The sequence below is a fragment of the Pygocentrus nattereri genome, chromosome 4, assembly GCF_015220715.1.
Source record: "Pygocentrus nattereri isolate fPygNat1 chromosome 4, fPygNat1.pri, whole genome shotgun sequence".
Classification (NCBI taxonomy): Eukaryota; Metazoa; Chordata; class Actinopteri; order Characiformes; family Serrasalmidae; genus Pygocentrus; species Pygocentrus nattereri.
Genome location: NC_051214.1, coordinates 40,561,146 through 40,835,243, shown reverse-complemented (window position 1 = coordinate 40,835,243; position 274,098 = coordinate 40,561,146). Strand labels below are relative to the sequence as shown.

At 39.1% G+C, this 274,098-nt stretch overlaps 15 protein-coding genes across 23 annotated transcripts; 8 read left to right on the top strand and 7 right to left on the bottom strand.

The window, feature by feature from the left end:
- Positions 1-1,292: 1,292 nt before the first annotated feature.
- moxd1l (monooxygenase, DBH-like 1, like) lies at positions 1,293-13,956 on the bottom strand. Its single transcript, XM_037537781.1, is given in 12 exon segments — positions 1,293-2,307; positions 2,690-2,796; positions 3,286-3,345; positions 3,562-3,679; positions 5,371-5,462; positions 6,073-6,144; positions 6,379-6,467; positions 8,202-8,357; positions 8,467-8,550; positions 9,905-10,053; positions 12,843-12,993; positions 13,618-13,956. Coding segments are annotated over 12 exon segments (1,398 nt in total). The 5' UTR covers positions 13,906-13,956; the 3' UTR covers positions 1,293-2,275.
- Positions 13,957-16,330: 2,374 nt separating this feature from the next.
- On the top strand, positions 16,331-53,758 carry snx9b (sorting nexin 9b). Of its 2 annotated transcripts, XM_017692529.2 has the most exons (19): positions 16,331-16,685; positions 19,035-19,121; positions 20,511-20,585; positions 28,310-28,426; positions 33,000-33,068; positions 35,228-35,387; positions 37,950-38,085; positions 38,211-38,292; positions 39,200-39,325; positions 39,409-39,526; positions 39,844-39,974; positions 40,078-40,184; positions 40,788-40,891; positions 41,503-41,580; positions 41,731-41,807; positions 49,519-49,608; positions 49,841-49,955; positions 51,321-51,412; positions 51,635-53,758. In XM_017692529.2, the coding sequence occupies exons 1-19, from the start codon at positions 16,674-16,676 to the stop codon at positions 51,680-51,682; spliced, it is 1,824 nt and encodes a 607-aa protein (XP_017548018.1). In that variant the 5' UTR covers positions 16,331-16,673; the 3' UTR covers positions 51,683-53,758. The 2 variants fall into 2 exon arrangements, with proteins under 2 accessions (XP_017548018.1, XP_017548020.1); XM_017692531.2 differs by lacking the exon at positions 33,000-33,068.
- Positions 53,759-54,300: 542 nt separating this feature from the next.
- On the bottom strand, positions 54,301-69,862 carry si:ch211-203k16.3 (fibrinogen-like protein 1). Its single transcript, XM_017692472.2, has 7 exons — positions 69,746-69,862; positions 65,734-66,279; positions 58,414-58,648; positions 57,078-57,215; positions 55,702-55,918; positions 54,952-55,147; positions 54,301-54,447 (listed from the first exon to the last, which is right to left on the bottom strand). Exons 2-7 carry the CDS (start codon positions 66,085-66,087, stop codon positions 54,301-54,303), a joined length of 1,287 nt encoding a protein of 428 aa, XP_017547961.1. The 5' UTR covers positions 66,088-66,279; positions 69,746-69,862.
- Positions 69,863-72,413: 2,551 nt separating this feature from the next.
- pomcb (proopiomelanocortin b) lies at positions 72,414-76,617 on the top strand. Its single transcript, XM_017692473.2, has 3 exons — positions 72,414-72,525; positions 74,862-74,984; positions 75,730-76,617. The coding sequence occupies exons 2-3, from the start codon at positions 74,865-74,867 to the stop codon at positions 76,255-76,257; spliced, it is 648 nt and encodes a 215-aa protein (XP_017547962.1). The 5' UTR covers positions 72,414-72,525; positions 74,862-74,864; the 3' UTR covers positions 76,258-76,617.
- Positions 76,618-82,499: 5,882 nt separating this feature from the next.
- On the top strand, positions 82,500-90,816 carry LOC119263271. The gene is made up of 3 exons (XM_037538118.1): positions 82,500-84,827; positions 88,135-89,501; positions 90,623-90,816. Exons 2-3 carry the CDS (start codon positions 88,157-88,159, stop codon positions 90,814-90,816), a joined length of 1,539 nt encoding a protein of 512 aa, XP_037394015.1. The 5' UTR covers positions 82,500-84,827; positions 88,135-88,156.
- LOC119263286 lies at positions 90,160-96,115 on the top strand. The gene is made up of 2 exons (XM_037538169.1): positions 90,160-92,477; positions 95,785-96,115. The coding sequence occupies exons 1-2, from the start codon at positions 90,998-91,000 to the stop codon at positions 95,787-95,789; spliced, it is 1,485 nt and encodes a 494-aa protein (XP_037394066.1). The 5' UTR covers positions 90,160-90,997; the 3' UTR covers positions 95,790-96,115.
- Positions 96,116-98,631: 2,516 nt separating this feature from the next.
- Positions 98,632-144,771, bottom strand: efr3bb (EFR3 homolog Bb (S. cerevisiae)). Of its 5 annotated transcripts, XM_017692533.2 has the most exons (24): positions 144,604-144,771; positions 143,859-143,975; positions 120,299-120,378; positions 118,217-118,344; positions 117,963-118,113; positions 116,528-116,649; positions 114,870-115,019; positions 111,651-111,785; positions 111,308-111,386; positions 110,952-111,087; positions 108,329-108,487; positions 108,109-108,220; positions 107,495-107,546; positions 105,806-105,978; positions 105,566-105,641; positions 105,248-105,409; positions 103,647-103,778; positions 103,472-103,539; positions 101,629-101,756; positions 100,781-100,872; positions 100,649-100,697; positions 100,205-100,311; positions 100,072-100,121; positions 98,632-98,737 (listed from the first exon to the last, which is right to left on the bottom strand). In XM_017692533.2, exons 2-24 carry the CDS (start codon positions 143,863-143,865, stop codon positions 98,632-98,634), a joined length of 2,454 nt encoding a protein of 817 aa, XP_017548022.1. In that variant the 5' UTR covers positions 143,866-143,975; positions 144,604-144,771. The 5 variants fall into 5 exon arrangements, with proteins under 5 accessions (XP_017548022.1, XP_037394064.1, XP_017548021.1 ...); XM_037538167.1 differs by lacking the exons at positions 143,859-143,975; positions 144,604-144,771 and adding an exon at positions 141,853-141,900; XM_017692532.2 differs by lacking the exons at positions 143,859-143,975; positions 144,604-144,771 and adding an exon at positions 141,276-141,837.
- Positions 144,772-153,213: 8,442 nt separating this feature from the next.
- si:dkey-206f10.1 (adenylate cyclase type 8) lies at positions 153,214-183,140 on the top strand. Of its 2 annotated transcripts, XM_017692536.2 has the most exons (19): positions 153,214-153,459; positions 159,932-160,890; positions 161,558-161,707; positions 161,882-162,012; positions 162,492-162,603; positions 162,789-162,916; positions 164,359-164,517; positions 165,108-165,342; positions 166,400-166,585; positions 168,908-169,008; positions 169,125-169,326; positions 171,307-171,405; positions 171,518-171,690; positions 171,812-171,893; positions 172,370-172,528; positions 176,949-177,095; positions 177,304-177,396; positions 179,107-179,224; positions 180,776-183,140. In XM_017692536.2, exons 2-19 carry the CDS (start codon positions 160,000-160,002, stop codon positions 181,198-181,200), a joined length of 3,591 nt encoding a protein of 1,196 aa, XP_017548025.1. In that variant the 5' UTR covers positions 153,214-153,459; positions 159,932-159,999; the 3' UTR covers positions 181,201-183,140. The 2 variants fall into 2 exon arrangements, with proteins under 2 accessions (XP_017548025.1, XP_017548026.1); XM_017692537.2 differs by lacking the exon at positions 153,214-153,459 and having other exon boundaries at positions 160,000-160,890; positions 166,436-166,585.
- A 2,457-nt stretch (positions 183,141-185,597) lies between these two features.
- On the top strand, positions 185,598-203,642 carry parp1 (poly (ADP-ribose) polymerase 1). The gene is made up of 23 exons (XM_017692538.2): positions 185,598-185,806; positions 187,404-187,566; positions 188,114-188,229; positions 188,372-188,586; positions 193,578-193,674; positions 193,785-193,901; positions 194,598-194,774; positions 195,387-195,561; positions 195,987-196,127; positions 196,705-196,947; positions 197,380-197,445; positions 197,766-197,898; positions 198,002-198,197; positions 198,482-198,610; positions 198,937-199,020; positions 199,985-200,107; positions 200,389-200,517; positions 200,636-200,734; positions 200,952-201,104; positions 201,366-201,493; positions 201,582-201,643; positions 201,775-201,889; positions 202,658-203,642. The coding sequence occupies exons 1-23, from the start codon at positions 185,684-185,686 to the stop codon at positions 202,737-202,739; spliced, it is 3,066 nt and encodes a 1,021-aa protein (XP_017548027.1). The 5' UTR covers positions 185,598-185,683; the 3' UTR covers positions 202,740-203,642.
- Positions 189,804-190,739, bottom strand: LOC119263158 (adenosine receptor A2a-like). Its single transcript, XM_037537406.1, has one exon. It carries the CDS (start codon positions 190,716-190,718, stop codon positions 189,804-189,806), a length of 915 nt encoding a protein of 304 aa, XP_037393303.1. The 5' UTR covers positions 190,719-190,739.
- Positions 203,643-205,658: 2,016 nt separating the features above from the next.
- lin9 (lin-9 DREAM MuvB core complex component) lies at positions 205,659-220,519 on the top strand. The gene is made up of 15 exons (XM_017692539.2): positions 205,659-205,727; positions 209,261-209,293; positions 209,567-209,658; positions 211,664-211,768; positions 212,153-212,283; positions 212,390-212,515; positions 212,631-212,788; positions 214,825-214,958; positions 215,136-215,261; positions 215,414-215,515; positions 215,594-215,674; positions 216,535-216,660; positions 216,847-217,029; positions 218,167-218,264; positions 219,294-220,519. The coding sequence occupies exons 1-15, from the start codon at positions 205,697-205,699 to the stop codon at positions 219,397-219,399; spliced, it is 1,632 nt and encodes a 543-aa protein (XP_017548028.1). The 5' UTR covers positions 205,659-205,696; the 3' UTR covers positions 219,400-220,519.
- mixl1 (Mix paired-like homeobox) lies at positions 220,410-222,404 on the bottom strand. Its single transcript, XM_017692540.2, has 4 exons — positions 222,371-222,404; positions 221,939-222,235; positions 221,310-221,530; positions 220,410-221,129 (listed from the first exon to the last, which is right to left on the bottom strand). Exons 1-4 carry the CDS (start codon positions 222,390-222,392, stop codon positions 220,476-220,478), a joined length of 1,194 nt encoding a protein of 397 aa, XP_017548029.1. The 5' UTR covers positions 222,393-222,404; the 3' UTR covers positions 220,410-220,475.
- Positions 222,405-225,553: 3,149 nt separating this feature from the next.
- zpax1 (zona pellucida protein AX 1) lies at positions 225,554-237,995 on the bottom strand. Its single transcript, XM_017692541.2, has 21 exons — positions 237,709-237,995; positions 237,569-237,627; positions 237,091-237,186; positions 236,889-237,013; positions 236,346-236,489; positions 235,828-235,905; positions 235,598-235,762; positions 235,431-235,527; positions 233,540-233,757; positions 233,313-233,466; positions 232,827-233,035; positions 229,784-229,901; positions 229,123-229,322; positions 228,930-229,044; positions 228,294-228,463; positions 228,117-228,208; positions 227,906-228,036; positions 226,920-227,103; positions 226,702-226,843; positions 225,741-225,840; positions 225,554-225,658 (listed from the first exon to the last, which is right to left on the bottom strand). Exons 1-21 carry the CDS (start codon positions 237,732-237,734, stop codon positions 225,570-225,572), a joined length of 2,712 nt encoding a protein of 903 aa, XP_017548030.1. The 5' UTR covers positions 237,735-237,995; the 3' UTR covers positions 225,554-225,569.
- Positions 237,996-239,463: 1,468 nt separating this feature from the next.
- Positions 239,464-242,988, bottom strand: ttc32 (tetratricopeptide repeat domain 32). 2 transcript variants are annotated; one of them, XM_017692543.2, is made up of 3 exons: positions 242,734-242,988; positions 241,619-241,785; positions 239,464-240,331 (listed from the first exon to the last, which is right to left on the bottom strand). In XM_017692543.2, the coding sequence occupies exons 1-3, from the start codon at positions 242,955-242,957 to the stop codon at positions 240,204-240,206; spliced, it is 519 nt and encodes a 172-aa protein (XP_017548032.2). In that variant the 5' UTR covers positions 242,958-242,988; the 3' UTR covers positions 239,464-240,203. The 2 variants fall into 2 exon arrangements, with proteins under 2 accessions (XP_017548032.2, XP_017548031.1); XM_017692542.2 differs by having other exon boundaries at positions 242,625-242,911.
- Positions 242,989-245,112: 2,124 nt separating this feature from the next.
- Positions 245,113-262,235, top strand: matn3a (matrilin 3a). Of its 2 annotated transcripts, XM_017692474.1 has the most exons (5): positions 245,113-245,281; positions 250,881-251,453; positions 253,774-253,902; positions 261,508-261,606; positions 262,180-262,235. In XM_017692474.1, exons 1-5 carry the CDS (start codon positions 245,113-245,115, stop codon positions 262,233-262,235), a joined length of 1,026 nt encoding a protein of 341 aa, XP_017547963.1. The 2 variants fall into 2 exon arrangements, with proteins under 2 accessions (XP_017547963.1, XP_017547964.1); XM_017692475.1 differs by lacking the exon at positions 253,774-253,902 and having other exon boundaries at positions 250,881-251,456.
- The last annotated feature ends 11,863 nt before the right edge of the window (positions 262,236-274,098 follow it).

Here is a 274,098-nt window from a genome sequence, read left to right as displayed (position 1 = left end):
TGTAACACTGTTTCACCGAGGCCTGGGAAACACTGCTCGGTCCCATCTTCAACATAAATTGCATTTAACTATGGACACTTGGACATTAATTAAGAACCTTGGCCTGCACATACACAGACAGTAACGTTTTACATCCATTTTATTTAAAAGCATGTATTTAAACATTTCCTTCTTTGTTCACAATTTGGGATCATCAGATTATAACATTTTGTACTCACTCGATCAATAAAATAATGGAAAAGTTGGATATGTAAATTGATGTAACATGATGTAACCAAGAGCATAGCCCCATTTTTTAAAGTGTGCTTTAGATAATGGTATGTATGAATGTAATGGCTTAAGGCCAGTGATTATTATTTTTTGCAGTGGTGTAACTAATAAATAGAACTGAAATAGCTGATGAAGGATGACATGGCATTTTAGAAGAATACGTTTGTCACAGAAGGCCAAGACTGCCTGAAGAAACAAAGTGTATGTAAAAGGTACAAAGATGTTACAACAGATGTATTAATAACACATAGAACTCAGTCCATGTGACTGACTTCTGTGTCTCACAGTCTAAGCAGCCTCACGAACCTATTGCTCAAAGTCACACCCAAAACCACTCACAATTAGCTCCTAAAAGTCAAGATTTGTGGCACCAATGTCCGTAAATGCCTGCTTTGCTCCATTTGACTGAGTTGAATTGTAGGGTATAAATAAATATGGTGATTTTTGTCTTTGTAGAGCTATCTGTAGATCACCTGTTCTTTAGCTACAGTGTATGGCATCCAAGATTTTTGCCAATCCGATTGAGCAGTTTCTGCTTCCGCCATGTTGAACGGATTATTACTGGATTATTGGGCAGCATGTAAACATGGGTACTGTGCCACAAGTTAGCAAAGCTGTTGTAGCGGTTTGTCAATGGCAGAATCTCATCAGCCCCCTACGTCTTATGTAGTGCACTAAATTCTGGCTTCTACACCAAAATAGTGCACTGTTTGTCCAGTATGGAATTGTGCACATATTTCTGAATCCGAAAAGGTCATTTGCTAGATATGTGATGCACTGTATGGGCGCAGGAGACACTATTTGAATACATGGTGCACTATGTAGGGAGCAGGGAGTAATTTGAGATTCAGCCAGTGCTTTTGCTCAGAATTCAGAAGCCACTGAGCTTTTTTGAATGAAACAGCTCTATTGGAAATTGTCTGCAGTGTAAGTCATGTCAGTCGGACTCGGTTATCTTTGTTGTCATTTATAAAATCGCAGCGTATGCCTGGCTTTAAAGAACTGACTCAAAATAGCACCTATAGCTTTTATGATTTTCTCATTTTATTACTTTACTTACATATCAGAATGTGGGAAGAAAATCAACTCCTTTAAAGTGTTTTATTCATTTTGCTTACCTGAGAACAATAATCTTCTCCTTCCGGCAGCTTTTTACAAAAAAACATCTGGTATAAGAAATAAGTGAAATATCAGTATGATTTATTTAATGATTGGTGTAATTTTCATTGAGAAGAAATACCTAAGTAAACTAAAGCAACATAAACTGTATGTCCAAAGGTTTGTAGACACCTGCTCATCCAGCGTTTCTTCTGAAATCAACAGTATTATTGGGGAGTTTGTTTCCCTTTACTGTAGTAACAACCTCCACTCTTTTGGGTGGGCTTTACACTAAATGTTGGACCACTGCTGTGAGGATTTGACTGTATTCACTAGAGCATTAGTGAGGTCAGGTACTGATGTTAGATGATTAGCTCTGGATCACAAACTCCACTCCAACTCAATCCAAATGTATTGGATGGAGCTGCTCTACACCCCATTGTTGGGGGCTTTATACCCCTTTAGTCATTTACCAGTGGTCATAGTGACCTCAGGCTCATGTGCAGCCATTCCAGAGTGTCTCCCCATATATTGGCTTTTCTATGGAGATTATACAAACTGCATGTGCACAACAGAGCACCTGTGTCAGTAAATGGTGCATCTTATAGCTTAGCTGAACTCTGACCTTTTGGACATACAGTTTGCGTCATACCAAGTATCCAAATCTAGCCATTGAAACCAACCATTCACATCATTGCTGCATTATCTGAGTAAATTAGTACTAGCACTACTGAATAGTCACTCAAATGTCACTTGTCTTCTTGTTTGACCACCTCCATTTCTGTGGTCATGAGGAGAGTTATGACCCAGTGATGCTAAGAGCCAGAGGAGCAGCACTAACCCCACAGCAGGAGTCATCATGTCAGATCTGTTTGTATCGCAGCTCACAGAGGGAGTGGCTCTGAGCTCAGGAATCATCCCCACGAAGAGCGACATGTTCTAGGGGGAAACCAGAAATCTGCACTGATATGGAAAAGTTGGCGATATGGCAAAAATATTACATCATGTTATTTATTCTTGTGAATAAAACTGAATACAATCATTTTTTTATTCTGCTTTTCACACATTGCACTAAATCCAATTAAACAGGACTAATTATGTTCTCTTTGTAATGAAACGTAGTTGGTCTGTGTTCTTTAAGTAATGTCGATTCCACATTCTGTGCATTTCTCTCTTTCAGTTTTTGGGAAATTTTCATGCACAGATTGATAAACATCTGTACTTATATTACAGAAAGAATCAGCTAAAGCTTAGTGTTGGAGTTCAGCTAAGAATGTGGCAGAAATCTTCAGAGATGAACTCTTCTGTAAGCTAAACTTACTTCTATGTTCCCGACTGTTATGTACTGCTGAATCCTCTTGAGCATTTACTGATACTCTGACTGACTTTCCATCCCAGCTCTTTGAGCTCATTAGTGTGTAGCACTCACTGAAAAAGTATAGACATTTGGATTAGGTGCTTAAGAATAAGAGTGTGGACAATGATACTGCATGCTGTTCATGGTGCTATTTAAGCCATACTCCAGCATTATTGAACCTAATCTCAGTCATCTGTATCTATAATCACAGTGGATTATTATGATGATTATTATGATTATTACCATGTGTTACAAATGCAGCAGACAGACATAAGGTTGAAAAATGCTCCACTTCTCTTTTAAAAGCATTACAAAAGCATTACATTACCCCCCCACCCCCACCCCCCGTTCGCAGACTGAAGAGAAAGCATGCAGTTGTATTTATAAATAATATGGTTCTTCCATATTCTAACTTAGAAATATATTGTATATAGAAAAAATAGCCCTTTAAAAACTACCTTTTTAATTTTTTATGGCCTAGGTATATTTTCCATCTGTTTCAGATTAGTGCAGACTTCCAAAGCCATCAAGAAAGTTTTAATAAAGATAAATTTACCAACCCAAGTGAGTCTTGTTCAGTTACCAGTGTTGTATGTGCATTCCACCAGGAGCTTGTCCCCCTGTGAGGGCAGAAATTATATTAATTTGTTTATTCTCATTTGGACTCCAACTTGATTCTGACTGATTGCCACTAGTCATAGTCTTGGGCTGGTCTTGGACTTGACAAAGTGATCTTGACTACAGCCCTATGTTGGCATGTGTGAATAACTATGAATTTGAAACTGTGAGACCAACCATGAAGGCACAATTGAGACACCTACCAATTGGACACCTACCAGCAGAATGGTCTTAGTTTTTTCGGGGGGTTCACAGCTTGCTGAAATTCAAAATCGTAATGTTCATTCATTGCTACGAAATCAATTTGCTTCCCGTCCCTAGAAAGGAGAAGATATCCTGAAAAAACAGAAGCACAAAAGCTAATAAAAGCAGTTTTTCTCTACTTCTTGCTTTTTTTTAGCTTGTTTGACTTCTAAAGTCTCCCAGGCATTATATAGAGCATGGGAATTTTTAGTAAAGGCTTCTGTACAATACCATTCATTAAAGCCAGTCTTGTAGATTAGTCTCAGGTAACTCACCACACCCATCATTTTTGTCTTCCCTCATTTTCCCACAACTCACTTAGTTCACATCTATGTTAGTAGGTAAGGGCTTTATATATAGTGCACATTTAAAACCAAAGTGTTACACACATATGATCAATGATATGAAGAGTGATTCAATGATTCAATAATTAAAAGAAATACATAAACTCAAAACAATAATACACACCTGTTACGTTAATTTGATGTCAGGAAAGAATGTGATTTTATTTTAGGCAGTTTCGTGGTACTGCAACTGCAAAAGCTCAGTCATGAGCTTCAGCCAAGGCTGTGGAACAGCCAGGTGCTAAAAGACCTTAGGGACCTGGACGAGGAATGAAGTTGTGGTAACTGTGGGACATAAAAAGGTGCAGCTCTATTAAGGGCCTTAAAAATAGATAAAAGATCTGTTAAACCTGAGTGATATGTTCTCTTTTCTTATAGTGCCTGTGAGCAATCTTGCAGCTGCATGTTGCAGTACCTGAGGAGTAACAAATGAATTAAAGACAATTGACCTGAGTTGACAGAAACTCCTTTTGAGGACAAAATTTATTTGTCTGTCAAACTTAACATCAGAAGGTTCTTGACCTGAGGTTTCACATATTCTGACAATACACCAAGAGTTTTAGTAAGCTGTCACAAGACTTGGGTGGCCAAAAAGCATAAGCTCAAATTTGTTTTCCTTTAGCTGGAGAAGGTTATTTGCCATCCTGAGTTTAATCTCTCCCAAACACTCATTTAGATGCTTTAGTGAGCACAAGTCAGTAGGCCTCAGTGTAAACTAGCTGTGTATCATCTGCGTAACAGTAAAATGGGATGATATACTTCCTAATAATACTGCCCAAGGCAACAGATATAGTGAGAAGAGTACAAGCCCTAATACTGATCCTTGAGGCACCCTGTACCCGAAGGCAGTAACAGGAGAAAAACAGTTTCTAAGATTAACTGCAAATGTTCTGCAAATGGGACTTTAACCAGTTCAGCACTACACCACCAAGACCCACTATGTGTTCAGGATAATCAATGAGAGAATGGGCCTCATTTACTAGTATAATACTTTTTCTTAAATTTGTTCTTGAGAAAGGTCCTAAGAAAAAGTCTACATCAGATTCATAGTGTGTTCTTAAAACAGAATTGTTTGACCTTTTGGGCATGAGTGTGTATAGATTCTGCTCTCACCTAGGAACAAATTCCAAAATAAGAAAACACTGGTAAAAGTCAGAATCTTAGTGAACACTGCATAAGTGGGTTTTAAGAAGAAATGTCTTGTTAAGAACAATTGGTGAAAAGGGTTATGATCAGCAGTGTCAAACGCAGCCCTCAGATCAAGCAGAAGCAGAATGGCACAATCACCAGAATCAACAGAAAGCAGCAGATAATTTGTCACCTTTAGGAAACCTGACTCTGTCCTGTGGTGAGGTTTAAAACCAGACAAAAAACTTTAAAAATGTTTTTTTAGTCTATAGCCGATAATTGTGATAATTTTTTATTTATCATTTTTTTTACCTGAATTGGCCAACTCGCACCTTCCTTCCTGCCAGATGTGTGTGTAAGATGACTGAGAAAACCTGTAAGTCTTGAGCAGCCTCAGAGATGACCTGAAGAGGACAAAGAAAAAAATAATTAAATTTAAAAGTCATTTTAGATTAGCCTGGAACGTTACATTTTGTCTTCTACCCTAATTTTGATTTTTAACTGTCATTCCACCATTACAGTGGCAAACTGGGTATGAATGTTTATACGTTTATATTTAATTCAAGTGTAGAAAACTGTCTGCTATATTAAACAATATCAAGAGAAGTTGTAAATTAATCAGGTGTATAAAAAGAGATTTCACTAATTAAGTAATTGTGTGGGTAAAGACTGTGAAATTCAATAACATGATGATGAGCCACCCTTGTATTTCAGCATCTGTGAATTTAGTGATTTTTGTCAGTTAATTTATAAATACAACAAAGAACACAGACAGATTAACTCCTTCTGTGGTTTGTTCTAATTTTGAGTTCATTTTCAGGTCTTGTTAAAATGGTAAAATGACCCTAAGGCAAGAGTTTTTACCCAGAGAAGCAAATATTTTCAGAATTTGATGCAAATGTAAGTGAAAGGCTCAACAGTGTGTTCTTGTTAGTGATGACAAGACAGAGGAGTTTGAATATAACCAGAAATTCTGACTGTGATGATAGAAAATGAATCAAACACCTCCTGTACCTGTGGAATGTAGCCGGCGTCACACAGGCCATATGAGAGGAAGTCAGTGGCGTTGTCACAACAGTGCCACAACTGAGGAGTGTAATAAAACAGTAAGTCTGAGTTATCTACATGACCTGCAGACAGCAGAAAGGGTACAGTCTTATTAGTGATTCCCCCATTTACACAAAACTGTCTGAAAGCCTTCAAACTAATGTAAGTGACATTGTGTACATTCTACATCACCACTAATCCTACATTGTGTTCTGCAGTGTGTATTGAGGATATTGTCACATTTAAAAGTTCACAGTACTGGGAGTTTCATACTGGTTGTTGTAGTGCACCTCAAGCCTGTAGAAAGTTTCCCCTCCATCGTCCCCTACAGGAATCCCTGCAACCTTGGGAAGTTCAAAGGCCTGAAAATATGTAAAATAAAGAGCTAGAATTAAGAATGAGGGCATGATTATTTTTATTAAATTATTTTTATTAAACCAAGGTGTACGAGCTCTGAACTGATCTTACGAAAAAAAAAACCTTTACATATACTCTTCACTAAGACACATGGAGTTATTGGTTACTCAGGGACACATATGCATGCATGTCAGGAAATTAACACTATAACAAAAATCACAAATGATAAATTAATTGGTGTCATGTAAGTCTCCATTACTTTTTAGCCACATTACCATCTGTAGCTTCAGGGCAAAACTAAAGTAGTTAAGTTCAGATGGCAAGCATGTCTTACCTGAACAACTACATTTGGGGCTTGATGGAAACTGTACACTTTATTTATTTATTTATTGCTATTTCTTTACCGACTGACACACATAGTAAAATGCCTGAACTTTATTGAAGTGAGTCACATCACAGCTCTTTCTCAGTGAACCGTTGTAAATGACACTTCCAAACCCACACACTGACAAGGACTTTCTATAGAACACTGTGCTCAGTAGAAACGACTGAACACCACTACTGCTCTTTACTGGCACTGATTTCATAGGACACTTTACACTGTTCCTGTGTTCCAGAGTTCCACTCCACCTCTGTTCTATTTATTATTCATTTGTTCTCGAGAGTGCGATCTATAATCTGTATTCTTTCTGTGAAATAATTCTTAGATGTGCAATATTATATAACGCTATAAGCTGTCCATGGAATGTGCAACAACTACTGCTACCTCACCTGTCTATTGTCTATTGACTGTTTTAGAATATATAGTTTTATAGTCCTTTTTCTTTATATTTAAGATTTTTGATACTTTTTTTTCCTTTATATATTTTAGCATTATTTTTAGACATTTTAGCCTTATGTTTAAATTGTTTTGTATGTAGGAAGTGCCGTTGGATTGCTGCTCAATTTTGTTGTACGCTGTGCAATGACAATAAACATATCATATCTTATCTCATATTATCTTATATAATGGAATTCATGCAGGACCAGTGCCATATTGCACAACCAGTGGAGGGTCAGTGATAATTCAAGTGAAACTTTTCTACTTCTCAGCTTCCAAAGTGAAAACATAGAATTTGATGGTACAAGACTGAGGTAAAATCCAGTCTTTCTTAGTCCCTGTTCTTAGGTAGCTAGCCAGCACTACTCAACATTTTCACAGGTTTGTTGCTCTACATGTTTAAATCAATCAAGATCCCCCCCCAAAGACTGTATATATGCAGTGTACGATCCCATTTAGATGTTTTCAGCCAACAATGAAGGTGGTCCTTAATGTGGTCATGTGACCACTGACAGTGTAGAACCAGAACACCTGATTCTGTATGACTGGGACATTAGTGAGAGAGTGTGTGCACGTGCCCATCTGTGTAATGTGTTAATTCCATAGTAATGTCTGTACTGGTAACCATCGCTAGAAAACAAGATAGCTGATAAGGCAGTTTTGCCACTTTTTGCCCATAGATGCACACAATGAACAAGAAACGACTAATCATTAATCACATTCATTTATACGGCAAATAATCATCAAATAAAGCTGTTTGTAAAGCTACACGTAAGCTAACATTTTCAAAATTGTTAAGTTCAACACTTTTGGGCAGGACTTTTCCTGTCGCCCCTCACCACCAGCCTCCCCTTCCACCCCCAAACTTCTGAAACAGTTTAACTCCAATGTTGGTCATTAAAAAATAAGGGTAACTCACCCCTCCTCCCACCCCCCATGCAGCCACAGTCTGGTAGCACTCAGCTTGGGCTTCCTCTGTGTAACATGCTTGCTCTTTGGGTGAAGTTACGATTGGTGGGCAGCGGTACAGCAGCAGATGATGCACCAGGTCTAGGTTATCTATCAGTGGCTCTACCTGGAAACAGTAGGTAGAATTCTAGAGATTTTTGGATCAAACATTTCACTAAACATCCCACAGGAACCACAGCTGTAAACTTGTCCAGCTTAGACTCACAGCTACTTACCCGATATATGTGGTATTTTCGATCGAGTGCAGGATTTCTCATAACCTTGCAGTGGTAGTGAGAGTTTTGGGCCGGTACAGTAAACTGCAAAGAGAGCATAAAGGAGAGTCTTTACTTTTGGTGAGAATTGTGTCAAAGAAATACATTCTAATTACATCCTATCATTCATCATTTCCTATTAGGAAAATGAATAACATCTTTATTGAATAGATTAAATATTCAAAAAATTATATAATGCCAAGACATTATCTTAGATCTAGTCAATGTGCTTTATATCTCATATTATGAGATTGTTGTCAAAATAAGACCATTCAACACATTTATACATATTTTTCCTTGTTAATTAATAGTTACAGAGAAAATGAAATAAGTATATCTAGTGAAATAATTTTATTCCATTGGCAGATTAATTTTGCATTTTTAAAAGAAATAGTTCACTGAGAAAACACTCTACAACAAGAGAGTTATTAAAAGCTAGAGCTGGGGGAATTCCACAGGTTTCTAAAAATGCCCTAAGCAAATTCACCCAGAGTATTTATATGTGAAATTCTCCATTCTAGATAATGTTTAATACCTCTAAAAGCTCCATCACAGAAAGTTATTAATTAAATGATGGACGGAAGTCTCAGACATGAATTATTTTAAGATAGTTTTGGCCTAGAACTCATTCATGGTGGAGAGACACATGAAGGGCATTCTAAGGCTAAATCATCCCAAAAGAAAAGTTATTTCAGGTTTGTCACTATTTTATTTTATATTATTTTTTACATATAAAAACTTAGAAGACATGTGTAGCTTCACTGGTGGTTTTGGATAGTAAATAAAATGGCTATATTTGTGCTATAGGCATTGTGACTCCTGGTTCCTATCACCACCACTATACAGAAATCTGAGTATTTTCTGCAGTTCACATCAATCCACTCTGAATGATTGTGTGTCCATTTTTTTGATCAAACAATGCACATTTTAAAAAACAGTGGCATGAAGGGTTTTTTACTCTCATGGTTTATTTGAGCAGTGCAGCATTTACTTGAGATGGCTTCCATTCAGACAGCTTATTCCCTGGTGAGTTTCTCAATATCAGGCAACAGATCCTAATCCATTAGGAGTTAGAAACCCAGTATGACAAACATTTGTCTGGTAAACATGCCTGTTAAACAGATTTAAAGCCTCTTGAATTGCATCATTTGAATCTAATATTAAAAACAGTTACTTATTGTGGATAAAAAAGTTAAAGAAGTAATTAAATATGCTTAACATGATCCTGTTATGTAGATACAGATCTCATCTTAAATATCAGAAAGAGTGACATATTTAGGCCAAGACTCAATGAGCCTCTGTCAGAAGGTATGTAATGTTGTAACTGATATGATAGTGGAGGTAGAATTGAACTAAATGAAAAGATTTGGTCAGACATTTAAAAATAAATCAGTCTTACGTTTGTCATGGTCAGGTCAAAGTATTTGCTGTCCGGCACACTGACTCTGGGCATGAACTTCAGTAGGTTCACTTCCTTTGTGCCTTGATGGCTCCCGTGGAAGCTGATGTTGTCAGTCTCACCATAGGCGTAGATCAGCTTAACCGGCACTTCCTTGAGAGACTCAGAGAGACTAAGTTTTCTGCTGTTAAGAAAATCAAAAGGAGGCTATGTTGTTATGCTTTTATGAAAGGCTTTGGTATGAAATTTGATGAATTTCACAGAGATGAGCAACAAATGTTGTGTTAAATGCTCTAACCCATAAAAATTTAAGTTAGTGGCTGGTTTTGCCCCTGGCATGATAAAGTTGGCACCCAAAAAACTGTATGCTACTGCTGGTCCACCTTCAGACCACCCAGATTACTGTTGTGCACACAAGATCTAACTAGTTTTTAATCTCATCAAACAGATTTTTATGCACAGAACACCTTATTGAAAATAAACTATGACAAATATTACAAACTACTAAGAGACCAAAATGACTACGCCTGATATAAAATGATTTTGTCAATTATGTTGCCAACACTGTGCTAAATACAGTTATTCATTAAACTACTTTGTAAATAATGAAAGAAAGAAATGAAGCAAAAATAAGTAAATTGGACTGTGAGTGGAAAGTGAAGGATGAAAAGCAACATTTTGTCTAATACCCTACTTAACCACAAGTGGGCTGCCCAGATGGGGCTGAGCAAAATGAGAGCTACTTTGCCATCTAGCTGGGCTTTTGCGTTCTGTATGGAGAAACAATGTTTAACCCCCTGAGTTCTGTGCTTATTATTCGATTACAAAGCCTAATGTTATTTAGTTACATGTTATTTAGCAACTACCGGAGACTTGAGTCAGTGATTCAGACTTAAAATCACCATTAACATTGTGACCCAGACTCAGTGTGGGGGTAAAAAACAAGAAATGATGAGAATTGAACCAGTCTTTTGTGTCAGTTCAATACAGCTCCAAATAATTAAGTTAAGTGATACTTTTTTGATCCCACAACCGGGGAAATTCCACCTCTGCATTTAACCGATCCATGAAGTGAAACACCACATACACATTAGTGAACACACACTCGGGGGCAGTGAGCACACTTGCCCGGAGCAGTGGGCAGCCCTTTCCACCGCGCCCGGGGAGCAGTTGGGGGTTAGGTGTCTTGCTCAAGGACACAGTCATGGACTGTCGGCCCTGGGGATCGAACCGGCAACCTTCCAGTCACAGGGCCAGATCCCTAACCTCCAGCCCACAACTGCCTCAATGAGCCTTTAATTAAAGAAAAACCGTCAGTTTGATGTACAGAACAAAGCACTACATTCAGTAAATGTGGTGTTTAAAGGAAAGAGGCAAAATTTGCAATTTAAAGCAATTAGCTAGAATGATGTTTGGATAGCCATTTGGCTTAAATGTTTGTTGGCTTCATGCATTCCTTTAAAACTTACTAAAACTTCAGTTGTACTAGCCATTGTGCTAGATAGCTAGCAAGCTTGTTATATAAACTATAGACTAACAAACCATGTCACATTGTTTTGCCTCTTTCCTTTAAACATCATGTTTACCACAAGTAGCGCTTCAGTTGTTATGTCTGAAGGCTTTTCTATAATGAAAGGCTCATTACTTGAAGCCATGTCAAATGACAGCTGTTAGTAGGGGTTACTTTTTTTTAGGGGTTACTGCAGACAACAAGATTAAACCAATATGTTTGACTACTATGTAAGTTATGTAAATATAAAAGTGTGGAGCCACATTTGGGGCTTTAGGATTTACAGGGTTTAAGACAACTCAGCATCAACAGGCAAATCAAGTTTCCTTCCATTGACTAAGAACTGCTTGTAGCTCATCTTTTTTGCAGTGTATCAGAGGCTTATGTGCCAATGCTGATGCACCTTTCTATTGGCATTTCTGGGTCAAAACAGCCCAAACAAAACAGTCCTTTATTTTTTTATTCATTCTTTACGTGCCATGTATGTAGCATACTCTCGATTCCAACAGACAACATTTTCCCTGTATTTAGAAAAGAACAGATAAAGCTTTGATGTAAAGAACACCTAGGGGACCCATATCCTGCCTTTTTCTTATGCATTTTTCTCCATGGTCCATTCATAATGTTGGTGTCAATCTATGTACCAACTTTCCTTATCCCTTAAAATTAAACAGTTACTGTTACTTTTGTTACTGTGTAAAATTTATTGACCAATATTTTAATAACCTCTGTCTTGCTTAGCTGCCCTGTACTGTGACTTTGTCTGGACTATCTGGACTTAAACACTCCTTTAAACTTCAGCATGAATGGTGAAACGGCTTATAAGAATATAAAATTAAAATAATTTTGTTGACAGAATAAGATTGTGTCTTATTGAGCCTGTCTTGTGTTTGGCACATGCGTTTTAAACTGTTAGTGTTACAGATTGAAAGCCTGAAATGAAAGATTAATGGATGTAGCAACATTGAGGCATTCTCAGAGTTTTACAAACAGTCTATGAAGCAAAAAGCTGAAAGCTGAAAATGTGACGATATGAGCGAAAGCAGAATGAAGGGCATAACTGAGTAGTGACTGTGCTACAGCATATAAAGTGGATTAACGGTTGTATATGCCCAAGTCAAACTGTGTTTCAAAAAGGCTGGGAAAGTACAAATTCCAGGACAAAAAGCATAAAACACAGTAACGAATGTAGTGTATACAGTATTGGGTTACTGTACACCACAGGCTAACCCTGCAGGGACTTCAGCAGATACAGTAGGCCTCCCACTGTACTGGGACCATTCTGTAGGAGTAGAGAGCATCTGAAAGACAACACCTTTTTCCTACTTTTGTCCTTCACTGCTGGTGTACAGCAGCCATTGTTAGTGGTAGTGAAAGGATAACGATAGAAAGAGAACATACAGTAAAAGTTCTGAAATGCCGGTTTGCTCACAGTGATCAGGCAGTCATTTTCATCACAGGCACTGATGGACCGCCTGAACTTCATCACTGTTTGTCCGTATGCTTCGGTCAGATAGACCAATTCATAATCCTGCTGCTTGTCCAGAAGAGGTACGGAGTTCCTCACTGCATGCCTGTCCTTAAGAAAACACACAGTGCTCAGTCAGAAACACCTTCTCTCAGGTGTTTATACTGTGGAATTACTATTGACATTTAGAATGTAATGGAGCAAACTGTTTCATGCACATCCAATATATAAGGCAACTGTATATACATTGACACCCATAAGCGCACCCAGTTTTGTGCACAGTCACAGGTTAGAGACCATCTTTCACTTCTGAGGACATTAGATAGAAGACAATCCACTTGTATAAGGAAGGAGAAACTCAAAGGAAGATATGTGAAAAACAGGAGTTTTCAAAACTTGAGTTTATTAAATTATTAAAAGATATAGTGAAAACTGGACTCCTGGACTTCAAGACCCCATAGACCATCAAGACTGTCTCAGTTAGATAAATAGCACTTTTATCAAACTTTTATTAAACTTCATCAGAGGAGAAAATTAAAGAGTCCAGAGCTCGACATCACTGAATGTGTTTGAGATTATTTAGATCATGAAAAGCAGAAAATACAACCAACTTCTAAGACTTTGGAGGTGTGGAAAAAGTCCCTACAGATTTCTTTGAAAAAATAATATATATAATATATATAATACATCATATTTACATTATGTTTACATCTATTGTATTTATGAGTCCATTACCGTGAAATATATTATTAGTATTATTATACCATTAGGTCCGACTCCTCCAATAACGATGTCAGCTCCTGTCATTCCTCCACTGTGGCTGAAGCCAAAGCCGACTCAGCCAGCAGTCTTCATACTAAGCTCAAACAGAATGGAGTTCTTCACCAGGTCAAATCCCCACTGGAGCATGGTGCTGTTTCCTGGGTACAGGTAGTCCGAGAAGGGGAGCGTGGGGTCCACAAGAGCCCCTAAAACATGGGACAGAAACAATGCGAGGGGCACAAGGAGAGGGGAAACACCCATAATTCCGCCTTACTCTGTCAGAGCAAACTCCTTCTTTTTAACCAAAGCCAGAGGGGCGAGGAGGCCTAACTGTAAAGTGAGGTTCCTGGAAACGCTCTTTTGTACGCTCTTCCTCTGTCTGTCCCCTGCTGGTTTCATTACTGGAGTCGCCTCCCCTCTCCCTCCACTCTAACCTTGTTAATCAGGTTTCAGTTCACTGGGTCTTCAGCAGGTTGTTAGGAATCACTGCATTAATGAGTAATCTTAGAGGAATGTTTTGCGGCTAAAAGAATGACTGGCTTACTGGAGTGCACAAGGCCTGTTATTGGATTTAAATGCATAACACTTCCCAACAGCAATGAGAAATATCAAATATCAAAATCAGAATCACTTTTTTGGTCAGGCACACTTGGAAAACACTAGGAATTTATCTTAGTAGAAAAGGTGCATTATAGAGCATTATAGCATTAAAATAGTTCATTAAAGAGAAATAGCATGATTTTTACAGTAGTGGTGATGGGAACCAAGGGTGGCCATGTCTACAACACAAATATAGCAATTTTATTTACTATCCACAACCACACAAAAGACATGTCTTTTGAGTTTCATATGTAGTGTTGATGATGGTAAAATAGAAAAAACTGTTTTCTTTGGGACCTATTTTGACTTACAATGCCCTGCTTGTACCATGAATGGATTGAAAAAAGATTTTTTTTAGCCAAAACTGAATCTCAACACTATCAAACAGTGTGTCAGACATCAGGCAGCATATGTATAACATTACATTTAATGTAATAACTTTCTGTGGGGCTGCTTTTAGAGGGGGACAATTGGTTGCTATCACCACCACTGTGAACAGTTCTGACTCTGTGTCTCTAGAACAGATCATTTCACACCAGACCACTCTGAATCACTTTGTCTACATTGCAGCCATTTAATTATGTGGAATTTTGGAAAATCAGTGGAGTTCCCCTGTAAGTACGCAGATGCTAAGATGAGTTCACATATTCAGATATTTGAATAACTTCAAAATGAAGCAGACGGCCTAGATGAGACAATAACTGAGTTTGTCAGTTACTCATTAAAGCAATGAGGTCAAACGTTTACAGGAGGAGCATGGCAGGGCTTATGGAGCTTTTTGGCTCTGTGGAATAAAATAATGTGTGTGTTTAACCTAAAAGAAGGGATCCCAAATAATTCTAAATGATCCAACATTAAAAATGCTGTAATATTGATAAGACATAACTTTAGAAGAGAACCACAATGAAGAGGTGAGCTGTCGTATTTTTCCATTCTGTAAATAAAAGCAAACAGAAGCATCTTCATGAGTAATCAGCAGTTACAGCCTTTGGCTGACAGTCAGTCTAAAGTCCGAGCTTGTTGGTTCGTTTGTTGTTTAGATAAGAAGGTGGGTCCTGGTGTCTAACCAGCTTTCTCTGAAGGCCTTGTCGATACAATTCATGACCACTAGAGGGGTCTCTCAAACAACATTTAAGAGAGATGATTGCTGAAAATAGCAGCATACAGACCCCCAACCCACAACACCGCTAAAACCACACCACTACTATCACCTCAGCCTGGATCTCTGAAAAGCCTAGTACTGACAAAAATCCTGCCTGTTAGGACCTGACATGATTGAATGTATCGGTGTATCCACAACATAAAGCATGAACTGTAACATGTTCTAATAAACTACAACAAAAAAGAGTTATAATAGAGTTCTATCTGAGAGCTATTCCACAAAGGGAGATTTCTCAGGTAGATAACTTCAGCCCAAATCAAGCCTGTCCAATATGAAAAGAGCTGAGGGGCATTCCCATTGGGCAGTCCTCATCTTTGACCTTAGATGTCTGGCTAACTGAGAAACCCTGCCTTGGGGAACGCCCCCCAGGTCATAATGGATGGTGTTATATAGCAACATAAAGCTATTCTTTCATTAAATTTCCCACTAAAATTACTTCATTGTTAGTCTGAGTTTTCATTTTGCCCATTATAAGGAATAAACGAGAGTTTCTTGAATTGTCACTTTTTTTACTTATGGCCCATAGATTTTTAGTTTAATCATTTTAAAAGCTATACTATTATAATTACCACTAAATTATTATTATTATTATTATTATTATTATTATTATTATTATTATTCGTAGTAGTAGTAGTAGTAGTAGTATTAGTATAAAATCTAAATCAATTACATTAACTATTCATGAATTTAACTATCTATACACCATATACTATACATAATTATATATAACCATAACAATACACCACACATGCATTTATTGAAAATGATCAGATGTCTAGAACAACAACAATAATAATCTAAACAATATATAAAGTGCTTATTCTTCTTATCATTATTATTATTATTATTATTATTATTATTATTATTATTATAGACACTATCTGGTCAGAGCAGCAGGTTTTGCAAGGCGCAGCTGTGGTTTCCGGTTTGGATTCAGTAGTTAGCTGGCTGAAGCTGGAGTTGATGAGTCTGAAGGGGGACAGAGATCAGATCGGATCAGGGGTCTCTGTAGCCGTCATATCAGTACATTAGCGGAATAATAAGAGCGGGAAGGTGCTCTGTGGTCTTTCTTCGGTGCTGGGGGGCTGTAGACGGGCTCTGTGTTCACGGCGGAGTCTCAGAAATGTGTTAAAGCAGCAGCTCCTCAGGACGCAGGGCTGTTTTCGCTGACTTGTCTGAGTTGTGAGGGAGAAATGTGTGGATGAAGAATCGCTATCTGCCTCTCAGCGAGCCAGCACTTCTGTAATGACTGATTAACGAGATCGTAATGGCAACAAAGGTGAGACCTGTGCTGACTTTTACTGTGTAAAACTAGTTTTTCGTCGTTGCTCCAGGAAAACTCGCCTCTCTCTCGCTGCCAGTCACTCCACGCAGGCGCCGCCGTTTCTTATCGGGTTTAAAGGTGTAGAAGTTTATATTTGTCGCGTTAAACTTTTTTTAAAATGTGCTTTACTCGGTTATGTGAGGTGCTGTCATTTTAAAAACAAAAACGGGGTTTATTCGTTTTCCTGTAAACATGGAAAAAATGTATCATTAGGAGTCTTGTGACATTTCACTGCCTTTCCAGTACAGGTCACAACTTTGCGCAGTGCATCACGGGAAATGTAGTTTTCGCCTTAACTATTTTGCTAGTAGTCTAGAACGCTTACAAAAGGCAACACGTTCCAAAAACTTTTATCAGCGGATTTCAATGAGATATATAATAGGTTTACAGGTGTACTTCACCATCGTAATAGTTATGTGAGCAATGCCAAACCCTGTTAGCAGTGCCATGGTCTTGGCTGCCTCACAGGCCCTAGTCTCTGTCCTGCTCTTATCCTGTGCTCACTAATGTTTAGGCTCATAAACCCATCCTGTGGTTTCTGTTGCAACCTCTGATGAGTCTGTTTATAGAAGCTAATGTTTCTCTGATTAGTCAGCAGTCCTTGGCTTGCTTTTCTTATCTAATAAGTTCTTGCCAACCTCACTGTGACTGAGTTGATTTCCATTCAGGCCTGGTTTGTTTCTCAGGAGTCTTGCAATTTTGCCACATTAAGACGTGAGAGAGGCAGACGTCACTTCTGCAGAAATCGTTCCCTTAAAGATGTGTGATGTGTTCAAATTGAATAAGTTGTTCACGTACACTTCCTCACACTCACTTACTCACTCACTCACTCACTCACACTATCCCTATGTGTATAAAGAGGGCCTGTAGCCTGAGGAGGCCTCATGAATAGAGGGACCCTTCACACTGCTAATACCCACACTGTTGTGTTTGTATGTTAGTATACTGGGACCTTTGTAGTAAAAGTATCTTTTGCTTCTATCATTGTTCATGTTATCTGTATAGTCAGTCATATGGCAATTACATGCATAAAGGGTAATTAAGGCCCAAATACTACACTGTGCAAAAGCTGGTGTAATTTCCAGTAAAAGTACAAGTTATGTAGGAAAATAAGTGAAAAGAACCCAAAAAATTATTAGTGTGTCAAGAAAATGGGACGCTGTGCAAGACCTGGTAGACCATCAAGCTTTCATTTTTGAGAGAGGAGAAAATCAAGCTCTGTTTTTGCTCAGGTGTTTCTGTCCATCCTTCCACTGTGAGATAACAAGTAAGCATTGTACGTCTGAAGGGATGTGTAGCTGCCAAGAAGCCTTTCCTGAGAAAAGGAAATGGATAAAATAGACTAAAAAAGAACACTTGCAGATCAAACAAGGATGCTGCTGGTTTTCTCAATGGAGTCCAGACTTTAACATCACTGGATGTTTTGGAGATTATTTGGATTGTAAGAAACATTAAATGCAACCAGATTCTGAGACTGAATTTTTGAGGTGTGGAAAAAACATCCCTGCATACTTCTTAGAAAAACAGAAAGTGAGTCTCCTAAAAAAGAATGGAAGCTGTAGTAAAGGATGGACACTCTAAATACTGAAAAAATATATTTAGCTGTTGAGGCTTCAGTGTAATTTTCAATTAAATATGTTTTTTCCTTATTTTCCTATTGCTGAAAAATGATTAACCATTTTGACTGGAAATTAAACAAATGAAGGTTTGTGACTTCTGCACAGTACTGTATATCCTTTCTTACCCAAACTGTTCTATGTTGAACTTTAATGCACTCTATGCTCTGTTATATCTGTGGATGATAATGTATGTCTGTATAGATAAAGCTTTTATCAGTAAGTGACTTCCTATTTCTGACCCAGCCAAGGCAGAGCAAAAATAAAAAGTAATAAAAGCTTAAAACTATTCTTCATTTATGACTTGTGTGAAATCGCACTTGTGCTTCAAGACAAATCAGATCAGTTTAATTTCTTCACAGAGAGACATTCTACTTAGTAGCAGTCTGTGTGTATGTAGACTCGCTCACACATGCAAACAGGTGCATCTTTAAAGGAATACCCCAGCATCTTTCAACCTGGTCTCTATCAGCTGCATGTGTAGCAGACAGTTGATTCCCACAGGCAGAACTTTGAAAAGGACAGAAAACCAAAGGCCAGGTGCTTCAGCTTCTCTGTTCTTACACTGAGTACAGTGTCGATGTTATTGTCTGTGGTTAAAAGGTTAGTTTGAAACAAGAGTGTTATTTTAATCCCTGTCTTTTCTGTTTTTTTTTCTTCTTCTTTTTTTTTCTTTTTCTACTGACAGGCGCAGGTTTTATACGACTTCACAGCAGAGCCGGGGAATAATGAGCTTTCGGTGAGAGAGGGAGAGACAATCACAATCACAAACCAGGTAAACTCACTTCTTACCTTGACAGTGCCTTTAAATTGTGTTTCTTTCATATGTGTCTCAGTGTGTGTGTCAGGGTCAGAAACTGACCCTGTGAAACAGTCCCCAAACATGTCCCACAGATTCAAAATTTGGTCCCATAATTAAGTCACTTTAATATATTGACACGAGTCATCTCGTATATATTTTCTATCCAGTAAAATAAAGATGGATCTGATTAATTCTCTGATGCTGACATTCTTTATGTGTGCTGGCTAAGAATGAAACATGAAATCACCAAATATCAGTTTGCATATGCAAATTTGCATATTTGTTTATAGAAAACAGCCATGCTTGCATGGTGCATGTCAGCGCATTTAGTTTGTGATAACTGCCTTGCTTTATATGTACTTTTGAAAGGCTATAAAAAGGCCACGAAAGCCAGCAAATGCCACTGAAAATCAGTCCAGGTCAAAAATTGCCCACAGTTCAAGAAATATCCTGAAAAAGCAAATTTCCCCTGCTTTTTTGAAATAAAATGGCGTAGCGTTTTAACATTGTTACAGTTTCAAAACCCACTCTGTACAATTAATATGTAGCAACTAACCTGCAACAACTACCCATTTGAATTCATTGTTTTGTGATGTCACAAAAAATCTTTGTGTTGTCAAATGTCCACCTACAGCAGTTTAGCCCCACCCTTTCACTCTGAAGTTATAAGGAGTGTTTCAGCCTGAACTGAGGACAGGGTGGCCAATCAGAACAGAGCTCATTCTTCTTATATTAGTCTTAAAGGCACAGTAACTAAAATGGGCTATATAATTATAAGGGATGACGAGGCTGGAAACTGGTCATGTAAAAATGAATTTTTCCTTTTTTTGATTAAAAAGCCACACAAACATTGTTACAAGTCAGCTGGGGAGGGGGATACAATAAAAATTTAGTATAGGAGCCCTTTAATTTAAAACAGGAAATTGCAGAAACAAAAGTTTTTCAAAGGCATTGAACATGTAAAACATGTGGATTTCCAGCATGTTGCTGTAAAATGTAGCTATGCGTAAACCACATTTAGGGCACTTTAATCTCTGCTACATCTCATCAGTGGCTCTAATGCTATCAGTTAAAATTAAGTGGCGTGCAGAGATGAGAGAAAACCTGGAGCTGTGGATCACTAAGCAGGGTTTTCAGAACAAAGTGCGCTCTTCACTCTCATGCTTACAATTCAAAAGCACCTCTTAACGTTGAATGAAACACTTGACCATTCGAATATTAGCTGTTTATTAGAAATTATCTAAACTTTTTAACCAAAATAAATGATCAGACATTAAGTGTTTGTTTTGTAACAGTTAATCGGTTTATCATTATCATCTATGTTTCCTATAAAACTGAGTGTGTGTGTGCTTCTTTTGTCAGAGCATTGGAGGAGGCTGGATAGAGGCTCAGAACTCCAGAGGAGAAATTGGCCTGGTGCCAGAGGACTATGTTGAGGTAAGGATAACTGATCGGCCGAAGGGCACACTGGGTCATAAAGCTAGACATTATTCGCACACATACACACAGCTGAGGGTGTGCTTGTGTGTATGTGTGTGACGTTTCCTGAAAAGGACGGAAGCTGCCACAAGAGGGTGTTTGCCAAATTCAGCAGGAAGCCTTTTCTTTCCTTGTGGCGCGGATTGGCCCAGCTGACATATTTACAAACCAGCATGACCCATGTGTGCCATTCATTGTTATTCTTGATAGCACAAGGCCACTTTTTCTTTTCTTATGATTCTGAAATCTTGAGTATGGCCTGATACAAACACTGCAATTTAGAATGAGCCATTTCCGATTGAAGTGCTTGAATCAAGGTGAGAATGTAAAAGTACTGCACTCAAACACGATACTAACGCACAGGAAAAACTACTTTTTCACTAATATAAATACAAAACTACAAAATCTGAGCTTTTTAAAATTTAGCTAAGTGCTTTCACTAAAAGGAAATTTAGCATTTCTTGTTTTGGGTGCGTGAGTTTCTAGGTTTTAAAACAAGCACTGACTTGTGGTTTGTGTAGTGTAGTGGGTAACGATGCTGTCCTCAATGCAGCAGACTGTCCTCCACTCTTTATCAAAGCGTCCTTGAGTGAGAGTCTGAATGCAGCTACACCCCGGATGCATCCAGTTGCACAGTATTCAGAATTTCAGAACCATTGTTTTTAATGAAGGTATGCACACTGGCTCTTGCAAACACTGTTCAATTTCTCCATGTCCCACTCAGCATTCTGTTGTTACAACATAAAAATAAGGCTGTATTAAGACCACAGAAATAATCTGTTATGTAACATGTATGTATTGAATTTAAAGAGTGTGTAGTATGAAAGGCAGTGTACTGTTACTAGCCTATCTTTTTTTCGTTTGTGTTACGTGTCTTTTAGCGTGAAAACAGCGAGTTTGTGAAGAGGTAGTTAACTGATGACAAATGTGATGTAAATTGTTTTCATGGCATTTTGCTGCATGAAAAAAGGTGACAGGTCTATTCTCTAAAAACCGTGCCACTTCAGTGCGGCGTCTAGGATGCTCTGCCGCTGTGCCGTCATTCTAGATAAGAGTGTTTGCCAAATGCATGAATGTCTGAATTTAAAGGTTTATCAGAGTAGGCTGCTTGAAATAAAGGGATTGTAATTTTAGTGTGACACTTGGCTAATTACTCGTTCTTATGTCCGGGATAAGTTACATGAGGCTACTGTTGTTATGTGACCTATTTTACTTTTCTTTATGTTGCACTTCAAGTTGTTCTGTCATATTTCAGGCTGGGTTTATTTCATACTAGGTATTAAACCGGTGCAATCTGTAGTTGGCATGTGTGCCTGGGTGCACGAGTGGTTTATAAAGATATGTGTATGTATGTTGAAACACACAAGTTTAATTGTGGTTGAAACGTCATAAATCTTAAAGAATTCATAGTTTCAGTATGTTACTGAATATTTAAACTTTATTACAATACATATGGGTACATCTAAAAAGATTGATTTTTGATTACTATGTACATAGAATACCCATATGTTGCCTGGCCCTTTTGAAGCGGGTAAAATGGTTATTGATGCTTCACAATGAAACTGTGTCAATGTCAAACATTAGCCTACTTTGCTACCATTCAGTACATGCCTTAATTATTTAGTTCAACTGTCTTAAATCTCTTACTTTTATCTTTCACTGAGATCTGAAAGGAAGATAAAGTGGTCATGGAATGGAAAACATCACTTTGATGGTGCAGCGTAATCAGGAAAGAGAATAAAAATACTTTGTGTTTTTGGATACTTGTATAAGTTGTCTTCTGGGTGCCAATCAGTTAGGGGTGGTCATATGACAGCATGTTGTGATATATTACATCACATTGTGTTTTTCATGGCAGTATGTCATGGAAATTATTTCACTTCATAACACTGAACAAGTGCATGAATCAAAAAAGACCCGTTTTAGAGAGTGTATAGGGGAAATGGGTGGTATACTGTTTATTCCGTTGAAGTTGTAATAATAGTTGTTCCTCTATGCCACAAATAAGCACACAAAACTCGACATACAGTATGAACCACATCAACGTTATCCTGTTTAGCTAAGTGGTCGAGTCAGAGATGTTTCAGCCATCTTTTAAATAAAGATAAAAAAGTAGAGGGTCCTCGATCACCTCCTGCCGTCTAGTCCATTGCATGTGAAATAGTAAACTTTGGCTTCCATTTAAGATTCAGGTCGTTTTCAGGGCTGTACAGTGACATTCCGCACGCTGATACAGACACACTTTTTTTTTCAGAACTGGGAAATACTGGAGAAAACTACACAAGAGATTGGCTAACTGTTAACAGGCCAATTGCTACTCACACACGCCACCCATCACAACATGTTTGATTCTGTCTGTCACTCTTACACCAGTCTCTCGGCGCGGTGTCACATTCTTTATCCTCCAAGCCAGGTGGTATTTGAAAATCATGTTACTGAAACCACACCTGTACTGAGGTGGATTGTACAAAGCAGTTGCTGGGCTCCCGGCTTACTATGTTAGCATTAGCGTAGGCCAGCAAGGTTCAGCTCAAAGCACCAAAGAACAAATGCTGTTATTATCTATGTCATGTCAAGTATGCTCTTAGACATGAGTCTTTATCCTATATTCTTATGGATCATTTCGCTGGAACCAAGCCTGTACTGTGGTGGGAGTCTCAGTGTGCTCAGGTTAGCTTAAGCTAACAGGCTACAGCTTAAAGCCCTGCAGAACAGATTTGAGCTCCTGCTGTTATAAGATTTTGTTGTCTATACTTGTGAAAGCAGAGCACCAGTTAGTCAAAACGAACCAGTTCTGGGGTGTTAGCTGAGCTTTATTTTAGCTAGGAGGCTACAGCTCCAGACACCACAGGGCAAGTTTGAGTTCAGCTTTTATTCCCTCTAACATTATTCACTCGACTTTGCTTCCTAACATTACCATGATCATTTAAACTTGTTTTAGCATACTAAGCTAATGCTAACCAGTTACTCTCTTTTGGTTAGTACTGTTTAACATTTAGACATTGGTGTCTAATTGGTGTTAGATTGAAGCTTTGGCATTTGTTGAGTGGTGCATTTAAAAGCCGTGCACTGCTGCTATTTGACTGGCGTCTGTGTGAGCGAACTGAACTTCAGGTTTGAAATAACACAAGATGGTGGCGGTATGTCATCCCACCAAATGTGACCCTGAATACAATTAGCTAATTGTGCCGAGAAAGCCATGCCGAACCCAGTTTTTAAGCATTCCCTGTCAAATGTTGTCCGTTCAGAAATGCCAGTGGAACAGTTGCACTCCATGTGTCCTTTTGGCCCTGCAGTGAAAAAGAGGCCTTTGATTTTTGTCAGTTGACACATAGGAATGGATACCAGAGCGATTGCCATGCTTCCGCCTAAGAAGTCACCTGATTCAGGTCAGATGCATCAGACAAGACCACAGTGGTAAGCTGTAGATCAGCTGGCACTGAAGCGTGGCTATAGTGTCTGTTGGTATGCGGCATGAGAGTACAGGACAAATGACTTAAGGAATCAAGTGAAGCTGGAGTTGACGTCATTTTAAATTCCTGTTCCATCTTAAAAGGTGCAGCAATTAGGCTCAAGTACCTGTACAGTTCCCAGAATGTAACTGCTGCCCAGTTAAGGTTGAATAGGAAAAAAAAGGCTTGTAGAAATGAAGACAAACAACATTTAGCCTTAGTTTTGCCAATGGAGCATCACAAGTTGAAGTGTCAGAAGGTGTTATTGACATTATTATTTTATGATTTACTTTGGTGTTTGAAAAAGATTTTTATTACAAAGTAAAGGGACATTCCAGAATTATAAGCTTCTGTTAACTTGCAAAAATAGCTTTAACTAAGCATCTTCAATATAACTGAAATCACATGTTGGGGTATATTTAGCTACAGCTTTCACCTTTGTGTTCATCAAAGTGTCCTCCTTGGTCTGAAAAGCAAGTTTTGTCAAAAGAATAATATAAAAGTTTTGTTTCCCAAACTATTGTTAAAAGCACAAGCTGAAACTGACATTATCAGGTCATTCTCCTGAAACTTCCTTAAACACATCCATAAATATTTAAGCGTCATAAGTATCATGCAGATGAACACTTCTCATATGATTTGGTTCATTTTACTGTGAACCCTAATCCTCATCCCCAAAGAATGTCAACATATGTTTTTCATTACAGAAATGTATAATTTTTTTTTCTTAATATTATCATTAGAAAAAATAACTATTATTTTTAACTGTTGAATCTGTTAATTTAACCATTCCTTTGTTAACTGTAAGGATGTGAACCAAAGCCAAAAAAGGGTTATAACCATTAATAAACTATTTTCATACAACAGTTCCGGCCATGCAAGCTGATTGGTTGATAGGCGTTCTAACTGTGCTGTTATTTCACCATAACATCACAAGTTTTTCACACTTTCACTCAGCTGAGATGCCATTGGTAAGCAACAACTGTGGCAGGGTCTGTGTTTATTCTTAAACCTATAAACTTAAATTCAGTTTAGTATCAATTAAATCATTCAATTTTATGTTTAATTACTCATCCAGGTGTCATTGTATACCCAAAAATAAGAAAACGTTGTTTATCATTTTAATTTTTTCAAGTAGAGTCACAGCTGACAAAACATGCTTATTTTTATTAAAGGCACTTAGAAAATGTTCCAAATGTTCCTTAAATGTTTGATGGGTAGTGTAGTGATTTGTATGCCTGTCAGGTCAGACTGTAATTTTAAAGGCATTCTGCTTTGTGTCTGCTCCTGTCTGTAGGTGTTGTTTTTTTAAGCTAAATGCTGTAGGGAAGGCTGCGATGTCTTTTTGGTGAGGACGAGCAGATGAAAACTTGGTAAACAGCTCAGTCTCAGTGTAAATACAAAGTGGAGCCATGAAGGCTGTTTGTGCTCGATGCTAGCTGTGGAAGCTTGGCTCCTGCTCACTGTCTCTCACAGCTGCACACACAGCCTTCACCACACATCTCCACCAGCCAAACAATGACTACATGTGTACACTTCTCTACAAGTACATTCTACCTTCAGCTGTTTCACTGGGGCTTCCTTTCACAGATCGCCTCTGTAGACAGTCATTGGTGAGTTGGGGAAAAACATCTTAAAGGGGAATTCCACAGCTTTTTCAGAATTTTATTTATTTTTTTTTCCAAAATTTCAGCGTAATTCAACCAATTCAACTTTTTGCTGGCATGCAAACAAAGTCATTCAGAGTGGTTTGATGTGAAGTGGTTCAGTGGCTTGGATTTCTTTATAGTAGTGATAAGAAACCAGGGGTCTTAATATCTACAAAATAAATATAGATGTTTTATTTGCCATTCAAACCACCAGAAAATCTACACAGGTCTTCTTAGTTTTTGTGTAATGTTGATGGTAGTAAAGTAGTGGCAAATCTGAATAAGCAAGTTTTCTTTGGGGACTGTTTTTTGTATGCCTGCATGTACATCTCCACCATTTTAGGACAAAAGCTTATCTCAAAATCGATGATTATGAAATAGTTCCAGTCCTGAAATCTGATTGGCTGAGCAGCATTCAAGGCTGTTGTAAAATGCTCAATATAAGCATGCCTATGACCAACAACTGAACTCTTTATTCCTGCACAAAAAAAAATCATGGTGCTGTTAGCTGAATAATTTTTTACTCTAGTGCTTTTTGCATGGACCACTGAGTGTACTGATGAAGCAAGAACCTGCTTAAATTTAAACTAAGGGGACAACAATTATTATAACTATGCTGGTCATCTGAGTAACAGGCTAAAAAATAGTTAACATGCAAAAAAAAAGCCTCATGATGAATATTACAGGCTTGAATTAAAATACTCACTATATGATTGACTGTAAAATGGCAGTATGAAAGTCTAAAGAATATCACTTGTAAGACTCCCATGCTTCAAATTTCTGTGTTTTAGTCTGATCTGCCTTAAGAAGCATCAAACACAGGAAAAATATCAAATAGCAGCCAAATAGTGCCCTGTTTGTCCACTGTGGGTGTGGCTGAATGACTATTTCTTAACTACATTATGCACTGTTGGGGTGCTGGAGCCAGTATTTAAATTTCTACATAGTGCACTGTGTAGGGAGCAGGGAGCATTTTGAGATTCACCCCCAGTATAAGAAGCCTGGAGGACTTGTGGTAGCAATTTGGGCAAAATCACGTTTCATCGTTTTACCCCTACCCTTTGTTTTTGAGTGTCACCCCTAACCCTAGACATGAACACACAAAACAGAGGGCTAAGGGATTGGGCCTTGGTCACCAAAAAGTTCTTATAAAGTGAAGGTTTTTGCATTAAACATAGTTATTATAAATTCATTATTAGTTGACAAAGTTTAAAAGTTCATTAAATTATTGCAATGTACAGTAAAGCGAGACCAAACGATCTCCACAGCATTTATCGATTCATGGTTGCCACACCAGGCCTTTGCAGACAAGATTGGACACATCTGCTCTAAAGGAACAACATTTCTTGGTGGAATACTTCTCTTTGTCTATTATTATTATTATTATTATTATTATTAATAATAATAATAATAATGATAATAATAAATTATTTACTGAAAAAAAGTTGTGTAGTATTTACAAATCGTTGTCTGTCTCGTTATAAAAGCAGTAAACCACTCAAAACTGTGCGTCACTGCAGTTTTCTCACGGGGAAGGGGATTTTAGGCACGACACAAGGCAGAGCTCTGTTTTTTTAATTTTTTTTTTAAGTGATAAAATCTCAGTAACGCTTGCCCTCCCGTGACTTATTGCTGAGACAACAGCGTCTCAGGCATCAGGCATAACCATTTTATATACTAGCTTTTGTTGAAAGAGCTTTTAGAGACATTAAACTCTTCAGACATCTGGTTCCCATCACATCTACTATGATCATCAGAGCACTCAGAGTGACTTTGTTTACATCTTACTGATTTAATTTTGCAGAAATAAAAATTTTTATTTAGAGTTTTGTTAAAGGCATACTGTGTAAATTGGGTTCCAGGTGGTATGAATTTGGCACCAATAGTGATTTTAGGTAGCCGAAAATAACTGATAATATTGGTCTATATCATTTTATGTGGTCTCAAAATAACCATACACCAATAATATCACACATGCTTTACTGACCAATATAATAAATAAATAGTAGTAATCACTGGGGTGGGGCTTCTCAGCATTGTTAGTAGTTTTGTTAGATCATCATGTTATAACATGTATAAATTATAACATATATATTGAGCTAGAGCTTGACTGTCTGGCTGCATGTTACATGTTTGTTACTTTGACTGTGATGATATTTACTAACCACATGAGACCATTACTGAGCCTTTAATAAGTCAAATCAGTTTATTATAACGTGATATAAACAACTTATAGACCATGCTGTGTTATTGTTGGGGATTTTGCTGATATGAATTAATCCATGAGCTTCCAGAGTTTTTATCCTAATTTCTGTCTTATGTTTGATCAGCATATGATCAATTACAGGAAGTTTTGATGCAATAATAGAAGACAGTAGGTGGTTTGGCTGTGTTTACATACAGCAGGAGATGCATTGAAATTACTGTCCATGGTGATCAACCATACACTACAGATAGAGCAGACAGAAATTACATATAAAATTACTTACTTAATTAGTTTTTACTTAATACTGCCTGATATAATCACCAAAGGATATGCTGAATATATTGTTTAGGCATTTTAGTGTTTGTCTCTCCACAGCTTAATAAGCCCCAGCCTTCATCAGGAGGAGGAAGTGTGCCCCCCCTTGACCTGTCCTTCTTTGACACTCATGTCCCGACCCCAGCTCCAGCCCCAGCCAGCAACACGCAAAGTCAGGTGAGCAGTCGCATCTCTCCCTTCCCTCTTCCCTTTAAATACAGCCCTCCGTCCTCCAGCTTGGTCTTCACTGCAGACCAATGAAACCAGAACGACCTTCTCTTCAAGACACTGGAATGTGGTCATTTTTTCCTGTCTTTGACCAGCACTCAGGCCATCTCTCGCCCACTGTTCACTCTTCAGCTTTCTGCAGGAAGTGAGTCAGCAGAAGAGGAATGGAGATACCAAATCCAGCCTGCGAAACTCCTTACTCTGAAATATGCAGATACTTAAACTAGCTGTGGTCAAACGGGCATATTAAAAACCAATCAGACAGATTCAGACTTTTAACAAATATTAAGAAAAAAGAAGTCAAAGAAAAACAAATAGAATAACTATATATGCTTCGAAGCAAAGTTGCCTCTTTTTGGCTGAAACAACGCCGGTTTTAGTTTGTCTGGTGCGGTGTGGCGCAGCAACTTAACAAAACTCCTAAACGCTGTGTTTTGTTGTGCAGCCTCCCCCGGACTCCCCCCTGACCTATATTCATAACGGTGTGCTCGACGGTTCAGTTCTGCTTAGATATTTTATTCTTTGAAATGCTGCCAGCTTAAAGGGGAATTCCATCAGTTTTACAAAATTCCTGCATAATTCAGTTGTTGAGAACACGGTCATTCAGAATGGTTTGATTGTTCATTGTAGGGAAACTGACCAACATTGATTTCTTTACATCGATAGTGACAGGAAGCAGGGGTGGCCAGTAGTTGTTACTAGACATTTATTAAAATCACTGGAATTTTTAGGGGATTATGAGTTCTATTCGCGACAGTGCTAGTAGTCGTCAGTCTCTCTTGGTGGGTAGGAAGGCCCTCCTTCTTCCACTATCACTTAGCATGTGCTAGCAAGCATGGGCCTCTGTGGAGAGCTCATACTAGTCTTCATCCTCCAGCTTGGAATTAGCATTTGATTGGGGCAGACCTTGCTAGTAGATAGACTCGGTTCTTACTAAATTGAGGGAAAATTGGAGGGAAAAAAAGAAAGCATATGTAGCAGCATCTGGGGATAATGATTGGATATATAGTCATGTTCAAAAGTCAAATAATATGTTTTGTTGAATTTCTAAATGATTTAACAAATTCACTACAAAGAGCAAACTTTAATATGGCATTTCCTGAAGCTTTTAACGAACAAGTTTAACAAACTAGAAAAAAATAAAACATTTAACATTGTGCCGTAACTCTTTTACAGGTCACATTTTCTGTTTTTTTTTTTCCATATGTTAAATTCAGCAAATAAACAGTAATTGTGTCTTAAAATGTGCAGATGTGTGTTCTCTTTAGAGGATGTGTTCACTTATTTTCCCTTAGAGAATCAACAAAACGTCATTTGGCCAGGCAAACTTTTATCTTCAGTTCTCACAGGGGACGAAACTGGACTGTAATTATAATGCAGCTATGAGCGAGTGGGAGCTGCTTTGCCTTTGTGATGATATTTTGAGAGATTACTTCAGTAGACCCTGTTTAACAGTAAACAAAGAACTTGGTTTGACTTGCTGTGCTTGCTGGAGGAAGCAGTCAGGACATGCAAGACAGACTGTGTGACAAACCACTTGCCAGCATGTCGTCATTTTGAACAGTGCTCCTTTTCTCTGTTGCAGTCTCTTAAGATGCTTCCTAGAGATGTTCCGTGAATTGATGAATTTATCGATTTGGACACATTAAATCAGCAAATCTACTAATGTCTGTAAAAGCATAAGGGTGAATGTCCCATTTAAGATTATTTACATATTAGAACCATATACTAGAACACTGTTAATTTCATGCTATGAATATGATTATCTCACAGCTTTTAGATTCTTCTTTATATATATATATATATATATGCATAAATGTTTTTATAAAAAGTTGTGTTGGGAGGAGGCATCGTAAAGGTAAATTGAGTGTTAGTGCAAGGCTCTTACTGTGAAAGTAGTCATCTTTTTTAAATTGGTCATCTAAAGTACAAATTTTATGGCCTGGTTTAACAGATGGTGCTTCAGATAATATCACTTTATAGTAAGAGTTTCACTGTGATACAAGTACCTTAAAAATTAAACCAGTATCATTTTAAAGCTGTACAGTGCTGGTTGTAATTGTGACTGGGAATATTCTTGCATTTTCATGTTAAGATCTTAAAATGAATTTTAGCACATATTGCTTCAGTTGATTACACTGTGCCACTTAATGCTGTATAATTCTGTAGATATAGAATTCTCAGTAGAATTCTCAGTTTTATAACTTTAAAACTGTATTTGGCTTATGTTTTAAAAACACCACATCTTAAGGCATCTCAAAAGGAACACAAAGCCCTTCAAACACATGCTTTTCTCATTTCATAGATTCATGTTGTAGTTCAGTCCCTTTGCCAATATGTAACTATGATAGGATTACAATTTATTTCAAAGTTCAAACCATAAAGTCATAACAGTAATGGGAGTATAGAGAGCCTGTGATATACACAGATCATGCACTAACAAACACTTACAACATGTGGAATTGCCTGATTGTTTTTTTTAAACACATTCAGTAAAATGATCACTCATTAAGAGCAAACAGTTTAGTATATAAATTCATTTTAAATGTGTGAAATAATGTGATTGTGACCAATATCCTTTAAATAGCTCATATATCATCATCGTTTTATGAATGAACCAATGGAAATGATCCAAAATTATATTTATATTAACTTACATTAAAAGTGATTAGAACCACTTTTGTCCTGTAAAATGACCATATTTGGAGAAACAACTTCTGACAGTGAGGCTGTATGATAACCAATTAAAGCCATTGATCTTCCTTTAGTTGTTTCTTAGTCTTATGTAAATATAGGAAATTGTCTGAATCTAGACTTTTGCTTGCGTGAAAGGACAGTGAGGTGTAATAGCAGAAGTTGTTGACCATATCTTCTCTGAAGTTCTGTCTCTGATACGGAAGTGAAAGCAGCTGCATTTTGTGTGTGTGTGTGTATGTATATATATATATATATATATATGTCTGTGACATTTCCATGGAAGCTGTGATTCGTTTGAAAAGGCTAAGGTTACTGTAGTGAACTGGAGTCACTGATGATGAGAAATTATAGCTGTCATCGTCTCAGCTATCAGATTTATCAGCTTTTAGGTATGCTTAATCTGTCCTAGTTCTAATTTACAATTTTTTTTTTTATATGGATTGGATTGGAAAAAAATTGCTTTTGACTGTCTAAGACTGTCAGATGTTTGCTTCCACAAAAGCATTGCTAGTTAATCTTCTTTAGCACGCATCTAAAAGATTTAAACGCTATGGTTAAATTTAGATAAGATAAGGCTTTATTGTCATTCACATCACATGTGGTACATGAGGTGGAACGAAACATTGTACTCATGGTCCAGTTAACTCCCAAGTAACATAAACAATAAATAGAAGGTGCAAATACAGGGGTGGACAAATAACAGCAGCATGGACCGCAGCAGTATGAGTACCAGGTAGGAGGTGTACATCTAAATGCTGGTAATGTATAAAGTGACATGTGTGAATGATATAGTGGAGGCACTGACTCAGTAAAGCAGCAATAAATAAGTAAGTGGACATGAAGTGCCATTGCAGTGGTTGTCTAATTGGAATTTAAGAGTCTTACAGGTTCAGGGTAGAAATCCACCAGGATATCCACTAATTCCACCAGATTATCACAGTTACTTTACTGGCCACAAGCATAAAATATAAATATTCAGAATATGTAAACAAAATGTACCAGTGTATTTGCAACCATATAGATCAGATGGGATGTGACTGTAGGAGTAGAGGTGCACTGGGTGGATATATTGGATCAGTATTGGCAGCAGTAGTGACCTGATAAAAGTTTTGGGCCAAACAGGACTGGCATGTTTCATACTGGTTTCTAGTCACAAGTTGTAAAACTGTAACAATGCATTATACAGTACCCTACTTTGTCACCCTTCATATAGCCTATTTAAGTTTGATGCATGACTGACGCACAGTTGTATTAATGCATGACTGATGCACAGCTGTGTTACTTTGAGCATATAGACCTCTGAAGACATCATTTTGTAATTTGCCAGTGGCATTCGGATGAACCCTGGGTTGTTTTTCTAGTTTTGACCAGCCACAGACAATTGGCTTTACACAATGTGATTGTCAAATTGGTGCTACAAAGTGATATGAGTTGATGAAGTATATCTCGTTATCTAACTACTAAATGTTCCAAACAAATTTCTGTAATGCTTGGAAAGGTTTTATAACATACTAATAAGAGCAGGTTCATGAAAGTGTATGCACCACATCCAGTTAGAAAAGAGAGCATAACAGACAAAATTCTGGTAGTGGGACCGATCTTGGCCTACATTCGGCCTAAAATATATCCGGTGGTCTTTTCAGCTCTGCAGGCAAAACGTCTACGTGCTTGGTGCAAAATTCTTCCCAGAAAGAAAACATTGGGTCCTTATTTGGAAATGATGCCAATTATAAAATGACACGCGGACCTCATCTCTAAGTGGCTGTTGCAGGGTTAACCCTTTCCTTGCAGGCCCATTGTGATGATGTCAAATTTCTCCTTTAAGGTGGATGTAGTTCAGGTGGAAAGCCCTGACACCCCCCTCACCCCTGTCTCCCCGACTTCCCCTGATGAGGTAACCACAGTGCAGGACGGGTCCCGGGGCCATGCATGAAGGCCCCTTATCCCATTCTGCCATCACTCCGCCCCCAGCACCCCCCCACTTCCCATCCTCTGCACTACACACACTGACACAGGAGCAGATGAGCCTGTGACTCAATTAAGAATGCACACATACATGCTTATCACCTGCAATCAGACTGATCAGCACCATTTTCTATAGTATGATCCCATCACTGTTCACACCAATCTCTGTCATCATGTTTGAAGAAAAACAATGTAAAACAAGATCAGTTATTACCTTTAGTATTTACAGAGGGATTGTTTACAGATCTAAATGAGAGAGCTTGGTCCAATTTTTGTTGCGAATTCCATTTTTTTTCTCCATAATTCAGTTGCTAAGATATCAACTAAATCATTCAGTGTGTTTTGATGTCAAATGTGCCATTCTAAAGAAGCGTCAAAATTTTGCACAGCGGTAGTGATAGGAATCAGGGAATCAGATGGGAATCAGATTAATGTCTCTAAACCGGGCTTTCCAAAGTGTGGCCTGTGGGCTATGGTGATGTATAATGTGGCCAGCAGATCATTATATTAAATACATCTTTACAATATATATATATATATATATATATAATCATATACTTTTTTTCGAAGCTCATTTTTGAATTCTTTATTTGTATATGGTTTTGTCTTTTTGACCCTCAGCCCACCACAAACATTGCACTTTAGCCACCCAAAACAATAAGTTTGGGCACCCAGATAGCTGCAGAAGCTACTTCACAGAAAGTCATTACATTAAGTAGTTATGAACATACTGATGCCTGGGAAATTGGTTTATGCTAGATTTTGGATGGGTTTGGCCTAACGTGTTTTTTAAAATCCGTTTATGGTGGAGTGGTACACACCCAGAAAAAACATATTTTTAGTGCTTTACCACTCCTTTACCATTATCAACCAAGAAAATTGATAATTTAGTGTTGAAAACATTGCAATCCCTGGTTCTTATTGCCACCATTGTAAAGACATCCCATTTGGCAATTTTCTCTACAATGCACCATTTCATGTCAGATCATTTTATGAAAAATTGATATTGTTATTTTATCCTTAAAGCAGTTATTGCCTTCTTGGACTGATATACACAAACACAACTCCCAGCATGGTGAAGGTCCCAGTGCATGGCATGTAGTTTTCTTTTGGTTATTTAACAAGAAACGCAGAGAAAGAAAGCTGTTCTTGTATTTTGCATGCTGTTTGTGTTTATGTTCAACTTGCATTGTGTTGAAATTGGCCCATTCCCTTTGTGCCCTCATGGCTACAGGCTACTGATGCCTGCCTGTATGAGTGTGGCATCATGCGCACATTCAGATACATACATACTAACAAAAGATTTGTTTTGGCAGAAGGTTTTTAAAGTCAGTTATCGATGTGAGTGGGATATCTTTTGAATGCCTCACAGGAAGCTATAGAAAGAAAGATAGAAATCCTCATATTGAATAGAAGACGATGTCGCAAACGTCAATACTGTCCATTTAGAGTCACATCCATGCTTTTCTATAGACCTCTTTTCTGTTTGAACCCTGCCCCCAACTGTACACTTAGTGATGCAGCTAAACCCTACTAAAGTGCACACAAGGACGGATCTTTGAGAATTGAAACTGCAATGTCAGACAATAATCTTTCTATTGTTTGCATTGTGTTAAAATTTCAAGATGTACAGACTATTAAAAACTGTCTAAAATTATTAGGAGAAAAAAAATTTGTGATTGATTTCCATTGCAAGTTAAAGTTGAAAATGTAAGCATAACTGTCACAGTTTGCATTATAGTCCCTGTAATTACTACGTAATAAGTCGTAATATGTAATAAGCTTTAGATTTTAAGGGGTTAATGTTTTTACATGGTCTGAGGCAAGTGTTTAAGCATACGATCTGCACAGTGCTAGTGTTCCTCATAGCTCCTGTTCAAAACTAAAGAAGCAAACTTCAGTCACTAAACATGTCCTGACTGATCAACTAAGGAAAAATTGTGTGCATTTAAATTTTGCCTGAACTGTTGTTTTAGTGATTGATTCACATCCAACCTTGTGAAGTACTGAATATGGAAGAGCAGAACTATAGTCTCCTTGTGACTCCTTCACTGATACTCCTTCACCATTCACCTCTTTTTCTGACAGTGTAATGGTAATGATCCATGGGCAGTGTTTGACAACAACGCCTCTGGAGGCTTCTCCAACAACTGGGCAGCCCAGCCAGAGGGCACAGAGACGGGCAAGAACAGCAGCAATGCCTGGGGTTCCACTTCATATGGTCATCCTCAGGCCTACCAGGGCCCAGGTAAACCCACAGACCTTTCCCTCTGCAGTCATTCAGTGCTATCATCTGTGATTCTACACTAAAAGAGAATTAAAGCAGCAGTTTAGTGAAAAAACCAATGTACAAACTATTGTTTTAATTGGCCCGATTGTGTTGAGGAAAAATGAAAATGAAGAAGAAATATTTCTATACTTTTTCTAGGTTACCAATAAAAAAATTGTTACATTGGCTATATTGTTAAGTGTTAAGTATCAAGTCCAGCATATGTTGCAAATACAAATAATGACAGTTAAATGCAGTTTAATTTTCTAAAACAATTACTGCCTATTTTCACTCATTCTGATGTGTATTACTTTTTTTGCCAGTGTACTTTCTTTTGCTTCTGACTTTTGAGACATTTTCACAGGGACAGGTATGAGAGGTCACGCACCTGCACCGACTGTTTGTCAAATGATTCAGAGTGACTGGTCTTCTGACTTGTAGCCACACACACTCAGTGAGCAGCAACCTGTCCTCAACATGAAAGTTGTCAGATCTTGAACATGTACTGAGTGCAGCATTGCCAGAGAGGATTGCACCAGCATAGTCAACATTATGAGCAATGTTTGCAATAGTCCTTTTAATTAATGGACTCACTCTCTCACTCTCTCACTCTCTCTCTCTCTCTCTCTCTCTCTCTCTCTCTCTCTCTCTCTCTCTCTCTCTCTCTCTCTCTCTCTCTATTAGCACAAACATACCTATGTGTGTGTGTATGTATGTATGCATGTATGTACATATATATACACTGCTCAAAAAAATAAAGGGAACACTTAAAAAAACACAATATAACTCAAAGTAAATCAAACTTCTGTGAAATCAAACTGTCCACTTAGGAAGCAACACTGATTGACAATCAATTTCACATGCTGTTGTGCAAATGGAATAGACAACAGGTGGAAAGGGTTAGAAACCGACTCCATGAGGATGGTAGGAGGGCCTGACGTCTACAGATGGGGGTTGTGCTCACAGCCCAACACCGTGCAGGATGCTTGACTTTTGCCAGAGAACACCAGGATTGGCAAATTCGCCACTGGCGCCCTGTGCTCTTCATAGATGAAAGCAGGTTCACACTGAGCACATGTGACACACGTGACAGAGTCTGGAGACGCCGTGGAGAGCGATCTGCTGCCTGCAACATCCTTCTTATTTTGAACACACCACTGAATTATTCAGAATGTATTAAGAATCTACTGCACCAACTGGTAAATGTATACCATAAACAGTGATTAATCTGGTTAGTCATATTGGACTACTATTATTTTGTACACAACTGTATGTATGTATGTATGTGTGTGTATATGCATGCATGTATGTATGAATGTATTGTGTGTGTGTGTGTGTGTGTGTGTGTGTGTGTGTGTGTGTGTATGTATGCATGTACACACACACACACACACACAATACATACATATATACACACACACACACACACACACACACACACACATATATATACATACCACATATATACATACATACATACATACATACACACATACACACATTTGGAAAAGTATATTGGGTAAGATTAGCTGTTGAATGAAGATGTACTGCTGGCCATTATGTTCTCTGATACAAATTTTAGGCACACCAGATTAGAGTGCTGCTGCTCCAAATCACTGCATTCGCATTAATACAGTACGCTAATATTGGATATTAGCAATTTAATTTCATTACCAGTATAGCTAGTTCATTTAGCTCTAGATGACATTGCTAGGCTAGTTAGTGCCAGCAGCTACAAACCGAAACGGTTGTACAACTAAGTTTTATGTTCTTCCATGTCCAAAATAAATTATAATTTTTACACAGGGCAGCAAAAGACCCTAAACATGTTACTTTAATAACTCAAAAGCAGTAAACATTGCTCAAAATGTCAGATCTGCACTCATATAGCAGGGGCAGTGCATGGCCGAAGACCTGTCTCTTCAAATCAGTTGACCAATAGATTGTGCAGGTGAACCTCCTGTTATAAGACAGGCCTGAGCTGATTGTTGTTGAACATGAAAAACACTTTATGGTTCCATTAAATAATAAGTAATCTTTCTTCTCTTCCCCCAAAGACATTTATCCATATCCGTACTTAATCGATTACACAAGTACAGGTATACGATTCTTCCTGGAGTGTGCATAACAGCTTTAATATGCTGCATGGATTGAACTGTTCTACAAACTCACAAGCATGTGATTTGTAAAATCTTTGAGTAAAATGTGATATGACATTTTGTCCATTTTGAGGTATTTTTAAATGATCTGGCATTTTTTTTATTGGCACTGAGTGAGGAGCCAGTGAATTCTGAGCATGCAAACCCATGCATTTCTTTAGCCTCAGAAGTGACATTAAGCTCCTATGGACCTGAAACGGTGTTTCTGGGCTTTTGTGTCATGATGCATAGGACACTGGTTAGGAAAATAGTTGTTTGTGATTTGACTGCCTTATCTTTTTATTGTTCTTCACTTTATTGTTGTTGAGCTGGGTTTGATTGTTTAAATGTGCATTAATGTGAGTAATTCATGTCTGACAGCCCGTGTGTAATGTGTTCTAAGGTGCTGAAGATGATGAGTGGGATGACGAGTGGGATGAGAGGAAGTCATCGGGCTATACTGAAGGAGAAACAGGGGAGGGAGGGGCTATCACTAGAGGAGGAGCGCATGGGTCCTCCATGAAAATCGCCCTCAACAAGTAATCAGCTGTTTTCACCTGCTATTCTTATTTGTACTAAAGATATAGATTAGTTATGATTTTCCAACAGCTAGAGATGACCAGTATTCAGTCTTTCCTCTGTTAACTTCATCTTCTATGTGCAGATTCCCTGGCTTCTCCAAATCAGGCCCCGAGCTGTTCCTCCTATCCAAACAGAGCGCTAAAGGAAACAAATTATCAGTCTATGTAAGATACTTGTCCAATGTAATTATAGAATTTGGATTTGGTTGCTTTAAAAAAAATTAGCTTGAAGATGATGCCAAATATTTGAAAATCTTCTATTCCTCTCAGTAAGAAACGGGCTCACCAATTTATATGCATTTATGAGTCATAAGGGTGTTCAGACAACAGCGTTTCAAACTCTTCATCTCACTGGTGTCTATTGAGCAGCGTCCATCAGCTTATGTCTGACCACAAAAGGAGACGTTTGACAAATATTGTACATGCAGACTTTTTGACCCTTTTATGTTAACAACATATTTTTAAGAAATAAGTTACCTAGAGAAGGGTACAATTTTGGAGCATGACTTGTATTTGCATACTTGTTGAACGCAGTAAACTAAATAATTCCACAGTTATCTTATTTTAAGCTCAATTTGCACTAAAATTTCAGGTTAAAATCATAAACATTTTCTACTAGGGACCCCTGCTGCAGGTGATTAGTTTCTGAATTTCACTGCTCATAAGTTTTCATGCCTGAATTTGAAAAATGTCAGCTTTTCTGTTGCACACTTATTGGGAAAAAAGTGCTATGAGCCGTCTCAACTCACAAATGAATATTGAGGAGGCCCTTTCTGTAGTAACTCATGAATATAATTAATCTTTCGGTGTTTTTGTTGAGGAATATTATCAGCATTTTCCATTTATGATTTTACGTCTGTTTCAAAATGATTGTCTTCGTTATTTACATTTTTTCATATGCTTTATCTGTCTATGTGTCAATCAAATGCGTTATCCTGCCCCCTAAGAGGACTTTTCTGATTCTTTTTAAGAGTGAGATGCAATACTCCTAAAAAAAAAAAAAAAATTCAATTTGATGATTTGTGTGATTTGTTATTGTTGAGTTCTACATTTGCATTGTTTGGCCTTTCAGATAGGGGAGGTTGGGCCAGTGTGGGAGTACCCGGATTCCCAGCTGGACTGTGTTGTAGCAGACCCCAAAAAGGGCTCCAAAATGTATGGACTCAAGAGCTACATTGAGTATCAGGTCTCACCCAATGTAAGTATTACAACATGGAAGAATAAATACAGGAAAAAAAATGTTTTTAAAAAATCAGCATTAATTAAAATGCCTTTTTTCAGACCACCAACAGACCTGTCAATCATCGATACAAGCACTTTGATTGGCTGTATGAGAGACTTTTGGAGAAATTTGGTTCAGCCATCCCTATTCCTAGCCTGCCAGACAAACAGGTCACAGGTAGGGATACGTCAATCGTAGGGTTAGGGTCCTGGGTCCTTCACGTACACTGTGAGCAAATAGCATGCTTAATGATAAAGTGATATGTTAACAGTTTCCATCAAGATATGCAACTTTAATGACTCTAAAATAACTTTCATTCATTGAGCAAAGCTTTTAAATATCAGAATGCCCCCAGTGATATTGCATCAATCTCATAAACTACTTTAAGTCTCTTATAGTATTGGTTTTTGTTGGTTCTGGAGTTCACTGCAACACAGCGATAGAATGTGGTGTTTAGTGCAACAGTGAGTGTAATGGTGCTGCTTGTTTGTCAGGCCGCTTTGAAGAAGAGTTCATTAAGATGCGAATGGAGAGGCTTCAGGCCTGGATGACAAGAATGTGTCGGCACCCTGTCGTCGCCAACAGTGAGGTCTTTCAGCTCTTCCTCAACTACAAAGACGAGAAGGTATGACAGCAGATCTTGTTTCTGCCATTATGTTTCTGTTAAATTTGTCATTTTCTGCATGTGGTCTGCATTTCATGATTTTTCTTTGTGTTTATAAACACAGGACTGGAAAACAGGGAAGAGAAAAGCAGAGAAGGATGAAACGGTCGGAGTTATGATCTTCTCCACAATAGAACCGGAGGGACTGCCTGACCTGGAACTTCTCGAAGTGTGAGGAAAGATTTGACTGCTCATTCAATCAAACTGATACTGAGTTCAAACATGAAACGTGGTGGTGTCCTACAGGATTGTACACAATCACAATTAATTCATTAAATTCTTTAGGAAGTGATTCACTGTAATTTGTTTAAATTGTTTTGGTATCATTCAAAATAATTTCTAAAAATACATGGAGTGCGGAAACGAGGAACTGTTTACACAGTAGAAAATATAGACAATAAAAGTAATACACCACACCAGAGAATCTTATTTTAGGCAATGAAAGAGTGTAAACTTTATATTTCTAATTTTTTTTTATTTAAATATCCATATAAAACAAGCTTTTCGTAATCCTACTGTAGAACCCCTGCAGGGATACAGTTAGCTGTAATTGAGAAGATCCACCACAGAGCTCTGGATTTAAATAAAGGAAACTATTGCTTTAAAAGTAAATCAGATTTTGCTAGGCAATTTTGTAACAGACCTTTCTTTTTGTTATTTAAAGTGGAGATGTGTTAAATAAAAATATATGTTAAAAAATACCTGTTTCTCCTCGTGTGTGTGTGTGTGTGTGTGTGTGTGTGTGTGTGTGTGTGTGTGTGTGTGTGTGTGTAGAGAACAGAAATGTGAGCAGTTCAGTCGTTTCACCAAAGCGATGGATGATGGTGTGAAGGATTTGCTGACAGTAGGACATGAGCACTGGAAGCGCTGTACAGGCCGTGAGTGACTTCTCCAAGCCTACAAACTAACCACCTCATCTTACTAAGGAAACACCAACCCGATAATGACAACCCATAATTACTACCTTGTACTGGCTAATAACAATAATCAGTGCAGTATAAACAAATGCTTTTTAAACATATACTGCTAATGGTAGCTTCATCATATTCTGTAGGCTTTATTTATCTTAAATGATGCATTTTCAAATGACTAATTAGATTAGTGGTATTTATATTTACTTCCACACCACTGAGATTTTCAGTAACAAAGCTTCTTTTCTTGTTGGCAATACGTTTGCCAGTGCGTTCACAAGTGAGATGAGGTGCCACGTCATTGGCTGTTAATCCAGTATTAGACCTATAGTAATTCAGCTTTCCCCTTTATTGGTGAATAATAACTCTACCACTCCTATCATTCTTTGATCACACTAGCATCAAGTCTTAAAGGAAAGATTTTCCCATGACTATGCCAGCATTTGCATTTGAAGTTTAAAAAATAAGTCCAAAATGAATCGCCTGTGTGCCTTGTACCCCATCGACCGTTTTAACAAACACACAAAAATGATATTTCCATTGTGATTAGTAATGAGCGTTCATATTTTCTTTCATAGCCCTCCCTAAGGAGTACCAGCGGATCGGCAAAGCCCTCCAGAACCTGTCATCAGTATTCACCAGCAGTGGATATGAAGGTACAGGACGCTGTCTGGCCATTTCCATCAAACTATATGGATGTTATGATGGTTTTTGGCTTTGGGTAACCACAATTAGAGGTGCAGCAGTGCTTCTTTTAAAGTGTCTGGTTCCAGTCTGTGAATATGTGGTTGTTGGGTTTCCTGCAGGAGAGGCCACACTTACTGACGCTATGACAGCAGCTGGGAAGACCTACGAGGAAATCGCTCAGATGGTGGCAGAACAGGTACAGTCAGCGCCAAAGCAGACACATTTTGTGCTGTATATGTTTTCCCTGATTGCCAGTGGGTCATCTGAATTATGAGATCAGTTGAAATATTAATATTACTGTATACGCTAACTGTCTGATAGGGGCGGGAATCTCTAGGCACCTCATGATTTGATTGATTACAATTCAGAGGGCTGCCAAGCGGTTATAAAAACGACAATCGATACATCTTTTTTCTCATTGTGTGTCAACTTGGAACTTTTAAATCAAAGAATTTGTAATGATGCATAATGAATTAACTTTCAATATCTTTTATTAATAAATCAAGTGGACGTCATGTGGCAAGTCAGCTGGAAGGCTCTCATTCACTCCTTGTTTGGAGCACATGAGGCACTGGCTGCTGCTTATTTGGGATAAAATGAGGATTACAGCTATCCTCCCTGTTTTCTTCAGTGATTCTACAACTTTGGTTTTGGTATTGTTGTAGAGAGTGGGGCGGATCGCTGTGCCAGTAAAATAATTTCGAGACGGGATGGTGCAGAGCGATGCACCTAAGAATCAATTAGCACAATTAGCATTTGTCTGTTTATCTTAAACACTTTGGCTTTCCCTGTGCAAATTTCAAGTCACAGGTCATCTAGTACAGCAATAAAACAATGTTGAGTGATGTCACTGTCTTTGGTGGCATCTGCCCAGAGCTCTAATCATTTGTCCTACCCATCAGTTGCCTTTACCGCTCATATAGATATGATTAGTAGAGTATATTTACTTAATATTTACAACATTTTGTGTTATTTATTTGTGTGCTAAGTTTTTTTATGAGATTTGGGGCAATATTTCAAAAACACCATTTATTTTTCCTCTAGGCTAAAAGGGGCTTGTATGGATGTTAAGAGAGAAGTATAAAATGATGACACATCCTCAGAGATCTGTACACTGTAATATTGAAAATAATTTGAAATGTAATTATGAATTGTTGGAGACCTGTCAGCTCTATTTTAGGGCCCTGTCCACCCATATAGCAATATTTTGAAAATACATCTTGTCTAAAATGGTTATATAATCACTACCATGCATTCAAAACTCGCTATTTTTTTACGCTGCTATAGGGAACAGAATTAATGATGCTACACAGTAAACAATTTTGAGTGCTACGTCATACGGGTTTAATTATTAGATTCCGTCAGATAAACACTATAAAATTCGACTGCCCACAGAAAAAAGCTTACATCTGTAATCCGGCATGCACACTGTTAATGATAAAACCAATGTGCTCCACTTAGGCAGCCTTTTTTTGCCGCCATTCATTGGGGACTCGCTCATGGACGCCCTCTGGCATTTTCCTGTCTTGCTTTTGGCATAACGGGGGGAACAGAAAGAGGCCAGGCTCCTTAATCTCACGTCCGGTTTCCGGTCACAATATTATTGTTTGTCGCAGTGTTTTTGAATGAATCATACATACCACAGCCATCAATGAACAGTTCTGGGCGGAACCAGAGCCGGTTTATGAGGAACCATGCCTCTTTTGGTTCCCCCGACTACATCAAAAACATGACTGCGAAATGCCATTGGGTAACCATGAGCAAGTGCTCAATGAATGGGGGTCACATTCCCAGAACTTTCCTTTAATTTTAGAAAGTAGAAAAATGCATGTAACTAAAAAAGCAAAGCAAACTTTTCTCTGTGTTTCTGTGTTTTCTACAGCCAAAAGGTTTTGGGCAGCAGGATGCTAACATTACTGCTACTGAGTGCTAATTGGTTGGCGAGCAGAGTTCATGCTCACTGACATCATGAACGTACACAAGGCGTTGTTTTGAACTCCTATAACTTCAAAAGTTCAAAAGCACTCAATAATATAACAGGGGTGTTACAATGTTTTATGCTGTTCATTATTCAGGAAATGAATGTGATCTTTAAAAAAAACAGCATTTCTCCAGAGTGGAGAATTTTGAAAATACCATTTTGTGTTTTTGTACTAACAGGCAAAACTGACCTCGTGCTGCTAGCAAACTTGCATGCCTGTAGCCGTTTCCTTTCCTTTATTTTCATTCATTTTGTCTGAAATATGACTGATTGACGGTTATTTCTGTGTGTTCAGGGAATTAGGGGTAACTTTGGAGTTGATAACATGTTTATAGCTGGATTTGACTGTTCTTTTTCATGAAGCCAGTGTGTGGAAGCGACAGAATGTCATGCGCTCAGTTTTTGTGAATGAGGCATCAGCACGACTGCAAATATTAAATATGCTCTTTCAAGAGACAAAGTCTTAATAATCATTAACCAGATTCAAAATAAATCCTAAGCTCATTATTCAAAAAGTGAAAATCTGTAAAAATTCTCTGCCTGATCAGGACTGTGGACGTTCCACAGATGGCAACGTAAATACACCCACACCAAGTGGTTTTCTTTCACTTTATAGAGGTTTTATTTTCAAGCAAAATCTTTTGGAATGTGAATTATCGATTGTCAGAGGTCTGATGGTCTGCAGGATAAGTTCTGCCTCAGTCTCTGCTTTAGCTTTGTTACTTTTTGAGTGTATGTGTATGACATCAAATTTGGGGTATTATCTCCCCCAAGTGTTTGGAGTCATTTTTGGGCAGACATAGTGTTTTTTTTATTTTTCATGTTTTTAATGACCTGCAGTCTCTTTTGTTGAACTGCCTCACTGCAGACGGCATTTTAATTTTTTTCCTCACTCATCATTCTGAATGTTGCTGGTTTCCTGCTTCTTTTTACAGCTTATACTTCCAAGAAATGCACTGAATCCTGATGCCCTGTCCTTTCATAAATGTCAGGTGACTTTATATGAGGTTGCACAAAACCTTGATAAGCATTATTGCAGTATTGGTCTTAAGACTGATATCACAAAAGCCAGCAGATTGTAAATAAGCATTCAGTAATAATTATAACAATCACAAGTAAATCACAATGTGGATTTATGCCTTGAACGTAAGAATCCACAGACGTTCCACATTTGGGTGCTTGGCTGCCTCAGTAAGTTCATGTGATTTAACAATGATGAATCATTTTGGTGAAAATAATGCAGACCTGACTGTTAATGTGTTTTAATTTATTGCAGTATGCAGCAGTATAATTGTTGTGTGGTATGTTGACCATATAATACAGCCTCGCGTCTTATATATGCATGCTTGCTTTCCTGATTCAGTTCCGCTGCTAAGCAGAAATATCGACGTGTTCTTGGCTGATGTAGAAGCTCAGGGCCAGGCCAGATGCTGCCTGGAAACAAGGGAACAGGCTTGGCTCTGTTTCCCCCTCTCTTTTCAACCATTCCCTTCACATTCATGCTCAGACAAACTGTCATTCAGTTATTACCTCTCTGCCATGCCCGTTAGCCCTGATTGCTGTAACATACACTTAAACAAAATCCCTGTTGGTGTTGGTGTTGGTGTTGTTGTTGTTTGATGTGTACACAGCGTCCACTTGGAGGACTTGTCTGATAAACATCCATGGCTTCAGACGTCTTTATGCGGACCATACAGTTCTGAACCTCCCTTACTTGTAGAGTCTTCTTATTTTCTTTCATTATCTAAAGATGACACATCTCTGAACATTGTTTCAATCTAAAATGCACAAAAGCTGATGTGAGTTCAGACGGATATTAGTCATGGCTTTAATGTGAGTTTCTGTGACTAATTAAATGCTCCTCCTCAACATGGAGTTTCATAGACTGAGGCTTATATAAGACATTCAGGGACGCTTTTGACTACCGAGTCCTTTTTCGATTTGCTTGCTAATTAGATTGAGACCTTGGTTTATTCATAGTATTCGGAAGACACCACAGTCACGCTGCCACCATTTTGGTAGGCAACTTCAAGTTCGTTCAGCAGTGCTGTGGCTGTTTATAATGGAATAAAACTTTTATATCTAATTTTTAAAGCACATTGACTGATATATTTCCACATATTCCTTTGGGTTTTTATTTGTTGCTGTAGCGATAACAAATAAAAGCTGAAATCTGCTACACTTTTGGATGGAATCTATGGGCTAGGGTTGAGCTATGACTTGGTTCTGTTTGACCCATCCATGCTCAGCCTACAAACGCATACTTCCATATCTACTGTTGCGGGGTTGCACACGATGGTTAAAAAAGAGCACTGGTGAAAATTTAGGGGTGCTACACGACACTAGCCACGTTTACATGCAGCCTAATATTCCATTAATAATCAGACTAATAGCTATTCGAATGAATGAGGTGGCTAATCCTGTAAATGATCCATTAAACAGAGGAATAACAATGTAAACACCTGTATCAGATTACAGTCCTAGTCAGAAAGTTTAAGTACATTCTGTGCATTGTTCGTGTCATAGACCATGATCTTATGCCAATATTATATTCTAATGTGGGCATAAAAACGTGGCGCCAACTATAAAATGAGGACACGGCTACAGCAGTCTACGGACAGAATGAATAGGGTTTTCAGAAAATCGCCTCTATCGCACACTGTGTTAAATAAAAATGTTCTTCTCCAATACCACTGTATCCTCAGAATTACGAGTTCGTTAAAGAGTTGAAATATGAATATTGTTACATGTGAGCTAAAGCTACTGCGCACTGAATTCACCTCGGACGGTCTCCCTAAGCAGGTTACCACCCCGTGATAAACTGATTTCGGCTATCAGAATATCCTAACTATTTTTTTAATGCTAGTAATATTTTTCTGAGGATGTTTTTTTCAGGACAATCGCCAGCTTTTTGACTTTTCCGTTCCAACTTAAGAAGTGCATCGGTCACATCCTGAAATGCTGCAACATTTATGGTGGAAGAGGGAAATTCGAACAAGCAACCGGAGAAAAAAGAAGCTGATGTTGAAAGGCATGATATAAGGAGGTTTCTCTATTTCTGCTTATTTTCCGTTTCGATAAGATACCACAGCTTGTCTGAACACCGGCTCAGCCCGCCTTAGTTTTCGTGTAGCTTAGTGACAGCAGGTGCGGTAGCTTTAGCTCGCATGTAGCAATATTAGTATTATAGCTCTTTAACGACCTCATAATTCAGAGGATCCAGTGGTATTCGGGAGAAAAATGTACACAGGACAAAACGTATCAGGTTCTGAACATTTTTATTTAATGCAGTGGGCGATAAAGGCGACTTTTCGAAAACCCTATTCATTCTGGCCATAGTGAACTGGGGCTTAGACCCAGAGTTCCTAATAAGGGCATAACAAAGACTAAAGAATGACACACAACTACAGTGGTCCACAGCTGGTTTTTGAGGAGCCTGGCCACTTCCTATTCCTCCCGTTATATCAAAAACAGGACTGCTTAACAGCAGAGGGCGCTCGCGAGTGAGTCCTCAATGTATGGGAGTGAATGGAGCCCAATGGCTTAAAACGGAAAGTTAAAATAGTTTCTAATCACTGGGCCACAACGTTTCTTTAATTTTAGAAAGTAGAAGGACGTATTTCACTAAAAAACAAAGAAATCTTACCTGTAGATTTCCCCTTTTCTACAGCAAACGGGTTTGGGGCAGCAGGAGGCGGGCTCTACTGCTAGAGCATGATGATTGATTGGCGAGCGGAGCAGATCATTGGCTGTTCCCGCTCACTGACGTCATGGACCTACATGAGGCGCCGTTTTAAGCTCCTATAGCTGATGATCCTATAACTCGAGTTTAAAAGCTCTTAAAAACATAACAGCGGTGTTAAAATGTTTTTATGCGGTTCTGTGTTCGGGAAGTTAATGCATTCTTTACGTTAAAAATATTTAAGCATTTATAAACTATATTTTACTCAAATGATCCATATCAACCCATTCATTTTGGACTCACCCGGGAGCGCCCTCTAGTGTCTAGAGAAAACCGGAAAACAGAGTGGGAGTTCTCCACTCTGCAGGTTCTCTGCAGTGACGGTTTATAAAGTTTAACATGGCGGGAGCAGAAACTGGCCTGCAAAGGAGACTTCATGCTCTTCTTTAATAAGTAAATGTAAAGTATGTTTTCCTGAGTCTGACATAATTTTAAAGTAATAATAAAAAACATAAACCGCTGCTTGTCTCACTCTGCACTAGTGTGAGGTCATGGTAATATCTACACTAAGCGATAATCTATGCATGTTTTTTGGATCAGATTCATTTTAGTATGCGTGTAAACAGAGATTGTTGAGTGGAGTGAGCAGATAAACGCCTCAGCCTTAATCAATAATTGGAATGTATTTAATCAGGATTGGCAAAAATCTTGGTATGTAAACACAGCCAGTGTGGAACTACAGGCCTATTCAGATTGGATTAGCTTGTCAGGGAGATGTCTGAGTTTTTTACGTCTCCTCTGAGATAAAACTCCTGCGTCCAGATTGGCATTGAATTACTGCAGGATGAGGGTGGTGTAGTGTAGTGGGTAACACTTCTGCCCTCTACACTGGAGACTGGGGTTCAATCCCTCTCCTGGTCAGGCACCCTTCACTATACCAATAAGAGTCCTGGGGTAAGGCTCTTAACACTACCTTTGCCTACCTGTGTAAAAAATTATAAAATTGTAAGTCACTCTGGATAAGAGCGTCTGCCAAATGCTATAAATAAAATTAAACAAATGAGGGAGTTTCTACACTTACACTTACTTACATTTCACAGTTGTAATGTGCAATAGCCACGTGTAATCAGGTAGTCAGCTGTTTTTTCACACGATCACATTTTTTTCATGTTGACACATTTTGAAAATGTGACTTGTGCAAAAAACAATTTTTTTTGTAAGGGAAGTGGGTGGTATTTTCTACAGACCTCGATGTTTGCATTACATGTGGTCATGCGATCATTGTAAAAGGCTCCATTATACTGCTAGCTGCCATTATAATTGCCCCTTTAATCGGCGCACTTTTCTGATTGACTGTTTTCTCATTCATCCCTAATGCTGTCCCAATGTAGGCATATATAAGGCATTCAGGGAATCTTTTCCCATTACCCTCTGTTTCTCTTTTTCATCTGCTGATGGCAAAGCCTTTTTTAATTTGTTCGCTGAATTAGATTGAGACTTCAAAAGCTTTTAGATTGAATCTGTGGGTTAATGTTGATCTTTGGCTTGGCTGTATCAATGCTCTACCCACACATGCATTATTTCTATAGCTACTGTTAAGCTAAATTGGATTTAAAAAACAAAAAAAACAAAACACCATTCATCCTAATGGTTTGTTGAGTTTACCCGTTAAGCTATAAGCCATATTCAGGTTGGATTAGTTTATTGAGGGATGCCTGTAATAATAACAGTTCTACACAACATCAGCCTGTGGGATCTTGCCTTTCAAATGGACTTTTGGTGATACTTTCCCAGTATAGAGTGAATGAAGATGAAGTTCTACCACCTGGATCACAGTTGGGAGGCTGTCCCAAAGCATCCATTGTTTTATGTTTTGGGCAATGTTTAATGTGGATATGTGTGGTAGGGGACTAAATACAGCAAGTGGCATCACTGGGTTGTGCACTTAAGTTGATGAGATTTGTCCCAGTGTTCTGTAAAGCTTGTCCAATCTGACATCAGTAGCTACAAAAAAAGCACATTTGGGGGCAGAGCATGAATAGGTCACTTAAGACCATAATAAGCATGCCTTTAGTAAACATGTTGTTTGTATTGCTTTGGCTTATTGAAGTGTACATACCATCCATAATCTCACTCATTGTTTTCTTGTAGTGGTCAGTGTTACTTTGAATCATTCTCTGTTGGTTTTTGTCTGTGAGTGACTTTTTTTTGAACAAATGTATATTTTGTGCTTTCTCTCTTCAGCCTAAGAAGGATCTTCACTTTCTCATGGAGACCAACAATGAGTACAAAGGGCTTCTGGGATGCTTTCCTGACACGATTGGAGTTCACAAGGTACTAATTATAAGAAAACACTATAAAGATGGCTCTCTGTGTCAATCTACTTTACAGGAAATGGCTGTGAACCACTGGCAAAGAAACAAACGGTCATAATAAGAAGTAAACATTGTCCCCACAAACTTCCAGCAGAAACGGTGAAACCAAAGAGGATAGCAACTCCTGGTGGATGGTTAAAGTCGATTGCATCTTAAGTACAGATTGTATATTTATGTTTTGGTCTTCCTAGGCTGCCATAGAGAAGGTGAAAGAGGCTGACAAACTGGTGGCCACCAATAAAATAACCACCACAGAAAAGGTCACCATGGGAAAGCGAGCCAGCACGATGTCATATGCATTGCAGGGTAATGTACCACTCTCTTAATTCAGCTTAAAGGAATAGTTTATCCAAAACTCAGATTTATACAGTTTTCTCTTCTCGTAATATTTTATTTCATACTTTATCAAAAAAAGACATGTTTGGTGTCTGAAGTTTGCTTCTTTGATGAAAAATGCCATAGTACATCACATAAAACTGTAGTAACAGCCATTTTGAAGCTTGAATTTTGTCCATAATGTTGTTCATCTGCATGCATAACACAACACATAAGGACCCACTTATTTAAGTATGTTTAAGATTTGAGCTCTCTTTAGCCTGAATACTATTTTAGAATAAAAAAGTTTAAAAATTCATGAGTCTTGAAATCCTTCTGGTGTAGGTTTCTTCTCTCAATGAGGCACAAAAAAATGTGGTCTTGAGTGCCGATAACTCTCCCTTGTGAGGAATCTGGATTAATTGTAGAAAAATACATTTGTTAATTTCACCATGTAAAAACAGATGCAGTAAGTAGAGAAGGTAAGAAGAAATTTGCAGTAAGAAGAAATTTCACAAAATCAACATAAAAAATCCATTTACTTACTGCTTCTGTTTTTACATGGTGAATTGAACAAATTGTTCCACTTAATTGGGATTAATAGTTTTTAGAAGTAATATTATGTTGATCTCAGTGCTAAAGTACTTCAAAGGGGAATTCCGCTGGTTAAGTCATTAAGATATGTACAAACTATTCAGAATAGTTTAATTTGAAACTTACTGACTCAGATTTCTTTCAATGGACGTGATGGGAACCAGGGGTCACAATGTCTACAACACAAACATAAACGTATTTATTTACTGTCCAAAACAATCAGTCGACCTGTTTGTGTCTTATGTTTATAAGCAATGTTGGTAGTGGATAAATAGCTGCAAATCTTAAAAAATTTTATTATGGACTATTTAGCGGTCACGTAACTCTCCACAATGAAAAAATACTTTTTAGTAAAGATTATATCACTCAACCTTTATAAAACAAGACCTCAGGCATCAGGCAGCATATTCATAATCATTTTTGTAATAACTTCCTATGAATTAGCTTTTAGAGACATTTAACTCTTTGGGCATCTGGCTCCCATCAGTACCACTGTATTATTCTGACTCAAGAGCAGTTTACAGGGCTTTTGCTGCTCAAAAAGCTTACATACAACCCTGTAAGCTGCTTGTACTTGTTAGCTACATTAGCCTCATACCAAACATCAAACATGTTTTGGCTGAATTACATTTCGAGGTAAAGAAAAAATTGTATGAATAGAATGTATGTCACTATTTCTTTAACAACACAGTAGCCAGAGACCTTATGTTTTTGATATCTGAAGCTTGAAACCCAATACCTGTCTTAATTTTGTCCCTGCAGCGGAAATGAACCACTTCCATAGCAACCGCATCTATGACTACAACAGAGTGATGCAGTTGTATCTGGAGCAGCAAGTGAAGTTCTATGAGACGGTAAACTGCTTTTAAAGCTTCTAAAAGTCCATCCATTCATAGACATTTTGCACAAACACATAGACCTGCTTGTAATTCAGGCATATTTTTAGCGTAGATAGTTTTGATTGGTCCTTCAGCACTTGTTTGTGATGAGTAATGCTGAGAAATGAATGACTGAATTGGTTAATGGACGTTTGTTGATGAAAGATCTGTACAGTGAATGCTGTTTTGCACCTATAGATTGCTGAGAAGCTGAGACACGCTCACAGTCAGTTCACGACCATGTAAAGAGAAGAGGACTGCACTGAGCAAGGCACTGCTGCACATACAAGGCCTTCTCTCTTATTTCCTGTCTCTCTCTCTCACTCACTCACTCGCTCTTGCTTTCTTTTCAGTTCCTCTTTCTTTTTAAGATCTTTATTTGTCTATGACCTCAGTGCCATAAAAAGCTTCTGTTGATCTCAGGCCAAAGGCAGTTAGCTAAAGTATCACTTAGCCTCTCTCTCTCTCTCTCTCTCTCTCCCTCTCTCCCTCTCTCTCACGCTCTCTCTCTCCCTCTCTCTCTATTAACACAAACATACCTCCCAACAGTTCTCATTATTTTAATTAAATGGATACTTCAGGTTTTTCAGCCTAATATCCGTAATACAAATAGCATAAATTTGATGGCACAAATAATAACTTTAGCATATTACCCTGAACAGAAAAGCAGTGACTTGAAGCGCAGTTATAATAGAACCTAATGGAAGCAAAGGTGCTTGCCCATTGGGTTCTATTGTATTGTGGTTGTGAACCAACACATTTCCTCTTCTGTTCAGTAAGAGAACTTATTGTCTGTGGTAAATGACCATGCAATATAGATTCAGAAGATTGAGATACGTTTGAAAATGCTGAAGTGTTTCTTTTCCTTCAAAACAACAGCCAGTCTTCCTCCAGAAGCAGTGAAGAGGTTATACGAGGTTAACAACTAGTACTGCGTTCATCATTTGCTGTGCGTTACAGTACTGTGCAAAAGAAACCACCCTTTTAAAAATTTAAATTCCAGTCAAAATGGCAGTTATGCATTATTTACTTTTCAGTGTCACGGAGAAAAAGCAAAAAGCGGATATTAGAGATCGGATATTACAGTATTTGCTGTGTTAACAATTTACCTTTTATTACAGCATCCATTGTTTCGATACCTCTGACGTTCAGTCTCAGAAGTTGGCTGCATTTTCTGCTTCTCATAATCCAAATAATCCCAAACACATTCAGTGATGTTGAGCTCTGGACTCTGGGGTGGTCAGTCAGTTGGTCTGAGAACAGCAGCTTCTTTGATTTTGCTAAATTTTCATCTTTATTGTCTGTTCGATTTTCTCAGTAATGGCCTCTTGACAGAATTACATGTGATTTTTTTCAGATCTTAAGCAAGAGTGGAGCTTGACAGTTTTGGTGGTCTGCCAGGTCTTGCACAGTTGTTAGGAGTCCCATTTTCTTTGTCTTTTAATCGTTGTTTTGAACTCCAGTTTTGGAAACTCCTATTTTCCCACTTATTTCCCTTGGACTTTCCGCCTCCTTATGCAAATGGAATGTATAGAATCTCTTCTGAAAAATGAATAACTTGCTCTGATTGGCCATTTTGACTGGATTAAACATATGAAGGATGGTCTCTGACTTTTGCCCAGTACTGTATGTTGTTGAAATTAGTCACATTCAGAACCACTTCCAGCCAGCTTTATCCATGATATCCTAGTCTGTCAGTGCAAGTATCCAGAGAAAGATGGAGGAGAGAGTCTTACATGCTTACTACTGTGCCATTTTTTGTGTGCACTCTTTTGCAATAGCAGAGGCATGGCCTCTTTCACTGTGCCTTCATGTGTGTGCTGAAGAAATTCAGCACACTTTTTATGCCGTGCACTTTAATAAGGCGTGTTCAGTGCAGAACTATGTTCATTACAGTGCCAAAACAAAGTCTTTATGCACATCTTTCTATATACACGCATACATAGTCACATGCGTACATGCATAAACCCGTTTGACATCTCTGGAGTAGATACAGGAGGGCTGGTCCTTTTTTTTGCGCCATAGATTTCATTCAAATATCAAACAGGTGCTTTATGTTTCCTTCAAAGCCAAATGACGAACAGCTTTACTTCTTTCGCCTGTCGCTAAGCAATTTTCTCTGCTACGTTGCCACCGTGCAATTTACTTTTCTCATGCACTTCTTTGTCTTCTCACACTGAACATATATTCTTTATCCAATGCATGTGCTTCAGTTCTTGATGTATCATTTTATGTATAGCAATGTTTGCACCAGAAATTATTGAAAGGAAAAAAAAACCCATAAAAATAACTGATTTAATAAACCCTGATTTGTACTCTCTCCTTCTGGGATTATTTTGTTCTTTTTCTTTGGGTGGTGTTTTTTTTTTTTTTTTTTTTTTTTTTTGGCGCAAATCTGTTCTCCCGGGCAGCTGTGAGTGCTTTCTGGAGAATGTGAATGAGGGGGGATGAAGCAGCGTGTTGTTTTTATATGGTGAATGTTTAAGCCAGCAGAGGAGGAATTTTCTTATGGTTCATGTGTCTATACTAGTTATTAGCTTTTCTTTTTAAGTAAAGAACAAATGCACAGAAATTCTTATCACTGATTTCCTATATATTTCAAAGACGCTAAACCAAAAATACTAAAAAGAAAAAAGCAAATATAGAATATAGACATGGAACTTAATACAAGTCTGGCAACATTTTACTAGTCAATTGATTTCCCAGTCTTTATTTTCAACCTAAAATAAAAACAGTCTCTTGAGTGTCAATATATCATATTAACCCTGCAGAAGTCCACTTAGCAGAAAGTATTGTCACATCTTCTGTTCCTCCAGTCATCTTCTGGCTCTGAGGCTTCTGAATGGCTGGTTAATGACTCTTGCTCAGGGAGACAAGTGTGGCCGGAATGTTCGAGGGCGGATCATCATGCTCACTTTGCGCAGGGAATAATAGTCTGAATCTTTCCAGGTGAACCACACAATCCCATTGGGCCCGAGAGCGCTTTTCCCTTTCGGAGAGTAGCGTCCACCCTGCAGATCAGAATAACCGCACTTTTAGATTCTTAGTGATGTCTTAATTGTCCACTGTTTTGTTTTCAATAAATAAGCATATTTTCTTTGTGAACATACAATAACAAAGCAGGAATCACCAATCTTATCCACAAAGGGTCAGCTTGGCTGCAGGTTTTATTACAATCATGCGAAAGCACAACAGACTCTACTGGTATAATTAGTTGGTCTCAGTCTTCAAACAAGTGGTTGGTTATAGGAGGTGTGCTCCTCTTTAGTTGGTGTGAAAACATGCAGCTACACTGGCCTTCTGTGGATAAAACTGGTGACCCCTGACTTACATCTTGTAAACATGCCTCAGCCTGCAGTGAGAGAATACAAACGGACAAAAACATAAAAGTGATTTTTTTAAAAAATCATGAATTTTGTAAAAACAATAAAGCTGATGAATGGAGTTATGTGCAACAGAATATCCTGTGTCCCTTAAACAGCTGATGTTTAAAAAAAAAAAAAAAGGACAAGTACCTTGTGGTAGATGCCATTTAAGTTGGCATAGAAGCACTGATTGTACCACCAACCAGCATGAGAGATTTCTGCACAGATGTTGCCCGTGTCTGGGGTGCTGAAGCTCTGCTTGTCATGGTACCAGCTAAAAGAATCCTCCACTGTTCCACTGAAGCCAGAGACATGAAGCCTGTACTGGGTCGCCTCATCCTCAACACTGCCAACATGCATATAGAGTGTTTACATGGTGCTGATGCACACAGATGTTTTTATCACTGGAACAGTTAAAGATCTAGTTTAATGATCAGGAGCACACCATGTTCAAACAAAGTAATATATTATGATGAACATATTTTGTTTTTCAGAAAAAAAAGGATGCTCAAAGCTGGAGGGTGAGACTGTAAAAAACAAATGTCAGTGTGAAATCAAAGCTAAATCCCAGACATTTTTGGCAATCTAGAAAACCTGACCAGATGCATTTATTAGGTCCCAAGAAGAGGGCGTGCCCTGGACAAAGAGTATGTATTGTCACCATGATAATATATTTCTAGATGGCCAGAAACCACATTAGCAAATTTATATTACTTAACAGCTAAATGTGGCAAGTGTGTGATGATTCAGGCATACAGCTTGCACGGTCCTAACTGGTGGGGTATAAGCTTTTCTTTCTTACCTATTAGCTGCATTAACTGCAAAGCTCTAGTGCAAAACTAAAGAAGAAAACGTCAGACACCAAATGTCTTTGCGGACAAAGGAGATGGCTAGAGTCACCTGAAGCTCTGGTAAAGAGCGTATTTGTGTTTGCCGCTCCAGTCCTCCAGGTCTATACGTAGTGCGTAGTCTCCCTGACTCGACAGGTCATGAATGTGCTCATTTCCCAGCCAGTACTCAGTGTGCAGGTCCCCAAAGCCATCTTTGTACTCTTTCCAGCCACGATCAAAGTTCACTGAGCCATCCTGTCGACGCTGGATCACTGTCCAACCACCACCTGGGAGAACCACATCACACTTATATTCAGTACAGGTTACAAATCTGATTAGATACATTTTATTGCCTAGACAGAGGCCTCTTAGACATCAGCTTGTTTAACAGTAATCAATAATTTGACCCCTCTATTTTATGTACGTCAGCATTTCATCGCATTGTTAACTTAAAAAGGATTAATTGTAATGGATTTACTCTCTTAAGCATGGAGTTGCTGCAATACCAATGAGGAGTCAAAGTCGCTCTAGATAAGAGCCTCTGCTAATTAACTCCATGTAAACAAAGACGTTTTCAGAAAAAGGTAAGGAAATTCTACAGGCCTTCTAGCTTTAATGAATATATTATAAGGTACCATACACTGAGCAGGCATAACATTATGTCCTTGTTTCTACGCTCACTGTCCGTTTGATCAGCTCCACTTATTATGCAGGTACACTTTGTAGTTCTACAGTTAGTCCATCTGTTTCTCTGCATACTTTTTTAGCCTCCTTTTACCCTGTTCTGCAGTGGTCAGGACCCCCATGGACCCTCACAGAGCAGGTACTATTTGGGTGGTGGATCAGACACAGCAGTGCTGCTGGAGTTTTTAAAGACCTCAGTGTCACTGCTGGACTGAGAATAGTCCACCAATCAAAAAAAAAGTCCTGTGGGCAGTGTCCTGTGACCACTGATGAAGGACTAGACAATGACCAACACAAACTGTGCAGCAGCAGATAAGCTATCATCTCTGACTTTACATGTACATGGTGGACTGGCAAGGTAGGAGAGTCTAATAGAGTGGACAGTGAGTGGACACAGTGTTTAAAAACTCCAGCAGCACTGCTGTGCTTGATCCACTCAGACCAGTGCAACACATACTAACACACCAGCACCACCACATCAGTGTTACTGCAGTGCTGAGAATGATCCACCACCCAAACAGTACTTGCTCTGTGAGGGTCCATGGGGGTCCTGACCAATGAAGAACAGGGCAAAAGAGGACTATCAAAGTATGCAGAGAAACAGGTGGACTACAGTCTGTAATTGTAGAACTATAAAGTGCACCTATAGAGTAAGTGGAGCTGATAGAATGGACAATGAGTGTAGAAACAAGGAGGTGGTCACAATGTTATGCCTGATCGGTGTAAGTTCACTCAGTCAGTAAACGCTGTAAAAAATATTACCATCAGTGTCCATGTCACAGTAGACCTCCACAGGCATGGCCCCTAATGATGGCACTACAGTGTAGATCCCAGAGTGCCGCACACCGTTGTAGTAGATGGAAGCACAGTCTATGGGACAGTTTCGGACATGCTGCACTTCTGGTGAAGAACAACACACATTTTAATAATATTCATTTTTACTTAAAGTAGTTTAATAAAAAAAAATGTTTTAAATGCAAATGCAGTCAATCAGCCTAAACATCTTTAGTGTCTGAACTTTCTGTAGCACTGTAGCTACAAGGCCGTTGTAGCTAAAAAAAGGAGTGGAAGCTAATACCCCAACAATAGGAGTCATGCAAACAGCATGCCTAAATCCTGACCTCAATTTACTGTGTCCAGTCATCTCTGCAAATCGGCCAGTGTAAACAAGTAGAATGAGGTGTGATTTTGCTTGTATGGGATGAAACTTGCAGGCACATTTTTTCCAAACTGTCAATTTATTATTAAACTTTAGTTAAACTTTATTTTGAATTTCCAGCAAGCTTGGACAAAAGGGGATTTGAGACATAAATGCTGTGTCAAAGCAACACTGGTATTAACTGGCTTTTCTTGTCTGAAGGCAGTGAGGAAACAAAGGTCAAGAGCATGAGAACGTGCAGCTTGTTACTAAGCCAAATGGGATTTGCACCAGTACCCTTTTACAGGCCTAATGTGGTCTCCTGACTGAGTCCTTACTCTAATCCTTACTCTATTTTATCAATAGGAAGAACTGTAATTTCTGTTCTTTTGTAATAGCTGAATTTTGGACAGTTATTTGCATAATTTAAATTGTTGGAACAACTATGAAATATGGATGCACTGATTTTTATAAGCCTTTTATATCCATTGCAATTTTATCCTACTCTTCCTTTCAAAAATGTTCAAGCTCCTTCAAACTGCCAGTTGGATTTCTTTTCACCTTAAGCTTTCTGACAGAAGCCAAAAGGTTTTGCACCTAAATAGATCGGTATTGGGGACAGTCATGATCCCTTCTACCTCAACTAGAACCCCAACTAAGATGAAGAGCCCTATAATATGATTGTTTGCATACGAATGCGGCCAGTATATCATAAGTTTCTTTTTTTATCATCTATGTCTTTTTCTCTTAAATTTCTATCTGATGAAAGATGGAAAAATGTTAAGACGTTTTATCTTGCTTTCTGGATTTACATCACAAAAATGTATGGCATCTTAGCTTATTGTCTTGGCAGGGCCTTATCAATTGCTGCAATTCTCCTGATCCTAACTGGTGTTGTTATTCAGCTGTGAATTGCCCAGTGAGGGAAGATAAAGCTTAAAGAAGCTTGACTCAGCCTACCTGGGTGCAGGGCCTGCTGGGCACTTAGCAGGGGGCTTGTGCGTACAATGTTGATCATGCAACCAGGGTTGCGGCGGACCTTCTCCACCAGCATGGACAGGTTCTGGATCTGAGCCTGAAGGTCATAGACTAGTGAACCTTGAATGTGGAGTAGTGTGGTGGCCTCTGCATAATGCTCCTCTAGCTCATGGAAGCGCTGCTCCAGGGTTGAGTTCAGACGAGATTTCTCTTCACTCTGCAGAAGGAACAGTACACCTACAGTACTGTGTAAAAGTTTTATACAGCCAAGAAAACTATTGATCTGGGTAGTCAATAAAGATTAATATCTTAGAGCAATGCAGTTAGAAGAACTCAGGTTGGGCTCCTGACTTCTTGCTGCACGTCATTGCATGAATTTGTTAAATTCCATCAGCAATCCAGATGTAATTTAATGATGGATTGAACTAGGTATTGAGTGGTAACTGCAAATACTCTGCTTCCTTGAGAACTTTGTAGATGGTTAAGCTGACAATGACACACATATACCACCATTTAAAAGTTTATATTCACTTGTCAATTAATAATGCCCAGGTGCTTGATATTATACACGTGTGGCCATGGAAGTGATTGGAACACCACAATTCAATGATATTTTGTAAGTAAACAAAATACTTATACGGTCCAGAATTGTGCACCCCAGGTCAAATGACATGTTTTGTTGATTTTCCAAGTCTAAATAAGTAAGAATATCCTCTATAGAGAGCACTTTTGCACATTCTTAAAGTAATGAAACAGAATGTCTTTAAAATGCTGGGCAAAAACTTTGCACTAAGGGAATAAGAGCTCAGGAAGCATTCAGGTAGCAGTTCTTTCTTTTAAGCTAAGTCATTTATTAATGTTCATTAACAGGGAAATCAAGCTGATTATTTTCTCTCATTTAGTGTTTATCTTTCCAATAGGAATTATCATTAAAATAAACATCTCCCAAAATAACTGTTAATATTTATAACCCCTTTCCAAAATAGTTGAAACACTGCAAAATGCAAAATGTAAATAAAAACAGAAAGCAATGATGTGCAAATCATTTAAACCCTATGTTTAAGTTAAAAGTAGTACAAAGACAATGTATCAAACTTTAAAACTTTTTTTGTAAATGCATGCCTATTTTGAGTTTACTACCAGCAGCATGTTTCAAAAAAGTTGCAAGAAGGGTTTGTTTACTTCTATGTTTCATCATCTCTTCTTTTAACAACACTCCGTAAACATTTGGAAGAGTGAAAAGCTGGAGTGGAGTGAAAAGCTTTCCCATTCTTGATTGATATAGAACTCCTCAACAGTTTGGGGTGTGCTTTATTGTATTTTTGTTTTCATAATACACCAAATGTTTTCAGTGTGTCTGGATTGCAGCCAGGTCAGTTTAGCACATGGACTCCTTTAATATGGAGCAATGCTGTTGTAATACTTGCAGAATGTGGTTTGACCTTGCCTTGCTAAAAAAATCAAAGCCTTCCCTGAAAAAGATGTCACTTGGATGGCAGCATATGTTGCTCCAAAACAACATTCAGCATTAATGTTGCACAGATTTACAAGTCATCCATGCCATGTTCACTAATGATCCCCGATACCATTACAGATGCTGACCTTTGGACTATGTGCTGATAACAAGCTGGACGGTCCAGGAAATATGGTTTTCAACCTTATCCCTAACATACAGAGATTCCTCTAGATTCTCTTTTAATATTATATACCATAGATGATGAAATCCCTCAGTTATTTGCTATTTTATACTGAGAAACATTATTCTTGAATTGTTGCACTATTTGCCTGCACAGTGTTTCACGGAGTGATGAACTGCTCCCCATCTTTACTTCTGAAAGAATAAGCCTCTCTAGGATGCACAATAACATGATGCCCTGTTGCCAGTTAATTAGTTGTGAGATATTTTGCCAAGTGTTTTTTTTTAATTACACAACTTTATAAGTCCTCTCCATGGATTACCACCTTATCGTGGTGGAGAGGTTTGTGTGCTTGAATGATCCTAGGAGCTATGTTGTCTGGAGCAAAAGCTCCTGGTAGGGTCTCCCATTTACATTTGGCTGACACTCTTATCCAGAGCGACTTACAATTTGATAATTTTTACACAGGAAGGTGAAGGCAGTGTTAGGAGTCTTGCCCAAGGACTCTTATTGGTATAGTGTAGGGTGTTTACCCAGGTGGGGATTGAACCCCAGTCTACAGCGTAGAAGGCAGAGGTGTTAACCACTACACTATCCAATCACATCTCCCATGGCAAACTGGTCCTAGGTGACAGGCCAGACAAAGTGTGATCCATAATCACCCCTATGAAAACAAGAAAGCAGGATTTGTGTACCCTGCCCGGATCAGGGTTACCCGGGCCCCACCCCAGAGCCAGGCCTGGGGGAGGGGCTCGCCAGCGAGCATCTGGTGGCCGGGCATTCACTCATGGTGCCCGGCTGCGCCCAGCCCGAAGGAGCTACATGAGTCCCCCCTCCCATCGACCCACCACCGATGGGAGGGGCAGTAGTAGGGGTTCGGTGCATTGTGGATTGGGCAGTGTTCGAAGGCGTGGGCCTTGGCGTTCTGATCCTCGGTTGCTGAAACTGGCTTTTGGAACTTGGAACATTACCTCACTGGCGGGGAAGGAACCTGAGTTGGTGCGCAAGGTTGAGAGATACCAGCTAGATATAGTCGGGCTTACCTCCACACACAGCTTGGGCTCTGGGTCCAATATCCTTGAGAGGGGCTGGACTTTATTCTTTTCTGGAGTTGCCCATGGTGAGAGGCGACGGGCAGGTGTGGGCTTTCTCATAGCCCCTCGACTCGGCGCCTGTATGTTGGGGTTTTCCCCGGTGGACGAGAGGGTAGCTTCCCTACGCCTTCGGGTTGGGGAACGGGTTCTGACTGTTGTCTGTGCTTATGCACCGAACAGCAGTTCAGAGTACCCAGCCTTCTTAGAGTCCTTGGGAGTGGTGCTTAAAAGTGCTCCTCCTGGAGACTCGATTGTCCTACTGGGGGACTTCACGTGGGCAACGACAGTAAGACCTGGAGGGGTGTGATTGGGAGGAATGGCCTCTCTGATCTGAACCTGAGTGGTGTTCAGTTTTTGGACGTCTGTGCAAACCACAGTTTGTCCATAACAAACACCATGTTTGAACACAAGGATGTCCATAAGTGCACATGGCACCAGGACACCCTAGGCCGCAGTTCAATGATTGACTTTGTAGTCATATCATCGGACTTGCGGCCATGTGTTTTGGACACTCGGGTAAAGAGAGGAGCTGAGCTGTTAACTGATCATCACCTGGTGGTGAGTTGGATCAGGTGGTAGGGGAAAATGCTGGTCAGACCAGGCAAACCCAAACGTATAGTGAGGGTTTGCTGGGAACGTCTGGCAGAAGAACCTGTCACATTAATCTTCAACTTACACCTCCGTCAGAACTTTGACCAGATATCGGGGGAGGTGGGGGACATTGACTCAGAATGGGCCATGTTCCGCTCCTCCATTGTTGAAGCGGCTGACTGTAGCTGTGGTCTCAAGGTAGTTGGTGCCTGTCGGGGCGGTAATCCTCGAACCCGTTGGTGGACACCCCAGGTGAGAGATGCCGTCAAGCTGAAGAAGGAGTCCTACCGGGCATGGTTGGCCTGTAGGACACCAGAGGCAGCTGGCAGGTATCGACAGGCCAAGCGATCTGCAGCTTTGGGCATTGCCAAGGCAAAAACCCGGGTGTGGGAAAAGTTTGGTGAGGCCTTGGAAAGTGACTTTAAGTCGGCTCCGAAAAGATTCTGGTAAACCGTCAGGCGACTCAGAAGGGGAAAGCAGTGTGCCACTAGTACTGTATATAGTGGAGATGGTGTGCTGCTGACTTCGACTGAAGACGTCATTGGGCAGTGGAAGGAATACTTTGAGTACCTTCTCAATCCCACCAACACGTTCTCCAGTGAGGAGGCAGAGTCTGGGGACACGGGAATAGGCTTGTCCATTACTGAGGCCGATGTCGCTAAGGTAGTTAAAAAGCTCCTTGGCGGCAGGGCTCCAGGGGTGGATGAGATCCGTCCCGAGTTCCTCAAGGCTTTGGATGTTGTGGGGCTCTCTCAGCTGACACGCCTTTTCAACATTGCGTGGACATCGGGGGCGGTGCCACTGGATTGGCAGACTGGGGTGGTGGTGCCTCTTTTTAAAAAGGGGGGAGCGGAGGGTGTGTTCCAACTACAGGGGAATCACACTCCTCAGCCTCTCTGGTAAGGTCTATGCAGGGGTACTGGAGAAGAGAGTCCGGCTTACAGTCGAACCTCGGATTCAGGAGGAGCAGTGCGGGTTCCGCCCTGGTCGTGGAACACTGGACCAACTCTTTACCTTCTCCAGGATTCTGGAGGGTTCATGGGAGTTTGCCCAACCAGTCCACATGTGCTTTGTGGATTTGGAGATGGCATTCGACTGTGTTCCCCAGGGTATTCTGTGGGAGGTGCTTCGGGAGTACGGGGTACATGGCTCTTTGCTACGATCCATTCAGCCATGCAGGGTGTCTGGACTCTCCCTTAGAGATAGGGTGAGAAGTTTGGTCATCCGGGAGGGACGCGGAGTAGAGCCGCTGCTTCTCCACGTCGAGAGGAGCCAGTTGAGGTGCATCTTGTTAGGATGCCTCCTGGACGCCTCCCTTGGGAGGTGTCACAAGCAAGTCCACCTGGGAGGAGACCCTGGGGAAGACCCAGGACACACTGGTGTGACTATATCGCCCAGCTGGCCTGGGAGTGCCTCGGAATCCCCCCCAGGGAGCTAGTGGAAGTGGCTGGGGAAAGGGAGGTCTGGGCCTCATTGCTTAGGATGCTGCCCCCGCGACCCGAACCCCGGAGAAGCAGAAGATGATGGATGGATGGATGGATGGATGGATGGAACTTTACTAGTCTTTTGCTGCTCTGCCCCAACTTTTTTGGAACATGTTGCTGGCATCAATTCAAAATGGGCACATATTTATCAAAAACAAAATTTTTCAATATGAATATTTATTATGTTGTCTTTGTACTATTGTCAACATTAGACTTTGTCTTTATTTACATTTTCCCAGCCTTTTTTTTGGAAACATGTTTGTAATAACATTTTCATTATTATTTTTTAACTTAATGAAAAAAAAACACATTTAAGTAAGTTCTCTGTTGAGGATGTGTTATTTTCACTCAGAAAATAAACAAAAGAATTTGCACACAACTAATTTTTGCATACAACAATAGCTGTTATTGTGGTACTTCAGTAACAACCTTTTTTTTAACAATCTAGTAGGTATAAGTATATTCAAATATTTTTGTGCTATGAATTAATATATTTTACTCACTTTTAAAAACACAACAAAAGCATTGAAATTTTATCACCCTGGAAGACCTGCAGTGCAATGGTTTGTAAACCGCTTGCTCTAAAAAAAAATTTTAAAAAAAGAGCGAGGTGATTCAGCCCTATGGGGACGTGAGCTTTATATTTCAGCTCCTGCTCTAGCTCTTAAAGTGCAGCGTGAAGAACTTACATGTACACACAGCCAAGCACGTGGAGAGGGGTCGAGGCCTCAATGCTAATCCTGTTACCACTGAGTGTCAAGGAGACTTTAAGAGAAAACTGCAGTGCTGAGCTAGTTAGAGCAAAGAGGAACCTACACAATCTTTTAAATAAGCAATATATTCCTGCTAGTGTGATCACTTGTTATGGAAATGAATGGTTATTTTAAATCACTTCCCTTAAAGTTGCTGAACATCTTTTTTTGTTTTTTGTTCCTCTTGCAAGTTCCTTCAGAGATTGTGCAGAAGCTCACCTGTCATGAATTAGCAAGCCACAATCTGTGAAGCGAGCCTTGAGATTGGGGGCCTACTTTGGTAGCTCATCTGAACTGTAAGGATTTTAACCTACGGTCATAAGCGTGATTCCACGATTGGGGTGCATTTGAAATGTACAAGTAAGTATATAAAGGTTAAAGACATTTTAAACTCAGGCAAAGTGTCCATCACAACTTATATGCATCTAAAGCACTTAGAAAACAGCGTATTTGTCTGTTCCAGTCCACAATAATGAAACTTTTCCTTGAAATAAATTCATTGAAATACTTTAAATATCTTATTTTTGGCAGTAATGTGTGAATCCATTTAACATCTTATGTTTGAAACACATCTTTTTTCATAAGTCATCCAATTTATACAATGTTGGGAAGAATACTTTGAAAATGTAGTGATGGCTGAATACTAAATTCACTGTCCTAAATGTATTCAGTAGCAAATTATATATTTTAAAAGAATATTCTGAATATATTAAGAATATATGTAGAGTACATGTTGATAAGGCACACAACAAAACTCTTGTAAACTTTTATTTATTTTACATTGTTCTTTGCTGTTACTGGTTGTCAGTTTTATTATTCTGTTAATATGTGTCAAGAAAAATTTGATAATTGACAGTGAATCTCCAACAGCTCAGAGCATTCATTGTTGGTTCCACAACACTGCATGACCTCTGAAACTGCAATGGAAGAGCCTTGAGAACAGTAACACCTGACATGCCAAATCGAGTATAGGATAAATTTCACTATTGTGTGGATGTTGTCTGTTACAGCTGGATTGAGCACTTGTAAAATTACATAATAAACCTTATGCTCACTTAAATCCTTTACAATTTACTGCATTGTTCTGTAATGACTCACAAGTGAAATAAATCATTTAAAAATCGGGTCAGTCTTTTTGAACCACGCTGTATATTCCCACTGTCATCTCATAAAGCTAACAATTTGCCATATCCTAATAACAAAAGCAAATTTGACTATAGAGTTGGTAGCTATGTGATTTTCAGTTAATGACCTATGTAACTTGCCATGCATGCACATGTCCAGTACAACACTGATGCTGAGCTTGTCACTCTTAAACATGTGCCCTACTAAGGCTACATACGAGCTCTGTTAAGAGGTGTTCAATTCTGGTTGTGGAGGGCAGTGTCCAGGACAGCTTTGGCCCAGTTCTGCAGCACTGGTGGCTGGACACCACAGTGTAACTACTTAGTGAACCCCCTCACCTTGTCTGAATATTTTTATTCATATTCTCTTTTTAATCCTCTGTGTATCTTCCATAATTAGCTTTTATGTGTTGCCTTCTTGGCTTTTGAGCTCATTGTAATTTTATTTATATTTTTATTTGATTTTAGTTATTAATTAAATAAGATATTAATTGTAGTTTATGTAGTTTGAAGGGTCATTTATACATTTTGTATATAATTTACTAATGTCTTATTGTATAGCATCTATGGGTGCTAAATAAAACTCCAATATTATTATTGTCATTAACAATCATACTGACTTGTAGCTCAAGGACTTTGACCCGATGACGGTGATTGCGGAGTTCCTCCTGCAGCTCGGATACAGTCTCTCGCAGAGCCAGAATCTGCTGCTTACGCTCCTCATTCTCATGAAGCCAGTAGGACACCTCATCTGTGCAGCGGAACATGTCTGGGCAGCGCTGGTCATCCAGCTGGGGAAGCGTGGCCACAAGCCTGCACATACCATCCTCCATCACTTGGTTACTGTACTCACCGCACTGCGCTGTGCTGACCTGGTGAGTGTGTTCAGAGTGGTCGTCATTGGCTCCAGCCACCTGAAATAACCTCAAGCCCAGTATGACCACCAGGAGGGGCAGGAGAGTCTCACCCTCCATTTGCCCACCTCAGCTGACCCCCGGCCCACCTTTCTGGAAGGATCTGCAGTGATCAGGCCAGCATACTTTCTCTCTAAACTCCAATCTCAGTGAGGATGGAAAGTAATTCATCAAGAGAAAACCTCTTCCACAATATCAGGAACTCTACTGTCCCTGTTCCCAATGGAGCCTGCTCCACATGGTTACATCACTCTAAAACAGAAAAAAGGGAACAAAAAAAAGGGAATTAAGTAAATGTGCATCCAAAAATGCTTTCATACAGGACTCATTAAAACACATGATCATTTATGATAATCACATAAATTATTGCATAGTGTACAACTATTTTACTTTGTACTGCGGTCATCATAATAATCAGGAGCACCAACATTAGAGGTGCACAATATATTAGCAGCAATAGGCACCATAGTGGCCATATGTGTTGGGTCACTACAGTGTAAGCTTGTCAAAGTGCAAACAAATAAAAATAAATAAAATGACCAGTTATTGGCAACATATCGGCCACAGAAAGGTATTAATCACCAGCTACAGATAACAGATACAGATGTCCCTAAACGTGACACTTGAATTAAATGTCACCCACATCCTGAGCCACCTGTAATGCCCTGCTCTGATCAGACTTTAGGTCAGCCAGTCAACATCCACTGCTAAGGTGCTTTAGTGACTCGTGCACTTTCGTTCTTAGAGGTGGCGGATCAAGAGCACAGCAACAGTGAAAGTTCATCTACTCAGGGAGAGTTAAGAATAAACAGATCAGTAGTTACCATGTACAGTTGTGTGCAAACGTTTGGGCAGCCCGGTCAAATGACACGTTTTGTTGATTTTCTAATTGAAAAAAAAAAGTGAACACATCCTCTACAGAGAACACACGTCTACACACTTTAATACACAATTACTGTGTGTTTGCTGAATTGAACGCACTGGGAAAAATAAAACATTAAATGTGGCCTGTGCAAAAGTTATTGAAAATTTTATATTATTATTTTTGTCAGCAAATAAATAAATGCACTAAAATTTACAGGAAACCTGCCGTATTTAAATCTGTTCCTCTAACACGTTGATTTATTTTCACTCAAAAAAAATCAACAAAACAGGTCATCTGAAAATAAATAAACAAAAATACAGTAAATGTAATAATGTTTTATTTTTAAAAAACATTATTAATTCTATTTTGGTTACAAGAACACAGATCTGGTTCCTGAGTTCTCATTGCATTCCAGCAATCACATGGATCTGCTCAATTCAATCAGCAGCATCTGAATGAATTTAATGAAGGATTGACTAGATAAATTAGTTAATGGATGGTAGTTCTGGACTTCCTTGAGGAGAGATATACAAAGACAAGATATGTTTTAACTTCATTGTTTTTTTGTAAATACATGCTCGTACTAAAATTGATGCCTGTACATATTCCAAAACAGTTGTGATGGGGGGGAAATGGGGGGGAAATACAGGCTCATACTAAAATTGATGCCTGTACACATTCCAAAAAGGTTGTGAGAGGGGAAAAGTGTTGTTAAATGTTTAGAAACCATGTTAAAAGAGGTGATGTTCTCATGCTGGGGTATAAAACAAGAATCCAAGAAAGACTTTCACAGTGAGTGAAAATGAGTTGATGTTCACCAATTTGCCAACAAGTTTTTGTAAGGATTTTAGGTATTGTTAAAAGATGCAGGGAATCCAGAAAAATCTCTGAATGCCAAAAACCATAACTCATTACCTTTGAACTTAGAGCTCTCAGATGGCACCGCAGTTAAAAACTGGTATGCTTCTGTGATGGATATCACTGCATGGGCCCTTTGCTAATAAACACTGTTTGTTGCTCCACAAATGCAATGTTAGGACTGTACTGTGCACAGTGGGAGCCACATGCTGCAAATTCTCTGGATTTGAGCTCGTCTGAAATGGACTAATGCACTGTGGAAATGTTTATGTAAATAATGGACGTTGTGTTTTCCGGGCCAAAGAATAAGACGGCAATCCAGAATGCTACCAGCGAAAAAAATACAAAAGCCAGGGTCTGTAATGGCATGGAGGGTCTGAGAGACTAAACTATACATCTGTGAGAGCTTCATTAACACTAGAGATGAATACACATGTTGTCATTTTGGAGCAACATATGCTGCCTTTAAATGTCTTTGTCAGGTACATCCATGTTTATTTTAGCATGACAACAGCTCAGGGAGGATGGGTATAAGACGAGCCTGTCCGTCTCTATTGAAAACATGTGGCAGATGATGCACAAAGATGGTTGCTTAGGTGAAGACGTGTATAACTGAATAACAAAAAATTCCAAACTGTTTTCAAAACTCTATCAATTGGTGTCTTCAGTCCTCACACGTCTATTAAGCAATGATATGATATGAGCGATAAACATGCTCCAGTCCCTTTTTTGTAACATGTTGCATCATGGAATATATTTACAAAAAAAAGAGAGCAATAGAATTCATAAGGTCAGACATCATGGTTGTGTACCATTTTCAAATGGTCTAAAACACATCAAACAGAATTTACTAATCAATACTTTCTGTTTTTTGGCATTTTGAACACTGTCACAAGTTTTTGGAATTGACATGGGTGATATAAGCTTCCATTACTTAGTCACATTAGCTCCATATCTCTAGTGCTAGACTATAGATGCAGACCTGAGACACCAATCATCTCCTGACTTAACCAGCTACACTTAAATTAAGAAGAATATTGTGCAAATGGGATTTTTGGTGAAAAAATATTTGAGGAGTTCCTAACAAAAAGCACCAAAATAAAACTGGCAGCACCTGCTTGGCACAAACACACCTTAGTTGCACCTAATAATCTAATTTGCCTTGAGAGGGAAGCTTATTTATTAGCAAGACTCTTTGTTTAGCCAAGACATGAATTGTCATGCACAAAGCTTAGACCACTACATACAGCATCATATATCCACATCAGAGCGCCATAATGTAGGATCACATCTAACCCAGCCGTCTTTCTGCGCATCCTAAAGCCAAAGCAAAGGGTATGGAGGTGTTGAAGATAACAAGGTTAAAGAGCAGTTCCAATGTCCCTCCACATTCATGTTTCCTGACTAATATTTCCTGCCATACTATTAGCAGTCAATGAAGAATGAATCAGAGTGATGGAGGAGGACCTGAATGCCTTCAGGTGGCACTTTTATTAGAGAGACCTGCACTTAGAGATTTCTTCCTTTTGTTTGGAGGGCATTTCATTTTCCTCATGTAATACAAAATCTGCCCTCGAAGACACAGCAGTGCGACAAACCAATGGAGCACAGTTCACTAAAGTGAATTACTTAAGTGAACCACTTAGTAAATGCATAAACCATATAAGGACATAGCAGTTTGATTTTCCATCTCACAGAGGTAACCAAAGAAACTGAACACAGAAAAATGTGTTGTGTTTGATTATGGCCATGATTCCGCATGAGTTAAAAAAATATATAACACCAACACAATTATTGCCAAAAGTAAGTAAACTGGTAGACAAAATGAATGTATTAATAAACTTAATACAATTTTCTTGTCTACCAGTTTACTTACTTTTGGCAATAATTGTGTTGGTGTTATATGTTCATGTGGAACTTATGTGTACAACTGAATTCAATGCAGCACTGTTTTCTGTCAGTGTTCTTATAAGAGAATAAATGGGTAATGATTACCTGGAACTGTGAGGCATCTTCCCTCGTGATGAGAGCAGAAAAACGTGAAAGGTCTCTAGCATGTTTGTCACCATCCGTCCATCCGTCCTCTCTCTCTCTCTCTCTCTCTCTCTCTCTCTTTCTCTCTCTCTCTAATGTGGAGCAGTGTGACTGACAGTGGACATCTTATCCCTGTAATCCTCAGTAATAGGATTCATCATTAGGGCACAGAGACAAGAGACAATCCATACAATGGATTACATGAACCCAAACTAACTATGCACTGCACACTATGGACCAATTAATCAAAAGCAATTAAACATTCGGCAAATCAATACATTTAATTAGGCATGTCATCCATTTGATGTATTTGGTAAAGAATATTACAAGAGCTATGGAGTATACAATGCGTGTAAGCCACTGGATTCTTGTGAATTATCCTTTTGTCACTTTATTGCAATGAGACCATGTGTTTAAGGGGAATTCCACTGATTTTGCCAAATTTCAGGCTTAAATTGTTAAAATGTAAGCAACATCATTCAGAGTGGTCTGGTGTGAAATGCTTTGTTCTAGAGAAACTGCAACCAAGGAAAGACATGCTTAATGACGGAGTGGTTCTATTCTGTGAGGCCTAACAAGTGAGTTGCTAAGAAGCTACACAATAATAAGACATTTTACAAAGATGAACAGAACCACAGATGATTCTTAAAAGACTGCGAAAACTGTGAAGCATTGAAAATGAAGGGAGAATAAACTCACAGTTGAGCTGAGCTGTTTCTACTTTACAGTAACAACTGTAAGGTGTCAGCCTATGACAGAACCATGTTGAAAGTGACTAAGCTTTTCATTATGACCCAATCTAATGGCAGTTTTTGACTATGGAGATTGCATGGCTAAATACTTAATGTTAGATGCTTGTAATAAGCATATGTAGGACAAAGACCTGTTAAATTTAGGAACAGCCTTCTGTGCTAGCTAACAAACATGTAAAAAATTTTGGAAATGTAATTAACATTTGTGCATGCAATGAGCATAAACTAAGAACTTTTTTTGTCCAGTTTTAAAATACCAACCTAAAATTCTAAAGCCTAAATCATCCATGCAAATGAGGCAAATGAGTAAGACCCTTAGGGTAGACTAACTAAGCTTACCTGTCATGACAGAGCATCTCTGAAATCTCCAAGGATCAACAATAAACCACGTCACCACTCGTGCTATTCCCTTGCTTACTGCAGAAGGCTCTAAATGGACATCACTTGGAAGAGAATGACAACTTTAGGGAACTGGAATAATTGGCAAGTTGTCAAATATTAACATGTAAACATCATTTTATGAAGCTAATTTGCTCTTTTTGCGCAAAGAAAGCTAAAATTTTGTCTATTAAATAGCAAGGAATTCAAATATAGTCAGTTAAAGCAGCTTAAATATGGACATTTTTGTGATAGTCCTTTAGTTGCAAAATAATGACAAATGGTTCAAATGTTAAATAACAGTCATGTGTTCTTCATTATATTTATAATGGAAAAAGAAATCAGCAATTTGCATATTCAAGGAAAATACAGATATATACATCCATCCATCCATCCATTTTCTAAGCCGCTTCTCCGTCAGGGTCGCCGGGGGGGGGGGGGGGGGGGGTAGGTGCTGGAGCCTATCCCAGCAGTCTCCGGGCGAAAGGCAGGATACACCCTGAACAGGTCGCCAGTGCAACAGATATATACACTACCAGTAAAAAGTTTTGGCTTACTATTTGACTCATATAAGAACAAAAATAAAGAAAAAAAAAGAAACAACATATATGGAAACATGCAGAGCACATAAAAAAATCTTTTATTTTTAAATTTCTGCCTTAATGCAGCTTTATGCACTCTTGCTGTTCTCACAAGCAGCTTCATAAGGAGTCACTTTGAATACTTTTCCAACAGGACATTTGCCGAGACGCTGCTGCTGCTGAAAACTAGTTTGTGCTAAAATATATAATTTATCATAACTCTCATTTTTTAAGAACAGAAGCATCGGCCAGTACGTCAAAAAGTCGGTAAGATTAAGAAAATCAGTTAGGTTTGTCTAAGCTTTTAACTGGCAGTGTATATAATAAATATTTAATAATATATTATTATCACAGTTACCGTATATTCTAGATTTTATAATAGAATTGTTCAATATAAATACATATCTATTTTATTTTTTAAAAGAACTTTTGCTCTTTTTGATTAAACATGTTGACACATGCCTTGGCTAATAAAGGAAGGAAAGACTGATGCACTCCCTCAACGTCATTCACAATTTCAGTTCTGATACAGTTACAATAATGGCTGTTTCCTACAGCAGAATGACCAGCTAAATTTCCTGTCAGCTAATTCAACAGGTGCTCAAATAGCTGCAGCACCTACTTGTTAATCCATTCGGCCATTTCTGCTGACGTCTTTGAGCAGTTTGCTGTGAGGTGCGGACGTTTGTGTGGGTGGGGGTTATATCTGTTGCTTTTGCTAAGCGATCCTCCCAAAGCAGCCCCCCCATAGACACACACACACACACACACACACACACACACAGACACACACAGACACTCCTTCCAAGACGCAACACCGTGACATCCGCTTCACTGCCATTGGCCTTGAGGGGCTGTCATGCACCTGAGAGTGTATATAAGAGTGCAGACCTCATTCAGAAAAAACAGAGAAGCAGACAGAGCCAATCAGAGGAAGTGATCAGCATAAACAAGAACAAGAGTGCAGAGCTCATCTCAGAAAAGAACTGGAACCATCAGGTGGACATTTAAAGAGGTTATACTGATAAAGGTAAGAAAATTGCTTATAAATTTAACATTAATTTAGAATTGTTTTGATCCAAACTGCAGCCATTACAATGTACTGCTATAGGTTAAACTATCGGATAAAATATAGAGGAAATTTTACATGCTCATTAACAAATAATGTACATAAAATGCAATAGTAGATGAGAACTATTTATGTATCATGTTTAGAATTTATGCTGTTGATTAAAGAAATCTAATAAGCATTTTTTTTAGAAAATCTTACTGTTATTGTGTCTTGTACATTTTGGTTTAAAACCATGTAAAATATCAACTCTAATTGTAAACAATGTAAATTAGCAGTAAACACCAAGCTGAGCAATACAACCTGATTTCTCTTACCTCTGACCTTCATATAACCTTGCAAATGTCTTTAAAATAGGTAATAAACACTTGTCCTGTTAACGTTTAATATAATTCTACACGTTATTATTATTTATTTTGAACATGGTTGTTTCCTAAATTGTAGTACAAAGTACACATTTCAAATGTTTCCATCTGTTTTTATTGATTCTATAATGAAATGGAAAGAAAGAGAATTGAAGGCTTTTTCAAAATAATTGCACAAACAATAACACATTTTTGAAGACGAGAACTAATAAATACACAATTTGTAAGCTGTTGTACATAACTGAGACATACATTGATAAGAAGGTTCCTTTACCCTTTTGATTAAATGTGTTGCATCTAAAATGGAAAGAAATTGAGGAGATTAACTACCACACATTTTCACAAATAATATAGAAAAATGTAGATGGAAATATTAATACTATTATATTAGGTTTGGTGACTTTTATTTTTAAGATCATTGCTTTTGCAAAGATAAGCACTGTAAGTCTGGAAAAACAGTTTAATCAACTTCATTTCACTGTTTCAAGAACATTTATAAGTAATTCATTTTAAAAGAAAGAAAGAACTGCTACCTTTAGGCTTCCTAAATTCCAACTAACTTAATACATAGTTCTTGCACAGCTTTCTAAGGACCTACTGTTTCGTTACTTTACTAAAATTGCCTTCTGCCACTGAACATCAATATCAAGATTTTTTTTTTTAACTGAGCATCTGAAGTGTGTATGTTCTATATGTGACATCTTTATTTATACTGTTACACAGTCCTCTACATGTAGCATTTTTCTGCACATTTCAGGACACAGTTCATTTGCTAAGGTTAACATACCCGAAAAACATAATTATATAACGTGTCATAACTTTGCAGCCACATTTTATGTTTCAGCTTATTTACACAAACATGTCTCATTACCAGGGCGCCCAAACTTTTGCATACAGCTGTATCTTATACCTCTCACTGCTTTTCAACATACTTTGTCAGTCCAGTGGCTAAATCATGCAAGGGAAATCATTTATAACAGCCAGTAGTTCATATAAGAACACTCTCAATAAAACATCTCAAAGCTGCTGAGAACCTTCTGTCACTGACTCTGGTCTATAGCTGTAAAGGTAGACCATCAATGAAAAGTAACATAAAGAAGATGAGGTGTACATGATTATTCCTCTTTTATGAATGAATAGCTGTAGACGAGTGCTATGCAGTCTACTTTAACATACAACACTTTGCAGTGTGATTCACCAACTGACACCAATATACCAATTACAGCATAACTCTTTTCAAAGACAGACATTCAAACTCCGCTGCACTTCTGAAAAGAATTCTGCATCTGCTTCAGCACACACTTCATTGAGCTTTGCAAAACAAAAGTTGCTCTGTCAGGGTCAGCTTCCATCGACTAAGCCGAAGGATTTTTCTAGGGTTGGAAATATGCCACAGTTAGCATCATTCAATCTCCTTTATTTTCTACACTGCAGCAAAAAAATTGGAAACTTGGTTTTCACTAACATTTAAAAATTAATTATTTTTAAAATGTTTATTATTAATTATTAAAAAATAAAATGAATTCAGTATGTCAGACCTGTGCAATTTTATAGCTTTCAAATTATGAATAGCTAAGAAGCTACACAATAATAAGACATTTTAGCATGATGAACAGAGCCTCAGATGAACCTTAAATGAAAGAGAAAGCTGTGAAGCATTGAAAAGGTAGAATGAAATTAATACACAAACTGCTTTGTATTTGCAAACTGGGGATCAAATCTTGAGTTGCAAAGATGACTTGACAAAGCATTATTGTATATAGGCAGAGTTAAAGAATTTAAATTAAAATTTAATAAGATAGAACTACACATACCTGGTTTATAAGATTTAAATATAGTAATTACTGTAACAGGTGTAACTGTTGAAATGTACTGCATGTTTGATTCAGAGATTTGAACTCTTTGTCACAGTTGTCTTTCTTATCATGGCAGAAGATGCAGGTTCTTTCCTGGCTTTGTGCTGCAGTCGTCCTGTGTGCATGCAGATCAGGAGCGGATGGCCAGTGCTGGGACACTGTGGACTGTACTAATTTAGGATCTGAAGAGAAAATAATGGTAAAACAAACATGAACAGAGTTCAATCTGAATATCATTTCAACATGTGTGAAATATATTACACAAGCATAATTATTGCCAAATGCAAGTAAATTGAAGGCCAAATTGTGTTGATGAGACATATTGTTGTGGTGTGTATGATTGAATCAAGTAAATGTAATACTGTTCTTTATTTCTTAGTGCAGATTCTTTAAAAAGACACTAATAATCAGTGTCATGGCGTAAACATAAACACGCAGTACCAAAACAATCAGAACACTACCAAAACTTTATCCAGTGTTTCAGTAGTGACCATTTTGGTAGTGACAATTATTATCTAATTTTAAGCATAGCTCAAAAACACTAGCCAGTACTTTACCAGCAAACACAGCTTTGAACATTTCTATGCACAAAAATAATATTTTTCACTAAAGTACAAGTTTACTTAACTGCAGTAAACTGATTTTCAGACCTCGGGGCACTTCTTTATTGTTTTTTCACACAGGTTTTTTACTACTCCATATCACTGAACAAAATCTGTCATGACAACTCATGACAACTTATGACATCTTCCATTACATGTTTATGGTATGGTTACGCCAATGTTATAAAGCAGCTTTTAAGTAAAGTGTTACACAATCTTCTCTGTCTTCTTCTTTATCTGACAACAAAACAAGTAAACCAGACTTTTGTGATCAGCTCTTTTATGTTATCTTTATTGCGAACATTATTCATGTGCACTTGGTATTTGTCCCCCTCTTGCTAGGAGTGTATCTGGCAATGCAGATCTAAGCAGCTGGTCTTTGATGCCAAAAACGTTCTTCCAAATCAGGAGCAAAGCACAGTGGAAGAGGAGAAAGATAGCCTGAGTTTGGGTGTACTCACAGCGTCTCTGCCTCAGGATGATGTCCTTCAAGCCAAGAGGTCCAGTAGAGGGCCTTTGCGCACCAATGACAGGCGCTCCTACTCCATGGAGCATTTCCGTTGGGGTAAGCCAACGGGCCGCAAGCGCCGGCCCATTAAAATCTACACAGGCAGCTCAGTGGATGAGGAGAGTTCCGCGGAACAGTCTATGGAGACCCAGAGGAGGAGGCAATTGGACAGCAATGACGAAGGGGCCCCATCACAGAAGAAAAACACGAAGAGCACCGAGAAGTATCGTATGATGCACTTCCGCTGGAGCACTCCACCTGCAGCCAAACGTTATGGTGGCTTCATGAAGCTCTGGTCAGAGCCGTCCAACAAGCCCCTAATCACTCTGCTTCGTAACATCATTGTTAAGGATGGTCAATAGGACAGTAAGAAAAGGGCAAAAGGGACAAAAAAGAAACAGGCTGAAGACAATATTGGTGTTCTATGGAGTCATAACATGTCAAATCACTCCCTATATTACAGCCTACTGTAGCTTCTCTATGCCCTTCTGGCTAAATTCACCAAGACTCCATAAAATGTCAGTATGACAAAAGAGTGTAGTGAGTAGATAAGGTCTCTAAATGTGAACACTAGGCCTAAAGGAACCTATCAGTCAGCTTCCATCTTACAGCACAATATTGTAAATAAATGCAAGTGGTGAATGGTGACACTGAATGTACTGAATGTACTGAATGTACTTTGTTCATTACAGTAGTAAAATTGTACGTGTTACATGACAATATTCAGTAATGGGCTCATTTTTTAACACACTGCCCCAAGCATTCCTGAAACCTAGTGGAAAGGATTCAGTTACATTTGTTTATTACATGGTCTCACAATAAGATATTCTTCAACCTACACCTCTGGGATTAAGGATGAAATGTTTTTAAAAATGTTTGGATTCATAATCAAACAATACCTGTCCATGTCCTTCAGATTTATTAACAATACTGTAAATCATATTATATTAAAAATAATTTGCATGTTAAAAAGAATTTGCTATATTACAAGCAGTAAAAAAATCAACTTTGGTGTTTTGATTGGTGGGATCTTGCTTTAAAAATTCACAATCACACCAATACTTTATAATTTTTCCATTCTGTCTAAGTACATACAGAATATGCACTCCAAAAAAGTAGCAGAGCCTCCACAGCTACACTAAACAGTTTAAAGAGCACGGGTTCAGATGTTTACCTACAAAAACCTCCTCTCACTGTAATTTCCTAAAAGATGACTTAGCACAAAGGTGTCAGTCCAACTAACCTCTTGTTAACTTAATCTGATTGGTTCCTTCCAACATATGGAGCAAGAAAAGAGAAGCATGCCAGCTTGCAACAGCTTAAAAAGTTTAAAGTTAATGTTTTGGAAAATAGAGCTGTTAACAATGCTAAATATCTTAAACTGGCAGGTTAATATGCAAGTCTGTAATATGTGAGACCTAATGAAACATATGATAACACATTTAAATATAGCTGCCAGTAGCAATAAAGGGGTCCAAGCATTCTAATCAGCAAACAGTCTGCATTTTTATGCCTTAAAACAGTGGTTCTCTCTGCCAGTCCTGGCAGCCCCCACACTTTGCAAATTTTTGTATTTTACTTTTACTTAATTTTTAATGCATTCCTCATGGGCTGAATCAGGTGTGTGGACCAGACAAAAATGTGTGAAGTGGTCAGCATGACTGGGACTCTAGTTCTAATTCTCATTAGCAGGTTAGTCAGTTGCACACACAGTTTAGTTTGGATAAAAAAATTTACAATTAAACTATTATGTTTAGTTGCGACTGTAACAGCCAAATTTGGCCAATCTGTGCCAAATTTTGCACACTATCCAAGAGTTCATAACATCATAACAACTACAGCAATATACAAACAATGCAGTACCTTAAATTGTGTTTCCACAGCTAATTACAGGCTAAATGTGTGTATACTTTTAAACTGCAGTTGTAATTGCATACCCAAATTTTGTTTCTTGTAACACCTTCATTTTATCAGTATTTCCAGAAAGAAAGAGGATAATGGGCCTCTGTTGGCCTGCTGACAGCACAGCTAAGAGCCCAATGGCTTTTTGCTAAGCGTTTTCTGGGCAGCCCACTGGTGTTTAATCAGATGAAACGGCACTTTTCATCGCTCATTTTCTAATCCAACTAGTCCAACTTACATATTTTCCATTCTTTCTTTGTTACATAATCCTCATGAAAAGAAAATTTGTGAATTTAATCATTTTAATAGAAATATCATAAATATAGTAGGTTATAAAGCTGTAACCAATCTATCTCACAGTGTCAGCAACTTCTTGAACAAATCTATTTTATATTAGGCCAACTCATTACTGTCTTTCTCTCAATTGTTTGTAATATTTGTCTGAGTTTATTTTCCAAAATAAAAGGCTAAAACAAACCACTAATCTGGATGATCAAAGGGTGGAACAGCAGTGGCATATAGTCAGCAGGGTGCTGACCTTAACAAGCCAGCAGACCAATAAACGCCTGCTATTTGTGTTGTCTGTTTCACAGGTATGACATCAAATGGTAGAAGTATTTGCACGTTTACAGACCTGTTTCCAGACAGATACCATGATTTAAGCAGTATGTTATCTTAAGTCAGTGAGGATAATTTCGGCTGTGACGCAAGGAAACAGTCAAAAGATGCACTCTATGGGCCAGGCCACATAGACTCAATAGTTATTCTGAATTACTATACAACAGGATCCAAGTTAAGAGTTGTTTTCCTGACAGAAAAAAGACACCTCACTGTGAAGATGATTAAAGGCTTTGCTTGGTAGTAGAAACAAGAACATCTTAAACATACAAATAAATGTGTTTTATTCACAGAAGGGGCCAAATAACCTCCTTTAGTCATTTTTAAAAGAATGAATTAGGGAGGTCAAGTAAGTATGTACACATTCTCTTAAAATGGACTAAATCTCGACACATAAATATGTGAAGCCTGTCGAGGACCAGTGCATAGTTGTAAAATTGTAGTATTAAGCTGTTGGCTATTACCCAAAGTCATGGGATCTTACATTAAAAAATGAATGCTGTAAACAGAAAATGTTCCAAGGTTGGTGAGAGTTACAGCACACTGACATTTGTTTTTCGATTGCCAGTACAATACAGAGAACAGCAGGATGCTACCTGATGGCAAGGTCCGGGACATGCTCCCAGTATCCGTATTCTTGGCTTCAAAACTTAGCAGCTAGCTCTGTGGTCATACTAAATGGCCTCAGCAGGTTGTGGTTCTTCAGCAGTCATTTTGTACCAATTGCCCTATCTAACTTCCAGGAGAAGCCAGCAAAAGGATCACTCTGGGCCATGTGAGTTCCTAGTAGAGGTGGACAACATGAGGATATGTAATAGTTATTGTAGTAGATTTTGTAATTGTGATGAACACAATGCTTTTCTGAGTATATCTTGGTTATCATTTATACTTAAAAACACTGACCAATGTTGTGTTTCATTACAAAGAGACTACGTTTAATCCTGTTTGAACGAGTTTTCTGCAGTGCAGTGTCACGAGTGAAAGTATATGGCTGGAGGTGACCTGCTAACATTACCTAAAAACTAAACTGCATTATTCAGCTTTCTCGTTTATTTGGTTACGTTAGCCAGCTAACCTGTGTTAGCAAGACGACAGCTAGCTTTACTAGTTAGTTAGTGTTAGCTAGTTTAGCTGTTATCATTTTGTTTCGTGGTGGTGGTGAAAAACTGTTTATGGCCAAAATAATAAGTAGTAATAAGTAAATAGTAATCGCTGTTACAGCAAAGAGCGGCATGGTGGCACGGTGGGTAGAGCTGTTGCCTCACAGCAAGAAGGGCCTGGGTTCAATGCCCCGGCCAGGTAACCAGGGTCCTTTCTGTGTGGAGTTCGCATTTCCTCCCACAATCCAAAGATGTGCCGTCAGGCTAATTGGGCCTGCTAAATTGCCCCTAGGTGTGAATGTGTATGCCCTGCAATGGGCTGGCGATCCGTCCAGGGTGTCTACTGCCTTCTGCCCGAAGACCGCTGGGATAGGCTCCAGCACCCCCCTTCATTGTGACCTAGAGGGAGAAGTGGCTTAGAAAATGTGTGTGTTAGGGCAAGATAAACACACTAAATTCTATTATGTCGGTTTTGGTTGCAATGTACCAGCAATCACAACTTCAAGACAACCTACCGCTCTAGTGCCCACAATGTTAACTAACTAGCTAACCTATCTGCTTCAGTGTTGGGGCGTCGATTCCAAAAGGGGTCGATTCTTCGACTCCAGCATGTCTGGACGTTGGGGATGAGTCTTGGCCAGTGACTCCAAGTCGAAATGCTCGGAGCAGACTCTTAGGCCCAATCCCATTTCACCCCCTGCCCCTAACACTTAGCCCTACCCCTCCGTTTTGCGCGTTCACGTCTAGGGGTAGGGTTGTCCCGATTGTTGTTGAGATGGAGGGGCAGGGTGAAGTGTTGGGGCTATTTGGCCCTTCAAACGGAGATTTTTCAGAGGCGCTACAAACGGAGTGTTATGAGAAAATTAACAGAATGCCCTGCGAATCATCGGCAAGATGCACAAGCGACCAAAGAGACACATAAATGTGAGTATTTCTCTGTTAAAAAGATGCTGTATTGTAAGAACCATTGTAATAGCGTTTTATGGTCATTTCCTTCATAACACGCATAAAATCGTTAGTAAGGCGCTCATGTCTCGGTCGCTACCGGGCGAAATTTCCCGTTCCACCTTAAATGGTGCAGCAGATACGTTCTGGTATGTGAGGTTGCTGCACCATTTAAGGTGGAATGGGAAATCGACCATGAAGCTGGTGATTAGAAAGCTAAGCTCAGCTTCATATCACAGCAGAATTCTTGGCGGTGATAATAAATAATCGCCCCCCTCTTTGAAGGCGGATGACGCCCTAAATGTATTTAAGCAGTGAGGAGCTGAACTTTCCCCTCCTCTGCGGTGACTGCAGGCTGGCGGGGTCGCCTACAGAGCAGCGCTAGTAGCTGTTAATGAAGTGATGTGGTTTTTTGTTTGCGCTCTTTTTTATTCGGTGACTTGTTTGATTGATTGATGCGTAAAACTGAAGTTGTGAGTGAATCGCGAGCGCCGGTGCTTTTCAGTCTCCTTCAGATAAACGTCAGTGTGATAAACCATTATTGCTATAGTCTGGAGACCAAGCAGTAAAACACATCCTGGTTTTTTTTCCTGGCTATTTTAAATAGGATTCACCTGTCCTGTCACGTGACACACAAGTGAGATCACCACAGCTGGAGGGGCATATTGGAAATTTCTGGAAAACCTCGTCTCGCCTGCTTACGTAAAGGTCGCTGACGACAACTGATGACGTCTCCGGTTCTTCTTGAAGGGTTGTCCCATTTCACAGGGGGGAGATTTCAACCACGACCCCTTCTAACTCAGTTTCAAGGGGGAGGGTTACACTCGAAAACAAGGGGGAGGGGTAAAAATAAGAAATGGGACTGGGCCTTAGACTCTGTAGACTCCCTGTTTTTGATTGTAATCGGCTGCGTGTTGAGTTTGAGTAGCACCAGAAATAAAAACAGCTCTATGTTACATCTTTTCGTGATTAGGGCTGCAGAAAACAAGGATTTAAAACTGTGAACCGAACGAAAACAAAAGACAATAGTCCAAAGTATTTTCACTGAACGTTGTGGAGTTGAAGATAGACTTTTTTTTGCCTGCTTCTTTTCCGTTCCACCTTAAAAGGCGCGACACTTGCGTTCTCGCTAACGTCCAGCATTCGGGGAACTGCTCTGTCGTTTAAGGTGGAATGGATAATTCAAACAAGAAGCCAAATTAACCAAACTCAGGCTCGTGGAAAGAGAAACAGGACAACTTCCAGCTGCCTCAGACTGAACACTTTAAGCGGCTAACAGTGGTTTATTTCCACAGAACCATGATTACAGTAATGAGATATAGCAAAACTAATCGCAGATTCATCAAAGAATTCAATTTTAATCGGTACATAGAGGTGTTCTTTAGTAAAGAAAATGGTTCTATATTAAACTACACTTAAAGAACCATTTGCATGATTAAAGTGTTCTTCATATTGATGGAGAATGCGGTGTTAATGGTTCTATGTAGGACCTTTTGAAAAGGTTTGTGCAAAGAACCAAAAAGTTCTTCTATTGTTACAAGCTTGACATCGTAGCAATAGAAGAACCCTTCTTGAGGCTAGAGCCCTTTCAAACAAGATTCTATATAGAACCATATACGCTGCATTCTCCATCAATCTGGAAAACCACTGCACAATGCAAAGAACCCTTTAATCATGCAAAGTGTTCTTTGAGTGTTCTTTATAGATCTGTAGGTCTATATGGAACCATTTACTAAACACCCTTTAAGAACCGTCTTTTTAAAGGGTGTACTTGCAGGTTGTTACTTCTGTTCTGAAAAGCTATTCTTCAGGGTTACCACTATTTTACTATTATGAACATTACAATAACAGCTCAGAAGACACATGTAGGTTCACTGGTAGCTTTAGATAGTAAAGCAAAATGGCTATATTGGTGTTGTAGACATTGCAACCTGTGGTTCTTATCCTTTAGTATCATATTACAGTTCAAAAGACTCAGCACCAACTCTGAGCACACCCCCCTACACCCCAAATGCAAACATTACTCATTACTGAATATACATTTTGTTGGAGCCATTTATGTTTTCTTTAAACTTATGTTTATTTTGATCGCTCACCACTTGGGGGCGCTGCTGGGTTTATAGGTGGCTGTAAGGTTGTAGTAGGGATACGGGGGTTGGCGAGGAAGTCAACAGTATTTTGACCGTATGGTTAGCGGGACATTTAAAGATCTTGAGCGCTGGTACTGCTGCTGTTGGATTATGTGCTACCTGCCAACTTAAGAACAATAAATGGATTGGTATATCCAAAGTTTCAAGAGGTATGGACTTTGTGGTAATTCCTGCTAAACTGAACGAGTCAAATCCGCTACCGCCAGCTCTCTTTCTCATTATGTGGTGGCTTAGGTCAATTTCGTTTGTTTTGTTTAAAAGTCACTACATTTTTTAAGTCAAAATACTGACTACGCTAGAATTGGATGCGGACTGTTTGCTGAAGTGCAGTTGCTGCTTCGTTTGAGCACGGACTGCTACAGGAGAATGGTCTTGGGCGTTTGGAAATGGAAACGGAACATGGGACTGCGACAGCTTCGTTTGGGTGGAGACTAATGGAGGCTCTGTGGGACCCAGAGGCTGGACCGGTGAAATAAGTCTGCACAGATTGCGGCGATTGGTAACGCTTCATGAAAGGAAGGAAGGAAGGATTGTTCGTGTGAGTGCGGCGGTCTGACTGATCGTTGGATATGGAGGTATGGTAGCGCTACCTTAAAAACAAACAATGGCCATTTGACTAACTCGTGTGCACACGTTAAAGACTAGTCAGTAAATCCAATGCGCATTGGTGGGGTTTAAAGGTTTTCGCATATGCGTAATTTAAGTGACTGGGTCTTAATTGAAAGTTCAGTTTTAAAATGAATTCTGATTTTTCTGTGTCTGAGCCCTCCGTGGTTCAACCTCAGGGTAATGATGGTAATACTCAGAGTACTAATGGTAATGTAAACAAAGAGCCTGTAAAAAGGGTGGTAAAACCCACTGAAAAGGCACTGCTTGAAAAATTGGAGTCTTTGCAAAAAATTCGAAAATTTAAACTTAATAAAGCTTCCAATCTTAAAACTATGATTCAAGGGTTCATGGTTAACACAGAACATGAAACAGAGGTTAAAAGTGTATTTGCAAAATTTCAGGTATTATGCACTGAGGCAAAAGAAGCACACGAGTCTTTAATGGGTCTGTTACCTGATGAGGAAAAGGAAAAACATGACATATGGTTTAAAGCAAAAATGCTGAGTGCAAATGAGTTCTCTACTGGGGTGTTTAAATGGCTGTCACTTTCAAAAGATGATACAATGGCTCAAACTATTGACAACGAAGCACGTCCAAAATATGGTGTGTTGGGTCAAATCGTTGAAATTCAGGGTAGAGAGCTTGATCCAAATGATGGTATAAATCCTGATGACAGCATTTCTAATATTAAAACCGGTGTTTCTAATAAGAGCTATAGCCACAAAGAGAGCCATTCCAGTTCTAGATCTAAACGGTCTAGCCACTCTTCTATTTTGTTTGCACGCCTCCAAGCTGAGGCAGAGAGAGCAGCACTGGTAGCTCGTGCTGCATCCTTAAAAGAAAAGCACACTTTGGAGGAGCAAGTAGAGGTGCTAAGGAGGAAAAAGGAACAAATGGATCTTGATGCGGACTTGGCTGCTTCCACTGCTAAACTGTCAGTGTTAAAGATTTATGGAGCATCAAGTGTCATCTCAGATGGAATGGAGTCCTATTTTGAAAAAGAAACCAAACAAAAGGCAGTCTCCATAACAAGAAAATCAGAGGAAAATCCAAATCCATCTACAAGACAAAAGGTTAACAAAAGGCTTCTTGATATTGATGCATTGATTTCACAACAAGAAATGCAAGATGACACTGAAAGTGGTCAGAGAGATCCTCTTGGAAGTGAGTCACAAAGACATGCCAATAAAATAGGTGTTGCACAGAAGCCACAGTTGCGAGAAATGCAGTACCAATTATCAAACGGAGAATCTCAAGGCCATATCCATGAACCAATCATACGACCAAGGAGACCACAAATGCATGAAGGACAATCACAACCAACTGTTCAGGAAAACAGTGAGAGTGCTACTTTACACTTACTTCAAAGACAAAATGACATAGCAGAATTGCTAATACAACAGCACAATTCACATCTGCTTCCTCCAAGAGATGTTCCAATCTTTGAAGGTGATCCTCTGCAATACAGAACATTTATTAAAGCCTTTGAATATTGTGTGGAGGAAAAAACAAGTAGCAAAGGGGATTGTCTGTACTTTCTGGAAAGGTACACTAGAGGACAGCCACGTGCATTAGTTCGCAGCTGCCAGCATATGGCTCCTGAAAGAGGCTATTTAACAGCTAAAACGTTGCTTCAACAGCATTTTGGACATGATGCTAAAGTTACATCTGCATATTTGGAAAGAATGCACAACTGGCCAATGATAAAGCCTGAAGATGTTAAGGCTCTCCAAGCTTATGCCTTATTTTTGCGTGAGTGTTGTAATGCAATGTCTGATTTACAATACATGCATGAACTGGATATGCCAGCAAATATGAAGACAATTATAATGAAGCTCCCCTACAAATTGAGAGATAAATGGAGAGTTTACGCATGTAACCTTATGGAAAAACATGGACGCCGGACACAATTCAGTGACATTGTTGCTTTCATTGAACGTGAAGTGAAAATAGTGTCTGACCCAATATTTGGTGATATTCAGAACACCCAAACAGGACCAATCAATAGGCCTGTAAACAAAGGAAAATTACAACTCAAACCCAAATTTAAAGGAGACAGTTTTGCTACCACTGTTACACCTATTGACCTGCCTGTATGGAAAACACCTAGACAAACAAAAGTTCTGCCAGGGAACAACTGCTTATTTTGTACCCGAAATCATGCATTGAAGCAGTGTGCCCAGCTGGAAAAAATGAAGCATAGAGAAAAAATGTCCTTTCTAAAGGAAAAAGGGGTCTGTTTTGGTTGCTTGTGCATTGGGCATGTAAGCAAGGATTGCGATAGGCGCTTAACTTGTGAGATTTGTAACCAGAATCACCCAACTATTCTTCATATACATCTCACATATAAGGCAGATAAGGCGGTCAACACAAACACTGTAGCCTTAAATGATCCAGCATTGGATACCGCACTTGTTTCTGCGCAAGCATGTGATCATACAGGGGTCGGGAAAGGTCATGGGATTTTATCCATCCTCCCAGTACAAGTAAAATCCAAAAGGGGAGACAAAGTCATTCAGACTTATGCATTCTTGGATCCAGGTAGTACATCTACCTTTTGCTCTGAAAGCTTAATGGCAAAGTTGAATTTGAATGGAAGAAAAACTAAAATCTGTTTACTAACTATGAGCCCGAAGACAACAGTTTCTAGTTATATTGTGAATGGATTAGAGATTTCAGGTCTTCATGGCAAACAGTTTTATGACCTTCCTGAAGTCTATTCGCAAAGGAAAATGCCTGTGAGCACAGCCAACATTATCCAAAGGAAGGATCTGGCTAAATGGCCTTATTTGGATGGCATTTCCATTCCTCACATTCAAGCTGATGTTGAGCTATTGATTGGTACCAATGCTTCAAAGCTGCTTGAACCATGGGAAGTAGTGAATAGCCATGGGGAGGGACCCTATGCAGTGAGGACCCTATTGGGGTGGGTTCTTAATGGATCACTGGGAGAGGGTCATAGTAAGCCTCCTGATGTTGATTGCCCAACTCTCACTGTAAACAGGATTTCTGTGGAAACATTGGAACAAATGCTGAAAACTCAATATGAACATGATTTCAATGAAAGGGCATCAGAAGAGAAAGAAGAGATGTCAAGAGAGGATCTGAAATTCATGAACATCATGAAAGAATCAGTGAAGCTTGAAGCTGGACATTACAGTTTGAAACTACCCTTTAAAATGGATGGTGTTGTCATGCCAAACAACCTCTGTGTGGCTAAACAGCGCATTTCAGGATTGAAAAGAAAGTTTGAAAGACATGAAATGTTCCATCAGGAATATACTAAGTACCTTAATGAGCTCATTCAAAATGGTTATGCTGAACAGGTACCCCAGGATCAGCTGGAGCGTTCTGATGGTAAACTTTGGTACATTCCCCATCATGGAGTGTTCCATCCTCGAAAAGGAACATTACGTGTTGTATTTGACTGTGGTGCGGAATTCAGGAATACGTCCTTAAACAAACAACTTCTACAAGGTCCCAATCTTACTAGTTCTTTGTTGGGTGTTCTGCTTCGATTCAGACAAGAACCAGTTGCATTTATGACTGATGTCAAATCAATGTTTCATCAAGTTAGAGTTGCTGAGGATGAGACCGACTTTCTCCGGTTCCTGTGGTGGCCTGATGGCAACATTACTCAAGGAATTGTAGAGTATAGGATGACCGTTCATCTATTCGGAGCAGTATCCTCTCCAAGCTGTGCCTGCTATGCTCTTAGGAAGACAGCAGAAGACAACAAGCACATGTTTCCAACAGAGGTCATTGATAGTGTCCACAATAACTTCTATGTTGATGATTTTTTGAAGAGTCTTCCTTCTCAAGCTGAAGCCATCCAAATGGTCAAAGATCTTGCTGCACTTTGTCATAAAGGTGGCTTCCATTTAACGCAATGGATTAGCAACAATCGTGAGGTTTTACAAACCATTCCAGAGAAGGATCGATCCAAAAACTTGAGTGAATTGAATTTGGATCGAGATGAACTGCCCGTTGAAAGAGCCCTTGGACTTTATTGGTGTGTCCAGACAGACACCTTTAAGTTCAAGATGATGGAAAAGGAGCGACCACATACTAGACGTGGAATTTTATCGGTGGTCAGCTCAGTTTATGACCCTTTGGGATTTCTTGTGCCAGTAACACTTCCAGCCAAACTCATGCTACAGGAGCTTTGCAGAAAGAATTATGGCTGGGATGACCAGATTCCCCAAAGCCTCAAACAACAGTGGATAAAGTGGTTAACAGATCTTCAACAAGTGAATGCATTTAAAGTTGACAGATGCATCAAGGCACAGGACTTTGGACAACCTGATCATGCACAATTGCATCACTTCTCAGATGCCAGCGAGAATGGCTATGGAACAGTGACGTATCTTCGACTACAAAACCAGAACAACATTCATGTTTCTTTTCTGCTTGGCAAATCAAGAGTGGCACCTCTTAAACAAATTACCATCCCTCGATTAGAGCTTACTGCTGCTGTCCTGGCTGTTCGAATAGATAAGATGCTTAGAACAGAATTGCAGCTTCCACTTGACAACTCTTGTTTTTGGACTGATAGTACTTCAGTTCTAAAATATATCAAAAATGAAGAAAAAAGGTTTCGGACGTTTGTAGCTAATAGAGTGTCAGCAATTCGAGAAGTAACAGATGTCTCACAGTGGAGATACATTCATACCTCCCAGAATCCTGCAGATGATGCTTCCAGAGGATTGAAAGTAGAGAAGCTAATCACAAACAAGCGGTGGTTAAAGGGTCCAGACTTTTTGTGGACAACAAAGGAGGAGTGGCCAGAGGTCAATTTGGATTGTAACCTTGTTCCTCAAGATCCAGAACTAAAAAGGGAGCACAGAACAAATGCTGTGATCATGGAAACAAATGCAACCAGCCAATTGATTGAATATTTTTCTGACTGGAAGAGGCTAAAAATTGCTGTTGCATGGATGCTGAAATTAAAACATGTCTTAATGGAATTGAGCAAGAAAAGGAAGGAATTGTTGGAATTGTCAGACCAATCCTGTGACATTCAGCAGGAAATGCAGAAGGTCAAAGCTGCATTAAGACCACAAAGCTTGTCCATAGAGGACCTTTCTGAAGCAGAAAAGGCAGTCATTCGTTTTTCTCAGTTTGAAAGGTTTAACAAAGAAATTGTTGGACTGTCCTCAGGAAAAACGGAAGTGTCAAAAGGCAGCACTATCCACCGATTGAACCCGGTCCTGGAAAATGAATTGTTGAGAGTTGGTGGAAGATTGTGTAAGGCAGCAATGCCTGAAGAGATTAAGCATCCCATCATTTTATCCAAAGATCAACATATTTCCAAGCTTATTTTAAAGCATATACATGAACAGGTCGGTCATGGTGGAAGAAACCAGGTTCTGTCCAAATTGCGTGAGAAATATTGGATAACTCATGCCAATGCAGCAACAAGGAAAATTCTATCCAGTTGTGGCTTGTGTAGGAGATTCAAAGGAAAACTGGGTGAACAAAAAATGGCCGATTTGCCTGTTGAAAGGTTGACTCCTGATCTTCCTCCATTTACTAATGTTGGAGTTGATTACTTCGGGCCATTTGAAGTAAAACGAGGACGTTCCTTTGTAAAGCGATATGGTGTTATTTTTACGTGCATGGCTAGTAGAGCCATACATTTAGAAGTGGCCTATTCTTTGGATACAGATGCATGTATTAATGCCATTCGAAGATTCATTTGCAGAAGAGGACAAGTCTCTCATTTGAGATCAGACAATGGAACCAATTTCACTGGTGCAGAAAGGGAATTAAAAGAAGCATTGGCAGCTTTAAACCATGATAAGATTCAGAAAGTCTTTCTGCAGGAAGGAATCAAATGGAGCTTTAATGCACCTACAGCCTCCCATCACGGCGGTGCATGGGAGCGAATCATTAGGATGGTGAAAAAGATTCTTACATCCCTTTTGCACCAGCAGACTTTAGATGATGAGGGGTTACACACAGTTTTATGTGAAGTGGAAGCGATCATTAATGATCGCCCAATCACCAAATTGTCTGAGGATCCAAATGACTTAGAGCCTCTTACCCCCAACCATCTTCTTACTATGAAAAGGAAACCAGTCTTGCCTCCAGGGCTATTTGATAGGACTGATATGTATGGAAAAAGAAGGTGGAGACAAGTGCAGTACATCTCTGACCTTTTTTGGAAAAGGTGGATTACAGAGTACTTGCCTTTACTACAGGAACGACAAAAATGGACCAAGAAGAAACGAAATCTGGTGCCTGGCGATATAGTTCTGGTTGCAGATACCACAGCTCCTCGTAATTCCTGGGTACTTGGCAGGGTATTTAAAATATACCCAGATAAGAAAGGGCTGGTTAGATCAGCACAAGTACAAACCAAAACCAGTCTCTTGACCAGACCAATAACAAAACTTTGCCTTTTACTAGAGGGGTTATGAGGTATCGTATATAGGAACACATTTTGTATGTATATAGTTTGAAGTATGGTATTACTTTGGCTCCTTATATTGTTGTATTAGTCATTAAATTGTTTATGCCTTTTGTCATTAACAATTAGGGGCCGGTGTGTTGGAGCCATTTATGTTTTCTTTAAACTTATGTTTATTTTGATCGCTCACCACTTGGGGGCGCTGCTGGGTTTATAGGTGGCTGTAAGGTTGTAGTAGGGATACGGGGGTTGGCGAGGAAGTCAACAGTATTTTGACCGTATGGTTAGCGGGACATTTAAAGATCTTGAGCGCTGGTACTGCTGCTGTTGGATTATGTGCTACCTGCCAACTTAAGAACAATAAATGGATTGGTATATCCAAAGTTTCAAGAGGTATGGACTTTGTGGTAATTCCTGCTAAACTGAACGAGTCAAATCCGCTACCGCCAGCTCTCTTTCTCATTATGTGGTGGCTTAGGTCAATTTCGTTTGTTTTGTTTAAAAGTCACTACATTTTTTAATGTGTTGGAGCCATTTATGTTTTCTTTAAACTTATGTTTATTTTGATCGCTCACCACTTGGGGGCGCTGCTGGGTTTATAGGTGGCTGTAAGGTTGTAGTAGGGATACGGGGGTTGGCGAGGAAGTCAACAGTATTTTGACCGTATGGTTAGCGGGACATTTAAAGATCTTGAGCGCTGGTACTGCTGCTGTTGGATTATGTGCTACCTGCCAACTTAAGAACAATAAATGGATTGGTATATCCAAAGTTTCAAGAGGTATGGACTTTGTGGTAATTCCTGCTAAACTGAACGAGTCAAATCCGCTACCGCCAGCTCTCTTTCTCATTATGTGGTGGCTTAGGTCAATTTCGTTTGTTTTGTTTAAAAGTCACTACATTTTTTAAGTCAAAATACTGACTACGCTAGAATTGGATGCGGACTGTTTGCTGAAGTGCAGTTGCTGCTTCGTTTGAGCACGGACTGCTACAGGAGAATGGTCTTGGGCGTTTGGAAATGGAAACGGAACATGGGACTGCGACAGCTTCGTTTGGGTGGAGACTAATGGAGGCTCTGTGGGACCCAGAGGCTGGACCGGTGAAATAAGTCTGCACAGATTGCGGCGATTGGTAACGCTTCATGAAAGGAAGGAAGGAAGGATTGTTCGTGTGAGTGCGGCGGTCTGACTGATCGTTGGATATGGAGGTATGGTAGCGCTACCTTAAAAACAAACAATGGCCATTTGACTAACTCGTGTGCACACGTTAAAGACTAGTCAGTAAATCCAATGCGCATTGGTGGGGTTTAAAGGTTTTCGCATATGCGTAATTTAAGTGACTGGGTCTTAATTGAAAGTTCAGTTTTAAAATGAATTCTGATTTTTCTGTGTCTGAGCCCTCCGTGGTTCAACCTCAGGGTAATGATGGTAATACTCAGAGTACTAATGGTAATGTAAACAAAGAGCCTGTAAAAAGGGTGGTAAAACCCACTGAAAAGGCACTGCTTGAAAAATTGGAGTCTTTGCAAAAAATTCGAAAATTTAAACTTAATAAAGCTTCCAATCTTAAAACTATGATTCAAGGGTTCATGGTTAACACAGAACATGAAACAGAGGTTAAAAGTGTATTTGCAAAATTTCAGGTATTATGCACTGAGGCAAAAGAAGCACACGAGTCTTTAATGGGTCTGTTACCTGATGAGGAAAAGGAAAAACATGACATATGGTTTAAAGCAAAAATGCTGAGTGCAAATGAGTTCTCTACTGGGGTGTTTAAATGGCTGTCACTTTCAAAAGATGATACAATGGCTCAAACTATTGACAACGAAGCACGTCCAAAATATGGTGTGTTGGGTCAAATCGTTGAAATTCAGGGTAGAGAGCTTGATCCAAATGATGGTATAAATCCTGATGACAGCATTTCTAATATTAAAACCGGTGTTTCTAATAAGAGCTATAGCCACAAAGAGAGCCATTCCAGTTCTAGATCTAAACGGTCTAGCCACTCTTCTATTTTGTTTGCACGCCTCCAAGCTGAGGCAGAGAGAGCAGCACTGGTAGCTCGTGCTGCATCCTTAAAAGAAAAGCACACTTTGGAGGAGCAAGTAGAGGTGCTAAGGAGGAAAAAGGAACAAATGGATCTTGATGCGGACTTGGCTGCTTCCACTGCTAAACTGTCAGTGTTAAAGATTTATGGAGCATCAAGTGTCATCTCAGATGGAATGGAGTCCTATTTTGAAAAAGAAACCAAACAAAAGGCAGTCTCCATAACAAGAAAATCAGAGGAAAATCCAAATCCATCTACAAGACAAAAGGTTAACAAAAGGCTTCTTGATATTGATGCATTGATTTCACAACAAGAAATGCAAGATGACACTGAAAGTGGTCAGAGAGATCCTCTTGGAAGTGAGTCACAAAGACATGCCAATAAAATAGGTGTTGCACAGAAGCCACAGTTGCGAGAAATGCAGTACCAATTATCAAACGGAGAATCTCAAGGCCATATCCATGAACCAATCATACGACCAAGGAGACCACAAATGCATGAAGGACAATCACAACCAACTGTTCAGGAAAACAGTGAGAGTGCTACTTTACACTTACTTCAAAGACAAAATGACATAGCAGAATTGCTAATACAACAGCACAATTCACATCTGCTTCCTCCAAGAGATGTTCCAATCTTTGAAGGTGATCCTCTGCAATACAGAACATTTATTAAAGCCTTTGAATATTGTGTGGAGGAAAAAACAAGTAGCAAAGGGGATTGTCTGTACTTTCTGGAAAGGTACACTAGAGGACAGCCACGTGCATTAGTTCGCAGCTGCCAGCATATGGCTCCTGAAAGAGGCTATTTAACAGCTAAAACGTTGCTTCAACAGCATTTTGGACATGATGCTAAAGTTACATCTGCATATTTGGAAAGAATGCACAACTGGCCAATGATAAAGCCTGAAGATGTTAAGGCTCTCCAAGCTTATGCCTTATTTTTGCGTGAGTGTTGTAATGCAATGTCTGATTTACAATACATGCATGAACTGGATATGCCAGCAAATATGAAGACAATTATAATGAAGCTCCCCTACAAATTGAGAGATAAATGGAGAGTTTACGCATGTAACCTTATGGAAAAACATGGACGCCGGACACAATTCAGTGACATTGTTGCTTTCATTGAACGTGAAGTGAAAATAGTGTCTGACCCAATATTTGGTGATATTCAGAACACCCAAACAGGACCAATCAATAGGCCTGTAAACAAAGGAAAATTACAACTCAAACCCAAATTTAAAGGAGACAGTTTTGCTACCACTGTTACACCTATTGACCTGCCTGTATGGAAAACACCTAGACAAACAAAAGTTCTGCCAGGGAACAACTGCTTATTTTGTACCCGAAATCATGCATTGAAGCAGTGTGCCCAGCTGGAAAAAATGAAGCATAGAGAAAAAATGTCCTTTCTAAAGGAAAAAGGGGTCTGTTTTGGTTGCTTGTGCATTGGGCATGTAAGCAAGGATTGCGATAGGCGCTTAACTTGTGAGATTTGTAACCAGAATCACCCAACTATTCTTCATATACATCTCACATATAAGGCAGATAAGGCGGTCAACACAAACACTGTAGCCTTAAATGATCCAGCATTGGATACCGCACTTGTTTCTGCGCAAGCATGTGATCATACAGGGGTCGGGAAAGGTCATGGGATTTTATCCATCCTCCCAGTACAAGTAAAATCCAAAAGGGGAGACAAAGTCATTCAGACTTATGCATTCTTGGATCCAGGTAGTACATCTACCTTTTGCTCTGAAAGCTTAATGGCAAAGTTGAATTTGAATGGAAGAAAAACTAAAATCTGTTTACTAACTATGAGCCCGAAGACAACAGTTTCTAGTTATATTGTGAATGGATTAGAGATTTCAGGTCTTCATGGCAAACAGTTTTATGACCTTCCTGAAGTCTATTCGCAAAGGAAAATGCCTGTGAGCACAGCCAACATTATCCAAAGGAAGGATCTGGCTAAATGGCCTTATTTGGATGGCATTTCCATTCCTCACATTCAAGCTGATGTTGAGCTATTGATTGGTACCAATGCTTCAAAGCTGCTTGAACCATGGGAAGTAGTGAATAGCCATGGGGAGGGACCCTATGCAGTGAGGACCCTATTGGGGTGGGTTCTTAATGGATCACTGGGAGAGGGTCATAGTAAGCCTCCTGATGTTGATTGCCCAACTCTCACTGTAAACAGGATTTCTGTGGAAACATTGGAACAAATGCTGAAAACTCAATATGAACATGATTTCAATGAAAGGGCATCAGAAGAGAAAGAAGAGATGTCAAGAGAGGATCTGAAATTCATGAACATCATGAAAGAATCAGTGAAGCTTGAAGCTGGACATTACAGTTTGAAACTACCCTTTAAAATGGATGGTGTTGTCATGCCAAACAACCTCTGTGTGGCTAAACAGCGCATTTCAGGATTGAAAAGAAAGTTTGAAAGACATGAAATGTTCCATCAGGAATATACTAAGTACCTTAATGAGCTCATTCAAAATGGTTATGCTGAACAGGTACCCCAGGATCAGCTGGAGCGTTCTGATGGTAAACTTTGGTACATTCCCCATCATGGAGTGTTCCATCCTCGAAAAGGAACATTACGTGTTGTATTTGACTGTGGTGCGGAATTCAGGAATACGTCCTTAAACAAACAACTTCTACAAGGTCCCAATCTTACTAGTTCTTTGTTGGGTGTTCTGCTTCGATTCAGACAAGAACCAGTTGCATTTATGACTGATGTCAAATCAATGTTTCATCAAGTTAGAGTTGCTGAGGATGAGACCGACTTTCTCCGGTTCCTGTGGTGGCCTGATGGCAACATTACTCAAGGAATTGTAGAGTATAGGATGACCGTTCATCTATTCGGAGCAGTATCCTCTCCAAGCTGTGCCTGCTATGCTCTTAGGAAGACAGCAGAAGACAACAAGCACATGTTTCCAACAGAGGTCATTGATAGTGTCCACAATAACTTCTATGTTGATGATTTTTTGAAGAGTCTTCCTTCTCAAGCTGAAGCCATCCAAATGGTCAAAGATCTTGCTGCACTTTGTCATAAAGGTGGCTTCCATTTAACGCAATGGATTAGCAACAATCGTGAGGTTTTACAAACCATTCCAGAGAAGGATCGATCCAAAAACTTGAGTGAATTGAATTTGGATCGAGATGAACTGCCCGTTGAAAGAGCCCTTGGACTTTATTGGTGTGTCCAGACAGACACCTTTAAGTTCAAGATGATGGAAAAGGAGCGACCACATACTAGACGTGGAATTTTATCGGTGGTCAGCTCAGTTTATGACCCTTTGGGATTTCTTGTGCCAGTAACACTTCCAGCCAAACTCATGCTACAGGAGCTTTGCAGAAAGAATTATGGCTGGGATGACCAGATTCCCCAAAGCCTCAAACAACAGTGGATAAAGTGGTTAACAGATCTTCAACAAGTGAATGCATTTAAAGTTGACAGATGCATCAAGGCACAGGACTTTGGACAACCTGATCATGCACAATTGCATCACTTCTCAGATGCCAGCGAGAATGGCTATGGAACAGTGACGTATCTTCGACTACAAAACCAGAACAACATTCATGTTTCTTTTCTGCTTGGCAAATCAAGAGTGGCACCTCTTAAACAAATTACCATCCCTCGATTAGAGCTTACTGCTGCTGTCCTGGCTGTTCGAATAGATAAGATGCTTAGAACAGAATTGCAGCTTCCACTTGACAACTCTTGTTTTTGGACTGATAGTACTTCAGTTCTAAAATATATCAAAAATGAAGAAAAAAGGTTTCGGACGTTTGTAGCTAATAGAGTGTCAGCAATTCGAGAAGTAACAGATGTCTCACAGTGGAGATACATTCATACCTCCCAGAATCCTGCAGATGATGCTTCCAGAGGATTGAAAGTAGAGAAGCTAATCACAAACAAGCGGTGGTTAAAGGGTCCAGACTTTTTGTGGACAACAAAGGAGGAGTGGCCAGAGGTCAATTTGGATTGTAACCTTGTTCCTCAAGATCCAGAACTAAAAAGGGAGCACAGAACAAATGCTGTGATCATGGAAACAAATGCAACCAGCCAATTGATTGAATATTTTTCTGACTGGAAGAGGCTAAAAATTGCTGTTGCATGGATGCTGAAATTAAAACATGTCTTAATGGAATTGAGCAAGAAAAGGAAGGAATTGTTGGAATTGTCAGACCAATCCTGTGACATTCAGCAGGAAATGCAGAAGGTCAAAGCTGCATTAAGACCACAAAGCTTGTCCATAGAGGACCTTTCTGAAGCAGAAAAGGCAGTCATTCGTTTTTCTCAGTTTGAAAGGTTTAACAAAGAAATTGTTGGACTGTCCTCAGGAAAAACGGAAGTGTCAAAAGGCAGCACTATCCACCGATTGAACCCGGTCCTGGAAAATGAATTGTTGAGAGTTGGTGGAAGACAGTTAGTTTTAGATTGCACTGATTTTATTCTAAGAGTTTTCTAACATTGAACTCTAGATTAGATAAAACCGTGTGTGTGAATGTGTGCGTGCACACACCCATGAAGAACTAACCAGCATGAAATGACTATCATCACAGAATTTACAAGTTATATTTTCACAATCTTGATATCAAGGGGACAGATTAACATATAAGACCATGTTGATAAGATGTATGTTGCGGGAATAAGCCTTGTGATTGTAGCTTTCCCACATTCATGAATGTTCCCAGTGTTTTCATCCAAGTCACATAAAGGCCTTCAATACATGTTTTAGATGTTGTGGCTGATCAGAGAACATGAACATTACATTTGATTTTTGGTGCTCCTTACAGTGGCTTCATCATCTGTGATAGGAACACCTGGATCACGGAAGACCAGTGGTCCAGTCTTCTTTTTTTATTGTGTTGTTGGTCAGTGATGGTGGTCGTGAGGCCTGCTGTGCTGTGCTGTAATCAGCTGAGGGGATTCTCTTAGCTGTGTTGAAGTATATTGTTGCTCTGTTTGATTGATAGAAATGTGCTTTTTAATTTTTATTTTTAAATCCAAAATGTGTCATTAAGACAAATGCAAGTTACGTGAATGATTGCCTGAGTGTTTAAACAGTGTAATGGGGTGTAAGTGTCTTGTGCCATGAAGTGGCAGTCATGTCAACGTTTTTTTTTTTTTTTTTTTTTTTTGGTCTCTGTCTGGATCATTTTTATGGCTGTTGGCTTGACAGAACCTTTGAATGGAACCTTTTCAGAACCTTTGAATGGAAGCCAAGTTTGTAAATCTCTTTAAACAAGCTCATGGGTCTGTCTGTAGGTGGTGTGTCCTCAAATAGAATTCAAAACACACCATATAATTAATGTGTTCAGTAAGTTTACTTTAAAGCCATGATTCATCTGCTGTTTGATTCTTTCATTTTCAAAGACGTTCAATATTTGAACCTTTTAAAAGACAACCTGTTGAGACCCACAATTAACATGCAGTAAATCTCTGTTATATAAACACTAACAACACTTTAATATCCAATCAGAAAACAGATTAAAATCTAAACATAAATGTGAATTTCCAGGTTCACAATTACTTAGGCCTGCCATGTGCAAAAATCTGCGCAGATGCCACATCTTAGTTTTATTTTTTTCCCCCCAAAATGTTAATCAAATAAATAAAAATTGTGCACTAAAACTTGCAAAAAAAGCGCTGAAAGTTTGTTTCCTTCTTTTCAATTATAAAATCAACAAAACACATAATTTCACTAGGGTGCCAAAACCTTTGCATAAGGCTGTAACTGTGGTGGGGTGGAGGGTAGTGACTGAAAACAGCAGATGGAGATGCATACCAAGCCTAGACCTCTACATTACAGCCTTTTCTGAAAAACATAAGCATTATCCAGTGCAACTGAATCCAGAAACAGGCCTCATTTATCCTAAAAGAAGTACAAACTAGACAAATTAAATATAAATGCTTCTAGCATTAGTACACACAGCTGAATAATGGAAAGTGCTCACTAAATTTTTATTAGTCAGACTATCTTTCTGCAAATGCTCAATGTATTCTGATTGAGACGCCAGAATTCTAGATATGTAGTTGTCCCTTTCTGTCTTTAAAATGAGGCCTTAATGTAATCATCTTCATAAACAACTCCATCACTAGTGCTTTTATCTGTGAACATCGCAAAAAAATGGCTATCACCTCCAGAACATTCATCACAACCAGTGGAGAATATTCTCAGAATGACTGCAGTTCAAAATCTGTCTACCAGCAGATGCCTGCTGTAACAATGTATTTACAGTAAAGCACACTTGTGCATGCTCAGCAACAAGCTGGCTTTTCCAATATAATCCAAACAAAATGAATGTCGGTAAACTTTATACTTATAAAACAGAAAAAAGAATGTAATAAAATTAGCACCAATATAGACAAACATATTAAAAAAGTACTAGGTAAAATAATTCAAAGAAGCTTTACATTTAGCAAAAGTGACTGGGTAACTTTTGTAAAAGTGACTCTTTGTAAGCCTTTTCTAATAATATGCAACCAAATGAACTATTTTAATTAGTCATTAAAAATAAAAAAAAACTTGGCACTGGAGGACTGGCAAAGCACAAGGACTTACAAAAAATATCTCTGGCCATCCTCAATACACAAAACAGAATTCTTAAAACATGGCAAACAACGCTAAAATACCCTTCAGATGACACCAGCCATGTTCTTAAAAAGCAGACACAGCTGTTTACAGCAGGAGAACAGTAATGAGCTAACTGAGCCTAGAAGGCCTTATTCTTCGGAATGAGTTTAGAGTCTGATTTCATTCTGTCGTCATTACTTCGTCAGTAGTTGCAGTGCAAATTGCCATGTGCATTGCCTCTGGTAGTCAAGAGATGAAGTGCTTCATGTAGTGCTCTGTTCGTCTCAGTGATGAAAGATAATACAGACTCTACACTCTATCCTCAAACCCTCTCTTTCCCTCCTGGCTGCTCGGAGGCTGTGGTGCTAGTAAACACACAGGTCTGGAAATTTCATCTCATATACTGGAACAGAGCGACTCTGTGTTTGACCATAGCCTGCTGTGATGGTCCCAGATGGACTTGGTGGGGGCCTGCAGAGATGACAAGAGAGCCAAGAGAATCAGACATTTATATGGATGATTTAATAAAGTGGACAGTTATTATTTTACCACAGTGTACTGTTAACAACCTGCATTGCTAAGCCAAAGAATTATTTATTGCCATAATTATTAACAATAAATGCAGTTATTTATTGACCTTTCATTTTTGTGTCTTTCATTATTGTATTTCGTTATTATGCCTAACAATACCTCATGTTAAGCATATTGCTTCAGCAAATACTATCATCCAATTTGACAAATAAAAGGAAGAACCTGAGATTTAGAACAAATCTTCAAAGGTTTTTGCAGGTGCGCTGTGTGATATAATCAAGCAGTTAACAAGTTCTGTGACATAAAAATGCTAAGCAAACCTAGTTGACCTTAATTTTGGCTCCAAATGGCAAGAGAAAAAGATTTATGTGACTGAATTAAAGTTCATTATTGGGGCACAGACGGTAGAAACTTCAAACACAAAGACTGCTCAGCTGGCTAGTGTTTCAATAGGAACAGTGACTAAAGTGACTTCTGTATTTAGATCTGTGGGAAAGACATCAGTAAACAGAGTTGGAAATTGTGGTCGAAAGCACACGTTCGACGATCATGATGCTGATGAAGTGCCAAAAAAAAAAAAAAAAAAAAAACACAGAAGAGCAACTGTTCTTCAGGTGACTGAGAATGTCAATGTAGGACATGATGGGACTCAGCAAGAACAGTCTATCCACAACTACACAGAGAGGGACATTATAGTTCTGTGGTGCAAAAGCCACAGGGACTGGTCTGCAGAGATGAGGAAAAAAGTGACACGGTCAGACGACTCATCCTTCGTCATATTTTCTGCTTTTGCTAAAGTAGGTCCACTTTTCTCTTTAGAGGGAAGGGTCACTGCAATTAATGTAAAGTCATTACGATTGATCATCTTTATCCTATTACATGACATTTTTTCTTCATTCTATTTGTCTGTTCAGTACGTTACATGCCATGCAAGTGTGCATTTGCCATGACATATTCTTCATACATCTAACAAACTGGGCAAAAAAAAAAGCAATTCTAATGGTACAAATAGTAGTGGTCTCTTTTAGCATGACAATGCTAAAAGATCTTTCTTTCTCAATCTTTCTCAGGTCATCTTCGATGTGCATAGAAATAATATAAATCATATGCTATGACCTTTGGAGTTGTCAGAACTCTAGTCTATTCCAAAGGGGCATGAAAATTGTTATGTTATGGGAGCGTGTGGTGGCCCACATCATACTAAGACACTGTTGTTCCTTGGTCAACCATCTGTATACTTGCATATGATCAAATAACATGACGGTAAAACCCACCTGATTGTGATTTCGAAGATTTGACTGAGTTTGCTCTGCAGCATTGTAGCCTGAGGAAAACAAAACTACATTAGTTCTGGACTGGAACACATTTACCTGAATACAGGAGTATGCGTCCAAAAAGCACACTTACTCTGGCACCACAATGGGCAGCTATCTCCTCAAATGGAGCCTTTTGGAACTTCTCCACCACCTGTCTCCTCCGCTCTCTCTCCTGCTCCTCCATCCCCACACTGTCCACTGTAGAACACAGGCAAACAGAAGCAGGCTTAGCGTTCCCACACACACACTAAACTGAAGAGGTGGATATAATGGCCTAAACTCTTACTTCAGAGAAATAATGACTTAAGGAGTACATAAAAACAACTTGAGTAAATGTAAAGAAGTATCAGGTGCAAATCAAAAACTGCCCAAGAATTCCTTATAGAAATGCAGTGGAACTTCTTAGTACATTCTGCATCTATCAAACATTGAGCTATTTGTAGCATCTATGAATGAAGTTTGTTAGGTGCTGTACTCCTTTGTGAATCACTTAGGCCTAAAATCTGAACTGGGCTGGTATCTTGTAGGCACTCACCTATGGCATTCTTAAGCGCCTCAAATGTGATTTCCTCAGCTGGTGTTCTCTGTAGGAGAGGGTAATACCACAACATTAGTTAGGCAGTGAGTGAAAGAGTGAGACAGATTATTTTGTGTATGATTATCATACCTCCTCTTTCTCAGGACTGTTTCTGGACTCCACCTCCACCTGCAGGGAGATTGTTTCTCCAACACTCTTTCTCTTTGACAGCCGGTCTTCATCTGAAGAAAAAGGACAACACAAACTTCAACTGGCTCCAAAACTGGCTCAACTGCTTTCTCATGCAAAAAAAAAAAATTACTGAGGAATCTAAAACTATAACAGTAATTAAAAAGGCACAACAGATTCTCTTTTTTACAAAAAATTGCTGAAACTAAGTACCAGTTGAATCAGATTTATCTTCTGGAAAAAACTAGGCCTTACTAAGCATTTACAAGAGATATTCTCAACTGAAGTAAGTCACATAAGATGGCTGTCTAAAGTCATCATACTCGAACCTCTCAAACACTATTCTTTGCAACCAACCACGTCAAAACCTGCAATTATTTTATTCATTTTATTTCATAACTTACAATGTAAATTTGTAAAAAATTAGACAGTTTAAAAAGGAATTGTAATCTAGTACATACCTAGCTAGCAACTTGTTTTAATGTTAACTGTGGGCTACATGTGGCTGCTGTCAGCATCATGTGACCTGTTTTACTTTGCTTTACATTATATTGTGCTACCAAATATGTAATATTTCAGACAGGATTTCATAACAAATCAAATTGGATCCATTATTTTTTTCCTGTTACCATAACAATACTATATCTGCCATCTGCCAATACATATATGTCATTTCTAGCAGCCAATTAATCTGTGTGATACTTTAAGCAGAGTTTTCAATTATACAACCAGCCATGTAGAAACCTGCCCACAGCTCGTGCTAACATGGCTCAGCTGTGATTTGCAATTTCCAAGTAAGGGGCTTATACCTGTAAACTGAGGTATATAAGGTGTGGTCAGTCTCTCCGTGTTATAGCCACTGCCTCCCAGCACTTCGGTGATTTTAGCCTGCTGGAACAATATTTCTGCTTCTGGCTTCTCCAGGATTTCAGGGATCCTGCCACATGAACACAAGAGACAAAAATAAAAAGAAAGACACGCATCTTATTGTCACCACTAATAGCAAGATTGTGTCCTTCATAAACGATGGTCCAAAGGCAGTGCTCTCACTAAAATGCAATGACAAATGGCATGAAGACTGAGTTAACCTTCACCTATAGTTCTAGACATAGTTTTATTTACCTGTTTTTCCGTAGATCAATACCTTCATTCATGACTCATGACTCACAATTATTTTTTTCTGAGATGAACTAGTGACGTATGGACCATGGATCTCTGTAATGGTTGCAACTATTCTGATAAAACAGTAATATGCACACACATGTGAACATGCATATCTCAATGTTCTTATAGTATACAGCCATGTTTCCATGACTGGGTATAAAAAGAGCATCCCAGAGAGGCTGAGCTCCAGAAGTAAAGATGGGAAGGAGCTCACTACTGTGAAAGACTGCAGGCAAATGTAAAACATTAAAGAACTTTGGGATGTCATCATCTACGGTACATAACTCATAAAACCAATATGACTGGCCATGATTTTTGAGCCCTCAGGTGATGCATAAAAACAGACATGATTCTATTGTTGAAATCACTGCATGGGCTCAGGAGCACTTCCCGAAAACCACTGTCTGTGAACACAGTTTGGTGCTGCATTAACAAATGCAAGTTAAAACTCATCTATGCAAAGAAGAAACCATAAATAAACAGGACAAAGAAACATTTCCACTTTCTCGGGGCCTAGGCTCATTTAGGATGGACTGATGCAAAGTGGAAAAGTGAATTCTTGGAAATCTTCCAGGTTAAACAGCAGAGGGACAACTTGGTTTGCTTTAGTGCAAATGGCAAGGGTGAGTGAACTGGCCAGCAGTTTAGAATGGTTGCACCTTGAAAACATTTGGTAGATTATGAAATGAAAAGTACAAGAAAGGAGACCCTGAAATGTTTAAATCCTGTGTCAAGTAAGGATGGGAAAATGTGCTGTTAAAAGAAGAGGTGATGCAACACAGTGGTAAACATGCCCCCGTCCCAACTTGTTTGAAACATGTTGCTGGCATCAATTCAGAATTCACAACTCAGAATCATTCAGAATGGGCATATCCATCCATCTATCCATCCATTTTCTAAGCCGCTTCTCCATCAGGGTCGCGAGGGGTGCTGGAGCCTATCCCAGCAGTCATCGGGCAGAAGGCAGGATAGAATGGGCATATATTTTCCAAAAAACAATAAAATATGTCAAAACGTATTTCAATTAACTATAATGTTTAAATGATTTGCACATCATTACTTTCAATTTTTATTTACATTTTGCACAGCATCTCAACTTTTTTGGAAATGGGGTTGTACTAAGACTAAATCTTAGTTCCAGTTAACTAAAACAAATACAGAAATGACATTTATTTTAACCAAAAAATTAATCTCCACACTGCCAAGACCTGTCCCATACTATTCAAAGAATGCATAAAAGGGTTGGGAAGGTGACCATGGTCTGCTAGTTCTTTAAAGGTGTCATATCTTACAATTTGACATAATGTATTCTTTTCCACTAACAATGTTCTGGTCATAATTAATTTTTACATGACTGTTTTCCAACCTCTCTTTATGCATTAGATTTAAACAGGCTGTGTTACTGTGTCTTTAAGTCTGACATATGTAAATAACCTCTGTTCTGATTGGCCGCCCTGTAAGGATTCAAAGGTGTCTGATAGGACTTACTTAGGATTTTCAATGAAGACATCCTCAGGCAAGAGAAACGGGGACTTCTTTTGCCTCATCTCTATCACCTGTAAGCAACAGCAAATACATCAACTGTTATGACGAAATAAGTGCACTATTGATCACATAGATGCACACAGTCCAGAAAGGTGCTGTGTTCTTTTGTAGCACTGACCTCATGGACGTGCTGGCAGAAGGTGGGCACAGTGGTGAGTTGGCAGATGAGGTTGAGGTAGGCAGCGGAGAGGGCGTGTACAGCACAGCGGTTGTACACACGCAATGTCTCCTCACTGGCAAGAGCCAAATCCTGCACAAAAAGAACAGAACTATAACCATGGGTTTAATTTTCCAGTATGTATGTGTAATATATTTGCATATATATCTTAAGTGATAATTTTTTAATCCCACAAACGGGGAAATTCCACCTCCACATTTAACCCATCCGTGAAGTGAAACACCACATACACACTAGTGAATACACACACTAAGGGGCAGTGAGCACACTCGCCCACACTCGCCTCGTCACAGGGCCAGTTCCCTAACCTCCAGCCCACGACTGCCCTTTTGTAACATTTACATTAGGGATGCAATGGTGACTATTGTGGGACAACATTTTTCATATACATATATGTTGATAGATTACCCTTCATGAAGTACAGAGACTGTACAATGTTAGGCCTAAATCTAGATTAACATCACATTACAGAAAAGTTTAACACTTCATACATTTACAAATGCTTTAAAATGAATACCACGATGACATTTTAGCCCATAAAGCCTGCATCAGTGGGCACATTTAGTGTTTTCCACAGAATTGAAATATACTGGTTGATGTGTCACTAGGGATACTGGGGGTCATTTACAAGACTATGTATGGGTGTCAGTTACAGACAAATATTAATAACACCAAGAAGGTGGGCACAGTGTTGGCAAATATGGCTCTGTTTATCTGCACATCGAATTTTCCTAGGTTTCCTGGAGAACCAACTCAGTGCCTGTTCGTAGGGGAAATTATGTCCCATCGGTATGAAAATTATGTAGAGATTAGCTGCCAAGAGGTCCTTTTTTTAACCTGTCCCTCAGGTCAGTTTTATCCTTAAAAGCAAATACATGGCTTTAGCTTTATTAAAACACAATTAAATACTGCATGCACAAAGGATGATTTAGAGACGTTTCTAAAGCTTTTGGCTCAGAACAACTCACTACAGCCTACGTTATTTACAAGCAAGCATGTCCTCTGTCAGAGAAAGTGTTTTTGGGAAAAAAAAAAAAAAAAAGAAAATTCCTATATGATTCTGATATCATTATACATCCCTAATTTTGAAATAAAATTTTTGCTAAAACGGAATATGAAATCGTTATGGTCCCTGCTCTTAGAGATAGCTGATTCTTGCAATTTTATTATATGTTACCCACAGGGAGACCAGATAGTGTTACAAACAGCTGAGGTCAGCTTTACTGGTCAGTAAAGCAAAGTAACTTTACCATAGATGTGACGCATGATTTCAGCAAAAGTGACGATTCATGCAATTGAGGTGAGGTCAGGGGGAGTTCACGTTGTATTTATTCCGAAATCAGTAGGGGGGGTGGGGGGGGGGGTGGGGGGGGACGACTTTGCTTTTTGCTCTTTCTCTCAGCAGACAAAAACCGCCTCCCCCACTGGAAACAATTAGGAAAGAGCACAAAAAACTCATGCACTTCTAAATATTATTCACCACCACCACCCAATATGACTTCTTAGCGATTCAGGCAGGCATAATAACTTGTCTCACTGACCTGCAGGGCCAGAGCCAGGCGGATAAGGTCCACCACCACCTCTTCGTTTGCAAGCTCCATGCTGATGAGAGCGAGGAGTGAGTAGAGCATCTCAAAGTGTGGCTGCACACTGCTCTGCTCCTTACACGACAGGTAGATGTGCCTGTACAGCTGCTGAGCATGCTGCAAAGAACCACAAAAAAAAACAGCATTCACATTTGCCCTTACAGAGCAAAACCTTATGTGATTTACTTAAACTACAAAAATGAAGTATATTCAAATCAAATGACTGACTCAAAAATGTCATTTTTGAAAGAAAATAGAGAGAAAAGGGAGTACCTTCTTCATGAAGAGGTTGTCTTGACGGGAGCACTTCTCCATTTTGAGTTTGAGCACAGAAATGTCTGGGATGATGCTACAGAAGGGCAGAGGAAACTACTTCAGTCCTACTACACTAAATTCACTGATCTGCTTATTTTAATAGAACCCTCTTTTAAGTACACTCTCAACATCATTCTGCTGTGATTGTTTCTTCTCAAACTGAGTATTATTTATATCTTCACTGTTGCTCATACAAACCTGATGGTGGAGAACTTGGGGAGGTTGTCATGGCGATCAATGAGGCTGACAAGGATTTCAAGGACAAGCAGGCGGATGTGTGCGTCCTCCAGTAGGGCGAAGGACAGCAGTGGGTCCAGGAATGAGCTGGGTAGAGCAGTCAACATGTTTGTGCTCTGGAAGCCACTCGTCACCTATAGACAGAGAAGGAATGTAAGGCCTTTTACTGAATTCTTGGAATAATTCAAGAAAGACCTCCTTAACCCTATTTAAACTGGATTAATGTAAGTGGAGGAGGTCCTGTTAATAATCTGTGTGACTATCCAATTTCTACAGAATAAAGTATCTGCGTAATTCCCCTCCAAATTTCTACAGAGTGAAAGGTAATAGTCCAGATATTCACATCAGTGTTGTACGACAGGCTACACTCGATAACAATAACAACACACCACATGGCTGTGTCTATCAATAGGCTTAATAAAATTATTAAGATGAACTGTAATAACTACAAACATACACTGAAGATTCATTATAACTGTCAGACTAAAAACTATGCACACTGCAGATTCATCCTGGATTATCAGCACTCCACAATTATTACTGTCAGACTGTAAAAACTACATTTTTCAAAATTAAAATCAGTGCAAAAGTTTTATTGTCAGACTATAAGAACTACATACACTAGAACACAAGAGGGAGTGTGTCAGCACAAATAACATCACAACTATGATTCAATCACAGCCAAAGATGAGTGCTAAAGATCATCACAGCCATTTTTTGGTTTACTGATGACAGTACATGACCTTCAGTGTTTTATTGCTTTTATACAATAGTTTTGCAAAATAAATAAAAACTTTAAGCAAAGAAGCCTCAAACAGTTAATCAAATGTGCTTTAATATTCGGGCAATTCCCTAAAAAAAAAGCAGCATTCTTTAGTTTTTTAGGTAGCAAAGTAATGTTGGTTGCATATCTGACATCTGCTGGATATTCAATATTGATTTCTCATCAAATGATCACTCTTGAGAAGACCAAATGCAATCAAATATATTTTTTAAAAATGTCATTAAAATTTGCTGAACACAATTTAGAAGTGCAGATTACTGGCACATTTGGCAGAGACTGTCTAACAAGTGCATAGTATGTAATAAAGGACGTAGCTTTGTCTTAAGCCTATTACAAATCCCAGTTAAAGGAAGACACTCTTTATTACAACTCAGCTCAGCTTTTTCAAAATATCAGTACTAGCTAGATTAACCCGAATGTCATTTTGTTTCATCCACTCTTTAAAGCATTCCATAGCATCCTGAATTCTGTTGGTTTCTGGCTAATTCCAGTGTGTTTAGTTGTTCCTTCAGAGCTGCCTAAGTTTGCTTAGGGACAATCACATGTTTGACTTAACAGATTGTAGGTCAAATATTGCAGAAATGATCCTAGATATTATTTTTAATTAATTTAGCGACAAAGAAGGCATTGCTTAGCAAGTGGTGCTCTGTGCTGTTGGAACTAACTACTGTATAAGATGGACTGAAGTTGCTCTACAATCATTTTGGTCAGACTAAAAACTACACACTGCCAGATTCATAGAGGGCTGATACCACGGATAATGTCAATTAGGGCTTTAAGTGTTATCTATTTTGAACCTCCTTGATGAGTTCTGTTGTCACATATTTTAATTGTGTCTTTGTAATGAAAGACTAGAGATACAGTACCTGTCTCAGAGATTTCAACAGCATGACTTGGATCATCCTGTCAGTTTCAGACCTGAAAAACAGAGTTTTTACATTGACATCTTCCAATAATCAGTGAACACCGGTGCACTGGCAAGGTTTTTTTTTTTTTTTTTTTTTTAATATACCCAACACATAAAATATAATTTCTCTCAAACGCAAACAGCACAAAATCATCTTTTTAATTATATTTATCTATACATCAAAGGTCATCAAATGTGGCCTGTTGAACTAGATCAAATGTCTGTATTTGATGACCTTTGATCTATAGCATATTCCCAAACTAGTAAGAGAGACAATAATTTTACTTGTTATAGAAGTTTACAGACTTCTACTAATGGTGAAGTTACTAAGCTCTGCTTTGCTATTGTTGTATAATATTAATACATAACTATACATTTAGAACGGTTTTCATTGAGGGCTGGAGTGAACACATTTCTCCACACAGCTGATTCAACTCATCGTTTAATTGCTGAGTTTAGTAGATGTACCAGCAGGGAAAACACCAAACTGCACGGGACTTTGGCCCTTCAGAACCAATAATGAATTCCACTGTTCTAAACATTTGTGGATGCTCCAAAGTCTGTAGTACCTACCCAGAGCCTGAGGGTGGTGGCATTAGGTGCATGCCTGGAATCGGAATCTTCCCCATAATGAAGAGCATGACCTCCGAGCGCTGGTACGTAGGCAGAGTGTTGGCAAAGGACCCTAAAGGTACAAACAGTCAGAGAAAAAGCACAGTTACAAAACAGGATCCAGTAGGGTAATAGACACATTCTCTGACACACTGACAACCACTACCACACATACACTCACCTATGGTCTTGATGACAGCTTCCTGGAGCTGCCTCTCTTCATGCTCTTTGATGGTCCTGGTGCCCATGGTAGTGCAGTCATAAGAACCGGTGAGCGCGTAGTCCACACTGAGCTTCAGCTGCCTGAGCAGTGTGTTAAACACCTCCAGCACAGTGGGGCCTACACACACACACACACACACACAGGTCAATCAATATTCATCAAACAATAAAATATCAGGAACTGCTGTTTTACTGTTTGTGCCCACATGAAATAATAACAGCAAAGATATTGTACTGTATAGCAATTAATGTTTCATCATTACAAAACATTTACACAGAAAACTCAACACCTAAATATGATATAAAACATTTCAGTATTTTCAGTGTCCCCCTCCCATTGCCTTTATTACACCTTCCATTCTTTTCAGGAGAATTACTTTTGATTTTCAAAGAAATCTGCATGGATATTTTTTTGCACACTTCAAAAGTTCAGTCTTAATTGTTGGTTTGCATTTTCTGCTTCTCCCAATCTAATAAATCCTAAATGCATCGAGTGATGTTGAAGTCTGGACACTGGTGTGGTCAGCACATTGTTCTGAGAACACCAGCAGCATCTTTGTTTGATTTGCACATCTTCTTTTCTTTCTTTTTTTTTTTTCCTTTTCTCAGTAAGGGCTTCTTTACCTTCCTTACGCATGATCTTGTATCTAATAAAAATGAATAACTTAACATTTAATGGCTGTTGACTAGAAATCAATTGAAGTATAGATGGTCTCTGACTTCTGAGCAGTACTGTAGGCTTTATATTTCACTTGCTGTTGCGCTTTTAATGTTACTTTACACATTTTTACAAAGTTTAATTTTGACTATATTACTTGTTAAAGTGTGCATGGTAAAGGGGCAAGCACTTCATACATAACATTACAAAAATTATATTTCAATATTTTCTGAATTACAGAATTCATATATACTAAACTAGCTGATGACTTTCAAGGGGGGTTGAATACTAAAGGACTGTATGTAACAACAAAAAAAAATAATCATGTATTCATAAAATAAATGACTCAACAAAAGTCTAAAGAAGAGTGGATGAAGTTGGATGTCAATGGTCATGCTTCCCTCTAGTGGACAAGCAGTGGCAGTTACAAAAGGAATGGAGAAAAACAGAGTTTTCGTTCTACATTCTGCAGGAAGCAGCTCAGTAAATACATAAGCATGATTAAGGATTATAAATGACAATTGTACAGTGTGAGGGAAATGCAACAGATACAGGTCTGCAGATTCAGTTTTTCAGACTTTTTCCTCATTAATGGGTTTCCATTCAAAAGTTTTGCAAATTTTAATGTAATTTCTGGAAAGTTGGTAAAAGAAAATGAGAATCACAATTTTTTTCCAACAACAACTGCTTTGCACAAATTTACTTGTGGCACACAGGGGTGAGGTTCTCTCTTGAGCAGTTTTGACAGCCGTGTGTCAACTGTGTATGGTTGTAGCCCTAAATAGTTCAGAAACACCAGGCATAGCAAGTAGTTGTCCATTTAATGAGGGCTGAAGCTGCTGTCCCACTTTTTTGCCACCTACTGAACCCCTGGTATATCAATGCATCAAACAGTTTTGATAGTATGTAGTGACAAACACAGGACTTTCATTTACCCTATGCCAACAGTTAAAAAACTAATAACAATTACTGAAATGTGCAAATGCAACATTCTAGACAAACCTGTCAAGTCAGAATGCTTTACAGTGGTGGTGATAGGAACCAGATGTCAGTTTAATGCCTCTAAAAGCTGACTAACAGAAAATTAGTGCTTAAAATTGTTAGAAATACGCTGCCTAGTGCCTGAGATGTTGTTTAATGATAGTATTTTTAGATAGGCTTTTGGCCTAAAACATTTTTAACTCCTTAATGAGTCACAGGCCTGCCAGCAGGCCCAAAGTTTTATTACACACTCCTACAATCTAAGAAAAGATCCATTAGTTTGCAATGAAGTCCCTGTAATTACTGAATAATAAGCCTTTATATGAAATAAACCTGAACTGGTAAGGGATTAATTAATTAACTGAGAGATGCGTGGAGGGTGTTGTAAAGCAACTCAGGTAACAGGCAAATAAAACATTTTTTTCAAATTGAATACTATTTTACCATATTCAGCTTTACATATAAAAGCTCAGAAGACGTGTGTAGGTTCACAGGTAGTTTAAAATAGTAAATAATATGGCTATACTTGTGTTGTAAACATTGTAACTCTGGTTCCAATGACCAACATTGTAAAGAAAGCTCAGTTAGAAAGTTCTATTATAATGAACCCTTTCACATCAGACCACTCTAACTTACCATGCACATAATGAACGACTAAATTAGGCAGAAAGTAAGCACATCCCTGCAGCAAGAAAGAAATTCCCCTCACAAAACAACTCCTGCAATGCCTTTCCTCAACAAGCGTGCTAACAAATTCATTACAAGGAACATTCTTGTCTCCGTCAGCGAACGGGATTATGTATATAATGTGTAAATTTTTTTCACTGAATGACGTTCTATGGGGATAGGAGTGGTTATGTTCAAATTAGCTTTAAAAATTTTTAAGCAGTTCATATCTAGAATGTCTAGGCCAAATGTGACAAACAACCATTTTTGAACTTACCAACAGAGCCGCTTGCTGCTATAGCAGCCGCCTCCAAGAGAACTTCCACTATCCCAGCACGCACTGTGGCTGATGTCTTACTGTTAGCATCCAGGTGACCCAAGAGCTGCTGGATAACTAGGTGAGAGTGCTGTGACTGGAGAAAGAGAAAAAGAAAGAATATCAGACTGTGTGAACATTAAGTCTTGTGTGTTTCATGCATTCATTTACCCAACACAGTGTGACCTTCAGATAAAATGGGAGGGGTCATAAAAAATTTCAGGATCATAATTATGTTTTTCTGACACATGTAAGCACCAGAATGCGGAAGTGGCAAATCTAATATAAAGACCTTTTTTGGCAGAAAGGCACCTCACCTGAATAGAATACATGATGATCTTAAAGCAGCGCACTGCAAATGATTTTCCCTCCCACAGACAGTGATTATCAAGGTGCCTAGAGGAAAAGTAGATGGAGCAAGAAAGCGAGAAATAAGCAAAGCAGCAGCAAACTAGGAAAAAACCTGATATAAGAAGAACTTGGTGACAAACTCTTTCCAACAGCATAAAACAGAACTACAAAGCCCAACAACACTGACATATCTACACTTGAAAAGACAGACAGCTGTGGATACAGCAGCACCAGGTTAAACGCTGATGATTAAATGCAGAGGCTAAGGTCTAAGGAGTGAATGGTTCACTGATGCAGATGGTTTCTTACATAAGCACTGGGGTGACAGCATTCTTGATGTTGCCATAGGCAGCACGGCCGAGCAGCTCCCGAAAACAGCGCTCTGTGAGCTCAGCTGGACTTTCCTTCTCCTTCTCGCTGGCCTGCAGCGGGGAGGGAGAGCGGCTGCACACACACACACAAACAAAAGAAAAAGAAAACTTGGACTTTCAGGTCAATTGCAAATTAGATTAGATTAGATACTGAATTAGAGTGTTGGCATCATAAAACCTTTGTTATAACGTTTTATGACTGGAGGAATACACAACACTGGAAAAAAGGGGATATATTGATAGTTATAACTGTACTATTTAAATGCTAAGACAGAATTGGGTGCTTAACTAAAGCTTTCCAATAATTAAAGTCTTCCAGTGCAGGTTCCACAGTGTGTGTTCAGACTGCATTACATTTGGTGCATGTATGACAAACTGCAGAGGGTCTCGCAGGTTCTGTCATCATTTATTAATCACGCTATTCTGGTTCCTGCTCACACCTTGACATCCTGTGCTCACACTGCTTCCTTTAAACAGCTGTGTAACGCTGGATTTGCTGGCAGTTTTTAGCTAAAGCTCTCTAAAAGTGCTACAGCAGTTACTTGCACAAGCTCTGTAGTTTGAGAATTCTGTTATGCTGTCATGAGTCTGTATTAGTAGTATAACACAAAGCCACTATGTGTATCTATAGCTGTATATTTGCTTAAAACAACTGAAACAATGTCTGCAATTCAATTTCAATATAGTATCAAAAAATGGAGTAACTGAAAATTTTAGTAACTGAGTAATTTATCAATTATTTTATTGACTGATCGATCAGTTTCTTAAAAAAAATACCAAACTAAAAAATTGACTTAACTGGACAACGACACCTAAAATATAAACAGAGCAATAAAGCATTAAAAAGGAATTTTAAAAACACATTTTAAACCATATCACTGTAAAACTAAAAAATGTTTCCCCTGTAAAAAAGTGTCTCTCATAGCATCGAAAACACTGTCAATTAGTGATGGGTGATATGGCAAAAGTACCATATTATGACACAATACATGGCCGAAAGTATGACCATCACACCCATATGAGCTTACTGGACATCACATTCCAAAATCATCCATCCATCTTCTAAGCCACTTATAAGGATAAGTGGGTTGTGGAGGGTCTTGGAGCCTATCCCAGCGTTCACTGGGCAGAAGACAGGAAACACCTGAACAGGCGCTAATACTGAGTTGGACCACCTTTGGCTTTAACAGCCTCCACAGCTTTCTGGGAAGACTCTGGAATCTGTGGAAATTTGTGCCTATTTAGTCAAATGAGCATTTGTGAGGTCAGGCACCGATGCTGAAAAAGAAGGCCTGGCTCGCAACTGACATTCCAGTTCATTCCAAAGGTGTTCAATGGTGTTGATGTCAGGGTTCTGTTCTCCAGGGCCCCTAGAGTTGCTCCATACCAAACTCATCAAACCATGTCTTTATGGAGCTTGCTTTGTGCGCAGGGGAACAGTCATGCTGGAACAAGAAAGGAATTTCCACAGTTGGAAGCGTTTAATTGTCTATAATGTCTTATTTTGCTCTAGCATTAATGTTACCGCTCACTGGCAGGTTCTAAGGCCAAACCCTGAAAAACAACCCTAGACCATTATACCTCCTCCATCAGACTTTACTGCTGGCTCCATGCATTCTGGTAGGTAGACTTCTGCTGGCATATGTCAAAAAGATTGCACCCTACGACAGTAGTAGATTAAAAAATACTGAGCTCTTCAGTATGACTTATTTTACTTTTACTGCTGCTTCCACTAAACTATTGTTTGTCTATGTGCTTGATTTCATATTTTTACTTTATAATGCATGTGGCTGAAACACCTGAACTCAATGATTAGGAGTAATGTCCACATACTTTTAGCCTTATAGTGTACTTTGACATTTTCACAATACACAAAAAATATCACAATACTTTTACAACAGACTAACAATACCATATTTAAAAACGGCAACCAAAAATTCTTGCTAAAATATTTTCACATACTGTACTAAAATTCAATTAAAAATTATCCTTACTTTGTAACGAGTACGTTTGTTAGCATTCTTTGAGTACTGACAATATCCACAATATGCCCGGAAAGTGTACTATCACAATAAAAATGAATTACAATAACAATGAAATATTGCTGTATTTCCCACTTCTACCATCAAAGATAAAAACTAAGCATTTGGGTACATCCTAGTGAACTGTCAACTGAAATAAGTAGCTGTAGAAAAACAAAATATAGTCTAAAATGTTCTCATCAAAAGACACGTAATAGAATGAACTCTCACTTTTGTCCTCTGCTTCCATGATAACTGGATGAGGTAAGCTGGATTAATAACAACCTGCCACTTGCAGTAAGAGCCAATTTGCACATACCAAAGAGCAGATAGGAGTAATTAACGTTTCTTCCAGTACCATAATTATGCCTGTCTAGGGTCACATCAACAGGGAATTGCAGCAGAAGAAAAAAGAGAGGAGGAGAAACCATGCCTGATTACCAGCAAACTTCTTTAGACCACTCCATCAGTTCTGAATCACTGGAGGACTGACCGCACCTACAGACAGATTCCTGCTTTCCGTGTATACTTCAGAAATATATAACTATTTAACTAGAAGTAAGGGTGGGAGGTATACAAGTTTAAAAGTTAATACTTACTAGTACTAGCCACAAAAATATACTGATAACAAATACTGTTCCTGTATAAAATACCAGTTTATCTGAGTATTACATGTTCTATCAATTCTATTCAATCCATCTCTGTTAATGTGTGCGAGCAGGTTCCACTTGGTTTCCGGTTTCAATATCATGCCCGTGCAGACATCTAGTGCATTTGGAAGCAGATGGTAATACATGTCAAGATGGTAGAACAAGTGTCAGCACTGCCAGCTTAGCTTTGCTGTGTGAAGATACTGATCTGACAGTGCTGTCATTTAAAACATAAATTTACCTCTAATGTCAGTAAATTTGCAAGGACATGATGGATCAGTAAACAAGATTGGAGCTATTTAGCAGCTTGAATGATCCTCCAAATTATGGACCAGGGAATTCCAAGGAAGGTGGTTTAAATGTTACATTTATCAAAACATAGTTCCATAAATGAGGTTAGTCTGGTATTTAAGTTTCTGTAGATGCAGAGGACTTATATGACTTATAAAGTGGGAGTGTGGAAAAGCAATAGGTGGAAGTTCTCACCTCTCTGTGCCTTCTCCAGATTGCAGGTTGAAGAGCAGCGAGGGAACAATTTTATCCATGTGCTGAGGGTCCCAGATATTAGCCTGCAGTTCATCGTTGACCGTCTTCCTCACTACACCCTGTAGTCCTTTTATACCAGCCATACGGATCCTGAGACAAGGAGAATTTTATACTTACACATATACACACACGGGACATGTCAATGATCAGACAAAGTAATGCAGATTCAGCTTCATTAACTAGTAAGCAAGTAAATAACTGTCTCCCCCAGGACTTACGACTGAAAATGACTAAAGCTGGCCTTTGCAATACTGAAACTGTGATATTCAAATAAGCAATAAACTAAACACTGTATGTTTTATAGTGTGCTGTGAGCATCCTGGCCAATTACAGATGTTTTCTGGGTCTTTGGATAAACCAAAGCATTTGCATCATCCAACACAAAATTTTGGTTAAAAATACTGCTGTTCGATTTTTAAAGGCATATTGCAACTCCAATATGAAAGCAACACACATGTAACATGGTACTGTGTCCATGTTATGCGGTTCTAGTTTCAATCCTCTTCATAGCTGTCTATCTATTCTTATGGGTGGGAGAAGAAAAAAAATAAATAAATCAACACATGGTATCACAATACTTGTGTTCAATACATATATATCATGTATATCAATACAGTGATGTCTAATGTCTAAATGTCTAATTGTTGGGAGTTTTTTTCCCCCACTGTTGTTTCCAACTATTTTGTTTTGCTTTACTAAAAACAGACTTAAGTGAGACCAGCAGTGAAACATGTGATTAGTTTAGAAACCAATCCCCTATAACAGGGCCTGGCAGAATCATTCCTGGGAGAAAAATGTAGTGTTTTTAAAATTAAATTCTAGTATACTTTAAAGCTTACATGCCGGGGTAATTCCTGTGGATTTACTTAGTTCATTGAGGTCAACAACTATGCAACTTTAAGTCATGTCCAAATATTTTATTTTTATCTATGATTCCGATTTATTTATTTAAAATATGTATCAAGGTTAAAAGGTCACTGTGTGCTAATTTTGGCAGACATCTCCCTTAGAGACCTTTTATCCATCATAATTAGAGAATGTTCTAAAAACTCTGCCCATAATTTGTGGTCTGCTGGTTCCATAAGGCACATGGTGCTTGGACTCCTATGATTGACATGCTTTGTAATCTGCTGGCAGTCATAGTCGTCATAGCAATTAAAACAATCAACTGAATCCACTGTGTTCTACATATACTTCAGATCAAAACTGAAGGTTAGTAGATTGCAGTGAATGCTAACAATGACACTTTACACCCGCTAACATTTTTGTGACCACCTTTTGAAAGCTATAAAAAGAAAAAAAATCTTGTAAAATAACCAAATTAACCTTATTTTCCAAAAGTAAAACTGCATGAATCACATTAATAACGTATTCAGTGTTCAAAACAGTGATATTTTCCAAAAGGTGATGAGACTGCATGTAATAAAACTGAGAAATCTGCAGTCAAAGGTAAAACAGAATTTTACAGCATATCTTAAGTCTTTAAAAATTTTGATTGAATCGCATTATAAATCATATCATGAGTCCTCTTGTGACTCCTAGCCCTGAAACGCTCTGTATGTTCAGCTGGATGTGTATAGTGGACTCCAGTTTCTCACTTGGTGCGGACGTCTGGATCCTCAAAGCTGGAGTGGCACATCTCACTAAATCGTGACACAAAGAAATCGTAACTACGGTGATATGAGGGAGTGTCTTCCTCGATGTTGGCAAACTTCACAAACTGCAAACAGAAACCAAGAGGGGAAAAAAAGAAAGGGACATAGAGAGAAGAATAACGTCAAACTGATCAACAGAAAGTTATTTAAAACTTGATATTTCTCTAAATGGAAGGGAAATGGTTTCTCCCTATGAACACCCAGCATGTCATCATTAATGAAAAATGCCAGCGATTAAACTTTAATGTATTGACCTTCTCTTTCAAATTATGCCAATTATAGACCCACCAGTTCCCCCTGATAGCTAATTAGTGAAGATGATTAATATTCAATTAACTAGCACTGTAAGATACATCCTATTAAACCGATTCAGCAAAGAATATTTGGGTACAAATGTACAGCATCAAAAAAGGAAACCATGAACTAAAGCAATTACAATTTTGATAATAACCTACTAACAACTCAGAGTTCATGTTAAACAGGAAAGAACTACAAACTACCACTGCTCTACATTATTCAACAAACATTATATAGTTTTTGATCAATGGCTCAGATAAACACAAGACTGATCAATTTAAGACAAATTTCATTTGCAGTCCAAGAACACAAAATTACATGCTTTTAGAAGTATTAGATGTAATCAGTAAAGAAATTTAATTGCGGCCACTATAGACCAATGTGTCTGGCCTGTTTAATTCATCAGTGAATAATGATATACAAGCACTCAACTCATAATTCATTTATGTCTTTAAAGATACAAAGTATAATTAACATGTGTTAGTAAACATTGTCTGTTTTCTTGCTAAAGAATATAAAGTTATATGAAAAATACGTTTATATATGTTTCATATGACAAATGGCCAAAAGCTTCAGTTTGAGGTCAATCAAGGCAAAGCTTCATAAAATAAATCAAGTAAGCAATCTTGGAAGTCATGCCAATTAGAAAATAGACAGACAACTAATCTTAGGACAGCAAAAATATGGTCTTTCTTTCAGCCTGTGTTTCTGAATAAAGACCACTGTGTCTTTTGACAGTACAGATTGCATGTGTCGTTTGTGCATGTGTGTGTAATTAAACACATTTCTATTGTTGGGTCTTGATACAGTAAAACATTTAACAAATGAAGTAGTAATTCCACTGATGTTCAAGGTTGAAACACTTATTAAGAATGGTTTGATGTAAACTGTGGCATTCTAGAGGAGTGTACTGAATTATTCATAGTGGTGGTGATAGGAATCCAACATCTTAAGTATAGTGGTAAACAGTTTTATTTTGGGGAAATTTCTCCCTGTACTTGTCTTTTACGACAAAACTGTTGGGGTCATTTTGCCCTATTACCCATGGATATTTCTGGAGTAACAGGGGAGCAGTACTTACAGAGTTGGTCCCCAGTATCTGCAGGTTGGGCTTGTCAGACTCCAGTAATTTGCGCACCATCTTCAGGAAACTCTCCACAAACAGGTTAATGCTCTGACAGTGACACGCCATCAGTAGCTGGTCCAGAGCCTCCATAGCAATGCACACATATCTGACAACACACAAACACACACACACGCAATAGAGACTGAAATAAGATGGGCAATTTTAAAACAGACCAAATGCATCAGATAAGATTCAGAGAATTCTCATACCCATATCTGTGTCTAGCTACATCGCGGGACAGTCTCTCAGACAGGTAAGCTCCTATTCGGTCCAGTTTCTCTGGGGCTGACAAAGCATAGAATGTCAGCTTCTCCATATTGGCCTTCACCAGGCCATCCTGCAGAAAAATATACACAGTATTAACTGTAGGTAATTACAGAATAACCAAAGATCTAGCAGTTTACCGAAGGAAGTCCAAGAAAATGTGCATTTATTAGTCTAGCAGTCAAGCACTGAGCACTGTACTATACAAAGAACAGTGATCATAACCTACAAAACTTGGAAAATTGGAACTGAAGTTGTTTGTGGGATACCTTGTTTTCTATGACTACATATAAGAAACACCATGTTCACTACAGAAAATCTTTTGATTTGTTGCACTGGTGTAACAACAAAAGGCAACTAATGTGTGAAGTATATTGCTATTCATAAACAAATATGTTTTCAGCTTTAATAAATCATCACTGACAGAATAAAACCTGCAAAAACATCAGTTTTATGGTCAGTTTATTTATTTGTTTGTTTATTTATTTATTTATTAAGGCAACTGGTCTTTCGTCAATGTCATGACGAAAGGATCAACTTAAAGTAAATGTTTTTTCCTTCTTTTTCAAAGTTACAGTTTTGGTTACAAAGTTTCATTTAGCAAGCATCAAAATGCAAAGACGTTTAAAGGGTCCAAATCATTGAAAACCTAATCATTGACTTAAATGTGCAAATATCAATCACAGGAGGATGGGTTCCCCTTTGGTTCCTCCCAAAGTTTCTTTTTCTCGCTGTTAGGGTTTTTTTTCCCCCTTGTCACCATCATCTTTGGCTTGCTCAAATAAACTTTGACCAATTACCAATGTTTCAATGTACCATTCACCCTCCAGTTCACACAGTTCATATATAGAAAATAATCAGCAAAAATAGTCTATTCTGTATTTATTGTTTTTGTGAGGTCATTTATCTGCAATTAAACTTAGAACAATTTAGCCCAACCCATTCAAACGCAAGTTATAAGGTGTATTTCCGTCCAGCTTTTTGAACAAAGGACAATTTCAATACATGGCAGCCAATCAGAACAGAGCTTATTTACATATACCAGTCATAAAGGTGCAGTTACAAATTCAATGGGACAAAGAGAGGCTGGATAATTATATAAAATTAATTATGACTAATTATGGTACCCGCACAAACAGCATAAGCGGAAATGAAGAGAAAGCAATAAAACAGATTAAAACTGTAGGATACGGGCCATTTAAATATAATGAGTAGTAAAAGGCAGAAAGGGATGTTTTCTATCCCAGCATTAAAGAATTAAAATGTTGCACTGCTGTTGTTACTACTGAACAATTTTATTGTTCCTACAAAGTGCATATCCAAAATGACTTACAAGCCAATAAGAGATGTTCCACAGCTGAGGGGATTGCCTTAGTTACGCCAAGTGTGGCTGCTGTTTTTAACCCATATAAGGGGTGGCCTAGTTCTCCAGCACACTGCAGTGCAGTGCATTATGCACACCCATCACTTTTTCATTTACCAGTGGACAGCTACACAGCTAATAATGTTACATGACCTCCCATAATGTCCAAAATAATTAATTTATAATTAATTATAATTAAGTTCTTTTATCGCTTTTTAATTGTCTTCATGGTCTTGCATCTCTCTACCTTAGCAAAATGACTGCTGAATATGTACCAGCAAGACCACTCAGAATATCAAACAGCAATCTGCTGGTCGTCCCAAATACCTGACAACTTCAGAGCAATTAGCACTTTTAAACAGCATCTTAAACACATATATTTAATGCCTCATTTAAATTAAATAGGTGCCACATTTTGCTGCTTTATTTTCAGTTCTACTTAACAGTCTTACTGTTCATCAATTTTTCATTTCCCTCTACGCATTTTAATAATGTTCATTTCATATCTGGGTTCAGTTATATAAATAGGTGATTTGGTAGCGGTTATTTATCCAAACTCCAACGGATTTTACAGGCTGAAAAAGGTGAAGCTTTGACCCCGCTGGAACGTAAACAAGAAACAACAGGTATAATGTGCTGAACAGAAGGCAGCATCATCTCTCACCTCTGGATCTTCGGGGAAAATGTTGTCCACGAGTCTCTTGTATCGGGGCCTGAAAGCCCCACAGCAACAACCACACACACCTGGGGGAAAGAGAGAGAAAGGAAGAAATTTAGAAATAAAAAACCACTTTAAACCATTTTAAACGGTAAATATAACACAAATATATATATATATATATATATATATATATATATATATATATATATATATATATATATATATATATAAGTAATATCATAAAAGCTTTGAACAGCAGTAAGTAAACATGATTAAATACCATAGTAAATTTTACTTGTTTGTTGGGTCAGGGAATACATGAGTCAATTATGTATTATGGTCCTCAGGGTCATCACTCAATAATGAGCAGAATTATTTATGTGAATTCTATACTGTGCGTCTCTTTATTTAAACAGGTCAAAATAGCTCAGAAAGCAGCACAGGCCTCAGCTCCATCATCCACAAATAACCTCGAGCAAAGCTATGCAGCCAGCGAGTCACTGTCCCCACTGTCCCACACATGCCTCATCAATATAGAGCAAAACAGTTTCACTGATCAGATGAAGCATCCTAACAAAAGTAGAGTGGTGAAATGTTAGTACACTGCTCAAAAAAATAAAGGGAACACTCAAATAACACATCCTAGATCTGAATGAATGAAATATTCTCATTGAATACTTTGTTCTGTACAAAGTTGAATGTGCTGACAACAAAATCACACAAAAATCATCAATGGAAATCAAATTTATTAACCAATGGAGGCCTGGATTTGGAGTCACACACAAAATTAAAGTGGAAAAACACACTACAGGCTGATCCAACTTTGACGTAATGTCCTTAAAACAAGTCAAAATGAGGCTCAGTATTGTGTGTGGCCTCCACGTGCCTGTATGACCTCCCTACAATGCCTGGGCATGCTCCTGATGAGGTGGCGGATGGTCTCCTGAGGGATCTCCTCCCAGACCTGGACTAAAGCATCCGCCAACTCCTAGACAGTCTGTGGTGCAACGTGGCGTTGGTGGATGGAGCGAGACAGGATGTCCCAGATGTGCTCAATCGTATTCAGGTCTGGGGAACGGGCGGGCCAGTCCATAGCTTCAATGCCTTGATCTTGCAGGAACTGCTGACACACTCCAGCCACATGAGGTCTAGCATTGTCCAGCATTAGGAGGAACCCAGGGCTAACCGCACCAGCATCTGAGGATCTCATCTCGGTACCTAATGGCAGTCAGACTACCTCTGGCGAGCACATGTAGGGCTGTGCGGCCCTCCAAAGAAAGGCCACCGCACACCATTGCTGACCCACTGCCAAACCGGTCATGCTGAAGGATGTTGCAGGCAGCAGATCACTCTCCACAGCGTCTCCAGACTCTGCTTTCATGGACAGATGAACCTGCTTTATATCTTTTCATGGGACAACACTATAGAAATGAAACTTGGATATAACTTAAAGAAGTCAGTGTACAAATTATATACCAGTATAGATTTACTGTCCTCTGAATACAACTCAACACACAGCCATTAATGTCTAAATAGCTGGCAACACAAGTGAGTACGCCTCACAGTGAACATGTCCAAATTGTGCCCAATTGTGTCGTCGTCTCTCCCTGATGTCAGGTGACTTGTTAGCGTTATAAGGTTCCAGGTGTGAATGGGGGCAGGGCTGTTAAATTTGGTGTTTTGGGTACAATTTGTTCATATTGGCCACTGGATATTCAACATGGCAAGAACTCTCTGAGGATGTGAGAAATAGAATTGTTGCTCTCCACAAAGATGGCCTAGGTTATAAGAAGATGGCTAACACCCTGCAACTGAGCTATAGCACGGTGGCCAAGGTCATACAGCGGCTTTCCAGGACACAGTCCACTCGGAACAGGCCTCATCAGAGTCAACCAAAGAAGTTAAGTCCACATGCTCAGCGTCACATCCAGAAGTTGGCTTCAAAAAATAGAGGCATGAGTGCATAGGTTGAAGAAGTGGGAGGTCAGCCTGTCAGTGCTCAGACCATATGCCGCACAATGCATCGCTGTCATCCCAGAAAGAAGTCTTATCTGAAGCTGACGCACAAGAAAGCCTGCAAACAGTTTGCTGAAGACAAGCAGTCAAAGAACATGGATTACGAGAACCATGTCCTGTGGTCTGACAAGACCAAGATAAACTTGTTTGGCTCAGATGGTGTCCAGCATGTGTGGCGGCACCCTTTTGAAGAGTACCAAGACAACTATCTCTTGCCTACAGTCAAGAATGGTGGTGGTACCATCATGGTCTGGCATTGGGGAGCTGCAGTTCACTGAGGGGAAACATGAATTACAACATGTGCTGTGACATTCTCAAGCAGAAATTTCCTTCAGAAACTGCATTGCATGACAGTTTCCCCAAAAAAATAATGATCCCAAACACACCTCCAAGATGACAACTGCCTTGCTGAGGAATATGAATGTAAAGGTGACGGACTGGCCAAGCATGTCTCCAGATCTAAACCCAATTGAGTAAGTGAGGCATCCTAAAGCAAAAGGTGGAAGAATGCAAGGTGTATAACATCCACCAGCTCTGTGATGTCATCATGGAGGAGTGGAAGAGGATTCCAGTAGCAACCTGTGCAGCTCTGGTGAATTCCATGCCCAAGACGGTTAAGGTAGTGCTAGATAATAATAGTGGCCACACAAAATATTGACACTTTGAGCACAATTTGGACATGTTCATTGTGAGGCGTACTCACTTGTATTGCCAGCTATTTAGACATTAATGGCTGTGTTGAGTTATTTTCAGAGGACAAAAAAAATCTATACTGCTATACAAGCTGTACACTGACTACTTTAAGTTATATCCAAGTTTAATTTCTAGTGTTGTCCCATGCAAATATATAATAAAATATTTGCAGAAATGTGAGGGGTGTACTCGCTTTTGTGAGATACTGTATATGCAATTTGTAACAGCCACTCATTATATTGGTTGGGGATGTGGTGACAAAAACCGGTGCACTGGAAACTATTAGGCAGAGACAGAAAGATATTCATGTACTCAGTCTTTTAGCTACGTAAGTAAGGAGAGATCTCCCATCCTGTGGGAACATCCTTTATGGATCACTGTGCAAATGTGTGTTAGTACAAGGTCACACAGCCTGTATCTGCTGCTCCACTTTAACACCAAAGATAACATTTCCCCCTTCTGCCTTTCACGCTCACCTACTTTCCCGCAACCTGGCTTATCTTCGGTTTAACATACAGCTCTCTCTTGGGCTGACCTACTCTCAAGCTTCTTACTGTATAGCCAGACTGAATTTCTCCAGTGTCTTTCCACAGTACAACCAAGTTACAATAACAGTTTGCAGGAGTTTCTTTTTGGAATTGCAAGGCAATATTCACTCACATTTGGACAACACATTACATATTGCATTTCAAAACAGTATATGTTAGGACTACTACTAAGACTTCTAAGCCTTCTTTAATGAGTTCATATAATTTGCCTGAGGTCTATATGTATAAGACACATGGTCACGCAATTATAATCCAATCTATATTAAAAATCTTCTGAATCTACAGAAAGCCAGTGATGACTAACAATACATCAGTCCTCATATCCCACACTCCATTCTAAAAAACAAAAGTTCCTTAATGGTTCTTGGCTTGGATATACAGTGCAAGTAAAACTAAGTGCAAAAGAACCTTTTCAATAAGTGGAAGTTCTTTAAAGTTTAAACTGGTTCTTCACACTCACACATCTCATTTCCATAAATACTACATTGAGGAACCACCCTTTGAAATTATCTTTGATGACTCAAAAAAGGTAGCACTCATCAGGATCCTTTATAACACTTTCAGCTTGTGTATGATTTCAATTATATGGTGTTCAGGTTGTATATCACTTCAGACACCTGAGATAGTGAAGAGGTTATAGAGAATGATTCTCTACAATCACACATAATTAAATGTTACTCTCTACAATCATGCTGTTGTTAAAGATAACGGATTTAAGTCCATCAAAAGCACAGAAATGCTGGACATATGAGAACTACATTTCTTCTAAATAGTCCATCATGATCCGTAATGCCTGCCAACACCTTCATGAACTCCTAACCTCTTTCTGGAAGTTGTAATCATGCCTTACACTCACACTGAACTGCTTCCCCACCACATTCTCATATTTGATATCCTGTACATGTATGCCACAGTCACTCTAAGCAGTACACCTTCATGCTCTTAGGAAGTTTTTCCTTTTGAGTCTTGGTTCCTATCTGTGGTTTGCTGCATGCTCATGGGAGAAACAGGGATTCTTCTGGAGTCCTGGTTCCTCTCAGCAGTTCTTCCTCATGCTCTTAAGGTTTTCCTGATGCAGTCTCCCTCTCCCTATTATTGAGAGGTTTCATTTCTGCAAAGCTGCTTTAGGGACAATGTAAAAGTGCTATATACACTATATTTCCAAAAGTATGCGGTCGTATGCCTTCACATGCATATGAACTTGAGTGAGATACCATTCTTAAACCATAGGGTTTAATGTCAGCCCACCCTTTGCAGCTATTACACCTTCAACTCTTCTGGGAAGGCTTTCCACAAGGTTTAGGAGTGTGTTTCTGGGAATTTTGACCATTCTTCCTGAAGCACATTTGTGAGGTCAGACACTAATCTTGGATGAGAAGGCCTGGCTCGCAGCGTCTACTCTAATTCATCCCAAAGGTGTTCTATCGGGTTGAGGTCAGGACTCTGTGCAGGCCAGTCAAGTTCTTCCGCACCAAACTTGCTCATCCATGTCTTTATGGATCTTACTTTGTGCACGGGTGTGCAGTCATGTTGGAACAGGAAAGGCCCAAACCCAAACTGTTCCCACAAAGTTGGGGGCTTGAAACTGTCCGTCTGCTGAAGCATTAAGAGTTCCTTTCACTGGAACTTAGGGGCCGAGTACCAACTCCTGAAAAACAACTCCACACCATAATCCCTACCAAACCTGGCAAAATGCAATCAGACAAGTACTGTTCTCCTGGCAACCGCCAAATCCAGACTTGTCCATCAGATTGCCAGATGGAGAAGCGTGATTCATCACTCCAGAGAACACGTCTCCACTGCTCTAGAGTCCAATGGTGGCACTTTACACCACTGCATTTGACACTTTGCATTGTGCTTGGTGATGCTTGGATGCAGCTGCTCAGCCATGGAAACCCATTTCATGAAGTCCTCTACGCTGTTCTTGAGCTAATCTGAAGGCCAAATGAAGTCTGGAGGTCTGTAGCGACTGACTTGGCAGATAGTTGGTGACATCTGCACACAGCATCTGCTGACCCCATGCTGTCATTTTACGTGGCCTACCACTTTGTAGCTGAGTTGCTGTCGTTCTCAGTTGCTTCCACTTTGTTACAATACCACTGACAGTTGACTGTGGAATATTTATTAGCGAGGAAATTTCACAACTGAACTTGTTGCACAGATGGCATCCCATCATGGTACCATGCTGGAATTCACTGAGCTCCTGAGAGAGACCAATTCTTTCACAAATCTTTGTAGAAGCAGTCTGCAAGCCTAGGTGCTTGGTTTTATACACCTGTGACCATGGAAGTGATTGGAACACCGGAATTCAATTATTTGAATGGGTGAGTGAATACTTTTATCAATATAGTAGATCAAATACTGTATTGAATTTAATTGGTCTGATAGGCACTGTGCATTGTAAACATATTTTTATGGTTCTGTATGTATATGCAACATTAATCTCAGGTGAGCTTAGACATGCACATATTTTTGAAGAGTCTATGTCTAGACATTAAGTGCATAAAAACAGCAATTTTTACATTTCAAAGCTGAATAGTCACATCATGCCTCAAGTATTGTGATAATATTGTATTTTAACCTTTTAATCTCTGCAATCCACCTCACTCTGTCATCTCTCCTCTCTCTCTCTGCCAGGTAAGAGTGAGTGTGTCACTGCGAGTCATGCAAGTTGCTGGGTTCAGTGTAAATGGGGTTGGTGGGTGGTGCCGTCATGTGAGCAAGAAAAGGCTGTGATCCAGTCCGTTCCAAATCCTACAGAGGAAAATGACAGCCTCAGGAAAGCAGACAAAGCGTCATTCCTCTGTGTCTTATTATTATCTCCCTCTTACAATTACTGCACCAGCAGAAAAAGAGACACCCACAGCAATTACCTAACTGAAGTGACACTGACGTTGGGGTTGTCACTGGACTTGAACTTACTGATGATAGTACCATTTTGGGGACTTATTTGTAATAAAAAAAATTGGAAATTGTATCAAATATGAAAATAATGTGTACATGATTACACCTCAACAGTATCCAATGCCTAGCCTTCAAACATTCCAAAATACTATACTGGAAAAGATAAACTAGGAAGCTTTTATAAAGACGTGGAAAACAGCAAAAAATGCATTTAAACTGATATGTCAATCAAGCTCTACTTCCTACTGCAACTGGAGACTAGCAGGAGAGTTTACAACATTCATTATCATTCTGCAATCTGCCAACTAATCATTGCTAATTCATCAATAAGGTAATTCTTTTTTTTCCCCACTGAGTAATCTTGACAGCCCTAAAGAGAACAGACATGGCAGCCCAAGATCTTTTCTTGGAGACATCGTCACAGGGACACCTCTGACCTTTAAACTGACTACCTAACACATAAAGGCAGTTACATATGTGTGGGAGACATCTGTCCAGTGGGCAAGCAACATGCTCGGCTGATTACTAAGAGCCTTAATGCTTCTCTGCTTTCATCGAAACTGGATCTGGCACAGCTTAGCCACATGCTGCAACTTCCTGTGATCAGGGGCTCATGGACACTGGCATGTACTCTATGCAAGACATGCTGGGTCTCTAGCATACATCAGCACTGCAGTGTGCCTCCACTCTCTCTGCATTTTCCTACAGACTAGAGTAGATTATATATAGTCCTAAAGCATGTGATGAAAGATCACAGCCTTGAGGTTAAAGCTAGGGATGACTAAATAATTTAAATACTTAAGTATTTGTTTCTCTATTTAATATTTGGAGGCTTCATCTTTTCTTAAATCACAAAAATTATAGCCTAACCTACTATAAAAGCATCAGCAAAGGCCTTGCGATAGAACAGTGACTGTTAATATAGGGAGAAGAGTGGGTTTTGTTTCATGTCAGAAAAGCGTATCTGTACAGCTGTAATAATAGCTTTGATCCCCTTTTCAGTAATAGTTTCTGTAGCAGACTGACAGCAGGAATCACATCCGAGGCTAATCTGACAAGCTTACTTGTGGAGTTACGTCACATGGTATCAAGTGGTGTCAGATGTTGTGCAGTAACCAACCTCAGTTCTGATTTTGTAGGTAAGGACAGAAAAAAAAAACTTTGTAAAGTTTTGGGCTGAATCTCTTTAGAGGTGCAAAAATACTGCAAGCTGTGAATAGAGACAAGTCTTGTGTCATGTGTTAAATTTCAGCTTGTGCTTATTTTTAAATCTCCTCTCTCTTTATCTTGATAGCTTCATTCCTCACTTCTCACTCTGTTCAAACACCTCAAACTCAGCTCCGCAGCTGATCTGGGGTGACGAGTTACAGCACCGTTGCAGTTATGAATCCTTGATAGCCTGTATCACTGGCACAAGCTAAGGAGGAAGGCTCCTTCACAGAGTGCTGGTGCCAAGAATGCTGCAAATGAGGGCTTTACCGAATATTGGTCCTTTAAATAAGACACACCGTCAGTGAGACGCCAATCAGCTAAGCTTAGCATGGCATTTTGCTAACTTTCTAATGGCTTATAGTTTAAGGTTTCCAGGTGGAACTCATGCTTGTGACACTTGGTTTTGCCTTATGTTAATCAATCTTTGCACACAGACTACTGTGTATTCTCCATGCGACTTAATGCATCAAACAGTAACAGTTTAGTAATTAACATACGGTTTTGAACACTATAGAATGTAGCAGTGTGTGATCTGGCTATATCTCTAAAGTGTTTAAATTTCACTGACAGGCACCAAAAAAACAAAAATAAACCAAAAAAGGTGAGTCACAAAGATGTAACAGGTTGAAAGGGTTTGTGTTTTGATGGATGTAAAACTTGTGCACTGATTAAAATGTTAGCTTATCTGTGTTTCATCACAGTGATGACTAAAAAAATGGTTCAAATATTACTGTTTATAAAGGTAATTTTTGGCAACACGTATTCAGGTAGTTGTTTCAAAATAAGAAGTATTCAAAGTCTGTCCATAATTTAAAGCTACAGTGAACAATAAGCAATAGCTATAAATAAGTGATTTAATAAATATGTAGATTAACATTATTGCTCTTCAGGCTGCAGTATAATTTAACCAGTATAACATTAAATTCACTAGTTCACCAGACAAGCTCTGTGTGAATAGGTCTCTAAGATGAGCAGATAGCAGTTTTCCTATGAAAACTACTTTTATTTTAAGCTAATTAGCCAGTTATATGTAGTTAAGTAGCTAGTGTACATAACCCTGTAACAGGACAAGCTGTCAAATGCGCCATTTTGCATGTTTTTGTATTTAGCTGCTAAACAATTGTAATTAAAAGAAACAGTAGCAGTATTCCAGTGACTGACGCAGGTAAAGTAACATGATGAGCTTTGGTGATTTTTGTTAAAAGCTCATTTACATTTATTTCCATTTATGGCATTTTGCTGACACTCTTATCCAGAGCGACTTACAACTTGATCATTTTACACAGGGGGGGCCAAGGTGGTGTTAGGAGTCTTGCCCAAGGACTCTTATTGGTATAGTGTAGGGAGCTTACCCTGGTGGGGGATTGAACCCCAGTCTACAGTGTAGAAGGCAAAGGTGTTAACCACTACACTAACCAACCACCTCATAAATTGCTCTATGGTTCATGATACACAAACAGACTTAATATTCAATATATAAAAACAGTTCTAAAAAAAATCATTTATTTTCTAATCTTCAAATCTACAAACCCTTACTCCAGACTTTTCCTGTTTGTGTTTTTAAAGAATGAAATCACTGTCACTACCTGCTCTGTTTTGAGCTGTTATATTGCTTTGTTCAGTCTAACCAGCTTTAGCAAAGGAACACATGGAAAAATATTAAAATTTAGTACAAGTGTTACATCGTTCAAAGATTTTAGGAATTGATTGAGATATTAAGCTTGCAGCAGACAGGACAAGAGGATTTGATGTGATCATTTATTTTAATGATCACCCATTTATTATTTATTCATCCAGGAAATGATTCTGCCCTGTAGTTTTAGAATGTCATATTTTATGCCATTTTAACTGCAGATATGCAGAAGTGTAACATTTATAAGTAACAAATGTAAGTATTTTGAATCTGCTAGTGGTGGGTGATATCATCTATATCAGTGTACCACGATGGACACACTGTGATATTATTTCAGTTTTTCTGATAGTGGTAGGTTATTTTCTATTTACTGTATTAGAGGTATAAAGGCTGTGTAGGTCTAAACACTTTGATACTGATTGCAGTTTTAATCGAAACAGCACATGGGCTTGATTTCAGGACATATGGTCCTCTGTCTCTGCCTCAGACAGGATATGGTTAGGTATTTGTCAGGGGTTAAGCTTCTGTACTCAACATTCTTCTAACAATCCTACTAAGACCTCAGTTGACCAGTGTCCACCCTCTATACAAAAACAGAGAGGGGGACGGGGGGACGTTTCTGCAGAAACACAGCCACACTGTCAGGATTGATTATCATCTGAGGTTGAAAAAAGTCAACATCATCCCAGCTTTACCACCAGGGTACACAACAGGAAATCAATATATAAAATACAAAAACACCTTTATTTTTTAAGTACCCAAGTAGACAAATAACAGAACAGAATAAACTTTAACAAAAAAAAAATAGTGTAAGAAAAAGCATCTTAAGTTCAAAAACACCCAAAGAACTACTGAGCATTTAGAGAGAGTGGTTAAAGCAACCTAAAGTCACTGGTTGACTCTGCATATGCTTTCAACTACTCACACATTCACTGACCATTATTTCTTACAGTCCCTGCTATTTCAGAGTAAGAGCACAAGCTGAGCATTAAGTCCCTGCATGGAAAGTCCCTTAAGAAGCTGACAAAAACAGCAGAAATAGTTTGAGAAATTTGACTCTAACATTACAAGTTTTCGTGGGTTGTTCTGGTTTAGTGATACCAGCTATCCCTACTTTCAGCTATCAGCTATCTTCCTACTTTACTATTTTTCTGGCATTATTCAAAAACAATGAACAGACTACTTCTACTAACAGATCTACTCATAAAAATGTTGTGCTACAAGCAATTCTGTGATATTTCAGACTTGATCTGTAACCGAATCGGATCAGATTTATTCTCAGCTGATATCTGATCCTGTATTTTCCGCTGACATTGACATCAGATTGGTGCTTTTCCAATTTATACTAACAGATACTCACTGTTAGAGGACAACAAATACATAAATACTCCACTGATATTATGAAATCATTAACTGAGCATAACAATATCACACACATATCACCATACTCACATACTGTATAACATACAGGCTATTACTCCATTCTTTATCCAGTGCTTTTGTCTGCCTCTGTCTTAGTATTAATAGAAAATAAATTCTGTTCTTTTCACTCTCTCTCCCCAGTTGTCCACTTTGGCCAGTTCTTTTGTAAAGATTTTTTTAAGTTAACTAAAAATGATTGACCAGGATTTGTTGATATACATGGAGCCACTGCTGACGCAGAGCAAGTCAGGACACAAAATAGAAGAGCACAAGACAACAGGAGGTGAACCAAGGGCAGGGGAATTAAAGAGATCATAGCTACTTAAGACAAAGGGGCCTAAGCACGACAATGTGTACTAAGCTATGCGTCAGTCACACTGCTTCAGCGTTATCATGAGGTCTTCTAAGGACTTTCAAAGCTCAGTACTACTGATTACCTGCTTAGAATCACTGCCTGGAAATTACAGGCTCTAAACAGAAGCATGATTATAGAGCAGGGGCTGCTTGATTGCTGTGGGGAAAACTAGTAGGACTACATTGTTCCCAAGCTGTGATTTTCTCCCACTCTCCCACCTGGTGTTGCATATTAATGCTTCTGATGTAGTTTATTTTAAGAGTCACGTAGCAACTGAGACCGTAAAGTAATGAAACATGATATGGACAAAACACCATACAGCCACAAACCGCGATGTAATGCTGTTAAAAACTGGCCTGCCTTATTCTGACCCAAACTAATTACCACTCTTGGATCACATGAACGCTTTGATTCATCAAAAGACCCACAGAAACTCATCTGGAACTTCACTTAATGAAAAAGGTCACAGCACACCATGAAAACTTTTGGGATTTATTAACAGGCTCAATAGCATCTCTGTTGCCAAAGTCTATACTATGTCTGACTGATATAAAAAAGACAATTTCTACATAAAAAACTGCAATTATCAATCGTATTGCCCCTGCCAACCCCAATTATACATACGATCCACTGCAACGTAGGCCTTCTTTTTAGTTTAAAAGCTTTTTTTAAAAACTGTTTGAATGAAAATCTTTAATACAATCACATATTAAATGGTATTGTCCTGAAGAAACCAACATCTTTTGAAACTTGTATCATCTGTCATTTAAATAGTTACTGCAAACGTGCATTCACAAGTGTTTTCTGCAGGTGTACTTGTGTTTCCACAAACCTAAAGCCCTAGGGCAGTCTTCTTTCAAAGAAAGAAAACCTATATTTTACGTGTTCACCACATCTTTAACAGTTGGTGCAGACTCAAAAGTGTCAAAAGAGAAAGTTAATTGAGGGTAAATATAATACATGTGTAATTAAATATATTTGTAAGGTTAAAATACATGCAAATGCTCAGAGGCTGCAGTCCAAACACATTAGCTTGACTGGTCCACATCAGGGAAGCAATAACAGAAAGGGAGGGAGGAAAGAAGGCTCTCAGTATCCCTCAGTGCTGTTACATAAGAGGCTGCTAGAGCCCACATTCTGCTATTTTTACATGAAAGGAGAAAAGAGCAGGGACAGATTCAGCTGCAGCCAAATGCAGTGCACATACACTTTCTTACATACATACCTATGCCAGTCATTACAGCTTCATAACCCATTACCCTCTCCATAATACTGCAATATGTCCTGTGTTGCGATGGTGGCACATTTCTGGCCTTAAAGGGGATGAGAATGCTTTTGAGGTTCCAAATAACAGCGAGGACAGATTTGGGGTCATTTTTGATCAGGTCAATAACCGCAAATGTTAGGTGCACAGTATATAAAATCACTGAGCACTTTATTAGGAACACTTGTACACCAATTTATTCAATCAGGATTCACTCAGAATAGTTCAATAAAAGAAAAGTCATATTGTGATCGGCAGTTCTGCAAACGGAAATGCCTTCTTGATGAGAGAGGTCAACGGCCAGACTGGTTTGAGCTAAAAGAAAAGCTAGAGCAACTCAAATAACCTCTCTGTACAATTAAGGTAAGCAGAAAAGAATCTCAGGTCGCACAACACAACAGACCTTGGCTGAAGGGCTACAAAAGCAGAAAATCATGTGTGATTGCCATCTCTGCTTTATATTTAAGAAGCTATTTAGGTTCATAGACAGGAATATTTGATAAAGTTTACAGATTATTTTTCCCCTTCATTCTTCCTTTGTAATTCCATTAAATAATTTTCTATATGTGTAGGTTTTATAAGTTTTTCCCATTCTTTGTGTGTACTAAGAAAACGTCTCAGCTGCAAATATCTAAAAAAAAAGTCTATTTTGGGGAGAGCGAATTCATTTTCGAGCAGTTCAAATGTCTTGAGGTTACCCCTGTCCAACATCTAACAGTATGAATAAACCATACTCTGACCATCTTTTAAACCCTGTAACCAAACTGTTCTGCATAAAGATTTTCATATGTCCAATACTTGTTAATACTGAGATTGTCTTGGGCAGCCCGAACACTGAATATAATTTTCCATATATTAAGAGTAACTGCAGTCCATTGTCCCAATTCTTCTATGGGGCGTCCGTGAATAGTAAGACATGAAGGGCTCTGGACACATGCTTTTTTCGATATTAAGCCCACGTGTACATATATTATTCTGGATCCATGTTAATAAGGGCTTCATCTGTGCAGCCCAGAAATAAAATTTTAAGTTAGGCAATTTAAGCCCTCCTTTTGATTTGGTTAGCTGCAAAGTCTTAAGCCTAATTCTCAGACGTTTTCTTTGCCATATGAACTGAGAAATCAATTTATCCAAATTATTAAAAGCAAACTTTGGAAGTTCAGCGGGTAACATCTGAAATAAATAAAGCAACCTGGGCAAGACATTCATACGTATACTTTCAATTTGAGGATTTATGAACATGATGAGTTCAGTGTTCTTCAGTGGTCACCCCAGTCCCCAGATCTGAATCCAACAGAACACATTTGAGATGTGGTGACGAGAGATTCGCAGCATTAAAGTGCACCTAAAAAAAAATCATCAAGAATTGCATGATGCAATCATGTCTACTTGGGGAAGAATCGCAAAGGAATATTTCCAAGCCACAAAGAATTAAGACTGTTTTGAGTGCAAAGGGAGGCCCTACCCTATATTAGTATAGTGTTCCCAATAAAGTGCTCTGTGAGTGTATATTCGTAGCTAATGTATGATTTTACATTAAAAACTAACATTTTACATTTTGCTGACACAACATTCAGCAATAGCAATAAAGGTTCAGGGTATAATAATGTTAATGAAATAACATTTCCCCACAAGGGGCACTACTTGAACTCAAATACACAAAGGTACATTTGGTTTTGGTTTGGTTATGTGCCACATTTAAGAGAAAACTATCACAAACACACACAAGCAGAATCTCACAAATGCATGAGTTTTCAGAAAAAATAAACAATCAGCTACTGATACTGGCCACAACAATGTATTAATTACTGGAGACCATTATCAGCCAAAAAAAAAAAATCCATAAAGTTTCATCCCTAGTAAATATGCGCTATTGTACGGGTTCATATGATTGACACCAGTAAAAAACTGTATCAATATTAACATGCAGAGACATTGAGTAATTGGACCAGGAACTCAGGCACTCATAAATAAGCATCAGCAAAATGCTGTTAGAGCGGACAAACAGTCAGTGAAGATAAGCAGCTCATAAAATTAAAAGTCTTCACGCTGTAGGGCACTCGAGAAAATGCACACGCACACACACAGCATTCAGAGGCAGACACTGAATGGATTGAGAATCCATTAACAAGGTTACATTGCCACGACATCAATTTGTTCAAGCTCTTACGAGACACACAGTCATAGAGTCTCTGCCTCACTTACTCAAACACACTCATCTACCACCGAGCAGGGCTGCACAAAATATTTGCTAATATTTATTGCAATACTGCCTTTTGCAAGACTCTAATCATTGAAGTCTACCACATAGAAATGAGCCTGTAACCAAATCACAAAAAGGCCTCTTTCACAAATATCTTACTGTTTTTTTCTTACATTTGTCCCTGACAAAGGTCCTAAGACATCATCATGTCAGATTCATGACGGGTTCTTAAACCGCAGAATTATTCCCACCTTTGTGCTTTTGAGTGTGCACAGATTCTGTTCTTACCCAAGAACACATCTCAAATAAGAAAACACCGGTGAATGTCAGAATCTAAGGCTACGTTTACAAAGCAGGTAAGTGGCCCAAATCTGATTTTTTTTGTTTGCTGTTCACATTATCTTTTAAATGTGATCTCTATGTGTTTGTTCTATGTACCACATTATTTGTAAGTCGCTTTGGATAAAAGCGTCTGCTAAATGTAAATGTAATGTAATGTAATGTAATCTATGCGACATCAGTCTGAACAGAGTGCGCTCCTACACCGACCCGCATGCACAAAAGAACAACACTTCACGAGGCTCGTCCAGAGGTATACAGAGTTTGGTTGATAGTTGGGCTCATCACCCACAGTTTGTTCGAGTTCGCTGTAAAAACGGTGTATTATTAGCCTCTGTCTCCTCTCGCTGCGTTCAGCCTTTTTGTTCGAAATCATTTCAAACACAGTTGCGATGAGTTTCCTCTATTTTTGGTGCAGAAACATCAGCCTAAATATTTGAGTCTCAGCAGCGTGAAATTATGATGAATGTCAAGTTGGACTGACGTAAACGTCGCATGAATTCTGATCTGGCTGTTCAGACTGAGTCGCATTGGCGCAGATCGGATACGGTTCAGTACCACATTTGAAAGCGTCTCAAATCAGTATTGAAAATGTCAGATTCAATGTGTTTTTTTGCTGTTCACACTGCCACACAAATGACACATCTGTGTCACATATGAGGAAAAAGATTGGCTCTGGGCCACTTTTACCTGCTGTGTAAATGTGGCCTAAGTGGGTTTTAAGAAGAAATTTCTTCTCAAGAACGGTTGTTGAATGAGGTTTTTACACATCCAGCATGAACGTTTCAAGAGTCTTCTGATGAATAAAAGTACTCATGTGATCCAGTAAAAGTAAACTCTTTTGGAGACATTATTGATTGTCTAACGCATCTTTCATGCATTGCAAGGAGATATGCCCATATGGAAAATGGGGCAATGCCAAAAAAATATTTTTTTACGCACTTATCTGCAACTGGTGATACAGAAACATCCACCTGGACACATTACAGAGGAATGTAATACATAGTTCTGTAGGGTTACACATGCAGTAAAATGAATGAAATGTAGAGATTTTAGCACAGTAGCAAAGTGTCATTAAAACATCTTACTCTTCCAGAATACAATAAATATAGAATATTAGTGCAAAATACTGATCAGGTGTAAACATTGGTTTGACATTTATTTTTAAGCAATTATCTGCCCATACCAATACAACTGGACCAAGCAATGATTACCAGCCTACTGAGCCAGTTTCTAAATGGAACATGAAACCCCAGAGACATTTAAAACAATACCCACCCACTCACAGAGATGTGTGCCAGTCCAGTGCTTGACCAATTATACCACTCAAATCACATAACAGTCAGACTAAACTAGAAACAAAACATGCCTCCATGTAGAGTCAGCTCGTCTAGCTCCACCAAAATATCTGACTCATTTCCAACATCACCATCTTGGACACACAAAGACATGAGCCAAAATAAATAAGCACTGTACCCAAACCAGATCCACCACGAGCACAGCACCACACTGCAATGCTCTACATTACATGCTCTAGTCAGCATGAGAATGATACACCGTGTGGAATTAGGCCTGTCTATATTAATATTAGTAATTTAGTAATGTTCTGATTATTGTATTTTTTTTTAGCAATCAGAATTTTAAAAAGGCCAAATAATAATAATAATAATAATAATAATAATAATAATAATAATAATAATAATAATAACAACAACAATAATAATAATAATAATAATAATAACAAAAACAACCATTAACATAACTGAACAGTAACAAACTATGCACTGCCCTTCAGAGATTCCTGAAAGATATACAAGCAAGTCTTTCGAAAGACTTGAGTAATATTTGGACAGGATTAATTTTACAGGTGAGGTTTGTTAATTTTACCACAATATGTCAACACAGGAAAAGAAATTCTGGTATAAATTACAGAGTGACTACGTGATTTATGCACTGCCATCACACCAAAAAAGTACCATATGTTCAGCTGCTCACCCAAACATTTAATATATCTGCCTACCTAGCTATCTTAAGTGCAATGCAAAGTTTGGAAATTTACAGCCAACAGTCAATATTGTGACATAGAATCACATTTTTTTCATTTTACATATTTTATATATGTATATAACAATATTAACCAGTATTAGTTTGATTTGCAGAGAATACAAGTAGATGTGTTTGAGTGGCTACATACACAAGAAAACTAGCAAAAACTCCTCTCCCACAGAATACAAGTGAATATTTACCGACACGTATTCTCAAATGGGACTAAAATGACTTGGGGTGATTTCTACGGTTTGTTTTTTAGTAAGTAAAAATCGCCAGAATATTTGCTGACTGTTGAGTGTCCATAAAAATGACTGGCGACCCCTTCAGGTTCAAATCATTTAAAAAGGACTGTAATAATAAGAAATCATTGGTGAATGTCAGAATCTAAGCGGGTTTTAAGAAGAATTTCTTCTTAAGAGCGGTTGTTGAATGAGGCCCAGTGTTCTTCCAGATCCAACGCGAGTGCATGAAGTTGCGAGTTGCGAGTGCAACCACCTCACCATGTAAAACTAATTCCATTTGAAAAGTGCTTTTAATTTATGGGAGGACAAGACAACAAAATGTAAATATTAGCACGACACATCCAATACATGATAGATGGTGATATTTTGTTTCATCTAACAGTTTGTATAATTATAAGTACAATAATTTCTAACATTTTATTTAGCATACTGCACTGTTAAGACTCAATTATGCTCTCTCTGTAATGCTGCAGTTGTTCAGTGTTGTTCAGGTACGATATCTGAGATATGCTCAGAAAAGCACGTTGATACATAATTTTTCATGACAATAATAAACTAGTGTCATATTGCCTGCCTCTAAAATTAGACACAATAGGCAGAAACTACCTTTTTTTCCAAAACTCAAACTTTAGGTATTAATTGTTAATAATATCAATCTGATATTTGATCTTTCAAAAAAATAAGTTTTAAAATGAGCTATTTTTAATTAACACACTTTACTTGAGATCTAAGATTACTTAAGTATCTAAAAGTAGGCTATTATGAACTATTTAAACACTCTAGTACCCCACAGGAAAAACACACAACCAACATCACATCAAAGAGTGTAAGATGAGTAACTGATATCCATAAATACCAATATGCCATCTCTAATAAAATGTTATGTGGCAATAAAACGCACATAGCCATTCGCTGCACATTAACTGAGAAGGTAAATTTAAATGGACCACTCTATATGGAATACATCATGAGGCAAGCAGTCAAGGAAGATTCTTAACCTTCTCTCTGTCTCACATTCACACGCAAAACTGAAGACCTTACCGTACATGGATAGAACAGACAATAAAGACTCTCTCTCTTGCTCAGTCTTTGCCTGCAGCTACTCTGATGCAGCAGCGTTCGCAGCTCTATCTGTCAAAGCATAAACACAAGCCTTGGGCTCACGCACTCCAACGTGTGCAGATGGGTAAGATATGATGACCTTGGCTTTCCCTGTCTGCGCTATCAAGCACTCAGGCTTACAGAAATAATGCTGATTTTCCACGCGTGAGCACACACCTCCTCTACACCAATCAGTGCTCAGGGGGAAGAGGGTTGGAAGAAAGGAGGGCGGGAGGGGGGTGTGCCCATTCATTTGACAGATACAGAAGCTCCACCCACCTGCTGTCTCTCTCTGTTTCTTTCTCTCTCTCTCTCTGTTTCTTCTCTCACTTGTTCACTTTCAGGAAGCATCTTAGTTTCATATTAATCATTTCTCATCTTCATTCTCCCTCAGTTTATCTTCCCTCATCCCTCCTTCTGATGCAGTGTGTCATGCACACACTGACATACATATAAACACACCAGGAGGGTTTTTTTTTTTTGATGTTGTTTTTTTTTTCTTTCCCAGACAGCTCCTGCAGAGAGCAGTGTGATGAGCATGTCTATTTTTATATTTTTTACATTTATTTTTATCATTTGCAATTTAGGAAAAAGGTAACAACATCTGCATAGAACTAACTTAAATATGACACATTTGAACAATTTGCGATGTACTATTACCACTTATTTGCTAAATTAAATATACTGAAAAAACTGAAAATACCTTAAGTGCAATTGTTTGGGGATCCTTTCAGTTCACACCTTATTTTTTAGTTAGGTCTCAGGGCTTATTTGTCTCATTTGCGTTAAGTGTAGACAATTCCAGACTGCAACAAATTATGTGATCCTTCAAGTCTCTCAGGGTGCTAAGCTTACACTCAAAAGTAATGTCATCTAAACTGACTGAGGGCCTGAAACCAAAGATAACTGACTCTTAATAGCAAGAGAAGACTATAAAAGATATTTCCTGCTTGTAATTTCCACTGTTTGAAATGTCATTAAGAAGTGGAAGCTAAAGATAACTGCTGAGGTCAAGACAAGCTCTGGAAGACCAAGAACAATCTATGAAAAAACTGCTCATGGACTGGCAGCTTTGCAAAGCAAAACCCCCACATGACTGCTGTGGACCTACAGGTGGATTTGACTGGCTGAGCCTCATTGGACAAACACAGGTCATCAGAAGGAAATCCTAAACTGTGACCTCATCACAAAAGTCAATATCTGAAGTCAATTTTCAAACACCTTCCTCTGAGATGTCAAATCTATTATAAATAGAAACCATTCTAAAAACAGCCTTTCATTTATGTTCCACCGATTCCAAAACAATGCATTATCCATAGTCTCAATGATTGCTAATTGTGATTTAATTTTTAGACTATAGGATAGGCTCTCATAGCAGTTATGAGAGTTCACAGAATGAAATCTATTTCAGACAAAAGCAAAGTGGACGCTGACTGTCTTGGCTGCAAATATTGATCATTTTCACACACCAGTGTTTTTTTGCCTGTTCAAAAGCTACTGAAGAAAGAATGTCATCTTAGTCCTGATTGCTTATAAATATTATCTTAACTCTGGCTAGCAAGATCCATAAAGACATGGATAAGCAAGTGTGGAAGAATGGAATGGATGGTGTGGAAGAACTTGACAGGCCTGCACAGAGTCCTGACCTCAACCCGATACAACACCTTTGGGATGAATTAGAGCGGAGACTGCGAGCCAGCCCTTCTCATCCAACATCAATGTCTGACCTCACAATGCGCTTCTTGAAGAATGGTCAAAAATTCCCATAAACACACTCCTAACCCTATGGATTAAGAATGGGATGCTGGCTCCCGAGTGGCACAACTGTCTAAGCATTGACCGGATCATCAGGAGATTGCAAGTTCGATCCCTGGTGATGCTACAGACGTCCGTAGCCGGGAGTCCAAGAGAGCACAATTAGCCTCGCTCTCTCTGGGTGGGTAGCATGGCCCCCCTTCTCCCCCATCACTCAATGCGATGTTAGTCAGGCGTCTGTTAGCTGACGTAACAGATCTGGCGCTTGGCGCTTTCCTCTGAGCGCGTTCGGCTGTCCAGTGACGTTGTGTGAGCGTCAGTTCAAAAAGAAGCGGTGGTTGGTTTCACAGGTCTCGGAGGAAGCCTGTGCTAGCCATCATGTGATTGGGAGAGTCCTAAGTAGTGGGTGGAATTGGAAACAACTAAATTGGGGAGAAAATCGGATAAAAATTATATATATATATATATATATATATATAAAAAGAATGGGATGTCACTCAAGTGCATATGCGTGCGAAGGCAGACAAGCGAATACTTTTGGCAATAGTGTATGGGGGCTGACTTGAATGAATTACAGCTGTTCTGTGTTTCAGGAACAGGAGGGATTCTCTCTCAGAATTCTCTTTGACTCTCTTCCCTTCCCAAAATAAAAAAATTCGACACTTTTCAAGTTAATGCCATATGCATCATTCTAAACAGCACATTTAGCCAAAAGCTAATGACTTTGCACATACACCTTATGCTAAAAGAATGCTTAAAAACCTGATATGCCATATATGTTTTGTTGAGTTTTACCTCTCTTAAAGTGACACTAAAGGGAATACAACTCAGAGATATAAAAGAAACTGTAAATTATTCTTTTACAACAATCTGAAGTGCTCAATAAAGGACACACATTGCAGTTAAATGTCTGATCTTGCTTGACAACAGGAATGCCACTGTTTTACATTCATTATATCATATATACAATTCGCATCATCTATTAAGCATACTGCTTAAATTATTGCTAAAACTGAAAAGCAAAATCACAGTATGTTTAAACCACAGTATAGTAATATAGGTAATATACTGTCCGGTCCTATTTTGGTAAGTTGTAAGTTGTATCGTAATCACAATATGTAGCGATATAATCACAATGTGGAATTTCAGTCATATCCCACAGCCATAGAGTGGAGTGTTCAGTGCAGTCAGTACTGTGTATGGAGCGAGAACAATGAAGCTGAGGCAGAGACAGGAGCTCTTACCACCAGCCTGGCGATGGTCCAGCAGGCTTCTACAGTCCAGTGCCAGCCTGCGGGTGGCATGGGGCTCCGGAACAGCCGTAGGCACGGGCATACCAGCTTTTACACTCACACACAGATACTTCAAACACCAGGACGCCAACTTTCAAACTACTTTCTATACTCAATGCACATAAAAAGTAGGCTAATTCTTTTTGAAACGCCTGAAAATTGTATTTTAGGCAGATGCCTAAATATAACAAAGGAATAAAAAGGGAATTATTTTGATACGTAAGATGTTAGAGTTACTGTAGTCTTGAAATTATTCAAAACAAACAAAAATAATACAAAGTGTACTGCTACTCCACATGAACTGCTATTTAACACAGCAAAAAGAACAGACCAGACCACTTCCTTCCTAAACAAACAACAAACAGATTAGTTATTTATCCTATTGTGAGCTAACAACCACTGTCTTGAATGGAAAACAAGAACATAAAATCCAGAGACAGCACCAAGCTTTAGAAACTTATCTGCTCAAACTTCCCAAGTGCACACTCCTCAGAATCATCATAGGGCCCTCTTGAAAGCACCTGAGCACCTTTCTTGAGAGAAGAATCCAGTGGTGTATTTCCTCTAAAAGCAGGTCAGTTCTCTCTCAGAGCTTTAAACCATGCAGAGTATCTATAAGCATTACTCAGCCCCTCTGTCATCCCCCTCGATCTCGCTTGCCCGCTCACTCTCTCTCTCTGCTTAGGCAGACAATAAGAGAGGTGGGACAGTGGATGGCATTGTGTTAGTGAGATGTTTGTTAATGAGGAGAGAGACGGAGAGTGAAAGACAGAGGCCAAACTCAGGGCTGGTCACCAAGCACTGCTAAGACGTTTAAAGACTGTTAAGAAGTCTTAAACAAATTATAAGCTATTCAACAAAAATCCAGCAGGCACTGGCCCACCACTCAGATAAGCTCTGCACCTCTATAGAGTCTAGTTCTATACAGAATTAATGGACTATTTTATTTTTAGGGTTACCTGCTAACATATCTAGGATTTTCCAGTGCTTTGCAAGGAATTCCCAATTTAATATAGGTAAAATGAGGCCGTTTGTTAGTTAATATAGTATGGGAAATGTGAGTCAGGGTCTTGGAATGACAAAGCTGCTATATGACTAACTATAAAACGTACATATTGCTCATTTAAAAAGCATCAACTACGTTAATATGAACTGCATAAACATGCTACCAAAATATTTTACATAACAAACTAAAGCCAAAATGTTTTTCTTGCATAAACAGGGAGCTGCTTTGAGATCTCGCTCCATCTGAAAGCATTTAATTCAGGCTTTAATAAAACCTTTGATGAAGATAATCCACAAAAGTCTCATTAACATCAGTATTACCTACATGCCACTCATGTACTTTTCTGAGAGGTTTGTCTTTGAACAGGTCAGTAATACTATGTAGCACTGGACATGCTTATTTTTCAGACATACTTAGTGTGGGGATAATAAGATCCATTACTAGAAATATGTACAGTGCCGCAGAAGTTCACCCTTCATTTATTATACATTTCCAAAACAGGAATTAAAAACACTACATGAAAATTTGGAGAAAATGGGTCTCCAATCAACTGTGCAAGACCTGGTAGACCCCAAAATTGTCACCAACAGATAAACAATACCTAAACTCTCATCCTTGAGAGAGAGGAGAAAAAAATTAAGCTCTACTTTATTCAGATCTGAAAAAAAAAATCTACAGGTCTATTCATCCACTCAATGGTGTTTGGTTAGTGTAGTGGTTAAGACCTTTGCCTTCTACGCTGTAGACTGGGGTTCAATCCCCGACCAGGGCAAGCACCCTACACTATACCAATAAGGGTCCTTGGGCAAGACTCCTAACACCACCTTGGCCTACCTGTGTAAAATGATCAAATTGTAAGTCGCTCTGGATAAGAGCGTCAGCAAAATGCCATAAATGTAAATGTCAATGCTATAAGTATGAAAGGATGTGTAGTGTTCAAAAGCTTAATGAGAAAACAAAATATGAACAACAAGCCAAGAAGCTGCTGGTAGTCTCAGAACAATGAACTGACCACCCTAGAGTGTGTGAATGAGTTTGGAATTTCTTCGTTGCTGAGAAGCAGAAAATGCAACCAACTCTTAAGACTGAACTTTGGAACTGTGGAAAATTATTCATGCAGGTTTATTCGAAAAACCAAAAACAAAGTCTCCTGAGAAGAATGGAAGCTGTAAATCAGTGCTGTAGGTGAGTAAACTGCCAGGTGTTCATCTCCTCTCTGTCAGGATTAACATAAATCGAATCCATGTTCTCCAGTAGAAAGGAAATCAAGCAATTCTGATGTTAGTATAGACATGAAAATAAGAACTCCACTGTATTACGCAAAGAATGGATTTACAGACACAACTGAAAACTTTTAAAACAAAAGACCTCCCCTTTAATGTTCACAGGTGGCTAATTCCTACTTAATGTTTAGAAAAAGACAGCTGAAGGGGTTAATCATGTGTGTTAGATGACGAAGGATGCTGAACTCTGCAGCGCTGTCTCTCACCTCAGCTGGAGACTCTGTGACCTACATTAAGTCTACTTACCTGTCATTATGATGTGAGAACCGGCTTCTGCTTTCACTTCAGCTCAGGGGGCTGCCCACCGTTTCTCTCTTCCTCTCAGGTTCACTCACAACAGGCAAACAGCAGGCCGACAAAGGCCTACGACGAAAAGACAGACAAATGATCTTGGTCTGTTCTGAATTAAACACTTTTGTATGGGGGGCTTTATACATCGTGACTTTTTAATACACCACCACAACCCACGACTACTTCCTCAAGTAACTGCAACGTTAGTTAGCTTAGCTACGTTAATTAACTAGCTAGTTAACACGGACTGTTGGACTCTTTTTCAAATTTTCCGTTCCACATTAAATTCAGAAGTCGTTACATTGTGGTGCCTCAGAAACGGAACTGCTTGACCATTTAAGCCGGAATGAAACAACTTCAGGCTGGTTCAGTCAGCTAGCTAGCTAAGCAAGAAGGCTAGCCATCTTTCCATGGGGTTACATGACAGTTTCAGAAAAACAGCTAAACTAGATAACGCGTCTTTTCGTCATTTTATGTTAGCTAGTTAATCTATTAACACTTATGTCTGTGCTGAATGTTGTTCATGAACTCCAGACCCTCCTTTCTAGCTAGTTAGCTAGCTAGCTAGCCAACGCAGCCAGCTAGTTGTCCCGTTTGTTCTGTAAGAACGTAACTAAACCTACAAACCCATCTACAAGAAAAACAGCCGCTTAGGTTGGGTCAGCTACCAGAATATCTGGAAAAGTGGACATTTTCTCACCCCTAGTGTCCCACACCATGACACAGAAACAGCCCTCACATTTTCCTGTGTGCTAACGTGGACACGGCGTCCAGTCTGGAGCTAGTGAGGGCTGTGCGTCCACTGCTGCTCAGCGGAGACGCTCTCACTGGTTTGTTTACATACAGGGTTTTGCTCAGTTCTGCTGTTAGCGGAAACTAGGAAAAATGACGATGCCGAGGATCGCGCGTATGATGCAGACGCGCATATATATGACATACATGTATGAAATGTTCTCTCTCTCGTTCTCTCGTTCTCTCTCTCTCTCTCTCTCTCTCTCTCTCTCTCTCTCTCTCTCTCTCTCTCTCTCTCTCTCTCTCTCTTTCTTTCTTTCTTTCTTTCTTTCATTCTCTCTCTCCCTTTCTTTCTCTCTCTTTCTCTCTCTCTCTCTCTGTCTCTCTCTTTCTCTCTCTCTATATCTCTCTTTCTATCTCTCTCTCTCTCTCTTTCTCTCTCTCTTTCTCTCTCTATCTCTCTCTTTCTTTCTTTCTTTCTTTCTTTCTTTCATTCTCTCTCTCCCTTTCTTTCTCTCTCTTTCTCTCTCTCTCTCTCTCTCTCTCTCTTTCTTTCTTTCTCTCTTTCTCTCTCTCTCTCTCTCTCTCTCTCTCTCTTTCTCTCTTTCTTTCTTTTATTCTCTCTCTCCCTTTCTTTCTCCCTCTCTCTCTCTCTTTCTTTCTTTCTTTCTTTCTTTCTTTCTCTCTCTTTCTCTCTCTCTTTCTTTCTCTCTCTCTCTTTCTTTCTTTCTTTCATTCTCTCTCTCCCTTTCTTTCTCTCTTTATTTCTCTCTCTCTTTTTCTTTCTCTCTTTCTCTCTCTCTTTCTTTCTTTCTCTCTCTCTTTCTCTCTCCCTCTTTCTCTCTCTCTCTCTCTCTCTCTCTTTCTTTCTTTCTCTCTCTCTCTTTCTCTTTCTTTCTATCTCTTTCTTTCTATCTCTCTCTTTCTATCTCTCTCTTTTTCTTTCTTTCTTTCTTTCTTTCTTTCTTTCTCAGTCTCTTTCTTTCTCTGTCTCTTTCTTTCTCTCTCTGTCTTTCTTTCTTTCTTTCTCTCTATCTCTTTCTTTCTATCTCTCTTTCTCTCTCTTTCTCTCTCTTTCTTTCTTTCTTTGTCTCTTTCTTTCTCTCTCTCTCTTTTTTCTCTGTCTCTTTCTTTCTCTCTCTGTCTTTCTTTCTTTCTTTCTTTCTCTCTCTCTCTCTCTCTCTCTCTTTCTTTCTATCTCTCTCTTTCTTTCTCTCTCTTTCTCTCTTTCTTTCTTTCTTTCTTTCTTTCTCTCTCTCTCTTTTTCTTTCTCTCTCTCTCTCTCTCTCTCTCTCTCTCTCTCTCTATCTTTCTTTCTTTCTTTCTCTCTCTCCCTTTCTCTTTCTTTCTATCTCTTTCTTTCTATCTCTCTCTCTTTCTCTTTCTTTCTATCTCTCTCTCTATTTCTTTCTCTCTCTCTTTCTCTTTCTTTCTCTCTATCTCTTTCTTTCTATCTCTCTCTCTCTTTCTCTCTCTTTCTCTTTCTTTCTTTCTTTCTTTCTCTCTCTCTCTCTCTCTCTTTCTTTCTATCTCTTTCTTTCTCTCTCTTTCTCTCTTTCTTTCTTTCTTTCTTTCTTTCTTTCTCTCTCTCTCTCTGTTTTTCTTTCTCTCTCTCTCTCTCTCTTTCTTTCTTTCTTTCTTTCTCTCTCTCCCTTTCTCTTTCTTTCTATCTCTTTCTTTCTATCTCTCTCTCTATTTCTTTCTCTTTCTCTTTCTTTCTCTCTATCTCTTTCTCTCTCTCTCTCTCTCTCTCTCTCTTTCTCTCTCTCTCTCTCTCCCTCTCTCGTTTTCTTTGCTTTCTTTGCCTTTTTTATTCGTGATCACCATTTTCTAATTCGTTCTCGCGTGTTCTTTTAACCGTGGTCATATTTTATTTTGAACTGAATGTACGTTGTTTGTATTTTGATAACAAAATAGTGCTGTGAAGACGAGCTGCAGATTCCTCGTAAGGCCCCAGATCAGAATCAGGCCTGATGAGCATCTCTGATCATTATCTCATCAAAACCCGTCAGACAGTCTCGGGGAGCTGTCACTCCTGCGCAGGGCCGATGACACCACCTGTAGCTGCTACACTGATTTCGCGCTCGAATTAAAAAACGTGCGTTCCGTTTAAAATGAAACATGACAACTATTAAAACATAAAAAACATAAAACAGAAAAAAGAAATACAAAAACGTACCCACGAAGTAACGAAAACGTGAGAGCATTTAAAAGAAAATGAGGGAACGATTTAAGAAATCGTTACCAGGAATAAAAGAGAACGTGCCTGAGAAATGAAAAACGTTCGCTCGAATTCATTTTTTTAACCTCCGTCCCCTCCGGCGCTCCGTAAGAAATAGCTTCACTGGGAGAGCCAGATTTCTAAATCGAACAAAATGTGAGACCGGCTTTCTGTCTGCTTCTCATCTTTCCACACGGTGGCAGTATTGTACAGGTTTTAGAGGCCACAGTACTCAGTGCTAAGGGGAACTTAATATCAGTGGCAATATCAGTACCCCCCCCCCCCCCCCACGCCGAGGTCCACTTATGTTTGTGTGGTTGTGTGTACCAAAAACAGTCATAACAAAAAGTCCTGTCCTGTATTGTGCCTCATCCAAAAAAGCACTTTCAGCTGAAACACTCCTTAAAATTCCAGTGTGAATGGCAGAGCTAAACTGCTGTAGGCCGAATAGGCAGATATTTGTAAATGGGTTGGTTTTAGTGACTTCGCAAAAACAATGAATTCAAAACTGGCTTATTTTGCAGCTCAATTTATATAAATTGGCTGTATGGACCGGAGAGTGGAGGGTATGTTTTAAAGCATTCACAATGTTTCCATAAAAAAAAAACCAAGAAAAGTTGAGATTTTAATGAGAAGCGCTCTTTAAAACACAAAGCACTTGATCAAAGACTAGTGAGTTTTGCCTGCCTCTAAAATGTCCTCTGAGTTTTTTTATTTATTACATCATCCTACATCAGCAGGCAGAGAAAAATAATGTTAACCAATAACACTATGTTTCACTCCCCATCTCCAGCACCCGCATCACCCCTACTTATGACTGAGTGAAAATAGCTAAGAGTGCCTGATACCATGTTGAAGGAAAGCATGCTATGATTTCCAAAATTTAGGAATCTACTACACAGTAAACATTATATATTATAAACATTACAGTATATGTAGTACATATTTTACATATCCAGTGAAATATTTTCAACACCTCCACAAAACCAAACATGAATTAAGCTTCAGAAAACATCTATGTGTCTTTTTCCAAATCACTTTAAAATGTGTGGTTTCTTTTATTTTATTTAAATATACACTGTTTGTGAACTTAGAAAAGTAGCAATTTTCAGAAACAGCTGTGGGCAAAAGTGTGGGCACTGATAGCTAAATTATAGATTTTTTTTAAGTAAAAGAAATAATTTCAACCTCTGCAGTAAAACAGCCATTTTCTGCAAATGTGATTGAACAAAAATCAAATATTAATTGTGGCATGTGCAAAGAGATATCAAAACAATTTCCACTGTCTGAAATGTCATTAAGAAACGTCATTAAGAAACTGGATGTTAAGGCAAGCTTTAGAAAAGCTACAGCATTCATAGATTGAACTGCTAATATACAAATGCAATGCAAAACTCCCATATGACAGCAAAGAGCTTGCAGGAAGCTTTAGCTGTTGGTCCATCATTCTATTGTGTAGCATTTTGGCAGAAACATGATCTCCACAGAAGAGTCATCAGAGGAAAACTGAACTTCGACCTCATCACGGAAGTCAATGACTGAAGTATGCAAAATATTTATATAAGCCAGAGGCATTTTGGAAACAAATGCTTTGGACCAATAAAGCAGGACAACTGTGGTTTTATCAAATTAATCAAATATAAAGTAATTTTGAGATTTGAAAATATTTAGCTGTTGTAAGGATTGACTCAGAAAGGCAGGATACAGGTGCACAGCAAAACAGGTCATTAACACTAAATCCAGAAGGCAGAAGGGCAGCAAGAAGATCAAAAACAGGGCAGACAATGTTATCAAAGGCTAGACAAAATATCAGCATATAAAAAACACAGAAGACACATTCACAGTCACAAAAAAAGGCAAACTCAGAAACATGACAAGAAAAAGCAGAGACTTTGCAAAGACACTGAGGCTTTGCTCATGCTAAACAGCCCAGACTCTGATGACAGTCAGCTGTGTTTCAGATGTTGTGAGTAATCGGCAGGGCTGAGTCAGCCAGTGATCACCTTAGATCAAGATAATGTTTTTTTTGACCCATCTTGACTCTTGGACAAAGAAAATGTACAGAGCACTTAATGTGTTATGAGGACTGTGGCCAGGTTCAAAAAAGTATACAACAGAGGCCTAATCTGTTCCCTCCCTGCAAACAGTCCCAACTCCTTATTTAACCTCCTCCAGTATCTTAATTACTGTTCTATATTTGTGCCAATAGCATGTCAAGTGTTCAAAAGGCTTTTGACTTCTCTCCTCAAATGGTTCCAATTAACTCTCTGAGCAGAGCCTTCATGAGCCAGCCCTGTGTGAACTTTCCACTGTGTCAAAATTGGCCCTTCCCAGTCTTCCATTTGCTTTTTGTTTTAGTCTAGTATATGTGCTTTCTTTGTTTTGATTCCTTCCCAGTCCGGCCCCCTTGTTTTCTGACTCCACCCCTGATTGTTACCACCTGTGTTTTCCACCTGTGTCCTGTTATCCCTTGTTAGCCCACGTGTAATTAAGCCCTGTGTTTTTCCTAGTTGTTTGTTGGTCTTTGTTTTGTTTAAAGAGTATTGTTTGAATTCTGTGTTTGTTTTGTTATGTCTGTCCTGCCTGCTCTACATGTTGGCTCATTGGACTTGGACTGTCTTGACCATGACCCTGGGTTTGCCCCGAATAAATCTCACTAGTCTCTCCATATGCGTCCACCTCATCATCACTCCACCACAACTTTTCTTTTTCTGGGGAATCCATCCTTAAAAATATCAATGGTTTACATGTTGTAAACCTTTTCCCATGCCAAGGAGAAGACCATGAGGCCGAGATGCATGAAATCTGTCTGTCCACAGCAACCCAGTCTAACAACTGGGACACAGTTCTAGGACACAGGCTTTTATACTATGTGTATCCCTGCAGCTGCAGGTACCTCTGCTAAGGACTAAGTCAGGACTGTAGGCTGCTGTAAACACCAGTCATTACCAAGGGCAATGAATATTTTATTGTGTCAGGAAACACTTGCAGCCAGTAGCTGAAGTAGATATTTGCTAGCTACATGTTATGTTCTCACAAAAGAATATGGTCTAGAGCTGAGTGTGGGGACAGTAACATGTGTGGAGTAAATGTATGGGCACGGCTAGCCAGTGAAGTAACCAACAAGTGACTATACAGTCATCAAGTGTTTTTAATTCTAACGGTGTCAGAGAGCTGAACCAACCTGGGACAGAACATAGATGGCATCAAAAATAAGAAAATAATAAAAGGAGTTCCACTAGTCTAACAGAAACCAAACGGCTGACATCTAGCTAACTGCTACTCCAGGCTAAGCTTTAACAAAAATACAGGGTGTGGCACCCACCTCTAACATAGTGTGCCTAGACAGACCTCTGGCTCTGGTGAATTCTGTGATTTCAAAAAAAGGGAAAAGGACAAACACAGACACATTTTCTAAGTCGCTTATACCTTCGGGGGGTTGCGGGGGGAGCTAGAGCCTATCCCAGACGTCAATGGGTGGAAGGCAGGATACACCCTGGACAGGTCGCCAGTCCATCACAGTGAAAAGGAAATAATTAAAACTAAAAAAAACAAAAAAAACAAACTATAAATACGAACAGAAAAATAAAATGAACATATTTGTTTTATGAAATTGAATGACCATTATTGGAAACATTTAAGGCTTTCTATTTCTTTTTTACTGTGTTCTTTTATGTCCCTGGTTACATTAAGAAAAATTCATTGTATCATATCATTTAAAAGACTAAATTATTGTTTTTCTTTAATCTTCCATCAAAATGTTATTACTCTTGGCTGCCTCTAAACCATTTTCTGAGTGATTGTGTCACAGTGCACCAGCGGGCGGAGAAAAATGATATTAAACAATGACATCATGTTCACCTCCTCCTCCCAACACCGCAACTATCCTCAAGCAAAACACTAATCTAGGTCAGAGACCCCCTCCCTCCCATACAGTGTGTTAATCAGAAAATTATCACTGTATGGAAGGAAAATGTATTATCATTTCCAATTTGCATTGACTTAAGGATGTAAATGAAGTAATTCAGCGGGTGGTGATTGGAGCCAGATGCCTGAAGTGATGAATGCCTCTAGAAGTTCTCACACACGGAGCTATTACACAAAATGGAATATGCTGATTGACACCTCAGACATTGTTTTACAAATCGTACTTGTAAATCTATTCATGATGGAGAGATACATCTAGGGCATTGTAAGGAAAAATAGAAAGCATAGAAAACTTTTTCCTTTAATTTACCATTATTAACATGACATAAAAACTCAAAAGGTATGTGTTGGTCCACTGCCATATTGTGGACAGCAAATAAACTGATTTTTGCATTGTGGACATTGCAATCTCTGGCTCCAGTCACTGCCACTGATATCTGAGCCTTTAAGTTCCTCTCTAAAAGTTCCACTCTAAACTACTTTGTTTACATCCCATTACATCACATTGACCGAACATGCAGAAAAAAAGAGTGACATTTTTCTTCTCTTTCTTCCTCAGTTGTAATGACATGCTCTACATGACCATGTTCTATGTTCCACTTAATGAATCATTTCTTGCACAGTGGCTGTCTGCTAAAATCTCACTCTTAGTATGGCTGCTGTATATGGTGCTAAATAAATTTCACTTCACTTGCCAAATTTTAGGATTAATTGCATTAAGAGCTTAAACTCTTCCTGACAGGCTCTTGTTTTGGTTTTTCATGGACAGTAATAAGGCCAGACTATTTACCCCAGCTGGGGCTAGGCCAGTGCCAAAAATAGATAGTGTGCTGTAGCTTTAGCAGGATACCTGTCTTGGTGTTTGGGCTTGAATTAGCCTAGCATTAGGGGATGAATTGAATCATGTGTGAATTAGTTGAGAGCTTGGAATCCCATTAGTGACAAACTACCACTGCTAATGCTTTTGAGATCCTGCTAGATCATCCATATGGAAATCTGATATATGGCCATATACACATATGTCAAGCATATATCTCAAAAATGCAAACATGTTGTATTCATATGTATAATTATCAGTTCTTGGACATATATGCATACTATATGGGCCATGCATATATGTCTGATATATGCCTAATATATGGATCAAATTTATACTCTATGTCTGAGAGATATATCTGATACTTGGATCATGCATATATGTCTGAGTATGATTAATGCTTTTAAATGTACATGCTACAAATATGTTTACATTTGTTAATGTATCACTGAAATATATGTCCCATATTTGAAAATGGACAATTTCAAATGAGCTGATGTATAAATTCACATACATATGTGGCTGATCTAAGTTGGATACAAGTGGAATCCATATATGCTAATATATGTCATATATCAGATTTCTGTACAGGTCGAACTGACAAAGACTGTAACAGCAGCAACGCAGCATAGATGTTGTTCCTCTGTTAACATCTCTGATTCAACTTATATTTTAGTTTAGAGAAAACTGAGTTTTTTGTGCTGTGGAACTCATTTCCAAATAAAAACAGAGTATTGTCTCTCCAAGCCTTGTTCTCCAAAGTCACATTGTAAAATCTGACATTGTCTTTTCCTCGTAGGTTTAATGACATTAATAGCTGCAACCAGACCTCAGTCTAAATGGGCAGTCTGACTTAGAAGTCAGCCTTAACTAAATGGGAGTGGAAATGTAAGATGGTTCTTAGTTGACATAGATTTTTCAGTAGAACATAACCTCTGGTATTCTTTCATTTACCAGTGTGGACACCAGTTCACAAGCCTATGGCATCATAGCAAATCCAGACCCAAGAGCTTTATCCAGCTTATGGTCAATACGTCTTGAGCCTGCTGCCTGGCCCAGCTTAGTTTGTCAAATCGGCAAATCCTTCACCCCTCCCCTTTACTTTGTCTCCCTCATGAACAGAAAATCTAATTTATAGGACAAATTTTTGCTTTTCACTTTGATAGTTTTTGTACTGTTTGTATTGTATTGAGCTACTTGAACTACAGTTAGCTATACAAGCAAACTAGCAATACTTGCCAATTGCTCCTATCCTTGTAGAAATTATAAGCAACTTGTATATAATTTACATTTTAAAGCCACGCTTTTTACCAACTTCATGATGTTTTATGAAGCAACTTCAAATCAATCTCCTTTGACTGACCCCTGAATGGTAGAAAAAATATGTCAAGGACAGGTCTAGGCTCTGTGTCCTCAGTCTGACCCTTAAGACACATAAGATCTGTTCTCTTTATGTGTTTCTTAAATTCATCTCGTCATGTTTACACTGCTCTGCATCTTGTGACGTCAACAACAGACGTTCTGAAGAGAGGGAGCATCACTGCTGAGTAAGTAATCCTATTTGAGTCTGTCAACTTGGCTTCTGTCTTCTCTACTCTCTAGCATTCATCACTGCTCAGCTGGTCAAGAGAGAAAAGCATTTTCTTCTTTGAGCAAAAAAATATTGTTTTATTTATTTTTTACAGTATACATTTCAGATGAATTTCTTGCCTATCTCCATCCTACAGCAGGAGAGCACTGTGGATTACAGTATAGCATGTAGAAGGCTGAATACTGAGGCCAAGAACTCCTCATGGAAATACATAGACGGAATTACAACAACACTGAACAATGCAGCGTAGTAAGTGCCTAACATAATGGTGAGTAGCTCAGTTGCTCATTTTAATTTTTCAGGTCTTTGTATTTCAATTTGCAGTTTCTGATACATTAACACATAAGAAACCGACTAGTTAAAAAAAAACATGCACCATGTGATGCCTTAGCTTTTTAATAATACATCAGCAGGTTAACATTTGTTGTAGTTTGGTGTAGATCTGTGCTTCCGTATTTCACAACATTCCATATGATCTTCCACTGCTAACTAATGACATGGTGTTTACTATGGAGAGGAATATATGGCAGCATGTACACCAAAATGAAAAGCAATGCTTCGTCTTGCCCAGTTTGCTTAAAATCAGTGCACAAGGATTTGCATTTAAAAAAAAAAACTAATTGCTGAATGTCATAATTAAATACACTGCATGTAATCAAGGTGCAGCTGTGCTGTTTTTCACCATGCACTAATTCAAACATATATACACCTCGCTAAAATGCTATCGTAATGATGAAAAAAGTAAAAATGCAATGCACATATGAGACTGACACGCAGAAATTGAAAAGTAAAAGATCCATTACATTGTTGTATCAGTGTCTTATAATTTGTGATAATTTGTCAATAAAATGTTGAAATGCAGTAACAGGCAACATTTCGAAGAAATAATTTTACATAATTTTTAAAAAAAAAATACATCCATCAGGTTCATGGTCAGTCGTTGAGGGACAATTCTTCCTCAGGCAGTGGAGACCGGCTGGCCGTGGAACGGCAGCCCTGTGACACAGGTTGCTTTTAGCTGCTATCTGTGCTAATGAGCTCAGTTCTAAATCTGGCTCACGGCGCCTGATGACATCACATGTGCCTCTATTCTGTCCTCAGAGGGGTTCAGAGACTCTGCCTCACTTTTAATGAGAGCGCCACAGCTATATGACTGGATAATTCATAAATGAGGAAATGCTGTTATGCATATTTGACAAAATAAGTAGATACAGAATACAAATTCTGTTTTTCTTACCTTTTAAACACCACAGCAAAGGAAAAATAATCCAGCAAACAATGTACACACACAGACAGTGGATGATCAAATGTGTAGGCACATGCACAACATATGTCAATCAAAAGCCCTAACTTCAGTTCTGTCTAGCTCCACTATCTACTCTCTTTTCCTTGTATGGTCTTTTCAGTGTGTACTCTGTTATCTATCTTTATTTACAAATCTAATTTTAAAAAGTTGTGAAATGTGAAATGTAGATAAAAACAGAAAACCTTTATCCATAAGTCTACTATGCAATGTTTCACATTTCAACATATGCTCATTCTGAAACTGATGCCTACAACATGTTCCGTAAAAGTTGTGACAAGAGCAATTTAAGACCAAGAACATGATAAAACATTCAAAAAACAATCTAAACAGGTGATGCAATCAAGCTTGGACATAAAAGGTACATGAAAGGCTTCATTCTTCATTCCTTATTCATTCTTAAAATAGGTTGACTTTTATTCGTTTGCCCAAAATGCATCAGCAAAAAAAGATCCAAGTTTAAAAATAACTTTTCTCAGTTATTCCATTCTGATGGCATGGATTTTTGGTATTTTATTCTCGACAGTGCATAATAAAATCAAAGGAGTAAGGGAATCTGGAGAAATCGCTGTACATAAAGGGCAAGGCTTAAAACCACAACTGAGTGTTTATAACTTTGACCCCTCAGATGGCACTGCATCAAACAATGGCATAATTCTGTGATGGATATCACATCTTGGGCTCAGGAATGCTTTGACAAACCATTGTCAAAAAACAACATATGTCGCTTCATCTACAAATGAAAGTTAAGACTACATTATGCACAGTGGAATGTCAACAGCATTCAGGAATACAACCAATGAAAATGTCCAGATTTTTACCAGGATAAAGTTCAAAAGCCAGGGTCTATTACATAATAGACCCTGGAACATCTGAGAAGGCCCCATTAATGCTGTACACATTGTGAAGTAAGCAAGCAGCAAATAAAGTTTATTTACATAACGCTTTTTACAAGCTTTACAGCTTTAGCTTTACCGAAAAATTCGGGTCCAAGCCCCCATGAGCATCGCCAGGGGCAACAGTGTCAAGGAAAAACTACCTAAGAGTAAGAGGAAGAAACCTTGAGAGGAACCAAGACTCAAAAGGGGAACACATCCTCCTGTGGTCGACACCAGATAGCAGACAGTGAAGCAGCATATACCGTCTCGTAGATTATGTTTTTTTCAGGGACATCTGTGCTAATCACAACATGACAACACCAAATCACATTCTACACATGTTACAACAGCATGGCCACTTTATCAGAGAATGCAAGCATTGGGCTGGCTTTCCTGCAGTCCAGACCTGTCCTCCACTTAAAACAAATGTTATGTTCCACTTAAAACATAACATTTAAGGACCCAGTACAAACGCACAGCTGAAGACTTGTATGACTAAATAATGGCAAAAAATTGTTTTCAAAACTGGACCAATTTGTGTCTTCAGCCTCCAAGCAATTACTGAGTACAGACCATATTATATAGTAGTAAACATGCTTCCATGCCATCCTATTAGGACTGTGCTGCAGGTTTCAAATTTAACATGAGCAAATGTTTACACAAACAATGAGCCTCATTCATCAATATCTTCCTAAGTTCCATCCATCCATCCATCCATTATCTTCTGCTTCTCCGGGGTTCGGGTCGCGGGGGCAGCATCCTCAGCAATGAAGCCCAGACCTCCCTTTCCCCAGCCACTTCCACCAGCTCTCCAAGGGGGATTCCAAGGGAGGCGTCCAGGAGGCATCCTAACCAGATGCCCGAACCACCTCAGCTGGCTCCTCTCGACGTGAACAAGCAGCGGCTCTACTCCGAGTCCCTCCCGGATGACTGAACTTCTCACCCTATCTCTAAGGGAGAGTCCAGACACCCTGCGGAGGAAACTCATTTCGGCCGCTTGTATTCGCGATCTTATTCTTTCGGTCATTACCCAAAGCTCATGACCATAGGTGAGGGTGGGAACGTAGATCGACCGGTAAATCGAGAGCCTTGCCTTATGGCTCAGCTCTTTCTTTACCACAACAGACCGGTAAAGAGCCCGCATCACTGCTGACCCAGCACCAATCCGCCTGTCAATCTCCCGCTCCCTTGTACCATCACTCGTGAACAAGACCCCGAGATACTTGAACTCCTCCACTTGAGGCAAGAGCCTATCCCCGACCCAGAGAGGGCTCTCCACCCTTTTCCGCCTGAGAACCATGGTCTCGGATTTAGAGGTACTGATTCTCATCCCAGCCGCTTCACACTCGGCTGCAAACCGATCCAGCGAAAGCTGAAGTTCGCGGCCTGATGTCCCCAATAGGACCACATCATCTGCAAACAGCAGCGATGTGACTCTGAGGTCACCAAACCGGACACCCTCCATCCCTTGACTGCGCCTAGAAATTCTATCCATAAAAATTATGAATAGAATCGGTGACAAAGGGCAGCCCTGACGGAGTCCAACTCTCACTGGGAACGAGTCTGACTTACTGCCGGCTATGCGACCAAACTCCAGCTTTGTTTGTACAGGGCCTGAATGGCTCGTAGCAAAGAGCCATGTACCCCGTACTCCCGAAGCACCTCCCACAGAATACCCCGGGGAACACAGTCGAATGCCTTCTCCAGATCCACAAAGCACATGTGGACTGGTTGGGCAAACTCCCATGAACCCTCCAGAATCCTGGAGAGGGTGAAGAGTTGGTCCAGTGTTCCACGACCAGGGCGGAACCCGCACTGTTCCTCCTGGATCCGAGGTTCGACTATAAGCCGGACTCTCTTCTCCAGTACCCCTGCATAGACCTTGCCAGGGAGGCTGAGGAGTGTGATTCCCCTGTAGTTGGAACACACCCTCCGGTCCCCTTTTTTAAAAAGAGGCACCACCACCCCAGTCTGCCAATCCAGTGGCACCGCCCCCGATGTCCACGCAATGTTGAAAAGGCGTGTCAGCCAAGACAGCCCCACAACATCCAGAGCCTTGAGGAACTCAGGGCGGATCTCATCCATCCCTGGAGCCTTGCCACCAAGGAGCTTCTTAACTACCTTAGCGACTTCGGCCTCAGTAATGGACAAGCCTATTCCCATGTCCCCAGACTCAGCCTCCTCACCGGAGAACGTGTCGGTGGGATTGAGAAGGTCCTCAAAGTATTCCTTCCACCGCCCAATGACGTCTTCAGTCGAAGTCAGCAGCACACCATCTCCACTATATACAGTGCTAGTGGCACACTGCTTTCCCCTTCTGAGTCGCCTGACGGTTTGCCAGAATCTTTTCGGAGCCGACTTAAAGTCACTTTCCAAGGCCTCACCAAACTCCTCCCATACACGGGTTTTTGCCTTGGCGACAACTGAAGCCGCAGATCGCTTGGCCTGTCGATACCTGCCAGCTGCCTCTGGTGTCCCACAGGCCAACCATGCCCGGTAGGACTCCTTCTTCAGCTTGACGGCATCTCTCACCTGGGGTGTCCACCACCGGGTTCGATGATTACCGCCCCGACAGGCACCAACTACCTTACGGCCACAGCTACAGTCAGCCGCTTCAGCAATGGAGGAACGGAACATGGCCCATTCTGAGTCAATGTCCCCCACCTCCCCCGATATCTGGTCAAAGTTCTGACGGAGGTGTGAGTTGAAGATCAATCTGACAGGTTCTTCTGCTAGACGTTCCCAGCAAACCCTCACTATACGTTTGGGCTTGCCTGGTCTGACCGGCATCTTCCCCCACCACCTGATCCAACTCACCACCAGGTGGTGATCAGTTGACAGCTCAGCTCCTCTCTTTACCCGAGTGTCCAAAACACATGGCCGCAAGTCCGATGACACGACTACAAAGTCAATCATTGAACTGCGGCCTAGGGTGTCCTGGTGCCATGTGCACTTATGGACATCCTTGTGTTCAAACATGGTGTTCGTGATGGACAAACTGTGGTTTGCGCAGAAGTCCAAAAACTGAACACCACTCGGGTTCAGATCAGAGAGGCCATTCCTCCCAATCACACCCCTCCAGGTCTCACTGTCATTGCCCACGTGAGCGTTGAAGTCCCCCAGTAGGACAATAGAGTCTCCAGGAGGAGCACTTTCAAGCACCCTTCCCAAGGACTCTAAGAAGGCTGGGTACTCTGAACTGCTGTTCGGTGCATAAGCACAGACAACAGTCAGGACCCGTTCCCCAACCCGAAGGCGTAGGGAAGCTACCCTCTCGTCCACCGGAGAAAACCCCAACATACAGGCACCGAGTCGAGGGGCTATGAGAAAGCCCACACCTGCCCGCCGCCTCTCACCATGGGCAACTCCAGAAAAGAATAAAGTCCAGCCCCTCTCAAGGAGATTGGACCCAGAGCCCAAGCTGTGTGTTGAGGTGAGCCCGACTATATCTAGCCGGTATCTCTCAACCTCGCGCACCAACTCAGGCTCCTTCCCTGCCAGTGAGGTAACGTTCCAAGTTCCAAAAGCCAGTTTCAGCAACCGAGGATCAGAACGCCAAGGCCCACGCCTTCGGACACTGCCCGATCCACAACGCACCGAACCCCTACTACTGCCCCTCCCATTGGTGGTGGGTCGATGGGAGGGGGGACTCATGTAACTCCTTCGGGCTGGGCCCGGCCGGGCACCATGAGTAAATGCCCGGCCACCAGATGCTCGCTGGCGAGCCCCTCCCCCAGGCCTGGCTCCAGGGTGGGGCCCCGGTAACCCTGTTCCAGGCAGGGTACACAAGTCCAGTTTTTGTGTCTTCATAGGGGTTATTATGGATCACACTTTGTCTGACCTGTCACCTAGGACCAGTTTGCCATGGGAGACCCTACCAGGAGCTTTTGCTCCAGACAACATAGCTCCTAAGATCATTCAAGCACGCAAACCCCTCCACCACGATAAGGTGGTGATCCAAGGAGAGGATCTTCCTAAGATTATTCTTAAATTTATTCTTGAGAAAAAGTCTACATCAGATTCATGTCATGTTCTTAAAGAGCAGAATTGTTCACAGCTTTGTGCTCAGGAGTGTGGAGATTCCGTTCTTGTCCAAGAACAAATATCAAATAAGAAAACACTAGTGAATGTTGGTGAACAGTTGGTGAATGCCGCCCCAGCCTTTTTGGAATCGGGCTTATTTGTTGTTGACCAATTAATTAACATAGTCAACATTCAAGATTAAGCCATTTGTCACTTTCAGAAGAGTTGTTTCACAATTGTGATCCTGGCAGAAAACACAGTGAAAATATGAAAAATTGTTTGCCTCTGTAGTTTAATTATCGACCATATTTCTCTACATTTTCAGACATTTTAATTTAGAAATGGCTTGTATACTTATTTAAATCAGAGGAATCAGCCATGAGTTTTAAACAGAAACATGAAATATGTGTTAGCTTTCACTGCCTTATTGTAGTACCTAAGCATAACCAATGTAAGAGAACCTTAGTTCACTAAACTTCTATTTGTAATGTGTTTTCCTTCAGAATTATTTAATTGTTCTTGTCTGTCTTTTGCAGGTGTTTCCTCTCTCTCCTTTCTGAAAAAGAGATAGAATCACTTGTGATGGTGGGACCAGAAAGTTGCAATGGTAACTTTCCATGAGCCACATGACCTTCGCAAGATGCAGGTCCCAACCCATCTGAATGTGCCCCTGTCACCGGGACTGCGACGCAAAAAGCTGATGTGGCAGAATGCTGTAAAGCACATCATCAGCCAGAGGCAGCTGAGGGAGCAATACGTTGTGGAGCCAGCCCGCAAGATTTATGTCACCGATGCGTACATTGAGGAGATCAACTGCCAGATCCGCAATAAAGCATCCCGTGGCATAACCAAGCGACGGTCCTCCGTTGCCCGTATTCATCCATCATTTTTTGGAGAGCGCAGTAGCTCTGCCAGCACGCAGGCTGGGATCTCGGCTGACTACGCCAGTGACGCAGACTTTTTTGTGCGCTGGGGTCGCACCATTCATGGGGTGTATGTGCCAACATTGAGGCACACCTTCAAATCCCGAGACCTGGAGAAGCTCTACCATCGGCACTCTTCACATACCAGACGCACCTCACTAGTGGTCACCAACATTTTAGATGCCGCTGCCAAGCTTCACCTGTTGGTCCTGTACCTGGCACTGGTGCCAGATGGCTCAGACCTGCTGCATGGCTGCCTCACTGCTGTCTTCTTGGCCTTTGCTGTGGTGCTTTGTGTTCTTGTGCTCACTTGCAAACGTTCACATTCCCCAGAGTGGTTGCATTATGCTGGCATGGCCAGCTGGCTATCGCAGACCGCTCAGGTACTGGGTGGGCTCGGGTACGGTCTGGAGAATGACCCATCGTGGTACGTTTTGTTCACCCTGTTTGCCACGTACACTCTTCTCCCGTTGCCACTATTGTGGGCCATGGCAGCTGGCTCACTCACCTCCACACTAGACCTCATTGTAGAGACAGCACGGAACTTCAATGAAGTGGGACTGCTGAGAAAGGTGATGGATGAATGGATGGATGATTGGATGTATAATGTCAGGTTCTCTCTGGTAGAAATTCAGTCTGGGGATTTCAAGTGGTACAACTGGCAAAGAGGGTTAGGTCCTAAAACTGGTGCCTGAGCTTGAATCCCAGTGATCCATTGACTTGTTGCTCTCTGGTTGTCTCTGCTCTAAAGTTGTGGGCATTACTTAGATCAGTTGTTTTTAATCCAGTCTTCAGGGCCCCTTAGCTAGTCCACATTTTTATTCTGTTCCAGCTTCAAACACACCATAACAAAGTAATGATTTCCTGCAAAATGCTAATGATCTGGCTCAGATCTATAAGGAAAAAGAAGACACAAAAACATGGACAAGCTAGTCATCCCATAAGGACTGGACAAAACTCTGTGTAGTTGTTTAATTTTGTACACAAAATTAGGCAGTTTGTGAACTGCTCTAAATATGGGCCTCCTGTTGATTCTCTCCTGATTGTCTCCCACCCAGAGGAGCTCTACAGTAGATTTCTTGTCTTGTATGTCCCTTAGTTTTATTCTGATGTGTAAATATGCTGCCCCAACCCTCTGCTTAGTTACACAGCAGATAGTAATTTAAGAGTGACTTACACTGAAGAAAAGGATACATTCAGTCTGATTATTCCTTAGACTTTGCATTCTTCTCTGTATAGATTCTTGCAAAGACCTTGCTATACACAAGCATGAACACCGCAGGTCTTTTCATCCATTACCTGACGGACCGAGCACAGAGACAGGCCTTCCTTGAAACACGGCGCTGCATCCAGGGCCGCATGAAGCTGGAAACAGAAAACCAGAGACAGGTAAGGAAGCACACAGGGGTTGGAGTCGGTCCTGTGTTGGTATACATATGTATTGGCATACATAATATATACATCAACTCAGTGGCTGTGAGCATGTGTGTAAGAGAGTAAAGTAGTGATCAATAATAAGAGAGAGCGATAATCCTAAACATAAATGATTATTTTCTACAATAGGAGCGTTTGGTGTTGTCTATACTGCCTCGATTTGTTGCCTTTGAGATGATTGCTGATATGACTGCCCTGGGTAGTGAGCTGCTCCCTCAACAGTTCCACAAGATCTACATTCATCACTACACTGACGTCAGGTAGCCAAACCATCCCCTCTAATCCTGGACACTAATACCGCACTGATATTTGGTGGAGTGCGCTGCCATTGAGTCTCTTTTAAAGCAACTGTACACTCACTAGTTAAATACAGTGTTATTGAGTTATACATTGTAAGTTGTTACTGTATCTGACCACACTTGGTTAATTATGGCCTGTTCATAATTTGAACAACATGAATAACTCAGTAAAAAAATAGAAACTGTGCTTTAGAATGTCAGGAAAATGGCATATTTAAAATATATTTAAATGTTTTCTCTGTAGAAAATGTTAATTTATTTTCACTTAAATCAAGGAAACATGTCATTTGACTAGGGTATGTTAAAACTCTTGCATACGTCTGTATAATAGTCTGTACATATTGTACATGGTATCATGGTATCATAACTGTGGGAAATGATTGCTGCATTTCTTTATTCTTGTCTTCTGTGTTTTCATAATTCTTTACATTTTTTTCCAGCATCCTGTTCGCTGATATAAAGGGATTTACTCTGTTGTCCATGACCATGTCTGCCCAGGAGCTGGTGCGCACCCTCAATGAGCTCTTCTGCCGTTTTGACCGCCTAGCTGAGGTGAGACGACTCACTTTAAATAAATCAAGTGTCGCCATGACTGCACTGCATAGCGTGGGGCCATTTCTGAACACTTTAGGGCCCTCAGCAAAATATTTTAATTAGTATATAAACTAAATCACAGGCTGGCTCCTCTGATTCTTTGTATGCTGAGGATATAAAAACAAATGTATATGTGTGTTTAGGAACACCACTGCTTGAGGATAAAGATCCTGGGGGACTGTTACTACTGTGTGTCTGGAGTGCCAGAGCCTCAGAGAGCTCACGCTCGCTGCTGTGTAGAGATGGGTCTGGCTATGATCGGCACAATAAGGTACAAAAGTGGAACATCTGAAAACCTGACTATGTGCTGAATCAAAAAGATGTGATATTTGATGATTTAAGGTTAAAAACTCTGCATTAGAGGGAGATTGTCAGCAATATATTAAAGCCACACTGTGTAAGATTTGTGGATGTGGAGACCTATAATGTGTAATTGCACACAAGTGCCAAAGAACATTTTGTACCCCATTTCCAAAGAATTTGGGACACTGCCAAAAAGTAAACAAAATCAGAATACAATGATGTGAAAATAATTTAAATCATTAATCAAATCTTTAAATGAAAATAGTACAAAGACAACAGATCAAATGTTGAAACTGAGAAATTTTATTGGGTTTTTTTTGGAAAATGTATGATCATTTTGAATTTGATGTCAGCAACACGTTTCAAAAAAATTGGGACAAAAGCAATAAAAGACTGGTGGTTACTTGGCAGGTCAGTAACATGATAAAAAAGTATCCCAAAGAGGCTGAGTCTTTCAAAAGCAAAGGAGGGGAAGGGCTCACCACTCTGTGAAAGACTATATGGACAAGGACAATATAAAATATCAAAGAACTTGGGGATTTCATCATCTGTGGTACATAATATCATTAAAAGTTTCAGATTTTTGAAATGTATTGCTGTCATCATATTCGAAATATGTGTATATTTTTCAAAAACAATATTTATTCAGTTTCTGATGTGTTGTCTTTGTACTATTTTCAATTAAATACAGGGAGGTAGTTAGTATCATGTTAACTCACACATTAAAGGGTTAATTAGGGTTATATTGAGTCATGTTTTATAAGGGTGGTTAAGGTTATTCTAATTCAAGCATTAAAGGGAATGGTTAGGGTTATACTGGCTCATGCATTATAGGAATGGTTAGGGTTATACTGGCTCATGTTTAATAAGGGTCGTTACATTTATACTAATTTATGCATTATGAGGTAGTTAGGGTATTATGTATTATGGGGTATATGTATTATGGAGTGGTTTGGGTTAGACTAACCTATGCATCATCAGAGGTGACTGGAGGTATACCAACTCTAGAATTTTTGGGGAGTGGTTAAAGTAATGTTGACATGTATTATTGGCAGAGGTTAGGATAGACTAACTCATTCATTATAGTGGTGGTTAGGATTATATTAATTGATGCCTTAAAGTGGTGATTAGGTTTATATTAACTCATGCACTGTAGGCTGTGGTTAGGACTGGACAAGCTCACACATAAGCTGTGGTTAGGGCAGGACCAAACCATGCGATTTTAGAAGTGGTTAGGGTTAGACTTAGTACTGTTGCATTCTAATCTTTGCATTTTTATATCAGACAGAGTGTCAGACAGTTAAAGTTTTTTTTCAAAGTGCTACACAAGACAATTTAAAATTCCCACTAAAGTGAACTAACATTGATCCAAACATTGATTTAAGTTTTCTCTTCTACTGTGGCTCTTAGGTATGTGAGAAGGCAACTGAACCATGACATGGATATGCGGATTGGGATCCACTCAGGCTCAGTTCTGTGTGGGGTTTTGGGCCTGCAGAAGTGGCAGTTTGATGTGTGGTCCTGGGACGTGGGCATTGCTAACATGTTAGAAGCAGGAGGCATCCCTGGGTGAGTCTAAAAGAAGCAAAATGACTGCACCAAAACATTTAATCACAGAAACATCCTATAAACCAGTGTTAACCATGTGGCTAGGATGTACGATCATGTCTGACTCTCCATAGAGGAGTCATTGGACACTTACAGGTAGACAGACTGAAGTCCTTAAATAAGCCAAGGCCCAGTTAGTGAACTGCATAAGATCCTCATCAGTACTTATCCAAGAGTATAAATAGGGTCTAGCTCAAAATGAAGAAGTAACCAGCTTAACAAATCTCAAGTGGAACAACAAAGGCTTAAGCTACACTATATACAGAATAAGGTTGAGAGTCAAAGCTACTAAGGTTAATTCCAAAGTAATGAGGTCATGTAAATAAAGAAAGTATAAAAAAAAATGGTTTATTTTTAAGATCCCCATTAGTTGCTATTCTTCCTGGAATCCAGTAGACAAGAGAAACAAAAAACTAACTAAGGGAAAATAACATTGCAGGACCATTTAAACCAAAAACCTCTCTACCTAACTGATCCTTAAATTTGATATACAGTGTAAGTCATTTATTGTTTAACAAAATGATTTGCATAATTGTTTTTTCTATTATCAGTCGTATACACATCTCACGAGCCACCCTGGACTGTCTGGAAGGGAACTACCAAACCGAGGATGGGCGTGGTTATGAACGCAACGAGTTTCTACGAAAACATAACATCGACACTTTCCTCATTTGCCATAAGGAGGAGGATCTCAATGAAATGGAGGCAGGGCCTCACAAGATGCGCACAACCAGTCACACCTGGAACACGAATATTCCCTTCGGCAACATGGTTGAAATGAACTGTGTAAGAAGCTATTAAGTCCAATAGACTACAATACAAGAACTAAGTGTTTTTGAATGTCACATTTCTAAAGATGATTTAAGATAATGAAAGATACAAATCACTGCTAATGTAAGATCTAACTGCATTCCGCTTGCAAAATGTTGTTGAAATAACACATTTTTCTGTGCAAAAGTCAGAGACCAACCCTTCCGATAATTTTCAGTCAAAAGAACCATTAAATGCAAGTTATTCTTTCTGTAGGAGATATATCTGAGGAGCTGAAGTGTAAGATAATACACTTTTGTTAGGATGAGGAAAATTAAAGGAATAGCAGGACTTTCCAAAACTAGGGTTCAAACAATGAATAAAAGACACAAAGAAAATGTGACTCCTAACAAACGGGCAAGACCTGGTAGACCACCAAAACTGTCCCCATAAAATAAACAGCACTTAAAACTTTCATTTAGAGAGAAAAGAGAAAATCACCCTCGCCTTTGGCTTCATATCTGAAAAAATCCACAGGATTTCTCATCCCTCCATTGTGTAGAAGACAACTCAACATTATGAGTCTGGAAGGATGGTACAACACCTCAACTTATTTGGATCATGAGAAGCAGAAAATGCAACCAACTTCTAAGACTGAACTTCAGAGGTGTGGAAAAACGGAAGAAGCTTTAATAGTGAAGAGAAGGCGTAATAAAGGCAAAATACAGAATTTTTTAAAGTTTAAGCTTTTATATAATTATAAATTAATGATATTATGTTCATATATGTTATTATATTTATTTTTCTTTCTTTTTTTTAACTGACACTGAAAATTAATAACTCGCACTTAACAGCTATTTTGTCTGCAAACTTAATAAATGAATAATGGTCTCTGATTTTCTTCAGCTAAAAACATGTATTCATAATATAGTTCATAATTCTGTTCATAATTTATAATTATTCACATAACAATCCTGACTAGTATGGTAAACAACATTGCTGAAGGGCTTGGGGCCATACAACAGTCCCTGGTGCAGATCTAAATGAAAACTTTGATTTTGATGAAGATGATGATGATATTTAATTCTCACAGATTTTGGCTTCATTCACTAATGGCTCCTTACTGCAGCTGCCGAACTCAAGAAACCGACGCTCCAGCTCCAAGGAGATTAATAAACGGATTGAGCACGCCATCGACCTTCGCAGCAGTGAGCGCATGAGGCAGGAGCACATCACTGCGGCCACACTGGTGTTCAAGGACACACACATTGAGGAGAAGGTAGTTATCGCTCACCTTCACAAGAAATTTAATGTTGCTATCATAACAAAACATCTCTAAAATTTTATACCATCTTATGCAAACACCCCTGATCAAATTACATGTTTTGTTGATGTTCTAAGTGAGGATAAAACAATACACGCTCTACAGAGAACACACTTAAATATGTCATTTCAGCAATTTTAGTGCAAAATTTCAATTTATATAGCTTAACATATTGGGTAAAAGCCTGAAATTAAAATTCCCCATAACATGAAATATACACTATATTCCCCCATTTCCCACTATATTCCTCCATCCCATCTAATCATTGACTCCAGGTGTTCCAGTCACTTCTATGGCCACAGGTATATAAAACCAAGAACCTAGGCATGCAGACTGCTTCTACAAACATTTATGAAAGAATGGGTCGCTCTGAGGAGCTCAGTGAATTCCAGCATGGTACAGTGATAGGACAACACCTGTGCAACAAGTCCAGTTGTGAAATTTCCTCACTACTAAATATTCCACAATTAACTGTCAGTAGTATTATAACAAAGTGGAAGTGATTGGGAAGTGTACTCTGGAGTGATGAATCACACTTCTCTGTGTGGATCATGCTTCATCTGATGGACGAGTAATTGTCTGATTGCATTGTGCCAAGTGTAAGGTTTGGTGGAGGGGGGTTATGGTGTGGGGTTGTTTTTCAGGAGGTGGGTTCGGCCCCTTAATTCCAGTGAAAGGAACTCTTAATGCTTCAGCAGACCAAGAGATTTTGGACAATTTCATGCTCCCAACTTTGTGCGAACAGTTTGGGGATGGCCCCTTCCTGTTCCAACATGATTGCGCACCAGTGCACAAAGCAAGGTCCATAAAGACATGGATGAGCGAGTCTGATGTGGAAGAACTTGACTGGCCTGCACAGAGTCCTGACCTCAACCCAATAGAACACCTTTGGGATGAATTAGAGCAGAGACTGCGAGCCAGGCCATCTCATCCAACATCAGTGTCTGACCTCACAAATGTGCTTCTAGAAGAATGGTCAAAAATTCTCATAAACACACTCCTAAACCTTGTGGAAAGCCTTCCCAGAAGAGATGAAGCTGTTATAGCTGCAAAGGGTGGGCTGACATCATATTAAACCCTATGAATTAGGAGAGGGATCTCACTCAAGTTCATATGCATGTGAAGGCAGACAAGTGAATATTTTCGGCAATATAGTGTACAACATGAAATAAAAACATAAAGTATTAAACGTGCCATAACTGTTAAATATATGTTCTATTCAGCAAACAATCAGTAATTGTGTATTAAAATGTGCAGAAGTGTGTTCTCTGTAGAGAATGTTGACTTATTTTCACATTTGAATCAGGGGTGCCCAAAATTTGCATAAAACTATAGTTATCCAATAGAGAAACTTTGACTCTGACCAAAACGAAAAATGTAACTGCATCTGTTGGTAACATGCCCACAGCAGTGCTACAGTAGTTTTTAGAGTAGTTTTAGTGAGTTTTTTACAGTAGTTTTTAGGAAATCCCCCTTATGATGATGTACTTTGAAGGTAGAAGACCTTCAAAAAACTACAGCTGTTTTGGGGTGGATTTTTGGGGGGCTATTACACCAGGTTTTTTTTAACTCAATCACATTTAACTTGTGATTGAAGAAGGAAGTTATATATAACGTGGTACTGCTAGGAAACTGAATATATAATTGGAACTGTAGAGCTCTGCTTGTCTTCAAATCATTACAACAGATTACACAAACAACAGGAATGACTTGCCAGATGAGTGGGAGAAAAACTTAACCTAGTTACGTATGTTAACCTTAATAGCTTTGCTGTATTTATTGGCCTGAAGATTAGTGTAGACCAGCAATCAGGATTAGTTGACACCATAGGGATTCTCAAACGTTGCATCATGTACATGTGTAATACATGCTGGGTATTGTAATGAATTGATGAACAGAAACCTGAAAGCAGTGCAGAACTGTGAATTGTGTCAAACTGATAAGGCTGAGGAATGCAATGCTGAGCTATAGAAACCTGCACAACACAAGCTATAGCATATTAGTTTTAGGCTGAAATGATCCTTTGTTTTATGTTCATGTTGCATGATTTTATTGCATTAATTTTTGACTATTTATATTAGTGTATTCTTAATCAAATGTTTACACATTGTAAATGGTTGATGTTTTCAAATGGTGTAAAAAGAGGTTTTGATATGACAGTAATGATAAGAACAGCAATAGGAAAAATAGCAAAAAATAAATAAATAGTGTCCAACACTAAGTGCTTGGGCTCCTAATTACATTGAGGCTCATTTTCTTTCTACTCCCATGTCTTAGTTCTCACAAATTAGAGATGAAACTTTTAAGACCAACCTGGTGTGCTCCTTCATCATGTTCCTCTTCCTCATGGCAGTCCAGACTCTCATCCCTGCACCCAGGTAAACAGCCAGCCAGATTCTAGTTAGCATTTCTGCAGGGTTTAATGTGTTTCATACAAAATTATGTGTTTTATCTTGTATCTGCCTTCACGTTCTCCTCGTTCCTCCTCGTACAGGTTATATCCCATTGTGATTCAGTTCAGCCTGGTGCTGCTGGGCTATCTGCTGTTGTTGGTGATGGCGCTGTCTGAGGAGTTTAAGCGCTCTCCTGCTGTCCTGCAACAACTTTGCTGCTGGATCCATGAAAACAACAGCATGCGCAGCCTGCTGACCATCACTGCTATAGCCATTAACTTCGGCATGGCTTCTGCTGACATGGTGAGGCCTAACACCACCTACCTGGACCTACAGACTGTCTCATATTCATTCATGCTATGTCAGATCTTCCTTAACAATCTCACATCATGCACCTGAAACCAGAATGATCTTTTTTTCACCTTGTTAGTTCATGTACGTGGTCAAATTAAGCATGTCTGATCATTCCATACCACATATTTTTCCCATTATATTTGATCAAAATGTAATGACCTTTGCTCTTGTGAAACGTCTTTTTGAAGAATTTTTACTATATCGCCATGCACTAACATAATATTAACCAATAATATCAACAATATCCCCTCGCAGTTCCACCAACCCAAACTATCACTGAGAGAAAATGCTCAGCTAGATCAGAGACCTTCTTTGATACCATGTTTAAAGCCGAAACACATCAAGGAAATTCCAATGTAATTTCCGATTCACACTTATGTTAAGTCACACAGAAGCATGTATGTAGCTCTTTGGTCATCTTGTCTTGGGTTACTTCAATACTGAGAAGAATCAAATAGTTTAGCTTGCTTAAAAGCTGACTTAAGTTAACACAATGCTCAGTTTTCAAGCCATCATTCAATAAATGGCAATCTAACGTCTATCAAACAATTACTAAATGTTGAACAGTGCTGCTAACAGAGAACTGGTTAGTATCAGCTAATGATATTTAGCATTAGCTTGATCACAGCTCTGCTCACCACAGAACATGTTTGATTCTGTCTTACTAAAGCACTGACACAACTTCAGATGATAAAGATTCAAATGTGATCTGACAGGGGTGTCACTAAAGGTCAACTGATAGTCAGATTAAGCTAGTACAAGGGGGATCTGGGGTGAATTTTTTGATGGTCCTTAAATTTTTAAACTTAAAATCTATTTGGTCAAATTGGCACAAGTAGATCTGTGTCTTTGTACGCTTTAGGCGTCAGAACTGCTGGACTATTTAAGGTGGAACTGGAAAATTAGTTTGCTAGCGACTGAGACATTAGCATAGTTTTAGCGACTTTGTATGCTTGTTTTTCTTTTTTTCTCATAACTCTCGGTTTAGTGTGTCTCTGAAAAACCTCCGTTTGGAGGGCCTTGTACTTCGCCCTACCCCTCTATCTCAACAAAAATTGGGACACCCTAACCCCAGGCATGAATGTGCGAAACGGAGCGCTAAGGGCTAAGTGGTGGGCGAGGGGTGAATTGGGACTGGGCCTGGATGACGGGCTCTGGTGCAGCAGAGGCGGCGCTGTATGGACCCCATTTCACACTGGATGTGATGCGTCGCCCATGTTAATCCGAAGTCACTCGCGACACTTGGTATTTCACACTGGACGCAAAACACCTGTGTCGCAAAGCAAGAGCGGCAGCTGTTTATGTTGCTCTTTTACTTTCTATTAACGTAATTGTCCGTTTATTATGCACACAAACATTACAATACAACATTTTGTAGATGACGTAAAGAGATCAACAATAAAATCTTGACTGTTGCTGGCTTTAACATTCACAACATTAACCTACTCAAGGGATTTGAGTAGTTAAACTAAATTTGTTGAATTGTTTATTAGCCTAGATTGTACATTATAGCATTGATATTGCATTTCTATATGGTTTCTGTATAGGAAGTAAAAGCTTAGTTAGCAGGCCAAACATGCCACAAAACCACAAACCAGCAAAACTTTCAAAGTATTCTAAGTTACTGCCTTTTAGCAAGAACGTCATGTAATATTTTGCATTAATTTGAAAATTCTAAACATTTAAATCAAGTAAATTCAATGTATCACTTTATTCAATGTGTATGCACAAGCTTTTTCAGTGTAAATATTAAGAAAATTTACTTCTTGTTCAAAGATACCCTTTCAGAGATACAAGAAAAGGTTCTATGATGCAATGAAAGCATACCAATAGCTTGTTATCAGTTATTTCTACAGTGTGTACAGTGTTCATATCCCATGTTTTATAAGCAATGGCACAATACATTTTACATATACTGGAATTGTGTAGGTTTGGTGTAATTTAATGGATACAGAAGAAGAGAGTGGTGATAAGAACAATGTGGATCTGTCCAGCCAAATGCCCCTAACCATCTGCACCCATCCTGAGGTGAGACTTATCCCTCAGACATAAGTAAAAGAATGCATTAAAGTATTTTGTGTGTTTTCAACATGTGTCTCTCTCTCTCTCTCTCTCTCTCTCTCTCTCCTACATTCTGTAGTTTTTTGTACTGAGCGGGGTTGTCTCTATGGTTACCTGTGCTGTGTTTCTGAGACTGAATTCGCTGCTGAAGCTGACTGTTCTGTTACTGGTGGTCACTGTCTACACTTACTTCATCGAAGTGGCCTTCCATGCACTTTATGTCAGTCAGCAGGAGCAGGAGCAAATGCTCAGGTAGGTTTACATGTGAAAACATTCTGAAAAGTGAATTCTGAAAAAAATGAACCTGAACAAATCCTTAAAATCAGTACATTCTACAGTATTGAAATACACACATTATGTGTGTCATTTCTAGATCTCACTATTTAAGGAGAAAGGGAGTGTCCATTCTGTTAATGGCCATGTTTGTGATAGCTGTGTTCTACAATGGCCGACAGGTACGGTGCCTCAACATTTTAGTGTGGACATGTAACGTTCATTCACACCATTACACTGTCCTATGCAAAAGTTTGGACATCCTGAGCAAATTACATGTTTTGTTCATTTTCTAAGTGAAAAAACAAGTTCAACAACAACAACAACAACAAAAAATATACAATAAAATGAAGCACAAAATATAAAATGTGCCCTAACTTTTGCACAGGCCATATTTTATCATAATTTTTCTTCAGTATATTAAACATCATCACACACTTGCCTTGGCTGTTCAGCAATCTCAAATAGACATGCTTTTGTGGTTTCTGACACTGTATGACCATCAGTTTAGAGAAAGTGTATCATACAGTGTTACAAACTATAAACGACTGCATTCGGAATAAAATTACAAATTTAAAGACATTTTTCACCAAACTGTTCTTTTTACATGCAATACGATTTCTTGCCACTACTTCATCCTGTCTGGTGCTGGGATCAGTGGGAGGCCACAGCGAGACTGGACTTTTTGTGGCGTCTGCAGGCTCAGCAGGAAGTGGAGGACATGCGGGAGCTGAGGGAGCACAATGAGTGTCTGCTGCATAACATCCTGCCCGCACACGTCACGCGCCACTTTCTGGACAGGAACAAGAATGATGATGTAAGTGGTGCCACAACACATAAAATCAACCATTTATCATTGTCCATTTACAGTGATGATAATGAGCCTGACAAAAAATGTCCACTTTATTAGAAACACCTGCCTTATAGGTCCACTGTGTAGATCTACAGACTGTAGCCCATCTGTTGCAATACATACCCTCTACTCCAGTGGTCACCAACCCTGTTTCTGGAGATCTACCTTCCTGCAGATCTCAGCTCCAACCACAAACCCTAGCTCATCAATCCTGTCCAGAAAGGTAGATCTCCATGAGCAGAAATGGTGACCACTGCTCTACTTCATTCATTATTGGTCAGTTTCTGAGCACAGGATGTTATTTGGGTGGTGGATCATTCTCAGCACAGCAGTAATGCTGACATAGTAGTGTGTGTTGTGCTGGTAGGAGTGTTACTGTTCTTCTTCTTCTTCTTTCGGCTGCTCCCTTTAGGGGTCGCCACAGCGGATCATCTGCCTCCATCTTGCCCTATCCACTGCCTCCTCTACTTTTACACCAACCATCTCCATGTCCACCTTCACTACATCCATAAACCTTCTCTGAGGTCTACCTCTTCTCCTTCTGCCCGGCAGCTCCATCTCCAAAATTCTTTGCCCAATATATCCACTATTCCTCCTCAACACATGTCCAAACCATCTCAACCTGGCCTCTCTGGCTTTATCTCCAAACTGCTCCACCTTCACTGTCCCTCTGATCTGCTCATTTCTAATCTTGTCCATCCTTGTCACTTCCACAGTCTCCAAACCATACATCATAGCAGGACGCACTTTCTGTCTTGTAAACCTTCCCTTTCACTCTTGCTGCTATCCTTCTGTCACACATCAGCCCTGACACCCGTCTCCACCCACTCCATCCTGCCTGCACCCTCTTCTTCACCTCTTTTCTGCACTGTCCATTGCTCTGGATGGTTGACCCAAGATATTTGAAGTCATCCACCTTTACGACCTCTACTCCTTGCTTCTTCACCTTTCCACCTGCCTCCCTCTCATTCACACACATGTATTCCGTCTTGTCTCTACTGACCTTCATTCCTCTCCTCTCCAGTGTAAACCTCCACCTCTCCAGATTCTCTTCCACCTGCTCTCTACTCTCACCACAGATTACCATGTCATCTGCAAACATCATGGTCCATGGAGCCTCATCTGTCAACTTATCCATCACCATTGCAAACAAGAAGGGGCTCAAAGCTGATCCCTGATGTAACCCTACCTTCACCTTGAAACCATTTGTCACTCCAACTGCACATCTCACCACTGTCTCACTATCCTCATACATGTCCTGCACCACCCTAACATACTTTTCAGCTACACCTGACTTCCTCATACAGTACCACAGTTCCTCTCTTGGCACCCTATCATATGCCTTCTCTAGATCCACAAAGACACAATGTAGCTCCTTCTGACCTTCTCTGTACTTCTCTACCAACACTCTCAACACACAAATTGCATCTGTGGTACTCTTTCTGGGCATGAAACCAAACTGCTGCTCACTGATCTGAACCTCTCCCCTTAGCCTTGCTTCAACAACTCTTTCCCATACCTTCATGGTGTGGCTCATCAACTTTATACCTCTGTAGTTACTGCAGCTCTGCACATCACCCTTGTTCTTAAAAATGGGGACCAGTACACTGCTTCTCCACTCTTCTCACAGGAGAGGCATCCTCTCACTCTCCAGGATTTTGTTAAACAACCTGGTTAAAAAGTCCACAGCCTTCTCTCCTAAACATCTCCATACCTCCACAGGTATGTCATCTGGACCAACTGCCTTTCCATTCTTCATCCTTTTTAAAGCTGCCCTCACTTCCACTTTACTAATTCTCTGCACTTCCTGATCCACAATCTCTCCCCCTGTTGTCCTCCTCTCTCTCTTGTTTTCCTCATTCATTAGTTCTTCAAAGCACTCCATCCATCTACTCATCACTCTCTGTTCACTCACTAGTACATTTCCCTCTCTATCCTTTATCAGCCTAACCTGCTGTACATCCTTTCCAGCTCTATCTCTCTGTTTAGCCAAACGATACAAGTCCTTTACTCCTTCTTTACTGTCCAACCTCTCATACAGCTCATCATAGGCCTGAGCCTTTGCCTTTGTCACCATTCTTTTCGCTGTGTGACTAGCCTCACAGTACTCCTGCCTACTTCCTTCATCTCTCTGGTTATCCCACTTTTTCTTAGCTGCCTTCTTCTTCTGAATACTCTCCTGGACTTCCTCATTCAACCACCAACTTTCCTTGTCTTCTTTCCTCTGACCAGACGAAACACCCAACACATTCTTGCCAGTTTCTCTCACCACCTTAGCTGTAGTTTCCCAGTCCTCAGGTAGCTCCTCACTGCCCCCAAGGGCCTGTTGCAATTTTTCCCTGAACTGTAACCATCCTCCTCCTTCAGCTTCCACCATCTAATCTTTGGCTCTGTCTTCACTCTCTTCCTCTTCTTTGTTTCTAATCTCATTCTACAGACAACCACCCTCTGCTGCCTTGCTACACTTTCCCCTGGCACCACTTTACAATCTCCAATCTTATTTAGGTGGCATCTCCTGCTAAGGATATAATCCACCTGTGTGCACCTCCCTCCACTCTTGTATGTCACCCTGTGTTCTTCCCTCTTCTGAAAATACGTGTTCACCACAGCCATTTCCATTCTCTTTGCAAAATCTACAACCATCTGACCTTCCGCATTTCTGTCTTTCACGCCATACATACCCAGCACCTCTTCATCCCATGTCCATTGAAGTCTGCACCAATCACTAATATCTCCTCTCTAGGGACACCATCTACCACTTCATCCATCTTACTCCAAAATTCCTCTTTCTCCTCTAGCTGACAACCAACCTGTGGTGCATATGAACTGACCACATTCAAAATTACACCATCAAACTCCAACTTCAGGCTCATGATCCTGTCTGACACTCTCTTTACATCCAGAACACTTTTCCCAAGCTTCCTTTCCATCTGGTCTCCTGGACACACAGAATATCTACCTTCCTTCTCTCCATCATGTCTGCAAGCTCTCTGCCTTTACCAGTCATTGTCCCTATGTTTAGAGTCCCTACTCTAACCTCCACACTCCTGCCTTTCCTTCTCTCTCGCTGCCTTCTAACCCACCTTCCTCCTCTCCTCTTTGATGGTCTTCGACCTACAGTAGTCCAATTTCCACCGGCACCCTGCTGGTCAACAGCACCGGAGGCGGTCATTGTTAACCCGGGCCTCGACCGATCTGGTATGGCAATCATATTTGTGATCCGCATGATAGTTTTGGCACAAGTTTTACGCCGGATGCCTTTCCTGACGCAACCCTCACCATTTATCCGGGCTTGGGACCGGCACCAGAAGTACACAAAGTACACCTCTAATGGCTGATTTAGGAGTGTTACTGTTATATAGTGTTACTAGAGTATGTGCAAACGTCCACACCACTAGGTTGAGAGTGGTCATCACTCAGAAATATTGTGCCAAGAGCAGCTCTGTGGTCAGAAACTAACATTTGATGAAGGATAGGTGATGAGTGCCATAAATTGAGCAATATTGGATGGACAACAGTCGCTGACTGTTCTAATAAAGTGGCTGGTATATGTAGATACTCAGGAAGTGTATTTTATGTATTGAGAGCTGTCTGTATATTGTATGTCTGTAAATAAGAAGTGAACATGTATTTCATTTACTACAGTAAATCCACTCATAGTGTCAACGAGATACAATTATAGAAAGTCATTATGAAAATAGGGACACTACAGGACTTAATTGTTCTAATGAGGAATCTCTACACGGATCAACAAGACAAAGTCATTTGCAGAAATGAAGAACAGACTGGTTCCATGTAGAGATATAAGACAAGGCTGCTTACTATCACCATACTTGTTTAACCTGTACGCTGAACGTTAAAAAAACAAGCAGGACTGGAGAAGAAATTATCTTTGATATTAGGATAACATAACGATCATAGTGGAAAATCAGGAACACCTGAACTTGTAAGAAAATTGTAAGGAAACTTGTAAGTAAATTTAAAAACCGATGCCACTTCAGCTTAAATGAAAGAAAACAAAGGTTTTGACAATGACAATGACTGCCACACTTTGCCACTGATAAATGATGAAGATCATTTATTTATTAATTATAATCTTCAAATATAATGTTGTGTCTACAAAATATTCATTCCTGTACTTCTTTAAGGGTGTGAAAGCTGGACAATAAAAAGTATTTTAAAATGTATTTAAAATTTGATGTTGGTGAAACTTGGTAAAATCAGAGGAATCATGAAGCAGTCCATAAGAAGCCCAAAGAACCTAAAAGAAGGCAGGATATTCTGAAGAGAAACAAAACCATATTGTCACCAGGAGCTGGAACCAATTTGACTGCATCACTTTGAAACATTTGTGCCACTTGTATCACTGTATCTCTTTGTACAGGAGCTGTATGCCCAGTCATATGATGAGGTAGGGGTGATGTTTGCCTCCATCGCTGGCTTCAATGACTACTATGAGCAGAAAGAGATTAAATGCGAGGGGGTGGAATCTCTCAGGCTTCTCAATGATATCATTACTGACTTTGATGAGGTGAGTTCAGCTGATTTGTAGACTACAGGTGATTTGCAGATTTATGATTATATAACCAAGAAGCAAACTACACTGAGGCTAATGGAGTCTCCAAAGTATGTGGTAGAAGAAGAGGCTACTAGCAGAAGAGGTGGTGAGATATTGATTTATCTGTGATTCACCTTGTCCTTCTTTCCCCCTCCCTTTATCCACTCTTTCTCTGAGACAGCTGCTGGAAGAGACATATTTTTTGGATATTGAGAAAATCAAAACAATTGGAAGCTGCTACATGGCAGCATCTGGCTTATCACCTGATAAACAGGTTGGTCATTGTAATATCTTTCTTTAAAATAGTTAAATGTTGGCAAGAGCTTCAATTTAAACATGACTGATTATTGTCTATTCTTATATGTCTTGCATTGTCTGTTATTATATGTCTGTTCTCAAACATGCTTAGATGTGATCATTTTACTTTTGAATATCATATTTTATATCAAACAGAAGTAAGTCACAGTTTGTCTGCTTACTTTGGGAATTTGGGAAAACGACAAAATTGAATGACTATTTTTTATCGTCAGCCCTCCTGCTGGGGATCTATCTTCCTAGCAAGTTTGGCTTCAATTCAAAGCAAACACTAAGAAAGTCAGCCATCTGTTGTGTACGGCAGGTGTGAATGATTAGGGATGGAAATGAACTTTGTTGAAAGGCAAATCCCTACAAGGTTGGTTATGGACACTGTTAGGATGGACAATTATAGTCCCTTTCTTTTTGATTGCTCAGAGGCCCAGATCCTATATATTTATTTATCTCACATTTCTTTCTCTCAGAGGTCCGCTTATGATATTTTATAAGTTTTATGTACTTTTATGTGCTTTTACCTGTTGATTCCAGATGGTTTTATAATGTGTTTTGGGTTTGTAATAGGTTGATGTCACAATGTAAAGGGTCCTAACTGTATTTACACGTGAACAACACCTGATTCTAAATGCATATGATGGTTTTCTAATAGGATCTTTTGGTGTTCTACAGGAAAATAGTGCTGGAGACCATTAAGCCAATTCCCATTAGAAAGCAAAATCACGAATCCTAAAGGTTTCTAAGGGTCCTTTTTCAGCAGGGAAGCCAGCTTCTTAGTTGCCTGCTTCTTGTTCGAACATTCTTGTTCCACCTCAAATGGTACAACAGATCTTATAATGCCTCAGATGCAGACAGTAAGTGCAGGATAATTTAAGGTTAGGATTAAGATAGTTTGATAGCCTAGATCAGCTTATAAGAGGGGTGAGTAATAATATTAAGCCAAGGTTGTACTGAATTAACAGTAAACCACATTAAAACATTTAAAACACTATTACTGTTACTATGCTGTACTAATAATATGCGCATGTTTGGTAGGATAAATTGTTCGAACCTGTTGCTGGCTAACCATTATGTGTTGTGAAAAGTTTGACAAGTAGAGGATCATACTAAAATGTTATACTCTTCCTGGCTGTTAATCGAATGTATCATTGCAGCTTTCGAAAGGATCCACACATCCAAAAGGAGGGGCTTTTATTTAATTTTTTAATGTCTCTGTGGAATTCAGTCAGAATGTAAAGGGAAATTGCACTGATTTATCAAAATTTCTGAATTACTCAGTTGTTCAGAGTGGTGTGATGTGAAATGCTTGTTTCTAAAAAAACGTATAATCTGAATTATTCATTAATCTAAAATCTAATATTACAAGCCCTGGTTCCTGTCACCTCCACTGTAAAGAAATGAGCGTGTGCATTTCACATCAAACCACTCTGAATGACTGTGATTACATTTCAACAATAAACCCATGCCAAAATATTGAAAATCAGTGGTTCCACCCAAAAAAACACATCTAAGCTACAAAAACAGCCTATTTAATTCTAACAGATAGAGAGTTTGGACGTTGGTCATGTTAATATTAATGTACTTTTTCCTTTTTCTAAATAAAACAAAAAAACATAGGACAGGAGAACTTTATATTGTGCTCACTGATGTACATGTTAACTAACTGGCCCTTCAGACTCGAGGTGGAAGTAACTGGCATCACCTGAGTGAGCTGGTGTTGTTCGCAATGGCAATGCAGGAGACCCTAAGAGAAATCAACAAACACACCTCCAACAGCTTCCAGCTCCGTGTCGGTAAGATCTTGGGCATTTGTGTTGTTTGTTTTTCTTATTTTAATAACAAAATAGACCAATCTAAAAATACAGTACCACAAATACAACCTCAGACTGCTCAATGGGTATAAAAAACAATTACATAAACAGAACATACTGGTCAGAAATGGGGCCTCCTGGATGCACCTTTTAAATGAGTTATGACTCTGAGCTCCTGAGTGGCATAACCATCTACTCTGCACAAAATGATATCTTGGCAAGTGAAATGTTTCTCATTTTGAGATTGTTGTTAAGATTATTTAACTTATTTCTAGATATTTTACTAATTTTATTAATAATCTGTGAGATAATGTGTTTGATTTATGAATTAAAGCTTGAAACAAGCAAAATTATCTGCCAATACAGAGATAAAACTGATGTGCAAGATGTAAATTATCGCTTAATTGGATTGTTCATACCAGTGTGTCTTTACATAGTTGTTATCACATATCAACATGTAATGATCCATTATAACCATGACTGAGGGCTGTATTTAAATTACTAAAAATAACTGCTACAGTCATAAATAACATCTGTTTTTAAATATATATAACCTATTCAGAATAGGTTATTTAATATCAACAGGTACAGTATATCTAATTTGTATTTTCATAGGGCCCTTTGCTTGTTTGAGGCCCTAGGTAGCTGCCTACTAGCAACATGTGGCTACTTTGCAGTAAAATAAAGCTTTGCGGAGCATTTTTATGCACAGTTGTAAAACACACAATCCAACAATAAATGGCCTTAAGCATCTGCTAGTTAACCCTTCAACCCCATCAACCTAAACACTGGCACACAGACTGCTGGCCTCATACCAACCCTGACAGCAGTCAGGCCTAGCTAGTAGCTAACGAACTGGCAAAGAAAAGAAAGATTTAAACAAACATCAAACATTTAGAGACAAATCAACAAATTTATTTGCATTTCTAAGCAGTCCAGCTGGTTTCCTGTTATGTTTAATCTGCAAAGAGAAACCATCAAACACTAAAAAAAAAACACTAGTCATGGGGCTAAAGTCAGCTCTTATTCACCAGCTTCTTGGTTTTGAAATTTCCCAGTTCCACCTTGAATGGTGCAACATTCAGGCACCATTTAAGGAAGAATAGAAAACTCCAAACAAGAAACTGGTGAATGAGGAGCCAACTCAAGCCTCAAAGAAAAATCAAACATCGGAAGACATTTTACGAAAAAGCTATTCTACTTCTGTGGGAAAGTTTCCTCCCAGAGATGCAAGAAAAGCAGCTATAGCTGAGCTAAAGCTTAAAGCAGAGCAAAGTGAGTCTGTATTTTTGAACATCAGCACATACTAACACATATTTAAGGCCAAGATGGAAAAGTGAAATGGACATAAATGCTGTCAATCCCAAGATGACTTCATTATTGTTAAAGGACACAATAGCTTATCTTAACATTTGGGTTGCCGACCCCTGGCCCGCCCCTGATCATGGCTTATATATTATTATATATGATAATGAGTTTAATATCTTCTCAACCTTTCTATCTGATGCCAACCTTTCTTAACTTATGCATTAGGAATCGCACACGGTCCTGTAGTTGCGGGCGTTATTGGTGCTGCTAAGCCACAGTACGATATATGGGGGATGACGGTGAACCTGGCGAGCCGCATGGACAGCACAGGCATCAGCGGGAGGATCCAGGTACCTGAGCCCACCCAGAAAATCCTGGCAGACTGGGGCTTTGTGCTGGAGCTGCGCGGTGAGATCTTCATAAAGGGCGTAAGCGAGCGGCAGGGGCGTTTAAGGACATACTTCATCAGCAATAACAGGGGCCAAAGGACCAGAAACCGGCCTGCAGCAGGTGGAGGGACAGCCAGCCACAGCGGAGGCAGAAACACGCTGGCCTGTGTGGTGTTCAGTCTTCTCCGGGCCATTCAAAAGGAAAAGCAAAGAGGCATCACTGGAAGATTCACCTTGCCCACTAACAGTGTGCAGTGCTAACATAAATCCTTGAGCCTTGAAACACATTACCTCTGAAATGGACCGATGTAGACATGTTGCCTTCATTCATAAAGGGAAATTACATCAACACACAGTACTGCGCAAAAGTGAGAAACCACTCCTTTAGTTATTGTATTTCCAGTCAAAGCCGCGATTAAGTACAAGTTATTAGTTTTTTTATGACAGAAAATTACACACAAGGCTCAACAACTGAATATAAGATCACATTTCTTAGTATTCAGTGTGTCCCTTCTTTACTTTCTTTACAAATTCCATTCTTTTTCAAGAAATCTGCAGGGACATTTTTCACACATCCAAAGTTAAGACTTAGTTGGTTGCACGTTCTGACTCACAATCCAAATAACCTCAATTACTAATTTAGACTCATCAGTCTGTTAAACTCCACATTTTAGATGCCTGGTTTTGTTGTTCTAGTGCACATGTTCTTCTTTTGTGTCTGTTTCTTTGTCTCAGTAACGGCTTCTTGGCAGCTACACATCCTTTCATACCCATACCATTTGACTGAAACACCTGTGGATTTTTGAAGCATGACTGAAGCTTTTTGAGCTAAGACTCTCCACTCTCTCAAAGATGAAAGCTTTAAGTACTGTTTATCTCAGGGGTGTCAAACGCAACCACTAAAATGGTCATATTAAAAATCCCAGCATGGACCAGCTGTGTTTTTATTTTTCATTGTTACTTATCATTTTGCCATGACCCAAATGAGCCATTCAAAGCATACCAAAATTGCAAAAGCAAAACAAGCATTGAATACTTATTCAAAAATAATTCTAAATAAAAATGAATTGTTTTAGCCATTTTTTTGTATTATTATTATTATTTGCTTAAACTAGACACCAGACATCTTTTCTTTTTGTGTAACCATTGGAGCATAGATTGTTGTTGGAGGAAGGTCGTCAAACTGTCACACTTTGTTGTAGTGCATGTTGGAGACTCTAGTATGAAATGGGCTTATAAGATAATTGATAATAATAATTTTGCAGGTTGAATGGAACTGTGTCATGGGCCTGTCTTGGCCCGTGGGGCTTGTGTTTGACCTGTGGGGTTTATCTGATTGGGACAATTTTGGTGGTCTACCAGGTCTTGCACGGTTGTTAGGAGTCCCTTTTTATCCTGTTTCCTGACTTTAAAATGTAAATGCATTATATCTAATCTCAGAAATATCTACATTTGTCATTTTAGATGCACATGAGAGAAATTTGAAGGCAGCTAAGGTCAGCTTGAGTAGTTGCCAATGTGAATCTTTTTCTGTTAAATGTTTAATGTGTTTTCTTTTTTTTCAGACACTGAAAGATGAATAACTTGTACTTAGTGGTTGTTTTGACTGGAAATAAAATAAGTGAAGAGTGCTTTCTGGCTATTGCACATTAATGTATAAGTACATATACGTATACACATAAGCACACTATAGTCTATTGTCTATTAAAATGTTAATACTTTCTTCACAAACTGTTGCAAAAATTCATTTATAGACATTTTATACTTGATTCCTGATGATGTCAGAGCCAGAAAATCCAAAAACCTGAGGAATCCATGCAGTCCTGCTATTAGTACATTATATTATATTCACTTCTGAATGGGATATTATGTTAACAGTAAATGAATCAATACAAACCGCAACAGTACCCCTCTAGCTAATGCTTGGCATTGGGCATGGTGACCTTAGGTTCATGTGAGGCTGCTCCAGAGCATCCTGTTTAATTGACAATGTTCGTATATTCTATGGAGATTAGGGGCAATGGGTGCACATTAAAGGGCCCATATCATAAAAAAAAAACTGAATTTCCCTCACCTTTTGAAATAAAAGGTTTTGATGTAGTATGTAGTACTGGTAAAGATTTAATGTTAACTCCCCAATCTGAATATGGAAACCAGGTAACAAAATCAGGCTATTTTGAATTCACAGATTTTGTGATGTCATGAAAACCAATACACACAGTTGTATGCAAAAGAAAAACAGAATACTCCTGATCAAATGACATTTTTAAATAAAAAAAAGTTAATATTTTTACTACTCAGCTTTATTGTCATTTCAGTTCATCTACGAGGAGCTTATAGAGAGGAATAAAATGTAGTTTATCCAGGACGCAGTGATACATTTAACATAGAACAGCTGCAGACAACAGTACAGACAATAAATATAGACAAACTACACAAAATATACAATAGCAGTAATGGTTATGTGTGTAAATAGTTGTGCAAGTACAAAGAACAAACTTAAACATCAAGTCTCAGTGCACAATTACGAGGCATTTGCTAAATTCAACATATTGGGGGAAAAAATAAACACAAAATGTATAATGTGCCATTCTAAATGCCAGGTTACATTATATGTATTATTTTTCTCCGATTAGTTTAATTTTAATTGTATGTTAAAATGCGCAGAAGTGTAATTCTGTAACAGATGTGTTCACTTTTTTTTTATTTAGAAAATCAACAAAACATGTCATCTGGGCCCAAATGTTTACATATGACAGTAAATCCACCTACGGAAGTTTAGCTGTTCCCATTTGTGTCTGCTTTTTAAATTAGGCTATTTTTGAGTACATGACAGCCCAATAGAACATATACATTTACATGTATCGGTCTTAAAAGCACAGTAACAAAAAACAGCCTGTATAATTAAAAAGAGGTTGGAAAATAGTCATGTAAAAACAAATTGTTTTTACTTGTTTATTGTTTATTCACTGTTTGTGGTGCATAAAATTAGTATACCTCAGAGGTAAAAAGTAAATAGAAGAAAAATAATGTGTATACATATATATATATATATATATATATATATATATATATATATATATATATATATATATATATAATGTTTAATAAATAATTTATATATATATAATATATATATATATATAACATATATACAATATAATATATAATATAATATAATATATATATAATATATATAATATAATATATATATAAAATACATGAACTCAGTAATCAGAAAACGTGTCTGAAGATTTTTCGACATATACAGTGCCGCAGAGATTTTCCTGAGGCTGAAAGAACCTAGGAAGCATTCAAATCAATGATCTCAAACTATGGGTTTTTTATTTAATATAAGGCTGAATTGTGAGGGTGTTGTTTGGGAGGCATTGTTACTTTGCTATACATGAAAAACAGTAAGTGTTTAGGTAGATTGCACAGTTAGGGTTAGGTTTAGAGTTAGAGTAACTGGGTATAGAGGGTCTTACTCACGGTTAGCTGTGCGAACAAGGCCAACAGAGTCTCTGATAATTATGTGTCAAATGCATCCCTTTAGAGAAGAACATTCACATGAAGGCCATGCCTGTCTGAAAATACCTCACATATGGAAACATACTGTATAGAATCTGTTAAATATTGTTATGCAGTACAGTCAGCAAAATTCTTTTTTTACCTGTATGAGGAGAAACAGAATATTAAAAAATGTTATCCCCACTTATTTTGGACTTTGTTAGTCTTCAGGTGAGTTTAATGCTGCAACATGAGATGAGTTATTTGTGCATAATACAACACTTTTTTGTCTTTCTACCAAACCCAAGTCCATTTTTGTAGATTTTGTAGTTTTTCCTGTTTTTTTGTATTTATTATCATATTGAAATATTTAAAAGAATGAAATCTGTACTCATTATTAACTTCTTCAGCCTGTAATGAATCGATATCATTGAAAGACAGTAGAGTTTGGTGATGTGCCTGCTCAAACACACTTGATTACACTCATCTGTTCATTACCAGGCTTAATTGGTGTGTTTAATTAGGGAAACCTCCAGCCACTGGCCCTTCAGGACCATAGTTGGGCATCCCTGCACTAGACAGAACATATTTCTAGAAAGATTTAACATGTGCAGCTTTATTTATTTTTCCTCTGTTTGTGATGTTCAACGCAGTTTTGTGATCATGTTTCATAACTTCAGCGTCAAAATGCAACAGCCATGTTCATCTTGCCTTAGAATAACAGATCATTTTGCTGTGTAACATTACCTCAACACTTCCACAGCATCCACCTCTAGTATGACCGCATGCCTTTAACCCCAGTGGGCAGGAAACCACGTTATGACGGTGTAATGTATTTGCAGTGAAAGCCCTGAATACTGTAATGAGAGGATAGGCACTTATTTTCACTTAGTAAATCAACAAAACATAACTGTTTATGGTCATACACAATTTGTTACATGTTGTAAAACTGGGTTACGAGCACAAATACTGAGCATTTCACGACAGACCACTCTGAATGGCGTTGTTTACATCTTAACCATTGAGCTACGCAGAGATATCGGCGGACGTCCCCTTTAAGAGGCCTTTGTTGAGCAAGCGGCCAATCTGTAACTCTGGGCTCGATTAGCTGTCGCTCTAGCTGAAGAAGTTGTTAGCGTTGGCTCGATTAGTCTGGCCTGTCATTCTGCGCGGGCTGGGATTGTTCGCCGTTCGCTCTGTAAACTGCGGCTTTACTCCCTAGTTTTCTGAAATAATGGCTGATTCGCATGACGACAAGCTTTACAAAGCTGAGTATGCGAAAAGCGGGCGTGCGTCGTGCAAGAAATGTAAAGAGAACATCGCTAAGGACTCTCTGAGGATGGCAATAATGGTGCAGGTAAAGACTGGAGCCACACGCAGGCACAGCCGCGCTGATCCCGCGCTGAAATGTCGGGAAATCCGCGCTGAGTGAAAGTTATATTCCCGTAGTTCCGCGCCTGTGCGCCTGCACTGTCTGTGTGCTCGGCCTAAGGCGCGAGTCCACCTTCTTAAGGCGTTTACGGGGCTGCTTAGCTGCTGGATGGAGACGATGAAGTTGCACGAGGCGCCAGAATGTAACTGCTGCACCATTTAAGGTGGAACGGGAAAATTCGAATACGCAGCCGAGTGACTGAAGGGAATGTTTGGGTCCTATGAATGTACATATTAGAAAAATTTCCCATCTGTCGATGTCATGGAGGCCGAGTAAGAAGTTAAAGTAACGCCAGAGCGTGTTGTAATGTTTGTAACGTGTCGTCTAGCGTAGTGAACAATGCCGGTGATGCAGCTTAGTGATGGCTAGTGATAGAGGCTTCAGTGTCTTTGTTTAAAGGGCCCATATCCTACGCTTCTGTTGTGTTTCATTTGTTTTTTGCACTGGGGTCCACTACCAAAAAATTGCCATAATTCGTTTTTGCATCAACTTTACCATTTCCACCTTTTTTATCCCTCAGAATTAAATGGGCGTTTACATCAAGCATGTGCATGAGCTCTGTTCTGGTAGGCTGTCCTTTTTTACGCTTCGTTCAGAAAGCACTCAGAGCCGAAACACTCCTTAGAACTTCAGGATGAGTGGGCAGAGCTAAACTGACGTAGGTCGAGGAGGTGGATGTATGTAAATTAATTGGTTCTTGTTACGTCACAAAAACAATGAATGAATAACTGACTGTTTTTGCAGCGTAATTTCTGTATAGGGACTGGGAAGTGAACGGTATGGTTTGAAACTTCAACAGTGTGTATATATGACTTCAGACTCCTTTATTTAAGGAAAAAGCATGAGAGTTTCACTTTCCCCTGATATGGGCCCTTTAAGGCCCTAATGGAGGGATGTAGCAGAGGAAATGCAAATTAAATAAATCATGAAGTATATCCACTCATTCACTGACCTACTTGTAGTTAGTGACTTAAGATGGGTGAGGGAAGGTGGAGATTGAAGATTCTCTCACAGAGCTGTCATTTTAAATGATTGCCAGACCTGGATGAATGTTGTAAAGAAAAAAGAAAAAAACAATGTAATGGTGTAGACATTCCTTTATAGTTTGTTCTAATGTAGCCTCCACAATGCAAATCACAGTCATGTGGAATTTAATGGCAGGAACACTGTTTTCACTAGCTGTCTACATCACTGTTTTGCTGTCTGTTTACTGTTCAGTGAAGTCCTTGTGTTCCCTGTGAGCCCTCAAGCTCTTAGCAGCGTGGTCTGTTTTACTTTCACTTTACACTTTGTCATTGCGGTACCTTTAGCTTTCACATTAAGAGCCGCTTTTTGTGCAGCGCATTGTCACTACTTTAATGGGGATTTGCTTTAGTTTATTATGTTAGAATATGGATATAGTCCAAGTGCTAAAATAATTTTCTGTATTTGTTTACATTTATGATGTTTTTTTGTAGCTGCATGCATTTTGTCAAGGGATTCTTACTATTGGACAGACGTCTAACTCTGTATTCCTTTCTAGTCGCCCATGTTTGATGGAAAAGTGCCGCACTGGCATCATTTCTCCTGCTTCTGGCTCAAGGCAGCAATCCAGTCCACATCAGACATATCTGGCTTTACTGATCTCCGCTGGGAGGACCAAGAGAAGGTGAAGAAAGCCATTGAAAATGGAGGTGCTGCTGGAGGTAACTGTCTTTTAATGTGAATAAATACACAATTCCTTTTTAGTCATTATGTTCTAAGATTATAGTCCTATTGGGGCAGAATTCATTTACGAGGGGAGGTTTGATAATGCAGTCTTTGAGACTGCTTCGCATGGGGTGACATTCTGTTTGGCTGTGATTTTTCTTACCCTAACAGTCTACCAAGAGTGCACCGTTTGCTAGTGAATTAGAAACACGTGTAATAAGTAGTAATGACAATTTCCCCATGTAAAACCAATTTGAAAATGCTAGTACGTAAATAAGAACAGGAATTATGTTCAATAACATATAGCTTTGTACTACTAATAGAGAACAAAACATAAAGAAAGAGATTATCTTCACAGTTAAATATGTAGTATTTTCATAATCTTACCTTTGAATTTGTTTTTCACTGTTATGGAGCTTACCTTGTTTTCTACTCTAAATCCCTTTTAAAGTTTAAATTCGTCACTTTCTATAGTGTATAATTAGGTGTGCAATGGAAGATATCACTGTGTCAGTACCTCATAACTCCCCCCTGTTCTATCAGGAAAAGGTGGCCAGAAAGGAGGAGCTAAAGGGGAGAAGACGTTGAATGACTTTGCAGTGGAGTATGCTAAATCTAACAGAAGCACCTGCAAGGGCTGTGATCAGAAAATTGAGAAGGTACACTTCATTCTTTTTTTACAATGGTATCAGTGAGTATCATTGCTTATGATTCTTTTGTCTTTATGAACTATGACCCTGATGAAGTTAAGAATTGAATTATCAAGTGCTCAGCCTGAGGTTTTTCAGCCTTATTTTTCAGGACCAGATCCGCGTATCAAAGAAGACAGTGGACCCTGAGAAGCCTCAGCTGGGGCTAATTGATCGCTGGTACCACACAGGCTGCTTTGTGAGCCGGCGTGAGGAACTGGCTTTCAAATCCGAGTACAGCGCAGCTCAGCTTAAAGGCTTCGCTGCCCTGCGAGCTGAGGACAAGGAGGAATTGAAGAAGAGACTGCCTGCTGTGAAGACTGAAGGGTGAGTGATGGACTGATCCATCTAATAATTGGTCAAACTTTCAAAAAACGGTTAAACAATTTATCTCTAATACACAACAGTCAAATATTGCACATTAATCAAGATTTTCTTTTGAATAGAATTGATATATTATGCAAAATATAGTTATAAATAATTGAAAGTGTACTTTTTACACCATTTTATTATTACAATACACACATTCAAGCTTCAGATTGTAGCAGAGGTCATGAGGGGGTGTCCCCTGGTAGGAAGTCTGGCTAAGCTGACCTGCGTATTAATGTATACTGTTTTAACAATATTTTTGTGCAGTTCAGCCTTGTAATAATTCACAGGTAGAAATGATTTATTATTAAATTGCTTTACATTATGTGTTACTTTCACATTGTGCATTAATCAAGCTTCCCTGTTATTTAATTGGCTTTACAAAGAATGAGTGAATCCGATCTAATCCACTTTCATAAGTGGTCGTACACTGGACGCATGTACGTCTATGAATGGTCAGATCAGAATAATTTATTTTTCAGAAGTTTCTGCCAGTAAACTGTGTAGAAGCTTTAAAGCAGAATTTGTGTAGCTCTGCACAACTCAGAGCTGTTCTGCTGTAATGATCTTTGTGATGAAGGCTTGTTCTGCTTGTTCATTTGTTATTGTTGGGATGCACAGTGATATCAAAGTCATGGCAGTGTTGGCAGATTTTCGCTAAGACGAAAAATATGTATCAGCATCAAACAGTTCTTCAGATTTGACTTTCAGATGTCCCGGAAGAGCATCACGTGTAGGTGACAGAGTTGCTGAGCTAAGATATGTGTTTTATTCATTTAAATGAATTTGTAACCCTATGGAAATTAATGGTAAATCTCTGTAGTACAAATCAGCTGAATGTAGTACTAATTTCCACATTTCATAAATGTTTACATAGTGGCATTAGCATATAAAACATTGGATATTGGCATCAACCCGCAATTCCCATATTAGTGCATTCCTACATACAAAATCTAGAATCTTTTATGTGTTATGTCCAGTTCTCGTGACTTTGCCTAAGTTTACTCAATCACAGTATTTGAGTGAACTTTAAATAGTTGGTCTTCTGTTGTTTTTTTTGTAACTAAGCAAGGAGTTCAAAAGTTAGAATAATGGCTAGAGTAAAAGTTAAATACTTTAATCAAAGATTAATAATTTTAGGTTGATGACAGTTGTTACAGAAAAAGTCTGCTTCATCATCGCTGCGCAGTTGTTCCTCCTCCATCATCTTCTCCCTCGCCCACACTTCTGCAACACAAGAAGATTCCCTTGAAGGCTTCTCTGAAGCTTTTCATCTTGTAGGCATAGAGGAAAGGGTTGACTGCAGAGTTAGCATGGGAGAGGATGATGGCAGTGAGCAGGAGTGGCAGGGGCACGGGACAGGCCGGGCACAGCAGCAGGAAGCAGTTGATTATATGCAGTGGGATCCAGCAGATGGTGAAGAGGAAGAGGACGAGGAAGAGCGAGGTGGCTGTCTTCATCTCCTTCTTGATCTTGGCTGCCCCGTCAGCCCCACCGGCCACCCCACCTCGTTCTGCTGCGATCCTCCTGACCTGCCGCTTGACTGTGACGAAAATTTGAGCATAGATGAGGAACATGATCACTAAGGGTGTCAGCACGCAGGCGAAGAAGTTGAAGTACACCATGTAAGTCATGTCCACCACCAGCACGAAGAAGCAGTAACCGGACGCTGGTGGGGTTTTGTGCCAGCCCATTAGGGGCACCAGGCCCATGAGGAAGGCTAGAACCCAGGTGACCAGGATGACCAGGAGTGCGTTGCGTGGCGTCATCAGGCTTTGGTAGCGGAGAGGCATGAAGATGGCCACGTAGCGCTCAACGGCTACAGCCAGCAAGCTGAAGATGGAACTTTGTGTCAGCATGATGAGCACAGACAGCATGAGCAGGCACAGGTACAAGTTGTTGCGTGGGATGCCAATGTCCGTCAGGATGGCACAAGGAATGGCCAACGCACCCACGCAAACGTCCGCGACGGCCAGCGACACCAGGAAGTAGTTGGTGACTGTGTGAAGCTTCCTGTTCAGCCCAACTGCCGCACACACCAAGAGGTTACCCACCGTAGAGAGGAAGGCAATGACCAGCTCGGCCATCATGTATGGCAAGTTTGCTGGCACCACCACTGCTGCAGGAGTTGTAGCCACAGTCGAAAGTGTCACATTAGTTTGTGGACGTGGTTGAGTGATTGCCATAGCTGTGCTATAGGTGACTGCCAGAAAGTTACTGTTCTGATAAGGAGTGATGTTTGAGATATTTTTGATGTTAAGAATGGTGATGTTTGTGTAGAGCAGTGGTGGAGAGAGCGTGAAATTGGCAGCCGTCTCATTCATTATGTGCTTATTTCAGACTCCAGAAGAGTCTTAATGAGTCCTGTAGGGAAGAAAGGGGTCAAATGTAACATTTAATGTGGTTAAACAGATTCCAGTAGAAGATGCTTTTGGTCATTTCCATCGCAGTGTCATCTGCTCATTTTATAGCAATTTGACAGGTATTTCTTAAGATTCATCACAAAGACTGTCGCTGCGTTCATAACTGCTCCATATCACAAAAATGCACTATATAGCAGTATCATATAGGCTGCATCAGCCATTTTGTAGTGTTGTTCTCAAGGGTACTCTACAAATTCCAATGTATACCATAGTGCAGCCACATCTTACTTAAGTAGAGGATCATGATAGTTTGAAGTGAGCCATGAATGCTCCTTCCCCTCAGTTCACTACATAGCTTTATAGCGAGTTGTGAAGGAGTTCACAGGGCAACCATTGCTATTGAATTGTGTGTGTAATTTTTTATATCCCTCTTGGTGGCTGTAATACAGCCTTGTTTTGCATGTATGTAAAAACTCCCAGTGAAAGCCAGCCAGGCTAAAGTACAGCCTTCACATGGCAAGGTTTGTAACAGCTAAGTCTCCCAAAGTAAACAGTGCAAAAATCCATATTCCCCTGCATATATTGAATACAGGGTTTTTTTCATAGCTTTTTATGCAGAGATTCTGTAAAAACATGCTATAAACATTGTGTAAATAAAATTACAGTATTTTGGATGGAAATCTCATGTGTTCCAAACAACATGGCTGAATTCTTCATAAACAGTAGGTGCTGGGGAAAAAAATCCTTTGTTTTAAGTATAAAAATTATTTATCTTTTTCTTAGTTAAATTATTTAGCAAACAGCAAGGTGTGTGGGGTTTTTTTTTTTTTGTGCCACAGTTTCCCCCACTACTACCAACTTACTGTATTTGATGGGGTGCACATTCAGACTTGGCAGATTTTTGCTCCTGTCAGGAAATATATTGTTGTTGCTGTCGAATAACAAGTGGGTAAGTGCATTCATTCTGTATTTGAGTGCTACGCCTATAATGCCCCACGATACCCAGCTTTGAATGGAAGTTTGTTATTAAATAGTAAAAAAGAAATATTAATGAGGACTGATGTAAAAGTGATGTCTGATATCTGGACTGGAGAAATTAAAATCTCTTAATGTCCTCACTACTAAGGAAATTAATCTGTTATGTATACAATAATTAACCAGGGCTGATTCTTAATGTTTTTTTTTCTATCACCATAATTTCATATACATGCGTATAAAAACAGCTTTCTTGCTTATACAGTCGTTTGAATGCCGGTCAAATCACATTTTGTTGATTTTGTGAAAGTGGAAGTAAGTCTTCTGCAATTTTTTTGTGCACAATTTCTATGTGTTTGTTGAGTTTAACATATTGGAAATAAAACAAAACCTACATTGTAAAATTTGTTATGGCACAGGCCACATATTGGATTTTTTTCCAATAATTGGATTGGATATTGGATTTATTTTCCAAATAAAATCTGAAGAAGTGTGTTCTCTGTAGAGGATGTTGACTGTATTTTAATTTGCAAAATCAACAAAATGTCATTTGATCACGGCTGCCGAAACCTTTGCATATGACTGCAATAAAGAATTGTTGGATATACTTACTTTATTGCTGTCTTGCTGCCACAGAGGCCCTTTTTCCCATAAATGAAGCTCATCCCCTCCAAATGAAGCTCATACTAAAAGTAGCGCATTACTTTTTTTTAAATGCTGTTCTCCGTTAAACAAAGAAATAGCTTTTCAAACTAACCGCAAGTCTCCCCACCCTCTACTCTCTGCAACTAGGTAAAAGAACCTGTATGTTTCACATGAGGTTAACAGTAGGAGGGACGTTGGTGGTGCTTTATATGTGGCCTCTCCTAATTTGGAAATGTCTTTTTATTTGTTTGCTTTCTTATTCTCTTGTCCTCTGGTGCCAGTCTGTTTACCTATAGTCATTAATTACATCTGTGAGGGCAAAAGGGAGCTGAAATGATGGTATGGTATTTCCCTTAGGAGGCCTGTCTATAGAATGGTGATTTGAATTAATGACCTTCATTATAAAGCCTCTGGGACGGAGAGCATGTGCCAGCATGACCATGCCTCATGCCGCTAGCAAGCTCCTAATGAACTCCACTGATAAATGCCCACTGTGTTTATTTACATGACCCAAGGTGATGCCAAAGTTGTGAAGTTCAAGTTGGACTTCAGAATTAACCCCTTAAATGGCCAGCACCTATTGGCAGGTTTACACACTTCCTATAACCTAAGAATAAATCAGCCATTGCATTGTAGTCCATGTAGTTACTGAATAAATAATCTTAGTATGTAATAAGCCTTGTATTTTAAGGAGTTAACTGGCTCATTCCAGCATTGTTGACCTACAAAAAGTGCTTTTATTAGCATGGCCTGTTAACCTACTTGATTGTGCCTACATAAAGCTGGAAGAATGTTCTGAATGAAATAAGATGCAGTTAGTAGACCTTCCGGTTCTTCATAATTCTTCCATTTCTAAAGAGTTACGTTGCCGTTTGTGTTAATTAATGATTATGGATGATGCTAACTGCTGAAACTTTTTTGGTGGTTCGTCTTGTTGCTCAAGAGTGATTGCTTTTTCTTTCTCAGGAAAAGGAAGGCAGACAGTGTTGATGGACAAGGAGTTTCCAAGAAGCAAAAGAAAGAGGAAGAGGAGAAGCAGAAGCAACTGGACCTGCAGATGAAGGTTAGATCTGTGATGATCATTGAGTTTTTGACTCTAGTACATACTTTTCATTTGGGAATGTTACGTCTGAGTAATTGATGTTAATCATTTATCCCTGCCTTTAATTATAGGAACAGAGCCAGCTGATTTGGGGAATTAAGGACAAGTTGAAGAAATACTGTTCAACAAATGACATGAAGGAGCTTCTCATTGCTAACCACCAGGAAGTTCCCTCAGGAGAATCCAATGTAAGAGCACAAATACTGAAGATGCCGGCCATGTGGTTTAATGTTGATCCATTGCCAATGCATTGTTTTTAACACAAATGTGCTAATTTAACAATCATAATATAAGTGTCCCGTATGAGTGTTGGATTTCTGAAGAACTGATTTGATATCATGATTATCCTACATTATTCGTGTTTAGAGATGTCATAAATTTGTGTTGAGGCTCCTGAGTGGCGCAACTGTCTAAGCGTTGGCCCCATCATCGGGAGATTGCAAGTTCGATCCCTGGTGATGCTATAGCCATCTGTGGTCGGGAGTCCAAGAGAGCACAATTGACCTCGCTCTTTGGGTGGGTAGCATGGCCCCCCTTCTCAACCCCCATCACTCAACGCGATACTAGTCAGTGCAGGCGTCTGTTAGCTGACGTAACAGATTTGGCAGTTGACACTTTCCTCCAAGCGCGTTCGGCTGTCCCATGACGTTGCGTGAATGGCAGTTCGAAAAGAAGCGGTGGCTGGTTTCACAGGTCTCGGATGAAGCCTGTGCTAGCCTTCACCCTCCTAGCATTGGTAGTATCGTATGATTGGGGGAGTCCTAAGTAGCGGGTGGAATTGGAAACGACTAAATTGGTGAGAAAATCGGGTAAAAAAAAAAATAACGAAAAATAATTTAAAAAAATTAATTAGTTTTGAAATCTAATGATTCTGTGATTTTCAGATATTGGACCGTCTATCAGACTGCATGGCTTTTGGAGCCTTGAAGCCTTGTGAAACTTGCCAAGGTCAGCTTGTGCTTAAGGGTGATGCCTACTACTGCACAGGAGACATCTCTGCCTGGACTAAATGTGTGGTCAAGACTCGGACACCAAACCGCAAAGACTGGGTTACTCCTAAGGTTTGTCACAAGTTTTAGAACAAGAATATCGCTTCCGTTAATGGACCATGTTACGTTCACAGTGGTCCGGACCAAAAAAAAACAGAAGTGTGGTTAAGTCAGCGACACATCAATAACTCCTCATAAATGTGTTTTTGTTCGTCATGTAGCTGAAAGGAACAACCTGAATGAACAAATCACCTACAGAACAGATTAGACAGGCAGACTGAAGTCAGTGCAACCTTAGATACTGACAATATTTTGTAGTTTACACAAGGTATTTTCAGAAACCTAAAAGAATGTAAAGGTTATGCATGAAAGACTTCGAACAGAAATGTTTTGTGAACACAGTCTTGTTTAATCTGAGCAGTCAACAATGTGAGCAGCTAAGAAAAGTTAACGTAGCTAGCAAAACGAGCTTAGTTTTGTTCTGGAAGGTTATTTATCTTTAGCCATTATTGAATGTTATGAATATTAGATTACATTGCCACCACCATTTTCACTGCAGGTTTGTTCTGAGGAGTTTTGTCAGTTTTTATTCACTTGTTGGAAAAAGTAGTGCTTAGAGACAGTTGCTAGGCCCAGCAGGAGTTTGCTGGTATATTGCTCTGCTTGTTTCTGTCCTCTTTTAAGGAGTTCCAAGAGATTCCCTACCTTAAGAAGTTTAAGTTTAAACGTCAGGATCGTGTTTTCCCCAAAGAGGTTCCAGCTCCTCCTGCAGATCCTGCCTCCACTGCTGCAGCTTCTGCTACTGTGGCTTCCAGCACCTCCAGCACCCCCATTGAGACCCTCACAGAAGTGCCTGCAGGTCAGTTTCATATCCACACATGGACTCCTCACACTCGGACTGTAATTTTATGATTAGCTTATCGTTAACTCGTCGCAAGTGAGTATGATCTAGGCTTATAAAGTAGATCAATGATTATACAATAATATTTATTACACTCTCTTATTCCTGTCATTTTCAAGGCCTAGTAATATATTTTACTAAAAGTACCAAGGAAATTTTATGTTGAGGTTTATGTTGATGTAGATTTTTTTTTTTTTTTTTTACATGATACATGTTGTTTGGAGTTAAGCATCAGATGTTCTTTTCTTCAAAAACTACTTATTGCCAGCAGTTACAAATGGATATACAGTATTTTGGAATAAAACTCTTCAAATACTGAACGTTGGAGCTTTCTATTAATGACTGAACTTTTTTGGTTGTGATGTGATGTGCTGTACTTGCAGATAAGCCTCTGACTGGGCTGAAGCTTCTGGCTGTGGGGAAGCTGAGTAAGAATAAAGAAGAGCTGAAGGCTGCAGTGGAGGAGCTAGGAGGGAAGATTACTGGCACTGTCAGTAAAGCTGCTATCTGTCTCAGCTCCAAGAGTAAGTGTGTGTGTGTGTGTGTGTGTGTGTGTGCGCGCGCGCGTGTGTGTGTGCGCGCATGGCTTTTGGCAGACTTATATTTTAGGTGTGTGTGTAGGCTGAATTAAACATTTTTAATTGATAATGCACATTTGAGGTGCTTTCAGTAAAGTAATTGTGCTGATCTCTTTCTTATTCAGCAGTGATTTCAGCTTCAGCCAGGACTGTTTTGGCATGAGGAACAATACAAGGCAGCCATTATGAACAGAAACTTTTTTAATCTTTTACGTTACTGTGCATCATAAAAATAACTGCAGATATATCATTGTTTTTGCCATATTGCCCACCCCATACATTCACAAAAATATCATAATTGGACCTCAGCAAAAACAATAACCTACAAGAAATCTTTAAAATGCTTATGTAATGAAATGGATAAATATAGCATGGTAAAATTTTTGTCTTTGTGGAACATTGAAGTTTGTGTGTTAATCGTGGTTATTCCAGGACAGAGTGGATGCATATGGTCAGATTAATCATCCTGGTTGTTTGTCTTGTTTCGAGCTTCACTAGTGCTCTCTGTCCCCTGCTGTTTCAGAGGAGGTCGAAAAGATGAGTAAGAAGATGGAGGAGGTGAGAGACGCAGGAGTGCGTGTTGTTGCTGAAGATTTCCTCACTGATATCAAGTCTTCAGGCAAAGCCCTGCAGGAGCTCATCTCTCTGCACGGCATCTCTCCCTGGGGGGCGGAGGTTAAAGTGGAGGCTCAGGCCCCATCTGGAGCCTCCAAATCAACAGGAGCAATGTCCTCAAAGAGTGCAGGGAGGAGCAAAGAGGAAGAAGGTTAGATGAGTTTATTATTTCTCACACAAATTATATTGTATGTGCAAAGCTCAATTTATAGTGTACTGAAAAGATTCTGTAGTGGAAAAATGTGAGGTAAGTTACTTTTTTTTAGGACAATTTGATGCATTGTATCAGATTTCACCCAGAAAATTTCATTATTTTGGTGCAGAAATATTTTTTAAAATACATTGAATGTATATATGACTGGATGAGAACTTTTACACATAGGTGGAATACAGACAATTTAAAACAATAAGATTGTTTTTGAAAACATTCTTTTGACTGCAAAATGAGGCCATAATTTCCTTAATATGATTATAACTGATTATGGAAAATTCCTTCATTCGGACATTGATTTCATTTTATTGCATCGTCAGCTTTGCATTATCTTGCAGAATAACATACTGTAACTCTGGTCTGCTTTCACAGGTGGAAGCAAGTCAAAGAAAATGAAGTTGACGGTCAAAGGTGGAGCAGCAGTTGACCCAGACTCAGGTTAGAGATATCAAGCTTATTTTAAACCAGCGGTCACTAGCCCTCTTCCTGGAGATCTACCATCCTGTAGAGTTCAGTCCCAACCCACATCCAACATGCTGCACAGTCGTTAGCGAACACTAATGTATCTGATTTAGACCGTCAAGAACTTCGAAAGAAGTTAATTAGCTGCACCAGGTGTGGCAGATTGTAGGAACTGGACTCTGCAGGGAGGTAGATCTTGAGGAACAGGTTCTTTAAGCTGTTTTTATGTAGTATGGACTTTTGGAGTGATGGGATCTCATCCTAACTGACTTTAATGGTACATTCTGATTGCATAGGTTTGGAGAATTGTGCTCATGTGTTGGATCAGAATGGTAAGATCTACAGTGCTACTCTGGGTCTAGTAGACATTGTCAGAGGAACAAACTCTTACTACAAACTCCAGCTACTGGAGGATGATGTTCAGAAACGGTGAGGTCATGACTGCATTTCATATGTTTCTTTTCTTTTGTCAAATATTTTAGCAATGAAATCTGTTTGATGTATTGGTTGTTTGTGTTTTTGTTTTGAGTAGGTACTGGGTGTTCAGGTCATGGGGGAGAGTGGGCACCACCATAGGGGGAAACAAACTGGATAAGTTTTATGACAAAAACTCAGCAATGGACAACTTCCGTAGTGTATATGAGGAAAAAACAGGCAATTCTTGGACCTCAAGCAGCTTTACTAAATACCCCAACAAGTTTTACCCTCTTGAGATCGATTATGGGCAGGTATGTACCCGTCATATGTTTATTTGTTTTTTTGGGGGTTTTTTTCTTGCCTAAGAATCACGGTCACCCTGTGTTAGCTAAGCCTGAATTCATTGTCAGTTTAACCCCTTAAATGGTCAGAGTGGGCTCAGGCATCCATTCCTTAATTCTTTCAAACTGAATCAGTTTGCATTGTTTTACAAGTAATTAATGAATAAGTAGCCTTAGGAAGTATTAAGTGTGGCTATTTGAGAGGAGAAGTCTGTATATATGAAAATGAATTTGAAGTCTGTGTCTTTCTTCAGGATGAAGAGGCCGTAAAGAAACTGACCGCCAGCTCAGGCACCAAGTCTCAACTACCCAAACAAGTCCAGGAGCTCATCCGAATGATCTTTGATGTGGAGAGCATGAAGAAAGCCATGGTGGAGTTTGAGGTTGGTTATTGTTATAATGGTTCACCTCAATCTGATTACATTACATTATTTTTGGCATGATTTATAATTAATTTGAACATTCACTGAATAATTTAATTTGGATCAAAGACATTATTGAATGTCATTATCGATGCAGATGAATGGCCACGTTTGGGGCAATGCATCATGATTCAACAGTTTTTCTCTCCTAGTTGTCTGTGCTTGATTCTCTGCTGTGCCACTTTCTGGCATTAGATAGAATCATAGTGTTGCATCACAGTATCAGTGGACTTGCAAACTCTGTTTGAAGGTTTTAGAAATGACTATCTGTGTGTCTCTTTTAATAGATTGACCTGCAGAAGATGCCTTTGGGGAAGCTGAGTAAGAGACAGATCCAGAGTGCCTATTCTCTTCTGAGTGAAGTTCAACAGGTCAGTGTGACTGCACTGTTGCTGAGAACTGGACTGTGACCATGCATTTTGTACAGAGCTGTCTTTATTAACAATTTATTTAGCGCAGTACCCTGTACTGACTAATTTTGAGGGTGAGCCTTAAAAACCTCTATGACTTACCTTGGCACGTTATTTTAAAAAGAGAAGTATGAACACGCTCAGATACAAGAACATACCTATACCACCCATTTCTGCGCTGGTTTTAATAGGCTCTTGGCCACTTGGCCTTTTTATTTGCCCTCTATGAAAACCCTGGCACCATTTTAAAGGCTGGTTCATTAAGGTTAGATGAGCCCTTAGCAGGGAGAGTGAATGGGTGAACACAAATGTTGACTACAGCTGCAGAACTTGCCCAGAAATCGTTGCGAAAAACCATAGCAGTAAATACATTTAAAATGCTTGACATTTCAAAACATTAAAAATGTGATTATTGGTCTTTTCGATTTGCTGTGTAGCAACCAAAAGAGACTATACAATGGCTCTGGGCCAGGTTTATTACTAGACAAAGCAATTATTCACAAATGTTAAGTATGCTATGTTCAAACTTCTTACATTGACAAGTTTGTATGGCTAGTCAAATGGCTTATTGAGCCCCACCTGCTGAGGTCAAGTGCGTTCCATTTGAATAATCTGCTTCACGCTGTCCCTTTGCCGTGAGTGGACATGTATGTAACGCACACCAAAACAGTGAGTCAAAGTGGGCAATCACACATTAAAAAGAGCTTAAAATGGGGTGATGGTATAAATAATGAGTACAACAGTGTACTAAAATGTAATTATAAAAAATTGTCCGGTTCTGATGCTCCCAGTTTTGGTATGATCAGATTTACTTGAGGCCTTTTCTAATCTTACTACGTCGACAGTAAAATAGAGAGAGAATTGTCTAAGAAATCTGGCTTTTATTAATTTGTTCAACATGGCATTGTCTTTCTCTTTATGCCAGGCTGTGTCTGACAACGCTTCAGAGTCTGTGATCCTGGACCTGTCCAATCGCTTCTACACTCTGATACCTCACGATTTTGGCATGAAGAAACCTCCCCTGCTGAGTAACCTAGACTATATCCAGGTGAGCCAGGGACACTAGGTTGTGTTTCTTAGTGTTCTGGTCATAAAAATGAGCAGGATGTGGTGGTGACTTTTTCTGTGGGGCTTGTTTGTTTGATTTCCCTTAAAATGATTTGTGAGGTCTTTTTTGTAGATGTTCTTCCTGATAAAAATCTTTCTAATGTACTTTTTTATATATTTATTATATTTCATAAGACATGCTACAGATAAATAGCTGCCAATCTAATCATAAATGTTTTTAGATGTTTACCCATGTAAATAATTATTTCTCATTTATCCCAGGCTAAAGTTCAGATGCTGGACAATCTCCTGGACATTGAGGTCGCCTACAGCCTCCTGCGTGGAGGAGCAGAGGATAACAAAAAAGATCCTATTGACATCAACTATGAAAAACTCAAAACTAAGATTGAGGTTTGCATTCTTGTTTATGTAGTTTATACATGTGGAGTATAAATATGTACTGTGTTCTGCAGATTTTGAGTATGAGCTTATAATTATTTTCTTATCTACATTGGTGATTTCTTTGCAGGTGGTTGATAAGTCATCAGAAGAGTCTGAGCTTATCCAGCAGTATGTAAAGAATACGCACGCTGCAACTCACAATACCTACACACTTGAAATTGAAGAGGTAAGAAAAAAATTGTGACGTTTTTTGAAAGTTTCATGAAAAACGGCACTGGTGGAGTGGCTTGCAGTAACATTTTTAAACTGAATACACTGCGCTCATTTCACTTAAAAGGACTAAAAATTTCAGGGAATCTCCAAGGACCATGCTCGGTGAACTTGCTTAGTACCTAATAATAGTGCCGTAATATCCTGTCATGTGGTTTTCTCTATCATTTTAGATCTTTAAGATTGATAGAGAGGGTGAGTATCAGCGTTATCGGCCCTTCAAAGAATTGCCCAATCGTCAGCTGCTGTGGCACGGCTCTCGCGCCACCAACTACGCGGGTATCCTGTCTCAGGGTCTGCGCATTGCACCACCTGAGGCACCAGTGGTATGTACTAATGTCTTAGGGCCACCTGCTGCTCTTAAACAGTAACTACATGTACAAATCACCTTGAGGGACTAAGACCTGTTGGCACTTAATGAGGTTTCACTCTTTGTTCTGTTCATATTTATAGAAACATAATAAAAGTACTGGGAGTCACATGCTAATGATAAGTGAAGGCTGAATGTGAGATTTTTTTTTTTAATTGATTTATTCATCTAACAACCAATAAAGGTGATTGTCTGATATTTCTCATGTACTCCACAGACAGGTTATATGTTCGGCAAAGGTATATACTTTGCTGACATGGTGTCCAAGAGTGCCAACTACTGCCACACCTCCCAGGCTGACCCTGTGGGCCTTATTCTGTTAGGTGAGGTCGCCCTGGGCAACATGTAAGTGCGTTTGGTTCTTCTCAATATCAACTGTGTTTTGTCTGTTGTTTTGATCTCGCTAAAATATCATGTATTATTATTTTTAAAGGCATGAACTAAAAAAGGCCTCCCATATCACAAAGCTACCAAAGGGAAAGCACAGCGTGAAAGGTAACGCTTCAGAAAAAATCACATGCACACCTTTTTTTATGTAGTGCTGAGTGAGTTAGGTTGCTCACATTATTATGCAATAAAGTCTGCAGCTTTTGCTAATAGCGTTTGGTTTGTTCTGGATGTTGTAGGTTTGGGCAGAACTGCTCCGGATCCAGGTGCCACCGTTTCGCTGAAAGGAGTGGACGTCCCGCTGGGTAAAGGAGTCAACACGAACATAGATGACACAAGTCTGCTCTACAACGAGTATCCTTTCCATTGTCCATGTTGAGTTCAGAGGTCATTACTTATCAAAGGGGCTTTTATTTTCCTGTTTGTTCTTATTGTAAGATGATAGTAGTAGTAGTAGTAGTAGTAGTAGTAGTAGTAGTAGTAGTAGTAGTAGTAGTAGTAGTAGTAGTAGTAAAATAACAATAAGAATTACACATCTATTACTAATGAAAAATTAATAAATGGTATAGTTTAAAAGAAATTATCTGCATTATTAAGTAAAAGGAAATTATCTGTATTATTATTAAGTAAAAGAAGAAATTTGTGTATAAATAATGGTAACTAATTTATTTTACTATATGCAATATGGCATAATTATTATATAGTAACATTTTTGTGTATATTATAGTGTGTTTAAAATGTATTATTACTAGTACTGATAAAGTTATTGGTAATGATGAATTGTGTTAATATTATTTTTGTGGTTATTTATCTGTATAGTAGTAATAATAATAGACAATATACATTGGAGACTTTAAGACATTGCAGTTGAAATCAAACACATGAATTGGGGTTACAAAATTACAAATTACAGGAGAGTATGAATCCAGTTTGCTATTGCTAATGGGACATTAGCAGTAAAAAGAACTTTTTAAAAAATTGTTTAAATTAAAGAATCATAGATTGATTTTTGTGTAGTTCCTTTAGATAGAGTGGACCGAGATATGTGGGCTGGAGAGAATTCGAATATAACAATTTTGAAATGTGTGTCAAGTTGTTTCCCTTAACTTCCTTTTCTTTCAGATATATTGTGTATGATGTTGCTCAGGTGAATCTGAAATACCTTCTGAAGATTCGCTTTAATTACCAGACCTCCCTCTGGTGAGGAGGCTGGTGAAGCTTGCTTTCTGACACCACTGTTTGCTAACACAGCACAGAGCTCAAGACCAAGAAGCCCCGGAAAGTTCCTTCCATTAAACCAGTTCTGTAGTTCATTTAGGAGTACTCTCTCCACTGCTTTAGTGTGGTAGCTCAGAGTAAATAACAGGATTTGTCTTGCACTGTAAATGCCCAGATACAGTAATATGCTGTAAAAGACTTGTCATTTCTGTTGACGAGATGTAACGCTGTGGGATTTGGTCAAATGCAAGTATTTTGAGGGCCTTGTTTAACTTGCCAGAGGTGGTCTTCCTTGGATTCTGCCAGAAGTATTAGGTAGAGAAGTCTTCCATTGGTTTTATAGACCTTTTTATTTGACTTCTGTTAGCCTTTGTTTAAATTGGCTTCAAATCTTTTGTCATTGTACAGTCTGCTAAGCGTCAACTGAAGTTTTTCTTTTCTTTAATGAAAACAGACACAAAAACAATACTGTACAGTTTTAGAAATGAATGGTTTCTCATAAGCTAGTGTTGGTTGTTTATAAACGGAAAACATTTACTAGGATCTCTAGTATTAGGACTGATAGGGGAAAAAAGATATTTTCTTTGTACTACGCGATTTTGTTAGATTTTTTTTTTTTTGTCTCATACTTTGTTACGTCTTGTATAGTAAAAGGAAAGAAGGCGTTGAACATTGTGGCTCACTATTATTTCAGCAACTGGCTTCAGTTCTTAACTTGTATGCTTCCTCTGTAAACATGACATCTCTGAATGGTCACTGTGAGATGGTTAGTTTCTGTGAGCTGTCAATTTTTGACAAAAGCAAAGTTGCATATTTTGTCTCTCTTACTGGCTTTTTTTCTTTTTTTATCATGTTAAACCCTGAATAAAAATCAGTGCTTTGGCCTTTACTGGTTATGGTTCTGAACTCCTTATTTACTGTTGTAATATGTTTCAGTTGCATAATTGACAAAGGAAAAAAAGGCTTCATAGCTCAATGTTATGAATAACAGATTGATTTTTAATGGTGTTTGTGATACATTTGCTCTTAAAGTCTTAAATAAAGAGAGAGCTGTGAGCAAAAGCAAGACAGTACACAGTAAAATAAAAATAGGAAGCATGACTGGCCAAACCATAACTGAGTAAAAAATGCTTTCCTCATTACTTCACTGCCTTTACCATTTGAAGATACTCTAAAAATATAAATAAATAAATAAAAAGTACATACTAAATCAGTAGTAGATAGATAGATACATACTTTATTGATCCCGAAGGAAATTTAGGCATCCAGCAGCAACAACACAATACAGTAGGAAACATATTCAACATCTATCAAACACAGAACAATAGAAAATATATAAGGGTATAAAAACTTTCTGTACAAGGTAAAGAACTATCTGTAGGTGGAGCAGTGCAGTAGATTTTTCTAACGGCCAATAAATAAATTCACAGAGCAAAGTGCAAGGTGCAAACGACATTGGTTATAAAAGTTATAAAAGTGACTGATGTGCCATAGAATTATTAATATGTACATGTACTATATGTACATAGTAGTTTGTTAGGATGCTTAAGATCAGTTATCAGTGTAAAAGTAGAATGACCTAATCTTGGTAAATGTAAATAAGGGAATGTGCACTGCTTGCCCAAAAGTTTGTGGACCCCTGCTAATCTGACATTTCATCTGAAATCAGGAGTATTAATAAAGCTTGTTTCCCTTTGCTGCAGTAACAGTCTCTGCTCTTTTGGGAGGTTTTACTGTAGATGTTGGAACATTGCTGTGCAAATTTGATTGCATTCAGCCAGAAGACCATCAGTGAGGTCAGGTACTGATGCTGGATGATTAGTTCTGGATCACACATGACACTACAACTTATCAGAAAGGTATTAGATGGAGCTCCATCACTCCAGAGACTACAGTCCCTCTGCTCCAGCGCCCAGAGCTGGCATTGGGTATTGAGCAGCAGTGGATGAAGTACACAACTCATATGCTTGAGTTAAAGTAGAGATACTCAAGATAAAATATTAATCCAGTAAAAGTAGAACTTCCTCTCTTTAGACCTCCGCTTGAGTAAAAGTACAGACGTATTTGCCTTCAACTGTACTTAAGTATTGAGTACTATGAGAGTAATTTTGACATGTCGCGGTTTTATACACACAGAAACCAAGAGGAGCGACAGATTTCTCAAAATGTAGTGGAGGAAAAAGTAAGATATTTGACTGAAATGTAGTGGCGTGAAAGTAAAAAGTCGCCCAGAATGGAAAAACTTCAGTACAGATACACGAAAAAAACTACTTAAGTACAGTAACAAATTAAATTTACCTTGGTACCACCACTGGTATTGAGACACTCTGTGTTTTTACATTGTTTATAGTGTTGCACAGCAAGGCAGCGGTCATCGACATTTACAAACACAATCTGAAATACTTAAAAAGTATCAGTCTTTTTCTGAGTTAATGTAACTGATTAAATATAGAGGGAAATGAGTATTTTAAAGTCAGTAAGGGTTGGCTGAGCAGAGTCAGCTTTGTAAGGTGAGTATATGGAATTCAGTCGAAGGCCCCATATCGTAGAAATACTTTTAGCATTGTTAAAAAATGAGGATCTATATATGAAGAGCTGCAATGACAGCCTGAATTAAATGACTTGTTCTACACACACACGCAGTAAAATACAGTGTGGGCTGTGACCCATTTAATGAAGGTAAATAAAAGAATGTAACGTTAGCTCAAAACTGAAGCTAAGTAGCTGGGAAAGGTTGAGATAAGTTAGCCAACAAAAAGCAATGTTGGCTGAGTTTCTGTGTAAAGCTGACTGATTAAATAACGACGTGATTTCATCTGTATAATAGCTATGGTGGTCTTTAGGGGTCCCTGTCGTGTCTCTGTTTGAACGGCCCTCTCTGTGTCTCTGTCCCAGAATGCCTCGCGTCACTCCGGCTTTGAAAAGCGGCGCGGCTCCTTCAAGATGGCGGAGCTCGAGCAGCTGCTGGACGAGAGTGAGTAACAAAACTGAGCTCGGCTTCGGCTCAAAACAGCACCGAGCTCCTCGATAAGGGTTCCTGTAGCTGTCGAAACGGCGGTGTGCGCCCTGTCGTCTGTGATAAGAGTTAAATCTTTGGTTTTTGTATGTTGTAACTGCGTGTTTCACACGCAAACTTAATCTCACTGCTAGCTTTGTGTGGCTAACCAGCTAGGTGTTAGCCAGCGCTAGCCCCACTAGCATCGGCTAAAAATAAAACTGTTCAGCTGGACCTTTTGCCTTTTACCGTGTCGCTGAGTGGCTGTGCAGCTGATTTGTCTGTGAAGCTGAAGACTTTAACTGTAAACTCATGTCCACAAAGGTTTGAGTTGTTCACATTTAATGAGGCTCGGCTCAGTGTTACGAGGCTGGAGTTGTCTTATATTGTAATTGCCCCGTTCCACCTTAAATAGTGCAGCAGTTACGCTATTCTACGGTGCCAGAATGTAGCTGCAGCACGGTTTAAGGTGGAACGGGGAATTCGAACAAGACAGCTTCGGCTCGGTGTTTGTATCTCCGCTTGTCGGTGACAGCTGCTGGGTTATTTTCTGGTTAGACGGGAAAACCTCTTTATCAGGGGGATCGGTAACATGTAGCTACAGAGGTTAAGGTGACTTAAATACGCGGGGTTGCGGTTGTAGATACCGGACTGCCAAGTACAGCGTTTCATTTAGCCATTGTTTTGACAAATCCGTGCCCCGGCTTCTCGCTTGTGGTGAGTTTCGTCTGTAAACGAGTCAGCTGGTTTGGTTTGGTTTGGAGTTTTCAGAATGCTTATAATTTCGTCTTTACGATGTTGTCTGGACAAATTCATGCGGAGTGGTTTGCTATAAAATGGTTCGCTGTAGAAAAAGTTCAGACTTGGTTTTTGTACAGTGGTGGTGGGGATAGGAGCCAGGATGTCGCCGTGTTTCCAACATAAATACAGCCTTTTTATTTACTATCCAAACCACCGGTGAGCGTACGTGTGTCCGAGTTTTTAAATCTGCTGATTTAGGGGGGAAAAATCTGAAAAAGAAACTTTTCTTTGGGGACTGTTTTGCCTCACATCGCCCTGCATGTACTCCTCCTCCGTGAATGGATTAAAATAAATGGACTAAAAAGACATCTTGGGCCAAAACGTTGTCTCATCAAGGATCTCGTTCTGGAGGGTTCATTTATGTTACAACGTTCCTAGAGATGTAACTCACTGTCTGCAATTCAGTTCTAACACTGGTGTTCCTGCAGCCATTGATTAGATGTCTTGGATTTGGACTGTAATAGTGGTTGGCAATAAAAAAAAAAAAAAAAAATTTTAATTATATTTTACCCCTGTTGTTTTTAGAAAATTGCTAATATTTCTGGGAATTTACAGGGTTTAAAAAATGTTCAAACCTAAAAAAGACCTGTGATTGGAATATTTTGGAATGTTTGCCTTTTTTTCTCCCACCAAAGGAAACCTGTAAACACAGTACTGTAAACCCTAACAGGGCAGAGAGCGCAATAACAGAAAGGGAATTTGCTATTTATTTGGAACTGTTATGTATATTTATTTGGATGGCGTGTATTATGATTGTGAACTGTCAGGTCCTGGATACCATTAACACACACAATAAAAAAACTTAAAAATAAAAATCTAACTTGGTGCCTGGGATGCCTCTATTTTATGGGCATTATCATGGATGTGATGCTCATTATGTGCCAAATATGTTGCTTATAATATGGCTGAAACTGAAGAGCGGTATCACAGTTTGTCTGTCAGGGTATACTGATATAGATGATGTGGTGCAGCATTATACTGTAACAAAACCATCAGTGGTACTGAACTGTTTTGGTAGCAGAGTGCTTAACTGGTGCTCTATTAATAATTCCGTTGATGGGATTATGGACTATAGTTTGCCTAGTAGACTGAAAATGGCACGCCTGCCTCTGAATTCGTCAGAAAGGTTGTTGCTGTTGAATTAATCCATCTTACTTACAATTAAAGTTTGCAATATTGATACTGCACAGATTAATGTTTTATAATTTAACCTGCAGGATTTTATTTAAATTAATTGTCAGTGCTGATAAATCAATAATGTATATAAATGTGAGGCTAACGAGGCTTTTAGTTTAGTGTTGTGCATAAAGTGAGTGCTATGATTTTAAACTCGGCACAGAATCTGTGTAACTGTTTGTGTGACCGCATTTATACAGTGAGTTAGAAACTACTTGGTAGCTGTCAATGGTATATTGTTTATTGATATGCTTGGATATAATTTAAAATTCAGACACTAACTCTAAACATCTGTTTTTGGTCTAGAGTGCAGGTATGCATTTTCTGTAAAGTCATCATGATGTGATGAGACCAGATGTGACCAATAGATGTCTCATTGTTTTGTTTACATACAGTACTGTGCAAAAGTTTTAGGCATCTAAGCAAATGTTTTAAGTTGACATCAGCAGTGAATTTATCACAATATACATTAGAATAAAGTCATATTCATAATTCAAATAAACATAAAAGCAATAAAAAGTAACAAGAAAGTAACAAAGAGTCCATATTTTTCCTTGACCCCTTCACAGCCACCACAGAGACTTGTTAATATCATCAATTACATCATGAGCACAATTTAATGAAGCACTGATTGGTCAAACCAGGAGTTGCTTTTTAACTACATATAATACTGGGCTTCCTTGAGGAGAGGTTTGAAAATGGTTAAACAAACACACATCCATAAAATCACTTATGTGTACACTCACTGGCCACTTTCTTAGGTACAATTGCTTGTTAACACAACACAAATAGCTGATCAGCCAACTACATGGCCACAACTTAATGCATTTAGGCATGTAGCAGTGGTCAAGACAACTTGCTGAACTGCAGACCGAGCATCAGAATGGGGAAGAAAGGTGATTTAAGTGACTTTGAACGTGGCGTGGTTGCTGGTGCCAGACGGGCTGGTCTGAGTATTTCAGAAACTGCTGATCTACTGGGATGTTCACGCACAACCATCTCTAGGGTTTACAGAGAACGGTCTGAAAAAATAGGAATAGGAAATATCCAGTGAGCGGCAGATGTGTGGACAAAAATGCCTTGTTGATGTGAGAGGTCAGAGGAGAATGGGCAGACTGGTTCGAGATGATAGAAAGGCAACCAAAATCTCTGAGGAATGTTTGCAACACCTTGTTGAAAGTATGCCACAAAGAATTAAGGCAGTTCTGAAGGCAAAAGGGAGTCCAACCTTTTACTAGCAAGGTGTACCTAATAAAGTGGCAGGTGGATGTGGGTGTGGGTACAATGTGACATGCGAAAGTTATGCTACATTTTATAGTTTGTCATATCTTTCCCAATATGTTAAATTCAACAAATAAATAGAATTTATACACTAAAATTAGCATAAAAATAAAGTGCAATCTAACTTATTTTCATTTAAAAAAATCTACAAAACCTATAACTTGATGGGGATAGGGTGTCCTGACATTTGCATATGACTATGTTCTGTTTTGCTTTTCTACAGACATATAATTCTTTTCTCTCTTCATTTTCAGGCTCTTCTGCAAAAGCTCTTGTCAGTCTGAAAGGTAAATCTTCAGTTTTCTCATTGAGCTTTTCAGACCAGACCACACTCAGTATGAGATTTTAAATGTATTATGTTGAACCAGTTCAGAGTTTCTTATGCTTGTAATTTAGAGAAATACAAAAATCTGTATTTGCCACCTTGCTGATAGAGCAGCCTTTAGAGCATTTATTAGCAGTCAGCTAGACTAAACATTCCAAAAACTCACAAATTGATAAGGTGAAGCTGACATAATTTAAATGAAGATACTACTTTGCCACTGCATTTGTGTTTATAGAAGGAAGTTTGTCAAACACTTTAAATGAGAAAAACAACCTACCAAAATCTCAGAACACCAGGGGAAGGAGCAGCTACATGTCTATGGAAACGGTGAGCAGCCCATTCAGTTTTTTTTTTATTTATTTATTTATATATATATATATATATATATATATATATAAAAATGAAGGAATAAAACAAGGACATTTATTTACCCACTGCTTAAGCTGTATTTCTGTGATTTTGATTTTTTTTCTTCTTCAAAAAAAGGACGTTTGTTTACAGAACACGTATGTGTAGTGTTCTGGTGTTAAATGACATTCTGGTTTGCTACAGTATGCTGTTGACTCTAGATATGTTTTCTCCTAATTTCTCACCTGTACTGACTACTTGAATGCCAATAACTCACAGCCAGAGTTAAGAATTGGTGGCCATAGATCATTTTTGCATATTCATTTTATTTACAAGTAACAAGTATGCTTCAGTGCCAAAAACCTGTCAACTACTGTTATTTATTTTATATAGTGTCCCACATCATTTCCAAACGAATATCATTTGTTTGTTTAATTAAATAGTGATTTATTTTTGAAAGCTGCAGCCATGCAGTTTTTTAAACAAGTTACTCCCTGTTAAGAATTACATTTTTCTCAGAGCGCATGCGCCTGAAGAACAATACTCTCTTCCACTCAGATCTGAACAGTTATCATTATCTTTTTTTTTTCTTTCCAGCACAGCTTTTACTTGCCTTCACAAGTAGCTGTTGCAGCAGTAATCTTATTGCCAACATTACAGTTGGTCAATTTTGGCAAAATCTGATTTTATGGAAGTAGTTCCATGTCTAAACAGGTTATGAGTCTCATGGAAAAGTTAGTTTGTTATTAATGGTGGGTATTTGTGAAGGTATGATTATTCAACTGGTCTCGTTTGTTAAAAAAAAAAAATAGCCAAAAAAAAAAAAAACAGTGGCCCAGGGCAGTAGACAGTAGGCAGTTTTTCACTGTTGAGCCAAATGAATAAATCAGAATCAGGAAATACTGAAAAAAGCTACACAGACGAGTGGTTAACTGCTAACACCTTAATAGCTACATACATTTTACCCACTACAAAACACATTTGATTCCATATGTCAAAAAATGGTCCCTCTTGCCATGCTCTCAGATCCTTTATCCTCTGAACGAGGCGTTATTTGAGCATTAGTAACTGAAACTGTACGGCAGTGGGTTGAACCTGTAGCTGGTTAACTGTGCTAGTATTAGTGTCAACCAGCAGGGTACTACTCAAAGCACTAATACAGGGTACTAATCAAAGTCTTGATATTTGTGTCACTTTAACACCAGTAATTTGAATTCACTCTCTCATGAGTTTTTCCCCCCTCTAAGTGGGTGTTTAAGCATCAGTTGGCTGAAACCAGAGGTGCATAGTGAGCACCGATTAGTCTAATTGTACCTGTCCTAAGTTAACTAGGAAAGAGGAGGTGGTGGGCAGAGCTAGCAGCATGCTAGTAGACTAATGCTAATGAGCTACTCTCTCGGTTATCAGCGCTGGTTAACTGTTGGAAACTGATGTTAGATTGAAGCTTTGATGTTTTATTGAATGGTAAATTTGGTATCTCTGTGCATATACTGAACTTATGGATTGTTGTGCAACCAGCATAGAACCAGTCAGCAAATAGCAGCATTCCTAATTACAGTTAACTAACCATGCAGAAAAAAACACCTGTATTTAATGGTTTTGTGTCAAACCTTGTTCGTGTGGAAAAGCCATTGGAACCATTACCTTCCTACCCAGAACTGTTCGGCCCTGCAGTGGAAAGAAGGCTAATGTCTGTCCCTGATTGTAGTTGCAGAGTTTGGCTCCACAATGTGAAGCAGGGGGTGTGGTTGCAACCTCACATGCAGGATGGAGAGCTTGTTACACCCTGTCCTCCACACACAGTTTCTGTTGAATTCGCTTAAGCTTCAAGTGCTTATAATGGTGCAGTAAAAGTAATAAAGACTCAAATTATTGACTGAGTATGTTCAGAATCATAACACATGCATGGGTAATCTCGCAAAGATGATGTGTGTCTCGTGTCCTTTTTATTGATGGTTTTTGTCCTCTCTGGCTGAATCCCTAGCCGACAAGAAGCTCAAAGAGGAGTCGTTTTTCCTCTGAGGAGGAGGAGCGGCCGCTCAGCTCCAGATCCCCCAGGAGGAGCCAGAGAGTCACCACTGTGCCTCAGGTAAGAAGACCTGTTAAGGTTTTGCTTCCTCCTGCTCAACTTAAAAAGATTGATGTACAAAAATATCCAGACACCTCTTCTATTTAGTGAATTCAGCTCCTGTAAGGTACACCTAGTGCTGACAGCAGCATGCAGTTGCACATGCAAACGGTGTAATTTCCACCGAAAATCCTGCCAGCAATATTCCAACATCTATTGTAAAGCCTTTGTAAAAGAGTAGAGGTTGTTATTGCAGCGAAGAGGGGCAAACTCCCTATAAATATACTTGATTTTATAAGAAACATGGGGTGAACAGGTGTCTGCATTACTTTGGATATACAATGTAACAGCTTATGCAACAAAAACACTTAAACTGATTTTTTTTTTTTTGTCCCTCACACGTAGAAACTTGCAAATGTCACGACACCAGATAAAAGAGCTTCACAGAAGATTGGATTAAGATTACGAAACCTGCTTAAACTGCCCAAAGCTCACAAATGGTGCATCTATGAGTGGTTCTATTCTAATATCGACAAGTAAGTCATGCCACTGTTTTGAGGGTGCGAAGTATGCAATACATTAAAGCCATTAACCGAGATGGAATTTTTGGGTGTGCTTTAACCATGCTGTACTTTTTTGTAGACCGTTATTTGAAGGAGACAATGACTTCTGTTTGTGCCTGAAGGAGTCATTCCCTAATCTGAAAACAAGAAAGCTGACCAGGGTGGAATGGGGAACAATCCGACGACTAATGGGCAAACCCAGAAGGTTCAGTGATGCTTTGCAAGAATATTTATGTAGTGCATTTTCGTCATGGTGACAGTAACAAGATAACTAGCTGTTTTGTAACCATCTGCCTGTTTGACGTTGACTTGTTTACCAGGTGTTCCTCTGCATTTTTTGCTGAGGAGCGAACAGCCTTGAAGCAGAAGAGGCAGAAGATGCGTTTGTTGCAACAAAGAAAGCTCACAGACATATCACATTGCAAAGATCTGCCAGATGAGATCCCTTTACCATTAGTCATTGGCACTAAAGTCACTGGTGAGTTTGCAGTGTTTATACCTTTTAACTGGGGAAACATTTACATGGAGTGTAAACCTACCACCCAGTGTTAAAAGATCCATGATGGGCCTTTTTCATTAAACAGTGCTGTATGAATTTTTGGCATTTACCCATCAATAAATAATCTGTCCTTTGTCCACTAGTGCTGTATGCCATTTAGAAGGTAGATGCTGTTTGTAACGATTAGTTCTTTTGGTTTGGTTAGTCAGATGGTAACCTCAATATTGACTTCAAAACGGATGGATTTAAGTTCTTGTGTTGAAGTTAGTTTTTTTTAACCATACCAGTGGTTCTCAGCCTATTTTGGCCTCAATCCCCTTGTTCTAGCTTCAATAGCTTTCTTATTTTGACTTGCTGCAAAGGTCAACTTTACTAGAGAGGGTAGAGTAGCTCTATAGCTTGTCTGTAGTGAATGCATGCTTATAGTACCAGTCAAAAGTTAATTCTGGTAGAAATCTTGTTTTGAGACCTGTCATCAGTAGTAGTAGTAATAATAATAATAATAATAATAATAATAATTGGAGGCCATTCCAAAAACTGTGACTGGCCATCATTTGTGTACTATCTGATAAAGGCCAGGTATTTTTTCATAAGGCTTCTTCATATGGTTGTCGTGCTTGTTTGTTGATATTTGTAATTTCCAGCCAGATCCTTAGTTTTCAGCAGTTTTGGCAGCCCACAGAAATGTGCTTTACTTTCTTTCTGCATTTTGCAACTGTTAGCATGCAGAGGTTTGCTTTATGTCTAGTCCACAAACATCAGCCACAAACGAGAATAAGAGAACTTAATGCCAGGTCATATCAATTTGCTGCAGTAGAATCTGGCAGTATGGAACACCAGGTAAATGGCTGATTCAAGTATCTTCAAACACAGCAGATCTTACTTTTTCCAAGAAAAAAAACGAGAATAAGAGAACTTAATGCCAGGTCATATCAATTTGCTGCAGTAGAATCTGGCAGTATGGAACACCAGGTAAATGGCTGATTCAAGTATCTTCAAACACAGCAGATCTTACTTTTTCCAAGAAAAAAATAGGGAGAAGAGGGACTTCTTTAGAAATCTCTCCTGGCATCAAGAATCTCCTCCTTGCTTTTCTTATCCAAATAATAAAAATAAAACTGTTTCAATATTGCATTTATCTGGTTCCTCTTTTTAATGTAACAAAAAATCTGATTACATTAGATATCTAATAGTCACCTATTGTTGCTGCACATAAAGTTTGGTCCGTCAGCTGTGCATAGTAAGAAACTCTTTGCTCACTGTGCACACTTTTACTCAGGCACTCTGTTTTAGATAGTGGGATATCCATGAGCAAGGAGATTTTAAGGAAAAGACACTCTCAAATATATATTACCAAATTATCTTTTTTTTTTTTTCTTTACCCCAGCTACCATTCATGATTCCCCCGAGTTCCCCCATCTGACCAGTATGTTAGGAAAGCATTATAGCACTTTTTTATAGGAAAAAAAAGTGGTAAAAGATTAAATCTTTTCTTTGCTTTTGCTTTTTGTTTAATACATGTTTAATGAATGTTCTGTTCAAAGAATAAAGAAATTGTTCAGAATGAATGTTCAAGGATAATGCCAATGTAATGTCAAATTATGTATTGAATGCATATGTGAATGTCTATAATTTAAAGGGGAATTGCACCAATTTGTCAAAATATCTCCATGAAAAGGTTGATAAACAGTCATTCAGAGTGGTTTGATATGCAGTGCTCTATTCCAGAAGAAGTTTAGTTTCATTACAGAGAACAATTTCACATCATTGAATGATGCAGAAATTTTGATTAAAAAGGTGCCATTCCCCTGTAATACAGTAAACCCAGGATAATATTATATTATAATAATATAATTATATATTATATATATTATAATAACTATAGAGGTTTCATATCCATTTTGATTTGTTTTTTGGGCAGAGACTGCATTGCCTGTTGAAAGTATAGTTAAATCATTTTAACTGGTTTTAAAATGTGCCACATTGAAAGTTATGAACTTATTTATGTACCCTAGCTCGACTCCGGGGACTCCATGATGGCCTGTTTACTGGACAGATTGATGCAGTGGATACAAGTGCAGCAACGTATCGCGTTACCTTTGACAGAAGTGGACTTGGCACACATACAGTTCCAGACTATGAAGTGCTTGTAAGCCTGTCAGTTTTAGTGTAGTCTCTGACTGGCTTTACATGCCAGATTTTGATTCCTAAAATCCTAAACCCTTTTTTTTTCTCTTTCTCTCCACTTTTATCTCTAAAATCCTAAACATTTTTTCTCTTTCTCTCACCACCTTTCTCTCTATCTCCCTTTTTGTTTTTTTAACAGAGTAATGAGCCCCATGAAACAATGCCAATATCTGCCTTTGCTCAGAAACAACGTCCATCTCGCTTCCAGAACTTTCTGACTCCTCCACGTGGGTCATATCCAGGGTCAACCCAACCTATGTTAATGGTAACCTGGAAAGATGTATTCTCTCTTTAGTTTATGAACAACTAAACACACTGGAGTATAATATTTTGACACCCACACATTTTTTATTTTATTGAGGCTTCTAAATTAACATGAGAAAAGAATCATGGTTTCTTTCCACTGTATTTCTGCAGGACAATGATCCTCTGTTCAGTCAGTCGCCTTGGAGGAGTAAAATGAGTGGAAGTGATGGAGACACCCTGGGAGGGTTTCCTGTAAAATTTCTTGTCCAGGTGGTGAGTATCTGCTTAGTACTTATATTTTATGTAAACTTTCTTGAGCCCACAAATTCATTTTACGTTTGTTCCTTTCAGACACGATTGTCCAAAATCCTCATGATAAAGAAGGAACACATAAAGCATCTAAAAGAGATGAATACCGAAGCTGAAAAACTGGTATGTTTTCCTCATAAAATTGTCATTTGGAGGGTATTGATGGACTGATTGCATTTTTTGTCATTCACTGTTCGCCAAGCTCCTCCTCTGCGTGAGAAATTTCTGTGCCTTTTTTTTCCCCCTGTAGCTCAGTTTTGTGTTGTCTTGATACTCTGTATACCTGATCAATTGGATTGACTTTAGGAACATAAACAAAATAAACATAAAACATCTCTAATTGAAGACATTAGCAAATATACACTCGGGATCTGTAGCTGGTGCCTTCTTTAAGGGCATAATATGGAGTAATTTCACAGTAGTTACCCCTGTAGTTTAGTCTCAGATTTCATCAGAATGTCATGATAAAATTTAAGTAACCTGTGAAAATTCAGAAAATTGTCTGGACAATAAATGTTTATTTGCTCAGATAAACACTAGTTTAATAAATATGAACATCATTAATTCAATCAATTTAACATTAATTCATTCCATTCATAGACTTAATAAAAAAGTGTTACTTTGAAATATGTCTGATTTTGTTTTACAAACCTCTCCTCAGAGAATTATTTTATTACTTTTAATTGTAGTAATCATCCAATACCTGATCTTGACAAGCAGTACTTTATTAAGTTAAATCAAGTGTGCTGGTGAAGGAATTTAACAACCTATGCCGATGGCTTGGAGTGGTCAGAACTCTGGAATAAAGTCTCTCTTCTTCTATCGAGCTCAGAAGAAAATAAATATTTTTAACCAATTACATTAGATGCTTTTTTTTTTTTTTTAACGTTTGCACTGTACATCCTCGGACAGCTTTCCTAATTTACTAGTGTGGTCATATAAGCCCTTTTATTTAACATGTCTGAACTTTCGTTCCTCTGCAGAAGTCCTACTCCATGCAGATTGGGTTAGACTTTCAGAAGAGGTATGCTACCACAGTACTGGACCTGGAGCAGCTTAATAAAGACCTAAACAAAGTCCTGCATGAGGTTCAGCAGTTCTGTTATGAGGTAAATGAGCCTCACTGAGAAACATATGGCCTTACTCTCATGGAAATGTTACATGATCTCTATTCAAAGTTTAACTTGGCATTCTGTGATGTTTACTTGGCTTCTATAGGAAGCCACAGTTCACTCACTCATCAGTCTCTGTTTTAGGACTTGTCTGTGTAACTCCTCACCCTTTTTTTTCGATAGCTGGCCCCAGACCAAGGCATGCAGCCTGCAGATCAGCCCAGTGAGCTGCGGAGACGCTGTGAGGAGGAAGCTCAGGATGTGATGAGATTGTCCAACGCATTGCCTGATGGGGAACAGCGTGTCCAGAGCCCCAGCCTTACTCAGCTCGTTTCTCGCCTCACTGCCCTCCTGCTGCAGATCAGGGTGAGGCATTAAACACTTAAATTCACACCAGTGGCTCAGTATTTTATCTAAAATGATGATTTAGGACCTACTTGAGTATTCATTTGGATAAGTAATATACACTGCTCAAAAAAAAAAGAGAACACTTAAACAACACAATATAACTCCAAGTAAATCAAACTTCTGTGAAATCAAACTGTCCACTTAGGAAGCAACACTGATTGACAATCAATTTCACATGCTGTTGTGCAAATGGAATAGACAACAGGTGGAAATTATTGGCAATTAGCAAGACACACTCAATAAAGGAGTGGTTCTGCAGGTGGGGACCACAGACCACTTCTCAGTACCTATGCTTTCTGGCTCTCGGACTCTACAACCCACACAAGTGGCTCAGGTATTGCAGCTCATCCAGAATAGCACATCAATGCGAGCTGTGGCAAGAAGGTGCCTGAGAGCATTTGAAATTACCAGACAAGAAGAAAAAATGCTCAGTGCGAAATGTGTGATAAGCAGTTTGTATAAAATAAAGTTTGGTGAAATATTTTAAATATGTAAATACTATGATTCTCCTCAGGGTACTGCTTAGTTAAACATGACAGAAATAGACACCCTGAGATGTAAAAGTCGAAGGTGGGAAATTCATAGTTGTATAAGCTTGCATGTGTCATGAGGAGTGTTTCTTGTTATGTAACAGCAGTTTTCTAACCAGTAATATGAATGGAGTTCAAATGCAACAGTTTTCTGTATTTGCGGTGTGAACGCTCAGTGTGCCAGACTATCACTTCACAAGCTCTGCGTTATTAGCTTAAATATAACCACTTAAAACTTAAGACAACATTGAACAGTGTAGGATATATCCCAGCTACATAACAGATCTTATTTGATAATTGCACTCTTTTCAAATTGTGATTTCAATATAAAATATATTAATTGTTCAGCCCCAGTTGCTGGTGTACAGAACTAGAAATCTGCTAGTCTTTCACATATCTCGTGTAAACGTCTTGGTTTGGTCCCTTTTTTCATTTTAAAGACAGAAGACTATTGTGTACATGTAAACATAGTTGCTTGCACTCACATACAGCCAAGTAGAAAACTTGTTGTGATGCTGTGACATGTCTTTGACTCCTCGTTTTTGTGGTTTGTTTGTCGTTGCAGTGCTTGGCAGAAGGTGGTGACCTGAATTCATTCGAGTTTAAGTCGTTAACGGATTCCCTGAACGACATAAAGAGTTCGATAGATAGTTCCAATCTCAGGTAAGACATACTTGTTTCTGCTTATCTTTAGCAGACCTGCCAACTTTGACAGGGTTTGTGTCACAGCTGTGGAACCTGATGTTAATTATACGCTAGTATGAATGATTCACAGATCATTGTCCTGTGCTGTTAATGTGATGCCTCATTCAACAACGAAATTACCTTGCTACTCAACTTGTCCGAATACAGACATTGCTACAGTCTTACACAGAAGCGACTGACCCAGATACTCCAAGCCATTTCTGTGCCCACAACTACTTTTTATACACATTCTCTAACATATTAAAGAAAGTAAATGTATATGTTCACTGACTGAAATCTGGTGTAGGGCATTGTTTCAGATCCCCTCCCCCCTTACTGTCTTAATATATTCTTGAATTTACATTTATGGCATTTGGCTGATGCTCTTATCCAGAGTGACTTACAATTTGATCATTTTACACAAGTAGGCAAAAGTAGTGTTAGGAATCTTGCCCAAGGAATCTTATTGGTATAGTGTAGGGTGCTTACCCAGGTGGGGGATTGAACCCTAGTCTACAGCGTAGAAGGCAGAAGTGTTAACCACTACACTACACCAACCACCGAATGAATGAATGGTGGAATAGCCTATTCAGTTGCAATAAAACTTGGCATGCGATAGTCATATACTAAAAGTTTGAATATCTTACTAACATTCATTGTGTTTTGTTTGAAATTGCAGTAAAGGCTTTTCATTTTATGTGGAATTATGGCCATCTCTTCACCTGTCACATTAAATAAACATGTAGAAGATGGCTATTTGGTTTGCTGTTCAGTATGACTGCATTTGTGCCAGTTAAAAAAATATATTTATAATGAAGTCAACTTCTCTCAAGATATTGTCATGCCAGTCTCATGAGTTGGCCAACTTTGAAATAAAGGCTAACTGAGGCACATTATTCATAGGTCAGATGTGGTTGATATGGTGACCATTTGATGTAAAGTTGTTGGACATACTCTCTTGCCCAGGCCTTATGGCTCATTTTGTTGTTCTGTCCCTGCCTCATCCAGCTGTTTCCAGGACAATGTGGAGATCCATGTAGCACACATCCAGAGTGGCCTGAGCCAGCTGGGTAACCTCCATGCTTTCTCTGCCAACAACACCAACAGAACGTGACTGAAACAGAGACCATATAAAACCCCTCAAAACATGGACTCCGAGCCATCTCTGTGCCCACAGCTACTTTTTGTGCACATTTTCTTTGACATATTTAGGAAAATAAGCTCATATGTTCACTGAATGAAACCTTGAGCAGGTGATGTGTCAAATAGTAGTTGTCTTTCCCCTCTCTGTCTTAAACAAGCAGATATATTTGAGCAGTGGAGCAGCCTATTAAATAGCAGAAGTGAGAAGTAGTCATTTTACTGATCAGCCAGTATGTTCATTCACTGTTAATCTTGCCGTATTGTAGGCGTTTTATTTTTATGGCTTGTTCCTGTAGGGATTTTAGCATAATATATTCCTCCCAGTTGCAGTTCCATGGTTTTGAAGCTGAAATGCTTATATAAAAAATTTTTAAGCTCCCTTGGAAAAAGGGAACTTGATTTGCAACCTCTACACTTTTGATTGCTCCCCACAGAGATGACCGCACTGTCCATTTTTGAAATGTACATTGTAGATACTTGTACAGTTTACTCACATTGTTGATGCATTGGCTGTGTATGTGTCAATGTGGATGTTTTATAACTACTTTAAATATTTTTGTAAAGAACCAGATTTGATTTATGAAAGACCCAGCATACCGTTATAGACAGCTATATGGGTGGCACCCATCAGATTGTCTCCACATGGCTAAACCCTCCCCATCTGCAGAGTAATTACCAATACATCACTGGTGTATGTTCATTTAGGTGTTGATTTTTGCTTTAAGGTAATTTTCACCAGTTGTTTTAAGGGTAACTGGTAACTGTAAACTGCAAATGTGTATATACATTTTGTTAATTTCTATTAAATGTCAGATGCAGAAAATAGTTTTCCTGCATTTTTGTAGTGAGGCGAAGACTTTTCATGTACATTTGAATTCTTTTATTATATATATTTTTTTCCAACAGTGATACAGTGCAACTATTTAAATATAAAATAAATAATTGATTCCAAATCTGATTTTTTTTGGTGTGTGTTTATCATTGTCTATGACTCATTGTGGTGGTGGGACAGTGTGTGACAACAGTCCTAGTATTAACTGTAAGCTACTACATAAAACCAGCAAAGCTAGCCATGGCCTCCTTCTCCCAGTCAGAGTCAGAATCTGAGAACTCTCCTGCATCACTGCGAATTGGTGAAAAATGACCAAAGCTTTCCTGCTGCATTCTGATTGGCATGTGCTGGACTGGACAGGTGAGCTGTTTGGGTGATGACCTGCGGAAGTTCATCTGTGTTGGAATGGGAGGAATGACCACTTTCATGTCGGGGCCGATGGTCCTGTTCGGAGGGAAATTGTCATAGTCCACCAACACGTGTTTAGGTGCAGATTCCAGTTTGTTTTGAGCCGGTACGTGTCCGACTGCCCTGTGAAACTGATAGAGGCTGCTGCAGGGTGCCATGTCTTGCTTGGTATGGTCTGTTTTGATTGTATCTTCAGTTGTACCAAATAGCCCTGATATGGCGGTTGAGTCATAACTGTGATCTGCAGCCCTGCAGTGCCTCTGCTCTGCGCTGATCATTGGTTGGGTGAAGGAGTCCCTCAGGGCAAAGCTGGCCATCTGCTGAAGATCAGGCTGGGTTTGTAACACCGGGAAAGAGGATGTAGGCACTTTGGTCGCATTCTGGCTGTTTCCTCTGGGCTTCATGGGAATGGGCATTCCTACCTGCCGTCTGGACTTGGCACGTCTGTTCTGAAACCACACCTTTTTGGAAAGGAGGAAAAAAAAAAGTTATGAATTGATTAATACCTAATCCTCTCCTTATCAATACTATTGTAGACTTAAGGAATCATTTGGCTAAATTGTCTGTTATAATTATGTGGGGATACTAGTAATGTTTTTTTTTTTAAACACAAAATAAACCAGTAATACAAAAATTCTCACCTGAATTCTAGATTCTGGTAAACCAGTCAAAGCTTCCAGTCTCTCCCTTAAGTAAATATCAGGATATTTGGTGTCAGAATATACTTTCTCCAGAACTTCGATCTGCTGCTGAGTGAAGTTGGTTCTCTTTCTGCGGTGTGTCAGCAGGGCCATGCTGTCCACTCTGGGTTCTATCTGCCTGCTGGGCTTTACCTGCCTCACACTGTCCTGCAGGCTGTAGTCTGGGGAGAAAAGTCACAGTGAGTTTCTATAATAATAGAATATATAAGAAAAAATATTTTCCACAGAGAAATATACATGAATTGAAAACTAAGATCTTTAGTTTTTGATATATGTATATATATAGAGAGAGAGCTACAAAAATGAATTCCCATAGGCTTCCAAAGTGCATGGAGCTGCAACCAGCTTCAGGTTCAAAGTTCCATCACATCCTCAGGTTACTGAATTATGGGTATTTCTAGCACAACATCTAAAGATTTTGCCTTGTTATTGCATTGCTAAATTTTATTTGATTGAAATAAAAGTATTTTTTAAGTCTCTGAAACTTGAGCTTTGTGAATGTATAAACTCTGCCATGTCCCTGTAATCTCGCTGTTAACATCCACATGAGAGCAGCTGGCGTCACCCACCTGTGAGCTGAGCGCTGGTGCTCCTCTCGAGGGCTCCGGATGGAAACGGCTGGAACTGAGCGAAGTCTCCGGGCAGGAGTTTACCGTGTACGGTCGGCATGGCCATCTGTCTATATTCCAGCTCAGCTGCGACTGAACGAGTGAGCTGTCCGTGCAGACGGCCGCATTTATACCAGTCCTCCCAGCCATTTGCAGGCAGGTGATCAAAGTGTTTCGAGAAGTGTGATAAACTGCGGCTAGCACCGCACCGGCAGCAGGCCATGGCCTCAGAGCTCATTGTTCTGCGCGGCTGATAGGCTGTAGGTGTGAATGTGGCATCCACCAGGAGCCTACAGGTTCATATGTGACTGTAATGGAATCCCCTCCTCGAATACACATCAGCTGAAAAAACATTTACGTCTTTGGTTGAGATAAAATCTGTGGGCTACTCACATCCTGAGTCCATTGACAGCATGGCACCTACGGGCGTTGCCTGCTCAGGCAGCTCCTACTGCAGTTTGTGGAGGAAAAGCATTTTAGATGATTTCATAATAATTTTATCCACAATTTTAACACTTTGTCACGTTTGTGTCCAGATGTAGATTCATGCTATGGAAATTCAGTATGTGTAATTGTGTATTTCTTTCTTATCTCTACTTTTACTCATACATAGATGCAAAGGAGTAATCCGAATCTATCTATCTATCTATCTATCTATCTATCTATCTATCTATCTGTCTGTCTGTCTGTCTGTCTGTCTGTCTGTCTGTCATCTATGTCTGTCTGTCTTTCTATCTGTCTGTCTGTCTGTCCGTCCGTCTGTCCGTCTATATATGGTTTCTTCTTTGCATGACAAAATTTTAACTTGTGTTGGTGGATACTGTGACAAACTGTGTTCACAAACAGTGGTTTTCAGAAGTGTTCCTGAGCTCATGCAGTGATTTGTACTACAGAATCTTGTCTGTTTTTAATGCAGTGCCACCTGAGGGCCTGAAGATCAAAGCCATCCAATACTGGTTTTTGGCCATGCTTGTCCCTTGCATACAGAGATTACTTTATATTCTCTGAATCTTTTAATGTTATGTACTGTAGATATCAAAATACATTTTTTTGTTGAGTAATGTTCTTGAATTATTGCACAGTTTGCCCGCACAGTCTATATCAGCATTAGTCCCTCCTCATATTTACTTCTGAAAGACTCAGCCTTTCAAGGATACTCTTTATATCCAATCATTGTATTATAAGCTGCACTTATTTTATTGTACTGCACTCTGTATTGTAGTTTACTGTATTGTATCTTATTGTTATTGTATTGCATTGAATGGCACAGAGTTCTGCGTTCAACTCTGTTTCTTATTCTCTTTGTGTCTGCAGTGACATTTGTTTCTAGCAGTATCTGAGCTCAGGACTGTCTTTTTCTCTAAGCTATTGGTAACTAGTAAAGATACTTTCTCTAGAGTGACAAAGCACTTCTTGTAAGTCGCTCTGGATAAGAGTGTCTGCTAAATGCTGTAAATGTAAATGTTACTGACCTGTCACCAATAAACGTAAATAGTTGTGAGATGTTTCACAAAGTGTTTTTTTTTTACACAAGTCTTTTGTTGCCCTGTCCATACCTTTTAAAATGTTGCTGGCGTCACATTTGGGAAATGGGGCTCAAAGTATATATGCATGTATGTGTCTGTCTGTCTGTCTACCTGTTTATATCTTTCACATCTTTTTTTTTTAAATTTCTTGAATATTTAGGTGTTTTTTCAAGACTTCAGCATCTTCCTGTCTCACTTCTCCTGTATCCTCTTGACAGCTCAATAGATTTTCTAAACAGGAATTAAAGACTCCTCAATACACAAAAGCAGTCAATTGCTATAGTCTAGTGAGTTCATCACTGTCCACACAAACCCGTTTTTTTTAGTTCACTACAAATGTGCTATTGGTTAGCAGATGTTTTTGTTTGTCACTTTACTCATTCATATTCACTCATGAAGCTGGAATGTTAACTGATCTTCAGCCATAGTCTGATATGAAGGATTTGTAAAGTACATCCATTTTCTGAACTCACATCCAGAGGATTTCTTTCTCTGGTAGTTAAAGTAATCACTGATCTGCCTCTTTGGAATTTTCAGTGTAACAAAGAGTCTTTTGACTTTGATCAGACTTACAGCAAACTGATGTGTTTCAAAAATGAACCTCAAAACTTCAAACAGCAGACTCCTGATCTTTTGATTCAACCAATTGGAGCAGATAATGACCAGCCATTAACAGAGTCGCCTCCAGCCTTCACAGACGCAGCTTTCACACCTTCAGAATAACCCCTCAGACAGAGGAATTAGCCGAAGACGTTAACCACAGAACACCAGCAGCTATTGAAGTTGCTCTGCCAGAGTCAACTGGGGGGGAAAGAAAAAAAAAAACCTTCAGAACTGTGCGTTTGAGTTGGGCACCCAGTGCACATCAAAAACACCTAAAAAAGACTAAAGGTTATAGGTGTAACAGTGCTCTGACATTTTATGTGTATTGTGTAAAACAAGCATTCTGTTAATTATGGCACTGAGTGCAGAGGCATTGTTTGAGCACCAAAGTTTAGTCACCACCATCAACAACCACACTCGCATGTGCACTAGTGAGCAGTGCAACATGGATACATGGTCATTGTTTTAAGTTTATCTTTAGATCCCAACAAAATTTACACTACCAGTCCAAAGTTGGGCACCTTCAACTGAATTGTGAATTAGCAGGGCCACCTAAAATAATATATTTAGATTGAAGGCTTGGTCTCTGCATGCATGTTATACTTTGTTTACCAATTATTCAAAAAAGTAGAACATGGTGACAAAAGTAAAACATTGACTTTTTAGAAAGAATATTTTTAAAGGAAATGTTCTTTCAGCATAAATCATTGAGATGTAACAAAACTCTGCTGTGGTTTGATGTGAAATGGTTAATTATAGAAAAAGACCTTTACAGTGGTGGTGATTGGAACCAGGCGTCTTCATGTTTATACCATTTTCTGTACCATCCAAAATGATCAGTGAAATCACATGTGCTTTGAGTTTAATATGTTAAAGAAATTGTAAACCTGGGGGAGAAAAAAAAAAAAAAAAAAAAAAAAAACACAAACACCTCACATTTCCACCATTAAGGTGGTCAAAAAATGCTTAGGCCAAAACCTTAAGTTCAGGCATCAGGCAGCATAGAGAGCTATTTAAAGTGTTCCTTGATTGAGCTTTTAGAGGCATTAAACCCTTCAGACTCATTACAATCCTGTGAATTGAGTTTCCATTGAGCATTTCACATTAAAACCTGAACTCCCATTTAATGAAGGGTCATTATCATTGTTAGAATAACTCAAGTCTGGCCAAGCACATCCTGATTAAAATAAGTGTTGGATACTTTATATTCCCTTTGACATACCTACACAGACATCCTCCTATAAAGTGAGATTGTTGCTATGTTGAGATGCTCTGCTGTTAATGTATCAAGAATGTAAGCAACAGGTCATCTGAACAATTTGAAAGTGAGTTATTCAGAAGCAGGACTGAGGGCAGACTTGACTGGAAGGGACAAGTGATTTCATTTTGAAACAGCACATTAAAAAGGCTTTCTGAACATGTAGTGGAACAAATTCCAAGGACACCATTTGTTTAATTCAGCTTTATTTCAGTTCAGATCTAAAGCTTGAAAGCACAATTTTCCCTGAGGAGATATGCCTCCTGTGAAGCTGCTTAGCTGTGCCTCTGCGCACTGGAAAGAAAAGCAGAGGAGAAATTAAAGCAGGTTCAGTTACAGAGACGTCAGAAGTGGGAGGACAACATTTGGCTCATACCCTTTGTGTTTGTGCCCACATTTTGAGAGAGACACTGGCCCCTACAGATGGCATCAGGCTGCTTGATGTCACAGATCACAGCTTCACAGTTGACAAAGATCTGGAAGTTGGGTTTGTGTAATAAAATTGGGTTTAATAAGCATTTTATTAGTGTTCATCTCAGGAAATTTATACAGTTGTTGAGTTCACCTGAGCATAAACCCATCCCAAATCCAACTAAACCATACAGCTAAGGGGGGGCACTTCATTTATCCCACTAAGGTTTTACCATAAATCAAATGGCTCAGATCATGGAAACTAATTCAGCAGCTTAACAGTACATAACTTTAGTCCACATAAGAAAGCCAAGCTGCATGAACAGCCCATTCTGAGTTCATTGATTCACTTAAAGTATACCCACCCACTCAGCTTACAGCAGTTCAGCCCCACCCAGGCATTATATAGAGCATTTCAACCCAGACTGATTTTTGAATGGGGCACAATAGGGCAGCCAAAGTTAATTTACATGGATAAAAGTTTGGAAGATTGCCATGTAGAGATGAATTTTTATCACAAACCCCTCAAATCCACTTATTTGTGAAGAATAGTTGTATTCTGTAGTATGGACCTTCCTTTGCCCATTATACATTTGAATCAAGAAAATTCATGAAGGTAACTCGAGGTATAAACAAATTTAAAATCAAGACTAGGGGAGTCAACCACTAAAATATGCCATTTAGCCTCCCACCCCAGAGGCCAGAGAACACCCATTTTTTAATATCACATTGCTATAACCTGAACCATTGTTTATTCAAAATACAAACAGCAAAAACAGCCACTTGCAGCATGTTAGGGACTGTAGTGCAGCACAAAACCATATTAATAAAATAAAACTGGATGGGATTGTGCTTAGAGTTGAGTATGGGCTTTAGACCAAATCAGAACAAGATTTGTCACCAATGAGCTAAACAGTTTAAGTTACCTGATCTCTGAGGACCATGTCATCCTTGACAAAGGTGAACATCTTCACTTCAAAGCGTTTTGTGTGGAGAGGGTACTGAATGAGCTCACCAAAGGCAACAGGCTGAAAAGTGGTTCGATGACTGTCGTCAGGATTCTCACAGCTGTTCAGAAAGCAGCAAACACATTAGGGCAGTTCCACTTCTCTGTATTAAGAGGAAATTCTGTTTGAAACATTACCCATTCACAATAAGGTCCCAGCTCATTGTGGAGTCTCCATCGACAGTAGCCCAACAGTTCTCCAGGACCAGTTCTAACCGAGGGTCTGTGGACTGAATCAGGTCCACCTCGAAATACAGTGGTGCTGTTAAATACTTCACTACTGGGTAGTCGTCCTCCATATAAAAGGTATTATAAGAGGAATCTGTTAAGTAAATGGTAACAGTGAGTACTTCAAATAACTCATTCAGCAAGAGCTATACCCTACAAAGATCTGTGCTTCTGCAGAACCCACCATGGGCTTTAACTACCCTGATTACCAACTTGGGTGTATTATACTAAACTTCCCAAATGAGGGGCCAGGACAATTGAATGACACAGGAAAAACATACCAATATTTCTGCATAATTCAGAAAGATGCGAGTGATCATTCAGGGCAGAGGTGAAAATTACTACAGTTACATGAAGTGACTACAAATATGCTGGGCACACCATCACAGTGACGAAAAACTTGCATCCCAACATGGTTTGACATTTGGTACTATGGTTTTTAAAAATGAATGGGGAGAGGGTGTAATTTGACCTGAATATGCAAACTTTCCACCATCCAATAAAACATCAGCTCAGAATGTCGTTGCAAAGAGGTACAATTGTCCCACTTCATCATTGATGCTGATTGAGTACATCAATTCATTTATGATTAAACATTCACAGGTGGAATGTAGATATCAAGTTGGCACCTTTACTTCCGGCTAATTTCATGTTAAACAAGTTCACATTTTATTCTTTCCATGCTTTGAAAGGAAAGTGACTCATGCTTTCCTATATACTGTTCCAGTGTGCACTAAATCAAGCATTTAGCATGTGTTGAACATGAAAGCAAAATGGTAGCCTGCTGTCCAAGTTTGACAACTTGGAAATCAGGGGGGGAAAAAAAAAAAAAAAAAAAAAAAAATCTGTATTACTCTCCAATTTCTGAAACTGCCTTAGAGTGCAATGAAACACACCTTTAGCAAGTCTCATTCTGACATGCAGTTTTCCAACACCAGATTCAGCAAAAGGTTCATGTCTTCGTGGATTTGTGAAGAAAGTCACCATCTGTGTGTCATTCAGCATGTAGTAGCAGGAAACCACCATGCTAGCATTGAATGAAGAGTTAAAATCAGTATGCATGAATGCAGTTAACACTGAACGGGTAAGAGAAAAGATGTGCATTACTGATAATCTGGTTGGACAGCATCTTTAAGTGCAATGCTGTTCCTGCCACCCACTGAGATTTCATTCTGATACATCATGACATCATCGTAGAACTGGAGGAAAAAGATTCCAGACAATTAAATGTGAAAAAAGAAAAATGCATAAGACAGCTGCTGTTAGAGGGGGCTTCAGGCATACCGTTCTAGTTGTTCCACAACTGCTTGCATCAAAGTAGAAGTAGGCAAAGCGGCCGTTGCTGAAGGTGGGTTTACATGAGGGATCGTTCAGTGTCAACTGGCTGGGATTCATCCGTGATGCGGATTCCACCTTCACTGCCAATGCAGTCATTGTTCCATTGGAGAAACATTCTGGAGAGAGATGCAATTAGAAAAAGTTAGTCCTTTTACACAGATCAGCTTAAGATCATAGAATAAGACAAACCAGTAACTTCACATAAGGGAACTGTATCCAGGTACTAATAGCAAGCATGACTTCAACTTCTCTCTGCTAAACAGAATTTAGACATTAACCCAATTTCAAGTGAAAATTTGGAGGAATGGTCAAATAACTAGTAAGGATGTTCCACACCTCCAAAGTTCAGTCTTAGTTTGTGTAGGTGTTGATTTCAGATCTGAAGAGTGAAGCTTGATTTTTCCTTCAAAGATGAAGGCTTTAAGTACTGTATCTGGCTGGAACAGTGTCTGCCAGGTCCATTTGTAAAACAAGAGTATCATTTTCTACATAACCTCTAGAAAATTAATAACTTGTACTTCAATACTGAGCCAAAAACAGTGATACTGAATGGATAACCAAGATATACAATCCATAAAATACCAGTCATTGTCAAGGGAAAGCTGCAGGCCAAGGAGAAGTTCTTCAAGTGCCAGTTATTGACTGGGTCCCAAAGCAGTGCATGAAGACGAGCCCTAATTGAAGACTGATGGGCCAACTAGGGGAAAAAAAAAGCAGAGGAATGTGTAGACCAAAAAAAAACCAAACCCAAACTTGAAGTAAAGAAGCACTGTACCTCAAAGGTGACCTCATTAGCCAGGAAAGGCACAGTCATGCTCAAGTGAGTGGCATTCTCATGGACACTGTACTCTGCATAAAGGTCAGTAAACAGGTCCTTTCCGCCCACCATAACATTGAAGTTCTTGCCTTGGTTCCCATACGTCACAGTGACATAGAAATTTTCGTCATCACAGTTCCCCCTCACAGTTGGTGGAGCTGCACAGACAAATCCCAGAGAACAATCACTCATGGTGATTAATACCTACTGCTAATCTCAACAGACAGCACAACACTAAATATTTCAGTGCAGAGTTTAAAGGGCCCATAAAGTCTTTGCTTTGTTAAGTGAGTTTATACACTTAGCTTCCAAAACATTTGTTCCTTAGTCCATGCATGAAAATGAAGCTGCTAAAACTGCTCATTTTGAGTTTACTGGTTTTATGTTAGAACAATTCATTTACATATGGTGGGATGTTTTAATGAGGGTCTACATAAGATAGATTAGGTGTTTTTCCTAATGCTTAAACTACAAAAATCTCACTCAAGATGAATACAGCAACACTGCAGGTGGTAAGCAGATGTAGTCTGTTATTTTCCCCCCATTTTGCCCAGTGTGGCTCCAAGTACAAATGGTTTTGCTCAAAATGGCCCAAACCCCCCTACAAGCAAATACTTACTGACATCCTGGACAGTGATTTCCAGCAAAGCAGGGTGGGAAAAAGGAGTATATTCAGGCAGGATCACCAAGCCAAAGATGAGAGGAAGAGTATAGGTAGTGGTCTCCTGATCAATAGTCTGCAGTGAAACAGGGCAACTAGTTAGAACAGGTAAAAAGCCATCTGCAAGATTAAATACCAGACTAAGAAGAGAAGTCAATAAACCTTTACTTTCAAACGTTGAGGGTGACCCTCATTTGACACAGCCAAGCATTTATAGTGCAAGAGGACTGAAATGTAATGTAATTTAATTAGCTTAAACTAAAATGACAAGATGCATGTATTTAGTGAAACCAAAATAAATGGAAAGGTAAGATTTAAGTGTAACATTGAAATAAAACCAAGATAGTTATACTTTTGTTAATGTATTAACTGTTCAAGTACAGCAAACTGAACGTATTGTGATGAGTAGACAAGTCAAAGAAATAAGATTAAAAGGCAAATACAGTTAAAAGAAGTCTGCAGTGGTAAGTTGTAAGAGTAGTCAGTCTAAAAGCAGAGTGGTTTGAGGCTACTGGCAGATGCCAGTAAGAGACTGATGGTAGGGTTGCCTTGATGGCCATCTGATACATGTAGGCAGACATGACCAACTTGTATATAAATCTCAATCTAGTCAGTAAGCATAAGCAGAGGGTTTAAATCATCCAGCCAAATGCTAATGTACATATACTCTGACTTGGTGCTGACTTGCTCTGCTCAGTACTCAGTCATGGTATTGAAGTCAATATTTGAAGATCAAGAACAGCATAAATAAAATTGCAGTTTTTTGGCATATAAAAAGTTGACAGTAGTCCAAGGTGTTAAATAAGCATGAGTTCCTGTTACATGAGCAGATTAACTGAACAGTATAAAATTGTCTCATCTATACACATGCACACTGCAGTCTGAGGCAACTATAGTCACTGGCTAAAGAAGAATCTCAAATGGTAAGTTTATGGGCAATGGCAAAAACACCAAGCAATTTGGAAGCACTATTAGTCACTTCACACTAAATGACAGCTCCTTTGCTCAAATTGTGGAAAACTAATCCTTTGGGACAATAAACCTGAACCCAGGATTGAGCCTGGTGGGAATCCTTTAGTTATAGGTCTTCTGTTTAAGATGTCATTTTTGGCACATTAGTTTATTAATAAGCCAATCATTTGTGAACATCCCAAAGGAAGGCAGGGGTCAGTATCAAGTGCCTGTTAAATGAATAATGGTAGCACCACAGTGGTTCCTGTCCAAGGCTATGCAGTGATTTAAAGTTATCCAGGAGAGAGTCTTCATTAAGAAGTTACTTGAATGGGATATGCACTAAAGATTCTAAAGTTTAGTTAAACGAGACATTGAAATGGCTCTAGATAATTAGACCTGCCACCATGTCAGAATAATGACCCTTTTCCCAATGGCAGGAATTCCACAAGATAGAATAGAGAGCTTAAATTAAGCCAACATTCTAAAATAACCAGGGTTGAAAGATGGAGGGAATATGGGCCTAGACCATCATATCCCCTGTAGCTTTTTTTGCAGGTTAACAGAGCCTAATCCATGTATGAAGGGTCTGGAGTGTGATAGCTCTGGGCAGCAGTAGAACGAGTGCAAGACTGATTCAGAAGCAGCTTTAAGCCAGCATTTCCAGTATTTGACCATCTGCAGAAAAATGTATAATAAAAGCTTGGCAATATTTTGATTCTGGTTGGGTAAGAGTTGAGGAAATTTACTGCTTTTCAGAAATTAAGAGACTGATTAGCTTCTATGATTTGCATTTCTAACAGCAGAACTACTTTAGTTACCTACACGTAAACCTGCTCTTGTCCTTGTGCACCCAAGCTTCATTTCTTGCATTAAGCAATAATGATCTTGCTATTAAACCAGGGACTCTAGTTTTTTTTTTTTTTTTTTTTTTTTTTTTAAATGGTCCATCTACCCATCATACAGCTATTTGATACAGCAAAAGGCCACTGAAAGCAAAATCAGACTCCAAGGCAGTGATTGTGCTCTTTTTGTTGGACAAGTGAAATAAGGGCAGACTTTATGGTCCTTTAGGTTAGGGTGAGCTGATTGCCGTTTTTGTCTAGTTACAGGCCTGTTTCTAACTTACTGTTCATCAAAGGTCTTAGAAAAAGCTGTGGCCCAACAACTTAGTTCATATCTACACAAGAACCATATATATGAAAATTTCAATCTGGATTCAGGCCACACCACAGCAGAGCACTCCAGTAGAGATAACTAATGATCTTGCCTCTGATCAAGGCTACATATCTTAGTGCTACTTGACCTTAGCGTGGCTTTCGAAAGGTTAGAAAACATGGTTGGAGTCACAGGGACAGCCCCATCATGGTTCAGATCTTACCCATCAGAACGTTATCAGTTCAGTGTAAACAATTTATCTTCCAGTTATTCAAGTGAGATTTGGAATTCTGCAGGGGTCTATTTTTGTTGCCCCTGGCTTGCCCACTGAGGGGGGGTTGCACACTTACACTCCTGTTAAAACTGTCTTTTCCAAAATCCTGTGAAGCTGCTTTGTGACATCCTTTGTAAAAAGCGCTATACAAATAAATTTGATCGGATTTAGTGATTAGCTGCATGAAGGGAAAGACTATCATGTTTCTTTTAACAACCACTTTTTTAATGATCACATTTGACAAGTCATTAAAATCCCCTAAAACCAGCATTTCTAACAAATTAGTAATAATAAATTACAATACAAAACAACTATTTTGTCAGTTTGAGCAGAAGCATTTAGTATTTATTAGTATTACTAATTTGTTAGCCACCAGCTAATTTGTTAGCCATTTGTAAGTCAGCATCTACTGGAATATTTGAGCAAATATCACTGGTATTACATGAGATTCACTGTTCCCCAGTCAGCTTTTGCCAGTTTTGTCTGATTTTCTAGCCATAGGATTAATAGCTTACTGTACAAAATTCAGATCAGAGTGGGAGAGAAAGTCAAAGGCAGATGGTAAATGAAACCAGCCATTTTTGTGCAACAAGTAGTGTGACCACTTAGTGTACTTACAGCCTTCAGAACAACAGGATCAGAAAATGGGACCTGGATTGTGAAAGCCTTGGAGCCATTAGAAAATCCATGCTGCTGCACATTGAAGCCTCTGACATTGGCCTCTGCCAGAGTCATCACTCCAGTTGAAGAAGTGATGTTTATCAGCTCAACATCATGGAGGAAGGTGCCCAACAACATGTTGAAAAAACCCAACTCTGCCACTGTATCTGCAGAGGGAAAGTGTGCATCTGAAGTTACTAAGAGGCTTGGAATACTCCAGCACTAATCTCAATTACATCAGTAGCACTGCTGTATTTCAAGTTGCAGTCACTTAAAAGGAAAGCAATTAAGCTTTAGCACCTGCATTGGTGGGTCAGTAGGCTCATTTACCAGGTAGACAAGTGTCAGTTACTGTCTATAGTAACTCACTGCACTACAAATGAAGCAGGTAAGTGTTAGTTGGAGAATGCCTCCATTTCTAGGCTTCATGCAGGAGGAACTCACTGTCTGTGATCTGTGGTGGTTGAGGCTTGGGTGGTGTGGTGATGGGGTAGTGTACTTTGTATCTGGTGACATCAGACATCCCTTCCTTCCACAACAGCTCAAGCATTGGTTCAATACTGTAGGTGGTGTGGTACTCATAACTCAAAGCATGACTCTGCAACAGTTGAAGAAAAAGTTATGACACTACTTTTACAGTTAGAAGTAATCAGTAATGCAGGCCACCTAACCTTATAGTAGCCATCTGGTCCACCCACAGGGAGCGAGATTATGATATGGGAGTCAGTTAGTGATAATGTGTAGCCCATAGCATTCATGTGTGCTGGATCTAGCCTCTTGCCATTGATGCCCATGTACAGCTCAAGGATACGGTGCTCTTGATCCATTACTGTGGGGATGTATCTGGGCATATACCAGGTGATTATATTGTCAGTGAAGAGGAGTCCACCTGTAAAGTTAAAGAACATTTACTTGCTTGTAATCCTCCACAAGTGTTCATATAATGGAAATCCAACTGGACCTATTCCCAGTTTACATTTGGTGTATACACTATTGCCAAAAATATTCACTCATCTGTCTTCACACAAGTGTGATCTCATTCTTAATCCATAGGGTTTACTATGATTTCAGCCCACCCTTTGCAGCTATAACAGCTTCAACTCAGAAGGCTTTCCATAAGGGTTAGGAGTGTTAAGGGAGTTTCTGCACTTCTGGAAGTAGTGTCATTTGTCAGGTCAGACACTGATGTTGGATGAGAAGGCCTGGCTCCCAGTCTCTGCTCTAATTCAACCCAAAGGTGTTTATTTGGTTAAGGTCAGGACTCCATGCAGGCCAGTCAAGTTTCCACACTAAACTCACTCATGTCTTTATGGATCTTGCTTTACACACACTGGTGCACAGTCATGTTGGAACAGGAAGGGGCCATCTCCAAACTGTTCCCACAAAGTTGGGAGCATGAAACTCAAATCTCTTGGTCTGCTAAAGCATTAAGTTCCTTTCACTGGAACCAAGGGGCCAAGCCCAACTCCTGAAAAACCACACCATAATCCCCCCTCCCCCACACTTCACACTTGGCACAACACAGTCAGACAAGTACCGTTCTCCTAGCAACTGCCAAACCCAGACTCATCCATCAGATTGCCAGATGGAGAAGTGATTCATCACTCCAGAGAACACATCCCCGCTGCTCCACCGACTCGTGGCGCTGTGCTTTACACCACTGCATTTGATGCTTTGCATTGTGCTTGGTGATTTAAGGCTTTGACGCAGCTGCTCCACCATGGAAACCCATTCCATGAAGCTCTTGGCACTGTTCTTGAGCTAATCTGAAGGCTATGTGAAGTTGAGGTCTGTAGCAATTGACTCTGCAGAAAGTTGGTGACCTCTGCACACCATGCACCTCAGTGTCCTCTGACCCTGCCCTGTCATTTTACATGGCCTCCCACTTTATGGTTGAGCTTCTGTCACTTTATGCTTCTGACCGTTGACTGGAATATTTAGTAGAGAATTTCACAACTGGACTTATGGCACACCACGTGTGCAACCACAGTACCATGCTGGAATTCAATGAGCCGAGAGCAACCCATTCTTCCACAAGTGTCCAGAAGCAGTCTGCATGCCCCAGTTTACTTACAATTCTTTAGGATCCACCAGTCCAATTTCCCAATAGTTCAACTGTTACTAAATGCTGCACTATGCAAGTTCATTAAAATGAAAGTAGGTTCAAGATTCAAAAATAGTCTACCCCTAAAGCTTAGTTCAAAAGACTAGAGAATATATACACAGGAAGATATACCATGCTTTTTGGTGGGCAAAAAGCTTTCCCCCCCTCCAGTTAAAGAAAGCACAGCACATTTACTAAATATTATGACTACAGTATTCCAGAGGGAATGTAGTTAAGACCAACTTCAGAGGAACATGCCAATGTGGATCTTCAAAACCAGACCTTGAATCCAGCTTCAGGTTCTTGATATTTTAAAGTCAATGAGTGACAATAGATGGCCAAACAGTTACCAAAAGTTCCATTAACATGCATTTATCCAAATCTTGGACTAAAAAGTGGAGTAAAAGTTGATTTCAGGACCTCAGCAAGACCCCCAGCATCTAATCAATAGAGTTTACCAGTTGGACAGGCAGCAGTAGTGTCAATCAATGTCACAGACCACCCTCTCTTGAAGTATGTAGTAACACTTAAGACCTCCATTTGCACTCCATCCACCTATGAGGCAAAGTCAAAACATTAGCCCAAAAACACCACAGTATTTGCAGTTCTATATTGTTTCACTTACATTCTGAGTATAAGTATCAGCCATGTTGTAAGGGCTTCGCACCACTAACCGAGTTGGTGTCGTTTTTACACCATACCCAGCTTTCTCAACGTCCCTCAGCATCATGGGCTTCTCTTTGGGTGTGTAAAAGACCATCTTCCAAATATTGTGTATAGAGGTTGGAACCTGCAAATAGGACAGTTAAAATTGGGCACAAAGGGCATAATTCTGCTCAACACCATCCTTTTTACCTGTGTTAAGCTGTCCCCGTTGGTATCCTGCATTTGCTCAAGAAGGGATATCTCAGGGGGTAACCTGTTCACAGAGATCTAGAGGGGAAAAAAGTGCATTACAACTGCCAGTAGAATGCTTAACAGCAGTTCCTTATAAATTATAACCCTATTACAGTTTGTCACTCATGCAATAACAGCCTACTCTTCTGGGAAGACTTTACACCAGGTGTAAAAAAAATGACTGTGAGGAATTAATAGGGCAGCAACAGATTGACTACAGCCAGCAACTTTAAACCATTTACAGCATTTAGCAGACACTTATCCAGAGCGACTTACAAGAAGTGCTTTGTCAATCTAGAGAAAGTATCTTTGCTAAACCCCCAAAGTGCATGGATATAGGTGTTTGATGCATCCAATATGTATCAAAATTCACTGGCCATTTATCAAACTGTCAGTACAGCATATAAAAATGGCAGCAAACATGGCACAACAAGAAAGGAAGGGGGTATAAGGTCTCAGTGCTGCTGTGAGGTTACCTCCATGAAGTTGCGTTCACAAAGAATCTCACGTGAAGCCCACTGCTTAAATTCACATGAGTGTGTGACCTCGGTTACATCTTCCTCAGACACTTTGTTACCAAACAGTCGGAGGCGCAGCCGAATATCAAATACATGATCTCCCTGAGGGACGAAGTTAGGGGAACATGACAATAGGTGTCAGAAGGGCATGTTTGGTGGTCAGTGTTTCAACTGTTGAATATGTTCAAGCATAAGTTTCTGTAAGATGCTATAAATTGAAATGTAGATTTGTCTTTGATTAGAAACTTTGGCATAGCCATTCATTATAGATTAGACAGGCATAACGACAGCCTTGCCATAGTATATACACACACACACACACACACACACACTCAATTCATCATACATGCGATGGCTACAGAATGGTCCATTCATTTTGCAGGACAAAACATTGATGGATCTAGGCCTTTGGCCTGAGTTTAAAGAGTCAGTGGAAACAGAAAAGCAGCCCCATGTTCACTACTGCACAGTAGATGTTTTGGAGCATCATGATCTCTTTACCTGGTTCTGAATAAAACAGCTCAGCAGTGATGCCGAGAACTTAGCATTTCCCCAAGGATCAGACTCCACACTGTAACCACATTTAGCTGCCAGGGCAGGTGTTAAAGGCACTACCTTTGAACCATCTGAAATCAAAACACTCATGTTCACATCCTTCATCTCAGCAGATTCCAAGCTACATCTCACTTCTGTGCATACTTACTGACGGCCTCAATTTCAAGCTGACTTCCTGAAGCTAGAAGTTTATCAGCAGTAAGCCTCATAACATTCCCAAGGCATTCTGTTTTCAAGCCAGGTCCTGCAAAGCATGAGACCACATTACAAGCAGAGGGGAGTGGATTAACTTACTCATACTCTAGCAAAAGCACCATTACATCTGAGAATAATGGGTCTCATTCACCACTATCCAAGTTTTTCCTCTATCTTGAGAAAGGTCCCACAAAAAAGTCCTCTTTAAAATATTCTTTAACACAGACTTTCAAAGCTTCTTCAAGTCTGATGAGAATTACATGAAAAACAGGAATTATGAACTAAATGTTACATGACAAAAAGTAAGCAAGTAAGGGTCCACCTTAAGTTATGCTTGAGTACATGTAACTGAATAGATTTACCAAGCTACTACACACCTCTACTTAAGTGTCAAGCTAGAGTTCAAGACTAAGAAGTCTTCTAGTGCTTACTTTGGTTGAAAGTCTTCTGAGCTGACACCACAGCTGCAGCAATCACAAGCCATGAGGTACTAAAGGAAATGCATTATTAAAAGGTGTGCAAGTTTGAGGAGATAATCTAGGAGACTTAAAAGATAAAACACAAAACTTACCAACATAAACCATGCAATGATAACATCCTCAGTCAAAGGAGAGTGTGTGGATGGCTAATGTCACCTCAAAAGTACTAACAGAGTCTGCTTTCTCTCCAGCCAAGAAAAACTATAGTTCTACACAGAAGATTCACATAACCTTATACTATTGAGTTTGTTTGGGGGTGAAACCATTTGAAGAAAAGGATTGTGAATTTTTAGGTGGCCAGTCAGTGAACACCACTAGAGAACTTAGCCAACCTTAAAATTCCAAAGCTCAGAGTAGGAAAGCTCAGACAACCATAGTCTGTCCAGTTATATAAAGCCACTATGCCAACTACACACAGGTGATCCTAATGACCCTGATAATTGACAGGCTCGATAATTCATGGAATGATCCTTTTTTACTCAGGAAAGGAACTGGCTTACAATCCAACCTGGTTAGTTTTTCTCACAGAAGATCCACAACATGCCTGACAGCGTATAATTTACATTTTTCTTCCTTTGTGCTGGTTTAGCTGGGCATCCAGCAAGGTCATGATGGTTGATCAGCATACCAGTATCAAAAACACAACATATAGTAGCTTTGCTTGTGACCAGCATATTAACTTCCATTGCTGCTGACCAACAGAATCCAAAACACAGCATATGTTGGCTTTGCTCGTGACCAGACATGCTGGTCTATGTTGTTTTTTCTAGCCAGGTTTCTTCTTTTTCACAGCAAAACTCTATTTTATACAGACATCATTTTAGACATCATTTCTTCTGGGGCTACTTTCAAGGCCCATATCCTACTTTTTTCTTATATTCTACTTTTTCCCCCTGAGGTCTACTTATAAAGTTTGTGTGGTTTTATGTACCAAGAACATTCATGATTCATTTTTACATCACCATTTTTGGATCTCTCCTTATCCTTTTGAATTAAACAGGCTGTTTTTGTTACTGTTGCCTTTAAGACTTATATGTAAACAAGCTCTGCTCTGATTGGCTACCATGGATTGTGCCTCAATCCAGACTGCAACACTCAATATAATAACTTCAGTGTGAATGGGAAGATACATGCAAAAGAATTTGTTTTCGTGACATCATTAAACACATTCAAAACAGGCTGTTTTTGTAGCTTAGTTCCCATATATGGGCTGGAGAAGGAATGGTTTATCAATATTTACATATACAATCAAACTCAAAAAAAAAAAATCAAGAAAAATTAAATTTTCCATAATATGAGCCTTTTATAGAAAGAGTCTTAATGCCAATCAGCCACTAGGTGGAGGCATTGTTCTGAACAGTAGTCTTCATAGTGTAATTGCGCAGCGTCTACCATTCTGCAGCCTTTTGTGGTTCAGATGGCCCTCAGGAGGTCATTAGCTTGATCTGGATGGGCTGTGACGGCCTTCACTGTTGTGCTTTTGAGGAAAACACTGTACTGTTGTTTATGGTTAATGAAAGTCATTCTGAACAGGGAACAAAGCTATGTTTTGCTTATATAGTGAGAAGACAACAGAGCTTTGTTCTCTGTGTTTGCACTTTTAACAGTATTCAGCAAAAGATACCAGACATTTTGTAGTGCTGTTCAGCTTCTCAATGATAAATCTTTATGTCCTTCTCTAGTCAGCAAACTCTATGTAACGAATAATGAATGGGTTCAGAAGTTAACCACAGCGTAGGTCTTCAGGAAAAAGGTCGGCCTTATGTTCAAGACACTTTTTTCAACACCTGCTCAAACATAATAAACCAACAACACACAGTCAGATGAAATAATAGATGACTTGATAGTTTCTTTCATGTTACACGTAGAACATTTTATTTCATAGAAAGATTTCATTAGTGCAAAAATTCAAAAACACATTCTGCAAAAGTAGAAGAAAGCAAATAATTCAAATGTATTTTCCCCCAGTAAGTCACATTCTTTGGTAATGTGAACTGATTTAGTTAATAAGTACAAAGCCATTTCTGTGCTTCACACTTGAGGGCTCCAGGTGCAACTGGCAACTCATTGGTCAAGTGAACCCAGAATATGCAAATACAGAGACTGAAAATGCTGCCCAGACTGAAGATTATCTGAGCTACCCAGGTCTTCATGACAAACACTACCATAACGACAACCAGCAGTCAAAGTATTTACAACATCTTTACACAGGAGCAAATTACACAAACACGTGTAATTAGATCAGAATTAATGATCACTTCATGCAGTGCTTTCCTACGTTCTGAAACAAGGTTATTCCAGGGTCCTTTAGTAAAAGGAATGGCTCTGCTGTTGTTACCAATCTTTCGGTACTATACAGAACCACCTTCAAAAAGCTTTAATATAGACCCATACATAACACATTCTTCATCAATCTGAGGAACCATTTCACTATACAAGCAACAAATTAACTGTGAAGTGGTCCTAAATAGAACTCATGGTTCTAAATAGAACTACCCCCCCTTAACTAAAGAACCCTTAAAGAACCATCATTTTAAGAGTGTAGAACCAGATACAACAGAAACATCCTTCTAGCTGTAGGATACTGTCAGTATCCTCTTTTTAATTTTTCTTCTCGGTCGACCATTGTCTGATGCAAGCTTTGTTTGGCATCTTCAAAATTGGCATTTATTTCCAGGGCCTTCCTGAAGTCACTCTCTGCATCCTGGAAAAAACCTGCATAGGGGGAAATACAGCAAAGCATATGTTTTCAATGTTTTCAATAATGTTTTCAGATAAATCATTCTTTTTATCTACACCTTACTATATGTTTTCAAAAAAAAGAGATTAATCCTTTTCTTTTTAACTAATATAAAATAATATAAAAATGGGAATATATATATATATATATATATATATATATATATATATATATATATATATATATATATATATATAATGCCAAAAATGGGAGATATAAGGTTTTCTTCTGACAGCAACTAATATATATATATATATATATATATATATATATATATATATATATATATATATATATATATATATATACACACACATACACTTACACACAGCTTATTTAAATATAAAGAGGCAGAATTACCCAAAGAGAATCTAGTCTCCTTTCTACTGTCCCAAACATGAAACCAAAGCACATAAAAAAAGACAACTCTGTGTGACGATCATCTCTCAAAATCTGGTTTCAAAGAGGTTTCCAGAACTTCTTTCAGCTTTCAGTGTTACATACAAAGGCATCCAAAGACTGGAGTTATTTGTTTGCTTTCTTTTCATACATAGTCATATTGGAGTGTTGACAGAAATATAATATTCTGATACTACCCTGAAGAAAAGCCTCTTTAATGCTACTATTAAAACTACAATAAAAAACTACAAGTACAAAGCTTTCTATTCTCTTTATACACACACGGTTCACACAGTGGGCTACAGTAATTCTCTATTTATAATGAAATATGCACTTGGTCTTCAAGCGCTGACAATATGTGCAGAAATGAGGAATCTATCACAACACCAATAATTATTATTATTTTGCCCAGCCTTACATAGCAGTTCTGTCCACTACCATAAGCTGTTTCCACAACTGTACCACCTGCTGGGCAGGAGCAGAGGCTGATCTAGAAGGCCTCTGAAATATCCCTCTCTCATCCACTTATCAAAACATATTTATGACCAATTTGCAGTATTAATTCTAAATGTATATGGCTTTATTAAACATTCTTGTCAGATGTATAGTCCTCTGTAGCACTGCCCCCTAACTCAAGATACTACCACCAGTCTGGGAGGGCAGCAGCTGGCAGGATTCAACCAACATCACCATTTTGTCCCCTCTTCAACCATGAAAAATCAAGACTGACCACATGGCACCATCCATGCTGGCACAGAGGTAGTGAGTGGACAACATGGAGAGAAGGTGGATGACCAAGCATGTTTCTGTGTTCCTTTAGTAAAGCTAAGACAGTAAAACAGCAAAGAAGAATGTAGACCTACCCAGTCTATAACGTATCAATCCTCTGTTGTAGTACGGCACTTCAAACCGGCCGTTTATCTTAATCGCTTCGCTGTAGTCGTCCATGGCCTCATAAAAGTCAACCCTGAAATATTTCACCTGGCCACGGTTATTGTAGGCGATGGCCAGCTCATTATGGTCACACTCTCTGTAATGAGATCAGAACATATGTTACACACAGGGTGTCATTCATTTATTTTACTTTAATGAAAATGGTCTTTTTAACAGTGGATTTCCCTGAACGTATAATTCAACTGAAGGACAAATAATTTTTTTTAATTGTATAGATACATTATAACAATAACAAACATGAGTTAGATCAACCATGTTGTAGTGCACTTCCACAACCTACTGAAAACTACTAAGCATCTATAAAATGACAAGTAGGAATAAATTAGACCAAAAATCAGATGAGCTTGGGCTTTTAGGAAAAACTGAATAAGGTTCAATAATGGTTTTATCTGGATGATCTTGTTTTTGTCATCGCTGGAAGCGATAACTGATAACAAAATGAAATGAATCCACTGCCTCTACCTCATACAGCTTGTATAATCTCCGCAAAAAAGACTTGACCAATAGAATGGGACTCTCTGGACTCTCACCATGTCCAGCAACAAGCATCATCAAATAGATGGGTATAAAGCCCCCCAGCACTGGGTTGTGGAGCAGTGGAGCAGGTGACTACCAGCACAGGGGCACAGAACACAACTCAAAAGAGAAAACGGCTTTATTGTAAACTGTTCTTCTGATATTAAATTTACAAAAGTAGCTGTGGACGTTGATATTTTTAAAAATGAAGTCACGTTTAATGAAGCGAGCTGGAATTGCTTTTAAACGTTTTCAGTCTGTAGAGACACACGACTCATTTATGGTGGAACGGGAAACTCGAGCAATAAGCGGACTTCAGCTTCGCAGATGTGTGTTTGACAATGGATCGTCTGAACAGGTTCAATCTGCTCTCTTTCACCACTTTCTACTCCACCTTACTCGGTGCAAGGTGTGCAGTAAACTCTGAGTCCGCCTCCAGCCTCGCTCTGCTCTCTCTGACACGCCTGAGGACTATCGGAAATGAGGCTGGGCTGTATTGAGAGTGAACCTGGCTGTGGTGCAGGTGCTGATGAACTCCGTGTAGAGCTCCTCCGCCCGTTTGTAGCGGCCGCTGTTAAACTCCTCATGAGCTTCGGAGAGCAGAGCTGTGCTCTCCTTCAGCAGCGGATCCTCCATTAGCTCCAGCTGAGCTCTCCCACTCTCTCTCAGTGCTGGAGGTGTAGCAGCTGCTTCCACAAACTGCGCCACCTGCTGGACAGGAGCCTCTTGCATATCCCTCTCTCATCCCACCTCTCAAATCAACTTTATGACCAATTTGTCGGATTACTTCTAAATATGTATGGTTTATTAATAATTCTCGTCGGTTGTATGGTTCTTTTTCATATCGGTAAAAAATATTCAATGCTTTAAACCTCATTTCTATGGTAGAACTTCCACATTTCACATTCAAAAGGCAAGATTTTTTAAGTTACACCTCAAATAGTTTCATACAGTTTTACAGTAGCCTATAAAAGTTTAGGATCACTTGTCATATTAACAACTACTGGTATTTTATACACAATGTGGATACAATTCACTAGATGTCTGTGAAGAAGTCACTGTGTGTGTGTATATATATATATATATATATATATATATATATATATATATATATATATATATATATATATATATATATTACAAACACACACTATATCGGCAAAAGCATTCGCTTGTCTGCCTTCACACACATATGATCTTGAGTGGGATCCCATTCTTAATCCATAGCGTTTAATATGATTTCGGCCCACCCGTTACCGCTATAACAGCTTTAACTCTTCAGAGAAGGCTTTCCACAAGGTTTAGGAGTGTGTTTATGGGAATTTTTGACCATTCTTCATTCAGACACTGATGTTGGATGAGAAGGCCTGGCTCGCAGTTTCCACTCTAATTCATCCCAAAGGTGTTCTAGCTGGTTGAGGTCAGGACTCTGTGCAGGCCAGTGAAGTTCTTCCACACCAAACTGGCTCATCCATGTCTTTATGGACCTTGCTTTGTGCACTGGTGCGTAGTCATGTTGGAGCAGGAAGAAGCTGTCCCCAAACTGCATGAAATTGTCCAAAATCTCTTGGTGCTGAAGCATTGAGTTCCTTTCACTGGAATTAAGGGGCTGAACCCTACTCCTGAAAAACAACCCCACACCATACTCCCCCCTCCACCAAAGTTTACACTTGGCACAATGCAGTCAGACAAGTACCGTTCTCCTGGCAACCGCCAAACCTGGAGGCATCCATCAGACTGCCAGATGGAGAAGTGTGATTTGTCACTCCAGAGAACACGTCTACCACTGCTCTAGAGTCCAGTGGCAGAGCTTTACACCACTGCATTCGATGCTTTGCATTGCACTTGGTGATGTAATGCTTGGATGCAGCTGTTCCGCCATGGAAACCCATTCCATGAAGCTCTCTGCACTGTTCTTGAGCTAATCTGAAGGCCACATGAAGTTTGGAGGTCTGTAGCGATTGATTCTGCAGAAAGTTGGTGACCTCATGGCCTACCACTTGGTGGCTGAGTTGCTGTCGTTCCCAATCACTTCCACTTTGTTATAATACCCCTGACAGTTGACTGTGGAATATTTAGTAGTGTGGAAATTTCACGACTGGACTTGTTGCACAGGTGGCATCCGATCACGGTACCATGCTGGAATTCTCTGAGCTCCTGAGAGAGACCAATTCTTTCATAAATGTTTGTAGAAGCAGTCTGCAGGCCCAGGTGCTTGGTTTTATACACGTGTGGCCATGGAAGTGATTGGAACACCTGAATTCAATGATTTGGATGGGTGAGTGAATACCTTTGGAAATATAGTCTTGCTTACAGATTTGACAAATCATTAGTGTAAAAACATATTTAGTGTGTGTGTGTGTGTATATATATATATATATATATATACATATATATATATATGCGTGCATATATTTGGCAAGTTTTTTGTCTTAAGAGTTTATCACTACTACTGAAATACAATTAATTCTGGACATTAATGTTTTTTTAAACTAATTCTCAATCTTCATTTATTTGTATGTCTGAGGCTTTATGTAAATGTAAACAGAGTGTATACAGTCTTATTTGCTCTATAATTGTTAATATTATAGCCTTATTCAAATAGAAATGTCTCAGTTTAAATAATTAACTGACTAATAAATAAATGACTAAGTGAACTGTATATGCATGTTTAAATGAATCATCAAATACAACATTTTTAGACAAGACAGCCTTTCAAGCAGTGAGGGGATATCACATATCCTTTAGTATCCACCCCTCTAATGTCTGGATTGGGCAGGAATTTTGCACGTTTTCATTTGAAGTCTTCAAATAGACAGTACTCACCGGCACTTTGGTGTCAGTCGACAGCAGAGACAGAGCAAAGCGAGCAGATCACCTGGACACAATGAAGTCCTTCTTTGGGTTTTTTCTCTGTTGCGTCTCGTTTCTCCTGGCAGACATCTCTGCAAGCTACAGTACTCCATCAGAGATGTTAGCCCAGAGTTATGCACAAAGAAGAAATTACGGGAATCCACCAAAGGCCAGAGCACCCCAGAGGACACTTAACCCAGCAGGTGCGTTTTAAGTTACATGTAAATTTGTGCCACCTTTTATTCTGATCTATATATATGAATTTGTAAGCAACAATGTATGTTGAGAGTCATATGCATAAGTTTGAACACACTGTTTTGTTAATTTTCTAAGTTAAAATAAGTTACACATCCTCTAAAGAGAACACACCTGAATATTAAATTTCCTTCTGCAAATTTTAGTGCACAATTTTTAATTACTTGAGTGTAACATGAAAAAACATATATCAAATATGACTTTATTTGTGTACAGGCCATATTTCATGTTTTTCGCCCAATATATTAAATTCAGCAAATAAACAGTACTTGTGCATTAAAATGTGCAGAAGTGTGTTCTCTGTAGAGGATGTGTAACTCATGTAACTAATGTTCACTTAAAAAATCAACAAAAAAATGTCATTTGACCAGGGACGCAAAATGTTTTGTGTTATGTGTTTACAATACAGATTCATAGGTTTTTAGCCACAGCATTTAAGCAGAATTCAATGGTGGAGGTCCATTTAGAGTGTTTTGATGTAAAATGGTTAATTGTAGAGAAACTTACTGACTGATTTACAGTGGTGGTAAATTATATATCAGTACATTGTTGCCTTACAATATCCTGCACTTACCACTCTCTGTCCTAAATGGATTAAAAAAGGTTATCTCCAAACTATCGCAAAACAATATCTCAGGCACCAGGAAGTCTATTAGTAACCATTTCGTGTGATAACGTTTGGTGACATATTTTAAAAGCATTAAACTCTTTAGAAGTCTGGGTTCTATCACCACTACAGTGAACAAGTTTGACTTCTCTCAAACAGCATTTCACATCAAAGCACTCTGAATGACTGCATTTTAACTTAGAAAAATTGGTGGAACTCTCATTTAAGCATAGTCAGAGACTAGATTGGATTGATTAGACTGATTGTTGATACTATATTGCGAAACCCTATAATCATGTTTAGATTTCAGCTCAGTTTGCATCACAGTAATGGGAACAAACTGTTTCATTACTGTTCTTGATGCACCACATTTGTAAAATCATAAACATGACTTCTCTGCTTTTCACAAAAAAGCTGTTTAAATCTCTCATCTTCATTTACACCACAAGGGAATGCCAATCTGATGTTCACAATCACAGATTGAAATGCATTCAAGTCTTTCTTCAAGTAAACATTAAGTGCATGTATGTTTACAAAAACTGTACCCATGTAACATGCATTGATATAATATTTTAAAGGAACTGTGCATTTTGACCTAATCTCTATCTGTCACACCTGTTGATCAGTTACCACAGACTATAATGTCATTGTTTTCAGCAAAATAACAGAAAAATTGTTAACAAGAAACACACAACTGGTCATATGCTGCAGATATGAAAGATCAAGATTAGGCTGCAAAATGCTGAAGTCTCCTTTTAATGTGTTTCAGTAAGAAATACCATGCCTCTATGACATGTATCAAGTTGTAAACTTAAGGAGGCATGAATTATACTGTCTAACAACTATTTTACTGTCCTCTTTTTGTCTCATGCACCTAATTTGATCACCTACCCATTGGTGGTCAATAGTACGTAGTAATTACAGGTTTAATCGACACCATTACCTTCACAAAGACCAGCCAAGGATGTTGCCACAAATGGCAGCCTATCCTGGACCCACAAGTCCTTCTCCAGCCAAGGTTTATGAGTGGAAAAAAGACTTGTCACCAGTAGGCACAGAGGCCAAGCAGCAGCTCAAAGGTGAATGGGCTCCAGTTGTTTGCCGCAAAGCACCAGCTCCTCAGCAAACGCCTGCAGGTCCTCAACAACATGACCCAGTTACCAGAGAGTCACATACAGGCCAAGAACAATCAGTTAATATTAGACAGCAATCACTGGCAGGTCCAGAAGAATCTATTGTAGTTCCAGAACAGTCACAAGAACAAAGAATGACAGTTCCTGACCAATCACATGTAGCTCTAGAACAATCAAGGGCAGTTCCAGAACAATCACATGTAGCTCTAGAACAATCGAGGGCAGTTCCAGAACAATCACATGTAGCTCTAGAACAATCAAGGGCAGTTCCAGAACAATCACGTGTAGCTCTAGAACAATCCAGGGCAGTTCCAGAACAATCACATGTAGCTCTAGAACAATCAAGGACAGTTCCAGAACAATCGGTGTCAAATCCAGAACTGTCATTTATAGCTCCAGAACAATCACTCATACTTCCAGAACCATCACATACAGAACCAGAGCAATCACTGGCAGGTCCAGCACAGTCACAGGCAGCACCAGAACAATCATTTATTAAACAGATTGCTGTGGCAACCAGTGCGCCAGCGAAACATTTCCAACCACTGTCTTCTCCTATTTACCCCCGGGCCTGGGTAACCTCACCACTGCTACCAAATCGCTGGCTGCCAAAGTCCACTCTGGCACCAGAACAATATCCTCACAGACCCTCAGCCCAACCAGAGGATCCAGGCAGAGTACATGGTGACGTAGCCCTCACAGGGAGGACAGGTAGAAAACTCTGCAGAAGTCCATCCTCAGCTCATTCACACAAAAACGCAGTGTGTTAAAGGCAGATTTAGCAAAATGACATCAGTGAGCCTATACTTTTATAATCAGTATTTTCAATTTCATATTGATTAAAATAAGTAACTGTGACTCTGTAAGAGATTTTATTAACCAAGTATGTGAGGATAAACTACCAAACTATCACCAGTTCATTTCTTTAGAACCATAATGCAAAGAGTCCTCAATCAGAGATACATAATTGACCATACATGGCAACTTCTATTTTAAAGATTGACTGTAAACTGGGTAAAATGCAGAAAAGACTGAGGGAGGTATTTTCAACATATCTAAAGCTTTGGTGAAAAGTGATGATTTACCAAAATTTGCCCTATAAAGCAGAAAAGCACATGAAATTTCACCAGAGCTCATTCTTCAAAAGGGATTAAGAAATGTATTTATCAATTGTATCATACTACAAAAATTACTGGCCATCCTGACAGATTAACAGACAGCCCATGCTCCACCACCATGCATAATTTATGTTGGATTGACTTTATGTGCACTATATTGTATAATATTTATATATACAATATTTATTTACTTAAAACACATGTGTCAAACACAAGGTCCGTGAGCCAAATCAGGTCCATGGCACAATCCTATCCAGCTCATAAAAGACTTCTAATTTTCTATTAATATTAGCTCGCTTCGCAATGCACTACACTACAGCCCCAGCATACAATGCAATGTGCACACCAACTCTCCTACCCCAACAACAATCTAGTGGTTATACCTTAATTCTATAGAATTTTACACATTTCCCCACTAGTGATATCACCAAACACACAAGCTGTGTTTCAGCTACAGTTCAACGAATATAAACACTTAGCACTAGCTCAGCAGCTCAGAAATTGGGCCCAAAAAATTATGAACCTGCAGCAAAGATGCCAGGTTTTTAGTTCAAGCAAATAGGTAGGTTTAAAAAAATCCTAAGTACATTTAAAGTTTGAATATTTCAAGTACTCATGCAGTATTTCAAAGTCTACTACAATAGCCAATATTTAGTTGTTGAAAATATGGTGTATTTTGAACGAACAATGGTTAGTTTGGGTTATAGCAAAATGTTAATTAAAAATGAAATAAAAACATCAATGTTCTCTGGCCCACAGATTTGTTGAGATTTTTTAAAATGGCCCTTTTAGTGGTTCAGTTGGACCCCCCTGACTTAAAATGCAATTTCACATTTTGTAGAACATTTATAAATAATAGCTTTAACTTTTTAAGTGTGACACAAAAACGATCTTCTCCTTTAATTGAGTGATTTCTCAGTGCTGATGTTGCACTTATTTGACACAAAGCTGAGAATTTGTGGGTGTTTATTTAAGGTGTGAATCTTTTCGAACAATAAAACGCAGGCATATTAGTGACGCATTGGTCACATTCTATTATTAATTTGGTTAAACTAATCAATAATAAGCTTATCCTGATCTGAATTGTGGTCTGAATAAGGTCACACACTTGCTTTGAAGAAATCACACTGCATCCAACAATAAAGGAAGCCTCTTGTATCTTACATACAGTCATAAAAACAGAAAGCACACCCTATTTCACACAATCATAAATCCAACATGGACACTGTAACTCTTCTAAACAGATTTAAGGGACCATCACTAAATTCTCAGAATGGCTTGTCAGCGAGACGTTTGTTTAGATAAGGTTAAAAAAAATAAAATGTTACCACTTTCAATCAGAGTGCGATACAGGCCAGCATAATATTAATCTCTCAGTTATGCATATTTTATAATGCGGTACACAATGATGTCATCTTACTGAATCCTCCTTTAAGACTTTTAAAAAATGATGCTGATCATTTTTTAAAAATAAAACCTAACTGGCTTTTAGAATGTTGAATAACGGCCTAATGCTAGTACAAGTCAACTAAACAGCAGCTACTGTCAGCATTACAAGCAATCCAATGCCACAAGAACACATGCTGTGCCTTTGTAGTTTTGTCAGAATGAGAGTCAGAGGCACTTCTTGAGGAAATAGTTCTAGGCCTCAGACTTTCTATTCAGAGTGTGACATGGAATTTTTACTTGTTCTATTTGAACAGCACTGAACAGATTAGCTCACATTAGAACACCTAAAAGCAAAAAAGTGGTTTAAGGGATGATCTACTTAAGTTATCTACTTAGCTTATGTATAAATAATACCTTAGTTATTGATAAAATCAAAGACATAACTGAAATAAGTGTAGAAGTTGGAAAAAATCAGACGTACACTTACATGTCATTGCTAAGACAGGCTTGTATAATTGTGACTACATGGCTTGTATAATCTCTACAGTCAGCACTGACCAGTAGAATGGGACACTGGAGCAGATTTACACAAGCCTAAGGTCACACACCCATTAACTCGAGCAGGGGTATCCAATCTTATTTGCAAAGGGCTGATGTGGCTGCAGGTTTTCATTCTAACAAAGCAGGACTGCACATGCTCGGCTGTTTGAAGGCTGAACAATTGATTACACAAATGTAATCAGGCATGCTCCTGCTCATTTTGAATCACATGTTGCAGCCACTGATGATGAGACTGGACACCACTGGAATAGAGAGATACAAAACCTTCCAGCAATGGGCTGTGGAGCAGTGGAACTGTGGTCTCTGAAGCAATAGGCCACTGAATACCTTTAGGATGAGTGGGAGTGGAGTTTGTGATCCAGAACTAATCGTCCAACATCAGTACCTGACTTCAGTAATGATCTTGTGGCTGAATGCAATCAAATCCTTAAAGCAGTGTTTGAACACAGAACACACAGCGTAAACCCCTTGCAAATTTTAAAAGAAATGCTGGATAAGCAGGTGTCAACAAACCTTTGAACTTATCAAACTATAGCGCAGTCTGTAGAACCTTACTTTCACCTCTGGTGGCATTGAGTCAGAAAGCGCCCCTGGACAACATCATACTAAACTCTGTGTCCAACTTTAAGTTTGCGCACATTGGTTCAGCATGTCTTACTAACCATCTAATCAATCAAATTTGCCATCATCTAATAGCTTTCATCATCAGTAACACAATATGTCTCTTATTCACTCTCAGCTACTGACTCCCACTGTAGGAGCCGCCCACTGGACCTTGTGTTTATCATTGACAGCTCACGTAGCGTGCGGCCAGGTGAGTTTGAGAAGGTCAAGATTTTCCTTTCAGACATGGTGGACACGCTGGACGTCAGTGCAGATGCCACCCGCGTTGCTGTAGTGAACTATGCCAGCACGGTCAAAATTGAATTCTTCCTCAAGGACCATCTCAGGAAAGAAAGCTTGAAGCAAGCCATCAGCCTGATTGAGCCCCTGGCTGCAGGCACCATGACCGGCCTGGCCATCAAGAAGGCCATGGATGAAGCCTTCACCGAGAAGTCAGGAGCCCGGCCAAAATCCAAGAACATCTCGAAAGTGGCCATCATTGTCACAGATGGACGTCCTCAGGACCAGGTAGAAGAGGTCTCTGCTGCAGCCCGGGCTTCAGGGATCGAAATTTATGCTGTGGGAGTGGACCGGGCTGACATAGGCTCACTGAAGCTCATGGCTAGCAACCCGCTGGAAGACCATGTCTTCTACGTGGAAACCTATGGAGTCATCGAGAAGCTCACCTCCAAGTTCCGGGAGACTCTGTGTGGTAGGAAAATGGGCGGGGGGTGTTATTCTTCAATCTTTATAAGTCTTATAATAAGTTACCTGAACAAGGACACACAGTGTCACTAATGCAAAGCACCACTCTTATAAAGCTCCAAAAGCTAGCACTGAAATCTTCACCCTGCTAAATGTGAGTAAGTGAGTGAGTTACAAGCAAAGTCAATTAGGTGTTTTGCATCTGTAAACAATAACAGCTCACTAAATAACAGCATAGGTCAAGATTTTGTCTTCATTTAGTACCCTTATGTTGATCTTATGCTTGACATGTGTCTGAATGGTTCCTTCTTCTGTGTGTTTTGACTGTATTACCAAGTGGGTTGCTGCATGTTTGATTTAACACAACATTGTTAAAATTACAATGAGTGTTTCTGGGATCATACAGTTGTATGCAAAAGTTTAGGCACCCCTGGTCAAACTGCATGTTTTGTTGTGTAAAGAAGTCTGCATGGAACAACTGTTGTTTTTTGCAAGGTCTCAGAGCTAATTTGACTCATTAGGCCTTAGTCCAAGTCAGGTGTACACAGAGCATAATAAATTATATGACACTTCAAACTTCTCAAGGTGATTTGCTTACAGTCAGCAGCAATGAGCTCATCTAAAGTGGCTGACTGAGGATCCGAAAATGAAGCTAATTAACTCTTACAAGAAAAGACATTTGAACACTTTCTGCTTGTAATCTGAAATGGTATAGGAAATGCTGTGGGCAGGGCTTTCATGTCCATTAAAGCTCTGGTCCCAGCAGATTTTTTTGTATTTAATTTGTAATTTGTATTTTTTATATTTTATTTTATTTATCAATTTTAGTTTTAGAATATGAAATTAATCATTTTATGAGTCAAACATTTTTTTCTAATTATGTCCTAGGTCATACCTTAAAGAAGTCACATAACCCCTTTCCATACAATGTTGGTTTCTTCCAAAAGTTGCAATATGAAATCGAAATTGCAGCAGCAGACACACACAGTTGATGAACCATGTATTGCTAAAGTGGTTAGTAGAGCATCAATCCCTTTTTTCAAACGGGTGAAAATAAAATGCTGTTAGTTAGGCACACTTAAGTGCATCTGAGAAACATAAGCATGATTTGCTTTGCAAGATGATTGGCTGTGACTACTAGCAGCTAAAGTTGATAGCCATCCCTCAGTCTGGTTGTTTAGCAATCTGACAGCTGACAGTTTTTCCACCACTATTAGAAGTTATAGTTAACAAAACACTGAATTCCATTTGATGCAGAGAAAAACCTCGTTCTTTAAAAAAAAAAAAAAAACAGAAAGCCCCAGGCCTGTCCGCAGTCAGACTGGCAGTACAAGACACAGGTTATCCTATGTGAGATTCATATATATTGATACCCTCTCTGACTTGAATATTATGAAAAGCCGAGGGTAAATGATCTCAAACATGAGGTCCACGCAAGGGGATCGATGAATATTTCTGAACGGATGGCATTCTTCATGGAACAGTGAAAAAAAGCCTACATCAAGAATAGGAAGGCTCTTATCGTCTTTGTCAACATGTTAAATTCAGCAAGTAAATCACAAATGTGTATTAACATGTACAGAAATGTGCCATGCAGAGATGATGTTAACATCTATGAAAATCAACAAATTGTGCAGTTAGAAAAAGTGGTGCCTAAACCTTTCATTTCAGTGACATTTTACACACACACACACACACACACACACACACATTCTCTAAGCCACTTCTCCCTCAGGGTCGCGGGGGTTGGGGGGTGATGGGGGGGTACTGGAGCCTATTGACATTTTACAATAACCATATTTTCTCTTTCTATTCACTATATTACTATGTATACACAGTGTATATAATATGTAATTGCATGTAACTCTTTTATATTTTGTAACATTGTAAGGACTGTTCCTGCTGATCCTTTATAATTGATCTTTTCTGTATGTGGATAATGTAATTTCTCTTTTTCAGGACCCTCAAATCAACCGCACTTGCTGAGTCGTATTGCTAAACATGCATCTAAACCTTGCAGTTAATCTAGTCATAAATGTATGGCACAGGCAATTTCACTGAAGCAGGCTGTGGTAAAATGGTTCCCATTACCTCCACAGTGAAATTAACTGGTGTGAAGTTTTTGTAGAGACATATCCCAACTGTATTTCCCCCGAATCTCACTCCTTCAACTGTAAAATCATATGTATCATGTATAATGGGAAAAGCTTATAAGATAAGAGTGTAGCCTGGTAGGAGACAAAAGATGCATTAAGCAAAGTGCTCCTGTAATGATGTGGGAGCTGCTACAGGGGCTTTACATCAGTAACCATAGCTTGTTTCAGGTTTCGTGGATCCCTGTGCTATGGGAAATGGCTGCGAGCACATTTGTGTCAGCAGTGGCTCAACCTTTTACTGCAAGTGTCGGAAGGGCTATATTTTGAACGAGGACCAGAAAACATGCTCCCTCAAACGTAAGAGTCTGTAGACTGCATACAGACTAATACTATACTGTTCTAATACATAATGTTGAATACATACAGTAAAATACAGTACTGTGCAAATGCCTGAGACCACCTTCTTTTATTTCATTTCCAGTCAAAACAGTCATTAAGTGCAAGTTATTTATGTTTCAGGAGATAATTTGTTAGGAGGTTAGATATAAGATAAGCCGCTTGCATAAGGAAGGAAAAATCAGGCCTCCTGATCACACCTGGTAGGCCACCAAAACAGTCCCCATCAGAGAAACAGCACAAGTTTTCATCTTTGAGAGAGAGGAGAAAATCATGTGATGTGATTAATCTGCAGTTAAACACCATGAATAGATACTGGAGATAAGGAGTAAGGCTTTACTGACTGACCTAATGTGTAGCTGGGATTACTTGAATCATGAGATGCAGAAAATGCTACCAGCTTCTGAGACTGAAGTTTTAAAATAGAAATGTTTGACATTTACTTGTTGAGGCTTCTGTGTAATTTTCTCTTTAAATATATTTTCTGCTGTTTTCCTGACGCTGAAAACTGAAAAACTTGTACTTAACATCCATTGTGACTAAAAATTTTATGCTCTCTGACTTTTTTACAGTACTGTAGATTTTAAAAAGTCACTTTTGATAAATCGCTTTGTTTTAAAGCTTGCATACAGCAGGACATCAATGAAATCCTACATGACTAACCTTTTGCCAAGCTACACTACCAAAGCTGCGTTTGTCATGACTTTTAAAAGTCATACAATACTGCATATTACATGATACATATTAGACTGTTCCAGTGTGCAAGCATGACTATATTTTAAGCTATGTGTAAATCAGAAATATCTTTTGTCTTTATATCAAGGTATTCCAAATCCAGCAGAGCTAAGAGCTGGATTATACCCACTGATCCATCCTATGCTAAATCAGTGAGGAATTACCATGGATGGTCTCCCTGCATGGAACATGCAACACTGTCATGTTGAACAATGCATGCAGGCAACACTACTCTGATTTTCATTGTTATTACTATATTTCTCTGCTCTGTGATACATCTTTCTCTCTGTGACTAGTGAAACAGATGACACGTTTGCCCTGTGAACTGGTGGTTCTGCAGTACTGTGGTATTTGGATGTGTCAGCTGTGGGTTCGTTTGGACATATGAGTTTTAGGAAAATAAATCAGTGGTATAGAATTTTTACAACATGTAGGGGTTCTTTAAACTTGACAAATGTTCTTCATACTCACTCATCTCGTTCACAAAGTGGTTCTTTGGGGAACTAAAAGTGGTTCTCCTATGGTATCACTTTTTGGCCGCTTTATTTTTTGGAGTGTATGATCAAAAATGGCTGGAAAACTGTTTGTAGCCTCAAACATAGAGAGGCTTACTGGGGCAGCATACAGTATGGAGTTAGTAGTAAACAAATTAGTAAGCAAAACATGGAACTGTGGACAGCTTCCATTCCACTAAATTCTCACAATATCTAATTTATGTCAGTGCATCATCCTGGGTAACCCACTTTGTTAATTTTACACTTCTTCTATTCTTAATAACATGAAACATGAACAGAATATTATCCAGGCTTATTACATACTAAATATTATTATTCAGGGACTTCAGTGCAAACTAATGGAGCTTTCCTTAGCTTATAGAAGTGTGTAATAGTGTAATAAAACTTTGGGCCTACCGGTGGGCTCATGGCTTGGTGAGGGATTTCATTGTGTTTTCATTGATCCCACATAAAAATTTCACTAGGCCACCAGGTTTCTGTCCAAGAGCAGTGGAGATCATATATACTGGCCCAAACCAAATATGAAATCAGCCAGAATTACACATCACATGTTTAAACATCATAACTAGTGCTGTAAAGTTATTTCATATCATCCTGATACCTGAAGCAAGCTCTCTTTGTTTGTCCAATAATATTTTAACTCATGCTTTCAGCAGAGGGAATGGATATGATGTTTGATATTGTCCTTATTATTCTACATGTAATCATTACAGGTGTAGACGCCTGTGAAATGGGGCACAACTGTCAGCATATTTGTGTTGGAAACACCACCTACTATCACTGCAAGTGTCGCCCTGGCTATGTCTTGAACGAGGACAAGAGAACATGCTCCATAGCTAATGATGGTGCCGGCAGTCAACGCACTGATGGCTTCAACAATGGTCACAACAATGGTGAAAGCAGTGCCAGTGAGTCTAAGATATTATACTAGAAATGGTATTGACTTTGATGCATGCCATTTCATAGTATTCTTGCAGCATTTATTCAGGTTTCTAAGGAACCACATAATTCACTTAATTTAGTGTCACAACTCATGACAGCACCTCGACTGTGGATGTGCCAAAGACAACCACGTTCTCACAAGACTCTTCAGGATTCAGAAACAAGGCTCACAAGAATCTTTGGCTACCTTGTTGACTGACTGTCCTCTGCAATTTCCATGTTCATGCCTCTAAAATTCTGAGGAACACTCCAATGATTTGCCCCATGTATAAATCACTGATATCACCACAAAACTGTACTATGAATGCTGTTTTCTTTGAAAGACGTCCAGCAGATGCTAATAGAAACAACGTGATTCTTGATCCAGCATGAAGTTAGCTGACTACTTTTTCTGCTTTTGTCTTCAATAGTTCTAGCATGATTTTCAAACTTGTTCCTCAGGAGACTGCCTTGCATCTAGCAAGTTCTTCCCTTTGTACTGATGACACACTGTGTACATCAATGACTTCTCCATTGAGTCTGGGACTCTAATACACACATTTGCCATTCTTCTATGGTCATTGCTGTAAGGATCTTCATTTAAAAGGATTTCAATAGTCTTTTCCATTGTTGTCAAGTCACAAGACTTGATTCTCAAGAACCAGAGGAAGATAATCGTGTTTACACTGAAACCCGACAAAAAAGTATCCGCCTCCATATACACTTGGTTCAGAACACTAAACATTTTCTGTACTTTAAAGTCAACCTGTAATGAAAATGGACCTTCTTTACTTTGGTCATCATATCATGCTATTTAAGAGATGCTATTTGCCATTTCTAAAATCTTAAGTTTCAGCTCCACCTTTTCACTGTCACCTATCATACAGAGAAAACACTCAGCTAGTTTAAAGACCTGTGTTAACAAAATTTGAAAGGTTTACCACATAAAGCCAGACTAAAAGGAGAGGAATTAAATATGAACTAAGATTTTTCAAACAGAACTGCAATTGTGTCCGTATTTTGCTGCAGCTGTGACTCGTTGCAGGTGTGGATGCCTGTGAACTGGGTCATAACTGTCAGCACACTTGTGTGGGCAGCGGCTCCTCCTATTACTGCACATGCCCACCCGGCTTTGTCTTGATGGAGGATAAGAGATCATGTTTCAAGGCCACTAATGATGATGGTGATGGTAGTGCCAGTAAGTTATTTGTCATAAATGGTACTGATTAGTTTCATGCCACTTTATGACCTATTTGAAAGAAAATCTAGTAACTTAGAAGTCTTTTAAAGTGGTTGAGATAGAAAACCAGTCTATTATTGTCTTATGTAGGCTATGGGTGTGATGTCTAGATTGCGTGTCTCACTCACAGCTTATTGCAGGTTTGGACCACTGTGCAATGGGACATGACTGTGAGCACATTTGTATCAGCAGTGATGGGTCCTATCATTGCGAATGCCAGATGGGCTTTGTCTTGAACGAAGACAGGAAAACATGTTCACGTAAGACTTGTAGGCCAGGCTATTCAGCTGAGGGTATTCCAATGTTCACTCCAATCAGGCTGCAATCTGACATGTTTTGATGTCTAGCTGCCAGGTTATGGCATGCTTAACAAAACTGGACTTACTTCCGTAGTCTAACCAACATATTCAGACATGTTGCAGAATTAATTATTGGTAGACTTAAGATTAATCACTTTGTGTGGCACATTTTACTGATAAGGTGGTTGGAGAAACTACTGGTAGACATTGCAGCCCTCACAAACTGTTTGAATAGTCCTGTTGAAGCCTGTTGGACCAAGCCTAACCCAAAAGGCTTTAAATTGGCAAATGTTTATTGGTTGTTAGATTTTACAGTTCAATGACTGAACTAGTAACTGTCTTAGATATCCTGTTCCAACTCCTTAGCCCAGTGGTTCCTCAACACTGGTCCTGGGGTATTCCCGTCCAACACATTTTCAACAAGGGCTTGTTCAGTAGCTGAGCAGTTGGATCAGGTGTGTTGTGATCAGAGAAAATGCTAACATGTGCAAGGCAGTAAAAACCCCTTGACCAGGATTAGGAACCACTGGCCTCATAAAGTCTCATATAGGTGCCGAAATACACAAGAAAATGGGAAGAGAAGTCATTATTTTAACCTAATGAGTCACAATGTTTTGCCTGCATCCCAAACCACACATCTATACTTTATACACTGAATGTGCTTCTGAATCTGCTTCCAATTGATGTGCACTATTTTTTACACACTATTTAGTGATGTAGTATGCAGGTTGGGATGCAGCCCTTTTATCATACCTGCCCCACACAAACATCCATACAAAAAGCATGGTTATACTGCACTGGTCGTATATTAATTACAAAGTTACACCTGAGTTCATTGACATGGAAGTTCTTACTAGTTAACCCACTAAATCAGCCACCCTCACCAGGGCAAAGTGTTGGTAGACTGTCAGAAATGAGTGTCTTTTAGTAATTCTGACCCTTAGTTGCAGGTTTGGACCACTGTGCAATGGGACATGACTGTGAGCACATTTGTGTCAGCAGTGATGGCTCCTATCACTGCGAATGCCGGATGGGCTTTGTCTTGAATGAAGACAAGAAAACATGTTCACGTAAGAGCGTGTGGACCAGGCTATTCAGCTGAGGGCACTCCAATGTTCACTCCAATCAGGCACTACTTTGGAGTTTTGAAATGAGTGGGATCCTTATAATTGTAATTCACTGACTTACAGTTTCCTAGCTGCCAGACTGTGGTAGGGTCAACTAAACCAGACTTGATTCACCAGTCTAAGATAAAAAAAAGTGGCAGAACTCATAATTGGTGAAATCAAGATTACGGAATGTATATGGCATATTTTACTTTTATGGTGGTTGGAGAATCTACTGGTAGACATTGCAGCCCTCAAGAACTGTTTGAATAGTCCTGTTATAAACTCTTATATCAAAGACAGAGTTGGCAGTTCTCCTAGATATCTTGGTCCAATAGCTTAGCCTCAGTTCCTCAGACGTGGTCCTGGAGTACTCTTGCTCTATATATTTAAGTGTTTTCTCTGCTCTAGCTTTCATGTTAATTAGCTGATTAGTTGGATAAGGTGTGTTGGAGTTAAGTAAAACACTAATGCAGGGGCTCCAAATCCCATGGACATTTTATGCTTTCCCTCATTCAGCAAATCTGATTTAACTCATTTACTATTCAACAATCTAAACACTGGCAATCCCAGCGCTAAGGTGTGCAGGAGTATTTCAGGACCGGGGGTGGGTGGGGGTCAGGGGTGTGGGGAACCACTGACTTAGACAGAAGCCCCATAGAGATGTGTGATACAGAAATTAATTAATTATGGGTGTGATATCTAGATCGTTCCAGTGTCTTACTCATGGCTTATTGCAGGTTTGGACCATTGTGGAATGGGACATGACTGTGAGCACATTTGTGTCAGCAGTGATGGCTCCTATCACTGCAGATGCCGGATGGGCTTTGTCTTGAATGAAGACAAGAAAACATGTTCACGTAAGAGCGTGTGGACCAGGCTATTCAGCTGAGGGCACTCCAATGTTCACTCCAATCAGGCACTACTTTGGAGTTTTGAAATGAGTGGGATCCTTATAATTGTAATTCACTGACTTACAGTTTCCTAGCTGCCAGACTGTGGTAGGGTCAACTAAACCAGATTTGATTCACCAGTCTAAGACAGACAATATTGCAGAACTCATAATTGGTGAAACCAAGATTACGGAATGGATATGGCATATTTTACTTTTATGGTGGTTGGAGAATCTACTGGTAGACATTGCAGCCCTCAAGAACTGTTTGAATAGTCCTGTTATAAACTCTTATATCAAAGACAGAGTTGGCAGTTCTCCTAGATATCTTGGTGCAATAGCTAACCCTCAGTTCCTCAGACGTGGTCCTGGAGTACTCTTGCTCTATATATTTAAGTGTATTCTCTGCTCTAGCTATCATGTTAATTAGCTGATTAGTTGGATAAGGTGTGTTGGAGTTAAGTAAAACACTAATGCAGGGGCTCCAAATCCCATGGACATTTTATGCTTTCCCTCATTCAGCAAACCTGATTTAACTTATTTACTATTCAACAATCTAAACACTGGCAATCCCAGCGCTAAGGTGTGCAGGAGTATTTCAGGACCGGGGGTGGGTGGGGGTCAGGTGTGTGGGGAGATGTGTGATACAGAAATTAGTTAATTATGGGTGTGATATCTAGATAGTTCCAGTGTCTTACTCATGGCTTATTGCAGGTTTGGACCATTGTGGAATGGGACATGACTGTGAGCACATTTGCATCAGCAGTAATGGCTCCTATCACTGCAGATGCCGGATGGGCTTTGTCTTGAATGAAGACAAGAAAACATGTTCACGTAAGACCTTGTGGATGAGACTATTCAGCTGAGGGCACTCCAATGTTCACTCCAACCAGGCAGCATATTGGGTCCTTATAATTTGCATTGATTGATGTGTATTTTTAATTTCTAGCTGCCAGGTTGTGGTGTGCTTAACTAGACTTCATTTCCCAGTATAGATTGTTCAAATTAAAACTTATGATTGGATATGGTACACTGTACTGGTATGGTGGTTGGAGAAATTATTTAAAGACATTGTAGCCCTCAAGAACCAAAACTGAATAGTCCTGCTGTAGAAAGTAGGGTCAAATCTGAAGGTCAGTTTTTCTATAACAGGGGTGTCCAAGCCTGCTCCTGTGATCTACCCCCCTGAAAAGTCTAATCTAACACAACCAATAACTTCAGTCCTTCAGGAGCACCAGACTGCTTAAGCCAAGTGTTATGGTACATCACCAGGACCAAGGTCAGGCGCCCTTGCTTTAGAAGCTGTACAGAAAGCTGGAAAGTAGTTAGCATGTTTTTGCACTACTAGTTATTATAACAGTAAAGGAAAACTACATTTTTAAACCTCTGTAATTGAGGAAGTTTTCAAAAACTTGAAAAGGTATCATCTGTTTCAGTGTCAGAAAAGCAGACAATGATTACTGGGCAAAACCTCATCTGTCTTTAATTGTCTTTTAACCCGAATCAATTCTTTATTGATTCAGCATTGTGCCCTGTCCTCCAAAACAGTATGTAACACTCAACAATGTTGTTAAAACTCACCAACAACATTGCATTAGCTATTACACTGTGTTACATCTGGAATTCACAAAACAGCTGGCCTGTAAGAGTTTTATTAATGAAGACAGTAAGGTCTGAATTATTCTGTAATTATTACAGCTTTGAAACTTTGGAGGAGAAAAGCACTGTAATCCACTGTGCATACATTTGAGTTCAAAGCGAAGTAAACAAAGTCCAGTCATATACAGAAGTTTGAACACCCCTGGCATGAAGAATTTATATGGTGCTCATGTCTAATGGTCTTTGCTTTGATGTGAAGAGATGAAGGTGGAAATAGTGCAGGATCCATGTCTTTGTGAAGCCAGACTGGCCTTCCAGAGGCAAACACAAACCTCCATCCAGAACCTCAATTCCAAACATATCCTTTCAGTTCAGTCTTGCTTGTGGATAAAGCTAAATTCTCTCTCATAGAGAATTCCACTGATTTTTCAAGCTTTCCGTATAATTAAGTGGTTAAGATGTAAACAAAGTCATTCAAAGTGGTTGAATGTGAAATAATCTGTTCTAGAGAAACTTACCAGAGTCAGATTTGTTCAGAGTGGTGATGATAGGAACCATACGTCCAAAGCAATTATTGACTCTAAAATACACCGGTTTATGATAGGTTTGAGAAAAGAGTTTGGTGTTAAACATATTTTTTATCCATTCATGGCAGAGAGGTACGTGCAGGGCACTGTAAGACAAAACAGAAATTCTGAAAAATTGGTGGAATTACCATTTAACATTGAGAATAACTTACTGTGGTCTAAAAGACATCCTGTTTAACATCAAATATTACCATTAACAAGTAACCGAATAATTAGCAATTTTGTCTATGGACTGAAGATGCCAATGCACACTTTACCCTTCTGTCTGAGCATATCTGAGAAATGAAATGGTACCTGAAGGATCTGAAAGATCAAGAATTCAGGAACCTTAACAGCCGTCATACTAGCTGAAGTCTCCAGGAAAGTTGAGCAAATGGAAAGAATGCTGGCTCGGATGTAACAGGCCATGCTTTGGTAAGTGCTTAATCTCTTCAACGTAGTCTTCAGAGGCCGAATGCATGAGCCAAACTGCTTAACCATTTTCATATTCTTGAAGGTTAACCTGGCGTTGTGAAGCTTCAGCTACCTGCTGTGTGGACCACTGAGGTGGAGGAAACCTCTCCATTGCTTTTCCATTTTACCAAAGCTGCATGATGGACCATCCTGACCTCCAGCAGACCACAAGGGCTTCAGTGCATCTAGGACATAAGGAGCAAGCTCACGATCAAATCTTAGAAATCAGTGGCTGGGTTCACAAAAGCTTTCTAAGAAAAAAAATGACGATGGGTCTTAAGACAAACACTAAGAAATGAATAAGAAATCGTCACGTTCTCTTAGAAAACCGTTTTTTTTTTTTTGTTTTTTTTTTACATATCAACATCATGCTTTACTGCTTACTATAGACACCTCAAGATGCAGGTCAAATGTAAATAATATTGTTTTTTAAATTTTTTTTTTTTACTTCCAAGCCTAAATGCAGTTTAATCCAAAGAGTCAGAGCCTGAAAGAAGCAAGGACGCTGAAAACCGTTTAGCAAACAAGAAGTGAAGGCGGAGGAAACAGGCGAAAGGAAAAAATCGAAGATATATGGTAGGTTAACTGTGAGGTGAACCTGCTCTGCGAACTGCTGTGAAACTCTTTAGACATTATGGTTTACGAGACTTACTTTGTCAGCTCTTACAGTCTCTCACAGGCTAAAAGTGAGGCTATCGTACAGTTAAGAAAATATAGAAGAAAATGCAACAGCTAGCTCCGACTACGCAGCCTGGTTGAGAAGTGTGCTGCTTGTTTTCACCATGACTGTATCACTCCGCTGAACACTGGTTGCTAAGTAACAGCTCCCTTTACACTGCAGCTAACCGTTAGCTAACTTACCTCGTTTGTATTGCAGCACATGCGACAACAGAAATCAGAAAACGTTTATAAGATCATATTTGACTTGCAGTCAGTTTGGTCTGATTCTGAACAACAATTCAGACTGCCCCAAAGCAAGCTTTTCAGTCAGCAGTTGTGACTGCAGAACGACGAAGCACACCGGAGTTAACCAGGAATTAACAGAATAAAATCAAACAGTAAGAGCTGTGAAACGCTTCACACTCTGACTGGAAAACTCCTCTTTTGTTTGCCTCTTCTTGGGAAACTGGGCATGTTTTCAGATTTAAAAATATGCTGTGGCATACTGTAAAGTTCAGAAGCATAATTACAGTTGCTAAACTATGAAGGACCAATTGGTAAACCAATATGCTATAGAGCTGCCCTGAGGGAGGCCAGTGCTGCATCTCTACTTACCTAAGATCACCATTTCTTGGGTGAACCAGACTAAACAGTGATCTTTTCCTGAATTAGTACTTGAGCGTCTGTTTTACATCGTAATTTCATTTTCAAGGGCTCTCAGAATTTTTATTTGAGATATTCAGGGGGGTCTAAGAGGTTAATTAGGAATTGACCTCTTAATTCCTTGCTAAAAACATCACATTCTCAAATATATCAAAAGGCTTTGTTCATATTAAAAGAGTTTTTTTTTTTTTTGAAGAAGAAGAATATAAATTTTCTGCATTTACAACTATTATTTTCTTTGGACACTTTTGTGAATCCAGTTCCAGGTTTTTTATTGTCTTACACTGAAAAAAATAAACTGTTGTCACAAAATTTACATCAAGTCAAATAGATTAGAGTCAGTCTGCACAGACTTTCTTACCTCAACACAAAGTTAAGTTGATGATGGAACAAATTTAAACATTTATGTGTAATTTCTTTGTGTTTCGGTGAAATGGAATTCTCTTTGGATCAAAATAATTGATTTTCATCCTTTGGAATGTTCTTTCACTTTATTTTTGTCCCTTTTATGTAAACCAGTTACTTAAAGACGATATAATTCCTTCATTTAGTATCGGCATATTATCAGTTTACAGGTCAAATAACCAATGGTTCATTTTTTTGAGTGTAAACTGTAGTTAATATTTGTAGCTGAAACTAAATGTAACCCTGATGAGAGTATGCCTCTTATTCTGGAAACAGTCTGATGTGAAAAAGTAATAGTAAAACATTAAGCATTAAGGAACAGATTGTGGCCGCTGTTTGTATTTTAGCTTCAGTCATGAAGAGAAAAATAATCTAGAGTAGCCTAAATGTATTTCACATTGTACCATTTTATTATAGTTTGTCTTTTAAATGTGTAATTCACTCATAGTCACACTTTCAAATATGTTTATTATGTTGCATGTTTTACAGTTCTTATATACATTATTTTAAATATAACTTTACACTGTTATATGTAAACTTGATAGATTTTCTTAAATTTGTAGTACCTCTTGAGTATGTATTGTATACTATTATACCCATTATACCTGTTGAACACTGAAAGAAGAGCCAATAAAAATAACCACAGCATGACTCATATATTTTACATGCGGAAGTCCAAAGGATCATTGAGAAGGAAAGTTCAACAAAACAAACAAATAAAGCTGCTTCAAAATGAAGATGTCAAACCAAGAGGTTAAAGGAGAATTCCCACCAAATATCTGCAGAATTCAATCACTGAAATATAAACAGAGTCATTCAGAATGGTTTGATGTGAAATGATTAATTGTAGAGAGACTTACCAACTCAGATTTGTTTACAGGGGTGATGAAGGGAACCAACTACTCAACCAAATATTGCCGTTTCATTTGCGAACTAAAATGATCAGTGGACCATGTGCCTTTTGTGTTTTGAAATATGAAAAATATGTGCATTATTTTGTTTAACAACACACTGCATGTGTCTAAAAAGAATTCATTTCAGGCAACAACCTTTACTCAGAATATGTTCAAACATTTGGTGTAATGACTTTCTTTGAGGGAGCTTTTAGAGGCATCAGACCCTTCAGACATTCCTGTCACCACAACTCTGAGCAATTCTAACTTAGTAAGCTTATCTAGATTGAGCGTTTCTCACCAAACCATGCTGAATGACCTTGTGTACATCATGATTTAATTATGACAAAATGTAGAAAAAGCTACATGGATGGAATCTTTCTTTAATGTCTGCTGTCACAGACTAGGCCAACCACTGAAACGCTTGGTATGAGTATGAAATGGTCAGAAAAACCTCAGAAATATGTGTCTGTCTGATACTTGTGTGAGATGTGCTTGAGTCAACAGTTCCAGGCCTCTTCAGAAGAAAGGCACAGACCTGGAGTCGGCCAGCCTGATTTTTCATTGGAGTGACAAAGCACTGGTTTAAATGGTTTTCATCCATCCAGTTTCAATCAAACACACACAAACATAAATAATGCCCACTTGATGAAAGCCCAAGTAACATCATTCCAAAACCCAACCACAGCTGTAGACACTGCACTTTTCGTGAAACAACAGCCGTACTGTTTGAAGTCTTCACTGTTTGTCAAAGCAAAAACTGAAAAAAAAAATGAGTTTGGTTGCCAGGAGACACAGGGCAGACTGATGCCCGCCTGCAGACTTCAAATCTCCTTGTTAATTCTCACAGCAAACACCAACATTGAGGTCTTATGGAAAAGCAGTAATCTTCAGGCCTTCTCACCATCCTTCAACTTAGTGCCAAAGCCAGTCTGCTGGCCTGTCAGTCCTAAACTCTACTGACAAAGACAGAGACAGAGCTTTCAGGACACTGTAGACAGCAGCTGTCCTCTCAGTGACCTGCCTGTATCTGCGCTACCAGGCAAAAGTTTGTAATATGATCCACAGGCTGATGCTTAAATCCGTGAAAATTGTTATGAATGGGTATGAATTTATTTCCAAAAATTAATTTCAATTATTATATTTTTGAAATGCCAACAAAAAGTAGGCTACCTCTCAAAACCTAACAAGGTCTCATCATTATCATCTTCTTCTACATCTTCTACATCATCTTCTACAGTCCTGACAAAAAATCTGACTCTTCATTAAGCTGCTTGGCAAAAAAAGAGAAACTGTCTACTTTTAAGGACCTAATTAGATCATTTCAATTTTGAAATGGTTGCTGCATCAGTCCATTTGTTTTGTATAGTTTCATGTCACTTTTGACCTAAAATGAGTAATGGGCTAAAAATAAGTAAAACATACATATGGTACAGAGCAAAAGCCAGACACCACCCTTCATTTATTTCATTTCTAGTAAAAATGGGACCATCATGTTGGAGTTTTCAGTATTTAGTGTGTCCACTCTTTGTCTTTATTACACCTTCCTTACTTTTTAGGAGACTCACTTTCAGTTTTTCAAAGAAATCTACAAGAATATTTTTCACACCTCCACAGTTCACTAAGACATATTAGTTTAACCATAGTTAGAGGCTGTTTTGAGGATGCTGTCAGGACCACAGATTATGAAATATGATGATGTTTTTAGAGAGAGTTATCCTAGCTCTAAGAAGCTTTTTGGGAACAAAAAACTAGAACTTGCAGAATATTCACAGACAGTTTTTAGAACAAAGACATTTTAGCAGGAGTGTTCTGTTGTGCACACACAGCTTGTATAGTGTACATAGAAAAGCACTGAGTGTACAGTGCTACACTCTGAAGCAGCTACAATGAGCCTCATCATGCCCAATGCCAAGCTTTGTCTAAAGGGGTATAAAGCCCTCCGGCATTGGACTGTGGAGCAGTGGAACTGTGTTCTCTGGAGTGATGGAGCTCCAGTACCCTTTAGCATGAGCTGGAGAAGAGTTTACAATCCAGAACGAATCATCCAACATCAATACCTGACATCACTAATGCTCTTGTGGCTGAATACAATCAGATCCTCGGTGTAATGTTCCAACATCTAGCGTAAAGTTTTTTCAGACGAGACTGAGATTGCAGCAAAGAAGGACAAACTTCCTATTAATATTCTTTATTTCAGAAGAAATGTTGGATGAACAGGTGTCTGCAAACTTTTGGACATTTACACTATATTTCCAAAGGAATTCACTCACCCATTCAAATAACTGAATTTTGGTGTTCCTGTGGGAGTTTTGTTGAAATATTTCCTTGAATCACTGTTTAATAAAAAGCTTCTTTAAATTACTACCTTAAAATTATTGAACTAAGTCATAGCCTACAACTGAAGTTGATAAATCCTTTCATTAAAGACAGGCCTTGTATTGTTCATATAAATTATACAGATGAAACCTTTACCCAGGAACAGGCCCTGATTTGTGTAAGGGAGTCGTGGACACTGGAATGCACCTGGAGCTCTGGAGGCCTGTAAACACTGCTTACACAGCGAAAGGCAAAAAAAATCTGACCCTCAAAGAGCGAGACTAGCTGATAAAAACTTGCAGAAAACATTTTTTGAGCCAGATTAATAAGAAAGGAACTGCCCTGAAATAACAAAACAACGGCCTTGAGAAGATGGAACGACCTGATACAACCAGGCTGGGAAAGTTGTCAGGATGGTTGGAAATAAGGGTTTCCAAAGAAAGTGTCAACCCTGGAAATAATTGGAAGTGATTCAAGGTCATATAAAAAGGGAGGGGTGATAAGCTCACCCCGAAACAGGATATAAAGATGGATGCTTTGTGATGTTCTTTGCATTTGGCTGTCCGGGAACCATCTTGCCACCTGATGCTCAATAAAGAAGAAGGCCTTTTCCTTCCTTCCAAAAAAATTAATCGACTGAGGGTTTTTATTTCTTTACTTTTACCTTTTGCAGAATACCTTTTAGGCTTATGATTTTTGCATGAGTAATCAGAATATATTTACAAAACCGAACAGAATAATTAGTTGTAAAACCACATATGTTTGAACCGGGGACAAAGGGAGAACAGCTCTTGGTCCTGACATAAATTGGTGTCCTGAACATATGGGGACAAGTGATGAACCTGCGAGGTATTGTCAGCATCAGGCCAACAATGGAACCGCCACCTCATAGCTCTGTGAAAAAGGTCTGCTGACAGCGCACATAATAAGATAAGCCTTCTGCCTTACATTGTGGGAACAGGCTTTGGTTTAAAAATAAAATAAGGGAATCTTTAAGTTGAACGATAAGGAAGAAAAAAAATGTTATAAAAAGGAGTAATAGTTAGAAAATAATTGGGTGGACAAATTAAGTAGCTTTATGTTGAGAAAATAAAATAGTGATAGGAGTAAGCCACCGGTTGACAAAAAACTGTACAAAAAAAAGCACACCAGAGAAAAAAGGGATGATGAAGAAATAATAGAGACTGAGAGAAAAAAAATCATGCTAGAGAGGAAAAGCGCTGGGAGATAAATGTTAAATGTTTGTGTGATTTGTCTGAAAGTGTGGCCATACAAAAAGTTGTAAAACAAAAAAAAAAAAAAAACAGAAAAACTTCTGAAGATAGGACTGCAGTGGTATGTGAAAACTAGGAGACAGGCTCATTGTCTATATAAGTGTAGATGTGTGTGTTACAACATTGAGAACAGAGAAGATCTGTTAGAGAGGACCAGATAAGTTTAATACCAGCCGCACTTGTGCGTGAGTCCCTGATATGTGGACAGAAGCCAATTTTATTTACATAAACACAGCATGGCTGATGCAGTATATAAAATAAAGCTATTGGCTCCTAGATAGAGAGTAGAGTGACTGTATTAAAATATTGTCCACTGTGATTTTATCGATAGTTAACTTGTAATGGAGACACAAGGTGTTCAAACTCAATTCTGGCTTGAAAAAAAAAAAGACAAATGGCTTAATTGGGATGAAGTGCAAACTATGTTCCTCACCACCAGTTGAAACGGAGAATTAAACTGATTTGGAACAAAAAACATCCAGCTCCGTTGTTAAATACAATATTAAATAGTCAAACCCCTTTAGTGACTGAAATTAAATTTGAGCAGTGCAGAGAGATTGAGATACACGTTACTGTGAAAAAAAGAAAGGTCCAAAGGAAGAAAAAATTGTGGGAGAGAGACAAGGCAGCTACTTTAGGATGGTACACTCCTCTACGCTGGATTAAATTACGAGAAACTGCATAAGATTATATGGCCTAATTTAACTCGATTGCAACATGTGTTTAGAAGTTGAAGAGATGAGCTGTTTAAAGGAGATTACTTTAAAGATTTCCCTAAAATAAAAAAGATTGATGTGTGTGAAACATGGTTGGTGAAGAATTCAAGAACATGGAAAGAGAATGAGAGAGAGAGAGAGAGAGAGAGAGAGAGAGCGAGAGAGAGAGAGAGAGAGAGAGAGAGAGAGAGAGAGAGAGAGAGAGAGAGAGAGAGAGCGAGAGAGAGAGAGAGAGAGAGAGAGAGAGAGAGAGAGAGACAGAGAGAGAGAGAGAGAAAAGCAAGCTAGGGGGGCTCTTAACAGTGGACCATGAGATTACACACACACAAGCACTTCAAGGACAAGCAATTAATGTAGTACAGTCAGCGCACATACATACACAGACTGCTCCCAGTCTGCACAGAGAGGCTACAATGCAGATTATTTGACTAATTAAAGGAAAGTAGATATATGATGGGAAACACACTATCCAGAAAAAAGTAACACCTTTCAGTTTAATGTTAGCTAAAGGTATTGTATCAAGACTTAGCAGCAGTATTCACATATGTGAAAGCAACATCCATAACAATGTGATACACATGTTATTAACATCTAACTCTTTTGGGTTGACTAATGCTAGCCAAACATATGACGTCATTCTTTCAGCCCTGAATTGACAATACAGAGATGCTCTAGACTGAATCCAGCAGAGAGGTTAGCTGCGACTGAAGAAGGTATACCACATCATTGTGAATTGTTAACCACAACCTTCTTAAAACCTGTAGAGGATTTATATAGTGAACCACTATCGACTAGTGAGTTAATTTTGTTTGTGGATGAATCAGGTTTACATTTGCATATGGCATAAAATTAGTTCTGACAATGGCCAACACTTTGTCAACAAAGTTATATTGACATAATCACACAGGCTTTGAGAATCAAATGCAGGTTAGGATGTGTATATCATCCACAGTCAGAAGCAGGGTTGGGATAGCTACTGAAAAATTAGTAATAAGCTACTTTGTACATACATTCTCACAATTTGTAACTAGCTACAATTTAGCTACTTTTCCAGAAAGAGTAGTGGCTACTTTTAGCTACTTTTTAGCTACTTTCAAAGCACGATTGTCAGAATGTTTGTAAATCTCCACCTGACACACCTAACAAGTCCAACTGACAGTGTGAACAAGACACTGCATTTAATCCTGTGGCAGAAAAAACATACAATTGAAAAGCTGCAAATGTACAAGAAGATCACCAAAAAAGTGTAACCAACAATCAAACTTACACAACCAAAGGCGTGATATCCAACAAAAATGAAGGCTAAAGGCAAAGTCAATCATTCCAGGTTTTTCCTAACAAAAAAAATCAACAAAAATAACTGAATACAAACCAGAGAATTTTGTGCAAAGTGTTGTCAACTGTTGAAAAAAAACTTCTCCAATTTAAACATTTCAGCAACATACACAGAGTGGACAGTGAGTGGACACAAGGATGAGTGTAGAAACAAGGAGGTGGTCATAATGCTATGCCTGATTGGTGTATGTACAGACATGCACATTCAGAGTCTTTATTAAGCTTCAGCAACACTTTAGCCTCAAAATTCTCATCAATGACTCTGACTCTGTTTGGGGTGAGAATCAGGCCTGAATAATCTGCACTGCTGCAGAGCTGCTGCAGCTCCACAGCAGAACTAGATTTCTGGAGTTAACGCATAACTGCTAATCCACCAACCTTTAACGCTGAAGACTGACGTGCAGACTGTTGATCACACAGCAACGCAGAAAACGAATGGACTTTACATGACTTTACATTTATAAATCACCTGATATGCTTAATCTGCAGCAACTCTGGAAATTTAAGTCGCTTCTCATTCTCCGGCTTTTCATTCAAATTCTCCCTCTCCACCTTAAATGGCGCAGCAGTACAATCTTAGTACATTTAAGGTGGAATGGGAGAATTCGAAAGCTGGTGAATGAGAAGCGACTTCAACTTCATAAAAAGTTGAACATTGAGAGACATTTTACAAGGAACTTGCTCAGAAGTTTCCTGAGATGCAAGAATAGCAACTACGGCTGAGCTGAAGGTTAAAGCAGAGCGAAGTGAGTCTGAGTTCGCGTTAATATTTCTAGCCTGTACTAGAATATCAGCACATACTGAGATATACTTACAGCTAAGATGGTAAAACGGACATAAAATGTCATGCCTCCCAAGGTGGTTTAAGTTTTGCTGAAAGGACAAAACGGCTCTTCTTAACATTTCGGTTGTGACCCCTGAGTTAAACCTGCTAGTAAGGGGTGATCAGTGCGTGGGGGCGAGTGCATCCATGTCTGCTCGATCTGTCACCAGCCTGGTAAACGAGTCTGTGGTTCAGGTTTTGCGCAGATCACCTGAAGCCTGTAGTGAAATAATAGTGAAAATTTTTGCTACAGCTACACAAATATTTGGAGGTGCTACAGCTATTAGCTACATTTCATAAAACTGTAGCGGCTACAGCTACTAAAATTTGTAGCTAACTAAAAAAAGTAGTACGCTGCTTAGCTACTCCCCCATCCCTGGTCACAAGGCATAGTTGAATGTCAAAACGGTGTTCTTAAAGTTAAAATAGCTAAACTGTGAGAGGCTAGCGGACATAAAATTAACTGGCTTAATGCCTTACCATTAGCATTAATGAGCATGTGAATGTTCATTACACATCACAATACACATCACACTCCACATGAAATGCTTACCGGACAACTAATGCCAGTAACTTACTTGAGGGCACCTACTAGAGGTCCCAGACTCGAACAGTTGCAAAAAGAATTCGTAAATGTTAAATGTTTGACTAAAATTCATTGGGAGATTTTCCATGATGTGAAAGGTGCTACTGAAGGGCAACGCACAGACATTAGAGAGGAACGACTTAAACAAGTGCTCCCTGGTGACTATGTCTACGTAAAAACCTTCAAGAAAGGTTGGCAAGAACCAAGATGGGAGGGTCCTTTTAAGGTGGTTTTAGCCACCCCAACAGCAGTCAAGGTCGAGGTGCAGAGGGTGTGGAACCACCTAAACCACTGTTCTGCTGTACCACCAGCACTTACACCACCACAGCCAGCTCAACAGGAAGAACCAGGCAGGGCAGAGGACTCTCCTGAAGAGGGAACCAGTGGTTGACGCAGACCACGCACCAGAGCACAAACATGTAAGAACACACCACCTGACAAGACAGACAATGATGACTCAGGCTCAAGTTTAGACTTAGACTCACATTCAGGATGAGACTCAGACACAGATTAAAGCAAAAGAGGGTGTGCAGGAGCCCAGTTGAGGTGGGACGAGTGCTGTTAGGGTGTGCCTGCACTCTAAGCACCAAAATGCTTCAAGAAGGGTAAATGTTCACCTCCACACATCACAATCTCACTTTTTCAATCATACTAGTGAGCATACAGGCACACGAACATGCTGTTCAATGTAGCTTTGCTTTTGACCATTATAGACCTTAGTTATGAAAAGGTGTTGACTATTATTACTACTATATGAAAACCTTAACTATTACAGAAGGAACTACAACCAAATTTAATTTTGATTTCTGTTCCGTAATCTCCTGCCCAGACCCAATTTATGCCCAACAACTAATCACTGCAGATAAATACATGTGTCTTGGTCTCACATACCAACATGACCCTACCTGGGTTTGCAGACGATGGGATGAAGTATGGTGGAACACAGGTATTAATGGTTATGCATACAGGCAATCCACCTCAAAATGCAAGGTTGTGCTTTGCATCAATGCTATATGAATTGTAATCCACCTTTTCTGACTATTAATAATGCTACACAGTTAATGAACGGAATTTATGGCTTAGGAGCAGATGTCACAGGTTATGATCCAATAGGCAGATTTAAAATCCTAGTGGTTAAACCCAATACAACTACCCAATCTACACCTGAAACTGCACCTGAAATAAAAACACTTTCCTTTAGAGACCCAGATGAAGTGATAGCAATAGAAACTGGATTTAGAGACATAAATAGATGGATTGACTGGTTACACTACACAGTTCTCACCTTAGGTGCACGTAATTGTTATGCTTGTGCCACAGCCAAACCAGTACTGACAACAGCACCATTCCCAGCTCTGTTATATGATTTTAATTGCACTTTGCGCCTTCTGCCCTTACATTCTAGTAGGGTAGTTCCAAATGACTCAGTCTGTGCCAATATGCACTGGAAATTCCGACCAGTTAGGAAAGTAGGACACGTGCCACCCATTTTTGAGCCTGTTGAAGGCAATTACACGTTTCACCCGACAGAATGATGCAGGGCGTGATGTGGGTAACTTGCCACATTGTGCAGTGACGTACGATGAGACTAACTTTCCATCATTAAACTTTTCAAACATGACGGTTTCTAGAGCTGACCTTTGGTGGTATTGCTTAACAACCACCTTAAGACCAACTTTACCTAAGACTTGGAAGGGCACATGTGCCCTTGCAGTTCTTACTATGCCAGTAGCTATAATTACTTTACATGACAACGCAACTCACCATAGAACCAAGAAGTCAACGACTTTTCCTGGCAGCTTTGACAACACCATCTACATTGATGCCAGAGGGGTTTAAAGAGGGGTCCCTGATGAATTCAAGGCAAGAAACCAAATAGCAGCAGGATTTGAGTCAGTCTTACTCTGGTGGTCAACCATTAACAAGAATTTTGTTTGGATCAAACTATATTACAATCAACAATTCATCAACTACACCAGAGACGGAGTGAAGGGACTGGATGCCACCAGCCTGATGGTATGGCAAAACAGACTAGCGCTGGGCATGCTCCTAGTGGAAAAAGGAGGGGTATGTGTCATGTTCAGTGCTCCCTGTTGCACATTTATTCCAAACAACACTGCCTCAGACGGTTCAGTC

Coding starts and splice junctions, on each gene's coding strand:
- snx9b (XM_017692529.2), top strand. Junction 39,527..39,843: donor GCCAGACAAACAGGTCACAG/GTAGGGATACGT, acceptor CTTGTTTGTCAG/GCCGCTTTGAAGAAGAGTTC. Junction 49,956..51,320: donor GATGTCATATGCATTGCAGG/GTAATGTACCAC, acceptor TTGTCCCTGCAG/CGGAAATGAACCACTTCCAT.
- si:ch211-203k16.3 (XM_017692472.2), bottom strand. CDS start 66,087: ATGGAGGGTGAGACTCTCCTGCCCCTCCTGGTGGTCATACTGGGCTTG. Junction 55,919..57,077: donor CTGTGACATGGACACTGATG/GTAATATTTTTT, acceptor TGGTTCTCCCAG/GTGGTGGTTGGACAGTGATC. Junction 54,448..54,951: donor TAAATGGCATCTACCACAAG/GTACTTGTCCTT, acceptor TCTGATCTGCAG/GGTGGACGCTACTCTCCGAA.
- pomcb (XM_017692473.2), top strand. CDS start 74,865: ATGCAGGTTCTTTCCTGGCTTTGTGCTGCAGTCGTCCTGTGTGCATGC. Junction 74,985..75,729: donor GATCTGAAGAGAAAATAATG/GTAAAACAAACA, acceptor CCCTCTTGCTAG/GAGTGTATCTGGCAATGCAG.
- LOC119263271 (XM_037538118.1), top strand. CDS start 88,157: ATGCTGAAATTAAAACATGTCTTAATGGAATTGAGCAAGAAAAGGAAG. Junction 89,502..90,622: donor TGCAGATACCACAGCTCCTC/GTAATTCCTGGG, acceptor GGACTGCTACAG/GAGAATGGTCTTGGGCGTTT.
- LOC119263286 (XM_037538169.1), top strand. CDS start 90,998: ATGAATTCTGATTTTTCTGTGTCTGAGCCCTCCGTGGTTCAACCTCAG.
- efr3bb (XM_017692532.2), bottom strand. CDS start 141,366: ATGCCCGTGCCTACGGCTGTTCCGGAGCCCCATGCCACCCGCAGGCTG. Junction 103,540..103,646: donor TCTGCCAGCACGTCCATGAG/GTCAGTGCTACA, acceptor TGTTGCTTACAG/GTGATAGAGATGAGGCAAAA. Junction 100,312..100,648: donor GGCGCTTAAGAATGCCATAG/GTGAGTGCCTAC, acceptor TGTGTTCTACAG/TGGACAGTGTGGGGATGGAG.
- si:dkey-206f10.1 (XM_017692536.2), top strand. CDS start 160,000: ATGGTAACTTTCCATGAGCCACATGACCTTCGCAAGATGCAGGTCCCA. Junction 172,529..176,948: donor ACAGGAACAAGAATGATGAT/GTAAGTGGTGCC, acceptor CTCTTTGTACAG/GAGCTGTATGCCCAGTCATA. Junction 179,225..180,775: donor CAGCTTCCAGCTCCGTGTCG/GTAAGATCTTGG, acceptor CTTATGCATTAG/GAATCGCACACGGTCCTGTA.
- parp1 (XM_017692538.2), top strand. CDS start 185,684: ATGGCTGATTCGCATGACGACAAGCTTTACAAAGCTGAGTATGCGAAA. Junction 200,735..200,951: donor ACACACTTGAAATTGAAGAG/GTAAGAAAAAAA, acceptor CTATCATTTTAG/ATCTTTAAGATTGATAGAGA. Junction 201,105..201,365: donor CACCACCTGAGGCACCAGTG/GTATGTACTAAT, acceptor TGTACTCCACAG/ACAGGTTATATGTTCGGCAA.
- LOC119263158 (XM_037537406.1), bottom strand. CDS start 190,718: ATGATGGCCGAGCTGGTCATTGCCTTCCTCTCTACGGTGGGTAACCTC.
- lin9 (XM_017692539.2), top strand. CDS start 205,697: ATGGCGGAGCTCGAGCAGCTGCTGGACGAGA. Junction 209,659..211,663: donor GCTACATGTCTATGGAAACG/GTGAGCAGCCCA, acceptor CTGAATCCCTAG/CCGACAAGAAGCTCAAAGAG. Junction 215,675..216,534: donor ATACCGAAGCTGAAAAACTG/GTATGTTTTCCT, acceptor GTTCCTCTGCAG/AAGTCCTACTCCATGCAGAT.
- mixl1 (XM_017692540.2), bottom strand. CDS start 222,392: ATGCTGTCAATGGACTCAGGAT. Junction 222,236..222,370: donor GCTGTCAATGGACTCAGGAT/GTGAGTAGCCCA, acceptor TCACACCTACAG/CCTATCAGCCGCGCAGAACA. Junction 221,531..221,938: donor CACCAGCGCTCAGCTCACAG/GTGGGTGACGCC, acceptor TTTTCTCCCCAG/ACTACAGCCTGCAGGACAGT.
- zpax1 (XM_017692541.2), bottom strand. CDS start 237,734: ATGTTATCATTGCATGGTTTATGTTG. Junction 237,628..237,708: donor TCATTGCATGGTTTATGTTG/GTAAGTTTTGTG, acceptor CATTTCCTTTAG/TACCTCATGGCTTGTGATTG. Junction 229,902..232,826: donor ATCCTGTTGTTCTGAAGGCT/GTAAGTACACTA, acceptor GTTTCACTGCAG/ACTATTGATCAGGAGACCAC.
- ttc32 (XM_017692543.2), bottom strand. CDS start 242,957: ATGCAAGAGGCTCCTGTCCAGCAGGTGGCGCAGTTTGTGGAAGCAGCT. Junction 241,786..242,733: donor AGCACCTGCACCACAGCCAG/GTTCACTCTCAA, acceptor ATCTCATTACAG/AGAGTGTGACCATAATGAGC. Junction 240,332..241,618: donor ATTGATACGTTATAGACTGG/GTAGGTCTACAT, acceptor CCCCCTATGCAG/GTTTTTTCCAGGATGCAGAG.
- matn3a (XM_017692474.1), top strand. CDS start 245,113: ATGAAGTCCTTCTTTGGGTTTTTTCTCTGTTGCGTCTCGTTTCTCCTG. Junction 251,454..253,773: donor CAAGTTCCGGGAGACTCTGT/GTGGTAGGAAAA, acceptor AGCTTGTTTCAG/GTTTCGTGGATCCCTGTGCT. Junction 253,903..261,507: donor GAAAACATGCTCCCTCAAAC/GTAAGAGTCTGT, acceptor TTTGATGTGAAG/AGATGAAGGTGGAAATAGTG.